The sequence below is a fragment of the Callorhinus ursinus genome, unplaced genomic scaffold (genome assembly GCF_003265705.2).
Source record: "Callorhinus ursinus isolate GAN/ISIS: 27379988/994484 unplaced genomic scaffold, GSC_fseal_2.0 scaffold44, whole genome shotgun sequence".
Classification (NCBI taxonomy): domain Eukaryota; kingdom Metazoa; phylum Chordata; class Mammalia; order Carnivora; family Otariidae; genus Callorhinus; species Callorhinus ursinus.
Window position 1 is genome coordinate 5792693 of NW_027397106.1, and position 283401 is coordinate 6076093.

The 283401-nt window shown below is 43.7% G+C and overlaps 11 protein-coding genes, 3 non-coding genes and 4 pseudogenes across 31 annotated transcripts; 8 read left to right on the top strand and 10 right to left on the bottom strand.

Annotated features, from left to right (window-relative positions):
* Positions 1-1753: 1753 nt before the first annotated feature.
* On the top strand, positions 1754-15298 carry DDX23 (DEAD-box helicase 23). The gene is made up of 17 exons (XM_025883026.2): positions 1754-1892; positions 5354-5562; positions 6197-6307; positions 7261-7354; positions 7466-7531; positions 8088-8226; positions 8509-8642; positions 8773-8885; positions 9137-9280; positions 9378-9603; positions 9877-10022; positions 11031-11208; positions 11940-12182; positions 12601-12752; positions 12973-13081; positions 13852-14026; positions 14402-15298. The coding sequence occupies exons 2-17, from the start codon at positions 5354-5356 to the stop codon at positions 14623-14625; spliced, it is 2463 nt and encodes an 820-aa protein (XP_025738811.1). The 5' UTR covers positions 1754-1892; the 3' UTR covers positions 14626-15298.
* An 804-nt stretch (positions 15299-16102) lies between these two features.
* CACNB3 (calcium voltage-gated channel auxiliary subunit beta 3) lies at positions 16103-29476 on the bottom strand. Of its 4 annotated transcripts, none has more exons than XM_073882049.1 (13): positions 29456-29476; positions 21168-21290; positions 20828-20950; positions 20265-20380; positions 20010-20074; positions 19774-19793; positions 19495-19575; positions 19235-19293; positions 18955-19064; positions 18487-18638; positions 18211-18306; positions 17925-18074; positions 16103-17473 (listed from the first exon to the last, which is right to left on the bottom strand). In XM_073882049.1, exons 1-13 carry the CDS (start codon positions 29459-29461, stop codon positions 17159-17161), a joined length of 1416 nt encoding a protein of 471 aa, XP_073738150.1. In that variant the 5' UTR covers positions 29462-29476; the 3' UTR covers positions 16103-17158. The 4 variants fall into 4 exon arrangements, with proteins under 4 accessions (XP_073738150.1, XP_073738151.1, XP_073738149.1 ...); XM_073882050.1 differs by lacking the exon at positions 29456-29476 and adding an exon at positions 28325-28525; XM_073882048.1 differs by lacking the exon at positions 29456-29476 and adding an exon at positions 26501-26644.
* Positions 29477-47343: 17867 nt separating this feature from the next.
* On the top strand, positions 47344-68633 carry ADCY6 (adenylate cyclase 6). Of its 7 annotated transcripts, none has more exons than XM_073882054.1 (22): positions 47344-47485; positions 52789-53632; positions 57290-57439; positions 57832-57953; positions 58047-58158; positions 58297-58424; positions 58927-59085; positions 59169-59310; positions 59432-59560; positions 59833-59858; positions 60093-60240; positions 60485-60582; positions 60765-60852; positions 61033-61149; positions 61431-61589; positions 61875-62053; positions 62974-63009; positions 63093-63222; positions 63538-63801; positions 64619-64823; positions 65646-65770; positions 65990-68633. In XM_073882054.1, exons 2-22 carry the CDS (start codon positions 52790-52792, stop codon positions 66113-66115), a joined length of 3486 nt encoding a protein of 1161 aa, XP_073738155.1. In that variant the 5' UTR covers positions 47344-47485; position 52789; the 3' UTR covers positions 66116-68633. The 7 variants fall into 7 exon arrangements, with proteins under 7 accessions (XP_073738155.1, XP_025738909.1, XP_073738156.1 ...); XM_025883124.2 differs by lacking the exon at positions 47344-47485 and adding an exon at positions 47918-48035; XM_073882055.1 differs by lacking the exon at positions 47344-47485 and adding an exon at positions 48074-49192.
* Positions 68634-68933: 300 nt separating this feature from the next.
* On the bottom strand, positions 68934-97821 carry SPMIP11 (sperm microtubule inner protein 11). 2 transcript variants are annotated; one of them, XM_073882060.1, is made up of 4 exons: positions 97371-97821; positions 71789-71906; positions 69559-69703; positions 68934-69122 (listed from the first exon to the last, which is right to left on the bottom strand). In XM_073882060.1, exons 1-4 carry the CDS (start codon positions 97515-97517, stop codon positions 69074-69076), a joined length of 459 nt encoding a protein of 152 aa, XP_073738161.1. In that variant the 5' UTR covers positions 97518-97821; the 3' UTR covers positions 68934-69073. The 2 variants fall into 2 exon arrangements, with proteins under 2 accessions (XP_073738161.1, XP_025738912.1); XM_025883127.2 differs by having other exon boundaries at positions 71789-71911; positions 97371-97547.
* Positions 97822-103952: 6131 nt separating this feature from the next.
* CCNT1 (cyclin T1) lies at positions 103953-136846 on the top strand. 4 transcript variants are annotated; one of them, XM_025883252.2, is made up of 9 exons: positions 103954-104222; positions 106345-106426; positions 114505-114633; positions 117943-118003; positions 119501-119563; positions 120547-120592; positions 122218-122381; positions 122544-122614; positions 134984-136846. In XM_025883252.2, the coding sequence occupies exons 1-9, from the start codon at positions 104062-104064 to the stop codon at positions 136382-136384; spliced, it is 2178 nt and encodes a 725-aa protein (XP_025739037.1). In that variant the 5' UTR covers positions 103954-104061; the 3' UTR covers positions 136385-136846. The 4 variants fall into 4 exon arrangements, with proteins under 4 accessions (XP_073738160.1, XP_025739037.1, XP_073738158.1 ...); XM_073882057.1 differs by having other exon boundaries at positions 104084-104451; XM_073882059.1 differs by lacking the exons at positions 122218-122381; positions 122544-122614 and having other exon boundaries at positions 103953-104222; positions 134984-135205.
* Positions 136847-145380: 8534 nt separating this feature from the next.
* KANSL2 (KAT8 regulatory NSL complex subunit 2) lies at positions 145381-163331 on the top strand. 5 transcript variants are annotated; one of them, XM_073882061.1, is made up of 10 exons: positions 145381-145451; positions 145981-146239; positions 147029-147207; positions 147733-147847; positions 151515-151682; positions 151907-152069; positions 152770-152866; positions 156406-156659; positions 161798-161917; positions 162585-163331. In XM_073882061.1, the coding sequence occupies exons 2-10, from the start codon at positions 145989-145991 to the stop codon at positions 162714-162716; spliced, it is 1479 nt and encodes a 492-aa protein (XP_073738162.1). In that variant the 5' UTR covers positions 145381-145451; positions 145981-145988; the 3' UTR covers positions 162717-163331. The 5 variants fall into 5 exon arrangements, with proteins under 5 accessions (XP_073738162.1, XP_073738163.1, XP_073738165.1 ...); XM_073882062.1 differs by having other exon boundaries at positions 145415-145451; positions 145974-146239; XM_073882064.1 differs by lacking the exon at positions 145381-145451 and having other exon boundaries at positions 145460-146239; positions 156406-156557.
* On the top strand, positions 152958-153094 carry LOC112832760 (small nucleolar RNA SNORA2/SNORA34 family). The gene has a single exon (XR_003210453.1). It is a non-coding gene; the product is annotated as a small nucleolar RNA SNORA2/SNORA34 family (small nucleolar RNA).
* Positions 160149-160273, top strand: LOC112832762 (small nucleolar RNA SNORA2/SNORA34 family). Its single transcript, XR_003210455.1, has one exon. It is a non-coding gene; the product is annotated as a small nucleolar RNA SNORA2/SNORA34 family (small nucleolar RNA).
* On the top strand, positions 162247-162382 carry LOC112832761 (small nucleolar RNA SNORA2/SNORA34 family). Its single transcript, XR_003210454.1, has one exon. It is a non-coding gene; the product is annotated as a small nucleolar RNA SNORA2/SNORA34 family (small nucleolar RNA).
* A 14947-nt stretch (positions 163332-178278) lies between the features above and the next one.
* Positions 178279-180777, bottom strand: LOC112832375 (lysozyme C, milk isozyme-like). Its single transcript, XM_025883035.2, has 4 exons — positions 180639-180777; positions 179431-179592; positions 178829-178907; positions 178279-178467 (listed from the first exon to the last, which is right to left on the bottom strand). The coding sequence occupies exons 1-4, from the start codon at positions 180775-180777 to the stop codon at positions 178401-178403; spliced, it is 447 nt and encodes a 148-aa protein (XP_025738820.1). The 3' UTR covers positions 178279-178400.
* A 6573-nt stretch (positions 180778-187350) lies between these two features.
* LOC112832194 (olfactory receptor 11A1-like) lies at positions 187351-188328 on the bottom strand. Its single transcript, XM_025882727.2, has one exon. The coding sequence runs from the start codon at positions 188236-188238 to the stop codon at positions 187351-187353; it is 888 nt and encodes a 295-aa protein (XP_025738512.2). The 5' UTR covers positions 188239-188328.
* A 5805-nt stretch (positions 188329-194133) lies between these two features.
* Positions 194134-194370, bottom strand: LOC112832191 (ubiquinol-cytochrome c reductase complex assembly factor 6 pseudogene; annotated as a pseudogene).
* Positions 194371-207910: 13540 nt separating this feature from the next.
* LALBA (lactalbumin alpha) lies at positions 207911-209635 on the top strand. Its single transcript, XM_025883356.1, has 4 exons — positions 207911-208043; positions 208359-208517; positions 208980-209055; positions 209575-209635. The coding sequence occupies exons 1-4, from the start codon at positions 207911-207913 to the stop codon at positions 209633-209635; spliced, it is 429 nt and encodes a 142-aa protein (XP_025739141.1).
* A 3906-nt stretch (positions 209636-213541) lies between these two features.
* On the bottom strand, positions 213542-219831 carry OR5BS1 (olfactory receptor family 5 subfamily BS member 1). The gene is given in 4 exon segments (XM_025882729.1): positions 213542-213818; positions 215564-215599; positions 215601-216351; positions 219795-219831. Coding segments are annotated over 4 exon segments (1101 nt in total).
* A 12537-nt stretch (positions 219832-232368) lies between these two features.
* Positions 232369-233303, bottom strand: LOC112832689 (olfactory receptor 8S1-like; annotated as a pseudogene).
* Positions 233304-243717: 10414 nt separating this feature from the next.
* On the bottom strand, positions 243718-244665 carry LOC112832196 (olfactory receptor 8S1-like). Its single transcript, XM_025882730.1, has one exon. The coding sequence runs from the start codon at positions 244663-244665 to the stop codon at positions 243718-243720; it is 948 nt and encodes a 315-aa protein (XP_025738515.1).
* Positions 244666-259236: 14571 nt separating this feature from the next.
* Positions 259237-260185, bottom strand: LOC112832698 (olfactory receptor 8S1-like; annotated as a pseudogene).
* Positions 260186-271366: 11181 nt separating this feature from the next.
* Positions 271367-272326, bottom strand: LOC112832197 (olfactory receptor 8S1-like; annotated as a pseudogene).
* Positions 272327-283401: the final 11075 nt, after the last annotated feature.

The following is a 283401-nucleotide window of genomic DNA, read 5'->3' on the forward strand; positions in this document are numbered from 1 at the left end:
TTACATGTGTCATGAGAAAGCTGTGCACAAACACTAGGGAACTCCGCCACTATAAACTTGAACAAGCTTCACCACCTTTCTGGTTTCTCAGTTTACTTATCTGCAAAGAAGAGTAGTAGCCTGGAAATAGGGGAAGAGCATGGATTCTGAAGTTAAATGAACCTGGAGTTGAATCCTGGCTTCATTCTTTTAACTATGTTGCCGTTGAAGGCATAATTAAACAGTAAAATGATGATAATACCCGCATCATACTGTTATCAGAAATAAGTAAAATAAGTAACTTAAGTGTCCAGCACAGAGTTGGGCACTTTGAAGATTCTCAGTAAATACTATAGCTGCCGCTTAAGGTCTACACCTTGGGTCTGATTGTTTAAAGTTCCATTCTGTGAGTGAAGAGCCCTCCAGTGTTCACTGCATGAGTTACATCTAGTAGATCTCAGACATCCTTTCCCTTCTGATCTTTCTCTAGGGTAAAAGCGGGCGAGTCGAAGGCTTCTATTCTAAGAGCAGAAGCCTATCTCTCCCAGGGTTACTTTGGGCCATTGTGTGTGGTGTTCAGGGTTTTAGGATTATTTGGGTCTATCCTGAGGCTCTGTTTGAAGAGAACTGAACATACATTCAGCCTACAGCCCCATGGTATTGAAACCAAAAAGCTGCTGATGGGAAAATGGGAAGGGAGAGGGCATTAGACACCTCCTGGTATCTATCTAAGCTATCCCAGAAGTTTCAAGGTTTGGCTTTTTTGGGGGGTGGGGTGGGGTGGGGGTGGAGTGGTGAATTATGAACCATAAGACCAAAGAAAGCCGAAGTAAACATACACTTTGGGGTAAAGAAAGCTCAGTGGATGATTGAAGAAGGGGGACTAGGGGGAAGAAAGAAGCAAAACTAGGAAGGTCGCCCAACAACTGGCCAGGTTCCAAAGGGCAAGAAAATGAGGAAGACAGGATCCTATTTGGAATGTCGAGAAAACAGGTGTCACAGCCCAGGTGATACCATCCTTCCAGGACTCTATAATCCACTTATGGGTTCATCTGGAGTTGACACAATAGCGGGTTGTTCCTGCCTTGCCAGCGTTGCCAAAACGTCCTCCTAAAACTAGGATAGCCCCACACAATGAATTGTCCCACCCTCATTGTGAAACACTAGGCTACCCCTGTAAACTAACCTTTAGTTTGTCTACCTGTAAAATGGGGCTAATCTACCTCACAGATTTTTTTTTTTTTTTGGTAAAAACGCTTTTCCTTTTTTTTTTTTTTTAAAGATTTTATTTATTTATTTGACAGAGAGAGACACAGCGAGGGAGGGAACACAAGCAGGGGGTTGTGGGAGAGGGAGAAGCAGCCTTCCCACCGAGCAGGGAGCCCGATGTGGGGCTCGATCCCAGGAACTGAGCCGAAGGCAGACGCTTAACGACTGAGCCACCCAGGCGCCCCTAAAAACGCTTTTCCAACAAACGGTACAGTATTTGTTGTTACTCTAGTTGTTAGTGACAATTAAGCGCTATTGATAGCCAAGGAAGCCCTTAAATTCCTTCGTAGTAAGCCACAAGCCATGATAGTCTGGGAAGACCAGCATATTCCAAGGAAGACTGCCCAGGGAGAGAACCTGAGGCTGGAGGCAAACCCATGGGTAACTCGTAACTCCCGCAGACTCAGATGTTTGGAGAACCACATTGCCCAGCAGACCCCTCAGCCCGGGGCCGGCGCTCGCGCGGTGCATTATGGTATTAGTAGTTCTCAGGTCCCCTATGTCAGCCCGCGCCGCCCTGCACCAGGAACTCGACTTCCCAGCTTGCCGCGCGGCCGGGGATGCATTTCGGCGACCAGGAAACGGGAAAGATGGCGACTGCTCGGCGACGTTGAGGCCGCGTTGGGCGGTTCAGACTCAAAGTGGTGAGTCCCGAGCGATGGAGGCTGTCCTCACGAGCTTGCAGAGAGGGCGAGAGTTGGGGCACGGCGGTGGCCCCTGCCTCCGGGACGAGGCGGGGAAGAACCCTTCAGGGTAGAGGCACGAGCCCGGAGAGCTCTGGCGGGCTGGAGCGAAGGGGCGCGGGCCCCAGCGCGGAGTGTTGGCTCCTGGGGGCACAGGCCAGGTCCCTGGACGATGTTACGGGCCAGACCTTTGCCCATGAGCACACAGCACCTGTGATAACCTCCATGCGAGCTTATTCCTTCATGTTTCGAGTAGCTCTTGCTCCAGCCAAACTGGAACTTTGGCTTTTCTCCCAGAATCAGTCATGCTTTCCCGCCTCTGTGCTTCCTGTATTATTCTTTTGCTGGGAATGACTTTTTCGCACCCTCAATTACACATCTTCAAATTCTACCTATACTTAAATGCTCAAGAGCCACTTCCTCCACAGATCTTTCCAAATCCCCTTTTGCAACTGAAAGGAAACTTCTTTGAATTCCTATAGTACTTCATCTGAGTCTTCATCTTGGTAAGTGCCTCATACCCTCTATTGTTCTGTAACCTTCCTTTGGACAGGATCTTTCTGATTTCCTTTTGTAACTCAACACAACATCTAGCACGCCGCCTTGCATATAGTAGATGCTTGATAAATACTTAATTGGTTGAGCAAAAGAATCTGCCACTACCCTACAAGAACTGAGGAACTCAGAGACCTGGAGGTTTGCAAGGAAGGCTGCTGGGAAGCGAAGACCAGGGTAGGCCTGGTTATCAGGCCCATGTGATAAGTATAATTGATAATAAAAGTTGCCCATATTTACTGTTTTCCTTATTCTGACTTCTCATTCTCTTCTAAACCCACTCCACTCAGTTTTCTGCTTTCTCCAGGCCATCAGAACAGCTCTTGTCAAGGTCACCAACCATCTCCATTTTTCCAAATGCAGGGGTTGCCCCTCTATCGCCTAGTCTTTTTCCACTTGGAAAAGTTGACCACTCCCTCCTTGAAACACTCTTTTGGCTTCCGTGAGGTCATACTTACTCCGCTCGCCCTTTCTTAATGGCTGTTGCTTCTTTCCAGTCTTTTTCTCTTGCTCCTCCTTTGCCTGCCCTCTAAATGTTATAATGTTCCAGAGCTTAATCCTGCCTGGTTCTCTTCTATTTCCTTCTTTAACTATACTGCCTACTTAGGTAAAATTATTTAGTGTCCCATGGCTTTAAAAGCTATCTCTATATTGATGACTCAAATTTTTGTCTCCAGGTTCTCCTGAGTTCTAGAATTGCATTTTCTAAATGAAACTTGTGATTTCCTCCTAAATCTGTTCCTTCCCCAGTCATTTCTGGTCACTAATGGCACCATCTCCATTGCCACTTCTCCAGAACAAGCTACTGTCATCTCTTGCCTAGACTACTAAATGGCATTCTCAGTGGTTCTGTTTCTACTCTTGCCTCCGTTATTCTGTATTTTCTCGCAAGTCACCAAATTCTTTAAAAGTGTAAAATGAGATCACACCACTTCCTGTTTAACACTCTTTAAGGTTCCTGTTGCTGTTAGGTTGAAATCCACGTTCTTTTCCCCTGGCCTAAAACACATTGACTATCTCCCTGAACTCATTTTGAATTGGTCTTTGCCCTGGGTCACTGTCACTCAGCCACACAAGTCTGTTTTTAATTGGCAAGCATGCTGGGCTAGCTTTTGTCCTAGTGCCTTAGTACTTGCTGTCCCTTCTACCCAACAAGATCTTTCCCCTGATCTTTGCAGTCTCTCTTTCCCATCGTTCAAGTCTCAGCTTACATGTCATCTAAAAAATAATTTCCTGAGCCATCTCTCATTCCTACCCCTCCCCGTCATACCCACCCTGTTTTATTTTGTTTATTAGTTCTCATTACTATTTGAAATTCTCTTATTCTCCTTGTTATCTGCTTCATTGGAATTTAAGCATTATGAGATCAGAGACTTTGTTTACTGCCATATCTCCAGTAGGTACAACAGTTTCTGGAACCTACCAGGTGCTCAGTGAATATTTGTTGAAAGAGTGAGTGATGTTGTGGATGTTTTATAGAGAAGATACCTTTCTTCTGGATTGTTTTCTTAGGGATCTAAGTAGAAGAAATATAAGTATACTTGCATGATGTACTAATATAGAACATTCAGGCATTTCTCAGACAGTTGTGAGACAAGACGGGTTGTCTTCACCTTTTGAAAGTGCCGCGTGTTCATTTTTCTTTTCTTTACACATTACCCTTTCTTAAAGATATATGGCAGGAAATTACATGAGGAAAGAGATTGTAAGCAAAAGCCTAGGGAGCTGATATTCCAACCGAACAATTTGGGGATAAAATAAGTTCTGAGAAATGTATTCTGAGTCTTAGGGATGATGGTGATGGGGTAGAGGTAGATTCAGACTTAGTGTCCTTTTAGCTCCTGGCTGAAACAGATTTTGTAGTCTGAAGGACAGTTGACAGGGCAACATGGTGTTCAGTGTCCCCCAGGCAGGAGGGGCACAGAACAAATTCCTTTTTTTTTTTTTTAAAGACTTTATTTATTTATTTGAGAGACAGAATGAGATAGAGCATGAGAGGGGGAGGGTCAGAGGGAGAAGCAGGCTCCCCGCCGAGCAGGGAGCCCGACGCGGGACTCGATCCCGGCACTCCAGGATCATGACCTGAACTGAAGGCAGTCGCCCAACCAACTGAGCCACCCAGGCGCCCGGCACAGAACAAATTCCTGCTCAAACCTTTCATGGGATGGGATAGTGGTCAAGGCTGTGAGAATCTGAATCCGAGTAGGGAGTGTAGGTCAGAATGCCTGTGAACCTGTAGTTTTTGGTACCTTTCTTTTTTTTCTTTGTATTCTGAAATAATTATAGATTCACAGTAAGTTGGAAAAAAAAAATGCATAGAGGTTCTGTGTACCCTCCATGAAGTTTTTCCCATTACGTAATGAAAAGTACATTTCTTTTGATCTGGGTGAAAGTGGGTTTGTTTCTCCATTTATGTTTAGGTTTTCTGGGCACCTGGGTGGCTCAGGCAGTTAGGCGTCTGCCTTCAGCTCAGGTCATGATCCCAGGGTCCTGGGATTGAGTCCCACGTCGGGCTCCCTGCTCAGTGGGGAGCCTGCTTCTCCCTCTCCCTCAGCCCCTCCTCACCGCTTATGATTTCTCTCTCAAATAAAGAAATAAATGAAATCTTTAAAAAAAAATTAAATGTCGGTTTTCTTGAGGTGCTGATTGTAATCCCAGATCTCAAAGTTAAACTCTTTTTTTCCTCTTTTGAACTTTTCTTTATGAGCTCAAGAGAACTTACCTGCCTGAGCTTCCATTTCCTCATCTATAAAGTAGGCATTCCAGTATATCTACCTCATAGGGTTGTTTTGAGATTAAGTAGATCATATATAAACGGTTGAGAGCAGTACCTAGGACATGATAAGTATTCCTCTTATCCATGACAGATGGCAGGGGAGCTAGCTGACAAAAAGGACCGGGATGCATCACCTTCCAAGGAGGAAAGGAAGAGATCTCGGACTCCTGACAGAGAGCGAGATAGAGACCGGGACCGGAAGTCTTCCCCATCTAAAGACAGGAAGCGGCATCGTTCAAGGGACAGGCGTCGGGGAGGCAGCCGTTCTCGCTCTCGTTCCCGTTCCAAGTCTACAGAAAGGTAAAGTAACTTTGTATGTCTCATATGGGAAGGGAGAGTACATTTCAAACTGCTTCATTCTCGGTTCCTCTGGTGCCTCCAGTATTAGGATATTAGTCTTTCATATATTTCTCCACACCAGGTAACCCAGTAGCTCTTAAAAGGCGAGAGGGAACTTGTAAGATGAAGGTCCAGATGGTCGAGGAGGGTAGTTCCTCTCTTCACATAGGCCATGGCCCGTCGTCGCCATTAATGCTTAGTAGTACAACTCTGATCTAGAAGACTTTCTTCTTCTTCTTTTTTAAGGTTTTATTTACTTACTTGGCAGAGAGAGCGAGAGAGGGAACACAAGCCGGGGGGGTCGGGAGTGGGAGAGGGAGAAGCAGGCTTCCCGCCGAGCAGGGAGCCCGAGGCGGGGTTTGACCCCAGGACCCTGGGTTCATAACCCGAGCCGAAGGCAAGACGCCTAATGACTGAACCACCCAGGCGCCCCTAGAAGACTTTCTTAGAATTCCCTCATAGCATTCCCTGGACACATAATCCCCGATTTGTAAAATATTACTTTGTGGAGAAAAGAGCCTGAGAACCTCTATAGGGCTGCAGCGAAGCCACATACTCCGGCTACTACATGATTTCTTACGTTTGCTGTCTTTAGAGAGCGAAGGCATAAGGAACGAGAACGGGATAAGGAGCGTGATCGGAATAAGAAGGACCGAGACCGGGACAAGGACGGGCACAGACGGGACAAGGACCGTAAGCGATCCAGGTACCTGAGAGAACGGACGTGGGCTTTAGGAGAATGCTCCCATCTCTTCCTCTCTGCCTCTAAGCTGGCTCGGCCTCATAGGAAAGTAAATTGTCCTTAGTGGCTCCTACTGGTCGTGATTGCAGAGCAGGCATCCTTAGATGCTATAACCAGTTACTGAGGTCACAACCATTTAGGGCTTGTTCTTAACTTGTTCTTAAAGGTTAGAAATTCGTTTGAGAGGGTTACCAGCCTGTAAAACATTCCCTTAGCTCCATTGGACCATTCAGGTTTCTACCCAAGATAGACAACATGCATTTGTTGGGATAGCTTAATGCCCCAGTATCTTGATCTCTTTCCCCTGGAAGCTTTGTATGCAAAGTTTTTATTAGGCTCTGAGTGTGTAGATGAGAATTCGGGGCAAAGGGCATAATTCCACGACAAATACAGGGGGTTGTTTAAGATCTCTTGTGGACTGGGCTTGTAGCAGTTGCGGGGGGAGGGTCACTGGGACTGCTAGGAAGGGAGCATGGGGGTAGAGAGCAGATACAGAGCGGTGTCTGGGAGGGGTGGATGGGGAGGGACTCTGGAGACTAAATTCACTGTGTATTATAAAGTTAAGCAGGGTTGGTTTTTTTGTTTTTTGTTTTTTTGTGTTTTATCTTCAATGTGCACCTGCTATTTGGAAGAGAGATTTTTGCCCTTGGTACTGAAGACCCACGGGTGAGAAGAGATTGATTAGTCTTGGAAAAGGAGATTCAGGTAGAGTGGGGCCAAGACAGGGCCATCATTAGGTTTGAGAGCAGACAGTGGCCACGCCTGCAGAGGGAGCTCCAGGCTACGATGGATGGCTATGGGCCAGTCTTGTGGAGTCGGCGGAAAAACTTCCATCCTCTCCGGGGCTCAGCCTGACCCTCCTCCAGGGGTCGGGGTAAGACAGCGATAAGGACCTCTCTTGTTCCTTTTCCTTAAAGCTTGTCTCCTGGCCGAGGAAAAGATTTTAAATCTCGGAAAGACAGAGACTCTAAGAAGGATGAAGAGGATGAACACGGTGATAAGAAGCCTAAGGTAAAGGAGAGGCAAGATTTCTCTCATCTTCCTCTTCAGTTCAAGTTCTCTGTTACTGATCTTCAAAGGGAGAGAGCCTTTATTGCCTGAAGTCCTGTGTTTTATCTTCAGGCACAGCCATTATCCCTGGAGGAACTTCTGGCCAAGAAAAAGGCTGAGGAGGAAGCCGAGGCTAAGGTGAGAACATGGGGATCTCTGTTAGTTGGCAGGGCTGCTCTACCAGAACCCTGCAGACCGAGGGACAGAAACGACAGAAAATCAATCTTCTCACAGTTCCAGAGGCTAGAAGCTGAGACTGAGGCGTCCACAGGGTTGTTTCTTCTGAGGCCTCTCTCCTTGGCCTGTAGGTGGATGTCTTCTCTGTCCTCACGGGGTCTTCCCTCTGTGTGGGCGTGCTCCCAGTGGCTCTGTGTGTCCAGATTTTCTCTTGTAAGGGCACCCGTCCGATTGGTTTAGGGTCCACCCGAAGAGCCTCATTTTGCCTTGAACACGGCTCTGAAGGTTCTGTCTCCAAAGACAGTCATATTCGGAGGTCCTGGGGGTTAGGGCTTTGACGTACACATTTTGAGGGGGACATAGTTTGAGGCCCTAGCGGGGTCCTGGACCTGTCGGCCTTTTCCTCAACAGGTGTCATGCCTGGGCAAATACTGTCGGCCTCCCTGCCGTTCTCGTCAGTGGTGCGATTATACCCTGCTCCTGTGGCCTTTGTTTACAGTTCCAATCTATTTTGTAGCCCAAGTTCCTCTCCAAAGCAGAACGAGAGGCCGAGGCCCTGAAGCGGCGGCAGCAGGAGGTGGAGGAGCGACAGAGGATGCTGGAAGAGGAGCGGAAGAAGAGGAAGCAGTTCCAGGACTTGGGCAGGAAAATGTTGGGTTCGTTTCCGTCCCCGGGGTAGCCCCTAGAACGAGAGGTAGGAGAGGGTGGGCCGGGGTTGTCGCGTCACCCACGAGGGCCAGAAAGCCGGTTTGCTCCGGAGCTCGGAAGAGGGAGCGATGGGCGAGTTGATGAGGGAGCTGTCTTTGTGTTAGGTCTCCATTTCCCTTGTGTCGTAGAGCTGCCCCTTCTCATCTGGTGTCCGTCATGTGGGCCCTGTCCGCGCGCTCCCTTTTCCCTGCGCTGAGCTCTTCTGCAGCTTTGCTCTCCTTGGTCTGCAGAAGACCCTCAGGAGCGGGAGCGTCGGGAGCGCAGGGAGAGGATGGAGCGGGAGACCAACGGAAACGAGGATGAGGAAGGGCGGCAGAAGATCCGGGAGGAGAAGGATAAGAGCAAGGAGCTGCACGCCATCAAGGTGCCGGCCTCGGTCCCGTGTTCGCCCCCCGCCGCACACGCAGCAGCGTGGTTTGGCGCTTTGGCCGTCCCGAGCTCTGCATGTGACAGCTGGCCGGGCTCTTGAGCTGTGCGTTCCGTCCCCCGGGCAGGAGCGGTATCTGGGTGGCATCAAGAAGCGCCGCCGAACGAGGCATCTTAACGACCGCAAGTTTGTCTTTGAGTGGGATGCCTCCGAGGACACGTCCATCGACTACAACCCCCTGTGAGTGGCTCTGGGCCCAGGCGCTAAGTCCTTAAAGCTGGGCTCTTCAGCCGTCCCTGGGGAGAACTGGCGACTGCGGAAAGAGAAGTAAGGTTCTGGGCCGGGGCAGTTGGCCGGCGCGGATCAGCTAGCTCCTCGGGCGAGGACAGACCCTGGCCGGGCAGGTAGACGGGGCGGGACATTGGGGTGGTGCACCCCTCCCCCTTGCCGCTGTCACAGCTTCTGTTTCCCCTCCTCCGTCGCCGCCTCAGGTACAAGGAGCGACACCAGGTGCAGCTGTTGGGGCGGGGCTTCATTGCAGGCATTGACCTGAAGCAGCAGAAGCGGGAGCAGTCGCGTTTCTATGGAGACCTAATGGAGAAGAGGCGGACCCTGGAAGAAAAGGAACAGGAGGAGTGAGTGGCGGGGCTGGGGGCGGTGGGCGGGGGCCCGGCGCCTGCACAAAGGAGCCGCGGGGCGCTGACCCCACTCGCTCCCCACGCCCTGCTCCAGGGCCAGACTCCGCAAGCTCCGAAAGAAGGAAGCCAAGCAGCGCTGGGACGACCGGCACTGGTCCCAGAAGAAGTTAGACGAGATGACGGACAGGGACTGGCGGATCTTCAGAGAGGACTACAGTATCACCACCAAAGGTGGCAAGATCCCCAATCCCATCCGGTCCTGGAAGGACTCCTCCTTGCCCCCACACATCTTGGAGGTCATCGATAAGTGTGGCTACAAGGTAAGGAGGGGCAGGTTGGCCCAGAAGACCTGACACGTTCCCACACTCCAGGGGAAGCACGCTTAACTTGGGAACAGAGAGCTTTGTTCCTTTGCTCCTCTGGTGCCTCCTCTCCCACGGAGCACTCAGGTGACCCCGTCTGGCCCTTTCTGGTGGAAGTATTGGCCTTTGCTGACCGTGTCTCCTCACTCTGTACTGGTGTCCCGCTCGGTCAGCAGTAGCCCGGGGAGCGGGACTCCATCTGTACCCACTCCGCTCTCTGGGCCTCTACAGGAACCGACGCCTATCCAGCGTCAGGCAATCCCCATTGGGCTGCAGAACCGTGACATCATTGGTGTAGCCGAGACCGGCAGCGGCAAGACGGCAGCCTTCCTCATCCCGCTGCTGGTCTGGATCACCACTCTCCCCAAGATTGACAGGTGGGGTCCGCTGGCACCCGTTGGGGTGGGCGGGTTTGGCTGAGTGGGAAAGGTCCCAGTGGCAAACGAACATTCGGTTTTCTCTTTCTTTTTTTAAATGAGTTTTACATAAGTCTGTGTATGTATTTCTTTGAAGATGTTATTTATTTGTGAGAGAGAGAGAGAGAGCGCACGCGCGTGTGTGCACAAGCAGGGGGAGCAGCGGACCGAGGGAGAAGCAGGCTCCCCGCTAAGAAAAGACCCCGATGTGGGGCTCGATCCCAGGACCCTGGGATCATGACCGGAGCCGAAGGCTAGACGCTTAACCAACAGAGCCACCCGGGTGTCTCTGTATTTACTTATTTTTTAAACAGTGTTTATTTATTTTAAGTAGGCTCCATGCCTGGCGTGGAGACCAACATGGGGCTTGAACTCACAACCCTGAGATCAAGACTTGAGCTGAGATCAAGAGTCAGATGCCTAACCGACCGAGCCACCCAGGCGCCCCTATTTTTAAGTAATCTCTGCACCCATTGTGGGGCTCAAACTCCGGACCCCGCGGTCAAGAGTTGCATGCTCTTTGAACTGAGCCAGCCTGGTGCCCTGTTTGGTTTTCTTTTTAAGTCTGTAATCAGAAGCCCCCTTCTTTAGTCTGGGTCAGATATTAGGGAATACTTGGATCACAGTATCAGAGAAAGAGATGATTTGGGTGGCCAAGACCACTCCCTGAAGAACTTCGCTGTCCAGGAGACTCCGATTTTTTTTTTTTTTTTTTTTTTTGGTGGGCAGCAAAGCGAGGTTTATTGAGCGATAGTAAAGTGATAGTTCAAAGCTCCCAAAGAGGGAGGGCACCCGAGAGGGTTGCCCTGGAGTCTCTTGATTTTTAAGTGGGATCTTTGCACCCTTTTCCCACCACCCTCCCCATCTCCATAGCTACCCTTAAGAGTGACTTTGTTTGTCTTGCTCCTGTTTGTGGTTGGCTGAGAGAACCAAAGCTCATGGAACTGTGGGATGCCCCATTTACCACAGGATCGAAGAGTCAGACCAGGGCCCTTACGCCATCATTCTGGCCCCCACTCGTGAGTTGGCTCAGCAGATTGAGGAAGAGACCATCAAGTTTGGGAAGCCACTGGGCATCCGCACTGTGGCCGTCATTGGCGGCATCTCCAGAGAAGACCAGGGCTTCAGGCTGCGCATGGGCTGTGAGGTTCGTTCGCCTAGCTGGCAGCCAGCCCGCTGTAGGAGGGCTCTCCGTTTGGGGCCTGTGTTTCTAGTTTCTGCCATGGATGTACAGTAAGCTGAAGAGAAGTTCTGGCTTGTATGTATGTGCTATGACTTAACTGAGAACTTTTGCACCAGGTATTGTACTGGGGGCACATCCTTAATCCTACCGACAACCGTGCGAGAATAGGTAGAGTACCTCCACTGTACAGGTGAGGCTGGGGCTCAGGTCAGGAACTTGCCCAGAGTCACAGCTGGCGGTAAGCAGAGCTGAGGTTCATGTCCAAACCCTGTGCTCTTAATTACTCTGTCACAGACCGTGTCTTCTCAGGGTGGGGGAAGAGAGCTTTTTAGAAGAATTCTGATCCAGGAGTTGAGTCTTTTGCAGACTTCTTGCCATAATTCTTTTATGTAACCCTCTCCATAGTTGCCCTTAGTCCCTCTTCTGTCTGAGAAAGTTCCTTCCGATTTTGCCTCTTCTGTCTTAACTACTGGACCTTATTCAGAGACCCTATTCATTCCTAAAAAAAAAAAAAAAAAATCCAAGGTGGCAACAAGTGATTTTGTGCCAGTTCTTAGGAACCTTTGCTGCCAATCCTAACTGGAGGTCGGGGTCCGAGTTCCTTAGCATTGTTGCCCAAGCGGGTGGATAGTTCACAGGAGGGAGAAGAAGGAGGTACATGCTGGGGCTGCATATGTTTCCGCTGTGCCCTCCAGATTGTGATCGCTACCCCAGGACGTCTGATTGATGTGTTGGAGAACCGTTACCTTGTGCTGAGCCGCTGTACCTATGTGGTCCTGGATGAGGCAGATCGGATGATTGACATGGGCTTTGAGCCAGATGTCCAGAAGATCCTGGAGCACATGCCTGTCAGCAACCAGAAGCCGGACACAGATGAGGCTGAGGACCCTGAGAAGATGTTGGCCAACTTCGAGTCAGGAAAACATAAGTACCGCCAAGTAAGGCTGCTTCCCTAGGCTGGGAAGTGGGGGCAAGTTGCCAAACCTGCTCTGAGGCCCTTCTTGCCCTGGGTGGGCCTGGAGTACGTGGACCAGCACGTCAGTCCTCTGGAAGTCCCCGCAGTGCAGCCATTGGCCGTGCCCTAGAAAACGATTCCAAGGCCTCATGCTGCTGCCTGCCCTGGGTGCCGGCAAATGGTCTCAGCCCTTCCTGTCATCGTAGGATGTAAAGGCTTGGTGTACGGGTACTGAGGAAAGGAGGGGGAAGGCAAAGGGCACGATTTCCTGCGGCGGTGGTTGTCAGAGCTTACTCCGCGGCTCACTGTAGGTTCTTCAGCCCAGGCCCCGCTGCCTGCGGTGACGGGGGTTACATGGGGGTGCCTGCCTGGGCCCAGGGCTGAGCTTCCTGTCTCCGTAGACAGTCATGTTCACGGCCACCATGCCCCCGGCGGTGGAGCGTCTGGCCCGGAGCTATCTTCGGCGACCAGCTGTGGTGTACATTGGCTCTGCGGGCAAGCCCCACGAACGTGTGGAACAGAAGGTCTTCCTCATGTCAGAGTCAGAAAAGAGGTACGGGGGCAGCTGAATCAGGAAGAACATGATGGAGAAGAAGGGGCCTTTTTTCAGTATGAGGGTTGGAGGGTAAATGTTCTGCTGCGTTAAAGAGCTGCTCTTTTCTTGTTTGGGATGCCGTGGGCTCGGAGGTCGTGGAATTGGTGTTGGTAGATCAGGGTGAGCCTCTCACATGGAGCTATGCCTCTCATTTTTCTCCTCTTCCTCCTCTCCCCAGGAAAAAGCTGCTGGCAATCTTGGAACAAGGCTTTGATCCACCCATTATCATTTTTGTCAACCAGAAGAAGGGCTGTGATGTTTTGGCGAAATCCCTGGAGAAGATGGGGGTGTGTCTGGCTGGGGCAAACCAAGTCTGCTCTCTCTGGTGGGGCTTTCTCAAAATAGAGGGCCCCTCTAAGGCTCCTCCCTTCAGTGCTCTCCTGTTCTTTCAACTCTTTAATAGTCACGTCAGGGCCAGGGGGAAGAGGGCGGCTTGATGGGGATAAGGGCCGGGTCTGTTGCTGTGATTCCCTGTCCAGACAGACCATCAGTGTCAGCCAGAGATGCCCTGGGTCTTCCTCCAGGGGGGCTGAGCCAGGGACAAGTCCTGAGACACACATCCTGGCCAGATCTGAGACTGTGGAAGAGTGGATCAGAGTTCTTTGTGTTAATACATGTTTGGGAAAGGGAGTGGTGTGGTCAGGAGGGAGTTGGGGGTGATCGGTGTCCTTTAGTCCTGCTGCTGGTGTTCGAAGGGAAGGGTGTGTCCTCTCCACTCAGCCCGTGAACTTCCTTAAGCGTCTTGGTCCCTGCTTGCCACCCTCATCTCAGCCTCATTCTCTCTTTGATGACTTCCCATCTCTCTGGCCCCACATCCCCCGCCCCCAGCTGCTTTACCTTTGACCTGCCCGCCCCTGCCACCCCACACCCTGTTCTCTCCCTTCCCTTTCTCCAGCTTGCTTGTCCTCTTGCTTTCAGTCTCACTCACCCTCTCTCCTCCTCCCTTCGCCTTCTGCCCTTCTGCTCTGCAGTCCGCCCTCGGTGTCCTCACCCCCTTAATTTCTGCGTCTTTCCGTGACCCCGCTGCTCTTCCTTCACCTCACCGTTCTTCCAACAGTACAATGCTTGCACACTGCATGGTGGGAAAGGCCAGGAGCAGCGAGAGTTTGCCCTGTCCAACCTCAAGGCTGGGGCCAAGGACATTTTGGTGGCTACAGATGTGGCGGGTCGTGGTATCGACATCCAAGATGTGTCTATGGTTGTCAACTATGATATGGCCAAAAACATTGAAGGTACGTGCAGGGGAAAGCAGCTTCCATCCAGGCAAAGGGAGGCTACTTGTCGGGTACTCACTCCGCACAGCTCCGACTGTGAGATTGCTTGGGATTGCTTGTCCTGAGACGAGCTCTGCTCTTCACCTCCCATGGGTTAGTCATTCCCGTATGTGCGACAGCTGTCTCGGGCTGTGGGGGAGAATGGCGCTGGGCTGCTCTCAGTCTGGGTGTGGTAGGATGGCCACCGTTAGTAGTGGGGGGGAGAGCACTGTGGGTGCTGCAGGGTCAGGCGGCACGAGCGGTATCGACTGCCCTCGGGAGGTGGGGTGGGGTGGGGTGGGGTGGGGTGGGTGAGGCCGGGTATCTTCAGTGGCGTTTCCTCCCCCTCCCCAGATTACATCCACCGCATTGGCCGCACGGGACGAGCTGGCAAGAGTGGTGTGGCCATCACCTTCCTCACCAAAGAGGACTCCGCTGTGTTCTATGAGTTGAAGCAAGCCATCCTGGAGAGCCCGGTGTCGTCCTGCCCCCCGGAGCTAGCCAACCACCCAGATGCCCAGCACAAGCCAGGCACCATCCTCACCAAGAAGCGCCGGGAAGAGACTATTTTTGCCTGACACAGCACACTTCCCGTCAGTTTAAGGGCATGTTCTGAAGCCCGTTCTTCAGGACCCTCCCATCTCTCCAGGTCCTCACTCTTAACGGGGCCTTAGGAAACAGACTCCTTGGCCCCTCCCTCAGGTCTGCAGGCCTGAGTGTGGGGCTGCAGAGGGAGAGGACACTGCTGTAGGCAGCAGGGAGAACAAAGTACCCCGGATTCTGGCTCAGCCCTGCCCCTCCGGAGGGCTCCGGGATTGCACTGGGCCACCAGCTCTTGCCAGTCGTGGGGGCGGCCGGTTGGCATTGCCTCAACGCACTGAACGAAAACCTGGCTGCCTGGCCTCTTTGGCACAGACTTGGCCGCGGAAGCGGCAGCTGGGTCGCCGCCCGAGGTGACCCCGGGGGGTCTGGCACGGTGAGGGTTAGGGACCTTGGACTCTGTCATTTTGACAGCCATTTGCCCTTTTGGATTATAAAACAAGTTGAGAGCCTGGTTTAGAGCTGTGCACGGCCCCTGTGCCAAGGGGTGCTGTGCACTCTAGGCACCCCTCACCCAGGGAATTTTTTTAGTAGATGTGGGGACAGGGTGAGCTGGCTGTGCCCATCTTGAAGTCACTGAGTGAAATTTCTGTTTTTTATTCTCTGAGAAGATGAGTTTGTATGTTCTGAGAATAAATACATGAGGATGAAGGCTGTGTCATATTCTCGCTACACTCTGTCTCCTGGGTTCTCCCTCCTGCCACAGAAGATAGGCGGACAGCCCTGGGTGGGTTGACTTGGGAGATGAAAGAAAATTACATCCAGAGAAGAGCCTGGGGCCTCAGCTCATAGTCTGAATCGACGGGAGGCCACTCGAGGGGAGATGGAAAAGCCATGGGCGGCAGGGTCAGAAGGCATCTACCCCGCCGGCTCTGGCCTCACTGACTTGTAGCTTGGCCTGCCTGGGCACCCTCTGGGGAGCTTGGCAGAAGGGTGGGAACGGAGAGCAGCCGTGAAGCTGGCACGTGAGGCACGGTTGTGGCCTGTCGTAGCGCCTCTGACACCCAGTCTTCAGTGCCTTTGCTCTTGGCTCCCTAGTGGCCGAGTCCACTGCTCACAGGAGGTGTGGCGATGGGGACCAGGGGCCGGAGCTGGGGCCCGCTGAGCTGGTGGTGGGGAGAGGGCTACAGAGCTGGGCAAATACATGGAGTTCAAGTTACAACGACTCTTAGGCCTTTTGGACCTGAGGTAGGGACAGCGTAAGGCTGTGACCAAGCCTCCTCTTCCCCACCTCCCAGAACAGGTCCCTCGTCCCTTCTGTGCTGCCGAATGTTTTCCTCCTCCCGGCCCCGGGGTGTGAGGGGGGGGGCCTGGGAGCGTCGTGCCTCCTCCAGCTCTGTCCTTGTTCCCTTCCCACTCAGTGGCTCCTTTGTGAGAGCCACTCTCTCCGGACTGGGACTGCGCAGTGACGAACTTGGCCACCTGAGTCGGCAGACACAGAACAGGAGCCCGCAAGACTGTGCATGGTGTTTATTAGTGATGACTGTGAGGTGGGGGTCTTGTGGAACATGCTCTGTAGGTCACACACTAGAGCCATAAGGCAAGGGTAGTCGGGTAGACAGGGCGCCTGGGGGCTGTCCACTGTGTCCTCTCTCTCCCCATCTAACCCTAACTTAACAAGCAGCAGCTATGAATCAGCAAACAAAGTTGGGCCCATATTCCCCAGGAGGCGTGAGGGCCAAGAACAGAAATGACAGGATGCAAGAGCAAAAGAATGAGGGAGGCAAGGAGGCCCCTGAAGCTGTTCCGTACAGTCTCCGCAGTACACGCCCTCCCTTCCCAAACCCCCAATCCAGGTTGGCTCCTGTCTGCCACCCGTCTGGCTTGACCATGCTCCGGTCTCTGCTGCTGTCAGGTGTTAGCTTTCCCAGCAGGGGAAGAGAGCCGCTGGGGAGCCTCTGGCCCCAGCCTCGCCGGCCGACTGCTCCAGCCTTGTGTGTGGATGCCTCACCCCAGCTGATGGACGGGAGTGTCACCCTGTTGGGCTCTGATTGTCTCATTTCTAATGTGTGGCAGTGAGGCGAGTGGAGGGCCTCGAACCCCAAAGCACAACCCCTGAGTCCCTTGACTGTTAGGACTCGTGCCTGTTCAGGGACCTTGTTTCTTCCTCATGCCATGCTGCCCACACACCCCCACCCTCGTCACTTGGAGGGGGCATCCCTTCCCTGAGTCTGGTGGGAAGGCCCTGGCAAAGGGGATCCTGGCCTGAGGGCACTGCCCGGGGGGGGCGTGGCAGCTTCTTGTGCAGGAGAGGAAGGTGCCAGGGGTGCAGCACACACAGCTAGTACCTGGAATGGGAGCCTAGGGGGGTCACTGTGCCCAGGAGGTAAGGGGGCTCCCTGCTTTCTCCAGAACCTTGGGACCACAGGCAGCCCTGGAGCTGGGGCTGGGCAGGGGGTTGTGGGGGCTGAACCTAGTGCCAGCCTAATGCCAGTCTACCTCCATCCTGCCTGGAGTGGGCTCCCTAGCCGGCTGTGCCTGCGCCTGCCAGGGGAGGGCAGCAGGAGGCGGTCAGTAGCTATCCTTGGGCCAGGGCCGGTTGCGCTGCCAGTTCCGGTCATTGTGGTTGTGCTCCGAGTCCTGGGCTAGGAGCCGGTCTTGGGGGTCATGCCCATTAGCACTAGGTAGCCCCGAGGTGTGCTGGCGGTGAGGCTGGTACAGGTCCTGGTAGGCGTCTGCATAGTCCTCCTCCAGGTGGCGGGAGCTACGCTGCGAAGACCCTGTCCAGGCTTGGCGGGAGCTCTCGCTGGCCTCGTCTGAGGGCATCAAGCTGTCCCGCTCCAGGGGCGAGTGCTCCTCGCCGCGCTCCCCCAGCAGCTGCTGGTTCTGGGGGCAACACAACAGCTCTAAGTAGGTGGGGCAGACCTCGCAGGGCCTCCCTCCCACCTCTAGTGGGGTGGGGGATTCTTCCCCCTCAGCTCTCAGTTCCTGGATACAGGAAATGGTGCAAGGAGGGAGAAGCATCTTCCACTTGAGACATGGAAAACCGGAGCTTTGGACTCCTGCAGAATTCAGGCTCTGCCTTCAAGACAGACTACGTGAAAGAGCGTGTTTCTTCTGAGCTCAGAAAAGTAACCTCAGATTACCCACCTCATTGATTTCTTCCCTCTCTCATCAGGGAGTTCCTTTGCCCATCTGCCCTAGCTCTGTACAGCAGAGCTGAGTTCTCCAATCCTTTGGCCTTCGAGCTGGAGGCCAAGGACAATCCTCTGGGCCAGGAGGGGGCAGTGCTTTGGCTGGCTTAGCCTGAGCATCTGTGCCCATTGGAAATGGGTACCTGAAGTCCGGGGATGGCACTGGGAGGGCCCAGAAGTCCAGGGCCAGGGGCTGGGTGGTGGGTGGCCCTCCAGTAAACCTCTAGGTACTCAGCCAGGTGCTCACAGGCATCCTCCAGCTGGTTCTCATCCAGAATCACATCAAATGACTCCTGGTGGGGAGAGGGAAAGCAGGGAGATGGGCTTCCTCTCAGTAGCGGCCCCCCACCCATCTCCAACACTCCCCCAGCCCTGGAAAAGCAAGAGTGGGCACAGCAGTCTACCTGTGTCGCTGACCCAGGCACTCACCGGTGGGCACTGAACCAGCTTATCATAAGCCATCATCTGTACCGTCAGGTGCTTCATCTGTGACTTCCCCCGGGAGCGGATGAGGCGCTGGAGGACCTGAGGGGGAAGGGCAGGGCTGGGCCTAGAAAGAACTGGGCCTGTCCCCCACTTGTGATACAGCATCAGTAGCAGGTGTGGACGATCAGGAGGGGGCAGCGGGGAAAGGGAACTCAGGAGTTGTACCGCATGGTGGGAGGGCAGCCCCATGGACCTCCTCCATCGCCACTGTTGATGTACCTTTGGTGAGGATACTTTGACAAAGACGATGATGGGCGCCAGTGAGGTCTTGGCCAGCTGTGCCGGGTGGTTGATGGTGTCAGCATCTAGCACTACCAGCTGCAGGGATTTGGCCAGCTCGAATATGCGCTCGATCTCACTCTGTACTTCCGCTGTGGAGGGGGCAAGCGAGCCGTGATGCTCACCGTGGGGCTCCACCTGCTTCTTCCTCCAGCGGGGCTGCAGGCACTCCCGGATGGTAGATGGGAAGGAATCGGAGGGGGAGGGTACTCATCGAGGCCCCCGGGGCAAGCAGAGAAACAGGGAGCGGGGGTGGGGGGTGGGGGACCGACTGGGATGGTTCTCGCCAGTCCTGGGGCAGGTAGAGGAGCTGGGCAGGACTGCAAGGTGCCAGGGAAGAGGAAGGTAGGAGGAAGGGTCTCACTAACGCTCGAGCAGGCCGAGAAGCAGGAGACCGGGGCTTCTCACCAATGCTGGAGCGGGCGGAGGAGCGCTCAATGATGGTCCTCTTGCCGGGGTTGTTGAGCACAGATCGCTTTGCCAGCGAGAGGTCCGCTGTGACTCGGGTGATGGAGATCCTGGGGTGGGGGTGGAGAATCACAGCCCAGCTCTAAATTTCAAGCCTTAGGCCTCTCCTTACCCAGGTCCCGCTAACTGTCTCTTTAGAGAAGACCTGGCTACAGGCACCTGGAAGGAGATAATAATCTTCTCCCGGGTTCTCATGCCACCCGAGGCCAGAGCAGCTTACCGGCCATCAAACCTATGTTTGAGGAAGTCGAAGAGAGCCTTCTGCATCATGTCGGTGACCTGGGTGGGAGGGGTGAGGGGAGAGGCATGCGACTGACTGGGGGGGCCTCTTGGGGAGAGGCAGCATCCCTAGGCCTGGCCCTGGAGCCCGCCCCCTCCACAGAGCTGATGAGGGGAGAACACCCCCTCCCACCATCCCTGCGGCCTTCCCATGGCAGTCTGGGTAGGGGCAACTCTTTGGGGTCAGGGACCTTCTCTCACCTCATAACCTTTCAGAGAGGGTCCCACCAACACCACAGGCCGCATGGAGGGCACCACATCGTACGGGGGAACGTGTTCTGCCTGCAGGATCGACCTGAGGTCAAGCAGGGCCGTGGCCCTGTCGCCTGTCCTATGCCTGACTGCTGCGGGGCAGATTCAGAAGTTCTGGGCTCCCTCCCTTCTCTGTTCTCCTGCCCTTCCAACAACGACTGCCCAGAAAGCTGTCCCCACAGCCTTAAGCCATGAGCCCCCCCAGCCCAGATCCCTTTCTTGACTCACCTGCTTTTGCTTCTGCTTGGCTTTTTGGAAAAGGAAATAAAAGATTAAAGTTGGTGAAGGGGGAAAGGCCCCGGGGGCATGGTATTCCCTTCCCCAGGGGAGACACTGGGTTCCTCTGAGCTCTTTGGCCCCTCCACCAACCCCTTCCCACATGGCTCACCTGGGAACCAGCTCCCTTTTCCCCCTGTGTCTTAGTCACCCACCTACCCAAGACGGGCAGGTTGGGGGGAGGCTACCTAGAGATGGAGGAGGGGAGCGTCGGTTGCCAATGTCACTCAGGCTGGAGGGGTTCCCAGATCTCCTGAGAGCAGAAAGGGAGGTCAGTAAGCTTCCGTGTGCATGCAGGTTCGACACGTTATTTACCAGTTGCATACATGTCTTACATCTTAGCTAGTGAGGGAGGGGTGTGTGTAACATCTGTGTATCTGCACGTGTGTCAGCTTCGGGGTACGAGGGGGGTATGTTTATGGAGTCACAAACCCTGCTCTCACCTGGCCTTCTGCTCCTGCTTGAGCCGGATGCTTTCCAGGCGCTGGGGGCTGGGGATGAAGGCGATGTCCCCACCCTCTTTCACTAGCCTCCCGATCCACCAGTCATTGCTGTACTTCTGGGGGAAGGGGCGGTGAGAGGAGGCACCCAGGCCTCAGTCCTGGCTCTTCAATGTGAAGGAGCCAGGGAGGCATTCAGAGAGTTGGCCTGAGGAAGGCAGCAAGAAAGGAGGGGGGCAGGAGAAGGTGCCAGAGGCAAGGGCAACCAGGTTTGAGCCACCCAAGATTTCAGTGTGTGGCATCACTGATGTCACAGGGGACCTAAAAGGCAACTCATCCAACTGCTCGCTTTACACATATGGAGGCTGAGGCCCAAGCCAGGTCTCAGAAGGATGGAGGCCCTGGGGATTGGGGTTTAGATACGAGGGGCATACAGGTGTGTGTTCTGGGTAAGAGCTGAGGAGTCTGGGGACTTGTTTATAGACTAAGACTGAAGTAAGAGGCATGGGAGCCAGGGCAAGAGCAGGGGAATTAGGTGGCTTCTCTTTGGGGTTGGGGTTGGTCACCTCTTTAATGTGCAGAAAATCTTTGGCCTCAAAGTTGACTCCAGAGCCCTGGACTGGGCACTCCTCGTCCAGTACGCCACAGTAGCTGACATTGGTCCTCACAGCAAATGCCACAGGTTTGTGCTAGGGAATTTGGCCATCAGTGCGAGTGAGGGGAGCTTCACAGCACCCCTTCTAAACTTCAGTGCCCCATCAGTAGCGGGCGGAGACCCCAACAGAACGCCCATGACACACACATACACTCACACTCATGAGCATCCTGCCCACTGAGCCCTGGGGACTTAGGACTGAGCACAAGTTTCCACACAGCCTGGCCTGGCCTGCCCACCCAAGTTGATACCTTGGCCCTTTCAAGCTGCTGCTGAGCCTGGCTCTCCACTTCCCGCCGGGCACTCTCCCGGTCCTCCTCCAGGGACACGTCCGAGTCCAGAGATGGGCGGCTGGTATAGGAGTCGGCTGAACCCTGGCATGGGGGAGAGGCTGTGACCCCTGGGCTCAGGCGTGAAGGGCACTATAGGCACCCTCTAAGCCCTACAGCAGTGCGTCCACATGGGCAGCTGGGCCCTAGCGGTCCCTTCCGTCTCCCTGAGAAGGGCCCAGTGCCTCCGGGGCTGCAGGAAAGCCAGCCCAATTCCATGTGTGCTAAGATCTGGGCCCCTCCCCCCAAGCCTATGAATACTGCAGCCTTGAATAGAGCTTTCCCTTTCCTCCTTCCTCCCTTTCCTCCCCTCTACCCTGGCCTCTGGGGCAGAGTGAAGGGAGATGTGCTGAAGATGATATACTGGAGATGATTCGGAATCTAAAAGACCCAGCCCTCTTGCTCACATCAGCCTGCAAAGCAGCCTGGACCTTATCCCTTTAAAATGCGTGGCAGGAGTACAGTCAGCCGGGAACAGTCAAGAGACTCTGGTTGGCATGGCACTGGTCCTGAGTGTCAGGATAGAGCCATCCACCCCCTTAGACCTCACCTCCCCCAGTGCCTACCCTTCCAGGGTGAAGAGGAGGACACAGAGCTGCCAACTCCTGGAAGTCACTTCCTCTGCACCCTCCCGCCCCCACTTTCTTTCCTCTCACACCTGCTGGGGCAACTGGCCAGGTGTGGGCAGCAAACAAGACACCGACTGAGAAGGCAACACAAAGCCGTCTCCCTGGGCCCCAGTGAGGCTCGGCCACGCCTACCATCTGGCCTACATCTCCCCAGCCCTTCCCCAAGGGGACATCAGCCCTAGAGGAAGGACCTGTCAGCGCCAGGCAACCCAGCCGAGGACCCTGGCGTGGTAGGGACAGGGTCTTTGGTAACCTGAGCCAGGAGAGTCTCCGAGTCCTGCCCATAGGAAGGGTCTTTGGGCAGGGGGTACATTTGGAGGGTTGCAGAGCTCACCCTGAGGGAGGCGCTGAGGGAGATGCACAAATGAGCAAGGGAAGCTGGACCTCAGGACAGGAGAAGTCAGGATGTCTGGGATTCCCCCTCAGTCTAGGGGAAAGGGAATCCTTTGCTTTCTGCCTCAGTTTCCCCTCTTTATGATCAGAAGCCTGACATGCTACTTCCATCAGTTCTGAGGTGCAGGTGGCAGAGATAAGATAGGGGCCTCCATAAGGGGTCCATGTGGGAATGTGTATGTGTGTGTGTGTGTGTGTGTGTGTGTAGGGAAGGGGTTTTTAGAATGTACTCAGACCGAGGAACATTCCTTCAAGCTCACCGTGCATGCCCACTTAGAGAAGGCAGCGGAAGCCAGACTCTCAGTGGGGAAGACAAACTCACAGATCGTCATGCCCTCTGCCCCAGCCCCGCCATCGGCAAGAGGGCTGGTCGGCCGGCTATCAGCCCGGGGCCTTGAGCTGCAGCTAAAGACAACGTCTGTGGTAGATGGAAGGCATGAAGATAGCACAAAGGGGAAAAAGTCTCTCATTTTACAGAGGAGTAGAGTCGGCCTGCTATTCCCCATCTCTCTTGAGAACAAAATAAGGCTGGCTTGACAGCGGGATAAAGAGCAGCTGAGCCCGGGAAGAAGCTTCGCACTGTCAGTGGAGCGGGGGGACCTCCTTGTAGGGGTCTCAGACATAGGAGACGGCCGTCTAAAGTGAACAGGGGCCAGTGGGAAGAGAGGCGAGAGACAGGCGGGCTGACCGCTCGCTTTGATAAGTGTACATCAGATGCCTCCTAGATGTCCCGGCCTATGCTGGCAGAGGAATCTGACCTTCACCCTCTGCTCCACAGGCTCTCGGCCTAATTTCGTCATCTTAATGTCCCTGCCTGGGGCATCTGGGTCACCTGGCCTCTCGCCTCAGGATGGGAATGACAGGATCTGCCCCTAAATGTTTAATGAGTTGTGCTCAGAATGGAACCCCCTCTCCACTATTCCCAAGTCCTCGGAGCTCACCCATCTCTCATGCGTGGGTACCACCTGGGAGGCCGGGGCCACCCTGCCAAGTGTGCTCTGGGCTCTTGCCTCCCTCACCCCCCGTTATGCCGAAACAGCCAGAGGCTCAGTACTTTTGGAGCTGCCAGGAGTTGGCACAGTGCCCTGGTGGTGCCCCCCTTGCCTGGTGAGTGTGTGGGCAGGCTGCAGCTCCACTCTTGCCTGGCACAGGGGAAGGAGGGGAGGGAGATGAGCCGGTGGATTTATTTAGAGCCTGATCTCCCTCCTACTGCTTCAGAGGGGGCCTCAGGGAGAGCAAGGAGCCAGGCAAGAGAAAGGAAAGTGGGGGAGGGTGATCTAGGAACCAACAAGGGGTGCGGAGCCAGCGAGGGGGCAAGAGACTGCCCCAACACCAGCCACATGTCAGTCTTTACCTTGCAACAGCCCTTGCCGTCTCACCAGGGCTGGGAAAGAACCTTCTAGGGCCCGCCAGCCCCTCAGGGAGGTTCATTCTCAAGCTCACCTTGGCACCCTGGGCCATGTCAGCTGTTCCTTCAACTGTCAGAAAGAGGTGTCCACCAGAGCCTTGAAAATCATCTGCTCTAGCTGCAGTGTAATTAGCCCCAGAGACCCAATGGGGAATTGGGCCCAGCAGGAGCCCAGTCCCAGAAAAGGGCGGATAGCTGTCTACTCTGAACCCGAGGACTCCTGTATCCTGGGCTTGGCACCAAGAGATGGAAGAAAACGCAAATACTCCCCTTTTGACTGGAGGGCTCTACCCTCCACACCTATCAGGGACCCCTCCCGAGCCATCTAGCGGTCCTATCCGAAGGAGGCCTTCATGCAGGAGGTTTGAGGGAAGGGACAGAGAAGCTGCTCCCCATCCTTGCCCCATCTTTCCAGGCACTCTCCCTGCTCCCTGAGCTCCGGGAATCACTGCCTAATGAGCTGATTTGTCTCAGTGGGTCAGGAGATAAAAGCAAAGAGGAGAATTAAATATTTATCAGTTGCCTAGTTCTCTGAGCAAAGAGCTTCCTCTCCATCCCCAGGCCCTCAGCCCCTCTGGCCTCACCTCCAGGCCCTCCACACTGAGCAGGAGTTCAGGAAGCCCACTGCTCTGAGGAGGCCTCAGCAGGAGGCAAGGAACGTATGGGGCTCAGTCAGCTGGCCCACCCATGTGCTGGGCGCCTAGTTTCCAGCCCGGGAGAGAAGCTGGGCTACAGTAGGCAGGGTGAGGAAACAATGCTCAGGGATGGCAGCAGAAGGGAATAATGGAGGTCCTCAAGTTTATGATCCTTCTGAGGCTGGTACCTGACTCTCTGATGCTCTCCTAGGCTCTAAATTTGTCCTTTACTTGAAGCACAGGAGGTCTGAATTCTCCTCCTCCCAGAAAGCTCCAGCTTCTCCTGTAGCTGCTGTGTTCAGACCCCCGCAGTCCTCCTTTGGGAACTCCAGATGCTGCGTGTGCCCTCTTTACAGCCTCTGTGCCCTCAGCCTCCAGCCCTTCCTCCCTCTGTCCTTCAGTCCTGGGCTCTGGAGCCACCTGCTTGAGCCTTTCCCCCACACTACCCCCCGCCTTGCACACACCCTATACCCCTTGGTCTAGGACTGGGGTCCTGGGAAGCCCTGGGCATGAAAATCCATCTCCCCACTTTCCAGGAGCGCCCCCCCCTGCACGCCCTGCCGCTCCACTGAGGTGTTTTTCAAAGTCCTGCACGGGGGAAGGGTCCAAGGGAGAAGAGGAGTCACCCCAACTTCCCCACCCCCACCCTCACCGTGGGCACTCACCGCCTCCGAGTCCTCAAACCCGGGCACGTAGGAGTCGTCATACATGGGGGAGTCCGGGTGGGGGGGGAGCGCGCGGCGCCGGGGGCGGGAGCAGCCCGGAGACAGGGGCGAGGACAGCGGGCCGCGCCCGAGAGATGCCACCGAGCCCCGCAGCCCTGCGGGCGGCGGCGGAGAGCGAGGGAGCGCGAAGGAGAGAGCGAGCCGCGAAGACCAGCTGCTCGGAGCTCAAATCACCGCTCCCCCCACCCCACCCCCCCCAAACCCTGCCGGTCCCACCCCGAGCGCGGCTGAGGAATCTGGCGCCGGCTCCTACAACAATAGTGCCCGCCCACCTGACCCCCTCCCCGGGAGCAGGCGAGGGCGGCGGCGGGGGGCGCCGGCCACCCGGGGAGCCCGAGACCGGCCGGGGAGAGGGTGGCCGGCCGCAGCCGGGGGGAAGGTGGGTCCCCAAGCACCTATGGGGCACAGGGGCGGCGGGGAGGAAGGGGAGGAGAGACTGCGGGCGGGGCGGATCCAGGCTCGGAGGAGGCGGGGCGAGGAGAGATGCGGAGACAGAGACGCTCAGCAACCCAGGAAATACTCCGCCGGGAAACAAAGGGCTGGAGCGGGGGAGGGGAGGGGGCGCGGAGATGGTACCCAAGCCGAGAAAGCGGAGGGTGCAGGTTGTGGGGAGGCAGGAGACAGAGAAAGGAGGGGTCGAGGCAGAGGGAGAAAGGGGGGGGAGACAGGAAATTAGGGAGACTGGGGGAGCTCGGAGAGGCGGGGCGGGGGACGGGCGGCCGATGGGGGAGGGGCCCCAGGTGAGAGGGCGGTGTGTCTGGGCCCTGGCGGCCCAGAGACTCGGAAAGCAAACCCGCAATGGAGGGGGGAAATGGGTTTGGCGACCCCAGGCCAATGTCGTGAAAGTAGCCCCTACCCCAACAGGTGCTCGGCCCCCTTAGGGCTGGGACCCTGCAGCAAAGGGCCTTGGCGCCCAACCCGTGCAAAGGGGGATGTTTTGGGTCCGGCCGCCCCACACCTGTTGCGCGAGCGGATTCCATCCTAGTCTGGCCAGGATGGGGGTTCCCTTCCTCACTTCCTTGCCAAGGACTGAGCCAGGCAGTGCCAAGGCATCCGTGGGAACTGGGGGAGGGAGGGGCTGTTTTAGGTGAGCCTAAAGGGAGGAGGAAAGAAACCGGAGGGTGGAGGTAGGGGGACCGTCGGGGCTGGGACAGAAGGTGGGATCCTGGCCACCCTGGGGTTGGGACGGGGTGGGTGGGGGAGGGCAAGACGAGCGAATCACTAGTGTGAGGCCAGATTCCCTCCTCAGAGAAGGGATGGGGGTGGGGTGGCCGGTATCCGGGTTGGAGCCACGGGGCCGCTCTGCACCAGTCAGTCTCCTTCCCAGGGGCACTGAGATGTGAGGTTAGAGACCGAGCAGCAGCCCTCCTCTTTGAATAAACTTCCCCAAAGATCCACCCATTTGAGCTCCCTCCTTTCTTCCATCTCCTGAGCATCACTGTTTCTTTGAATTTTGATTACTTACCTGCCGCCCTCCCCCACCACTCGGGGGATGTGAGGTATAAAGAGGGTTACGCTTGGAGCCCTTCTGAGCCCAGCCCTTCTCCAGTCCCAGTTTCTCACACCCAGGAGGGTGAATCAGGGATCTGCTCATCGCTTTATCCTCCTGAGCTACAGGGGAGTCAGAAGACGGAAACTGACACGGTTTGATGAGGTCTAGGGGGGAAGCACTGCGCAGGGGAGAGAAGAAGACCACCCAACCCAACTGGCTTCCCCGTTTATGTCCCTTGTTCATGTTCCATTGCCAAGAAAGAAGGAGAGAGGGGGCCTCATCTGAAGACTATCTTTAGTCTGCCTTTAGTCTGTCTACCCCTGTGAGTGGTGCAGCCCAGCTCTGCTTAGCATCTTCCTCCTGCTGGATTTGGCAGACAACTTTGTTGGAGCCCTAGGGCCTGGCAAGCACTGTTGCGGGGGGGGGGGGGGACAAGCCGGCTTTCACAGTTCCCTCTGCTGAGTCCAGCACCATTTGGGGGTTGGTTATACATTGGATTCTTTGGTAGTGCCGGTTCCCAGACAGTGTTCTTGTCACTTTCGTGCCCTCTTCCAGTTCCTCAGAATTCCTCGGATCCTCTTTTATTCTCTGCCTCTTCAGTTCCTTCTGTTTTTCCAGAAGGGCAGAAAGGAGGCACGAGGAGTGAAAGAATAGGACCTTCAAGGTGCTCTCTCTCCTGGAAGATGATTCCAATGAAGACAGCTGCCGAGGCACCTGCTTCTCTTCCCATGCCTGAATCTACTCTCCCGGTCTCTCCTTTTGGGACTCTTTCCACCACCAGGGGTCCTGCGGTCCAGCGGATCTGTCATCAGCTTTCACTCCTTCCTCACACATCTTGTTGTCTTCATCCCATCTGGGACAGTGGTGTCCAAGTCTGCTTCTGAGGCAGGAGGTGCCATGCCAACCACCCCTGGGAGATGGGTTCAAGTTTTTCACACCTGGGCCCATCCCTTGGGTTTCACAGGAGCTTCAGAGCCGCTCTCCTTCCCTTATCTCTGAGTTGCTACTCAATGCCCCCTTCCAATTCTCACCTCACCCACACCTGCCTGCTCCAGTTCTCATACCAGCTTCCTGTCTTGAAACAAGACATGCGCCTATCAGTATCCGTGTGGCCCCTAACCCCTTTTCTTTTCCGTGGCTGAGCATAAGGGGAGAGAGCGAGGGCACAAAAAGGATTCGAGGATTCCTGCTCTCCTTGTTCTAGGAGAGAGCTGTTAGACGGGCAGCTGGCTGGTAGCCAAGACGCAGGACGTAGGGGCGGCGGCGGGGTGGGGGGGGGGACCTGGGTAACCAACCAGGTCTGGGAGTTGGAGTTCTTGGGAGTCTTCAGAAGACATTCTAGCTTCTCCTGTAAGTGCACCAGGAAGCTGGACAGATCCTAATCCCTCTGCATTGAGTGGGGAAACTGAGCTAGTACCTCTGGGAAGTCTTTCTCCCCAGCAGTCTTTAAGAGCTGGACCACGCCAAACCCCCCAGAATTCTAGCTGCTTGGCTGCCCTCAGGGAGCCTGGAGAGGGGCACCCGGGGAGCTTGATGGATCCCTCTTATCTCCTTCCTTCATCTAGCCCCTTTTCTGGCTCCCCAGGCAGTCTTCCCCTCCCGTCCCAATCCCAGTGCTTAGAAGCTGCCCCCTCTCTGGTTGCTCCTTCCTTTCTTGCCCGCCTCTTCCACCCTTAGCCTCACCTCCTCGATCTTCCTCCCTCCCCATCCCTGCAGTCTCCCCCAAATGCGGGCCCTCTTCCTAGCTTGGAGTGGGGGTCTCCTCCCACCCACTGGGGGGGGGGCCCCCGCCTTTACCTCATTCAGCAGGAAGGTTGCACTGGAGTCAGAAAAAGACATAGACCGGGCTAGCGGCCTTTCCCCCTCCCCCGGGCCAGGGGCTCCGAGGCGGGAGCAGGACCCGGCCGCCGCTCTGCACACTGGCTCCCGCCTGCACGCCTGGCCTCGCCCCACGCCCGCCCGGCTCGCCGCGGGCTCGCGTCCCTCTCTCCGGGTTCCCTCCCCCTTTCCTCCTCCTTCCCTCCCTCTCCCTCCCTCTCCCTCCCTTTCTCGCCGCCTCTGTCACTCTCTCTCTCCGACCTTTCAGTCCTGCTCTCTCCATTTCCGTCTCTTCTTCCTCCTCTCTACGGCCCGTGCTCTCTGTTTATCTGCGAGCCTCCCACTGTCCTTCGACCCCCACATCTCGCCTCCCTTCTCCGCCTCCCCCTTCCTCCTCCGGCCGGCCCCCCCCAAAAGGTAGGGGCTCTGGAGCTCCCACCGCCGCGGGCAGGAGGGCGGCAGTAGCTCCGGGGCTGCCCGGACCCCGGAGCTCTAGGCGGAAGGTTCTGGTCCCTCCCGACCCCCGCTCCGTGCGTCCGCGCTCGACCCCGACCTCAGCAGGGGAAAGGATCGAAGGGAGGAATGCCCGTGTGCGGCTCGCTGGCCCCCGCGGCAAGGCGCCCCCTCCGGGGTCCGGGGAAGCCACGTGCGGCCACCCGTTCCCGACCCAGACCCTGCGTCTCCAGAGCGCCCGGGAGTCTCTCCATCGCCCCTCTCTCCCGGGTTCCGGCGCCGCGGACTCAGCCCGCGAAGGCGCGGGGCGAGGCGAGGCGGCTCCTCCCCGACCGGCTGCAGCGCCCCCTAGGCTCCACTCGCCCGGTGGCCGCACACGCCCTCCAGGTGGCGGCACCCGCCCGGGGGTCCAGTGTGTCGGCCGGCTGGGGGCCAGCCCTGCCAGCAGGAGGCGCTGCCTTGGCCGGAGCGGAGGGGGCGCTGCTCGGAGCCAGACCCCCACCGAAGCCAAGGCCGAACCCCTCTCCTTCTCTTTTCCAAGAACTGCGGTCCCACTGGTCGGACCCCCCGTATGGGACTCCAGGCTGCACTCTATCTCCACTCCTGTAGGATTCCTTTGAGACCCTTGGCTTCTCTGGGGCCTTAGACAGCTCCTACCTCCATGTTGGTCTCCAGGGGCGCCCCCGCTGAGCCCAGCAGCTTCCCGGCCCGGCCTGGGCAGCTGGGAGTACAGAGTCGCGGGACCGCTGCTCCGGTCAGTACCCCGTCCGCCCCCTTCGGCGGGCACGTCAAACAGGACAAGCCCAAGTTCTGGCGGGGGAAGGGGGGGAGCGGGGGTGTAGCCCCAGCCAGCTCTCTCAGCTCTATCCCTGCACCCTTCCAAGCGGATCAGCCTCTCATTGGTCCTTCCACACCTCCAACACCCCCAGGCTGGACTCTTCTGTGTACCCAAGACGGCGACTAAAGGGGAGGGGGCGACCGAACACCTCGCGGAGACAGACACGCCCTGCTGCTGAGTGACAGGAGTCCCTAACTTCCTCTCACAGCACCTAGAACTCTTCCCCTTAAGATCAAGGGCGCTCCACCGGTCAGCCTTAGCCCTTCTTTTATATCCCTTCCCCTGGCGGGGGTCTGGGTCCTGGAACCCCTCCCCCAATCTTCCCATCCCCTGGGGATCTTGGAAGACTTCTCCCCCTCTCTGTTGAGCTGACCCTCCACTTGCCCCCATTCCAGAGGGAGCGAAATTGGGGAGAAGCAGTTCTTCTCTCTCCACCCCTAGGTCCTCCTCAGGCTGGACTTAACCTGGAAAGTGCTTTGCCAGGGCACCTCCTCTCCTCCCTCTGTGATCTAGTCCAGTGGGTCCAAGGATCTCCTACTACCCACCTACCCCCAAGTTACTCACCTTCAACTATTCAGAGGAGATAAAGAGATTGCGTGCGTGTGTGTGTGTGTGTTAATAAAATGTGCATGGAGGTTTTTTATAGGTTTTGTTTTTTGGCTTTAATAGATGGAGTAGAGCTTTGCTTTTTGTTTGGCAATAAGACCTGGAGGGAGAGAGAGCCCCCCCCCCCACACCCCTGCTGACCACAGCTAATGGACTGGCTCCTCTGCGCCTTGGGGCAGCTTAAGTTTCCATATGGGAAAGGGGGGTGGGGGTGCTGGCCAAGGCAAGCAATTGTCCCTGGCTTCCCCGTTCCTCCCCTCCCTCCCTCCACTCTTCCAGAACCTATTGCCTAGAACACCATCTCTCTCTCCACCCCTTATTTTAAAATAGAAATATCAATGACTTCTCTCTGAGCCTATCAGAGGGCCTCTGAGGTGCTTCAGGACAGCTCAGCACTCTTCACTTTTTCTTATTTTCACTCCAGCTGCTGGACCACACCCCTCTCTCCCTTCTGCCACAGAGAGAAGGTAGGAACCTCAGAACTAGAGCTGGGAGCCCAGCCTGCAGGCCCCCCAGAACTGTCCTCTCCCACTCCCTCTGTGTGAGGTGACTAGCAGGATTATCCCTCTCGGGGCCCTGTGCAGGCCGCAGACCCTCTTGCTCCCCACTCTGCCTGCCGTGGGTCCACCATCTCTGGCTCTGTCCTCGCAGTATCTGGCACCTTGCTAAAGGGGGACCCTAGACTGGATGCACTTCTGGGAGCATCCAACTTAGTTGGGCCCTTCAGGGCCTCAGCTCCCACATACAGGCCCTCAGGGCTTCACACGCAGCCTTTATTCCTTCTCTCTGGGGTTAGTTCACCATATTCTGTGACCTCCCAGACTCCCAGGGCCTTAGGACCCCAATATATTTGGCCGGGCTTCTGCTAATCCTTTTGGCTAGTTTTTGTGCAGATAGATTCTGTGCCAGGGGGCTGCCCTACTAATCTAGGGTTGGATTTCAATCACCACTTGCCTCCCCAGCAAGGCATAACCTGCACAACTCTACTTGGTGGCCCTGGCATTTGAAAATCTGTGTATCGTGGGGACAGAGAACAAATATCACCATGTCCCTCCCTTTATATCGATCCTTTTGAGACCAAAAAGGGTCTCCTCACTCTTCTGAGAAAGCTCTATGGAGGTAGCTGCCACAGGGAATCCCCATTTGCCAATTCTGCCTGTTACTCTGGGGAAGTTCCTCCAACATCCAACCTCAATCCCTTCTGCTACAACCTCTTTCTTCTTTGTCTGGGCTCCACCTCTAGGCCCATGGTGATATTTGATACGTCTAGTCACTTCTAGTCTCCATCCCCTGATGCAGCATTTGCTATAAATATGTCTGAAGGTTTCTTGCTGACAGTGCCCAGCAAGAGTGCACCTTCCTTGCCACACCAGGCCTTCTCTGGAGGGACGGGGCTCTCAGCTATGGCTTGAAGGACCCAACTCTTGCCAGCTCTGGTGCAGGCTGCGTGGCTGCTCTGTGGATATGGGGGTTCCTGCTGGTACCCGGGAAGGAGGGGAGGTGACAGGGCTGAGAAACTTGGCTGTCATTTTCTTGCTGCCCAGAGTCTGGCTCAGCCTGGCACATAGTAGGTGCTTGCTACATGTTTATTTTAGTCTTAAATCTCAGTTACCCCTCTGAATCCACTGCATGTGATTGGTGATTCCCGTTCCCCAGGATGAGCTGGAGTGAGGAAGCAGGCTGGGACAGGAGCAGAACTCTAGGGCTGTGGCAGGTGGAGGGAGGGGCATTAGCAGCAGGATCCCTAGGGTAGCCTGGGGAAGGGGGCTGGCGTAGACTTCACTGGCCTTCTCTCCTTCTCTTGCCAAACCCTAAATACTTTCGGACTGTGAATCACAGCACTGCCCAAGGGGCCAGTTCAAGTCCTTCCTTCACTCCCACATGTTTACAAGCTTTGTAAACATCAGAGGTTAGCCAGGGAAGCTGGGGTTGAGAAGAGATGGGTGGGGGTGGGAATCCCTGGGAGGCATTCTGAGATGTTTGACTCAGATTACTGGCATACGTGGTCAGAGCTCTTTGCGGGGAGAGTTCCCCAAGCAGGGGCAGCTGAAACATCCCAGGGCTTTCAAAAGTCTGGGACAAAAGGGGACTTGGACATCCTTTAGGAGGAGGGGCTGCTGACAAGAGGCTGAAGGTGGCCTTGAGAAGGCTCAGGAGGGACCCTTCTGCTTTACTCTCACTAGCGCTCTGCCCCATCCCAGACTCCCACCACTCTCAATTTACGGATCTGAGTGTGGCAACCATCGCCAACTCAGAATGAAGGCACGGTGCCTGCAGCCTCCCTGGGAATGAATTATTGAAGAGAGCATAATGTTAGCTGCTCACAGCTGCTGCCCCTTGGGCCCACCATTGCCTCTCTCTGCTTCTCACTGTTCCTTCACCAGCTCCAAGGGGCATGGGGATGGGGGTGTGAGGGAAAGGCGGGAACTGGGTAGAGACGAGGAAGTGTAGACTCAGGCCCCGGGGAGAAGCCTCCTGGGGAGGAGGAGAGATGGCTGGCAAAGAGTTGTGTCCCTTCCTCATGAATCAGGAGGGCAGAGGGAGCCGACAGCCACCCTGGAGCCAGGTTGGGAAGTGAGACTGGAAGGCAGTTGACCCCCAGTGACTGCCTATGCGCATCTGGGTAACACAGAGCCAGAAGGAGTCTGGATCCTTCTTTGACCTGGAGTCAGCACCAGGAAGGGTATTAGGTCATTCAGGGATGCTCTGTGCAGAGCCCTCCTTCCCTCCCTGGGAAATGACATCCTGCTGAGAATGGAGAGTGCAGAGCTGCTGGGAGCATGTGCCGAGTGCTGGGAGGGTGCAGCTAGGTGGAGTCCTGGGTGGGCTGGCAAAGAACACAGGGCTTGGAGTCTGAAAACCAGAGGGCACGTCCTAATTCTGTCACTTACTAGGTGTGGCAAGCCACTTATTATCTCAGAAACGGAGTTGGATTTTTTTTTTTTTTTACCTTACAAAGGGGAAAGGACAATGCTTGCTTAGCAAGAGGTTCTGTGAGAATTCAAAGGGACAATTGTATTTCATAAAATGGAAATTGCTACGTAAATGTTAGTTGTTATTCTTGGGTAAGACTGTCATGCGCAGGGAAGCAGAAGCAGTGGACAGACCCATACACAGTCGTGGCCTGGGTTTCAGTCCGTGCCCTGTAACCAAGTCTTAGTCTTTCCACGTCTGAGGTCAAGTGATTTTCCAAAGGCCACAATCAGTCCAGGGATGATGGAGATTCAGACCCAGATCTTTCAGATTCTACCTCCTGGGTTCTTTCCATTACACTGTGTGGGCTGGATGCGCAGCTCCACGCTGACCTTCCATGTGCTCGGCACTGGAGACTTCCCCTGAAAAGTCCCCCACACCCGGATGCCACAGTGATTAGTACTTCATTCCTTTGTAATTTGTGTGGCCACACCCCTCTCTCCTTTAGGAATAATGCAGCACGTACATCTCTTTACTCGCCACCCCCCACCGCCCCTCTGCCCTGCCAGACAGCGTGAATAATATTATCGTGTACGTGGAATGCAGTTTAAAAAATAGCCTTTTATTATTACAGAAGGAGTACTTACGTATAATAGAAAATCAAAAATACAGATAAATAACACGACAAAATAAATCCAAACAGCATTTCCACCACCCAGAAATTAACACCATTAATACTTTTTGTGTAATCCTTCTGGATTTTTTTCTTAAATTCTTTTTTTTTTTAAATTTTATTTATTTATTTGAGAGAGAGAGAATGAGAGATAGAGAGCACGAGAGGGAAGAGGGTCAGAGGGAGAAGCAGACTCCCTGCTGAGCAGGGAGCCCGATGTGGGACTCGATCCCGGGACTCCAGGATCATGACCTGAGCCGAAGGCAGTCGCTTAACCAACTGAGCCACCCAGGCGCCCTTAAATTCTTTTTTTAAATTGACATATAACAGTTGTGTAAAATGCACAAGTATTAAATGTATAACTCATTTTTTTTTTTGCATATGCATCTCTATCTGTGTGACCATATTCAAGTGAAGGTTTATCCCCAGCCCAGGGGTTATCCCATCAGCCTCCAGTAGCAATGGCTATTCAGTCTCTTATCACTATTTGCCTGTCCTTGAATTTCATATAAAAAGGATCATACAGTGTGTACTCTTTTGTATCTGGCTTCTTTCCCACAACATTATATTCTTGAGATTGTTGCATTTATCAGCAGTTTGCTCTTTTTTATTGCTGCGTAGTATTCCATTGTTAGATTATATCGTTATTTATTTATCCATTCTTCTGTTGATGAACATTTAGGATGACTCCAATTTTGTCTACAATGAATAAAATGGCTATGGATATTCTTAAACATGGGGTCTTCTGGTTGATATATGAATTCATTGCTTTGGACATATATACCTAGAGATGGAATTGCTGGGTTGTAGGATAGGCTGTATCTTTTTTTATGCACCACACACACACCCACACCCACACACACACACACATTTGTGGGTGTGTGTGTATGTTTAGCAAAATGAGATCATAATGAACATGGTATTTTGTACCTGTTTTTTTTCAGTCAACAGTCTCCACCTTTCCATTTCATTCATTTTCATTTTATCTAATTCCAGTCACTATTTATATCTCCCCAGTTGGCCCCCAAAATGTCTTTTGCGGCTGATATTTCCTAGTCAGTATCCAGTCAAGGATCATACATTGTATCTAGTTAGTGGCCTCCTGTAAGACCTCACCTTAGGTCCTCGCTGGCTGTTAGCTGAATACATCAATTCCTTGTCCCATGGACCTCTCCATAGGGTGACACACAGCATGGCAGCTTACTGCTGACGAGAGAGATCGTCGTCTTTTTGTAACCTGATTTTGGAAGTGACTTTTCATCACTCCTGCTGCATTTTATTCCTTAGAAACAAGTCAGTAGATCCAGCCCACACTTAGGGGTGGGGATTAACATGGGAGTTGAATCCCAGAAGGCAGGGATCATTGGGAGCCGTTTCAGAGCTGCCTACCAATACATTATCATTATAGATGATGTTCTAGACCTTATCACATGGGAAGATATATAGTAATTTAAAAGGCACTGGCATATATATATATATATATATATGTATATATATATATATATATTTAAAGCAAAATCAAGTGAGCACTACAGAGATTTCTCACATACCCTGTCCCTACACATGCATAGCCTCCCCCACTATTGCTACCTTCCACCTGGGGCCCCCGGCTGGCTCAGTCCATATCGCAAGTGACTCTTGATCTCGAGGTCGTGACTTCAAGCTCCACACTGGGCGTAGAGCTTACTTAAGAACAACAACAACAGGGCACCTGGGTGGCTCAGTTGGTTAAGCGACTGCCTTCGGCTCAGGTCATGATCCTGGAGTCCTGGGATCGAGTCCCACATCAGACTACCTGCTCAGCGGGGAGTCTGCTTCTCCCTCTGATCCTCCCCCCTCTCATGCTCTCTCTCTCTCTCTCTCAAATAAATAAATAAAATCTTTAAAAACAACAACAACAACAACAACAACAGCAGCAGCAGCAGAGGTGCCTGGCTGACACAGTCGGTGGAGCATGTGACTCTTGTTCTCTGGGTTGTGGGTTCAGGCCCCATGTTGGGTGTAGAAGTTGCTTGAAAATAAAATGTTATTTATTTATTATTTATTTATTTATGAGAGAGAGAGAGAGAGAGAGACAGAGCAAGGGGAGAAGCAGAGGGAGAGGGACAAGCAGAGTCCACACTGAGCATGGAGCCAGATGCAGGGCTCAATCTCAGGACCCCGAGATCATGACTGGAGCAGAAACCAAGTGTTGGATGCTTAACCAACTGAGCCACCCAGGCGCCCCTTGGGGAAAAAAAAATCCTCTGGGGCCCCAGTGGCTCAATCAGTTGAGCGTCCAACTCTTGATGTCGGCTCAGGTTTTGATCTCAGGGTGGTGGAATTGAGCCCGGTGGGCTTCTCACTCAGCACTCAGTCTGCTTGAGATTCTCTTTCTTCCTCGCCCTCTGCCTCTCCCACACTCATGTGCTCTGTTTAGATAAATGAAATCTTAAAAAAAAAAAATCCTCCACCAGAGTAGTACATTTATTAAAATTGATGGAGTCTGATTTTGAAGCATCATTAGCACCCCAACTGTACAGTCCCCATTAGGGTTCACTCTTGGTGTTGCACATTCTATGGGTCTTGACAAATCTGTAATCACATCTATCCACCCTTATAATACCATACAGACTAGTTTCACTACCCTATAATTCTTCTGTGTTCTGCCTACTCATACTTCTCTCCCCACAACCTTTGGCAACCACTGAGCTAGCTGTTTTATAGTCTCCAGAGTTCTACTTTTTCCAGAATGTCATAGTTAGATTCATATAATACATAGCTAGATTCTGCAATACACTTTTCATGATATAATTGTCTTATTCACTTGTTTTACTATCTGCTTCCCTGAAGGAGAAGGCAAGTGGCTTGAGGGCAGGAACCTTGTCTGTCTTCTTGACTTAACCACTGTACCCCCGGCACCTATAATTGTGTCTGCTACCTAGTAGGCATTAACGAATATTTGTTGAAAGGAAGAATATGTCTTGAGATTGGTCCATGTCACATTCTAATTGATTGGAATCCACGTCTCCTTCACTTCACAGCCCCAACTGATGAGTTCATTCCACCACACTGGGAAGGAAAAAGGTGGTGGTGGGGTGAAGCAGAGAAGGGAAAAGGCAGGAGGAGTGAAGGGAAGACAGAGGGACGGTAGGGGCAGATCAATTTTCGACAAAACACATTGGCCAAGGGGGCAGCTCAGGAAGGCTCTTTTTTTCCCCAGGGGGAGCATAATCCCCTTGTCCTGGCTCTTCTCAACATAGTTGAGAGAGGCTCACATTTGTCTGAAGCAAACAGAAAACTTTACCCAATATTAAGGAAGAACAAAAAGAGAATAAACAATGACAATACTTGAACTGTAGAACAGTTGAAAAATTTCCATTTGCACAGCAGCTAGCTTCATGTCTGGACTCCCAGACCTGGGCTCTCTGCATATCTTGCTACCCAATTCCAAAGGGCTTTCTACAATTTTTCAGTCCCCTTGAATGCCTGCCTTCCTGGTTTCCCTGCCTCCCAGCTCCCAGTCTGTTTGCCTTGGTGGGTGTGTGGGCACATTAAGATGCCCTAAGCAGGAAAAAGATTATGACGATCCTTGTGCAGTGAAAAACACTTCAACAAACAATTCAACTGTAAAAAAATTTAAGTCCAACAAAATTCTGAAAATTTCCATGACAAATCTCATGTTTAGAGGAAAAGGACAAATATCAAATTCTTTCTTTCTTTCTTTCTTTTAAGATTTTATTTATTTGGGAGAGAGAGCACAAGCAGGGGGAGGGGCAGAGGAAGAGGGACAAGCAGACTCCGCTGAGTGGGGAGCCTGACATGGGGGCTCCATATCAGGACCCTGAGATCATGACCGGAGCTGAAGTCAAGAATTGGCGGCTTAACCAACTGAGCCACCCAGGCGCCCCTCAAATTATTTCTAAATAAATATTTTTCAGTGCATCTGCTGGGCTGGCACCTAGCACTCAATGGGCCTATTGAGTAAATATTCACTGTTGCCCACTCCCTACCCCCACCTCTGTGGGAAACATGAAATTTAGAGGAACCACAGAACAGTGTCACTTTCCTCATTTGGAGTACTTTCCTGCGGGCATTAAAACTCTGAACTGGCATTTCCCCAAATTTTTATCTTTTTTTTTCTTTAAAGTTTATTTATTTACCACTGTGGGGCTCAAACTCATGACCCCGAGATCAAGAGTAGCATGCTCTTCCGACTGAGCCAGCCAGGTGCCCTTCCCCACATTGTTATCTGGAAAAATTTTTAACCTTTCTGTAGGTTTAGAGTTGCAGGAGTAATCCAATTTCACCTAGATTCACCGGTTGTTAACAATTCCCCATATTTGTTAGGTGTTTTTGCTGAACCATTTGAGAGTTGATTGCAGAAACCATCAACTCCATTCCTAAATACTTCATCATGTGCTTACCAAGAACAGACATTTCTACATAACCACAAAATCTTATCACACTCAGGAAATTGAACATTGTTACAATATTATCTAATGTATAGTCCATTTCAAATTTTCGCAATTGTCCCAACAACGTCCTGATGACTTAAAAAAAAAAAATCTGGGATCCAGGTTAGTTATGTCTCTCTAGTTTCCTTAAAACTGTAACAGCTTCCCAGCTAGGTTTTTTCTTCTATAATACTGATATTTTTGAATAGAACAGGCCAACTGCTTTAGAAATATACCTCAATTTGTTTCCTTGTGGTCAGATTTAGTGTAAACATTTTTGGTAAGAATACTACATTAGGTGACATTGTGTCCTTCCCAGTGCATCCCACTGGGGGCATATGATGTCAGTTTGTCCCAATTTTGATAGTGTTAAATTTGATCACTTGGTTAAAGTGATGTTCCCGGCTTTTTTCTTATTCAGGGAGGATGTCACCTTAGAGAGGAGGAGAGAAATGATGGGAACTGAAAGGAGGAAGAGAGGAGACCAGAGAAGAGACCTAAAAGGGAAACTCCACGGTGGTTCGTCATTTTCCCAGGGCCGAGGCTACATGAAGTGACTAGGGTGCTTCCTGCCTCTTGCTGCAGAGGTTGTGAGCCATGGATCCAGCCCGAGTCATGCTGAGCATCTTCCTCCCCTCCCTTCTCTTCCCCTGAGGACATGTCCTGAGCTAAGGGCTGAGATCCACTGGGTCAAAACCAAATCAAAAGAGGATACTTGTCCCGAGGGTCTGCCTTCCACATCTGTGTGACGGCCCTGACAATGAGCAGGGTGATAACTGATTTCTGCACGTTGGTTCTCCACCCTGGGTTTTCTCCAGTATCCTTTCTCTTCCTGATCTGAAAGATCAGGCACAATGCAGAAGGGGACGTTCCATAGGCTGAATACCGCTTTTTTATTGACGACAATATCTATTAACAATATCAGTGACAACCATCTCCACTCTACATTCTTTTGTTCAGGATTGAAAGGAAGAATTCTAGTGAGTTTGTATATATCTGTGAGTGTATGTTCGCACCCTAACATGGGAGCCCTCTGGGGCTTGTGAGATGAGGAAGTTTGATACTTGTTAAATAGTATTCCTTTAAGAGACTGTATTATTAAATATATTCTCACCTCTTACACACATATATAAAGCTGGCTTCCTGGACCATTTCTGGCGCAAGCCAAAGCAACTTTTTCCATGGTAACTACTTAGTCAGGGAGATTGGGAAACAGAGGGAGAATGACCTTCTGACTCTCTCCTTACTACTCTAAAAATTTTTAAGGAAAAGTGTGGGCATTATGATATTCTATCTCCAAATACTTCAGTAGTCTTTCTCAAAAAGAACATTTTCTTACAATACCAAATAACATTATCCCTCCTAACACAATTAAAGAGAATTCCATCAAATACCTGGTACATCTTCAAGTTTCTCTGTTTGTAAGAGGGGAATTTTGAATTAACTTTTGATGGGTTTGAAAAGCCCTAGAGAAGGAAGTGGGATTTTGAACAAGGCCCTGAAAGATGACTAACAGCTACCTCATTGTGGCAGGACAACTCCAAGATGGCCCCCAAATGATCCCCATATGCTGGTATTCATGCCTTTGGGTAATCCCCCCTCTTATGTATGGGCTGGCCTAGCGATTTGCTCCTAGGTTGTAGAACACAGCAAAAGTGCTGGGATGGCACTTTTGTGATTAGGCTATCAGAGATTATGACTTCCATCTTGCTAGCAGACTCTTTCCTTTGCTGGCTTTGATGAAGCAAGCTGTCATGTCGGAGTGGCCCACGCAGCCCATCCAACAACCTGAAGGAACGGAGTCCTATCAGCCACCTCCTGAACTGGAGTTGGATTCTTTCTCATTTGAGCCTCAGATGAGACTGCGGCCCCAGCTGACACTTTGCATCTTTGTGAGATCCTGACGTCCAGAGCATACGGCTAAGACATGTCCCGACTCCCGATCTACAGAAACTATGAGATAATAAATGTGTGTTGTTTTAAGATGCCAAATGTGTGATAATCTGTTATGTAGCAATATGTAACTAATACACACATTTAATAAAACAGCCCTGCATATGGAAGTCATTGTTCTCATCCTTTTTTACTGAGGAGGAAACGAAAGCTCAGAGAGGATTGTCCAATGTACCAGTCATCTCCTTGGTTGCAAAACCAGAAACAGACTCCAAGTAATGTGAGCAGAAAAGACATTTATTAGAAGGGTAGGGAATAACTTGCTCACAGAATTGATGGAAAGGCCAGAGTACTAGCCAGGCTTTAAAAACAGGCAGGAACAGAGGGAAATTAGGCAGCAGGAACCATGGAAGGGTCTGGTTTTGGAGGCTCTTGCCACTGTCACTGGATGCACTGCTGCTGAGAGCAGAATAGATTCTAAACTGCTCTAGCTTCTTCACATCACCAGCTCCAGACTCAAGTCCTTAGTGGGAGTGCCTGATCTTGGGTCAGCTTTGTACATGTTGGTACTTGGGATCAGCTCACAGTCAGTGCTCAAAAATACTTCATTCAGTTTATAAACAAAAGACAAATCTGGCCCTAGGTGGAAGACTGGTCCATGCCTCTTCTTAAGTGGTTTCTCCTCTAATGGTGGCTCTGCCCTCCGGCAATGGGCAGTGGCATTCAGGAGGCTGGAGTAACACACCAGCCATACACAAGGGTGGAGGAGGCCCGCGGGACTGAGTGTACCCAGAGATGGACCCTTAGCACATTTCTCTCAGAAACTGCTATGACCCTTTGCTTTAATGCTCTGACATTCCCAGCCCCTCCCGGGATTTCTGAATTTCCCATACTGCCCCCCAGGGAGCAGGTAGCCAGAGAAGACTGTAGATTGAGTAGTGAAAAAAAAACTATGGGTTGCAGTGTCAGAAACCTACCACCAGAGGGCACACGAGACTCAGAAATCTACTAAGGGAGCACGAGGTTATTGGGGCCCCAGAATTGTACGGAATGGTGGAGAAGGCTGAGGAAGTGAGCCTTGGCTGGGGCTCTCTGCAGGCTGGGCTCTGGGGTCCCAGAGAAGAAGGAGCAGTGGTGTGGGTGCCAACAGGTTTCTCTTGCCCTCGTGGCCCTGGCTGCGCACCCTCTCCCTACTGTTGGGGCTCTGGGCTCCCCTGGTTTTTGCTCTGAGATCTTGGGAGAACTTTGGACCCATTTTTATGGCATCAATTCTCCAACCGTAAACACTCCCCGCACCCCATCAACCCCAGGTCAACACTGGAGGAGAGTGCAGGGGTGGGGTGAGAGGTGTGCCTCTGGCCCTGAAAATGGGGCAGGGTTGGGATGGGCAGTAACTTTCTCCGCCTAGAGCTTTCTATGGTAATAGGGCCGGAGGAGGTAGTTTGTCTTCTCCTCTGGACAGTGACTTCCAGTTCCTAGCACCGTGCCTGGCATAGAGTAGGTGCTCAATAAATATTTGTTGGTTGTTGATAATTATTTGGCATGAATAAACGTGCAGAGGGAACCAAGGCAGGCTCTGAGGGTACTCTAACTCTGAAAGTTTTCCCGAGTCCTTTCGCTTCTCAACAGCCCACTATTGCCATCCTTGTCCAAGCCACTGCTCTTTCTCCCTGTACCACTATGATTGCTTCTTAAGTGGTTTCCCTTGCATCTCTTGATCCCTTGATTTATTCTGTACCCACCAGCCAATGATCTTTTAAAACCGTAAATCAGATCATGCCCTGTCTCAGCTTAACATCTTCCAAAGGCTTCTCATTACACTTTGAATGAAATCTAAACTCCTTACCCCGGCCTATGAGCTTCTATACTAGCTAGGGCATGCCTCCCTCTCTGACCTCATCTTGTACTCTCTTCCTCCAGCACACTGGCCTTCAGCCTCACTGATTTTCTATTTCTTGGACACACTGAGTTTGCTATTGCCTTAGGACTTTTGCTGCCTGGAATGCTCTTCACCCAGATTCTTTGCATGGCTGATTCCTTGTCATTCCGGTCTCTGGGTGAATGAATATCACTTCCTCAGAGAGGCCACAGACGATCCAGCCTAGGTTTCCCCTTCGGTCACTTCCTACCCATCCCCATTTAATTGTCATCATGGCACCGATCACCGTCAACTACCTTTTCATCTGTCCCTTGGTTTCTTGACTTCTCCCACTAGAAGGCAACTCCATGAGGATTGAGAGCCAGTCTGCTTCCTGTATCCCCAGCACCTACTAATCGAACGGGACCTGGCCATAGTAGGCACTCAGTAAATATTTGTGCAAGGAATATTTGAACGAATGAACGGTGGGGGAGCTAAGGAATGGGCAAGGGAAGTCTGTATCCCTCTTGGAGTCTACAGGCAATCATTTCGTTTCTGTGGGTGGTCGTGGCTGTGGGACTGGTGGTGGCCAAGGCCTCCTCCAACCCTGAGACCCAGAGGAAGCCAGAGTCTTTGGGGTGCTGGTGGTAGTTGCAGTCAGGCTAGGGGGTGGTGAAGCCGGCAGGCTCTATTTGCTGACTTGAATGAATGTGGGTTTTCTTTTCTTTTCTTTTTTAAAGATTTTATTTATTTATTTGACAGAGAGAGACACAGCGAGAGAGGGAACCGAAGCAGGGGGAGTGGGAGAGGGAGAAGCAGGCTTCCCGCGGAGCAGGGAGCCCGACGCGGGGCTCGATCCCAGGACCCTGGGATCATGACCTGAGCCGAAGGCAGACGCCCAACGACTGAGCCACCCAGGCGCCCCTGAATGTGGGTTTTCTTTACACATCTTTCTTACTTTTGGAAAATGCAATGTGCAGAAATCTGATCTTTAAGCGGAGAAGTCAGGGAATGGTTATTTGCACTGTAAAAGGAATCCATGCTTTGTAAAAGGAAGTAGGCAGAGGCTTGCTTAGCTCTTTCCCAAATAGCCAGGGGAAGGCTCAGGGGACTCCAGCCCATCCATTAGTTTTGTTACAGGGTATTTTCAACACAGGGTATTTATAAAGTGTAGTCCAGATACACTTATGGCTATATGAAACTTGCATTTACATGTAACACACTCTCCTTGCAGGAATTTCTTCTTCCTGAAAATGAGAGGTTGCAGCAATATCACGGTGACTGTGGTCTGTATTAGAAAAACCAAGGTCACTGAGACCAAGCTAGACTTGGGGAAATAGACACAGTCCATGTCTGCTGCCTGCCTCTCATCCCAGGGAGGTCCTTTCTGAATATTTTACTTACTGTCTCCGTTCTCAAACTAGGCTCAGCTGGGCTGGTGTCCCGCAAGTTGGATCAAGGTGTTCTGTCATGAAAATTCAGTAATAGCCATCTTGTCCTAGTTCAAAGAAAAAAAAAATTGGTAGCATTTTCTCACCGTTAAGGTTTTTCCAAAATTTTCCCCCCTCCATCTTTGGTGCCCGTGATTCTAGGCTCTGTCAGATCTGGCAGAGCACAAACTGTGTACTTATTTAATATGTTATTATTTTATCATGTGCTGCTAAGGGTATCATTTCTTCCTGGGGCTGAGAGTAAGTGTGAGAACCACTGTCTTAGAGACTCCATTATTGGACCTCTCTGTGCCTCGATTTTCCCCATGTCTGAGGTGAGCATGATAATAATAGCATCAAGAAGTTTTATGAGGATTGATGAGTTATTTTATGGTAAGGGCTTTGAAGAAAATGTGGCACATAGTAAATGCTGTATAAGTGCTTGCTGTTAAAATTACTAAAAGGATAGTAGCTGAATTAGATCACCTTTATGACCCCTTCCTGCTCTGATGTCTTATAAGTTTAAAAATTCAAGAATTGAGTATTTCCCATGTGCCTAGCACTAGCTCATGTTTCCTACCTATGGAATAAGAGCCTGGAATCATTTTTAAGGACCAGACAGTCTACCTAGCTAGAAGAGATCCTATGTGTAAGGTGCTAATGCTGAGGAGCAGAAAAAAAAAAAGGCTGGGGGGGGCGCGGCTAATGGTGCCTCTGCCCTCCGGCAATGGGCAGTGGCATTCAGGAGGCTGGAGTAGTGACACACCAGCCATACACAAGGGTGGAGGAGGCCTGCGGGACTGAATGTACCCAGAGATGGACCCTTAGCACATTTCTCCAGCTTACTTGGTTGGTGTCCAAGTTTGTTTCCGTTCCAAAATAAAACGAGGGACAAAGCCTTCCATTCCAAAATATAAAAATTTTTTTTTTAAGATTTTATTTATTTATTTGGGAGAGAGAGAATGAGAGATAGAGAGCACGAGAGGGAAGAGGGTCAGAGGGAGAAGCAGACTCCCTGCTGAGCAGGGAGCCCGATGTGGGACTCGATCCCGGGACTCCAGGATCATGACCTGAGCTGAAGGCAGTCGCCCAACCAACTAAGCCACCCAGGCGCCCCCAAAATATAAAAATTTATAATGCACAGAGATGCATATAAATTTCAAATATTTTTTTTAAAACGATTTTATTTATTTATTTGAGAGAGAGAGAGAGATTGAGAGAATGAGTGGGAGGAGGGGCAGAGGGAGAAGCAGACTCCCCACGGAGCAGGACTGGATCCCAGGACCCTGGGATCATGACCTGAGTGGAAGGCAGATGCTTGCTTAACGACTGAGCCACCCAGGTGCCCCCCTGCCCCGCTTTTTTAAATACAAATTTCAAAATTTCATTAATTTCTTTTTCTCAATTATTTTTTGTATTTTCACTATATGACCAATGAACATACTATTCTAAGGGATAAACTGCAGATACTGGCTTCAGGTTGGAGAGGAAATTTTTGTTTTTAAGATTTTATTTACTTGAGACATTTTATTTACTAGAGAGCACAAGTGGGGGAGAAGAAGCAGGCTCCCCGCAGAGCGGGGAGCCCCACGCGGCCTGATCCCAGGGTCTGGGGATCATGACCAGAGCCAAAGGCAGCCAGTGAACCGACTGAGCCACCCAGGCGCCCCGGGAGAGGAAATTTTGATAGTGGTGAGAACATTGGCTACTTAAAGGGAGAAGTCGGGTGAAGAGGCCCCAAAGGTCAAATAATAGGCCAGGCTGGCATAACCGAGAATCATATCTGGCAGAATAATCTGTCCCTTTCTCATTTCCCATTTTTGAACATTGCTCTATCTGAGCCTTAAAATCCTGTAAGAAAGACAAGGCAGATAATTTTATTACTATTTTATTTTTTATATTTTATTTTAATTTTGTTTTAGTAGAGTATTTTAAAATTACCATTTTAGGGGCAACTGGCTGGCTCAGTGGGTAGGGAGTGCCACTCTTGATTTCAGGGTTGTGGATTCAAGCCCCACTCTGGGTGCAGAGATTACTTAAAAATAAAATCTTTTTTTTTTTTAAGATTTCATTTATTTAGTTGACAGAGAGAGACACAGCAAGAGAGGGAACACAGGCAGGGGGAGTGGGAGAGGGAGAAGCAGGCTTCCCACCGAACAGGAAGGGGCTGCGGGGCTCCATCCCAGGACCCTGGGACCATGACCTGAGCCGAAGGCAGACGCTTAACAACTGAGCCACCCAGGCACCCCTTAAAAATAAAATCTTAAAGGCGTACCTAGGTAGCTCAGTGGTTGAGCTGCTGACTTGATTTCAGCTCAGGTCATGATCTCAGGGTCCTGGGATAGAGCCCTGCATGGGCTCCCCACTCAGTGGGGAGTTGGCTTGAGGGTTCTCTCTCCCTCTGCACCCCCCTATTTGGTCTGCCCATGCGCCCGTGATCTCTCTCTCTCAAATAAACAAATCTTTTTAAAAAATGGTTTTGTTTTTTATTTTTATTTTTTTAAAAAGATTTTATTTATTTATTTGACTGAGAGAGACAGTGAGAGAGGGAACACAAGCAGGGGGAGTGGGAGAGGGAGAAGCAGGCTTCCGGCGGAGCAGGGCACCCGATGCAGGACTTGTTCTCAAGATCCTGGGATCATGACCTGAGCCAAAGGCAGCGCTCAACGACTGAGCCAACCAGATGCCCCAAAAGTTTCTGTTTTTTACATTTTAATTATTTATTTGAAAGCGTGAGAGAGAGCGCCCACAAGCGGGGGTGGAGGTGGGGGTAGTAGGGGAGGAGCAGAGGGAGAGGGAGAAGCAGATTCCCTGCTGAGCAGGGCACAGAGGCCGTCTGGATCCAGGGACGCCAAGATCATGACCTGAGCCAAAGGCAGACGGTTAAGGGACTGAGCCGCCCAGGTGCCCCTTAAAAAAAAAAAATCTTAAAAAAATAAAATTCCCATTTTATAGATGAGGCTCCAAGAGAGTAACGATTTACCAAAGTACATAATTTGTAATTATATATGGCTGATAAGTGATGGAAACCAATTTTCCTAATTCCTCCCCTCTCTTCCTTGCCTCAAGCTCTGTCCTGGGTTTAGGAATCCAAGTGGGGATTTGGTATGGACAAGAGTTGGGCTTTGAAGGACTAGAACGTAGCAGGCGCGCTGAGGCGTGAGCTGAAGTGGGACCTCAGGGTGCGGAAGAGGCTGCCAAAGGAAGAAGGAGCTACAGGTGCGGTCGAGGGAACCTCTGGCCAGGCCTCCTGGGGAAGCCAGGCAGGCTGCCCTCTTCCCAGCTCTGGGGCAATGGCACTCATTCCAAAGTCAGACTCGCCTACATTTTGGGAATTAACCCCCTTCCCCTTTCTGGCTATCCCATAGTTTCAAACCCTTTAAGGGTTAAAGCGGCTTCCACGTGATTTTCCCATCACCCAGGTAACTTGGGTTGCTGCTTTGTGCAAGAAAACATGGGAAATAAACAGAAGTCCCAAACAATTTTTCAGTATGTGCACCTAGCCATGCACCCCCCCTTCACCCCCACCCTCAACAGGGAAGCACAACCCGTTGGGTAAAAGGTGCCCGGGGGAGGGGCTCTGCACGTTGGCAGGTGCGGGGGAGGGGCTGCCCAGAGAGGGAAGGGGGGAGTGAGAGAGAGAGAGAGAGAGAGAGAGGGAGAGGGAGAGGACCCAGTGGGCGGGGGCGGGGGGCGCCCCTTCCTTCAGTCCCCCTCTTGGGCTCTGGGTGCAGCAGGTTCGCGACTGGCAGGTGCCCCAGAGGGTTGGGGGAGGAGGAAACAAGTGGCGTGTGGGAAAGCAGGCCGCGCACACCTGGCGCCCGGTGGAATGAAATCTTAATTAATTATTAAACTGAGTTCCCGCGGGAGGGAGCGGGGCCGTGGCGGCTGGGCGGGAATGGAGGGTGGGGGCCGGGGGAGGGAGGAAGGGTGGAGGAGTGAGGAGTGGGCGCAGGGCGCCGGTTCAGCCCCGGGGGACCCCGGCCGGAAGGAAGCCGACCCTCCGTGCTCCCGGCAGGGGCTAGTCGCCGAGAGACAGAGTGCGTTTGCCGGCGCGCCCGGGGACCCCTGGGTGAGGGTGGGCGGAGAACGCCGCAGGAGGCAGCAGGGGGGGTGGAGGGAAGGGGCAGCGGGCGGGACGGCCCCCTCCCTCGGGGTCTTGATCCCAGAACAGAAGCCGCTTGTTTTCCCAGGACTGGGGGAGGGAGCGGCGGGAGAGAGGAGGGGGCGCGCGGAGGGAGGGGCGCTGCTCGGGCTCCCCCACCCCTACCCAGCTCCTCAGTAGGGGAGTGGGCCCCTGCGCGGGGCCCGGGAGGCGGAGGGGGAGGGGGCGCCCAGACAATAGGAGCTTGTGCCTTTAAGGCGGGGAGTCCGGGAGCCGGCGGGGAGGGGACTTCTGGATCCGGGGTAGAGGGCGGCTGCGCTGGCCAGCAAGGAGGGGGCGCGGGCCGGGCGGACTGCGGACGGCGGGAGGGACGCGGCCGGGACGCGCGGGCACGGAGCAGCACCGCGGGACGGCCGGCCGGCCGGCCGGAGCCCGCGGGGGCGGCGGGGCGGGGGCGCGGGGGAGGCGCGGAGCCCGGCCGGCAGGTGAGCCCGCGCCGAGAAGCGGTAGGGGGAGCGGCGGCGCTGGGGCGCTCGGGTCTCGGGGGGCGTGAAGACTCCCGCGCCGCTCCCGAGAGTTTTTGTTTTGTTGTTGTTGTTGTTGCGGGCACAGAATCGCGCGATGTGGGGAGGCTCGATAGTGTTTGGAGGGGAGCTTGAGGCCGTTGGGACTGGAGAGAGAAATCAGGGCGGAGATGGGGGGCTCAAGGCTCCCACCCTTCACTCCCTTCCTCCACCCGAAGCGCGTGCCCAGCTTGCTGGGACCCGGGGGAAAGGCTTGTACTGGGGGAGGGGCTGGCTGAGGTTTTTGCAGCGGGGCTGTGGGGTGAGCCTCTGAGTTTGGGGTAGAGTGTGATTGTGTTTAGGGGAGGGGGGCAGGCTGGGTGGAGGGATGCCCTCTGCTTGCAAGAGTTCCCTCCACTCCCCTAGCCCCAGACCTTGGCAATGAAAAGGGTGGTGTCTAGGGCCCGCTGCAGGGGGGAGCAGACTTGATTCTCAGCGGGGCCTGACTGGAAACCTAGACGTGGAAGCAGGCGGTGGGGACTCTCTCCCCATGCCCTCCCCTTACCAGAACACCCCTGTGAGGTGGAAAAACCTGGGTGTGGGGGGGTGTTGTGTGGTTGGGCGTGGAAGTGGGAGCCTTCTGCAGTCTTCAGGGAGACCAAGGATCAGGGAAGGGAGGAGAAGGCAGTCCTGGACGTCCAGATACAGGCCCTGGGGGAGGCTCCTCTACATCTGGAAAGGCCTGGAATCAAGGCCCACTTCCCAGCGTGGTGGGCGGTGCTGGCACTTGAAGGGCCCTGCCTGGGCAGCGCCTTCTACCATGAACTTTCTGAAGTCGTTTTAAATCCCCTGGAGCCTCCTTCTGCCAAGGAGGGCAGGGGCAGGGACAGACCGAGGTGGCCAGGAAGAGGGTTTGGGAGAAGCAGTGGGCAGAGCTATCCTTGGGGCTGGGCCTTGGCTTGCCTCAGACTCTGGGTCTCAGGCTGGAGAATCAGGGTTGGGAGGGACTTGAGATCTGGGAGGCACTGGGCCTCCAGCTGCCAAGCTAAATGGATATGGCTCCGGCTGTGGGAGCCAGCGGTGCCTGGAGCTGCAGATCTGTGAGAGAGAGCAAGGACCGGGACCCAGGAGAGGAGGAGGTCAGAGGCACAGGCTCAGGAGCCTGTCCCTAGGGAAGAGGGAGGTGGAAGAGGGAGGTGGTCTGTGGTTAACAGTGATGCGTTGTTTTGGACAGTGAGGGTTGGGGGACCATATAGGGAAGTTTTGTGGCTTTGAACAGTGCCCTCCCCTGTTCCTTGTCATACCAACCTAGTGTGGGGTGCCAGGAGTGCTGGGAGCCTGGTGAGTTCTCCAAGGTGGGTGTTGTCTGGAGTGGAGCTCCAGATGGGATGGGTGCAGTTAGTTGGACAGTTACACAGCTCTGAAACTATCCCCTCTGGGAGATCAGAGTGTCCTGGGGACAGTCATGCATTCTTCTGGACAGTGTCTGCCCCTTCCTCTGTGGGTATGAGCCAGATACTAGGATGTGCTTCCAGGAGGCTGGGAACACAGCCAGAAACAGGTCCTTTGGGAACAGAGGTCTGGGCCATTTGGGGGGTGTGTGTGGTAAATATAGGGCAGGGGACTGGCGAGTAGGAGGAAGGCTGAATGAAGTAAAATGTCATGGTGGGGGTGGTGGGAAACCTGCTCACTCTGGGCTATGTCTCCAGCAGCTCTGGGGGCTGACAGCCGAGGACACCGGGACTGATGGAACCAGGTGTCTGACTGGCTGGGGAGATGTGTGGTCTTGCTTATGACTTTTCTGTCTTTCCGTTTCTTGGACAGGGGCAGAGTTTTGGGTCCAAAGTGGTAATAGGGTGGGGGAGAAGAACTCATTTATCAAGTGTGTACTATGTGACAGATACTGTTGGATTCTTTTCTCACAGCTACTACTATTCCCATTTTACAGATGAAGAAACTGATGCAGGGACATAGTAACGTGTTCAGGGCTGTGGGCTAGCACATAATTACTCTCAGGTTTGAAGCCTGGTCTTGCTCCAAAGATCATGCTTCCAGTGAAGTATTTTGAAGAGCCAGGCTTCCTTTGGTGACTTTTTCCAAATGCCAACCTGACCCAAAGTCTTGGATTTCTGATCTGCCCCTCCAGAGGGTGCTGTTGGTGGTGTGAAGGGGTTGAAGGGCATGCTGCTCTGTGGAGTATGGGAGAAGGGATGCTGAGAGAAGTGGGCTGAGGGTGAACTAGGGATGGGGGTTTCCAGCATGCAGAGAGGTCCCCAGTCTGCCTTCTCTTTTGTGGGCCTCTGGGTGTCTGCTTGAAGCACCACATGTCTGCCCTCCCCACCGTGTCCCCTAGTGAGTACAAATGTCAAGGCTGCTAGCTCTGAAGGTTTAAGTACAAGGAGCCCCAGGGTGCCCTGTGGGCATGGAGGAGGATGACAGTGCTCTCATTGCTAGGAGGCACGCACATGGGGCACGCTGAGGGTGTTGCCCTGGAGTCCTCCCCATCCTGGCTCAAGGCGCTACCCTCGAGGAGACCTGAGATTTGGGTCTGATTCAGTGGCCCGGGATCTCTGTGACTTGGGCCAGCCACATAAAGCTGCTATGCACCTTGTTTTCCTTTCTTTTTTCCCCCCCTGTCAAATCTGTGCTCCAGGTGGCCACAGAAGCAGCTACACAGGGTTTTGGTGAAGATCAGATGGAATTAGGCATGTGAGAGGACCTTGAAAAGTTTAAAGCACAGAGAAAGCATTGTCTGCGGAGCCATTTTAGGAACATCTACTTAGATTCTACTAGGTGTGGCAGACAGGGCAGTGAGCAAAACGGGCCCAAATCCCTGCCTTCATGGAGCTCACATTCCAGTGAGGAGAGACAATGAGCAAATAAGGAAAATATATAGAATGGCAGTTGCTGATAAGAGCTATGGAGAGAAATAAAACATAAAGCTGGGAAGAGAGATAGGGAGCTCCAGGAAAGGGGGTTGCTATTTTAATAGAACGGTCAGAGAAAGACTCACTGATAAGGAGACATTTGAGCTGTGACCTGGAGGAGCTCCTGTAGCGGCAGAGGACACGGCGGCGAGCACCAGGCCGGCCTATGCAGGGTGTGTTGGGGAACAGCAAGGAGGCTCATAGGACTGGAGTGCAGGGAGGAAGATGAAGAGTCATAGGATTATCACTGTTTGTTTTTATTTCACATTAGCTGCTCAATGCAAATGCCCTTGAGGTTGCTTTTTTTTTTTTTTAAGATTTTGTTTATTTATTTGAGAGAGAGAGAGAGAGTGCTGGGAGGGGGGAGAGCAGAGGGACAGAGTGGGAGGGAGACGGAGAGGGAAGGGGAGAGAATCCCAAGCAGACTGTGCACTGAGGGTGCAGCTGACACGGGGCTCGATCTCACCACCCTGAGATCATGACCTGAGCTGAAACCAAGAGTCAGACACTTAACCGACTGAGCCACCCAGACATCCCATCTTGAGCTTTCTGTCTTTTCAACGTATTTCTTTTTTTTTTTTAAGATTTTATTTATTTATTTGACAGAGATAGCAAGAGAGGGAACACAAGCAGGGGGAGTGGGAGGGAGAAGCATGCTTCCCGCTGAGCAGGGAGCCCGATGCCGGGCTCAGTCCCAGGACCCTGGGATCATGACCTGAGCCGAAGGCAGATAGATGCTTAACGACTGAGCCACCCAGGAGCCCCTCAGCATATTTCTTGAGTCCTTACCATGAGCTGGGCTGAGTACTTGGTGCTAGGGATAAAGTGCTGAGCAAAATAGTGATAATCCCTACCCCTCACAAAGTTTATAGTCGGAGGGGTGGGGACACACATTGAACAAGGGGCAATTTAATTATAATTGTGGTAAGTACTATAGAGGAAACACACAGACGGTAAATGGGACGAAATGTAGTCTGGGTTGGGGAGCCGGGACATCTTCCCTGAGGAAGTTCCTTCTAAGCTGTGACCCGAGGAAGAAGTTGAATTTGGCCTGGTGAAGTGTGCGTGGCGTGAGTGTGATGGGGAATGATGTGGAAAGAGATTCCCTTTTGTATAGAGGTCACCGATTGGCAGCTCACAGGCTGAATTCATTCCATAGACGTGACTTACTTGGCTTGCAGTGTTGAAAAATGTGAATTACTTGCCAACATTTAAAAATCAGGAGCTGTCACATTACAGTGTACATTTTTTTCGGCTTCTGTTGAAAATGAGAAGATCAGGCTCTGCTGGGATGCCAGTGGCAGCTATCTACTAGTGTGGGGTGGTGCGTGCCCCTGCCGTTCCGGGCGGGGGGGGGCACTCCGTAGTTCCTCCCACATCTCCTAAGCCGGGGGGGGGGGGGGGGGTTGCCCTGGGCCCCGGGGCCCGGGTGGGCGGGGGGGGGGGGGGGGGGGGCTTTGCTCATTGACACAGGCACTTGAGTTTGTCACCGCCCACGAATCAGTGCTTTTTGGGGAAGAGGTGAACATGTAAGTGTACTACTTGGAGGTCAGGCAGATCTGAGTTCGAATCTCGGTTCTTACGGCTCTGTGGCTCCTTGATCTAGGGCCAGTTACCTCCCTCCCTCTGTCTCCCGTTTTCTGGCCTGTTGAAGGGGGACACCGTCGTCTTCCTCCGGGATTTTATTTGAGTGATATGTTGTCTGAAGGGCTTAGTTTGGCCGTGAACGTACTCAGTTTATGATAGCTACTGGTGGTGGTAGGGAGTGATGGTGGTGTTAATACCAGCTCGTTCCTTTCTCCCGGCAGCATGTCGTGGTTTAGTGGCCTCCTGGTCCCCAAAGTGGATGAACGGAAAACAGCCTGGGGTGAGCGCAATGGGCAGAAGCGTCCACGCCGTGGGACTCGGACCAGTGGCTTCTGCACGCCCCGCTATATGAGCTGCCTCCGGGATGCACAGCCCCCCAGTCCCACCCCTGCAGCGCCCCCTCGGTGCCCCTGGCAGGACGAGGCCTTCGTCCGGAGGGGTGGCCCGGGCAAGGGCCCGGAGCTGGGGCTGCGAGCAGTGGCCCTGGGCTTTGAGGACCCGGAGGCGACGGCCGCCGTGGCCCCTGACGTGACAGCCGGGCGTCGGCGGTCCTGCTGGCGGCGCCTGGCCCAGGTGTTCCAGTCGAAGCAGTTCCGCTCGGCCAAGCTGGAGCGCCTGTACCAGCGGTACTTCTTCCAGATGAACCAGAGCAGCCTGACGCTGCTGATGGCCGTGCTGGTGCTGCTGGCAGCCGTGCTGCTCGCCTTCCACGCGGCGCCCGCCCGCCCCCAGCCCGCCTACGTGGCCCTGCTGGCCGGCGCCGCCACCCTGTTCGTGGCGCTCATGGTGCTGTGCAACCGGCACAGCTTCCGCCAGGACTCCATGTGGGTGGTGAGCTACGTGGTGCTGGGCATCCTGGCCGCTGTGCAGGTGGGGGGGGCCCTGGCAGCCACCCCCCGCAGCCCCTCCGTGGGCCTCTGGTGCCCTGTGTTTTTTGTCTACATCACCTACACGCTCCTACCCATCCGCATGCGCGCAGCTGTCTTCAGTGGCCTGGGCCTGTCCACCCTGCATTTGATCTTGGCCTGGCAGCTCAACCGTGGCGACGCCTTCCTCTGGAAGCAGGTGGGTGGTCGGGGAGGTGGGCCTTGGGACCCCAGGCCAGGAATGAGAAGGGGTGTGGTGATCGAGGGTGGCAGGGGTGTGGGTCATGGGTGGATACTGGGGGCGGGGCTGTGTCCAAGGGGAGGGGCAGATGACGGGAGGCCAAGTTTCAGGGGTGGGCTGCATCTGGGATCTGGAGCTGAGGGCACTGCTGAGGGGAGGGAGGGCCCCGGGACCCAAGCCTGCGCTCTGCAGGCCCCAGTCTGCAGCTCTTTAGCCTGAGGTCCTTGAAGCAGCGTAGTCCATAGATGTGAGGGAGCACTGGAGCCACGAAGTTGATGTCTAGCCCCAGGGTCCTGGGCAGGACCGAGAGGGCGCTGTTGGCTACGGCAGGCCTTGGCATCTCTGGCCCCAAGTTGATAACCTGAGACTCAGGCCCTGGTGCCATCCCTGAAAAGCAGCTCCAGGTGGCGATCTGGAGGGATCAAGCAGGGTTTGGAGGGAGTGAGCAAGGGAGGAGTTGCTTCTCTACTGGACCAAGGCCATCTCTGAGAGGACAGGGAGGGTGACAAGTGGGATCAGTTTTCTCTGGGGCTGGGCGTGGTTTGAGTGGAGTTGGACTGTAGAAAAGAGGGGCATCAGGGTCGGATCTCTTCCTGCCGTCCTCCCACTGAGCACCAGAGCTCCGGCAGCCCTGCCTTGAGGTTCTCTGTCCATGCCAGCTACTGTATCCGGGTTCTGAGTGGTGTGTGGGGTGGGGCTTGACAGCACCATGTTGAGGGAGAAATCATGGCTTGGCTGCGCGCAGACCTGCTGGTCCAACGGGCTGAGTTCTTCTCTGTGAGATCTTAGACAATGAACCTCACTTCTCCCAGCCTTAGTTTCCCAGTCTGTAAAACTGGGATAAAAATAGTATCTACCTCATGAGGTTGCTGTTAGGGCCCCACCCTCTCCCAGGGTGGAGTAGAACCTGGGGGCAGGGAGGTGTGGGAGTGCTGTAGGGGATGGTACCCAGGAAAGGGCCTTCCTGGAAGTCCCTTTCAGAGAGACAAGAGCCTGTGGAGTCTGCCGTTTTGGGTCATCCCCCTGACCAGGGAGCAGAGACCAGGACATCTTGCCTAGCTGATCCTTTAGGGCATAGCCCCTAACCAACATATCTCATGATCTCTTTCTTGGCACCCTGATTTTGAGGGTGCTGTCCTCTGTCTTGCTCAAGTTTTGAGGGAGTCCCGCCTCTGCCTTGCCTAGGGCTTGTGGCCTGTAGCCCACCCTAGCCCCACCCACAAAGAGGAAGTTGCCTGGGGCTTCCAGGGTGAGAAGCTGGGTGCTCTGGCATGATGCCCTTCTCCGCCCAGCTTGTGCTCCGGAACAGAATGTACCTTTTTAAAAGTAACTTTATAGCCCATTTGTTTGTGGAGCAGGCACCCACAGGGCAGTCAGACCTCTTAAAGAGCCAGGGTCTTTCTGCCTCTGCTAGCCCCCCACTTCTCACCAGGGTAGCTATCGCACTGGGCTTTGGAGTTGGACTACCCTCCTGGGGAAGGAGGAGCTTGGAGGTGGTGCCTCCCCAGCCCCCCCCCCACCTCCCCTCCCCGCCTTCTCTCTGGCTGGCCAGGGGTGGGTGGGTGTCTCTTCTCTGCTCTTAGCTGGCATGGTGCCCAGAACCAGGCCGAGGGCCTGACTGGGGAGGCGCAGCCCCGTGGAGGCCAGGATTGTGCCAGCCTCCTGCCTCCCCAGGGGCACCCAGCTGCAGCCTGACCCAGTAGGCCTCAGCAGGCACGTTCTTAGGGTGAGTGGGGAAAGTCACCCCTGCCCCTGTGCCCGTCCCCAGAGCCAGGGTTGCCCATACCCCTTCTCTGAACTGAGAAGGATTGAGTCTCTGTGTCCAGTTGGCCTATGCGAATCTGGATGGCTTGGGGCCATGGCCTCCTTTCTAGGCTCCTTGCACAGCCCCTTTCCAGATCCAGCCCTGCTCACGCTCATGGGAAGGAGCCTTCATTCTCCTCTGACCCACTCATTCAGATGCACTGAGCAGTTTCACCCAGTGGCCCCTCCTGGAGTCTCCTAGAGTGCCCTGGCATCCCTTTTTTCTCACAGTCGATAGGGGTCTGCGTACAGATCTATTTCAGTCTCTCGTCCCCCTTCCCCTTCCCCTTCCCTCCCCCATGACTCACTTTTTCCTCTTGGGCTCCTGGGGCCAGGAAGGGAAGTTGCCTGGTTAACCCCCCCTTTTTCTCCCCCACTGGGGGCTATTCTTAGAAACCCCTAAGGGAGATAGTGTGCCCCCCTCTTCAGCCCTGCTGCTGGAAGGGGGGCCTTGTGAGCTGGACTGGGAAGGGAAGCTAGGAGGCCGTTCCTAGAGGGTCAGAGTGAGAAATGGCTTGGGGGTTTGCTGAACCTACCGCTCCATTTCATCTAAGAAACATGAAACTGAGGCCCCAGAGATTAAGTGACCTGCCCAAGTTTGCAGGACTAGTTCTGGTTCTGGGGAAAGCCCAGAATTCCTGGCTTCCAGTTGGTGCTCTTTCCCTCCCTTCTCCCCAAACCAGAACCCTGCCCCAGCCAACTCTGGGGCGGAGCCACAGGTGCCAGGTTAACCCCTGAATTTCCAGAAACACTGAGGCCAGTTTTCCCTAGACTTGCTCTCCGGTGAGTGCTACTGATGCTGAGGAGGTTCTGACTGTCCTCAGATCGGGGTCCTAGGGCATGGGGCCTGGCTGTGCCAAGAATTGGGAGTGCCGGGGCATGGTGGGCAACCCTTCCCAGGTGGAAGGGAAGGTCCCACATTAGTAGAATTGATGATTCCCAAGCCTGGTCTCTGAGGCTAGGCCTCAAGAGCTTGGGTGAGTGAAGTGAGTAGGAATCTTGGAAATCTGGAATACCGTGCAGTAGGGTTTGGACACAGGCTTTGGAGTCTGACTGTCCTGGGCTCAAGTCCCACACCAGCCACTATTAGCTGTGTGGTTTTGGGCACATTACTTAGCTTCTCTGTGCTGGAGTGCCTTACCTTTAAAATGAGATACTGTTAGCCGTTTCATAGAGTTAGGAGAAATCCGTTAGTTACTGTATACGAGGCAGCTATAGAAATCAGGAATATTAAATAGGAGGTAGCCAACATATTAGCCAATAGTAATAATAGTAGTAATTATCGTAATTATTATATGAAGTTATGTCAGAGCAGGGAGGGACTTTAGAAATCTTCTTACTGTTCCTCTCCAGGTTCTAGATGAGCATACAGAGGCCCAGAGAGATGAGGTGACTTGTCCTGGGCATTGATAGGAGGATGTAGAGCTCAAGGCTCCTGGGTGTTGTCCTGTGAGGAGATCTACATGCAGAAGGAGCAGCATTTGTTTTTTGTTTGCGCTGACTGTGGGGCAGGAAATCGTAGTGTGCTGGGCACAGGCCCCATGACCCACCTTGCCCTGGTTGGTGCTTCTGCTCCCAGGAGTTGTGAAAAGGTCCCATTTCTAGCTGTGGAGTGATCTGGGGAGGGGGCCGGAGTCCTGTGGGAGAAGGGGGAGCTGTGTTAACAGGGGTTGGGACAGCTCGGGGACAGACAGGGCACAGGATCCTGGCTTCCTCCCCGAGGGAAGGCATGCACAGAGAGCCTAGCAAGTTGCACCTGCGCGGGGTGGGGGTGGGGGTGGTCACGCGTCTGCCACTGCTGCCCTCTTGCAGCTGGGTGCCAGCATGTTGCTGTTCATCTGCACCAACATCATCGGCATCTGCACGCACTACCCGGCTGAGGTGTCTCAGCGCCAGGCCTTTCAGGAGACCCGTGGTTACATCCAGGCCCGGCTGCACCTGCAGCATGAGAATCGGCAGCAGGTGGGGCTGCTCTCCCTGTCCGAGGCCTTTCCCGTCCTCACCCCCAAAGAACCCACAGACTGGGTCCGCTGCCTTGTACCACTCCATGGAATAAGTGTGGATGGTCCCCCCCCCCCCGCCCCGATCGTGCATCACACAGGCTGTGTGACGCTGGGGATCCTGTCTTGTCCGAGGGTGGGAGAGCGTAGATGGGAGCACAAGTGAGGGCTGCACGGGGGTGCTCAGAGCGGGCTGGGGCGTGTACCTGCTGTAGGCTCTCATGGGGGAGGTCCAGAAGGGCAGCTCAGGTCTCCAGAGGGGTCTGGGAGGGCCCTGGGGTGGTGGAGGCGTCAGGAGGGGTTGCAGCGTGAGGCCGAGAAGGTAGTGGTGCCCCGTTGAAACCACTGGTCTAGGAACGGCTGCTGCTGTCCGTGTTGCCCCAGCATGTTGCCATGGAGATGAAAGAAGATATCAACACAAAGAAGGAAGACATGATGTTCCACAAGATCTACATCCAGAAGCATGACAATGTCAGGTAGGGGGGGAGGGGGAGGAGCCCGGGAGGGATGGGGGACCAGGGAGTCTTTGAGCGCCACGTGGTCCTTCCATCTTCTGCCATTGTCCACAGCATCCTGTTTGCAGATATTGAAGGCTTCACCAGCCTGGCATCCCAGTGCACCGCACAGGAGCTGGTCATGACCCTGAACGAGCTCTTTGCCCGGTTTGACAAGCTGGCTGCGGTGAGGGGGCTGGGGCTGGGGGTGGCGTGCGCATGGCCTTACTGGGGCGGCCTGGCACGGTGGGGACAGGTGGTGACTCAGGGAGGGTGCTGGGCGGGCAAGAGAGTGAGAGCGCCTCTCCCCAACTCTCCCCTTTAGGAAAATCACTGCCTGAGGATCAAGATCTTAGGGGACTGTTACTACTGTGTGTCGGGGCTGCCGGAGGCCCGGGCAGATCATGCCCACTGCTGTGTGGAGATGGGGGTGGACATGATCGAGGCCATCTCGTAAGCAGTGCCCCTCCCAGGCCTCCTGGAACCGAGGGTGCCCCCACCGACTCCTACCCTTTGACATATCCTCAGGATTTTTCCTCAGTTGTGGCTATTTCTCTGTCTTGGAGGCCCATCACCAGGGAGGGGAATGCATATTTCTTCAGCCTGTGCAGCTGAGGCCCTAGCCAGCCGGGCAGGGTAGGGGAGCCAGCGTGAGGGCATTTGGGCTGGTGCAAGTGCTAGCTGAGCTGGCCGGAGGGGAGAACAGGGACTCCCCCCTTTCTGGCTCAGTTCCACAGGATGCGGCAGGGCCACGGCCGGTGAACATAGTCCTCAAACATTTGTCTCTGAGACCCAGGCAGCCTTTTGCCCACGTCCAGCCAAGGGCTGCGCTCCTGTGCCGCGCATCTGGGTCTGTCCCTGTCTGTCCGGCTCCGAGGGGAGTGAAGGGCCTGAGCTCTGGGCTGGGAGTGGGGAGGACCGTGCCAGGAGCTGAACTGGAGCCGCCTCCTCCCAGGCTGGTGCGTGAGGTGACCGGTGTGAACGTGAACATGCGCGTGGGCATCCACAGCGGGCGTGTGCACTGTGGCGTCCTTGGCCTGCGGAAGTGGCAGTTCGACGTGTGGTCCAATGACGTGACGCTGGCCAACCACATGGAGGCGGGGGGCCGGGCCGGGTGAGTGTGGGGTACAGGTGGTGAGGGACGGGGACGGGAATGAGGTGGGCAAGCCCAGGCTTCACCCTCCTGTTCCCTCCCAGCCGAATCCATATCACCCGGGCCACGCTGCAGTACCTGAATGGGGACTATGAGGTGGAGCCAGGCCGCGGCGGTGAGCGTAACGCCTACCTCAAGGAGCAGCACATTGAGACCTTCCTCATCCTGGGAGCCAGCCAGAAACGGGTCAGGCCGGGGTGGGGGCGTGGGGGGGGGGGAGGCAGGCAGGGAGGAGGGCAAATGTGGGCAGCAGACAGATTTCTTCTCCGGGCCCCTTTTCTGATCCTGCACCCGGCTGCCTGCACAGAAAGAGGAGAAGGCCATGCTGGCCAAGCTGCAGCGGACACGGGCCAACTCCATGGAAGGGCTGATGCCCCGCTGGGTGCCTGACCGTGCCTTCTCCCGGACCAAGGACTCCAAGGCTTTCCGCCAGATGGTGAGGGGCCCGCGGCACTAGGACCTGAGGCCTCACTTGCCTGACACTCTGTACCCCCCCTTCTCTCTTCTGCCTTCCTTGTTGTGGCTCCTGCGTCTCCACGTACGACTTTTGGTATTGGGGGCAGGAGGAATGACTTCATACCAGGGGTCCCGAGCCCCGCAGAGTACATGGGGGGATCCCTCAGTGCACCGTTGGGGATGGGGAAGGGATGATGGAGGTGAGGGTGGTCTGCCCTTCACCTCACTGGCACACTTTGTCCCTTTCTCCAGGGCATTGATGACTCCAGCAAAGACAAGTAAGTCAGGTTATCGAGGAGGGGGGAAGAGTAGGAGGGAAGGCACTTGCAGCCTGGGACAGGGCTGCGGGGAGCTGAGGCCCCCTCTTTCCTGGACCTTAGGTGTGTCATGGGGGAGCCAGGGCCACACCCCCGCTCACTCTGTTCTTGGGTGCTGCCCATGCCCTTCCCTTCTCATTGCCTCTCACATGGCACTGCTCATGCCCCTGGTGAAGCCATGTCCCCTGCCCTCAGCCGGGGTGCCCAAGATGCCCTGAACCCCGAGGATGAGGTAGATGAGTTCCTGGGCCGTGCCATCGATGCCCGCAGCATTGATCAGCTACGGAAGGACCACGTGCGCCGCTTCCTGCTCACCTTCCAGAGAGAGGATCTTGAAAAGAAGGTTTGGGGGATTTGAGAGGCAGAGGGACGAGGGCCGGGCGAGGAGGGGAGGTCCAGGCAGGAAGGCTGAGCACAAGTGAGGGAACAGGAGAGGTTATTTTGGGAATGGGGGGAGAGGCGCGACCACAGGGCACAGGGGGGATTCCTATCACCGGGGCCACTGCTTCCCCTCCTTGGGGCCCCGGGGAGTGCCCTGCCTCCCCCAGGGCAGAGCCCAGCGCCCAGCTCAGCCTCCTCCCCCTCAGTACTCACGGAAGGTGGACCCCCGCTTCGGAGCCTACGTGGCCTGTGCGCTGCTGGTCTTCTGCTTCATCTGCTTTATCCAGCTCCTCGTCTTCCCACAGTGAGAGCCCTGTCCCCCCTCACTCTGCTTCTCTTCCCTCCACCACTTCCCAGAACCTTCCCGGACACCCATGCCCTGCAAGCTTACGGTCCGTGGAGCCCGCACCCCGCCCATCTGGGGAGTGGGACAAGGACGCCCAGATACCCCAGAGTAACGTTCCTCCCGGCCCCCTTCTGCCGCAGTTCAACCCTGCTGCTTGGGATCTATGCCGGTATCTTCCTGCTGTTGCTGACCACCGTGCTGACCTGTGCCGTGCCCTCCTGCGGCTCTGTACGTTGGGGGTTCTTCCAGGGCTGGTGGGGGCGGGCGCTGGCTGGGCTGGGCTGGTAAGGCACGTGGGGACAGGGAGGAGGAGGCCAGGCCTCCCCCCGCCCGCCGGGCCCCATCCCTGGTTGGCCTTCCCCCTTGGCTGACACCGTCTTTAACTCCCGGTCTCTGGCCTGTCCGCAGCTCTTCCCCAAGGCCCTGCGACGTCTTTCCCGCAGCATTGTCCGCTCTCGGGCACACAGCACTGTGGTTGGCATCTTTTCAGTCTTGCTTGTGTTCACCTCTGCCATCGCCAACATGGTAAAGGTCCAGTGGGGACTCTTCTTCCCTTCGTCTGTGCCAAGCACTGCTCTGGGCCCTGGGGGTAGGCAGAGGAAGAAGGCCCATTTCCTGCCCTCCTAGAACTCGTTATGCCAAAGGAGGGGATGAGGTTAACTCGAGTCCCCCTTTCTCCTTGCTCTCTGTACCTTCTGTCACCCTCAGTGAGAACTTTGATCTCCAGGGTATAAGGCAGGGGGGCATGGCCCTTGTAACCACTCCCCTCCGTGCTTACCCTGATGTGTCTCCCCCAACTTTTGCAGTTTACCTGTAACCACACCCCCATACGGACCTGCGCAGCCCGGATGCTGAATGTAACACCCGCTGACATCACCGCCTGCCACCTGCAGCACCTCAATTACTCTCTGGGCCTGGATGCTCCCCTGTGTGAGGGCACCGCACCCACTTGCAGCTTCCCTGAGGTGTCCAAGCCATGCTCAGGCGGGAATGGGTTGGGGTTCCAATCAGTACTAGTTGTCGACTCCTCTGGGTCAGGCCTGGCGATGGGCACTGGGGGCCCAGGTCTCACCAGCGTCCCTGTGGCAGAAGCAGCCAGGGGCCCTGGTGTGCTGGGGGGCGGGGTGTGGAGGCTGAAGGAGCTTTGGGTTTGAGGTTGTGGAGGGGAGTGCAGGGCTCTTCCTGCATGGGGTCGGGGGTGCCGTGGCTTCATCCAACACCACCTCTGCCATCGCCCCCTCCCCCCCCAGTACTTCGTTGGGAACATGCTGCTGAGTCTCTTGGCCAGCTCTGTCTTCCTGCACATCAGTAGCATCGGGAAGTTGGCCATGATCTTTGTCCTGGGGCTCATCTATTTGGTGCTGCTTCTGCTGGGCCCCCCAGCCACCATCTTTGACAACTATGACCTGCTGCTTGGTGTCCATGGCTTGTGAGTTTATCCTCAACCCCTTTCACTCCCTAGGAGCCTCCTGACCCTGCTGGTCACTGTGAGTCTCTCTGGTGCCCAGGTCTCTGTGCCCTTGGAATGCTATCACTCACCCCTCACCTGTGGCGGAAAAGGAGGCAGGGGAGGAGCTCCCAGCACGTGACTTCACAGTCACCCCAAGGAAACCCCAGTCCTGGGAAGTCCCTGTATCTTTAGGCCAGACATTTAAAAAAATTCCCTCTCTCATTTGCATGGTTTCTTCGTACACATTCTCTTAACCACTTGTAGGTCACACAGCTGCTTTGTGGCAGAGCCCTGGCTGGGAACCAAAACGTCTGACTCCTGCTTAGGGCCTTTGGCGGGGTTACCACACTGGCTTTTCCTCTGCAAACCCCATCCCTTGTGATATGGGGCCATCGCTTGGTGTGGTGGTAGGAAAAGCCTCTGGAGTCCACTTGGGTTTGAATCCCGCTCTGTTGCTCATTAGCTGTGTGACCTTGGGCAGGTGAGTTAACGTGTCTGAGCCTCAGTTTCCTCATCTGTAAAATGGCAGTGGCACCTGTATCGTAGGGGATTGTAAAGATCATGGTAACTAACCTTTGTCGAAGCCTTCCTGCACGCCAGGTGCCGCGCTAGGCCTCTTGTGCGTGTTATTTAGATCTCGTCCCTCTTTTACTGCTGAGGAAACAGGCCTAGACTTAAGCAACTTGTTCCGGGTCACAGGACAGGTAAGTCGAGGAGCCAGGAGTGGAACCTTCTCTTAACCTCTGCTCTTAACGAGTTCGTGTAAGCAAAGGCCCTGGCCCTGTGCCTGATTTTATGCTCTGTGCTCGGTAAATGCAGTTTCTGCCTCCCCTTCCCTCTGCCCCCACCCAGCAACCCAAGAAGAACCGATGACGTTGTTTCTTGTATCTTCTTGCCAGGGCTTCTTCCAATGAGACTTTCGATGGGCTGGACTGGTGAGTGAGGGCTCTGGGGCGGGGAAGGGTAAGGCTGCCCCGTGCCTCTTTCAGACCCTGAGCTTGCCTCTGCTTACCCTCAGCCCAGCTGCGGGGAGGGTGGCGCTCAAGTACATGACCCCCGTGATTCTGCTGGTTTTCGCACTGGCGCTGTATCTGCACGCCCAGCAGGTGGAATCGACTGCGCGTCTGGACTTCCTCTGGAAGCTGCAGGTGACCGAGCGCGGGCCTCTGGGGCAGGGGGAGGGTCCTGGGGACGGGACCTGGGCCAAGCCAGAAATGCATCTTGTCAGCTGGCCGAGGCTCGGGCCGCCCAAGCCCACCCTGGCTCCGAGCCTTCTCTGCGCCCACCCCTTCACCCCTGCGTCATCCTGTCCCTGCTCTTCACCCCTGCCTGTTCTTTAGGTCCCATCCGGCCATGCCTGCCTTCTTCCCCGTGATTCCCTCTGATGCCTGTCTGCAGGCATCGGCCGCTGTACCCGCCCCTTGTGAATGTTGGGCCATGGGTGATGGGTGTGGTGTCCACAGGCAACAGGGGAGAAGGAGGAGATGGAGGAACTCCAGGCTTACAACCGAAGGCTGCTGCACAACATTCTGCCCAAGGACGTGGCTGCCCACTTCCTGGCCCGGGAGCGCCGGAACGACGAGCTCTACTATCAGTCGTGCGAGTGCGTGGCCGTCATGTTCGCCTCCATCGCCAACTTCTCCGAGTTTTACGTGGAGCTGGAGGCCAACAACGAGGGCGTCGAGTGCCTGCGGCTGCTCAACGAGATCATCGCCGACTTCGATGAGGTGCTTGTCTGGTTGCTGTTGCCGCCGAGCAGCTGGGGGGGGGGCGGCTGGGGGAGTGGGGAGAACTTCGGATGGGAAGGCTGGGTTTGGAGGGGTAGCTGGATGGCGGGGGAGGGAGGGTGGATGGGACCCTGAGATGTCGGGGTAGGAGTCGGGGGGGCACAGCAGAGGCAAGGACAAGGACCCGCCGGGGTGTCCGAGGCAGCAAGGAGCTCGGCCTCAGTGCGGCGGGGCCGTCACTGCCAGGGAGCAAAGGACAGGAGGCTCGGGGGGGGGGGGGGACGGGATGGGTATCAGCTGGGTGTCACTGGATACGAAAGCACTGGTCTGCGGACAGAGCCCCATGTGAGCCCAAGGAAGCAAGATGGGCCCCTGAATAGAGAAAATGGAAGCGAGCATGAGGAAGTATCCTGAATATCCAGGTCAGGAATGAGCCATTTACTGTTTTGGAGCCAAGTCACTTCTTCACTCTGGCACTCAGTTTCCCAAAAAGTGACAGTTAGAATAACTGGTGGCTAATATCCCTTCTGTGGTCCCGGATTCTGCGAGGGAGCTTTTGAAGCTGAGCTGAAGCTGTACGCGTTAAGTCCTGGCCTGGGGTTCTGACGGACTGCCTGGCGAAGGAGCCCTGTGTTCCGGCTCCTTGGTCCCGCCTTGAGAACGACAGCTGGAAGGCGGGGGCACACTCACTCGAAGGAGGGGAGCTGTTGAAACAGGGAAGCGGGGAGAGGCCGAGGCAGGGCAAGAGTGAGCATCGGGCAGGGTGCGTGCGTTTGGCCTCTCTGCCTTGACAGTCGGGTCTCCCCGTGCTGGCCAGATCATCAGCGAGGAGCGGTTCCGGCAGCTGGAGAAGATCAAGACCATCGGTAGCACCTACATGGCGGCCTCAGGGCTGAACGCCAGCACCTACGATCAGGCAGGCCGCTCCCACATCACCGCCCTGGCCGACTACGCCATGCGGCTCATGGAGCAGATGAAACACATCAATGAGCACTCCTTCAACAATTTCCAGATGAAGATTGGTGAGATGGCCTGGTTGCATGGGGGCTCTTCCCAGGGCTGCTTCTGGGTGAGGCCAAGGAAGCAGCCTAGGGGTGGTGTCACAGACGCCCCATCAGGAATCCTGCGGGATGTCCTTTTCTCCCACCTCCTGTCTCGTCTCACGTTTAGAACAGAGATCATTCGTTGAGGGCCTACTGTGTGCTAGGCCCTGTCCTAGACATTTTAATCTTCACGTTGTCATCCCCTTTTACGGATAGAGACTGACTCTCAGGTTAAAATAACTTGGCCACGGCCAAACAGCTAGTAGATGGCTGCAGTGGGATTCAAAACCGGGTTTATTTACACTCCAGTACCTGTGTCCTTATGTATGGCCAGTCTGAGAGGCACCTCTGAGATGAGCTGGGAGCTGGTGGGTGGGAGGAGCGGTTAACGGCGTGGGTTCTGGAGTCACTCTGGTGTGAACTCTGGCTGTTCCACTTACTGGCTTATTTAGCACGTTGCCCAACTCCTCTCAGCTCCCCAAGGCTATCTGTAAAATGGGCATGATACCTACCATTGAGGGCCGTTGAGGGGATGAAGTAATGGAATGCAAAATGCTTCCCGGAGGGGTTGGCGCAGAGCGAGCTTTTAGTGGATTTAGCTACTGTGATGGCAGTGGCTGTCTTCACTCAGGGGAGCGCCTCAGGACATGCCCAGATCTGCCATTTTTTACAACCAGGACACTTGTCCCTTTGTCACTTTCTTCTCTGGGTCCTTCTAAAGGTTCCAGGAGGTGGGATGACTCCCTGGGCTGACCCTGGAATGTCATTAGTCTCAGTTTTTTCCTGCTGTCCCCATCGCAGGGCTGAACATGGGCCCAGTCGTGGCAGGTGTCATTGGGGCTCGGAAGCCGCAGTATGACATCTGGGGGAACACAGTGAATGTCTCTAGCCGTATGGACAGCACGGGGGTCCCTGACCGAATCCAGGTGAGGGGGATGTGGGCAGAGGCTGGGAAGGGTATGGGTCTAGAGGGCTTCTGCAGGTCCCTCTCTGAGGTCAGCTAGGACAGCGGTAGGGTGGCAGTGTTCTGTGGTTGGGGGGGTGTGTGGTTTGGGGTGGGGCTAGCATGATCAGAGAACCCCTGGACCCCTACAAATGCAGTAGGAAGGATGCCAGGCTAAATGGGTTCCCCTCCCATCCCCCAGGTGACCACGGACTTGTACCAGGTTCTAGCTGCCAAAGGCTACCAGCTGGAGTGTCGAGGGGTGGTCAAGGTGAAGGGCAAGGGGGAGATGACCACCTACTTCCTCAACGGGGGCCCCCCCAGTTAACAGGGCCCAGCTACAGATTCAGCTGTCAGGACCAAGGTGGGCATCTGAGTGGACTCTGGGCTCGCTTGGTGGAGCCATGGCAGGGGGCACGAAGCCTCTAGACCTTGCTGACCACAGAAGGGAGCACACCAGCAGGCTGTGCTTGGATCATGCTCGTCTGCCCTCAGGCTGGTGAACACAAGGGATACCAAGAGGATTATGCAAGTGACTTTTACTTTTCCAACTGGGATAGGGCTGTTGCCTCTTTGTTCCAGCTTTCGGGAGCCAGGGGGCCGGTGGGGGGGTGGAGGGGGGCAGCAGTAGAGGTGGAAGGAGACCTCCTGCCTGAGGGATTAAAATGGCAGCTTGCCATGCCTACCCTTTCCCTGTCTGTCTGGGCAACAGACTCAGGGCTGGGCCCTTCCTTTCCCTCTTTTTCCTGGGAATATTTTGTACAAAGACTGGGGCAGGCCTGAGGAGTGCCTATTCCATGCTTGCCTCTGCTATGCCTGCATCCCCAGCACTGGCCTTGGGTACCCCACCCTGGTCAGTTCTCCCTCCTAGGCACAGGGCAGAGGAGGGAGATGCCCTGGGGACCCAGCTCTGTCCATGTTTCAGGGGAATGTTTCCATTTGCCAAATCCTAGTCCCATGATCTGTCCCCAAAGGGGAACAAAGGGACTTTTGACAGCTCAGATTTAGCCCCAGTTCCTGCACAGCTCCAGGGAAAGGGGCATCTGGCCTCATTGGTACTGTGAAAATGCCCAGCCAGAGAGCAAGTGGGTGTGTGCGGATGTCAGAAGACCAGGAGTTGAAAGTTCACGGGCAGGTGCCAAAGAGAGCAGGCCAGCCAGGGAGCGGGGTGGTACCAGACTCTTGATCTGAGGGCCCCACTGGGGTCATGATCAGGTCACTCTGCCCCGCGCGCCCCCCCCCCCCCCCCCTCCTCTCTTGCTGTCTGCTGGCAAGGGGACACAGAGCATCTCTACCCATTCTGTTGCCAAATAGAAAAGGGTCAGGGCACGGAGGAGAGTGACCCTGATCTCAAACTCGTCCTCCCAAGTCTTTGGCCCTGGGGAGGGCCTGTGTGTCTGTGTAATGTGTGTGCATGTTGGCCTTTGTGTGTGCAGCTGTTTCCCAGGTCTGTGTGTGTCCTTGTGCTCCTCCTCAGCTCTCTGCCCGGGGTTGCCTCTCTCCTGTGGGCCTCTGTCTTCTGGGAATAAGGCAGGGCTTCTGATTTCAAGGGATGGAGAGAGATGCCTAGGTTGCACAGGAGTGGCATGGGGTGTGGTTGCAAGAGGAAGGTGGCCCTGGTGAGAGGAGTCGCTTTTTGTGCCAAATCCCTAAGTGCCATTTGGGGGCCGCATGTGCAGCCTGACTGTCTCCCTGCCTGGGGCAGGGACCCAAGCGCCTGCTTGAGCCTCAGTGCTCCGTGCACTTGAACTGTCTGGGGTTTGGTGGGCAGAGGCTCAGGAATTTCCTGGGTTCCCCAGCTGGTGGTATACTTTGGGACCGAGGTAGCATGGGGTCTCTCTGAGGACCCAGGTTCTGGTACTAGGGGATAGGGCAAGGGAACCTGAGACTTGGCGTTCCGCAGCCTTCAGTCTCAGTCTAGCGTGTTCCTGGCTCCCCAGTCCCCATGAAGCCTGCAAGGCCTAGAAGGAGGGTTGGAAGGTTGGACTCTAGATTCCCTTCCTATCTCTGCCTTCCTTTTACTCCTTTCCTTGCAGCCTCCTTGCCTCAGGCCTGAATTAGTTGGTGCCTTGGTTTTTCTGTCTGTACCTATTTAAGTCAGAGGCATTAGCCTGAATCTTGCTTGAACATCATTTTGTCTTGGAGGTGATGAGAGAGACAGAGGAGAGAGGGTCCCAGAGTTGCTGGGTTTGGGGAATGGAAGGGATAGGTGGTACTCTTGCCCTTCCTCGTGCCCTTTCTGACTCAAGCTCCTTGCAGAGGCCTGGTTTCTGGCTCGTATTGCCTCCCTTGGGGGATCTTCATGCATTGACCAAACGGGCCATCGGGCACTTCATTAGCCATGGCTAGGAGGAGGGGAAAAGACTAGTTGGTCCAGACAGAAAATCAACTTCCTTTCCCCAGCCATATCCCTGGATAGGAAGGGACTGCTTGGAGCCCTGGGTTGGGGGTGAGGGTGTAAGGAGACCAGAGTGGGAAGACCTCAGTCTTCGGTGAGTTGTCTTTGCTTCTTGCCAAGTGGGAGGGGCCTGTCCACACCCACTCCCCATACCACAGTGCCAGCCATGCCCTTCTCCTGGGCTACCATCGGCCCCTTTCTCACCAGGTGATGGGGGAAGTCAGTGGATGGGAGGCCCATGGACTTTGGTTTTATAATGTAACCACTGTGGGGCGGGGGAGGGTGGTGTATCATGTATTTCAGTGAAATATTTAATATATTTAAATATCAATAAAATCAAATTCTTTGTAAAATTCCTAGCTCTCTGAAGATGTTCTGGGCCCTGGGTTGGGTCAGAAGTGGCAGAGCTGGGTACAGGAGGCAGCCTCCTGCTGGAGGGCTCTGAGCCTCTTTTCCTCTGTGGTTAGAGGGCTTCTTCTGGTTTTCTCGCTGCGAAGGTGAAGCTGCAGTCTTCAGAGAGCATGACTACTCTAGACCCTTTAGCATCATGAGAACCAGTGTGTGTCTTCCCAGACTTGTTACTCTGACACCTGCCATTCATGAGGTCAAGACCCCCTTGGTGGTCTTTTCTGTACCCTGGCTCCTCCCAAACCAAACACCAAATTCTGGCCCCCATACATCTGATCTCACAGGAATTTGGGCATTGGAATAATTTCCCTCCGCCTCACTTCCAGCACACACAAGTGACTCTAGTCCAATCTGTTTACTCTGCTTTTGCCATCACCTCCTCTCATTAGTCAGTCAGTGGAACCAGGACACCTTCTCCCACTTTCTCTTTCTTTGCCCTGTTTCCACGGTCCGTCTTGCTCTTCTGCAAACACATCCTGCTCAATACAGACTGAAGTTTCTGTCACTAAGAACAGAGTGATCCATGAACCTGGAAAAGAGAGAGAGGGTCTCAGATTCGGCCAGGCCAGGCTGGTGTATATGTGGTGGTGTCCTTGAACATCTCCCAAGACTGCCTCAGGGCAGAGAGGGCAGGGGCAGTAATGAGGAAGTATGGCTACTGCCAGTGAATGGTGGTTGGAGGGTGGGAGGCCGCAATGAAGGGAGCAGAAACATCCCTGGACTCCCCTAGGAAAGCTATAGACACTTGTCTTGTGCTTGCGCCAGAAGTCATAGCCACAAGGCGAAACACAAAGATAGAAACAAAGCTTTAGCTCTTTTGAATGTCAGGTCCTGGGGCCAGCTATCCCTGGTAAGACCCCAACTTTGTCTTCTGTTCCCTAACTGAGAAGAGATGAAACAGTCTCTAAGGATTTAAGTGGAGGGAGTTCCTCCCTTAGTCTCACCCTCACCCATCCCAACCTAACCTGGTCATTGGGCTTTTGATGAGGCAGTGGCGGGGGCTTCGGATCCATGGCATGGTTTCCTCTGGGCGCACTCCTGGATCACGGGACCGCCAGAAGCTGAAGTTCTGAGCATCAGTCAAGGGGACTCTGAAGACCTGATTGGGGACTTGAATGGTTGGGGAAGGGCAGGTTATCCAGTATCTTTTGTGGATACTGGATAACCCCTTTTGTGCCTCACGGCAGCACAAGCCCAACCTAGCAACTGGGCCTCGACCCTGTACTGAGAAGTCCTGGGAATCTGGCCACCACACCCAGCTTCACTTCCGGATTCCAGCAGCTCACACCCTTCATGGTCAGTTGAATCAGTCTTGGTTCTTCCTGCTGCTACTAAGCCCATCTCCAAGAGAGCTTTCCCCAAGGGCTAAGATGGTGGAAAAGCAGGTGGTCAACCCACTCGGGAATTGTGCAAGATGGGTCTACTCTACTGGCTTCCCCTACCCCCATCCCCCAGGCTTAATCTTCCTCTTTCCCTTCCCTCTTATCTGAAAAAATTCCTTCCTTTTCTCATTCCAGGTAATTCTCTGAAACTAAGCAATGATACCACCTCATATTTAGATACTGCTAATAGATTCATTTATCAAGTGCCTATCATGTTCTAAATGTATTAGGTGCTCTTAAGATTTTGAAATAGTATCAGACTTACCTAGTTTTTTTGGCGTTTTTATTCTTGATGTGGATAAATCTAATTAAACCATTGTATAAAATTTGTATATTCTTTACACTTAGAATTAGCCTAATATTCTGGCTATATAGTCTTTATAATCATTATTTTAAAAAATCTGTAATATACCATTGAGTAGATGGTACGTTTTTGACTTAGTTGTTTCCCTATTGATTGATTATAAGCTCTTAAAAAGAATTTGCTATTAGGAATAACTCTTAGATACTCTATCCATATGTCTTTTTAAGTTTCTGAAAGTACCTTAGTTTTTTAAATTAAACTTTAATTTTGAGATAATTATGGATTCACACATAGTTGTAAGAAATGATATACATAGCTCCTGTGTATGCTTTACCCAATTTCCCCCAACAGGAAAAGGGAGCTGCCCCCCCATTTTTAAAAGATTTTATTTATTTATTTGACAGAGCACAAGTAGGGCGAGCGGCAGGCAGAGGGAGAGGGAGAAGCAAGGCTTCCCGCTGAGTGGGGAGCCCGATGCGGGACTTGATCCTGGGACTCCGGGATCATGACCTGAGCCGAAGGCAGACGCTTAACCAACTGAGCCACCCAGGCGCCCTAGGAGTTGCCCTTTTATAGCCATGCCCTCCTAGCCCCTGTTGGTGTTCATTTCTATAATTTTGTCATTTAAGAATGTTACATAAATGGCATCATACAGTATGTGATCTTTTGGGGATTGGCTTTCTTTGCATAGCATAACTCCCTGAAGATTCCTAGAAGTTCTCTCATGTATCAGTAGTGATGCTTTTTTAAATGTACATTTTCTCTAACTTTCACAACAATGTTAGAGTATGATTCCCATTTTCAGATGGTTCAGAGAGGTTGAGTGGTTAAAGGAACTTGCCCAAGGTCACACAATTTGTTTGGAGTTTAAACTCAGCTCAAATTCCAAAGCCAGTGCTTGGTCTACCACTCCTCACAGGCATAGCACATAATATACAAAGTACTGTCCTAAATTGTCTCATTTTGTTGTGATCCTCACAACAATTCTGTAAGATTGGTAGAGCAGGCATTTTCTTTTCTTTTTCTTAATGAGAAAGATTAATAGAAGATATGTGGCTACCCAACGTAAGACACTTAAAGAGGCAGAACTATGACTCCAGTACGGAGCTTCTGCTTCCGGGTCTGATTCAATTTGTTTCATCTCGCTCACGCTACCATTCAAGTCTACTTTCACCCTCCTTTTTCTCAGTTTCCCTTTTTGGCTGTTTTCTTCCCCCTGCCCTATAACCATGCCCCATCACAGCCCAACCATTCTTTACAAACTCAGGCATATCTATTCTGTGCCTAGCATGGTGCCCACTCCAGGATACTTTCATGTCTTTTTTTTTTTTTTTTTAAAGATTTTATTTGAGAGAGAGCACCAGCAGGGGGAACAGCAGAGGGAGAGGGAGAAACAGGCTTCCCACTGAGCTGGGAGCCAGACCGGGGCTCGATCCCAGGAGCCCCAGATCATGACCCAAGCCAAAGGCAGAAGCGTAACTGACTGAGCCCCCCAGACTCAATACTTACGTGTCTTTAACAACACCTTCTTTACAGCTTCGTGGTAACTTTTGTGGCTATTCTGGTGCACAGAATAATTCCCATCTTCTGGGATAATAGGGGGAAGCCTAGTGGGCGCCAGCTCCTCCTGGTCTGAAACAAGAGCAGACTTGTTATGAGTACTTAGCAAATAGGGCTATTTGATTTTCTGAGTCTCTAGTCTCCATGCCAACCAGGCATAGGGCAGGGATCCCTCCTCACCACTCAAATCTGATCCTAGGATCTCAGATGTCAAATTACAATGCCTGTGTCAGGAGGGAGGGAGGGAGAACCCAGTGATCGTGAGACCTCCCTCACCATTCTCTTGCTCCTGACTCCTGGGTTTTGAGTGGCCTCCTACTGGAATCAGGATATTGACAGATACTTAGGGTTAGTGCAGGTGAAAAAGGTCCTTTATCTGGATGGACGCTCATTTCCTGGAATTGGCATATTTGCAGAACTTTAACTGGTCTGATAGGGAAGTTACGTTTGAGCTAAGTCTTGGAGGATAAGAAGGAGTCCATGGGACATAGTGGTATCAGGAAGAGCATTTCAGGCAGCAGGATAGCAAGTGTGTACAAGACAGAAGCAGTAGAGAGGTTTTAGCTTGCTATTGATTTGGAGCCTGATTAGTGCAAGGTAAAGTGGAGGGGGCAGGGAAGGGGCTGGAAAAGTAGTGTAGAGTAGGGTAAGGATAGGTAGGGTAGAGTAGGGCAGTGTAGACCTAGCATTCTTTTTTTTAAGATTTTATTTATTTGAGAGAGAGAGAATGGATGGGGCGAGGGGCAGAGGGAAAGGAAACCCATTGTGGGGCTCGATCCCGGGACCGAGGGATCATGACCTGAGCTGAAGGCAGACGCTTAACTGACTCAGCCACCCATGTGCCCCTAGACCTAGCATTCTTATGGGGGTTTGGGAATCCCCTCCAAAGCAAAACTGGAATCTCACTATGGAGGCTGAAAAGACCAGAGCTTCCTTATCCAGGTCTGAATGTTTGTGTTCCCCCTAAATTCGTATGTTGAAAACCCAGTTCCCAAGGTGACAGTATTTGGAGGTGGGACCTTTAGGGGGTGATTCGGTCATAAGGGTAGAGCCCTTATGAATGGAATTCGTGTCCTTCTAAGAGGCCTCAGAGAGCTCCCTCGCCCCTTCCACCACATGAAGGCACAATGAGAAGTCTGCAACCTGAAAGAGGGCCCTCATCGGACCACGCTGACGCACTGATGTCAGACTTCCAGCCTCCACAACTGTGAGAAGTAAATTTCTGTTGTTTATAAGTCCCCCAGTCTATGGCATTCTGTGACAGCTGTCCAAATGGACCAAGATGCCAGGCTCTCTTGCAGCTAGGGCATGGGCAAAGAGTTTGGGCTAGGCCAGACAACTGCTTCAGATTCTGAACCAAAGAGGAAGGTTGCAGAGAAGCAGGGGCTATGTAGTCGTCTTCTACTAATGGGAAGTGCCAGCAGTGAAGCCGCGTCTTATTTCTAGCAGCACATTCAGAGCCCGGGGTCCTTGGTGGCAACAGTGCCTGCCACAGTCCTGAACACAGTGTCTGTGCCCAACCAGGCCTGCAGCATGATTCGGTTACTGTCCACCAAACTTGCTTCTCTGTTCCTTTTACAGCTTTTATGTACTTCCCAATATTTTTTTTTAAACTTTATTGTAAAATTGGCATACAAGTAGTTGTACGTATTTAATATATATGACTTAATGAGTTTGGAGGTAAGTGTACACCTGTGAAACCATCACCACAATCTAGGTCATAAACATCCGTCCCTTCCAAAAATTTCCTCCCACCCTCTTTATTGTTATTACTTATTTTGTGGTAAGAACATTTAATAGAAGATCTATGCTCTTAGGAAAATTTTAAGTGTATAATACAGTATTAACTACAGGTTCTGTAATGTAGAGTAGATCTCCAGGATTTATTCATCTTATATAACGGCGACTTTGTACTCTTTGACTACTGCCCCTCCATTTCTTCCCCCCTGCCGAGCCTCTGACAACCACCAGTCTACTGCTTCTACAAGTTTGATTACTTTAGATTCTTCATATAAATGGTGATATAGTATTTGTCTTTCTTTGGCTTATTTCACCTAGCATGTCTTCCAGGTTCACCATGTTGTTGCAAATGGCAGGACTTCCTTCTTAATTTTAAGGCTGAATAATATTCCATTGTATGTGTGTGTATATATGACATTTGTTTATCCATTTATGCATTGATGGACATTTATGTTGCTACTGTGAATAATGCTGCAAGGAACATGGAAGTGCAGATATCTCTTTGAGATCATAATTTCAATTTCTTTGGATACATACCCAGAAATAGGATTTACTTTTACTTTTTTTTTTTTTTAAAGATTTTATTTATTTGACAGAGAGAGACACAGTGAGAGAGGGAACACAAGCAGGGGGAGTGGGAGAGGGAGAAGCAAGCTTCCCGCTGAGCAGGGAGCCCGATGTGGGGCTCGATCCCAGGACCCTGGGATCATGACCCGAGCTTAACTACTGAGCCACCCAGGCGCCCCTATTTTTACTTTTTTGAGGAACTGCCATACTGTTTTCCATAATGGCTGCACCGGTGTATGTTCCTATCAATAGTATACAAAGGTTCCCCCTTTTCACCACATTCTCACCAACGTCTTTTCTTTTTTTCTTTTTTTTTCGATAGCAGCCATTTTTTTGCAGGTGTGAGGTGGTATCTCATTGTGGTTTTAATTTCCCTGAAGATTAGTGATGTTGAGCATCTTTTAATATACCTATTGGCCATATGTGTGTCTTCTTTGGAGAAATGTCTACTCAGATCTTATGCCAATTTTTAATCGTTTTTTTTTCTTTTGAATTATAGGAGTTTCTCATGTATTTTGGATAGTAGTCCTTTATCAGATATATGGTTTGCAACTATTTTCCCCCATTCTGTAGGCTGCCTTTTCATTTTGTTGATTGTTTCCTTTGCTGTGCAGGGTTGTTTAGTTTGATGTTATCCCACCAATATTCTTTTTATAAATTCACGTTCTGCTTAAATAGGCTAGATTTGACTTGCATCTCAGAATCCTGAGCTTGTCAGGAACTGGATCAAAGTCTGCCATTCTCCGGAAATTGTTGTGATCACACACTCACCTCTGGTGGAGAACGGGAATGCCACTTCTCTTCTGGAGTATTTCCCCAGCTCCTGCTTTTCCCCTTCATTCTGGCTTGACCCCACTCATTCATTTCTGTCCCTCCTTCCCCACCTTTGCACTCCAGGGGAAATCTCCTTTCACCTTCTTTGAGAATGATCCTGCCAGAGAGGAGCACTGTTTGAAACCCTTCCTTTGATAGTTGAAGATTTGGACAGGTGACAGAATATACAGTTCTGGAAACCTGAACTGAATCAGGGGGCTGATTTGTACTTCATCACAGGTTATAGCAATGAGGGGCCAGTTCCTGGAAGCAGTGTCATTTGACTTTGGGCAAGGTGGAGGTGCCAGAATGTCTGTGGCCAAGTAGATATGTTCTGAGGAGAAAGAGTAAGAGCATATTCTATGTGGGCAATGGGACCCTGACTGCAAGTAATTACTGGTCTGGGTGCAGGTAACTGTACAAGCTCTTTGTCTGGTTCTGAGGCCTCAGACTGATTGTCTGTAAGGGTACAGCCAGGTGATGTTCTCTATTATCTCAGTTTCTAAGTAGTAGGCTCCCAGCTTCCCATATAAATGGTTACTGTGTACTTGGAGATGTGCTGGACAGTATCACCCATTTGGATGCCTTCCTCCTGAATCAAGCACCAGTTGGCATACTCTTTGGATTGATTTTTGGCAAGCTAGAAGATACTTTTGGTAACCCATAGTTTCCCCCAGCTGCCAAGTTTTAGAAGCCACTTGGGGTGAAGAGTGGTGAGCTGTAGGTAAAAATCATGCCACAGCTACTGTGAATGGGCATGTCCCGGGTAGAGGAAGGCAATGAGCCCTTTATAAGCAAACTACACTGTGGCGAGGTAGATGAACTCACCATTTTGTGGGTAGATAGTATAACAGAGGTTCTTCATCCACCCAGTTAATGCTATGCTCCATATAGTTTTTGGTGGTAAATAGATACAAAGGGCCCTGACCGTTTCTTCTAGAACTGGGCCATAAATAGGGAGTTGCGTAAGACCACATCTAATACTTTGAATGTTCTATGAAGGACATTGGAGTGGTGCAAAAGTACTTGGGTGGATCTTCCACTTACTCAATGTTTTTTGTTTTTGTTTTTTTTTTAAAGATTTATTTATTTACTTATTTATTTATTTGAGAGCAAGAGAGAGAGAAACACCATGAGAGGGGAGAGGGTCAGAGAGAGAAGCAGGCTCCCCGCTGAGCTGGGAGCCCGATGTGGGATTTGATCCCAGGACTCCGGGATCATGACCTGAGCTGAAGGAAGTCGCTTAACCAACTGAGCCACCCAGGCGCCCTCAAATTAATGTTGCAGATTTTTCAATACTACCGGCTTCTTAGGACCACTGGGGTGGTCACAAAATCTTCCTTATCCACTACTGTGCCTATTGCCTCTGGTTAGTTGTAAGTGGGACTGACAGGCCACAATGTTTTCAGGTTGAAGAATTTTTAGAATGGGTCTACCTCAATGGCTCCCAGAATTCTGACTTCTAGGTTAGGATACTTGCCTGACTGTTCCAAATGCTTAGTACATAATGGTGATAATATCTAACACACATTACTTGCAAGTTGATGTTGCCACAAGCAGAGTAATACCACCCTGACTAGAAATTCACACAAGATCAGTTTGAGAGAAAATGTGGTATTGTACATAAAAAATGACTCCTATCTAGGATTTCCTATTAGATGCTGGGCATTAATCCCTTGAAGTTGGCTGGAGCAATAACAGAGAGTGAAATTAGCTGAAACATGTTTGGGAGGCTGTCTTGCGTTTATTGTCTTCCCTGGCACAAGGAAATTGTCAGTGCATTGGGAAGGAGTGGACAGGAGCATGAGCCCAGGGAACTAGGGCACATTTTACATATGGGGGCAGTTCCTTTGCCTTTGTGTCCAAAAATATCTTCCTCAAAGTGGTGCACTTGTTCAGGATTCTGAACACATGGGAAGTAGGTGGGGCACGGGATAACAGAGAACCTAGTGTTGGCTGCAGACTGCTGATGTAAAAGGGGCTACATGGATCTTCTAGGGATGATAACGATAAATCAAGCTAATACTTAGTGAATGCACTCAGCACAACTCTAAAAGGTAGGTACTATGATTATTATCTTATTTTACAAATAGGGAAACAGAGTCCTGGAGAAGTTTAGTAATTTGCCCAAGTTCACTAAACTAGCATATGACAGAAGCATGAATTTAACTCAGGCAGTTTGGCTCCAGAGCCCATGGTCTTAACTACCACACTAACCTGTTCTTGAAATCATCTAATCACGGCTTCCAGGCAAGACAAAGGACTATGGGAAAACGTAAACTGATAGAACTAGCCTCTTGCTGGAATCCCTTGTGTGCAGCTCAATGGGAGTCCTGTCAAAGGTGTCTGCTCACCTTGGAAGCAGCTTGGAGTTCGGTGGGGCATATGATATCCATTACCTTGTTCCAGAGGCAGATCCCTGCCTCCTTGAACTCCACTGAAATGTGGAGTATCATTTCCTATGTCCAGCACTGGGGCAACAGAAAGGACTGAACCCGGTGGGCCACTCTGCTGTAGATTGGACCACTCTCAGTGGGGAAAACTAGTGGGGAAAGGCGGAGCCTCCATAGAAAAAGTGGCCTATTTGTTGCTCTATAGACATAGTCACTCATCTTGGAGGTGCCTATTCCTTAGACTTTGGCAGACTGAAGCTACGAGTAGCTTGAGTATCTTTTCTCCTCTAATTTCAGGTGGATAGGGGATGATGGTCTGTAGCAGCTAAAGACATATGGGTTGTTTCCAAGATACATTTCCTTTCCTTTTTTTTTAATTTTATTTTTATTTTTTATTTATTTTTTATTTGACAGAGAGAGAGAGAGAGAGAGAGAGAGAGAGCGAGCACAAGCCAGGGGAGCAGGAGAAGAAGAAGCAGGGAGGAGCCTGGTGCAGGGCTCCATCCCAGGACCCCGGGATCATGACCTGAGCCAAAGGCAGACGCTTAACCGACTGAGCTACCCAGGCGCCCCAAGATACATTTCTATAACTTCAGTAGGTTTATCCATTTGGAAAGGCGGAGGGGCTTAAAGGCTTGGGCCAGTTCATTCTCGGCTGAATTGTGCCATTCAGGCTCCTGTTTGAAAAGCCAGGACTATAGTGCCCTCTGCTGGAGCCTAAGAATGGCATCCCCAGCTGTTTCCTAACAGGTGGGTCACCAAACAGGCAGTTCAGAGAGATCAGAAGACCTAGAAGATTGAGCAAAGAACATTCGAGCAGGGTGGGGAAAACCATCTGTTATATCTTCTGACAGGATCCAGAAAATGAGAATGCAAGTGAGACATGCTCAACTTTTACCACATTACCATATACTCGAGATTTAGTCTTTCTTTGAAGAGATTCATTTAGAACTGGAAGAGCAACTCTGAGGACTCTGTACATTTCTCTTGGGAAGAGGAATGATAAAAGCAGCAGTGAAGGAAGATGTGCGGAGCTTGGACGTCATTTTGTCTGTGGTGAGAGGGCAGTTGCTAAAGAGTCTGGCAGGGAAACGTCATTTGTCTCAAGACAAAAACAAGCATAATCTTTTCCTACCACCATCCCCATCAACTTGCCTCTGAGACTCTTATCAGTGGGAAATGTCCTGAGTGTATATTTGTGTTACGATGAGGTTTAGCCTCACCTAGGGTTTTCATATAACAGGGCAAGGGAATTGTCTCAGCAAAGGGCCAAATAAGAGTTAATTTGTCTGAAATCAAGACCATGACAATCTGGACTAAGAGGACTGTCTAGATACGAAGCTTAGGAAAGCAGAGTTCAAAGCAGGTGGTGAGATAGAGTCTGCAAAGGAAAGGACAGATATAGGGCCAAGTTCGCCAGGAGAGGACAGAGAAGAGAAAGCTTAGACGTTCAGGAGACCAGAGCATAAGGTGAACAAACTCTGGAAGCTGGACTGAACCTGCAGGGGCCATCAGTATTACAAACAGGAAAGGTGAGTCTGGGAGGGCAGGAATCTATGATTGGTGGACATGTAAGTTCTGGTCACGGGTGAGGGGTGCTCTTCTGTGGATAGCTGTAACTGGATGAAAAATCCTTTGAAGTCCACCAGTATTTTCTGCTTCTCAAGGAAACTTAATAGCTAAAAATATTGCTTTCCAGGTATCCTATCCTGGCAAGCATGTCTTGAGAAGTGAACAACGATATTTCAGTCATAGGAAAGGTATATATTCCACATGTATATAGTAACATATATTATGGTTTATAAGTTTTCCTGCAATTATCTATTGTACAGTTTTATGTGCTAGGTCTTAGGTGCTTTACATACGTAATTTCATTTAATCTCCACAACAAATCTATAAGGCATTATTATCTCCATTTGCAGGCAAGGAAACTGAGGCACTCTGAATTTGCTTAGTGTGAATTAGCCCCCTGAATCTGAACAACTTTGGGTACCTGATAAACCTGAGTTTATGAAGTCAAGGACAGACCAAAGTATGCTCTCCACACCCTGTTTTCCTCTTTGGTTTATCTATTTTGGTTCTTTATCAGAAGGAAAAGAAAGGAAGGAGGCAGAGACTTGCAGAATATTTGGTTACATGTGTTGACTCACCTCTATGAGTTTTCATTATGATACGGAAAGCTTGAGTGGGCCCCTTTGAGTAGTATGTTAATATACTCACACCTACTAGGAGGAAAAAAACCCTATCTTTCTTCAAAGAAAAATTGTGAATGATTTAAAAATATCATTATAGTAAGTGTTAAGAATGAAAAAGTGTTAATATTAATAGGTTCATTTTTATGGTTGCTGTTAAAGCCCTTGCTGAAGGGCAAGGTTAAGATTGTGGCTAATTTGAGCATGGAAAACAGGCTGAAGTGCCTTGAAGCCACTTGAATGAATGTGTTGAAAGGTGAAATCAGCCAGAGAATCATTCTAAAGACAAGTGTGGATTACAAATCAGAGTCCTGCAAGATCATTTGGATTGTGGAACTGAGGGTGAGCAGAGTCATGAACTGTGGGTTCCTTGAATTAATGGATGTAGCAACTGGGATTAGGAAGACTAGGGCAAGCAAGGTGGATGTGGGCTTGCTAGGAGCCGAATAGAATGCTGTATTTTACCCATATCCTTCCTGCTCCCTCCTTGTTAATTTCCCAAACCAGTTCTAGAATAGAAATGTATGAGGCAAGTTCCCCATTTTGGTGGTCCACAGGCCCAAACCTCTCCTAGCTAATCATACATTGCAAGCAACCTCAGCAGTAGCAGGAGTCAGAACAATCTGAGCTCTGTTGTACTTTTCTGTTGATCTGCTGAAAATTAGAGCTAAGAGCTTAGCGACATGGTAAGTGGATATGAGCATTGGTGACTAGATATAAGTAGTTTCAGTGGAGTGATTGGGGCAAGAGCCTGACTGGCATGAATTCTGGCAAGAGACTGGGAGGAGAAGAAATGGAGACAACAACCTTGTCTTTTGAAGAATTTTTCTGTATAGGGGGCAGGGAAATAGGAAATGTAGGGCTTTAAGATGAAAGAAATTGTAGCATGCATGTATGCAAATAGGAATGGTCAGAGATGGAAAAATTGATGCAATAGAGTATAAATAATATTGGAGTAGTAGTGTCCTTGAATAGGCAAAAAGATGGGAGCTGATGCACAGGTGGAGGTGTTGGTGTTAATAGGTTGTGGACCATTCATTCATTTAATAAGACACGTGGGCGCTGATACAGATAGATGGATAGATGTGGTTTGTGAGAGGTTATAGAAATAATCTAGTTATTTCCATTTTCACAATGAAAACTATTAAGTAGGAAAGCAAGCTGGGGCCCCTGGGTGGCTCAGTTGGTTAAGTGTCTGCTTTGGGCTCAAGTCATGATCCGGGAGTCCCGGGATGGAGCCCCCTATGGCCTGGGGCTCCCTGCTCAGCGGAAGAGTGTGCTTCTCCCACTCCCTTTGCCCCTCCCAGTGGTGCTCTCTCTCTGGCTCACTCTCTCAAATAAAAAACAATCTTAAACAACAACAACAACAAGTCATTACCTGGAAGTGAGGATTGAGGATGTTGGAGGTCTAAGGAAAGAGAAGGTATGATGAGGCCTCCAGGAGAGCGAAAGAGTGCATGGAACAAGGAAATGTCTGACTTCTGGGCAGCCATAAGGCCCACCTGAGTTTAGTGATCATTAGTGAGACCTATCAGCATGGTTGTTTTTCTCTACTTGATGAGTGAAAACTCCTCCTTCTAGAAGTTGTGGTGTAATCGGGGTGGGAAGGGGGAGAGAATGGAGAAAGAAATGGGAACAGTAGTTTGAAGGTCAAGGGGGTGGGCCTTCCTTCCTTCCTTTTTCCCCCCAGATAGAAAAGGTTGCAGCACATTTATATAGTGATGGAAGTGACTTAGGAGGAGGAAAAACTGAGGGAGAAGGGTATAATTTCAGGAGCAGAATCCTCGAATAGGTGAGAAGGGGGCAGCTCCAGCGCACAAATGGTCATTCGACTCACTGTGCCAGAGGGAAGTTATACGTGCAGTGGAATGTTAGATGTGATGATGGGAAGCCTCTTCTGATTGCTTCTGTTTTCTTAGTGAAATAAGGAGCAAGGAAGTTATTAGCTCAGAGTGAGGACGGGAGAGAGGTTTTAGAGACTCAGGGAGAGATGTGAAATAATTGTCTTGAGTAGGAGAGTGACCAGAGAAACATAATAGGCTTGTCAGGCAGTCCTGAGTGCCCACCTGAGATTTGTGGTGATGGTACTAATTATTCTAAGAAGATTAATGGCCTAGGTGGAGAGCCAAATATATGCATCTTTGTCTTGATAGGTTTCTCTGGAGCTCAACACTCCCAACTTCCTGCTCCTAGAGTCAGTCTATGTGCCCCAGACCTTGGCCATGTGGGCCTAGACTTCAGCCCTGGGGCAGCTCAAAAGGCTTCAAGGAAGTACTAGAAATAGAATATAATTACTATTGAATGGAATTTTAGGTAGAAGTCTAAATGACATGGTTGAAGCCAAACTTGGCAGAGGGCAACCACATTGTCCAAATGTCTTTGTGGAAAGGGTAGTAGTACCAGAAATATTGTTCTAAGTTTCCTTTTGTTATGAGGTCATGAACAATGGGCAGAGTGCATAGATACTTCAGGGTATACATGATTAAAATGGCTTTTCAGAAGTGAAAGATGGCTTGCAGGCTTCTGGCTGGGATGCAGTGAAAGCAGTCTTCTGATCAAAGTGGGGGTTGCAGGTGCTTTGCTAGTTTTGGCTTTGAATTGCATCTCGATTTTAAAATTTGCTATGAAGATAAAGCTCTAGCTTCAGCTCTATGCATGGCTGGGTCATTCTCATTCTTTAGGGTGTAGCTCAAACATTACCTCCTGGATTACTCTGTTTTAAGTGGGCCTTTCCTAGTTACTTTCCATTTTGGGATCTGCAAATTCAGTTGCCTGTAAGAGCCAGGCAGATAATGTTTATGAGTAAAGCAAACAGTAAGAAACCTGTTCCATCTAAAGGGGCAGCTGCTATTTTGCTGTTTGTGATTATGTGGGAATTTAGGGCCAGTGTGACCAGTTCTAACTTTTTTAAGAGGTCAGACATGTGGGTTTTACATAAAATCTCCTAATTTTTAAATGTTGGTCCAAATTTTTAAGAAAAGAACACTGCAGGCTGAGTCTGGCCCTTTGGTCAACAGTTTACAACTTCTGATCTATTGCATTACCCTCCCCTTATTTCCTTCCCAGCACTTGTTATCATCTGTGAATCTTATTTACTTATTTATTGTCTGTTAGTCACTGTTGTGTTTCCAGTGCTTAACACAGTACTTGGCACAGTCAGTTCCTTTTTTTTTTCCTAAGATTTTATTTATTATTTATTTGACAGAGAGAGAGAGATAGCGAGAGCAGGAACACAAGCAGGGGAAGTGGGAGAGGGAGAAGCAGGTTTCCCGCTGAGCAGGGAGCCTGATGTGGGGCTTGATCTCAGGACCCTGGGACCACGACTGGAGCCGAAGGCAGACGCTTAATGACTGAGCCACCCAGGTGCCCCGCATAGTCAGTTCCTAATAAATAAATGTCTGATGTTGGATGAGAAGGAGAGTCTGGATGGGTGCCTTACTTGGGAGGTTTTTATATATTTTGAATATTATTATGTATATGAATTATATACATGAGGATATGTATGTATATATGTATTCATATATACACACATCTATATATGGCTAATATTTTCTTTCAGTCTCTTTCTTGCCTTTTAACTTTATAATGTTTTTTGTTACACAATTTACAATTTTTTATTTAGTACAAATTGTCAATCTTTTTAGGCTTCCTGGTTTTATGTCCTGATTTTTAGGCTTCCTGGTTTTATGAAAAAAGTTTTCCAAAACCACCCTAAGATTGTAAAAATAATGTTTTCCTCTAATATTTCTATAGTTTTGTTTTATATATTTACCTCTTTAATCCATCTGCAATTTATTTTTATGTATGATGTGAAGTGGGAGGTCCTTATTATGATTTCATCCTTAATTTAAAAGTGTTTGTTTTTTTTTAAAGATTTTGTCAGAGGGAGAGGGAGAGAAAAAGAGAGAGCACAAGCAGGTGGGTGGCAGGCAGAGGGAGAAGCAGACTCCCCACTGAGCAAGGAGCCCGATGTGGGACCCCATCCCAGGGCCCTGAGATCTTGACCTGAGCTGAAGGCAGATGCTCAACTGAGCCACCCAGACGTCCCTATGAAGTGTGGTTTTTTTTTGTTTGTTTTTTTAAATAGCAAGAGCAGGGGTACCTGGATGACTCAGTCTGTTGAGTGTCTGACTCTTGATCTTGGCTTGGGTCCTTTGCACCCCCCACAGCTTGTGTGCTCTCTTAAAAAAAAAACCTCAAACCCAAATACCTTTCTAGTTTCTTTTTCTTTCTTTTTTAAAAGATTTTATTTATTTTATTTTTTTTTTAAAGATTTTATTTATTTATTTGACAGAGAGACAAAGCGAGAGCAGGAACACAAGCAGGGGGAGTGGGAGAGGGAGAAGCAGGCTTCCCGCGGAGCAAGGAGCCCGATGTGGGGCTCGATCCCAGGACCCTGGGATCATGACCTGAGCCGAAGGCAGCCGCTTAACGGACTGAGCCACCCAGGCGCCCTAAGATTTTATTTATTTTAGAGAGAGAGACACAGCGAGAGAGGGAACACAAGCAGGGTGAGTGGGAGAGGGAGAAGCAGGCTTCCCGCTGATCAGGGAGCCCAATGCAGGGCTAGATCCCAGGACCCTGGGACCATGACCTGAGCCGAAGGCAGACACTTAGACTGAGCCACCCAGGCGCCACTACCTTTCTAGTTTCTAGTGAGATAGTTATACATTATCTTTTAATTTGACGTAGGTATTATGTATTAATCTCTTCCAATATTAAGTCATTGTATTCCTGGAATAAGTCCTACTTGATGGTAGATGATTATCTTTAATATATTCTTGAATTTGATCTGATAGTGGGATTTGTCCATTTATACTTACATTGGTCTATGGGTTCCTCTTTTGTACTGTATTCTATAGTATGTTTTATGTTATTTTATCAGTTTTGTGTTAGTATTACAGAATTATTTTCACTGATTTTTGTGCTTTTAAAAATGGAATTATGTCTTAACATTATGTCTCAAAATTTTGAAAAAATTCCCTATGAAAATTGCACACACCAGGCGCATGGGTGGCTCAGTTGGTTGAGTGACTGCCTTCGGCTCAGGTCATGATCCTGGAGTCCTGGGATCTAGTCCCACATCAGGCTCCCTGCTCAGCAGGGAGTCTGCTTCTCCCTCTGACCCTCCTCCCTCTCATGCTCTCTATCATTCTCTCTCTCAATAGATAAATAACAATCCTTAAAAAAAAATTTATAAAAAAAATGCACACACAGGGGTGCCTGGGTGGCTCAGTCGTTAATTGTCTGCCTTTGGCTCAGGTCATGTCCTGGGATCGAGCCCTGCATCAGGCTCCCTGCTCTGCAGGAGGCCTGCTTCTCCCTCTCCCATTCCCCCTGCTTGTATTCCCTCTTTCGCTGTCTCTCTCTGTCAAATAAATAAATAAAATCTTAAAAAACAAAACAAAACTGCACACAGCCTTTTTTCCAAGCAACTATTTAGTAAGTTTTTCTCTTGTGGTCAGTGATTTAACATGGGTTTATACTTTATTTTTTTTAAAGATTTATTTTAGAGAGTGGGAGAGAAGGAGAGAGAGAGAGAATCTCAAACAGACTCCCTGCTGAGTGCAGAGCCCAATGTGGGGCTTGAGGTGGGGCTTGATCTCATGACCCTGAGATCATCACCTGAGACAAAATTAATAGTCAGGAGCTTAACTGACTGAGCCACCTAGGCGCCCCATACTTATTTATTTTAAATGTCTTGTAATCCAAACATTTACCAAAAACAAAACAAAACAAAACTCCACAAACTTTTCAATTTCTTGATAGTGTTCTTTGAAGCACAAAGTTTGTAATTTTGAGGAAATCCAATTTATCTTTCTGTCACTTAGGCTTTTGGTGTCGTATCTTAGAAACCACTGCCTAATCTAAGGTCATGAAGATTTTTCTTATAACAGTTTTAAAGTTTTAGCTCTTACATTTATGGTCTATGATCTATTTTAAGTTAACTTTTATATATGGTGTGACGTGGGGTCCAATTTCATTCTTCTGCATGTGAATTTCCAGTTTTTGTAGCACCATTTGTTGAAAAAGCAATTCTTTTTCTATTAAATTGTCTTGGCATTCTTTTTTTTTAAAATTTATTTATTTGTCGGAGAGAGAGCACAAGCAGGGGGAATGGCAGGCAGAGGGAGAGGGAGAAGCAGGCTCCCCACTGAGTAGGGAGCACAATGCAGGCCTTGATCCCAGGACCCCGGGATCATGATCTGAGCTGAAGGCAGATGCTTAACTGACTGAGCCCCCTCCCAGCGTTCCTGTCTTGGCATTCTTGTTGAAAGTCTATTGATTATAACTATAAGGGTTTATTTCTAGACTCTCAATTCTATTCCATTGATCTATCTATATATGTCAATTCTTATGCTAGTACCACACTGTCTTGATTACTGTAGCTTTGTAGAAGATTTGAAATTGGGAAGTGTGTCCTCCAACACTGTTATTTTTCAAGATTGCTTTGATTATTCCAGGTCCTTTGTATTTCCTGAAATTCAGGAAATCTTGTCAATTTTTGCCAGGAACCATTACCTTTGGATGATATGTCAGCACAAAGAATTCTAAGAATCTAAATTGCATCTAGAAAGGGATCTCAAATTTATCCCTCTCCTACATCCTAACTCACATATTGAATTTGGCAAACATTAGGCATCTCTAACTTGGTCCGGACAAGGTTATCTAAGTTTCTATTAGTAAGTAATTTTTAAGATGCTTTAATTTCTTCAAGTATTTTAGAACATTAAATGTGAATAGCTCACTATTATAAATAGTAGAAGCTCCACTGAATAGGCTTGCTAGGTTAGTTAATGTTCTTCATTTCCTCTGAAAAACATTAAAAGATGCCTGCAACATTCCAGTTGCTGCTGAGAGCTACTCTTCAGCATACCTGCATACTTCTGCTCTCACAAATTAAACTGCATGGTTACCAAGAGTCTGTAGTGTCGTGTTTTTTTTTCCCCAAACAATTTATGCTAGGTTACTTTGTGATTACAATTTTGCAATTTAAATATTAAACTAATAGATTATGTTTAAAAGAGCAGTGATGTGTATAAAAACTGAGTCAAATGTTTTAGAAAAACTCAAAATGTAACAAATTACTGTAAACCTTGAGTAAAATAGATTTGAGTTGGAAAATTACCATTTTGCAGCTATCACAGAAATAATATTACTCAGAACCATCAACAGATACTAAAACTAGTGGGTAAAAATTTGATGAAGAATAGGGTATTTACATTTTTTCAAGTATCTTCCTGGAAGTGATTACAAATTATAAAACAAAAATAATAACTTGACAAATTACAACACAAAAATAATAACTTGACAGTGGAGAAAACTGGCAAACACCACCTTAATCAAAAGGCCAATGTCAACATCACCAGTAATGGGACAAGATGACATTATGAACCTCCTGATGTGACCTACTGAAGACATACTGCTGCTTATTCCTGCCAAAAATATTTATACCCAAACTAATTATGAGAAACATCAGACAAACCCATATTAAAGAAAATTCTATAAAATGTCTTGTATGTACTATTAAAAAAATGTCAATGTCATGAAACACAAAGGAACAGAGGAATTTTCCCAGATTAAAGGAGACTGAAGAGGTATGCCAACTAAATGCAATGCGCATCCTTTTTTTTTCCTTTAAGATTTTATTTATTTATTTGAGAGAGAGAGAGCACATGAGAGCGGGGAGGGTCAGAGGGAGAAGCAGACTCCCTGCTGAGCAGGGAGCCTGATGCTGGACTCGATCCTGGAACTCCAGGATCATGACCTGAGCTGAAGGCAGTCGCTTAACCAACTGAGCCACCCAGGCGCCCTGCGATGCTCATCCTTCATCAGATTCTGGAAGGAAAAGTTTTGCTCTAAAGGACATTAATGGGACAACTGACAAAATTGTAATGTAGACTATAGATAATTAGATAATAGTATTGTGTCACTATTAAAATTTGCTGAGTTTAATACCTATATTGTGGGTTGTTATCTAAGAAAATGTTCTTATTCTAAAGAAATACAAATTTAAATATTTGGGGGTATAGGAATATAATATGAGCAATTTATTCTCAACTAACTGAGAAATATATTTATATCTGTTGATATATATACACATATATATATTTGGAGAGAGAATGAGAGGGAGAGGGAAAGCAAATGTGGCCAAATACAATTGGTTAATTTAGGTAAACAGTGTAGGGAATTTCTTTGTTTGTACTAATCTTACAACTTTTCTATAACTTTGAAATTATATCACCAAATAAAGTTTTTAAAAAATAATTGACCATATAAGTTTTCTTCCTCTCCCAAATTTGCCAAATGCCAAAATAACAACAATGGCATTAACCTTCAAGGGCAAAGACAGACAGAGAAAGGATACAAGAGCAGATGATGCATTTCAGGAGAAATATCTTTTAGAAAATAGAAAGTGGACAGAGGGGTAGTAACCTTTCAGAATGCAAAAAGTTCTAACTAAGTTTCTGCAGTAGAGGATAGAACTAGAATTGGGCTAATTCATCTGAGAGGTAAAAACCTTAGAAGGTAACAGGTACCATAAAAGGCAGGAGTAAAGAATATGTCTGAGGGGGCGCCTGCGTGGCTCAGTCATTAAGTGTCTGCCTTCGGCTCGGGTCGTGATTCCAAGGTCCTGGGATCAAGCCCCGCATCGGGCTCCCTGCTCCACGGGAAGCCTGTTTCTCCCTCTCCCACTCCCCCTGCTTGTGTTCCCTCTCTCACTCTGTCAAATAAATAAAATCTTTAAAAAAAAAAAAATATGTCTGAGAACAGGAAGGTGGATACTGAAACTCTGTCTACAGAACATGTAGCACAAGCAGACAAACCACTGCCCCAACAAAGATATAAAAGATTTCTCTGTCCAGCAATCCCGCTTCTGGGTATATATCCAAAGGAAATGAAAACAGGATCTTGAAGAGTTATCTTCACTCTCATTTTCATTCCAGCAATTCACAATAGCCAAGATGTAGAAACTTAAGTGTCTGTCAATGGACTAATGAATAAAGAAGATGTGGTATATATACACAGTGAAATATTACTTAGCCACAAGAAAGAAGGAAATCTTGCCATTTGCAACAACACAGATGGATCCTGAAGGTATTACACTGTCAGGTAAGTTGGACAGAGAAAGACAAATACTGTATGATCTCATGTGGAATCTAAAAAAGCTGAACTCATAAGAACAGAGAGTAGAATGGTGGTTATCAAGGACGTGGGGTGAGGGAAATGAAGAAATGTTAGTCAAAAGGTACGAATTTCCAGTTTAAGATGAATAAGTTCTGAGGATCTAATGTATAGCATAGTGATTATAGTTAATAATACTGTTTTATATATTTGAAAGGTGTTAAGAGAGTAGATCTTAAATGTTCTTACCACAGAAAAGAAAAGGTAATTATGTGATGAGATGGAGGTGTTAGCTAACACTATGGTGGTAATCATTTTGCAATACATAAGTGTATCAAATCAACATGTACACCTTAAATTTACATGTTATATGTCAATTACAACTCAATAAAACTGGAAAAAGGGACTTCTTTGGAGGAACTGAATCTAACAGGCACTCCACTCCTAGCAAGGATTCACAGGGATGGCATATGGTGCAGGACTAAAAATCTGATGATTAAGTGAAAATCGAGATCCTCAAAAGTGTGACTCTCAATACCCCATTCTCCTATCCTGGTCCTAGTATGCTAGCAGACAAGCATCTAACCAATCCCCAGGGAAACAATTATAGGATCCCTTCCCCGGAAAAATTGTAGATATCCAGAGGAAAGCTCCCAGTGAAGCCCACAATGGACTCCCGCACATAGGCTTTTAGTTCCTCACTCTTATAGTGGAGAGCCAAGGATCACCAGTTGTTTGACAACAGTCATCGTGAGAAAGAGACCAAAATAAACTCATAGGAAAAAGAGCACAGAGGAGATAGAACTAATGCAGGGAACAGAACTTCAAGTAAAGTATAATATCCATGAAGAAAAGAGAGAAGATATGGACAAGAAAAGCCAGAGAACCAAAAAAGCCCTTGGAACTTAAACAAAGTAAGCAAAATAAAATGTTCTGATACAAAGGTGTGGTGTTTTTCACATATATCTACAACTTCTTAGATATTTCTTGAAGAAGTAGAGCTTATTTCCCCTCCCCTTGAATGTGGGCTGCATTTAGTGACCCTCTTTTAACACACAGAATAAGGTGGAAGTGACAGTCACTTTTTTTTTTTAAGATTTTATTTATTTGTGAGAGAGAGAATGAGAGAGAGCATGAGAGGGAGCAGGGTCAGAGGGAGAAGCAGACTCCCCGCCGAGCAGGGAGCCCGATGCGGGACTCGATCCCAGGACTCCAGGATCATGACCTGAGCCGAAGGCAGTCACCCAACCAACTGAGCCACCCAGGCGCCCAGTGACAGTCACTTCTGAGACTAGGTCATAAAAAGGCATTGTGGCTTCCTTGTCTCTTGGACCATCTGCTCTGAAGTTAGCTGACATGTGAGAACACTGAAGCAGCTTTATGGAGAGGCCCATGTGATGTGAAGCTGAGGTGTCTTGTCAACAGCGAGAGAGGCCTCCAGCCATCAGATGACTGAAGCTGCTGCTAACATCCTGTTTTCAACCACATGAGAAACCCTGAGCCAGAACTACCTAGCTAAGTTGTTCCTTGGATTCCTGATTCACAGAAACTGTGAGGTAATAAATGTTTGTTAAGCCTTTGTTTTAGGATACTTTGTTACACAGCAGTAGATAATTAATACAGAAAATATGAAGATAAAGTTGGGCAATCTCCCAAAGAATGCATTTTTAAAAACCCAAAGAAAATAAAAAGAAATATTAGTTAAGTTAGAGGATCATCTCAGGTTTTACAGCTGACAAAACAGAAGTTGGTTTTTTTTTTTTAAGACTTTATTATTTGCCAGAGAGAGATAGCAACAGAGAGCTCACAAGCAGGGGGAGCGGCAGGCAGAGGGAGAAGCAGGTTCTCTGCTGAAGAAGGAGCCTGATGTGGGACTTGATCCCAGGACACTGGGATCATGACCTGAGCAGAAGGCAGAGGCTTAACTGACTGAGCCACCTAGGCATCCCTAAAACAGAAGCTCCAAAAAGAGAGGAGAGAAAACAGAGAATAAATTAATATATATTAAAGGAAATTTCTCAGAAAGGAAGGGCACAAATTTCCAGATTGAAAAAGTTCATGCAGTATCTACTGAAGTGAATGAAAAAAGACCTACAGCAAATTCCATCATTATGAAATTTCAGAACACCAAGGAACAATAACAAAAAATTAGAAGCTTCCAGAGAGAAATAAGTCACATACAAAAGAATCCAACTGGAAGCTAGAGGACAATAAAAACATACCTTCAAAATTCTCAGAAAATGAGAATTTCCAACCTAGAATTTCACATCTGGAAAAACTGACAATCAAGTGTGAGGGCAGAATAAAACCATTTTGGCTTCAAAAATATACCTCCTACACATTCTTAGAAAGCTATTCAAGGATATATTCCAGGAAAGGGAGGGAGTAAACCAAGAAAGAAAACATGGGATCCAGGAAATAGGGAATAAAACCTTGGAAAGAGGCAAAAGCAAATTCTATAGACGAGAGCTATGCACCAGGCTTAGACAGTGAACAGTCCAGACGGAGTAGGAGAGAGAGGCAGTTAGGAAAAAAATAGAATGGATTTATTATTTTGGGCGATTGAAAAAAATATATTGGGCATTTGACAGAGCTGTTGAAATATTTGGGGGAAAAAGTAATAATAGTTAGCAATTCTTAACTCTAGAGGTAAGGAAAAGGTTGAACAAAAGTTATCATTGTGACATTATTTGGTCTAGCAGTGAAGAATTTTTTTGAAGATTTTATTTATTTATTTTAGAGAGAGAGGCAGAGGATCTCAAGCAGACTCCACACTGAACATGGAGCCTGATGCAGGGCTTGATCTCATGACCCTGAGATCATGACCTGAGCTGAAACCAAGAGTCAGAAACTTTCCTGACTGAGCTACCCAGGTGCCCCATCAGGGAACAATTTTTACATATTTTTAAGACTACAAGACTTGACTTAAACTTTTTTTATGTTTTATTGCTGCATCACAAATTTAGTGGCTTAAAACATTCTTTTATTACCTCACAGTTCTATAAGTCAGAATTCTGGGCAGGCTTGACTGGGTCCTCTGCTTAATCTCATAAGGCTGAAACTAAGGTGTTGTCTGTGTTGGGGTCTTATGTGGAGGCTCTAAAGAAGAATCCATTTTCAGGCTTATTCAGGTTGTTGGCAGAATTCAGTTTCTTACAGTTATAGGGCTGAGCCCTTGCTGGCTTGTCAGCCAGGCCACTCTCAGCTCCTAAATGCCACCCACATTCTTTGGCATGTGGCCCCCTCCATCTTCAAAGCCAGCACTGATGTGTCAAATTCCGCTCATACTTCCAATCTCTGAATTCCTCTCTTGCTGCTGGCTGGAGAAAACACTCTGCTTTTAAAGGGCTTGTGTGATTAGATTAGGCCCACTCAGATAATCTCCCTTTCTCCATATAAAGTAACAATCAAGAGTATTATCCATAATATTCAGCGGTTCCACCCACACTCAAAAGGGAGGGGATTATACAGAGGCAAAGTTCATTGTGGGTCATTCTTAGAATTTTGCCTACCACAAACCTAAAATTGTGATATAACTATACTGGAAAAATCAGGGTGGGAGAGAAGCACAGGGTATGTATGGCATAAGAAAGCTAAATTCTCAACTGTCAAAAGAGGAAGGCAATATATAATAGCCAAAAATGGATAAATCACTGCATATCATATGAGCATTTTCTTTAGAAGTAGGAAGGTTAAGTACCAAAAGAAACAACTAGAAGAGTTGAAAATTTGTCTCTGGAGAGTGGAGGTGAGAGGATTGGGGTAGGGGACTCGTTTTTCATTATAAGCTTTTTAGCACTATTACATTTTATATTTTGAAAAAGAATTACAAAGATTACTCTTTATTAAAGATTTTATTTGTTTTTTAGAGAGAGAAAAAGCATGTGCACATGTCTGGGGAAGAGGCAGAGGGGGAGCGAAAGGGACAAGCAGACTCTGGGCTGAGTGCAAAGCCCAGTGTGGGGCTTGATCCCATGACCCTGAGATGACCACCTCAGCCAAAACCAAGAGTCAGACACTTAACCAACTGAGACACCCAGGTGCCCCAAGAATTATAAATAACCTTTAAATACTTCTGATTAGACATGAAGAAGATAACTAAAAGGTTTGAAAAATAAGTTTGCTTTGCAAATGCTTGACTCCACTTTAAATAGACTCAAACGGAAATTATACATGATGCACTGTGGGGGCAAAAGAGGCCATGGTACTCATCAATAGACACATTTTCAAAGAAATGGAATTGGCACCATATAAAACTGGTGAATCTACAGTTACACATATTAAGTGAAACTAAAATGTATAAGGTATGTATCTTTTCTTGATTTCCCAATTTACAATGTAATCTTTGACCAACTATCTAAGAGTCTACTGTACAACAGAGAGAGAGAGGGAGAAGCAGGCTCCCTGCTGAGTAAGGGGCCCAATGTGGGACTCGATCCCAGGACCCTGGGATCATGACCTAAGCCGAAGGCAGACACTTAACTGACTGAGCCACCCAGGCATCCCTATGTGGTTTTTTTGATAAATACACTACAACAAAAGAAAATTAAATATTGTAAATGTAATTTCTCTTATGATTTTTTTTTTTTAAAGATTTTATTTGAGAGAGAGGGAGAGCGAACTTGAATGGCGGGAGGGGCAGAGGGAGAAAGAGAAGCAGGCTCCCCGCTGAGTGGGGAGCCTGACACAGGGCTCGATCCCAGGACCCTGAGATCATGACCTGAGCTGAAGTCAGAGGCTTAACTGACTGAGTCACCCAGGTGCCCCCTCTTAATTATTTTCTTAATAATGTTTTCTTTTTTCTACCTTTAATGTAAGAACATATAAAAATATACAAAATATGTGTTAATTGGACAATTTATGTTCTTGGTAAAACTTCTGGTCAATAGTAGGTTATTAGTAGTTAAATTTTGGGGAGTCAGGCGCCTGGGTGGCTCAGATGGTTAAGCGTCTGCCTTCGGCTCAGGTCATGATTCCAGGGTCCTGGGATCGAGTCCCGCATCGGGCTCCCTGCTTCTTGGGAGCCTGCTTCTCCCTCTGCTTCTCTCTCTCTGTCTCCGTCTCTCATGAATAAATAAAATCTTTAAAAAAAAATTTGGGGGAGTCAAAAGTTACATGCAGATTTTTGACTATGTGGGGGGTCAGTGCCCCTAACCCATTTTGTTCAAGGGTCAACTGTAATTATATTCAACTTGCATTATATAGTACTTATTAACTGATCTGAACTTGCTAGCTTGATATCTATTAGCAGGTTTATGCCCTTTATGCCAGGGATTTGTAGTTGGTGGTCAGGAGTTTATGGGTGTTGATTAGGTTAGCCACACTCCAGGGTCAGATGCCTCTTGGAATGATGGAATCAGTGTAGTAGTTGCCTTGTCAAATGGTGGTTTCACTAAATTCTTGTCCCAGAAGTGAAACTTCCTAGTTTTCTATGGAGCAATAAGATGTGGATAAACTTCTAGCACTGGGTATCACCAGTAACTCCAGCAAAGTTTGAGTTTTAAGCACAGAAAACATCAAACTATTGTTTTGGTATCTGCAGATAATAGACCACATAATGACGACTCTGTGATGTGTGTGCCTGAGGGACAAAGAGAAGGAGGAACCCACCCAGTTACTTTTTCCCATGCTTGCAGAACACCACTCTGAGGCTGGAGAATTTTAACTTTCTTGGGAAGTTGTCCAGAGGCTATGAGAGAAGGTTATAAGACACTGACTCCATGGAAGAGTTCCCAAGTCAACAATTCTCCCCATTAGCTGAGCAAAAAGTTACCATTCAGTTTCAGTGAATGGTGGGCTCCTGGGAATCTTGAGAACCACCTGTTAGGGAATAGTGAACAACTTTACATAAAGCCCACCTGACATTCAAATTCAGGGTTTAGGAGTTAACAGATTTTCCTAGAAAGGCTGATCATCAATCACTTGTATAGTGCCCTGCTCACAGCAAAAGACCTGTGTCATTTGTCCCCATTACTGTTTTGTTTTTTTTCAAGATTTTATTTATTTATTTGACAGAGAGAGAGAGCGAGAGCAGGAATACAAGCAGGGGGAGTGGGAGAGGGAGAAGCAGGCTTCCCGCTGAGCAGGAAGCCCGATGCGGGGCTAGATCCCAGGACCCTGGGATCATGACCTGAGCCAAAGGCAGATGCTTAACGACTGAGCCACCCAGGCGCCCCCATTACCGTTTAAAAGTGAGCACAAGCAGTAATGTGGAGTCAAATTCTGGCTCTATCACTGACCTTGTGTTAACCTGTTTGAGCCTTTTATTGGTAAAAAGGGACTAGTAATACCTACCTCACAGGCATGTTGAGAGAATTAAATGGAATCATGCATGTGGAATGCTCAGCACAATGCCTGGCATACAGTTACATACTAAATAGATAGCTTCATATTATTAAGTGCTTGAACCAACAAAATTAGGGATTTTATTTTATTTTTGTTAAAGATTTTATTTATTTGACAGAGAGAGACAGCAAGAGAGGGAACACAAGCAGGGGGAGTGTGAAAGGGAGAAGCAGGCTTCCTGCCAAGAAGGGAGCCCAATACGGGGCTCGATCCCAGGACCCTGGGATCATGACCTGAGCCGAAGGCAGACGCTTAACGACTGAGCCACTCAGGCGCCCCAAAATTAGGGATTTTAAATAGAAGTCAGCAAGTGGACCTCCTCTGTCCAAATCTTGAAGTAAGCAGAGGGTATAATTGAGGGAGGAGGGGGAACAGTTTGTAGGGGTGACAAATTTGATGTCCAGTCTTCCTTCTAACCTTACATTTTAGGCCAACAGTTTGGCCAAACCTCCAGGCTCTGATAGCCTGCCACTGGAATGAAAAAAAATTGGGCAAGCAGATGATATCAGGATATTTCCTATTACCCCATAGTTTTATTTTTTTTAATTTTTTATTAAAGATTTTATTTATTTTGAAGAGAGAGAACAGAGAGAGAGATCATGTGCAAGTGAGCGTAAGGGGCAGAGGGAGAGGCAGAGAATCTCAAGCAGACTCTTCACTGAGAACAGAGCCCGATATGGGGCTTGATCTCACGACCCTGAGAGCATGACCTGAACCGAAATCAAGAGTTGGGTGCTCAACCTACTAAGCCACCCAGGTGCCCCTACCCCATACTTTAATAAAGTGAAGTCTTTCTCTCTGCCCAGCCTACAATGAAATTAATTAGAAATGAGACTCAGACCTCTTTGGATTGGTACCAAGTCTTGTTTACTAGAGTTTAGGTAGTGAACTGGGTAGGAAAACCCCAGGCTTGGTGCTCAGTTCTCTCATAGTGAGAAGTCCCATCTGGTAGGGGCAGGCAGGGTTGGAACAGCCAGGAGAGGCCTATTCTTGAAACAAGGAAAATTTATGGAGTAGGTCAAGTGTGTTTCTCTGAGAGAGGGTGAAGAGCTTCTTATTTGGAGACAATAGCAGCCCCATGGCATAATGCTAGGACAGGTGGGGGCCAACGGGGGAGGGCCGGTGTGGGGCTATTAGGGGGATTTCTAGGGTCCACCAGTGGGACCCTTTATACAAACCTTACCTGAAAGCTGGATATGTAAAACAGAGCTTTGTTGTCATTAGAAAAAGGATAGAAAGTGCCTAATAGAGTCTTATACAATATTAGTCTCTCTCAATCTTAACTGTGTTTTATATTTACCAGTTACCCCCTACCCTCAGCCCAATAAAACTTTGCTTTAGTACCTGCCTACACTTTTTTTCCTTCACATATGTTCTCCATTCTGTTGGAAATACCCTTTCTCCTCTATTTCTGTGCTTTCAAACAATTTATCTTTTAAGACCTTAACCAATTGTCACATCTCCTCCAAAGCCTCCTCTAACTTCCTGTTTTAGTCATTCAAATATCATTTATTAATTTTTTACCTACAAGTATTTATTAAATCTCTATGTATTAGAGCATTAGAGCATTATGTATTAGGCACTGCTAGGCATTGTGGGTATAATACAATCAGATATTTACTCACTGCCTATTAAAAATCCTTCAGTGGTTCCCTATAAAATTAAAATGCTTAGCATGGCTAATAGCATCTTCAATTTTCTGGCCCCTGCCAAGTTTACAAGGCTTACTTCCCAGCACCTGTCTTCTTTACACTTTATCTGTACCCAAGGACTTGGAGTTCAATGAATATGGCTCTTTCTCAACCTTCTGTTCCTTGGTCTGTGCAATATTCCCTTTTTGTCTACTTGGCGAACTCCCATCATCCTGGCAGCATTGTGTGAAGTCTTTTCTAAAGGATTCTCCTGTGCTCATTCAAATCCAATAATATCAGGTACTTCCTCTTTTGTGGTCCCACATCATTCCATATTTAATTTACCATATTTAATTTTTTCATAGACTATATTGCAAATTTTTTTTTGCATATTTATCTTTATCCAATAGCCACTGTATGGCAGCGATCTTATCCCATCCATCCCCAGTCACCAACAGAAAGCCTGGCACAAAACTGTACTTAGTAAATGTTAACTAAATGAGCAAATGAATAATAATGAACATTTATTCAGTTAAACAGATTGAATGTCTTAATATGGATATTAAATGACAGAAGAGGGAAACTCAATGGATAATCTCCCTACTCCATAATTTTAACTGGTGACCGGTGTAATTGTTAATTATGGGCGATAAAGCTCTAACTCAAGGTAGAAAAGGAAATGGCCAAGAAGCTCTTCTAATCCTCTACCCTATATTCCCCTTACTTGTTTCTTCAGTTGTGTCCCTTTTCTTGTTCCGAAAGGAATTTTGATATCCCAACAGATACAAGTTGAAGAAGGCCATCTCAGCTCTTCCCCGTCCTCTTCTGGAACATTCAGGCTGGAGCACTGGACTCTGTGTTTGGTAACCATGGTAATGCCCTAAAGAATTACTATGACTAACACTCCCTTTGTCTAAGGAGACACAGGATTTATGGGTTCACAGCAGAGCTAGAGTGGGAGTGGGCTAAGTAACTTTGGAAAAACGGAGGTATCAAGTGCCAGTTACCCTTTTTCTTGTCCCAGTCTTTTTTATACTGTAAGTTTCAGAAGGCAGTGAATAAAAAGAGCACTGACCTGGGCTCAAATATTAGTTTTGCCATATTCTCAGTATCTGAGTTTGAATAGGTTAAGCCTTTTTAAAAAATGGCAATGGTATCTATTTCAGAGTCATAAGAATTAAATGATAATGTATGCAAATTTCCTTAGCATAGTGTTCAGCATATAATGGAAACATAAACAGTATTTAAATGTGAATATGGTACTTCTGATGAGTCTTTAAGTTATTTCAAGCAGTGGTGTGTTGAATCAGTTCATACTGATTTTTGAGCTGCCTCTTAAATTTTCAGGAATTTTGCAAGCTGGTTGTTAAACAAGCCATTATTTAAAATTATCTAAACTTACAATTGAATAAATATGAAAAATAAAAGTAGTAAATACTAAAAACTCATCTCTTTCTAATTATTTTACTACATTTTACTATTATCTATGCTCATGAAGTTATATCTATTGTATGTGTATATTCTGCTGTTTTTCTTTTTTCTCTTTACTTTTCAGTTTGGGAAGTTGTCTTCCCAACTGATTAATATATCTTCAAACTCACTGATTCTTTCCTTGGTTGTGTCCAGTGTATTGATAAGCCCATCAATGGCATTCATTTCCTTCCAAGTGGGCTTTTTTTTTTTTTTTTAAGTTAGCTCTAGGCCCAACCTGGGGCTTGAACTCACGACTCCAAGATCAAGAGTCACATGTTCTACTGACTGAGCCAGCCAGGCAACCCTGTTATGGGTTTTTTATTTCTTTATTTCTTTTTTTATTTTTTTATTTCTTTATTTTTTTATTTATTTGAGAGAGAGAGAGAATGAAAGATAGAGAGCACGAGAGGGAAGAGGGTCAGAGGGAGAAGCAGACACCCTGCTGAGCAGGGAGCCCGATGTGGGACTCGATCCCGGGACTCCAGGATCATGACCTGAGCCGAAGGCAGTCGCCCAACCAACTGAGCCACCCAGGCGCCCTGGGTTTTTTATTTCTAACATTTCCTTTTTATTCTTAGTTTTCATCTCTCTGCTTCATTACTCATCTATTCTTGCATGTTGTCCACTTTTTCCATTAGAGTTCTTAGCATATTAATCAGTTAAATTCCCAGTTTGACAATTCAAAAATTTCTGCCATGACTCTGGTTCTGATACTTGCTTTGTCTCTTGAGACTGTATTTTTTGCCTTTTAGCATGCCTTATAATTTTTTTTTTTGCAGGAAGCTAGACATGACATATTGGGTAAAAGGAATGGATGTTTTACGTTTATCTGTTTGGGAGTTTGGTTGCTGTTTTCTGTTTGCGAGTTTGGTTGCTGTTAACTGTTTGCGGGTTTGGTTGCTGTTAACTATTTGCTATGGCTGTAGGTATCAGAGGCTAAAATTTCCTCTGACGTCTTTGTCTCCCCTGTTGTCTTTGGGTTTCCTTACACACTCCTTAAATGGGTCTGAGTTTGTAGTTCTTTCTGTTGTAATCCCGTTATTATATAGGAGATCTATTGATGTGTTAAGGGGGACAGGTGAGGAAAGTGCTTTATAATCATATCAGGTCTCAGTTTTTTAGTGAGCTTGTCCCCTCCAGACTGTGACCCTTACAAATGCTGGAGTTGGTTATTTTCCTTCTCCTACATTGGTTAGGCTCTGTTAAGTAGCTTCCACTGAGGACAGGTTTTTGTTAAGGACAACTGAATTCTCTGGGTCTAAGTAGCTCTTTTTTCCCTTTCCCTCCCAGAAGGACAAGGGGATTTTTCTCCAATCTTCATAGTTAAGACCTATGGGGCTCCTGGAAGTAAAACTCATGAAAGTGTGGGGGCCCTCAAAAGGTTTTTTTTGTTTGTTTGCTTTTAGTCTCTCAATCTAGGCCAAGTTCAGTCTCCAGCAATTAGTCAATTGCCTTTTATGTATTCCTATCAGTTGCTGGTTTCAATAGTAGTTTTTGCTCTCAGTAAGCCATGGGTCTCTGTTCTGCCTCTTCTGATTCTGCCTGTCTCTCCAGGTTTTGTGGTAGAGGTTTGCCCTGTCCCCTTAATTCTCTGCTCGATCTAACAAGGGTTGATGATTTTCAGTTTATTCAGGTTTACTGTTGTTGTTATAAGAACAGAAGCAATGACTTCCAAGCTCTTTACATATCAGACTGGAAACCAGAAGTCCCTGTCTATTTTATCTATATGGAGGAAATATTATGTGATGGTGTGTTCATCTCTTCCCAAGTCCATGCTCGGTGATGTCATGTTGGTAGCTTGAAACTGGCCATAACGGGAGAATTTAGACTACAGAAATGGTAAATGCTGCAAACAAAAGCTTGACTTAGTATGTAAATAATGTAGATTAAGTTTAAAAGTATGTTGTATCTATGCCCATTACATTGTCAAGAGCACAAAAAATGGAAAGGTTCTTCCGGTTTTCAAAAACTATTATCCAATTCAGCAAAGATGTTGCTCAATCACTGACAAATAAGTTCCAACTTAAGTCTCACTGTTTCACTTTTTTTTGGAGAGGGGAGGGGCAAAGGGAGAGGGAGAGAGAATCTTAAGCAGGCTCCATGCTTGGCCCCTTATTGTTTCACTTTTATCTTACTGATTAATGCAAATGAAAATGTCAACCAACAATCAAAACTATTCTCATTTGCTGGGGTGCCTGGGTAGCTCAGTCTGTTAAGCACCTGACTCTTGATTTTGGCTCAGGTCATATATGATCTCAGGATCTTGAGATCGAGCTCTGCATGGGGCTCCGCGCTCAGTAGGAAGTCCGCTTGGGGTTCTCTCCCTCTTTCTTTCCCTCTGCTCCTCCTTTGTATGCTCTCCCTTTCTCAAATAAATAAATAAATCTTTGAAAAAAAAACTATTCTCATTTGTCAAATGCAATCACAGGTTGGTTGTTGAATCAAGAAGTTGGCAAAACTGAGCAAAAGCATTCTATGAGAATCAACTGGCTATAAGAAATTTATAATAAAGATTGTATATTTTTTATAAATGTGTGCTACACATCCTTTATATCAGTAAGTTCATGTTTGAAATTATGTATGTATAAATACAGATACAATGATTTTCTGGATAGCTGGTTGTTAATAATTTACCAGTACACCCACACCATGGCCAATTTCAAGCTATCAGCATGACATCAACTGAATGTGGAATTGGGAATAGTTACAAATGGCACACCATCTTTTCATGCTTTAATTTGGAGACTATATAAATATTGTAAAGAAATTATTTTAATAGTAGTAGATGGTAATGTTTGATATAGCTGAAATATGACATTCATAAGCACAATGCAAAATAAGATCAAACCGTGAAATATGGTATAATCCTGTATCCACAACAAGATTAGTCCAGTGAATAGGAAAAGTAGCCTGATAGGTTTCTTTTATAGGAAACAGAGTCCTATTTATTTATTTATTTTAAAGATTTTATTTATTTGAGAGAGAGAATGAGAGAGAGAGAGAGAGCACATGAGAGGGGGGAGCATCGGAGGGAGAAGCAGACTCCTCGCCGAGCAGGGAGCCCGATGCAGGACTCGATCCTGGGACTCCAGGATCATGACCTGAGCCGAAGGCAGTCGCTTAACCAACTGAGCCACCCAGGCGCCCCAGAGTCCTATTTAAATTAAAAAATAGAAGAGAAAAAAAAGGAAAATTCCTCTAGTTTTAAGATTTTTGTCAGTTGTTCTTTAAGGGCAATTTATCTGAAGGCTAACATTATTTTGACAATAAACATGTACTGAACACCTACTGTGTGCCAGATGGTGTCCCATCAGGATGCAGAGATGACATTTAAGATCACACAGCTAAGGGCAGCTGGGTGGTGCAGTCAGTTAAGCGTCTGCCTTCAGCTTAGGTCGTGATCTTGGGCCCTAAAATTAAGCCCCACGTCTGGCTTCCTGCTCAGCCGAGAGTCTGCTTCTGCCTCTCCCACTCTCCCTGAAGGTGCTCTCTCTCTCAAATAAATAAATAAATAAATAAATAAAATCTTTAAAAAAAATCACACAGCTAGTTAAAAGAAGAGCTGGGAATTTTAAGGACATTATACTAAGTGAAATAAGGCAGTCACAGAGACAAACACTGTATGATTCTACTTACATAAGATATCTAAAGCAGTCGAACTCATAGAAACACAAAGTAGAACGGGAGGTGTCAGGGTTGGGAGGGGGGAAATGAAGCATATAGACATAAAGTTTCAGATCTGCAAAATGAAAAAGTTGTGGAGACCTGTTACATAACAATGTGAATATAGCTGACCTACCTGTGGAACTGTACACATAGAGATAGTTGAGGGTTTAAAAAAATAAAAAAGAATAGCTGGGATGAGTCCAGGCCTGATTCAAAACTCTTGTTTAGCAATTGTTATTACTGCCTCCTACTTTCAAATATTTATCCTCTCAAAGAATACTTCCTTTCTCTGAGTTACACAGGCAGGATAGCAAGCCATTGATTACCACCTGCATTGCCTAGAGCTTAAGATAACAGAATTTTTTCTTGGAAAATTGGTATATTCAGCCGGGAGAGCAAATTCAAAATGGAGCCATCAATCCTAGAGTTTAAGTGGAGGACCAGGGGCGTCTGGGTGGCTTAGTTGGTTAGGCGTCTGTCTTTGGCTCAGGTCATGATCCCAGGGTCCTGGGATTGAGCCCCCAGGTCAGGCTCCCCGCTCAGCAGGGAGTCTGCTTCTCCCCCTCCCCCCAGCTCATTCTCTCTCTCAAATAAATAAATAAATCTTTTAAAAAAATATGACTACATAATTGGAAAAAATGCTTATTCTGTTAAAAGAAACAAGATGTTAGAAGTTTGAAATCATAAATTTTTTACATGTTATAACCCGAAATAAGTCATTTAAATCTTCCTGAACCTCAATTTTTCTGGAGTAAAATGTAGCTAATGCTAATTATAGGTAGTATATGGCAAAGGAGGGCCTGAAATGGAAGGGAATACTTCTGAGAATTAGAATCAAACTGAGTGGGAGCAGCCATGTCTAAAATGAAAAAACTCAAAATATTATAAAAGACAAAGGCTTCTAATACTACCCCTACCCCAATTTAATCAAGGTAAATTGTTTCAGGAAAGCAGGAATACAGTTTGCTAGAATGGAAAGAACAATGGAATTAGACTTGATTTAAAAATCAACACTTAACAAGCTGTGTAGTGTAGGGCAAACTACTTAATTTCCCCAAGCCCCGGTTTCTTTATTGTAGTGTGTTGTGAGCATTTATTTGACAAACATTTATTAACTACTAGGGCCAGGACTGTATTAGGTAGGTGCTATGCATACAACTCAAATTTTAATATAAATAGAATAAATACTATGATAACATCTACTGAATGTTTTCTATGTTCCTATGTGCTAGGTACTATTATAAAGGCTTTTAATTATATCTTATTTAATCCTCACAACCTAAAACGTAGGGTACTATTGTTATCATTTACATTTATACAAGAGGCACAAAGAGGTTAGGTATCTTGCCCAGGCTCAAACAGGCATCAGGCGTTCAGCTGGGGTATCTGATGGGAGCACAGTAACTTACAAATTCTTACGTGTGCAAGGTGGAGGTGGACGCTTTCCACAATGAAGGAGTTTTAGTTCGCTCGTCCACAGAACGGGAATTGAAACGTTACTACCTCCAGGGGTTGTGCCTTTTAAATGAAATAGTATATTTAAGAGTCAACAGTGTGCCTGGAACATGATAATCACTAAATTAACACTATTAATTAAATTTCATTCCCTTATGGTGAATCACTGTGGCGAAGCATAAGAATTTTTTCAAGGCTTTAGATAAACGTTGTAAAGCGGCTTTGCAAATGGGTAGTTTACACTGCTACCAAAAACGTAAGAGCTTTCTAGTTGCTTTATATTACCATATACGATAGGGACACTCTCTTTGATTACTTTTTTCAGTTTTTGACAGTCTCACCTGTTCTGTCAAGTTCGCTATCTCCCCCATTTTATACCGCCACCTCCGCCACAAACGAAATTCTCTGAGGAACCGCCGAGGGGCGCGTGGGCGGGCGCCTTACCCCGCCACAGCAGTTGCCTCGCCACCTCGACCACCACGCGAAAACTAAACCCAGCTCTCGCGGGAGGAAGCGTGGTTTCGAAAAAGAACTTCTACCCCCTCCCAAGGGTCACATGACTGGCGCCTGCGTCCTAGACTCAAGGTCTTTCCTGGTCGCCTACTGGCTGTTAACTCGGCTACAGGTTGTTGCGAGGCCCATTCCGGAAGTGGACTCTTTAACTAGCTTTCCTTTGCGGAAGCCTGTCACAACCTAGCCGTCCACCTTTTAGCGGAAGTTCGTCACGTCGCAGTTGCCCCCGCAGAGCGGATGTGTGTCGCCGCTTAGGTGACGCTGGGAAGTGCTTGCAGCCTCCGCCGCTGCCTTCTGGTTGAAGCACTATGGAGGGAGAGAGGAAGAACAACAACAAACGGTGGTATTTTACTCGAGAACAGCTGGAAAATAGCCCATCCCGTCGTTTTGGCCTGGACCCAGATAAAGAACTTTCTCATCGCCAGCAGGCGGCCAATCTGCTCCAGGACATGGGACAACGTCTTAACGTGTATCCTTGCGGCCTAGGCCTCCGGCCTTGGAGTCAGACCCGTCTTGCTCGGGCGTCCAGGCCTCAGGCTCTGTCAGGGACGGAAGAGGGAAGCGGGTGGGCAGGGGCTGAATGTCTAGGTGGGAGAGACTCCGATGGGGCGGGCTGAAATTCAGTGTTTGCGTCGCGGAAGCGAGGCGGAGTTAATTTCCCGCTCGCCTGCCAGTGCCACCAGCTTTGCTGGGAATTCGTATCCTTCGCAGCTTGTGTTTTCCAGCCCTTCCTAGTCCCCTTTCGTTGTGTTCTGGTCTCCAGGTCTGGTGACTTAGAAATTTTACTTTTCCGCTATTCCCTAGGGGTTTGGTGGAGGTTTCACTGTTGATGGCTGCCTCTTGAACTTAGCGTGTAAAGAGTTTTGAGAAATTCAAGACCTGTAGGTCTTACTTATGAAGAGAGGGTGGCTTAGAATCAGTGCCCCAGCTATGGTTCAAAATCCGTTCCTTCAACTTACTAGCTGTTTAAGAAATCTGTCAAATTCTTGGTTTTCTAGTCTGTAAAATGGAGTGATAAACCATGCACGTAATTTCTGTGCCTAAGAAAATGCTTGACATTCATGTTCAAATGGTAGCTACTGTTAAAACTTTATAAAATTTAAGAGGAAGGAAGGATGTCAGTTTCTGTTGGTAAGGATATAGACCCAGGGATCTAAAGTTTTAAAAAACCATTTACAAACTGTTGATTTTTTTACTCAGAGTTCTAATGTGTATTTGTTTTCTTTACATTTCAAAGATCAGGTAATTTAGTGATTTTTTTTTCCCCTTCAAGTATTTTTGTCAGAAAATATACTCATCTTGCAGCAGAGAAGGCTTATATAGTTTTAAAGTTCTTTCCATTCTGGCAGTGAAAAATTACTATTATTATTATTTTTTTAAGATTTTATTTATTTATTTGACAGAGAGAGACACAGCGAGAGAGGGAACACAAGCAGTGGGAGTGGGAGAGGGAGAAGCAGGCTTCCTGCCGAGCAGGGAGCCCGATGTGGGGCTGGATCCCAGGAATCCCGGGATCATGACGTGAGCCGAAGGCAGACGCTTAACGACTGAGCCACGCAGGCGCCCCCTGAAAAATTATTTCTGGATGCAGCTCCTATTTAAGTGTGTGGCTGGCTGTATGTTTGTTGTATCTTAAAGTTGTGCTCACCTCAAAAGAGGTGTCCTCTTTATTGCGGATATCCAGTTTGTTTCCTAAGCATTGGATCAGTACTAAATTAAGCTTTTTGTTTGAAATTCTGTTTCAGTACACCTAGTTCTTTTTTATGTGTATATTGTTCTTAAGGTTGTTGACATCTTGGGACCACAACCTCTTCCCTGAATAACCCACATTGTCTTCTGAGGGCTTTAGAAGTAAGGCATTTGAAATTTTGTCAATGAATGACTATCACATCATTCCACAATGTTTCTGCTCCCTGGGGTCACCATATGAGAAGGCTTAGTTGCCACAGACAAGTGGGACTGCGAAGTTAATTTGTGGAGCTTAGAAAGTGAGGAGATAGTAGAGTCATAGCTGGGGGCCAGATCAGGAAGGGTGTTTTAAGTCGTGTGAAGAGATATCCTGAGCTAATGAATAGACACTGCGGGATTTTCAGGAGGCAAGTGACAGGTTTAGGTTCCTCGATCCACATGTGCTAAGAAGCTTGTTTATCAACTCAGCAAATTTACACATTGAATACCGGTTGTGTGTAAGGCATTATGTTAAGTGTCAGTTGGTGGTTAATAATTTGGTGAAAGAAAACGGATTTGCTCTTTAATTTGGAAAATTAAGTATGATTTTCATTTAGAAGCGTGTACTATGCTTGGCTACATGGTCCTTTTGGGAGGATATACAGGTTGTATTTTCTTTTTTTAAAGATTTTATTTATTAGAGAGAATGAGAGAGCGGCCATGAGAGGGGGGAGGATCAGAGGGAGAAGCAGACCCCCTGCTGAGCAGGGAGCCTGATGCGGGACTTGATCCCGGGACTCGAGGATCATGACCTGAGCTGAAGGCAGTCGCTTAACCAACTGAGCCACCCAGGCACCCTACAGGTTGTATTTTTGGGAATTGTTCTGCCTGCCTGTTTTGGGGCCTTAACTTTAACATTTTAGTTCACAATTGACTATCAACACTGCTATAGTATACATGCATCGATTCTACATGATTCAGTCCTTTACACAGTTCCATCGAAGCGTAAGTATATATATATATATATATATATATATATTTTTTTTTTTTTTTTGGTATGGTATAATCATTTGGTATTGATTCCAACAACTTCCTGTGTGTGGGGGGTGAGGAGGTTGATCTTTGTTGCTGAACTGGGATTTGAAGTTTAGAAAATAGGATTGATCACTTTCATTATGTGTCACACTGAATCCAGTCTTCCAGTTTTCTGGTAAACTGGGTAGTTATTTGGTAGGTTTAGTGCATCCTTAGAATAGGTGGATTCTTTAATAAAGAAGTACATTATTGAACACTTACATTAAAGGAGCATTAAAGGGGAGTTGATGCTTAATTTAAGTGTAATTTTTGAAGTGGTAATAATGTAGCCACAGGAAAACAAGTAAATGTAAGCGATTTAGATTTTCTAAAAGCCTTTGATATAATTGCAATCAGTGACTGGTTGGAGAGGGAAGGCACATTATGTGATGATGGGGGTGACTTTTAAGACAGGAAAAATAATAGTAATAAAGGGATTTTTTTTTTCTGGACAGAATTGTAAATAGTGCTATTTTCAGTTTTGATACCTGAAATGGTCCTATTTAACATTATTATAAATGACTTGGAAGCGAGTGCATAGTGATATCCCAGTTGCAGGTAAGACTATCTGTTTAATAAAATCACAAAGTAATAGGACTAAACCTGATGAATACTTCATATGGGTTTGTGAGTCAAATATTTCTTCTTTTTTTTTTTAAAGGTTACGTTTTGAAGAAGAGTGTTTAAGACTTACCTTTAGGATGATAGGCTTTGAGCTCTTTTTTTTAATGCCATGGAAAGAGAAGCTAGGGAGCTAGATACTGCTGTTGTAATGTAAGATATTGGCATACTCAGTATTGGCAATAACTGCACTGGAAACGCTTTGGATCTGTGCATTTTTTTTTTTTTAAGATTTTATTTATTTGAGAGAGCGAGAATGAGAGAGAGAGAGAGCACATGAGAGGGGGGAGGGTCAGAGGGAGAAGCAGACTCCCTGCTGAGCAGGGAGCCTGATGCGGGACTAGATCCCCAGACTCCAGGGTCATGACCTGAGCTGAAGGCAGTCGCTTAACCAACTGAACCACCCAGGCGCCCTGGATCTGTGGATTAAGTATTCCCAATTTTTACTGATTATCCAGTCACTTGGCTTTCTCCTACCCGTAGACCTCTTACCTCCAGCCATGCCTTACCTTGATTGCAAGAAGCAACTTTATTAAGACAGAGAAAAAGCATTTAATGAGGATATCTGTCTGATAGCTCTAGAATAGAAGGTAGTGGATAAAGAATGAAATTTGAAGAGGAAGTCCATAGCTGTCTTGCCAGTTCTGAACGTTTTCTTCATGTCTTTCGTTTTATTATGGTAAAGATTTGAAATCCAGGATAAAATACATCTCAAATCAATTTGTCCACTTTATGCACATATATATTATATACTTCTCCTACTTATATCTTTTAAATTATATTTTTCCTTATTTCCTGGGTATTAAGCTTAGCAAGGACAGAGACTCACTTTTCTGTGTATCCTCCAAAGCAGCTTTGGTTAACTTGAATGGATGAGTGATCTGGTAGTTACCCAGTAAATATAGAGAGATTCCAGTGGATGACATGACCTTTTCCAAAATCCAGTGACTTTTAAAATTTGGGATTGTTGATCCTCTCTACAGAATTGATTTTAGGCACATTCTGGAATTAACAGATCAAAAATATCACCCTTTAATAACTTAGTTTTAAGACTTGTGATAAATCCAAGTTCAAATTTGAGAGGACTGAATACATTGTTGTGGCATTGATATTGGTCCTGTCAAGCTCCTGTGCATTTTTCATGTTATTTTTTTCTCATTATAAAGGTAACACATCTTTACGGTAAAAATTAATACAGAAACGTATAATGTAGAAAGCTTCACTCCTCTGTAATCCCACCCTCCAGAGGTAACCATGGATAAATGTTTTGTCATATAGTGTCTTGGACGTTTTTGTGTACACATGCCTAGTATATATGTATTTCTGTTAAAAAGTAACTTCTTACTATGCTACTCTTAATGTGAGTTGCCTTTATCAGTTAACAGTATATAGTGGATATCTTTTCATAGTGGTTTTTCATTACAGTTGACCTTTGAACAGTGTGCGGGTTAAGGGTACCTACCTCTACACAGTTGAAAATCTCCATATAACTCTTGACTCCCCAGAAAGTTAACTACCAGAAGCCTTACCAATAATATAATTAACACATATTTTGTATGTTATATGTATCATATACCGTATCCTTTCAAAAAAGTATGCTGGAGAAAAGAAAATATTAAGAAAATCGTAAGAGAAAATGCAGTTACAGTACTGTACTGTATTTATAGACAAGAAATCTGCATATAAGTGGACCAACACAGTTCAAACCAGTGTTGTTCAAGGGTCAGCTGTATTTTAAATGGTCACATAGTATTTCTTTGTGTGGTTACCATAATTTATTTCACCTCCCTATTGGTGGATATTTGGGTTGTTTCTAGTTTAGTAATTATAAATAATGTTATATAAAATTGGTACATAAGGTGTATGACTCACGTGACTGTTCTAATATAAATTCCTATAGGTAAAATTACTGTGTCCACAGGGCTGCATTTAAAAAATTTTTGTTGTGTCAGTTTGCCCTACTGAAAGATTTTATCAGTATACATTGTTTCGAGCACTGTAAGAGAAGGTCCTTTTCTCTGCATCCTCACAAATATTTATTACATCAGGAAATACTAAGTTTTTTTTTTTTTAGATTTTATTTATTTATTTGACAGAGACAGAGATAGCAAGAGAGGGAACACAAGCGGGGGGAGTGGGAGGGGGAGAAGCAGGCTTCCAGCTGAGCAGGGAGCCCGATGGGGGCTTGATCCCAGGACCCTGGGATCATGACCTGAGCCGAAGGCAGACGCTTAACAGCTGAGCCACCCAGGTGCCCCGGGAAATATTAAGTTTTAACTACTTGTTGAGCACTTGGGATACAATGGTGAACAAGATAGAGGGCATCCTAAATTATTTTCTTAATTTACATTTTTTTCAATTAGTGAAGTTGAGCTTCTTATAACTATTAGGTCTTTGTTCTCATGAAATTGAAGAATTGACTTAAAAATTGTTGATTTTCTGCTGCTCTTTTATTCTGCTTTTCTTATTTATATGAGCTCTCATATATTAGAGCTGTATTTCATGTATTGTGAATACTTTTCTCATTTTGTTCTATTTCTTTGTTCATAGTGTTTTGGAGCCTAGAACTCTTGCCTTTAAAAAAATTTTTTTTTTTTAATTTTTATTGAGGTTTAACAGTAAAGCACAAAAATCTGAAGTGTGCAACTTGATTACTTTTTGCATTAGTATTATTATTATTGTATGTATATGTAACCACCACTCAGATCAAGATAAAGTATATTTCCAACACCCTGGAAAATAAAGAACTTGTTTTTCAATGGAAATAAATTTTATTTCTTTAGTGGACATGATTAAATGAGTGATTAATTTTCATTTAATTTTTGACATTGTATTACTCTTTTTGAGAAGAAATTAACCTCATGAATTGTATTTCTAAATGTACTGTCTTAAATATTTTCAAATGAGGGAGTGTAAAATTAATGGTGAGCGATTTGGTGTGTTTATGTAGTATTTCCTATATTATAAAATTGGGTGTTATATTGTAATACCTAACAGATTTGTTTTGGGTGTATTCTGGTTAGCTTATCCTTAAGGGGTCAAGCTTAGTGGTTAAGAGAATGGGCTTTGGAGTCAGACATGTCTAGGTTTGGATTTTTTGCACTTACTAGTTATATGGCTTCGGGTAAGTTACCATAGGCGTCAGTTTTCTCATCTCTTTGGAGTCAGTAATAGTGCCCATCTCCTAGAGTAGTTAATAAGATTTATTTATTTATTTATTAGAGTACGAGCAGGGGAGGGGCAGAGGGAGAGGGAGAGAGAATATTAAGCAGATTCCCCATTGAGTGCGGAGCCCAGGAGCACAGCTCGGGGCTTGATCCCACGATCCTGAGATCATGACTTGAGCCGAAATCAAGAGTTGGACACTTAACCAACTGAGCCACCCAGGCGCCTCAGTAGTTAATATTTAAATTAATTAATTTACAAAGTACTTGTACATAACAAATAAATATTGGGTGGCATTTTTATTTTTTTAAAATGGAGAAGATCTTATATTCTTATCTGGTGTAAGAATTCCTCTTAGAAATTGCCTTTGATAGGAAAGTGCTTTGGTAAACTGGCTTGGTAAGTGATTCCATGAGGAGCAATGAGTATTTACATGGTTGACTGTGCAAAAATTAAACTGAAATTTATCTCGTGCAGTCTTTCACTTAATGAGTTATTATCTTGCCTTCTTAGCCATTGTTTGTATACCATATTTTAGTTTGTGCCTTTTTTTTTTTTTAAAGATTTTATTTATCTATTTGAGAGAGAGAGACAGACAGTGACAGAGCTAGTGAGAGAGAGCACAAGCCAGAAGGAGAGGGAGAAGCAGGCTCCTGCCGAGCAGGGAGCCTGACGCAGGGCCCGACCCCAGGACCCCGGGACCACCACCCGAGCCGAAGGCAGACGCCCAACCAACTGAGCCACCCAGGCACCCCTTAGTTTGTGCCTTTAGAATGTATTTTTAGCTCCTTAAAGGCAAAGTTGTAGGCTAAAAATCTTAGTCGTGTCTTTAAGTAGTTCTTTTCCTTCCTGATTTTTCCATTCAGTTACAAAGTCTTGTTAATTTTTAGTGTTAACTGTTTTTTCTGTATATAGTCATCATAAGATTAAAAGAAGACAGAGAGGGGCACCTGGATGGCCTCAGTTGGTTAAGCATCTGCCTTTGGCTCAGGTCATGATCTCGGGGTGCTGGGATCGAGCCCTGCGTCGGGCTCCCCGCTCAGTGGGAAGCCTGCCTCTCCCTCTCCCACTCCCCCTGCTTGTGTTCCTGCTCTCACTCTCTCTCTGTCAAATAAATAAATAAAATCTTTTTTTTAAATAAACAGACAATAAAGGAGGAAATGATGATATTCCTGTAGCTAACTGCTCAGTGATAATCCTGTTGACATTTTAGAATTTTTTTTCTCTGTATGCAAATACATACAAATAGATTTAGTGAAGCCCTATTAATTTTCTAAAATCATGCCTGTGGTTTCCCCCCCTGTTTTTCTACTGCTAATGCCTACTCTTATCTTTATTTCTTAATGCCTGGATTGCGAATTTTTTTTTCTTTTTTAAATAACTTTTAATGCATTTCATTTCCTCCTTTTAGTCCTTCCTAGGACCAGATATGTCTTGTCTGTCCTTCCTTCTTTCCTTCCTTTCCTTCCTTCCTTCCTTTCCTTCCTTCAAGATTAATAAGAGAGAGAGCGTGTGCGCACGCGAGAGCAGAGTGGGGGGAGGGGCAGAGGGAAAAGCAGAATCCTCTCCAAGAGGAGAGTCCTGTGGGGCTTGATGGGGACTCCAGGACAATGACCCGAGCCAAAGGCAGATGCTCAATGACTGAGCCACCCAGGCGCCCCTGGATATGTATTTGTAAAATGTTTCTTAAATTCTGTACTTTTCTCTAAAATCTTTAGTGTCAGTATCTTGCCAAAGATCTTTTGTGTTCCACATCCCATTCTCTATGTCACCTACTCAATTTAGTGTGCATCTTGCTCTGATTCCTCACATCTTGTTCATGCCCATCTTCCTCTGGTTCTGCTTTGCTTATCCTAAGGTCTAGGCATATATATGGAGTTTGCTTCATACAGCTGCAACAAATATGAAGAAAAAGAATTGTTACTGTGAATTGGATTTGTGGATAAAAATCTCTTCCAGCAAAATAGCATATAGCAGCAGGGATATAAATAAGTATTAGAATGCTTGTTAGTTCTACTCAGTAAAGTGAAATAGATATTTAAATTATATAAAATTATTTATTATATTTCTTTGACTCCTGGTTCTTGCCATTGCCATCTTTAATTCATTGAAATATTCTTCTTAAGATTCAATAGAAGTTCGCAGGAGGGGGAGAATGAAGGGGAATAAGTCAGAGGGGGAGACGAACCATGAGAGACGATGGACTCTGAAAAACAAACTGAGGGTTCTAGAGGGGAGGAGGGTAGGGGGATGGGTTAGCCTGGTGATGGGTATTAAAGAGGGCACATTCTGCGTGGAGCACTGGGTGTTATGCACAAACAATGAATCCTGGAACACTACATCAAAAACTAATGATGATTAGTTATGGTGGATTAGATATGGTGATTAACATAACAATAAAAAAATTTAAAAAAAGATTCAATAGAAGTTCTTCCTGAGATTTCCCAGATCATTACCAGGCTACATTTATGTCATATTGCTCTAATCTCTTACATTGTTTAGTGACTGAATTTGTTGTGTACTTGTGTGTTGGCTTGTTTTCTTTCCCCTGGGTGCCTTTGTATAACATCTTGAATATAATACTATTTTTTGGATTCTCTTTAATCAGACTTGTGCTCCCCCCATTTATAAGTATATTTGAGATAATTCACATACAATAAAATTTATCCTGGGCGCCTGGGTGGCTCAGTTGGTTAAGCAACTGCCTTCGGCTCAGGTCATGATCCTGGAGTCCCGGGATCGAGTTCCACATCGGGCTCCCTGCTCAGCAGGGAGTCTGCTTCTCCCTCTGACCCTCTTCCCTCTCATGCTCTCTCTCTCACATAAATAAATAAAATCTTTAAAAAAAAATTTATCCTTTTAAAGTGTGCAGTACACTGGGTTTTTGTTGTTTTTAGAGATTTTATTTTATTTTTTTTTAAAGATTTTATTTATTTATTCATGAGAGACAGAGGGAGAGAGAGAGGGGGAGAGAGAGAGAGAGAGAGAGAAGCAGAGGGAGAAGCAGGCTCCGAAGGAGCAGGGAGCCCGACGCGGGACTCGATCCCAGGACCCTGGGATCATGACCTGAGCTGAAGGCAGACGCTTAACCATCTGAGCCACCCAGGCGCCCTAGGGATTTTATTTATTTATTTAGAGAGAGTGAGTGCACTTGAGCAGGGGAAGGAGCAGAGGGGGAGGGAGAGGCGGGGGAAAGAATATCAAGCCAACTCCTTGCTGAGCATGGAGGTGGACATGGGGCTCGATCCCATGACCCTGAGATCATGACCTGAGCCAGAACCAAGAGTCGGACTCTTAACTGATTGAGCCATCCAGGTGCCCCAATTCAGTGGTTTTTAATATATTCATAAAGTTGTGCAACCATCACCATGATCTGATTCCACAAAATTTACATTGCCCTAGAAAGAAACTTCTAATACATTAGTGGTCACTCCCATTTTCCTCTTCTAGCCCCTGGCAACCACTAATCTACTTTCAATTTGCTCCTTTAAAAAAAGGTATATAGAGGGGCGCCTGGGTGGCTCAGTCCTTAAGCGTCTGCCTTCGGCTCGGGTCATGATCCCAGCGTCCTGGGATGAAGTCCCGCATCGGGCTCTACTCAGCGGGAACTGCTTCTCCCTCTCCCACTCCCCCTGCTTGTGTTCCCTCTCTAGATGTGTCTCTGTGAAATAAATAAAATCTTAAAAAAAAAAAAGTATATAGAGGGTTATGATATAATATAAACTTAAGAAAGAACCTGATTTTATTTTATTTATTTATTTTTAAAGATTTTATTTATTTATTTGACAGAGACACAGCTAGAGAGGGAACACAAGCAGGGGGAGTGGGAGAGGGAGAAGCAGGCTTCCCGCTGAGCAGGGAGCCCGATGCGGGGCTCAATCCCAGGACACTGGGATCATGACCCGAGCCGAAGGCAGACGCTTAAGGACTGAGGCACCCAGGTGCCCCAAGAACCTCATTTTAAATAGAAAGCCAACTATTTACATCTAGTAGTTTCTCACATAGATAGCTTTTAATGAGAGTTTGTTGAAGGATTGCTTTTTGGGAGTGGATGTAGATTAACGGATAGAAGAGGGGAAGGCATTTTAAGGAGAAGAAAAGGCATTAACGAGAAGTGATGAAGTTGAGGAAAGCAGGGAATTTGGTTTGATACTTAGTTCTTTTTTAGATCTACCTTGATCTAGGAATAAATAATAAATGTGATTTGTTTTCTCTCCATCCAGTCTGTGGCTCCAGCGGCGTTATTTCTAGCGGCTAAAGTAGAGGAGCAACCAAAAAAATTGGAACACGTCATCAAGGTAGCACATGCTTGTCTCCATCCGCAGGAATCACTTCCTGATACTAGGAGTGAGGTAGGTGATTAATTACACATATCTGTTTTTATTTATTTTGATGATAGTTTTGTAATTTTGATTTACTGAAGTCTGAATGGGGGCTGTTAAATTTTTAGTTTTTGTTTTTCCTTTACAAAAACATTAGAAACTTTATGGCAAAACTTAAGTGTATTCATTATAGAAAAATTGGAAAATACAGAAAAACAAAGAAGAAAATGTATTAGCTAGATATAATTTGGACCACGGGTATGTAAGTGAATCATTATTTCTAGCTTCTTTTCTATGAATAGCTACACATGTATGTATTTTGTATGTCTTTTCTACTTATTATATTGCAAATACTTTCCCATTTTATTCTCCATTTTCTTTTCTTTTTTTTTTTAAGATTTTATTTATTTGAAAAAGAGAGCCCACGAGCTGGGGTGGGGCAGAGGAACAAGCTGACTCACCTCGATCCCAGGACCCTGAGATCATGACCTGAGCTGAAGTTAGATGCTAAACTGACTGAGCCACCCAGGTGTTCCATGAATAATATTCTTACCAATAAATTTTTGTATGGACTCTTGAAAAAAAAATGAGTCCTCTCATTTTTTTTTTAACTTTTAAAGAAATTACAAAAGTTATATATGCTTATTTATAGAAGAACCCAAACATTTAAGAATCATTTGAAGTAAAAGTTAAAGCCCATCTCTCCTTCCTCCTAGCAGGATACTGCTGATTATAATTCCAGTATATGTTCTGTCAGACCTCTATCTTATGCATGTACATACAGCTTTTTTTCCTTCCATCCTTCCTTGACTTTCTTAAAGATGGGAAACTCTGTCCTGGCTTTAGAAGTCTGTTGTTGGGGAGTGATGAATTGTGAGAAATTTTGAGGTCTGACATTTATAAGTGTTTAAACTCTGGATTTCTGTTAATAGATTATTTAAGTCTCTTACAATGGGTGCATGAGTCATCCTTTATCAGATAGGTAAATAAATTTGCATGTTTTCATTATATTGGAGAAAATGGTTCTTTTAGGGGGTTGTTTTTATTTTATTTATTTGTTTGCTTGTTTGTTTATAGATATATTTATTTGAGAGGAGAGAGAGTGCAGGGAGGGGCAGGAGAGAATCTCAGGCAGACTTCCTGTGAAATGTGGATTCCCACAACCCTGAGATCATGACCTGAGCTGATATCACAAGTCAGACACTTAACTGACTGAGCCACCCAGGCGCCCCTTTATTTTGATAATAGTTGCTAATTATGTGAGTTGTTTCACAAAATACTGTCTTGACTTCCCTTTGTTTTCTCTCACATACAGCAGTAGCTCTTGTTGAGTTATTGCCCTGGATTTTTATTTAGGTTTTAGACTAGTAAATGCCATTGGTCCGTAGAACTGACCAAATGAAACGAAATTTTGTTTTAACAAAGTAAAACAAAAAACAGTTCTCACTTTTTTTCTCTGAAGTATATTTATATAATTTCTTACCTGAGTTTCTATTCCTCGTGAGATGGGGAATCTTAGAGGAAAATATTTTATTCACTATATGGAAAGGAGTACTAGCATAGTTTAAGTCCTTATTGGACTTAGTTCAAGATTGTAAAATTAGGTGGAAAGTTCACTACAATATAGATCTAACTCCTGCCCCAAGTCTCATTCTCCTAAAGTTCTAGACTAGTGCTGTCCAATAGAAATATAGAGGGAGTCATGTATAAATAAAAAATATTGACTTTTCATTGAACTTCATTTAAAATCTTCATTAGAAATAAAATCTTCATTTAAAAGAAGGTGAAATTGGGGCCCCTGGGTGGCTCAGTCCATTAAGTGTCTGCCTTCAGCTCAGGTCATGATCCTAGGGTCCTGGTCCTGTAATGGAGCCCCACATCGGGCTCCCTGGTCAGTGGGGAGCCTGCTTCTCCCTCTCTCTTTGCCCCTCCCCCCTGCTTGTGCTCACTCTCCTGTGCTGTCTCTTTCAAATAAATAAATAAAATCTTTAAAAAAAACAAAAAAAGGTGAAATTAATTGTAATATTTTATATTATTATTAATGTTTTATTTAATCCTAGATATTGTCATTTCAATGTAAAATCAATATTAAAACATTAATGAGGTCATTTACCTTATTATTTTTAAATTAAGTCTTCAAAATTTGGCGTATATTCTTTTTTTTTTTTTTTAAAGATTTTTATTTATTCATTTGAGACACAGAGATACATACAGAGAGAGAGAGCATGAGCAGGGAGAGAGGCAGAGGGAGAGGGAGAAGCAGGCCTCCCACCGAGCCAGGAGCCCGATGTGGGGCTCGATCCCAGGACCCTGGGATCATGACCTGAGCCGAAGGCAGAGGCTTAACCATCTGAGCCACCCAGGCACCCCTTCTTTTTTTTTTTTAAGATTTTATTTATGGGGCACCTGGGTGGCTCAGTTGTTAAGCATCTGCCTTCGGCTCAGGTCATGATCTCAGGGTGCTGGGATTGAGCCCTGTGTCGGGCTCCCTGCTTGGTGCGAAGCCTGCTTCTCCCTCTCCCACTTCCCCTGCTTGTGTTCCCTCTCTCGCTGTGTCTCTCTCTGTCGGTTAAATAAAATCTTTAAAAAAAACCAAAGATTTTATTAGAGCTCGTGCGTGAGCATGAGCGGGGGAGGGGCAAAGGGAGAGGGAGAAGCAGACTCCACTGACACGGGGCTTGATCCTAGGACTCTGGGATCACGACCTGAGCCAAAGGCAGACGCTTAACCAACTGAGCCACCCAGGTGCCCCAATTTGTCATATATTCTATTGCACATCTCAATTTAGTCTAGCTATATTTCAGGTGCTCAGTAGCCATGTATGGGTAGTGGCTACAGTATTGCCTGGTACAAATCAGAGAAATTTTTGTTGTTTATTCCCTTTTCCTTTGAACTCTTCTTCTAATTCTTAGACATCTAGTATTACCTCAGATGGGAAGGTTCGTCAGGAGTCAGATGTTTGAGATTGCCTGCAGTACCGTAGGGTCTACAAATGTATTTTGATGATGTTGAAAAAAGATGTATGTATTTTTAATTATCTTGTGTCTACATCACATGATTTTAAAACCTAAAATGTTAGTCTTGAAAATGAACTAAATCTCTGGTGCCTTTTTGGTAGCTAATTATGAATAAAGTATTATTTCTTAATATATTACTTTTTTTCTTCTTTTAAGAGGAAAATTTGTGCTAAATAGAGAAGGATTACATTTCAGTTCCTAGGCTACCTCTTAACTTCATCCCTGCCTTTTGTTGCTTTGGTTTTCTTGGAAGGACTTAGAATTGTTTACACTTTATATATTGTGCCTTTTTGGGGAATAATTTATGTCTTCTCACCTGCAGGCTTACCTGCAACAAGTTCAAGATCTGGTGATATTAGAAAGCATAATTCTGCAGACTTTAGGTAAATTTATTTTCTTTTAAAATATTAAGAAATGTATGTAATGTAAAATTTTAAAATTTGCAAAATAGGAAGCAGGAAGAAAATCTCTGGTGAAGGTTTTTGCAAATTACAGAGGTTGTGGAATGTGGTTTAACCCTGACCTACACCATAGAGAGAAGTCAGGTATAGCTGTCCTTTGGAATAGTAGTTAGCAGGTTTTTTTTAATTCTACGTTCATGATTTGTTTTGGAAGGTTTGTCAGTTATTTATGATAAATAATGGCAGAAACTAAAGAACTTTTTTCCTTTCACGGATTTTTATGATCCGTTTGTCTGTCATTATATTTAGATAACAGCGTATATTTTTAAAATTGGTAATAGTTTATTTTTTTTTAAAGCGGTCATGTAGTTTTGTTTTGTTTTTAGATTTATTTATTTCAAAGATTTTATTTGAGAAAGAGAGCGAAAAAGAGAGCATGAGCAGGGTGAGAGGCAGAGGTAGGAGCAGACTCCCCGCTGAGCAGGGAGCCATATGTGGGACTCCAGGATCCATGACCTGAGCTGAAGGCATATGCCTAACAGACTGAGCCACCCAGGCGCCCCTAGATTTATTTATTTGAGAGAGAGAACAAGCGCACACGTGTGCGCAGCTGCGTGGAGGGAGGGGCAGAGGGAGCGAATCTTCAAACACACTCCCTACCCCGGGGCTCCATGGGGCTCTGTCTCACAACCTATGAGATCATGACCTGAACCGGAACCAAGAGCTGGATGCTCAATGGGCTGAGCACCCAGGCACACCTCTAATCAGTGTTTAGAACCGCAGAGTGGAGGTGGAGAAATTTCAATGCTAGCGGTTGATGGGCAACCCTGATGATTATCTATTATTATTTTTATCAGAGATACTACCTTTAAAACCTTAGCAAATTTGGAAAATAAAGATTTTTTTCTAGTTCTCTTGGGCTGTTGTTCTCTTCTCTGGGTATGAGTTGTGTTGGTACACCTGTATTTTATTTTTTATCTGTACACACAATTCTTCAAGGCTTATCTTTTTTTTTTTTTTTTTAGCATATATACTGCCAAAGTGAGCACTCAAAGTTTTCTCTGAAGTTAATTTCTGTTAATTACCTTTTTACTTTAAATTATCTTCAGAGTAACTATTTTAGGGGGAAATGATATCTTTCTGGTGGAATAAATTTTAATATTTTAATGTGGAAGCCAGTTAGATCTAATTTGCATGAATCATTTGTTCATTGAAAATAATTTTCTGTTTAGAGATTATTGGTTCCCCAGGGGTCTTGAGACTGCATTAGCTTTATTATTTAGTGCAAAATATGATTGTCTGTGAAGATAATATGTCTTAGAGAAGAGTGTGCTATATGTGTTATGTGACCCCCTTAGCCTCTGAACAGTAATTTTTGGAGAGGAAAATGAGGGAGGCCTTTAATGATGACTCAGATAAAAGAAGTATAAAATGACTCCAGTATCTTTAGCTTTTTAACTAAAGTACTTTTTTTTTTAGGCTTTGAACTAACAATTGATCACCCACATACACATGTGGTAAAGTGCACTCAACTGGTTCGAGGTAAGGAATCCCAACTTGAAATGGCTGTTTTAAATTGTTTTACCATTTAATGGCTATGATTTATTTATGGTGGACAAATATATAACATAGCTGCTTTGGCTAGAAGTTAAATTGAAAGGATTACCTGGCTTAAGTCAAAATGAGTGTTTCTAACTTGGGATTTTTCTGCTGGGTTCTTAAAGTTTTTAGGTGATCTTCAGTTAGAGAATTAGCCTCTTGACAATGTTTGTCAGAGCCTGGAGCAGATTTCATAAAGTCAAATGACAAGTATCTAATAGCAGTTTAAGGATATATTTAGATAGAAAGCATTAGAAGGTTTACATTGAGCAAGGATAAGGTTAAACAAAGGTAGATATATGCTGATACTGAAAAGACTGACTTTTAAGAAAAATTATAAATTTACTTTATTACCCAGAGCAGTTTTTTGGGAAAGGGGAGATGTGTTTTTTTTTTTTTTTTATTTTCTTCTTCATTGTGGTATATCAAGTAATTTATGTTATTTGATGTTTTGGGGTCTGAATCACAGGCTACTCCATTAAAAAAATTTTTTTTAAGCACAGATCACTTTTCCCAAATATACAAAGGTATTCTGGGTCTGATCTTGCCTCCAAATTAGTTCATCTTCTAGTTCAGTATTTTTCAGTGAACCCTTGCATCAGAATTTCTAGGTTACCTGTTAAAAATGCATGTATCCTCTAAACATACTGAGTCACACTCTAGGAAGGATGTCCAGGAATTGCATTTTAAACAAGTACTTCAAATACTTGATGTGCAGTGTAAAGCTTGAGTTCCTAGGTCTGGAAGCAGTTGCTGATTTGTCTTCTTTTGTAGAATGTTAAATATCAGGTGGTCAGGGACCAAGTCTGCCTTATTCGTTATTATGTTCTCTGTTTAGAAATATTAAATGCTCACTAAATAATGGAGAATGAATGGAACTAATAACTTTTTTCCCTCTCCCTCCCTCCCCCCCTTTTTTTTTTTAGCAAGCAAGGACTTAGCACAGACTTCTTACTTCATGGCAACCAACAGGTTTATATTTTAATATTTTTCCCTTCTGTTTTTGGGATAAGGCTTTACTTGGGTTGGAATTGTCACTTTTTGGGGGTATATGGAAAGATATCAGGTCTAGCACTTAGTAAACGAGAACCGAAAGACCCAGGTTGGATTGTTGATACAGTGCATTACAGACAATTCTCTGGGAACTGTTGATTTTTCTGTAGTTTTCATATTTTACCTTAAATTTCCATGGTGCTTTTTAATTTGCTAAGATAATGTAATTATGTAGTACTGAGTGTTTGAAAGTGTACTCGATTCTGCATGTCTTCCTTTGCTTTAAAATATCCAAGAGCAGGGGTGCCTGGCTGCTCAGTTGGGAGAGCATGTAACTCTTGATCTCAGGGTCCTGAGTTCGAGCCCCACATTGGGTGTAGAGATTACTTAAAGATAAAATCTAAAAAAAATAATAAAAAAAATAATCCAAGAGCATGGTTCTGTAAGTTTAGGTAAACTTGGGGTCAGTAGTGACTAAGAATCTAATTTGGAGGATTCTGCAATAATTACGGTATTTATTTATTTATTTTAAAGATTTTACTTATTAGAGAGTGTGCATGTGTGTGACTGAGCGCGCATGAGCCGGGGGAGGGGCGGAGGGAGAGGGACAAACAGATTGCCTGCTGAGTGGGGAAGCCCGACACCGGGCTCCATCCTGGGACTGTCAGATTATGACCCAAGTCAAAGTCAGATGCTTAACCAACTAAGCCACCCAGGTGTCCCAATAATTATGGTATTAAAAGACTTATTTTTCTTCCCCCATTGCCAGATAAACGTGCATGTATATGTGTAAAGAGTTATGTCTTTCTTCTTCCCTTTTTAAAACAAAAATTAATACATAATTTGTATTACCAAATTACTTGATCAGTCTCATCTCCAATTGATTGTTCATGGAAATCAAAGATACTCCTATTGACTGTTGTTTCATTTTTACAGCCTGATAGAAATTTTTGAAGTAAACCATCAGTTAAGCATATTCACAATTGAGAGAGTGATTGTCTATTCATTATTTTAGTTTAGTATATTTTTATTTTTTTAATTTAAATTTAACTTAGTTAATATATACTATGATATTAGTTTCAAGGGTAGAGTTTAGTGCTTATCAGTTGCATACAACACCCAGTGCTCATTACATCAAGTGCCCTCCTAAATGTCCATCACCCAATTATCCTTCTATTCATTATTTTAAATAGACCAGACCTGTGATTGGCAAGAGATAAGATAATTTTAAGGGGATTTTAAGTATTTGATTTAGGGATTACACATAACTAAAAATCTTTCCTTGAGTTCTAAGCTGCTTCTCAGGATAATAGATCCTTATTTTAACAAACTGAGTACCCTGTCTCTTTGGTTTTGGTTCTGGTCTTTTGTCAGTGTGTGGGATTGAATGATGTATAGCCAAAAAATTCAGAAATGTTACCTGAGCAGGTGGGTTAATGGAAAATCATGTTGAGTGCTGGATCAGAGCACTGGATATTTCTTACCCTTCTTACTCTCCAGTGTTTTTTAATTTTTTTTTTCTTTTTAAATAATGGAGAGTTTTAACTTTGGGTTCAGAATTGAGAGCTCATGACACTCTCTTGTTTCCTTCCCTCTGATGTCAGCCTGCATTTGACCACATTTAGCCTGCAGTACACACCTCCTGTGGTGGCCTGTGTCTGCATTCATCTGGCTTGCAAGTGGTCCAACTGGGAGATCCCAGTCTCAACTGATGGGAAGCACTGGTGGGAGTATGTTGACGCCACTGTGACCTTGGAACTTTTAGATGGTAAGTTTTAGAGTAAGGGACCTTGAAAAGCACTTGCTCTTGATCTGTCACGTATCTGGCCCAAAGTGACTTGATTCAGATGAAAATAGTTAGTTGAGGTTATTCTTCTTTTTTTACTTCTGCTTCTCTGAGTTTGTCTTAAATGTTCTATTTCATTTGTAGAACTGACACATGAATTTCTACAGATTCTGGAGAAAACCCCTAACAGGCTCAAACGAATTCGGAATTGGAGGGTAAGAATTACTGCTGTCAGCTTGTACAAAACCAGTTTTTTTTTCTTTTGACTGCACAGTGAATGTACCAGAATTGGTTATGTACCCCAGGTTTGGAATTTCCCTTTTCTTAGTTACATAATAATCATGACAACTTCATAGCTTGGATACTGGCTCAGAAGTCAGTGGTGATAGGTGATAGCAGGATTTGTTTTGTGTTGTGCAACTCTTGTGATATACTCAGTCGGCAACATTGATTGTTTTCTGTGTGGAGACTGTTAGGGAAAAAATATGGCTTCTCTGAGTCATAAAGTGTTGGGTTCTGGTAGAGGAAAGATAGAGTTACAAGGTTAGAGGTGGTATCATTCTGCTTTGACATTATTTGCTTTTTAAATGGGTTTTAAATTTTGTTTTTATATAGATTGCAGGCTAAAGTTGTATTTCTTTTTTTTTAAGATTTTATTTATTTATTTGACAGAGAGACACAGCGAGAGAAGGAACATAAGCAGGGGGAGTGGGAGAGGGAGAAGCAGGCTTCCCATGGAGCAGGGAGCCTGATGTGGGGCTCGATCCCAGGACCCTGGGAACATGACCTGAGCTGAAGGCAGACACTTAAGGACTAAGCCACCAGGTGCCCCCAAAGTTGTATTTCAGATATTTTTCAAAGTCTTACTTACATAATGGGATCATTCTTTTTTCCCTTGGCATTAGATAGAAAGTTCATTTAAACATGTTCCCCGCAGGGGTGCCTGGGTGGCTCAGTCGGTTAAGCATCTGCTTTTGGCTCAGGTCATGATCCCAGGGTCCTGGGATCGAGCTCCCTGCTCAGTGGGGAGGCTACTTCTCCCTCTTCCTTGTGCTCTCTCTCACTATCTCTTTCTCTCAAATAAAGTATTTTTTTTTTTAAGACTTTTTCATTTGACAGAGACACAGCGAGAGAGGGAACACAAGCAGGGGGAATGGGAGAGGGAGAAGCAGGCTTCCCGCTGAGCAGGGAGCCCGATGCGGGGCTCAATCCCAGGACCCTGAGATCATGACCTGAGCTGAAGGCAGACGCTTAAGGACTGAGCCACCCAGGTGCCCCTAAATAAATAAAGTCTTAAAAAAAATAAATAAAAATGTTCCCTGCATTCTCAGAAATCCAGATTGATAAAATTAATTTCATTCTCTTGAGTTTAGTGAATTGTAGAAAATGAGTTTGCCTAGGATTCACAGGAGGCTTGAGAGCACATAGGTCATCACTGTGATCATATGACACCTCACCAAAATTTCTGGAATTTGCTTTTGGACTAACTGCTGTCATAAGCAGTCATAAGGCATAGACGTTAATGAATGAATTTTAGATATGCACAAATTAATTTTTTTAATTGGCCTGTAGCATTGGTATAGATTGCTGTAACTTTTTTGGGGATGTGATAGAACAGTTAACGTAAGATTACCCTTTTAGCAAATTTTTGAGTATACAGTTATTGATAGGTATTATGTTGTACAGTAGGTTTCTAGGACTTGTATAACTGACTTTGTACCTTTTGACTAATACATCCTTGTTTCCCCCCTACCCACAGGCCACTATTTTACTCTGTCTATATGAATTTAAATCTTAGATTCCTCACATAAGTGAGATCATATTTTGTCTTTCTGTGTCTGGCTTATTTCACAGCAAAAGGCCTTCCAGGTTCATTCATGTGGCAAATGGCAAGATTTCCATTTTTTTTTTTTTTAATTGTGGTAAAATGCATATAGCATAAAAGTTACCATCTTAATCATTTTTAAATGTATGGTTCAGGAGTATTAAGTATTTTCATATTGTTGTCAACCATCATTACCATTCATCTCCATAATTCATTTCATTTTTTAAAACTGAAACTTTATACTCATTAAATAACTCCCCATTCCCCCCAGCCCCTGGCAATCACAATTACGTTTTCTGTCTTTGTGATTTGGCTACTCTTAAGTGCTTTATATAAGTGGAATAATACAGTATTTGTCTTTTTGTGGTTTATTTCACTTAGCATAATGTTCTCAAGGTTCACCCATGTTGTAGCATATTGTAGAATTTTTTAAAGGCTGAGTAATATTCCCTTGTATGTATCCACCACAGTTTGCTTATCCATTCATCTGTTGATGGATGCTTAAGTTGCTTCCATATTTTAGCTACTGTGAATAATGCTGCCATGAACATGGGTGTACAAGTATGTCTTCAAGATCTTGCTTTTTATTCTTTTGGTTATATGCCCAGAATTGGAATTGCTTGATTATATGGTAATTCTGTTTTTAATTTTAATTTTTTTGAAGTTTTTAAATTTTTAGAAAAATAAAAAAATTTTGAAGTCCAGATTGTTCCTTTTTTTTTTTTGTTACCTGTGCCATTGATGTCATATCCAGGAAATTGCCAAATCCACTGTTGTGAAGCCTTTGTCCTGTTTTCTTCTAAGAGTTTTATTGTTTTGAGTCCTTTATCCAATTTTGAGCTAATTTTGTATATGGTATTAGGTAAGGGTCCAACTTCATTCTTTTGAATGTGGATATCCAGTTTTCCTGGCAGCATTTATTTTTATTTTTATTTTTTATTTTTTAAGATTTTATTTATTTATTTGACAGAGAGATAGCGAGAGAGGGAATGCAAGCAGGAGTGGGAGAGGGAGAAGCAGGCTTCCTGCTGAGCAGGGAGCCTGATGCAGGGCTCAATCCCAGGACTCTGGAATCATGACCTGAGCCGAAGGCAGACGTTTAACTGACTGAGCCACCCATGCGCCCCTCCCAGCACTATTTATTAAAAAGACTATTCTTTCCCTGTTGAATGGTCTTGGCATCTTTGGCAAAAATCATTTGACCATATATGCAAGGGTTTATTTCTGGGCTTTCTCTTCTGTTTCATTCATCTGTATGTCTCTTTATGCCAGTATCACACTATATTACTGTACAGTGATTACTGTAGCTTTTTTTTTTTTTTTAAAGATTTTATTTATTTATTTGAGAGAGAGAATGGGATAGAGAGAGAGCATGAGAGGGGAAAGGGTCAGAGGGAGAAGCAGACTTCCTGCTGAGCAGGGAGCCTGATGCGGGACTCGATCCCGGGACTCCAGGATCATGACCTGAGCCGAAGGCAGTCGCTTAACCAACTGAGCCACCCAGGCGCCCGATTACTGTAGCTTTATAGTGAGTTTTGAAATCAGGAGGTGTGAATTTTCCAGTTTTGTTCTTCATTTCCAGATTGTTTTAGCTATGTGGGGGTCACTTGAGATCTCATATGAGTTTTAGGGTAGCCTCTTCTATTTCTGCAAAAAACATTGGGATTTTGATAGGGATTGCATTGAATTTACAGGTTGCTTAGGGTCATAATGTTCACATTTTAACAATATAAAGTCTTTGAATCCAGAACATGGAATGAGTTTTCCATTTAGTCTTAATTTCTTTTAGCAGTGTTTTCCAGTTTTAATTGTACAAGTCTTTCACCTCCCTGGTGAATTCATAAGTGTTTTGTTTTGTTTTGTTTTGATACTATTATAAATAGGATTGTTTTCATAATTTCCTTTACAGATTGTTCATGTATAGAAATGCAGCTGAAATTTATGTGTTGACTTTGTATCCTGGTACTTTGCTGAATTTATTAATAATAATTTTTATATATGTGGAGTTTTCTATGTAAGATTATATCATCTGCAGAGGCCTCTGGTGCCTTAGTTGGTTAAATGTCTGCCTTTGGCTCAGGTCATGATCCCAGGATCCTGGGATCGAGTCCCTTATCGGTCTCCCTGCTCAGTAGGGAGTCTGCTTCTCCTTCTGCCTGACCCTCCCCTTGCTCGTGCTCTCTCTCTCTCTCTCTCTGTCAAATCAATAAAGTCTTTTTTAACAAAATTATATCCTCTGCAAACAGATAATTTTACTTTTTTGCCAATTTGAATGCTCTTTCTTTTTTTTTTTTTTTTTTTTTTTTTTTTTTTTAGAGAATGTGAGTGGGGAGGAGCAGAGGGAGAGAGAATCTTAAGCAGACTCCATGCTCAGCACTGAGCCTGACATGGGGCTCTATCTCACAACCCTGCGATCATAACCTGAGCCAAAATCAAGAGTCAGACGCTTAACTGACTGAGCCAGCCAGGTGTCTCTGAATGCTTTCTTTTGCCTACTTGTCCTGATGAGAACTTCTAATACTTTGTTGAATAAAATTGAAAGGGGCATGCTTGCCTTGTTCTAGATCTTAGCAGAAGCGCTTTCAGTTTTTCACTGTTGAATGTGATGTTTGCTTTGAGTGTTTCATATATGGCTTTTATTATGTTGAGGTAGTTTCCTTATATTAGTTTGTTGGGTGTTTTTATCATGAGAGCGTGTTGAATTTTGTCAAATGCTTTTTCTGTATCTGGAAGATCATGTGTTTTTTTTCCTTTATTGTGTTTATGTGGTATGTCACATGGATGACTTCTGTATGTTGAACCATTCTTGCGTTCTAGGAGTAAGTCCTACTTGGTCATAGTGTGTAATTCGTTTAATATGCTGCTAAATTCAGTTTGTTAGTATCTTTTTTTAAGGTTTTGTTTATTTGTCAGAGAGAGAGAGCAAGCACAGGGAGGGGAAGAGGTAGGCAGTGGGAGAAGCAGACTCAAGTTCCCCCTGCCCCCGATGCGGGACTCGATCCCAGGACCCTGGGATCATGACCTGAGCCAGAGGCAGACAGATGCTTAACCGACTGAGCTACCCAGGCGTCCCAATTTGTTTAGTATTTTGTTGAGAATTTTTACATCTGTGTCTTTGTCTGGCTTTGATATAAGGGTAATGCTGGCCTCATAGAATGAGTTGAGAGGTGTTGCCTCCTCTTCAAATATCTGGAAAAGTTTTAAAAAGATTCACCAGTGAAGCCATCAGGTCCAGGGCTGTTCTTTGTTGGGAAATTCTTTTATTACTGATTCAGTCTCCTTCCTAGTTACAGATCTGTTCAGATTTTCTCTTTCTTTATGGTTTATTCTCGGTAGGTTTTGTGTTTCTAGGAATTAGTCCATTTCATCTAGATTATCTAATTTAGATTATCTAATTTAGTTGTTCAGAGTACTCTTTTTAAAAAAATTTTTTAAGTCAGGTTTATTAGGGTACAATTTACATAGAGTAAAATTCACTTTTTCCCCCCCTCTTTAATGTCCATCACCCAGTTCCCCCCATCCCTCCAACCCTTTCCCCTCTGGCAACCCTGAGTTTGTTTCCTGTGATTAAGAGTCTCTTATGGTTTGTCTCCCTCTTTGATTTTGTCTTGTTTTATTTTCCCTCTCTTCCCTATGATCCTGTTTTATTTTTTAAATTCCACATAAGAGTGAGATCATATGGTAATTGTATTTCTCTGATTGACTTATCTCACTTAGCATAATACTCTCTAGTTCAATCCGTGTCATTGCAAATGGCAAGATTTCGGGTTTTTTGATGGCTGAGCAGTATTCCATCGTGTGTGTGCGTGTGTGTGTGTGTGTGTGTGTGTGTATTATATAATATGTCATCCCATCTTCTTTATTCATCTGTCAGTGGACATCTGGGCTCTTTCCATAATAGGGCTATTGTGGATATTGCTACTATAAACATTGGGGTGCAGATGCCCCTTCGGATCACTACATTTGTATCTTTGGAGTAAATACCTAGTAGTATAATTGCTGGGTCGTATGGTAGCTCTATTTTCAACTTTCTGAGGAACCTCCAGCTGTTTTCCAGAGTGGCTGCACCAGCTTGCATTCCCACCAACAGTGTAAGAGGGTTCCCCTTTGCATCCTCATCAACATCTGTCGTTTTCTGACTTCTTAATTTTAGCCATTCTGACCAGTGTGAGATCGTATCTCATTATGGCTCTGATTTGTATTTCCCTGATGCCAAATGATGTGGAGAATTTTTTCATGTATCTGTTGGCCATTTGGGTGTCTTCTTTGGAGAAATGTCTCTTCGTGTCTTCTGCCCGTTTCTTGATTGGATTATTTGTTTTTTGGGTTGTTGAGTTTGATAAGTTCTTTATAGATTTTGGATACTAGCCCTTTATCTGATAAGACATTTGCAAATACCTTCTCCCACTCTGTCGGTTGTCTTTTGGTTTTATCGACTGTTTCCTTTGCTGTGCAAAAGCTTTTTATCTTGTTGAAGCCCCAGTAGTTCATTTTTGCCTTTGTTTCCCTTGCTCTTGAAGACGTGTCTAGCAAGAAGTTGCTGCAACCAAGGTTGTAGAGTCTTTCTGCCTGTGTTCTCCTCTAGGGTTTTGATGGATTCCTGTCTCACATTTAGGTCTTTCATCCATTTTGAGTCTATTATTGTGTGTGGTGTAAGGAAATGGTCCAGTTTCATTCTTCTGTATGTGGCTATCCAATTTTCCTAACACCACTTGTTGAAGAGACTGTCTTTTTTCCATTGGATATTCTTTCCTGCTTTGTCCCATACAGTTGAGGGTCTATTTCTGGGTTCTCTGTTCTGCTGTGTGTCGTTTTTGTGCCAGTACCATACTGTCTTGATGATTATAGCTTTGTAATAGAGCTTGAAGTCTGGGATTGTGATGGCACCAGCTTTGGTTTTCTTTTTCAACCTTCCTCTAGCTATTCAGGGTCTTTTCTGGTTCCAAAGAAATTTTAGGATTGTTTGTTCCAGCTCCATGAGAAAAGTTGGTTTTTTTATAGGGATTGCATTGAATCTGTAGATTGCTCTAGGTAGCATAGACATTGTAACATATTTGTTCTTCCAATCCATGAGTATGGAAGGTTTGTCCATTTCTTTGTGTCTTCCTCAATTTCTTTCTTGAGTGTTCTATAATTTTCTGAGTACAGATCCTTTGCCTTTTGTTTAGGTTTATTCCTAGGTATCTTATGGTTTTGGGGTGCAGTTGTAAATGGGATTGACTCCTTAATTTCTCTTTTTTCTGTCTCATTGTTAGTGTATAGAAACGCAACTGATTTCTGTGCATTGATTTTATATCCTGCCACTTTGCTGAATTCCTGTATGAGTTCTAGCAATTTTGGGGTAGAGTCTTTTGGGTTCTCCACATAAAGTATCATGTCATCTGCAAAGAGTGAGAGTTTGACTTCTTTTTTGGTTATTTGGATGCCTTTATTTCTTTTTGTTGTCTGCTGAGGCTAGGACTTCTAGTACCGTGTTGAACAATAGAGATGATAGTGGACATCCCTGCCATGTTCCTGACCTTTTCAGCTCTCAGTTTTTCCCCATTGAGAATGATATTTCCTGTGGGCTTTTCATGTATGGCTTTTAGGATATTGAAGTATGTTCCCTCTATCCCTACACTCTGAAGAGTTTTAATCAAGAAAGGATGCTGTACTTTGTCAAATGCTTTTTCTGCATCTACTGAGAGGATGATATGGTTCTTGTCCTTTCTTTTATTAATGTAGTATATTGATTGATTTGTGGATGTTGAACCACCCTTGCAGCCCAGGAATAAATCCTACTTGGTTGTTGTCAATAATTCTTTTAATATACTGTTGGATCCTGTTTGCTATTGTCTTGGTGAGAATTTTGGCATCCATGTTCATCAGGCATATTGGTCTATAATTCTTCCTTTTAGTGGGGTCTTTGGTTTTAGGATCAAAGTAATATGGCCTCATAGAGTTTGGAAAATTTCCTTCCATTTGTATTTTTTGAAACAGCTTCAGAAGAATAGGTATTAGTTGTTCTTTAAATGTTTGGTAGAATTCCCCTGGGAAGCCATCCGGCTCTGGACTCTTGTTTGTTGGGAGATTTTTGATTACTGCTTCAATTTCCTTGCTGAAATTGAAGCAATCCCTATAAAAAAACCAACTTTTCTCATGGAGCTTATGGGTCTGTTTAGGTTTTCTGTTTCTTCTTGTTTTAGTTTTGGTAGTTTATTCGTCTCTAGGAATGCATCCATTTCTTCCAGATTGCCTTAAGGTCAGAGTACCTTTATAATCTTTCTTATTTCTGTAGAATTGATAGCAATGTCTCCTCTTTCATTTCAGATTTTAGTGGTTTGAATCTTTTGTTTTTTTCCTAGACCATCTAGTTAAAGGTTTAATTTTTTTGATCTTCTCAAAGAACCAACTGCTAGTTTTACTAATTTTTCTCTATTCTGTTTTCTGTTTTGTTTATCTCTGCTGTAATCTTTATTATATTCCTTCCGTTTGCTTTGGCTTTAGTTCTTCTAGTTCTTCACAGTATAACTTTAATTTGTTAAGTTGAGATCTTTATTTTTAACATGAGTGTTCATAGCTATAAATTTCTCCCTTAGTGCTGCTTTTGCTGCATCCCATAAGTTTTGATGTGTTCTGTTTTTGTTTTCATTCATCCGTACGTATTTTCCAGTTTCCCTTTTGATTTCTTCTTTGATCCATTGGTGGTTTAAAAGTGTTATTTAGTTTCCACAATTTTGTGAATTTAAGTTCTCTGTTTCCTTATCTTTCGTGTGGTTGTTCTGTCCCTTGTGCATGGATATTGAAGTCTCCAAGTGAAATCTTCTGTCAGTTTTGATTGTCTTTTATTAGGAGTGCAAATGTTTATAATTATTGAAATTGCTAAATTGAGCCTTTTATTAATATATAATGTCCTTTCGTGTCTCTTGAAACCTTTAATGTTTTAAAATGTATGTTGTCTCATATTAGCATAGCCACCCTTGCTCTCTCTTTGTTACTCTTTGCATGATATATGTTTTTCCCTCCTTCCATTTTCTTTCTTTTTTTTTTTTTTAAGATTTTATTTATTTGAGAGAGAGAAGGAGAGAGAGAGAGAGCATGAGGGGGGGGAGGGTCAGAGGGAGAAGCAGACTCCCTGCTGAGCAGGAAGCCCGATGTGGGACTCGATCCCGGGACTCCAGGATCATGACCTGAGCCGAAGGCAGTCGCCCAACCGAGCCAACCAGGCACCCATCCCTCCTTCCATTTTCAACCTTTTTGGGTCTTAGGATCTTAATTGCTTGTAGCCAGCATATAGCTGGATCATGTATTTTTATGCATTTCGACAATCTCTGTCTTTATTGGAGAGTTTAATCTGTTTTCATTTAAAGTAACCATAGATAATGTCTCTATGCTTATGCTGTTTGTTTTCTACATGCCTTGTAGTTTTTTGTCCCTCATTTCCTGCATTACTGTCTTTTAGTTGATTTTTCCATGGTGAAAATTTAACTTCCTTTCTCATTTCCTTTGTGTATATTCTTTGTCTGTTTTCTTTGTGGTTACCGTGAGGGTTATGTTTAACATCATAAAGTTACAATAATTTGAATTTATGCTGGTTTAACTTCAGTAATATAAAACTTCTCTTCTTTATAGCTGGGTCCCCATATCTTTTAGTTGATGTCACAAAGTTGTCTCTTTATACATTGCATACCCCAGAACATAAACTAATAATCCTTTTTCTAAAAAAAAATTTTTAAAGATTTTATTTGTCAGAGAGAGAGAGCACGTGAGCGCAAGCAGGAGGCGTAGCAGGCAGAGGGAGAAGTAGGGTCCCCACTGTGCAAGGAGCCATATGAGGGACTCAACCCCAGGACCCCGGGATCATGACCCAAGACGAAGGCAGACACTCAACCAACTGAGCTACCTAGGCATCCCTAATAATCCTTTTAAATGCATTAGGGTCCTAAATTAAATAGAAAATAAGACTTGAGTTACAAACTGAAGTTACAGTAATACTGGCTTTTACACTAATAATTGTGTTTTCTTTCCTTAAAATGTATCAGTCTCTTAAATCATGTAGAAAACAGGAAGCACAGTTATAGACCATTGTTAAAGCAATACTCGCTTTTGGGGCATGTGGCTGGCTCAGTTGGTAGAGCATGGGACTCTTGTTCTCAGGGTTGTGGATTCTAGCCTCATGTTTGGGGGTAGAGATTACTTTAAAAAAAAAAGTAGCTTTTGTAATTGCCCATGTATTTACTGAAGATCTTTATTTCTCCATATGGCTTTGATTTACTGTATAGTCTCCTTTCATTTCACCTTGCAGGACTTCTTTGAGCACTTCTTGGACGACTGACTGGTCTAGTAGTCATGAACTTCCTCAGCTTTTACCTGTTTGGAAATGTCTTAAATTTCTTGCTCACTTTTGAAGGACATTTTTGTTGGATATGGGTTTCTTGGTTGACAGGTTTTTTTCTTTTAGCACTTGGAATGTATTGGTTCACTGTCTTCTGGCCTCCAGTGTTTCTGATGAGATAACCTGCTGGTGATCTTATTGAGGATCCCTTGTACTTGTTGACTTACTTCTCTGTGGCTTTCAAGATTCTCTGTCTTTGGCTTTTGAAGTTTGATATGTCTCGTGTGAGTCTCATTGAGTTCATCTTACGTGGAATTTGTTGAGTTTTTGTTTCTATTCTTGTCTTTATCAAAGTTGGGAAGTTTGCAACCATTATTTTTTCATATATTCTCTCTGCCCCTTTCTTTTCTCCTTCTGGAATTTTCATGTTGCATGTGTTGGTCCAGTTGATGGTGTCTGATGGGTCTCTGTTCACTTGCTTCAGTCTTTTTTCATTATGTTCCTTAGACTCAACGATTTTCATTGTCCTGTCTTAAAGTTTGCTGATTGATTCTTCTACTTGTTCAAATCTGTGTTTGAATCCCTTTGGTGGTTTTTTTCATTGCAGTTACTGTACTTCGCAGCTGCAGAATTTCTTTTTGGTTTCCTTTTAGATTTTTTATCTCTTCATTGATATTTATTGATATTTCCATTTTGTTCATATATTTTCTTTCTTTTTTTTTTTAAGATTTTATTTATTTATTTGACAGAGACATAGCGAGAGAGGGAACACAAGCAGGGGGAGTGGGAGGGGGAGAAGCAGGCGTCCTGCGGAGCAGGGAGCCCGATGCGGGGCTCAATCCCAGGACCCTGGGATCATGACCTGAGCCGAAGGCAGATGCTTAACGACTGAGCCACCCAGGCACCCCCATATATTGTTTTCTTAACCTTTTCCAGAAATTCCTTTAAGTTATTTGAGTATCTTTTAGGGAGTTATTTTAAAATCTTCGTATGGTAGTTCTGCTATCAGGTCCTTTTCAGGGGCAGTTTCTGTTGATTTATTTTTTCCTTTGGGCCATACTTTCCTGTTTCTTAAACTGCTTTGTGATTTTTTGTTGAACACTGGACATTTGAATCTAAATCAGATTCCCAGGCTTTTCTGGGTTTTGTTACTATTTTTGGATGTGGAGGTGGATTTGATTTTGGATGGTGTCTTCTCTGCAGAGGATCAGCCTGAGGTATAAACCTAAGGTGTTTTAGGTTTATACCTTCTTTTCTGATTCTTTCCCTGGGAATGTGTGGTCAAAATATTCTAATTTTCTCTATATGCAGTTTTTTTTCTTTAATTTTTTTATTGTTATGTTAATCACCATACATTACATCATTAGTTTTTGATGTAGTGTTCCATGATTCATTGTTTGAGCATAACACCCAGTGCTCCATGCAGAACGTGCCCTCTTTAATACCCATCACCAGGCTAACCCATCCCCCAACCCCCTCTCCTCTAGAACCCTCAGTTTGTTTTTCAGAGTCCATTGTCTCTCATGGTTCGTCTTCTATATGCAGTTTTTGTTTGTTTGTTTTGTTTTTTAAATATCCTGCTCTTTAATGTCTGGCTCCCAAAAGGGGAAAAAAGCAAAAAATGAAGGGGAGAAAGGGTGCCAGTCCTTTAAGTCCCCTGGAAGTCACGTTAGCCAGAGGGCGAGGAGCTTGTAACAGTAGAGGGAGGCGCAGTAACAGTGGCTGCCTGCCTCTTAGTCTGTACCTCTTTGGTCAGAAACTACAATCAGGGATCAGAGCACAGAGCCTGGTATTTGTAGGAGAGAGTCCTTTTTGCTGGTACTGGCTCCCCCAAAGTGTGTAAGCTACTCCAGCAACAGGTGCACAGCTGCCTCCATTGTGTCTCGGGTAGGAGATGGGTAGTTGCTAATGTGCTGAGAGGTGAAATTGATGTAAATTAACCCCAATTTACTGTCCAAGGCTTACCCCAAAAGTTATAAGCCTTTAACAGACTCCAGAGTTCCAAAACAGTTACATCAGACAAATTCTGCCAGCACAGTTGTGTGAGGGGAAGAGATTCCTGGTGCTTCTTACTCTTGACATTTTCCCAGAATCCTCCTCTTCCTTTTTTAAGGCTAAGTGTAATTTCATTGTACTTATATACCACATTTTGCTTATCCATTATCCGTTAATGGACATTTAAGTTTCTTCCACATCTTGGCAATTGTGAGTAATGCTGCAGTGATTGTGGGAGTGCAGAGATCTCCTTGAGATCTTGTTTGTATGACTTTTGACTGAAGGTTTTTAAAATCTTAACTTGTAGTAGTTATAATCAGTGATCTTAGAGTAGCCTCCTGCCAATGGGCTATTCAGAACTTCTAGTGTTGCAGTGTCTCCTCATTCCAGTTTTTTTTTCCATTTTTATAAATTACCAGAGGTGAAGAGATGTCGTTTGTTTCATTCTAGGCATGCCAGGCTGCCAAGAAAACAAAAGCAGATGATCGAGGAACAGATGAAAACACTTCGGAGCAGACAATTCTCAATATGATTTCCCAGAGCTCTTCAGACACAACTATTGCAGGTTTAATGAGCATGTCAACTTCTTCTACAAGTGCAGTGCCTTCCCTTCCAGCCACTGAAGAGTCAACCAGCAACGTAAGCAATGTGGAGATGTTGCAGGGCGAGCGTTGGCTGTCCTCCCAACCTCCTTTTAAACTGGAACCTGCTCAGGGTCATCGGACTAGTGAGAATTTAGCACTTATGGGAGTTGATCATTCTTTGCAACAGGATGGTTCGAATGCATTTATTTCCCAGAAGCAGAATAGTAAGAGTGTGCCATCAGCTAAAGTGTCACTGAAAGAATACCGTGCAAAACATGCAGAAGAGTTGGCTGCCCAGAAGAGGCAATTGGAGAACATGGAGGCCAATGTGAAGTCACAATATGCATATGCGGCCCAGAATCTCCTGTCTCACCATGATAGCCATTCTTCGGTCATTCTGAAAATGCCCATAGAGGGCTCAGAAAACCCCGAGCGGCCTTTTCTGGAAAAGGCTGACAAAGCAGCTCTCAAAATGAGGATCCCAGTGGCCAGTGGAGATAAAGCTGCCTCTTCAAAACCAGAGGAGATAAAAATGCGCATTAAAGTCCATGCTACAGCTGACAAGCACAATTCTGTAGAGGACAGTGTCACAAAGAGCCGAGAGCACAAAGAAAAGCACAAGACTCACCCATCTAATCATCATCATCATCATAATCACCACTCACACAAGCACTCTCACTCACAGCTTCCAGCTGGTACTGGGAACAAACGTCCAGGTGATCCAAAACATAGCCAGACGAGCACCTTGGCACACAAAACCTATAGCTTGTCTAGTTCTTTCTCCTCTTCCAGTGCTACTCGTAAAAGGGGTCCCCCTGAAGAGACTGGAGGGGTAATGTTTGATCATCCAGCCAAGATTGCCAAGAGTACTAAATCCTCTTCCATAAATTTCTCCTTCCCTCCTCTTCCTTCAATGGCCCAGTTGCCTGGGCATAGCTCAGACACAAGTGGCCTGCCTTTTTCACAGCCCAGCTGTAAAACTCGAGTTCCTCATATGAAACTGGATAAAGGGCCCCCTGGGGCCAATGGTCACAATGCAACTCAGACAATAGACTATCAAGATACTGTGAATATGCTTCACTCCCTTCTCAGTGCCCAGGGTGTTCAGCCCACTCAGCCCCCTGCGTTTGATTTTGTTCATTCTTACGGCGAATATCTGAATCCACGGGCTGGTGGAATGTCCTCCAGATCTGGCAATACAGACAAACCCCGGCTACCACCTCTACCATCAGAACCTCCTCCACCACTTCCACCCCTTCCTAAGTAGAAAAGAAAAAGAAGAGGAGAAAAAAAACTTCCTTAAAAACAACTTTTTTTTTTAACTACTGATTGTGGACTAAGAATACTTCCTTTATGAAATACATCACCCTTCTTGGACTAGGGAATAATTAATATTGACATGCAGGTGGGAGGGTGGTAGAGGGGCTTGGTTATTATATCTACTGCCTCAGAAATTTAACTATTTTATTATAGTTTTTACTGGTATTAGAGAGGTGAGAATGTGTTGAAGCTGTGAAGGATTAAGAATACTTTCTCTGTTCTTGGCCTCTCCACCTCCTAATTAGGTTGATTAGAGTTGATGTCTTCCCTCTTCTTGCCAGGACTGAAATATGGAGGGTTTGTTTTATCAAACAATTGTGGATCCTTTTGGTGTTTAATATATCAGAAGAGAGGAAGTATTTAAACGTCAAAATCTTTTAAGAGACTTTTAAAAAATAATTTAAAGAAAGTAAGTTATCTGTTTAGTTTTTTTTATATCATCGGGGAGGGGATAGGGATTTTGCTGTGTGTATGAGATACATAGCAATGACTCCTGGGGGGTGGGATTGGAGGGTGGGGGGTGTGTGTAGGGGGGATGGGAGGGTAGGCTTTTGGCCTTGAGTTCTGTCTGATAGGCTTTGGCCACTTGAAGTGTTGAGACCTTTAAGTGTGTACGTAAGTGTGGGTATGTGTGGTTTTAAGTGTGTGTGTTTAAAAATCATGTTTTATCTTTCCCTCCCTGTCCCTCACCATTTTCACTTCCCAACAGTCTACTAGAGAGAACACAGTGTGGCCTTTAGAACATAAAGGAAGGAAGAAGCATGTGTTAGCATGGTATTTTCCCATTTCTTTATGTTGTAATTGAGTGGTAGCCTTCTAAATTCTAGTTGGGGCAAGTGCAGCCAATGGCCTGATTCTGGACTCCATTATAAAAACTTCCCTCTTACCCCCTTTTTCCTTTTGATGCAGAACAAAGTTGGGGTTGAGGAAGAATGATTGGAGGGCAAGGCTGGCTTCTGCCCTACAGAATTGGGTGTGTCTTTTTTTCAAGTTGGGCTTTGGGAAAGTGTTCAAGTGAGAGCAATCTCAGGGTCTCTGAGGGGAAGGGGGATGTGTGCTGTATATCCTGCCTCTGAAAGCCCAGACCATATATGAGAATAGTTCTGGGAGAAGCCATGGACCTAGAGGATACTGAAAACAATGAAATTGTGATTGGGTATTTTTAGGATATTGTATTTTAAATTGCATTATGAATGTAAGACTTGCTTTTTATCTGTATATCTGAAGGGAAACAGCTGCATCCTTAATTTTTGCAACCTATATAACTTCAGAGATTGGAGCTTGTGAATTTAACAGTACTGGTGTCATGAGATGAGCAACCCTAGCCCACAGATGCAGATTGTTCATCTTTGGTGGCTTTAGTTTCTAGACAGAGGTTTTTCAGAAGATTTCTTAAGAGTTCCTTAAAAAAAAAAAAAGGATCAGGAGTCCTATTACGGGTTTTTGATTATCCCAGATTTCAGGATAATTGGTGTTCAAGATCCCGACACTCAAAACTCAACACTTTTGTTGAGGAAAGACATCTGTCAAGGGACTGGAAAGAATTCTAAGCCAGGTTGTCTAACTAAAAATGCCACTAAGCCACAGATCATTTGATGTGATATTCTTTGGTCTTCATGGTATTTTTTGCTATGGAAAAGATGATGCAATTTGAATTTGTCTTGTTTTTAATGCAGCTTCCTTTACACCAAATATTCTGTATAGAAAAGTTGAATATTTTTCATTGGAAGTCATAGGGAGACAGGAGTTGTACATGTGCTGCTGCTTGCCAGGAACAGGTTGGGGAGGAAACTGAGGCAGTTGGAATTGTTGATGCACTGGCCTAATATAGGAAGGAATTTGTACAGTAAACCTTAAGGTGAATTAATGTCCTGCATCTCTGCGTATTTGAACTGTCTAGAGTGCCTGCCATTGCTGTGTAAAATGAGCTCTCTGCTGACCTATAAACCAGTAATACATAGTTACTTCATTTTCACTGATGGCATTTTCCTCTAGCTCCCTGATATTTTCTGTGTTGTGCTAGGTAATTGGTAGATGTGTGATGTGTTTACTAAATCTAGGCTTTTCTATTTGTTTAGATTTTGTTTGGTGGCGTCTGCTTTCCTTCCTGACCTTCCCAAAAGTTTATTTAGTTTGGATCTGTATCTTTGTGGAATTGATCACTGATTTGATTATGAAAATGTCTTTTCCAGCGTTCAGTTTTTCTCATCAAATGTCACATATTTTCTAATCATATGCACTCCTTCACCACAGAGGCAGACATATCCACTTGGCCTCAGAGCAGTTCCCCATGGCATCTGTACTTAGTTGCTTAGACCTTTTGTCAGGAGTGAACTAGAAAAAGTGCTTACTAGAGCCTAAGAGCTGCTTTATGCTGTGCAGTCTAGCCTTTGTACCAGTTTCATTGCTGATGTAGGTCAATTTAAAGACTTCTGTATTAATGCCTCCTGATGCTGTTTTAAGATATCTACAGTGTCTACAGCTTTTACATCTGTGTATATGTCATGAATGTCCTGTGTGCTCTGCATGAAGCTGCTGATTTGGGTTAGCAGATATGCCTGTCGACTAGCATGCATATTGTTCAAATTACATAAACTTAGGCTTCAAAGGGTTTTGTGGTTTCTAAACTCTGTGTTTTCTCTATGCTCACCCCTTCACAGAGTGAGAAATGGGATTTATACATCCAAAGTTAGTCTAGTTAAACTTGGCTTTTTTTCTCCTTTTAACCTAGACTATCGAGGATAAGTGGTGGTAAGCAGGCGTGGAGCGTCAAGTTCTTATAAATCTCGTTTCTAAAACCTTGCGTGACTCTTCTGTTGGCAAAAACAAACACCTGTGGAATGTCCTTAGGGCTTTTAATCAGATACCTGTGTTGCTGTTGGCTGAACTCTAGTGAAGCATTAATTTAAAGCTAAATTGGTCTTCTGCAATATCAGTTATGCTTTTTGGGTTTAGAAAATATGTAGGAATTAGTCTAAGCTGCTCACTCATCAATCAGTGTGTTTCCATATTGAGACTCTCAGCTTCCTCTTTTTCTTTTCATTTTTTTTAAATGATTTTGTGTTTTGATTCAGTGTATCGTTTTTCATAGTTCTGTATTATTGGCTTCACCAGTGTTGATAGAAAAAAAATTAAATCTCCAGTTGGAAACAGCAATGGATTAGGATATAGAAATAAAATCATGGTAACATCAGTGCTGGATTTTCTTAAGCTTCTACTACTTAGATTTTCTTAAGCTTCTACTACTTAATTCCCCATGTTAAAAATGCATACCCCTCAGACTTTGCTTCTGGACAAAGGCAATTAGAGGGGTCTTAGCCCAGTATGGTAGGATTTTAAAGATCTTTGTTTCCCCACAGAAACACAGGAATTGTGGGAACTTGGGAACAGATTAATATTTTAAAAGGATTATTCTTTTGTAAATGAGTTATTTTGATACTAATGCTAGGAAAAGGATATTCTAGAACATCTTGAAGTTGGAATACAAATATTCTCTTGGGTTTGGGAGAATTTAAGCAGTCTATGCAACCCTTCACATGGCAAGAAGTAAGCCCTTTGCGGTCCCAACCAAGCTTTCAGTGACTTTAGTACCTCCCCAGATTTCCCATGTTGCTGCTTGTTAACACCCAGCTTTTAACTGAGTGTTTGCTCCTGATAGTTTAAGAAGTGTTTGTGTTGTATCACACTATCAAGTTTTATTTTGTCTTTTTATCCCTCTGTGGGTGTGAGTTTGAAACAAGCATGGTACTGTAATCCTACCTGATAGAGTGGTCTGGAATGAGAATTACTTTCTAAGTGGGAGACCCTTCCATTTTAATGTTCCTAAACTTTTTAATATGAACTTGGCATTGGAAAAGGGAGGGAAAGAAAATGTTTACTAAAAAGCAGTGTCTGCTCTTCCCCTTTTTGAGTGCATATTTATGGTTGAATGAAAAGAAGAGAAAGACTCTTGGATTTTCTGTTGCCATGTTAAGCATGGAGAGGGATGCTTGACAGCATGCTAATTGAAGCCAGAGCAAGTATGTCTCCATCAGGTTATCAGGAACTCTTCAGTTGAACGCTGAGGACCTAACTGGTCAGTGGTAGATCACATTGGAATTGGTTACAAGATGGAAGTGCTGTCTGGGTTAAGCACCCAAAGAAAAGAATGCAGCAGCCTGACTTAGTGTTAATCTAGGTTTCTGGATTTGAAACCGACCTTTCCCTCACCCTACTCCACACTCCTGAAACTGTCCGTTTTCTTATCAGACCAAAGAGCAAAGAAGAAAAAAAAAGTAAAATACTTTACCAATCTACGTCACTCAGGTACAATTTTGTGGTAATATTTTTGTCTGTTTTCTTTGTATTGCTCTTAAGAGTCCTTTCTCAGCATACTATTCTGCTGTTGCCTCTGTCCTCCATGGGGCACCTCAGTTCTGGATGCTACCCCTGGGATCTCTACTGCTGTTATGTGATTGATAGGATGTAAGTGACCATTACAGTAAGGGCTCTTTGTAAAAAATTCAAAAACATTTTTAAAAAATTTAAAAAAGGATGTTGTATACATTTTATAGTCTGGCTATCAGTTTGATATCTTGCTGTCAAGTATGTTTCTCAATCTGTATTTATCCATCCCATCAATAAATGTTAATGATAAAACACTCATCTGATTGTTGTTTATGTGTCCTAAGTCTTCAAGTTAGTCTTTACCTGTCATTTTACTGTTATGATTACAGTTTTTAGTTTTGGTAGTAGTATGTACTTTCTGACTACACAAGATCCTGTGGGAATTGAGACCATTGGAAAGACCTAAGATTTGGTTGTCACAGTGAACCTGGTAGTATAAAGTATGATGTAGTCAGAGGGGAGAAGAAACCCCACACTCAATATAGCATTCTTGGGGGTGCCTGGAAAAATTGATAGTGAATACTCAACTCTTTTCCTGGAACATACAAAACCACACACACCAGGTAAATCAAGGGAAAGAATTCTTATGCTAAAATACTCCAAACTTATAACACAAAGTTAGCAGAGCTATAGTTTAAAAGGAAAAAAAGATCAGTTTGACAGAATGATGAATGATGTACACTTCTGAAAAAAATAATCACTTGAGTTTTGGTCATCTTTCCATTTTCTAAAATAAGACAACTTAAGATTTTTGATTGCTGTACTTCTCCTGAGACTTTTGTGGAAGTTGCTAACATTTTAGGAATTCTGGTCTGGTTTGAATGGAAGAGAAGTAAATGAAGAGTGGAGGAATGGATGATACTACAAAATCCCAAGTTTAGTGATTTGCCATTGTTAAGAGCGTTACTATCAACTGTGTCATCCTTGGCAATAGATGAGGTATAAATCAATATAAAGGTGTGCAACTGGATTCCCATTAATAGGGCTTGTTAAACTAATTGATACAGAGTTAGGCTTCATCTTATGGTCAATGCTTACATGATCCTGGTCTCTGGCACTTGATAGTGGAGTAAGATAGGCTTGATCTCTATCATTCAGTGATCTGAGGAAAGTTTGAAGCCCTTTCTATGTCTTCTGTGGATTGTATTTACTGTATAAGAGGCATGTATTTACTGTAATCTGTAGCTCTGGGGCCTATTTCTGAACTGATTCGGTTTATGTCACATGTCCTACTTGTGCTGCCTTCTCTTGTACTGTGGTCTATCAGCTTCTTCATTCCACATAACAAACAGGTAACCGAAAAACCACAGTGATAAAAGCAAGTTAAAATTGAATACTAGATAGACCTTTTCTGAAGAGTTGTTTCAGGTACTTTCCTGCCTTAAATCTATTCATTCATTAGAAAATAGTACCTATCAAGTGCTATGTACTGTTTACGGATGGGAATATGGCAGTAAACATGTCAAACATCCTGCCCTCAGAATTTACACATTCTAGTTGTAGGGGAGACAAGTAAGTAAAACTTAGTATGTTAGATAATATGTACTTTGGAGAATAAAGCGGAGAAGGGGGGATAGAGATGTTTTGTGTGTCTGTTTAGCTAAGTAGGGCTCTTGAAATTGGAAATAAGATGGCTAGGAAGGAAGGCCTCATGAAATTAGAGTTCAGTAAAGATCTGAAAGAGGTGAGAGAGTAAGCCATGAGAATAGCTGGGGTAAGAACATTACGGGCTCATTCCAGGAAACAAGTGCAAGGTTCTGAGGTGAAAACATGCTGGTATGTTTGAGAAATTGCAAGGACGGCAGTGTAGCTAATATGGACACAAGTGAGGAGAGAATAGTAGGATATGTGGTTAGAGAGGCAATGGAAGGCTATAGATACTGTGGGGCCTTGTAAGCCACTATGAAAGTGAAATGCACCATTGAAAAGCTTGGAGCAGAAAAGTGACGTGATCTGGCTTAGGTTTTAAAGTGTTCATTTGGCCCGCTGTGTTTATTTTCTTTTAAAGATTTATTTGAGAGAGAGTGAGCAAGCAAGAGAACACGAGTGGGGGGTGGGGGGTGGGGGGGTTGGAGGGAGAGGGAGAAGCAGGCTCCCCATTGAGCAGGGAGCCTGATGCGGAGCTGGATCCCCGGACTGCAGGATCATGACCTGAGCTGAAGGCAGACGCTTAACCAACTGAGCTACCCAGGCGCCCTGGCCTGCTGTTTAAGATGGTTTTCACAGTAATTAAGGTAAGAGATGAAAGTGGCTTGGACCAGGTAATGAGAAGTTATATATCTTGAAGTTGGAGCCAGTAGGATATGCTGTAAGGTTGGAAGAGAAGTCACGGATGACTCCCAGTGTTTGGCCTAACCAACTGGAAAGGTGGAGTTTTCATACCGAGATGAGGGTGACTTACGGAAAGCAGGAGTTTGGCCTTCATTCATATTCATTCTCTCTCTCTCTCTCTCTCATGTGTGCAGACATACAAACCCCTTTCTCTAGGCTTGGCCCCCCAAACCCCAAATTCTCAAAAATTCTCTTTCCTTCAAGAATTCATCTTTTTCAAATTCTATTTACAAACAGCCTCAGGTCCACTTTAACCCATTCAGTAGCTAACAGTGTTCAGTGGATTAAAAACAACCATCTACTTTTGTTAAACAGCACAAAGAATTTGCCTACATCTTAACCCTTTAATAATATCTTCCCACTTAGAAGGAAGTGGTTCTAAATAGCAATTTTTTGCCTGTCTTGGGCTTTTCAGGATTTTTTTTTTCAGCTAAGACTTACAGTAGACACTCTAACCAATGAAAGTCTGTTGCATCCCTATCTAGTTCCTAATGCCTCTTTTCATTGTTCACTATAGTAGTTTTAATATTCCTTTTTGGTAGTACCACATTTGGTTGCAGATTCCTTTTTTTTAAAGATTTTATTTTATTCATTTTTTTATTTTTGAAAGATTTTATTTATTTGACAGAGACAGCAGGAGAGGGAACACAAGCAAGGGGAGTGGGAGAGGGAGAAGCAGGCTTCCTGCCAAGCAGGGAGCCCAATACGGGGCTTGATCCCAGGATGCTGGGGTCATGACCTGAGCTGAAGGCAGACACTTAACGACTGAGCCACCCAGGCATCCCTTCTAAGATTTTATTTTTAGGTAATCTCTACACTCAACATGGGGCTCGAATTTAGGACGCCAAGATCAAGAGTTGAATGCTCTAGCAACTGAGCCAGGCAGGTGCCCCTGGTTGCAGATTCTGATTCCCATATTTCTGTAATGTGATTGCCTCCAGCTAGTTTTGAGTTGTAGAGAGTTTATAACAAATGTCTTCTTTGTACCCCTTCTCAGGGTTGGAGTCTTTGCTTATGAGTATAAATCACAGTTGCTATTGATACTATGTTTGTATTGCATCCACAATCCCAAACTGCTCTAGAATGTTTACTCTAAAAGAGCAGGGTTATCTTTCTGGTACTCTCTGTATCCCCAGTGCCTGGCACTTAGGTGCTCAATAAATATTTGTTAAATGAATGAATTTCAGGAAAGGGCCTTCTAGGGACGCCCTAATCTGGAAGTGGCGTCCCTTCCAACTGACCCCCCCAGTTTTGTTTTAATCACTTGTGTCTGAACTGCTGTTGTTGAGCATTGTAGATTTCTGTGTTCACCTGCAGTGTGAATCATACCTGCTCATTGGTGCTGGAGAAACCTAAACTGACACTAGATAAAGAAGCGTTGGAAGGATGGGACGCAGAAAAGATCCAGAAGGGTTAGAGGGAGAAATTTTTCCTTTCTATAAGAGGTGTAGTGGAGATGAAAAAAGATGCTTTTAAATCGTTGAAGTATGATAAAATTGGGATTGTGTCTGCCATTTCTATATACCCGCATTATTTATAATGGAATTGTAGAGGATTTAGAGAAACTGGGCCTAAACCAGAACTCATATTTCCCTATTCTCGGTCCAATGGTCTATACTATATGAGAGGCAATAAGGGATAAAGATTGAGGGCTGCGTTCAAATTCACCTCTTTCTCCCATTTACTAGATATAGGCCCATTCTGTTCCTCGGTTATCTTATCTGTAAAAATGGAGATAATAGCCTCTATTATTTCAGGGTTACTCTGAAAAATCAAGTATTTATCTATGTAATTCCCAGGCTCCGTAAATACTCAATGTTTCAATAATGAACTGCGCACAAAAGAGAACTACAGCCTTTTCCTGCATAAACAGTAAGAGTCAACTGTACAGTGATCTTTTGGCCTCTGTATGTCTGGTTTTTTACCCGCTGTGTCGGGGTGGCGAGGTAGTAGCAGCCTAGGACCACACAGCGGCCAAAGGCAGCCCGAAAACCAGCCACGCCGTGAACTGAAAGAACAGCCCTGCCGCATGAGTGAGTCCGGGAGTCAGCGTACCGTCAACCTCCCTCTTCCCGGGGCGTAGCTGCTGACTGACGGACAGGTTGTCTTAGCCACCCCAGCCGCGTTTTTTCTCAGCGCCCCGCCCCCCAGACAAGATAGGTAGCTGGCCTTGGCCAATGGTGACACAGAGCCGTGGGCCCAGTAGCCAATCATGGGTTGGGAGCCTGGAAAGGAGCGGGGCCGAGTTAGAAGCGGGTGGCGCGGCCAGAGGGCTCGCGGCGCGGCGCGGCGGAGAGGTAAGATGGCGGCGGTGCCTAATCTCGCTTCCGCAGTTAGGCTGCTGCTTCGCCCCTCCTGCCCTCTCCGAGCTGCTTCTTTGTCTCCGTCAGCGTCGAGGTTGCTCTCCTCCTGTAGGCTTCCAGAAGCCAGATTCTCCGGTGCCCGGAGCCGGGGAACAAAATGGCGCTTGTACGGGCGGCCGAGGACAGGCAGGGCCCAGCCGTAGGCTCTGAGGCGGCCCGGGACAAAGGCGGCGTGCAGGGAGGCGGAGGCTGGGCGCGGCGCTGCGACGTTGCTGCTGCCGCGTGGGCCGGGCGCTCCCTCTTCGTGCGTGGCCCTGCGAGCCTGAGATACTTAAGACGTGCTGGTGGTCCGGGTGGGGGCGGGCATGGGGGAGAAGTTGAAGTGAGACAAATTGACTAATGGCCTGGGGAGACGTGGGCGGAGGGGAGTTACGGAGCGTGACTTCGGCCAGTCTTTTACCCGCGGTCGGCCCGGATTTTCGGGAAGGGTAAGGGCTTTTTGATCTTTTGTGTGAGCCTGCAGGTTTTGGTATGAACAGGATTCGGATCCACGTCTTGCCGACCAATCGGGGGAGGATCACCCCAGTGCCCAGGTCCCAGGAACCCCTGTCCTGTTCATTCACTCATCGCCCATGCTCGCAACCTCGTCTGGAGGGGCAGGAGTTTTGCATTAAGCACATCCTTGAAGACAAGAATGCACCCTTCAAGCAGTGTAGTTACATATCGACGAAGAATGGAAAAAGATGTCCCAGTGCTGCTCCAAAGCCTGAGAAGAAAGATGGGTATATATGTATAGATAATCTATGTCGTTTGTACTTTTAGTTTTAAAACGAGAGGGGGATGTGGTATATTGTGGGCTTGTGAATAGCTGGAGTTTTTGTTAAAATTGGGGTGATGGGTATATCCTTGAGAAAAAAATAAAAACCATTGAAAACTGCAGAGACAGGCCACTTCCAGTTGGGCCACTCACTTAATTTCTTTACATCTTCTCCCTTGTCTATAAAATACGGGGATATTCGAGATTATTCTTAATCCTGGGGTTCCTGTCCCTTTGGGTCATCCCTGAACGTTGTTAAGTTGTGTATATGTGTATTCTTCTGGGAAAGGCTTCATAGCTTTCATCATATAAGTGGAAGTATTCATGCAGAAACATAACTTGGCTAGTTAATTCTGCATGTATATTTTCGTTTTAAAAAATTGTGCCCCACATTTTATTACCTACAGTGGATTGATACTGAAGTAAAATGTAAAGTTGCCAGAGCCAGTTTTGAGAGATGAAAGTGGATCTCTTTGATTTGTTCTAAGATGATGTCAGCATTTTTATAATTGGGATGTTTTGTTTGATGAATGAAGCACCAGATTATGCTACCTGCATTTCCCCTTAGTAATACCAAATGAGTTGACCTTGGGCCAATTAAATTACTTTGTCTCACTGGCCTTTTTTATTTATAAATGAGGGTAATAGTTACTTTAATTTCCTAAAAATGCTCTAAAGACTAGTGACTATGAAAATGGTTTAACTCTTTCAAGAAGGGACCTGACTATAAAATGTTAATATTTTGTCTCCTTAGGGTATCTTTCTGTGCTGAACATGCCCGTAGGAATGCCCTGGCACTTCATGCTCAAATGAAGAAGACCAATCCAGGGCCTGTGGGTGAAACACTCTTGTGCCAGCTGAGCTCTTATGCTAAGACAGAGCTGGGGTCGCAGACTCCAGAAAGTAGCCGCAGTGAAGCCAGCCGAATTCTGGGTAAGGATCTTCTCTCCTAGAATGAAAAAGGGAAAAATAAGAACTTATTTTGGTTTAGCACAGTGCCTTGGACATACATGGCACATGATAATACAGTAATATTGTAATTCATTGACAATTTGGTGAGAATTCCAGGATTGCTGTGTTCACCAGTTCTTTTCGGTTTGAAGTAGTGTGTGCTTGGGTTTACTTTCTTGAGTTTATGACTGTTTCCATCATTGCTATTTTTATGCTTGTCTTTGTTAGGCAGGGTAATTTCAGGAAGCAAGAATAATTTTGAGTTGACCTTTCTGTCCTTTTGAGGGCACGGTTACCTTATTTATGTTTTAAGTAACCTTAGTTGGGTTGTATTTTTTCAAGAAGATTTTATTTGCCAGTGCCTTTGTACTAAGTTGTTCGGGTTTTTTGTTTGTTTTGTTTTCTTAAATGTTATGGTTTGGGTTAATGTGTTAAGTAATCTAGTTTTGTGTGGTGGAGTTACAGAGGTGGGAAGTCTTAATGGCTGCTCTCCCTTCCTTGCCTCAGATGAAGACAGCTGGAGTGATGGGGAGCAGGAACCCATTACTGTGGATCAGACATGGAGAGGTGACCCTGACAGTGAAGCTGATAGCATAGACAGTGATCAAGAAGATCCCCTAAAGTAAGTTGTAACTCCACATAAGGCTTTAAAATTTTTTTTGTAGTTAGAATGTGGACTATAGTAATGCATGCTATTAATAGATAAATAACCTAGGAGGGGTGAAGAGACTTCAGCTATTTGTGAGCAGTAATAGCTTCTGTATTTTAAAGTGTCCTGGCTCATCACTATCTTGCTACAGGGCAAGATTTTATTTTTTGGAAGCTGTGTAATTTGGAAAAATTTTGGAAATCAAATTCTACACATGAAAAAGTGTAGGGGAGGAAAATAGGAAATTTCTTGGACATCATGGGAGGTTGGTTGAGAAATGCTTAGATCAGTGAGAGAAGAGGAAATGGATATAAATGGATTCCTGGCTTAAACCTCAGGAACAATAATGTGATTGTATCTGAATAACTACTTTTTTTTTTTTTTGCAAAATTACATTTTATGAGGTTTTTTTTTTTTCCCTAGTAGAAAAATAAAAAGGTGTTCAAGAGTTTCCTTTGGTTTCATGCCTAAGAAAGAGAAACTGATTTAGAAACCTAGAAGTGAGTAATCAGTCTAATTATATCTTAAATAAGGTTCTACTCTTCACTTAGCCCATGATCACCTTAGGAGTTGTAGAAACAAAAACATTGCCACTCACAGTCTCATATTTCTGTCTCATGGTTTGGGTTTAGTTTAATCTTTTTTTTTTTTGTTTTCTTCATCTTTTCTGACTACTGTCTCTTAACAGTTTCATTTTGCATAGAAGTATTGTAAATAGTAGGGATAATGAATTTCTACTCCAAAAGTCACTTAGGTTTACATTTTCTGAGTAGAATAATTTCATCTATTTTTCTTGAGTAATGTCAGTATAGTCAGCTCTTCAGGAAGTACTTGTTTGGAAAGTCTCATCTAAGTAGTTTGAAAAGGAATGTTCATTATCTGGCAGGATTCTCTTAGAGTAGTAACTTTGTACCATACATTCTTTTTTTTTTTTTTTTTTTCCCATTGTGCTTCTGGAAATGCCAGACTTGCTGCTTTGAAGAGATATATTCTCTGTAGGGTCACAAAGTGACTGTCCTTTGGTGTGATAAATACTCAGCTTCGAAGGTCCAGAAACTTGATTTTGTCAGTAGTAATCTAGAGTGGATCAGTCTCTAGGGGACATGTTTATGCTAGTGTAACTTAAAAATACCAGTTAATTTTATGAGATGTATAAATGTTAAAAGGACTAGGTACTTGATGTCAAAAGGAACATTCAAAGGGGAAAATGAAGTAGGCAACTAAATATAAGGCTTCCCTTAATTCCCCTATGAGATTATCCAAAAAAAATTTTGGCCTCCTAAAATATTTGCATTTTTGGGTATGTCAGTAGAGTTGTTAAATGTCTTATACTAAATTTGTTAATATGGTTACATATTGCTGTCCAAATTTAACAAGTCTTTTTATTTAATGAAATTATTTTAATTTCATCTCTGGTGTCAATGTTTTGTTGTCACTAGGACCATTTTTTGATCATTAACAACTTAGCAGCAAATATCTTCTTCACTTGCTTTTTCAGAATGGTACTTTTTGTATTGCTTATGATGATGTCATTAGAGATTTTATCCTACCTAGAATTAATATTGGTATAGTTTCTTTCCCCTCTTGTAGGTATTTCTTTGTGATTGTCCTCAAAGTAACCATTTACTTAATTGCTTTGTAAAAAGGATCTGAAGAGAGGGCGCCTGGGTGGCTCAGTTGGTTAAGCGACTGCCTTCGGCTCAGGTCATGATCCTGGAGTCCCGGGATCGAGTCCCACATCGGGCTTCCTGCTCAGCAGGGAGTCTGCCTCTCCCTCTGACCCTCTTCCCTCTCGTGCTCTCTATCTCTCATTCTCTCTCTCTGAAATAAATAAATAAAATCTTTAAAAAAAAAAAAAAGGATCTGAAGAGTTCATTTACAACAACATCCTGCACTGGTGAAGTTTTAGCTTAAGACTAATTGTTAAATCTTTCCTTTTTAAAAAGTAATTTTTACCATATGATGTCTACCAGCATTCAGAACTAGTTTTGGTAAATGTTATTTCAGGTTATTGAGTCTTCATCATTGTTATTAAAATAAATTTGGGGGAATACTCTTTCGGAAGAGACATTATGTAATGGAATATAAGATGGCTCCCTCTTTTTTGAAGATGAATTCAGATAATAAAACCCTGCTTAAATTTGTGAATATCAGAGTAAGGGAAGTTGGTACATGATTTTAGTAACTACCTGTGAATGTCTGGAACATCCATCTTTAAATAAACGACTCACTCCTCCACTCCCCCCAATGATTTGTAGTAAATTCTAATTGTAGTGGCTTTCCATTTATAAATTCTAGTCCCTAGACTATTGAAAATTCTCTTCTGACAGGATACAATGAAATTAATTTCATTTTAACAAAATTGATACTAGGTTAAGACCTCAGTATTTTAGGTTTGCAGACATACTAATGCAGCAAACTGATTTTCCTAAAGATGCAAACTAGTCATCTTATTTAGACTTCAGATATTTTTAAAACCTTTTCACAATTTTTTGATAGTCTTAGATTTTATTCAACATGATTTGGTTCTTAATTTGTTATTTTTACTTCAGAGTACTTTGTAATTGTACTTATGCACAGGTAGTATTAGCTTCCATTTGTATTCGAGAAAAATTTTGGGCAGAGATTACTTGCTGTCAGCCCTGAAGTTAATAATTGTATTTATTCTGTGTGTTTTAATGGCTTAACAGCTAATTTTTTAAGAAGGTGTAATTTTTGGATTTAAAATTAGTTTGAGTATGTAATTTGTATGTATTATTTTTTTAAATAAAGGAAATAATTTTGCCTCGTCAAAATATGAAAATAGGAAGTTAAGTATATATCTGATTTCCTCTTCCTGGTTGGTTATATAATGATCATATAAGGCTAATGGAACCAAAAACTTTTAAATTTGCAGCTCATCTTTTCATTTAGACCTAAGAATAAGGAAAGTCTCCAATTAAATTGCTGTTTAACTCCGTTGCTTATGTGACCTCATCATAATCACTAGAATAACTTTTTAAAAAAATTCTATTAATTTATAATTGGTGGCAAAGCTTAGTAAAGTTGATGTGGACCTAGATCTTTGGCAATTAAGGGCTAACCCAGGGAACTGTATTTTGAGAAATTTGTCAAGAAAATGAGCTGGGGACTGTGAATAACCACTGTGGACCAGTGTTTTGAGGCCTCATGTAAGTTCCAATATAGGAATGTATTTTAAATTAGAAATTGAAATTATTATTTTTTATACTTCAGTTAAAGTTTTTAAGATATTAATGTTACTAAATTAAATACTTTTAAGCTGTCCTGACTGGTAAGTGACTAAATTATGAAATGGAATAAGATTGTAGATTAATAAAAATTGTGAATGTTCCATGTCTTCACTTCTTAACTGCAGATAACTGGGAAAAATAATGAAACCTCTTCCCTTCCTCATATTGTAAAATCATACATTAGTATCTATGCTCGGGGATTTTCTTTGTTTGTTTTTTAATAACTTGAATGCTGTCTGTGAAAACATTCATATTTAATAAGGTGATGGTCTCAGTGCTGACTTCTTGTTAAATAACAAGCTTAAGTCTCCTCTCTACCCTTTTCTCCTTTTAAGCTTGGATTTAATATTGTATTTTCTTATTCTTTGCTGAATTCTGTTTTATTCCAGACATGCTGGTGTGTACACAGCAGAAGAAGTTGCCCTGATAATGCGTGAGAAGCTAATTCGTTTGCAGTCTTTGTACATTGATCAGTTTAAACGACTTCAGCATCTGCTCAAAGAGAAGAAGCGACGTTATTTACATAATCGCAAAGTGGAACATGAAGCTCTAGGCAAGTCTTATGCTAGTCCCAACCAGCTATTTGTGGGTTCAAAATGTGAATTTGGTCGTAGTTAGATTTATTTCTGTCTTGGTACCTGGAGTGAAGGAGAATTTGCTTTTCAAAGTGGCTATCTTATGGCCAAAGTTTACCCTGTTTATTTCTTGTTAATTTGGAGCAGCCATCCTTTATTGGTTGCTTAGCACATAAGATCTTGACTGTTGTGACTTAACCAGGTAGTAGTCTCCTGACTGGCCCAGAGGGACTTTTGGCCAAAGAACGAGAGAACTTAAAGCGTCTAAAATGTCTTCGGCGGTATCGTCAGCGCTATGGAGTGGAAGCCTTATTACATAGGCAGCTGAAGGAACGCAGAATGCTGGCCACAGATGGTGCTGCCCAACAGGTAATTTGTGTTTATACCTCTAAAGGGGTTATGTATTTGCTTTGTTTGCAAAATTAGGGTAATAGTCAAAACATTGTACAGTCTTGGCTCTGAAGTCTAACTTAATTGGATGTGGGGTAAATTGAAAAGAGCACTTTGAGTCCAGAGACTCTTGATCTTGAGGTTGTCAAATGTTGAGTTTTTTAGCCTTTAAGGACGTACCTTTCTTAAATGTTATAAGTAAGTATTCTCATAGATAATTGGTTGTATTTTTCTTTCCCTTTTTTTTTTTTTGTAGGATTTATTTATTTTAGAGTGCATGTGAGTGGGGTGGGGGCAGAGGGAGAAGAATTTTTTTTTTTGAAGATTTTATTTATTTGACAGAGACAGAGGGAACACAAGTAGAGGGAGTGGGAGAGGGAGAAGCAGGCTTCCCACTGAGCAGGGAGCCCGATGCGGGGCTCGATCCGAGGACCCTGGGACTGTGATCTGAGCCGAAGGCATTTAACGACTGAACCACCCAGGCGCCCCAGGAGAAGAATCTTTAAGCACACTCCCCTCTGAGCAGGGAGCCCAACACAGGCTTGATCTTTCAACCCATGAAATCATGGCCAGAGCTGAAACAGAGTCGGATGCTTAACCAACTGAGCTACCCAGTTGCCCCAGTTGGTTGTATTTTCTTTTGATGGTTTGTTTGATTTATCTATTTTTTCCATTTTAGGCTCATACAACTCGGTCCAGTCAGAGGTGCTTGGCCTTTGTGGATGATGTTCGTTGTTCCAATCAGTCTCTTCCAATGACCAGACACTGCCTTACCCGTATCTTTTTTATTCGGTTCAGTTTGCTAGCTAGACTAAAGACTGGTGGGAATCTCTGATAATTTGCTTGATTGAAGGTCTTTGTTTTCCTTTGGCCCTGAATCAAGGCCAGCAGTTTGCTGAAACTGTTGGTTTCAAGCAGGAGCCTAAAGAAAAGTCTTTCTATGGTCTGTTGGCCATTTCAGAACTTTGGAAATGTAATGGTCAATTCATTAGAAAGAAATACCTAAGTCATTGGAGATAGGGGTGGGCTAATATTTATTTGTAATAGATTAATACTGGGATTCCAAAATACAGAGATCCCTGATAGAACTTTTTCATTGGAAATACAATAGTGTTAAATCCAGTTACCATACACACACAAAAATTACTATGGGTTTTCCACCAAAAAACAGTGGGTTCTGAACTGTGACCTTTCTTTGAGAATTATCCTTTTGGATGGTCAGGGCCCTAATTTGTATATTTTAGATTTCATTCAAATTGGAAACTTAATATTTCCAAAAATAGAATGATTCCACTCCCCACCTTTCCAGTTAGTTTGTGTTTGGACCATCATAACATCTCTTGATTTGCTATGAGACCATATTTATTATCTGGTTGTAAGACTTTTTGAGTTTATTGGATTGTGAAAGTGCATCTTTATTATGGATATCAAGAAAGTTACTTTCACAGTAAAAGCACTTGTTAAGTATGATGATCTTTATTATCTGAAAGGCTTAAATCTTGCTGGATTTCATTTGCCTGGCAAGAGATACAAAGTATTTGGAAATAAAGTGTATCTTTAATAGGAAAAGAAGGAGAACCTGCTCTTGGTCTTCTGAGAGGAAAAATTTTTTTCTGTTTATTGAGTATTTTACCAGTTTATTAATGATAATAAATATCTGATAAAGGATTACTGTCTTTAATATACAAAATACTTGTGCAGGGTAATTAAAAACTAAAGATACATGCTTAAAACATAATTGGGCAAAGGTGGACAGATTTAAAAGTAGAAGTGGCCCAATGTTGAAAAGTGTTTATCTTTCACGTAATTGAAGTAGGTAATAAGGAAATTTTTATCTGTGAATTTGATACTGTATATATATATTTAATGAACTAGTGAATTTCAAGTTGGTGAGGTTGTGGTGAATGAATTCTAAATATTGCCAAGTGGGAAGATCAAGTGGTGGAAGCTTTTTAGAAAGCAGCTTGGCAATATTCATATTGTTTGATACGATAATGTTACCTTGGAATTTATTTTAAGGGGATAATCAAATGCAGACTGATATTTTTACATAAAATTCTTTCAACTGGAGACAGCCTTAAAATTTCCAGAAATGGGGTATAGAGAAGAAAATTATGATACAACATTATATGGAATATGTTTAGGCAATAAACGTTAGATTTAACAAAATTTATGAATGACAGGAAAATGATTGTGACAAAAATAGGATATGGAATTACATGTAATCAAATACCGGGAGGGGAATTAACAGAAATTGACTTTTCGATGGGGGTTTATGAATGCCCATTACTCCTCTGCCTTGTACTTCTCAGGTTTTTTTCAGTGAGCTTCAATTACTTTATAAGTCAGAAAAACTCAATTTATAGATATTAAGGAATATTTTAGAATTACAGTATTATACTCAAATAGTTTGTTAGGATATTAATATTTTAAAAAGCAAAGTTGAAAATGAAATGTATTTGAAAAGACAAGGGAAGTATGATTTCTTTTGTTTTATGCTTTTTTCCTTTCCACTCCATAGTTGCTTAAGTCGCTTACCCTTCCTTAAGTCCTTATCCCAGAGAAAGATGCGACTGCCATTGGTGACCTGTTAACTCTTTACTCTGGTCTAATGGAGACAGCACTGGACTGAAAGTGAAGGACCCAGACTCTAGTTGTAGGTCAACCATTCCCTTCTTTATCTCTCTTGTCCCCACTGGAAAGGAAAGGGGGTGGAGGAGGATGGGGGAGGGTTTTTCCAGGATATTGTATTAAATAAGAGACTTGTGAAAGTCCTTTGAATTCCATGAAAAAAGTTCTGATTAAAACATTTTTAATGGATTGATTTTAAGTATTAATAATTTAATAAGATTGGACTTTTTAAGCACATCATAGACTTTAGATTTTCTTAAGCACATAGAGAATACAATGTTCCTGTTAGAGTCATTTATTTGTTCATTTGATTGTTCATTTTCATTCAATAAATACTGTTTACTTTGTACTATTTACTGTTCCTTTAGAGTGGTAGTTCTCAACTGGGGGCCATTTTATCCCCATTTGGCAATGTGTGGAGACAGTTTTGCTTGTTATAAATTTAGGGATGAGAGTGCTACTGACATCTAGTGGGTGGAGGCCAGGAATGCTGCTAAGCATCCTACAATGCACAGGATGGCAGGGTTTTACGGTTGTGAAACCTTGCCTTAATTAAGTTTAGCAGTTTCCAAGAATTGATTGAAACAAATGGCTTTATTCAAGAAGTTTTATTTGGTTTAAAAATAAAATGTATGCTAGACTTTTTAATTTTTAGAAATTACCTTAAAATTTGGAGGAAAGTTTACCTATAATTTTATAATCCCGGGTACAATTAGTTTATAGAAAATTGTACTTTCTGGTTTAAAAATAAGCCCACTTTTGAAATAACAGTTGTCTGTTAATGTAGGGGAAAAATCATGTAGTTAGAATTTCAAGAAATGGTTATCACTTGAATAAAACATTTCATAGAGTAACTTGAACTAAATTTTGTTGTTTTATCTAATCAGTTTAATTTTGATTCATCCTACAGAGCTGTTTTGCCAACTTGGAAACTGGCCCTTTTCTGTTTTACCCTTAATAGAAGTTGTTAGTGCTCCTGGAGTGTTCCTGGAGTACTTCTTTTCTGTGGGACCTCATAGGCAAAATTAGCTTCTTTCCTTTCTCTTTGGGACCATGACAGAACTCCCCTGCACTAGCACCCCATTCCCCAAAAAAGCAAGGGGGCATGGAAATTTATTTTTATTTTTTGTCTTATTACTAGAGGTGCTGTTTTCCTCAGTTCTCTGCTACTTTAAACATATCATGTAAACATTCTGGAAACAAGATTCAAAAAGTTTTTGTAGTTTTTTTGCCAGTGTGCTTAACAGAGCAGAAACACTGTATCTCTTGACTCTTGGGAGGGCTTGGTAGTGCTTCTGCAAACTATCTGCCTTTGCCATAGCATGTTTCTTCTGAATAGGTACAGATTCCTAGGGTTGTTACTGCTGTTTGCTTAGCAGTGTTTTCAAATGTTTTGTGTTTGACTCTCCTAAGTGAGAACAAGATTAGTGTCTCTAGTTTAAATGACTGGGCTCCTGATGTTTAGGTTGGGGACTAGATTTAAATTACTGGTAGAGCTAGAACTAGATGTTAGTGAATGACACTTACTTTGAGAACTTTAAAAATTGCTAACTGTGTTTGGTTCTGTTTCAAATGTAACAAATTGTCTTCTGTAGTGCAGACCTTGAATTTTACATGGCAGACAACACTTGTATTTTGTGCCTCCAGTAGATCCATTTTATTTCCCTTGACCATTTTTCTACAGATATTTGTCAGGACACGAATCAGGTTCTCTTCAAATGCTGCCAGGGGTCTGAAGAGGTACCCTGCAACAAACCAGTTCCTGTAAGCCTCTCTGAGGATCCCTGCTGCCCACTGCATTTCCAGTTGCCTCCTCAGATGTATAAGCCCGAGCAGGTACTGTCTGTGCCAGACGATCTGGAAGCCGGCCCCATGGATCTGTACTTGAGTGCTGCCGAGCTTCAGCCCACTGAGAGTTTACCTCTGGAGTTCAGTGATGTAAGTTAGAGAAGCTCTGCTCTGGTTGGTCCTTGAGGCAAGGCCTTATTTATTAATGGTGAGACTAGGTTAGTCTTTTGTGGCCAGGAGACTTTGATAAAGTTTTTGAAATGATACATGTATGGTTGTTATTTGTATGTTAGCATATTGATTTAGAGACAGTTAAATTGGAAGGAGTTTTTCTTTTTTGAGGGAATAAGGGAATTAAATTGTAAACTATGGGAAGTTGGAAAGTGAAGATTATGGTTGGATTTGGTATAGCCAGGAAACTTGGTACCCATCCACAAGGTGAGTGATTCACTAGAATCTTAATAATACAAATGAATTCCTATATCTACTCTTGACAGTTGTAAGCTTGTGTTTTTGCTCTGTAGTTGTAAAGGTTTCATTTTCAGGTTAATTTGCCCCCCCAAGAAATGACTCTAAACTTAGCTCTGGCTGCTGGCTTTTATTTTTGATATGTTATTGTAGATTCCGTTGTGAATGGACTAGAACAACAGTGATATCTTTTTAAGTATTTACAGCCTTTGAAGTATGTACACTACTTTTTAAATTGGTCCCAGCCCGTAAACCCATCTCTGATTTTATTTGTTCCCCTAGTTAGCACTACCCTTCTATCTGACTCAGGGATCAGTTGTCATACCATCTCTGTCTTAGCATTTTACTTAATATTTAGTGTTCTGGATAAAGGTCTTCATTGTTTATTCTGAAGATAAGTCTGAATTTCATAATAAAGATGTGTTGTATATAACCATGACATGTTTAACACATCTAAATGGAAAATTGAATATAGGTTATAGGATTATTTTCTAAGAGTAGAAGCAAAGTTTGGCTTCAAGGGTATTGCTTGCTAAAAAGGATATACCAGGATAGGGTAATATCTGAAAAAGAAAAGTGGTATTAAGAATAAACTGATTCTAATTTTTTTTTCATAACCCCCCCTTTTTTGGTTACAAATGATCTACAGGCTTATTTAACTTTTTCATTATTTCATTTACAATAAAATTTAATTTTTATTACAATCCTGATTATAAATGCTTTTTTAAAAATTTCTTCCACACAGATTTCATAGAATATGAAAACTAGAAAGGGACCTTATTGTATACTTCAGTACTTCCCAAAGTTTTCCAATGAGATTATGTTGAAGAGGGTAAATGAACAGATAGCCCTTTGTTGATAAGGACAGAGTTTTGTCCACTTCCCTTCATTTTAAATGTGAAGAAAATGCAGAGAGGTGCTTTTTTTTTTTTTTTTTAGCTTTTAGTAACATGAGCAACTTTATAAGGTCTGAAAATTAACCTAATAAGCACTACCATCACCACATTCCTTTCAGATAATAATGTACATATGTAGAAACTAGCACATTTATTTTATGTATATGTATTAGGCTAGGAACTTTTATTTCATCTGATAATTTCTTAGAACCATTTCTGTTTTGACCTTTCTGCTTTTCCCATTTCATCTGTTTTTGCCATATGAGTATTGCTCTTTGGAGAATTTTTACACAAAATATTAGAGATTATAAGATTTCATGATTATATGTGAAACTGACATTTAAGGAATCTCAGTTTTAAAAATATTTAGGGGCGCCTGGTGGCTCATTCAGTTAAGGGTACGACTCTTAATTTCGGCTCAGGTCATGATCTCAGGGTCCTGGGATCCAGGCCGGCGTCAGGGGAGTCTCTGCTCAGCAGGGAGTCTCTTTGGCCCTCCTCCTCTCTCTGCCTCTCCTGCTTGTGCGCTCGCTCTCAAATAAATAAAATTTTTTAAACATACTTAACATACTGTCAAATCTGTTAATTCTTATTGTTTGGGTTTTTTTTTCTTCTCTTCCAAAAAATGTGTGAGAAATAACCTTATTTTTGGGATTCCAGTGGGTTTTTAAGATGGACCTTTGATGTTAGAGTTTTAAAAATAATAAACAATTATTTGTACTTGATCATCTCTTATGTTCATAATATGCTTTTGATAAATCATATTGGTCATTGTAAGTATAGTTTTAATCTTTGGAGGTAATTCTTCAGAAGATGTTGGAACAAAATCCAGTTTTAGAAAAGAAATTTTGTCCTCCTATAAATTCTGGATATATTTATTAGTATACAGTTTTGCTGGGGAAAAATGATTTCTTAATTGTGTGAATTTCACCAAGCAAGCTTAGCTTGTAACCTACATTCTGCCTTAGATATCATTTCTATAACTTGTTAATAACATCTGGTAATTTTACCCATGGGAGGACCAGGTGTTAGATATTAATCTAGGTTAAAATTCAGTGTTTCATTCTGGATATTACACTTGCCTGTTTTCTCTGCTTTGATCCAAGGATGTTTGGCAAGTAACAACCTAATACCATAATCCTACTACTTTTTGTGTGTGATTTTTGAGATTAGAACAAAATGTGGATTCTGTCTTTATGTCCTGATGGACTTATGTTTCTAAACATTCCTGTTGTGATAGGCATTTCTGCTGATCCTCTCTTCTTCTTTAGGTTCCTTTCCCCAATTTTAATTCTTGTAACAGACAATACAAACATGTGAGAAAAGTCTTTTCATTATCTATTTTCTTTAGAAAATATTTCTGTACCATTGTCATCTTGAGACTTGAAATTTTATGCCTCACCACTTAAATATGTTCTTTTATTTTCATTTATTTATTTTTTTAAAGGTTTTACTATTTATTTGTCAGAGCGAGAGCACACGCATAAGCAGGGCGAGTGGCAGGCAGAGGGAGAAGCAGGCTCCCTGCTGAGCAAGGAGTCTGATGCAGGACTGGATCCCAGGACCTGAGCCAAAGGCAGACACTTAACCAACTGAGCCACCCAGGTGTCCCTAAATGGGTTCTTTTAAATTCCGAGTTAATTATTTGTATAATTGCATAGTAAAAGAATTGGAGAAAACCGTTCACAGGCTTAACCACGTAGGAATACTGGTTTCTGTGGATAATACAGAAGTTTCTAGGCACCTGGGTGGCTCAGTCAGTTTAGTGTGGGACTCTTGGTTTTGGCTCAGGTCATGGATCTCATGGGTTGTGAGATCCAGCCCTATGTCCAGCTATGTGCTCAGTGGGGAGTCTGCTTGAAGAGTCTCTCCCCCCACTTGCACACTCTCTAAAATAAATAATTAATAATTTCTAACACATGTGAAATCGATGTTAGGTAGCTGACCATATCCTTTTCTGAATTTCTGCTTAAATTGAACAGTTATAATGTACATTTCTTTAATATTCTTTAATTATTGTGAAGTGTGATACTTAATTTGGTGATTAGCACACCAAAGAAATGGAACGGGTTTCAAACTCTTAGACTTAATTTAAAAGCATAGAACTAAGTCTGTTGTAAAGCTAGATTACTGGAAACAGAGCCTCTATAGAGTGGACTGGGCATAGGGGAGTAGAAGCCCTTTGTAATTTTCACTCTTGGGAAGGGAGTGTTGCAGTAGACTCTTGGTAGCTTGAAAGTCAGTTTGACACATTGTCTGTGGCTTTGCAATGCTTTTGGCCCTGAAATCAAGACCAGTGGTTTGCTGTAGCTGTTGGTTTCAAACAGGAGCCAAGAGTGGTGTGTTTCTTTTTCTTTTTTTAAAGATTTTATTTATTTATTTGACAAGAGACACAGCAAGAGAGGGAACACAGGCAGAGGGAGTGGGAGAGAGAGAGAAGCAGGCTCCCTGTACGGGGCTAGATCCCAGGACCCTGGGATCATGACCTGAGCTGAAGGCAGACGCTTAACGACTGAGCCACCCAGGCTTCCCCAGTAATGTGTTTCTGTGGTCTGTTAGCCATTCAGCATCCAGTGAGAATAGCTCGTTCGGTTGGAAGAACATAGTTTTTTTGGAATATGACCTTTTTTTTTTTTTGAAAGGTTTTATTTATTTATTTTACAGCGAGAGAGGGAACACAAGCAGGGGGAGTGGGAGAGGGAGAAGCAGGCTTCTTGCTGAGCAGGGAGCTCGATGCGGGGCTCAATCCCAGGACACTGGGATCATGACCTGAGCCAAAGGCAGACATTTAACGACTGAGCCACCTAGGTGCCCCTCTTTCTTTCTTTTTTTTTTTTAATTTTCTTTTAGTTTTTTTAAAAAGGTTTTATTTTAGAGAGTGGGAGGGAGAGGGGAGAGCAGGAGTGCAGGGGGAGGGGCAGAGGGCAGAAGCAGACTCCCCACTGAACAGAGAGCCTGGCATGGGGCTCCATCCCAGGACCCTGAGATCATGACCTGAGCCGAAGGCAGACGCTTAACCGACTGAGCCACCCAGGTGCCTGCCCCCCACCCCCCGCCTTTTTAAAGAGCAATTGAAGTATGTTTTGTTTAAGAATTAGGGATTTCTGGGTGGGAATAGGGACTTAATCAGAATAGTATTTCCTAGCTCACTGTGACTGTTAAGACATTACTCAAGCAATCTCATATTGTCCAGTCTTTTTTTTTTTTTTTTTAAGTAAGCTCTTTGCTCATCATGGGTCTTGAACTTAAAACCCTGAGATCAAGAGTCGCATGCTCTACCGACTGAGCCAGCCAGGCACCCTGCATATTGTCCAGTCTTTTAAAGCAGTATTTTATTTTAGTTTGTGATTATTCTGATTGTCCATATTAGATTCACCACTGGTGAACTTAGATGGTGACTATAGTTAGTCTTAGAAGGAATAAACTTTTTTTAAATAACATTTTTTGGTAAAATATTTGTAAAACATGAAATTTACTGTTTTAACCATTTTTAGGTGTACAATTCAGTGGTATTAAGTACAATCACAGTATCGCACAGCTGTCACCATTGTCCATCTCTAGAACTTTTCTGTCAGTCCTGAACTGTGTGTGCCCATTGAACTATAACTCTTGCTTCCTCTCTCCCTCCAGCCCCTGGTAGCTAGTATTCTACTTTTTGTCTCTGAATTTTTCTATTTGAAAATACTTTTTTTTTTAAAGCTAGTATAGTGGTCTGTGCTTTATACTCAGCAGCGAGCAAAAGTTCTTAGTGCTTTTGGATCTTATCCCATTTGTTGGACATTCTGGGAAAATCTTTTGATTAAAGGTAGGAAGGGGGTGAGGGAAATATGGGAAAATTGCTTTGAGGTTTGTTGAAAAATATGCCAGCTTCAGTTTATCGGTTTCCTTGATTTTGCTGATGGGCTTTTCTCTTTCTTTTCCTAGGACTTGGATGTTGTGGGTGATGGTATGCAGTGCCCTCCTTCACCCTTACTTTTTGATCCTTCACTAACCCTTGAAGATCATACAGTCAAAGAAATTGCTGAAGGCCCAGTGGATATTCTGGCAAGTGATGGACAACCCCATCCAGGCACAGGTCTTCCTGCCGGCTATGGCTAGCATGTACTCCCAGTGAGTGGGGTTGTCATCATGAGTAGCCTGTATGGGTGCCCCAGATGGGAGTTCTCCAGATGGGCCCTTAAAGAGAACAGCACTAGTCTCAGAATCTCAGAGAGCAGGACACAGGTTTCTTTAGTTAACTAGATGTTAAGATAAGGAATCTACGTAAATGGTTCTTTTTAAAGGGAGAGTTCAGCCCTGGAATTGTTTTCATCATAGAGTAAGGACAAGTAATGTGATTTGGCTTCTTTCTTTGAGCCTTGGGTGGGGTACTGGTGGCCCTGACTGAAGACTAGCAGTTGTACTGTAGCTGTTAGTTTCAAGCAGAGGCCCAAAGGACTGTCTTCCTGTGATCTGCTGGCTGTTCTGAAAACTCAGCAGAGAATGGCTGTTTCAGCGGAAGAAACAACCCACAGTTCTCCCTCTTGTTGGGAGGGCCTTAGGAATGCTACATGTCATGACTACTGACTCTAAGGGTTAGAGATAGTTAAGTATGGGGAAGAGTAACGTCTCAGAGTTACTGTATTTCTCCTGTCTTGATCTTGATAAGTCAGATTCATGTTTAAGACCATAATGAATGGATTTGTAACCAAAGTGACTTCTCTTTTAACAGGGCCAGATGCAGATGGCTGGAGATGGGTACAGATCACAGGGGTCTCGAAATTCTGAGAAAGCCTCTGCACCACTGCCTCAGAGTGGAGTGGCTACTGCAAATGGGAAGCCAGAATCCTCTTCTATCAGTTGATAATTTGTTTGGGGAACCATTTGACTTTGGCGGATTTGAATTTTCCATTCTTTAAACAAGTATTTATGACTGTCTCTCACTGAAGGACTACTCAGACTATGACGTTTTTCCTCTGGGTTATCGAGTGCTCTAGTCAAACATGAGCCAAATTTGTGGGGGAGGGACCAATAGTGTCTTCCCACTGCACTAGGAAGAGAGAGAGAGGTGATTCCTGTCAGAGCTGCTGGGATTGAGAGAGTATTTGGGATTGCGCCTAAGGGGAGAGAGATCTTTGTAATGGGAATTCCCAAGTCCAGGCACAAATACACATGTGTGTTTAGGTAGGAGATGTGTTCCCTTGGGATATTAATGGAACCCAGTGTCTGATTATCTCTATCTAATGGCCTGTGTTTTAGCCTTTCTTCACGTCTCACCTGATTGGTAATCTGAGCCCCTTCCCCCACTAAACTCTGACCTATAACCTCTGAGAATAGCCCACAGGACTGGGCCCTCCTTAACCATCCATCTTGCTTCTAACCTATGTAAATTTCTGTAGGGGCTATCTTATGTAAGATACAATAAAAAATTGTATATAGTTTCTATTAAATGTTAAAATGTTACGAAAATGTAAAACAATCACTTGAATGCATGTTTTCTTTATCTTTGAATGTGTGTATATATTTTTTGGGTTTGTAGGGAGTTGTCTCTGATGGGGAAGGGGAAAACAGGAGAGGTAAATTTCCATCCCAAGAAGTAAATACATTTTCAGTAACTTGGTTTGGTTTGGAGGATAAGATAAAAACCTGTAAGCAGTAAGTGGAAAGGGGCGGCACTTCCTTATTAAAGCCTGCCAGTTCCAGAAGTCTCCCTTTTATTCATCCTGCTCTCTGTGCCCACCTACTCCCACTTTTCTTTCTCCCAGTTGATGTCTGATTATCATCTCAAAATTCTCTAGAGCTAGGAATGTATGTGTGTAAAACTTCCATTGAAGTTGAGCCCGATGCTAGATCACAGAGATAGGCATACACCGTCAAGATAATTTTGATGATGAATCTAAAGATAGGGTTAAAACAGAAGTTCACTTAGGATTGAGTTTCCTATGCTAGAAGTTGTCTGTTACAGGCATACCTCGGAGATACTGTAGGTTAGGTTCCAGACCACTGTAGTAGAAACAAATACCTTGATAAGGCAAGTCAGGTGAATTTTCTGGTTTCCCAGTGCGTATAAAAGTTAGGTTTATACTATACCATAATCTATTAAGTGTGTAATAGCATGTCTTAAAAAAGTGCATAACTTAGTTAAAAAAACGTTATTGCCAAAAAAATGCTAACCATCATCTAAGATTTCAGCAAGTCATAATCACTGATCATAGATTACCATAACATATATAAGAATGAAATCTTCGAAGATTTACAAATGTGACACAGACACAAAGTGAGCAAATGCTTTTGGGAAAATGGTGCCAATACATTTGCTTGATGCAGAGTTGCCACAAACCTTCAATTTGTAAAAAGTGCAGTGTCTGCTAGGTGCAATAAAGTGAAGCACAGTAAAATGAGGTATGCCTGTAATTGTCCCTTGACCTTTGTTACAAGTGCTGCGCACCGGACTTAACATTATTTAGTAGCCCTATGATCTTCGTGGCCATTACCACGCTCAGTCCGGCCTGCAGAGAAGGCTCATTGAACTTAGTGATATTGGTGCCCTTCTTACCTGATGGCTTTGGTGAATGGGAATGTCCTCTGGGCCTCACATAATGGACCCATTTTGGCATATTCTCCCTGTACCTTTTGATTCCTTTGCGAGGGCAACTCCAGCATTTTCACTTTGCTGAGGGTTTGCCATTTTTTCCGCCTGGTTTCTGAAAGGCACTCCTGCAGCTAGTTTACCCCCATTCCCTAGGCTCCTGGCCAAGGTGTTAAATCCTGAGTACTGAGAACATGCTTCTAAGTCAATGACTTACCCAATTTTATGTTCTGGTCCCCTTGATTAAGCACTCTCAAAATCCAATTCCAGGGGTTTTCCCCAGCCTTCTACCAACACCTGCTAGCTAGTTATTAAAGAGTTCCTTTGAGGTACAACTTCTTTACTCCTTTATTAGGCCCAGTGCATTTCCGGCTGGGTTATGCTGGGATTGAACCCTAGTTATTGGCCTGGCAGAAAAGAAATGAGGTGGAGGCATCTTTGTATGAGCAAGAGGACACGTTTTGTGAGGATGGCCCTCTTTAAGAGATTCTTCTGCATGGGGGAAGTGCTAGCTCTTGATAGGGAGTGATGGGCCACCTCTGTAAACACGGTTTGTGGACGTCTGCAGAGCCAGGATCCTTGGGAGCTTCCACCCAGACGTCTTAATACCAGGATCCTTGGGAGCTTCCACCCAGATGTCTTAATACTGTACTTTAGGGTTCCAAGATTTTCTAATCAGGCTCCTGACCTTAGCATAACAGTACCACTTTGAGCATTTAAGCTTCTCTGGAATTCAACTCATTAAATCCTCAGCCTGCTTGCTACTCAGCTGTGAGTGCTTTTGTGCTGCAGGTGAAGGAGGCCTCCTTTTTGAGAAACCCCTTTGGCTCTCCTACTTTCCATTTAGGTTGTTAACTTTTTTTCAGCCTGTAATTACTTTTCCAGAATGTATTCATCATGTAACTGGAAGTTTTTACCTTTGACCGCCATCACCCATTTCTCCCACCCCCACCCCCTGTCTATGGCAATCACCAATCTGCTCTCTCTTTCTTTGTTTTTTTTAGATTCCATGTGTAGGTGGGATTATACAGTATTTGTCTTTGGCTTATATTACTTACCATAATGTCTTCAAGGTACATGTATATTGTCCCAAATGGCAGAATTTCCTTTCTCCGGGAAGTCTTGTGACCAGAATGTTGTGGGGTAAAGACAGGTTAATGCCTTCAGATTCCAGCAACCATGGATGGTGTGTAATGGGTAAGAGGTCATAATCTCGATCTTTGAAATCTAGCTTCTTCTAAGTGGAGAGAGTATTTTCTGGATTCCCTGTTGCTTCATTTTCCTAACACTTTGAGGTCCCCAGCTGGCTCAGCTGCCCAGATCTCACAGCCTGCAATGATTGGTCACTTTGGTTGTAACCCTAGGTCGCCAGGACTGTTCCCATCCTGGCATCATCAGATACTACCACTGACCTCACTGTTAGCCCCCTGTGGATGGTTCTATTTGATGGGTATATCTACCCAACTTTTCTCAGACTTGGTCTGCTTAGTTCCAGATGTCACTTTGATTTCGCCTGTTTTCATCACTTGCCCAGGTATCACTGATGCAGCTGAGCTGAAGATGTAGCAGTGGGAGTGTTGGTGGGTAAAGAACCCAGGCATACAGCTTGCAAATGACTTCTGTCTTCCCAGTCTTAACATTCCTTCTGCTGATTAGCTGTAGCCATCTACCTGTGTTTCACGGCCTAGTGAACGGCATACCATCCCCCCAGTGACGAAACTGGCCATCTGGAAGTCATCCATTGTTACCCATCTCTTCTGCCCACACCCAACTGATCACTATCACAATTCTTCCTTCATAATATCCTTTGAGTTTTTCTTTCTTCATCTCTACTGACATTACCTTATTTTGAGCCACAGGTTGCAAACTGATGACTTTTGTACCAGATTTGGCCCATATTTGGTTTGTGTGTGTGTGTGGTTTTTGTTTTTGCACAATTTTGAAGATGAAAAAGTTACCTTAAAATTTTCTTGACTGTTTGGAAGGTCTAGCAATACTTGGCAATATTCTTGCATGAAAACAATTGAGCTGAATAGTGTTTTTTTTTTTTAGTGATGTGCTTTTCATTTTCTACAGTTCTCTCCCTGTTGTCGTAGAACTGGCCCACTTCACTCATGTTATGTCTGGCTCCTACAGGCACTGGAACTTGCGACCCCTTGTTCTCTCTCTCGAAAACTTATCTCCCAGCTTGAAGTCTTACCGTTTTTAAAAATCTATACTGCAGCCAGAACGATTCTCTAAAAGAAGCTTTATTTGATCATTCTGCTTATGCCAACCTCTTACTTTCAGTGGCACCTCATTGTTTTCAGGAAAACAACCAACCTCTTTAGCATGGCATTTAAGACCCTTCATGATCTGACCTTAATTATGTAATGACTGTTGTCTCAAAGAATGTTCTTTCTCTCATGTGCTACTTTCTAGCCGTATTCAACTTTTTGGGTTTATTTGAAAATGAAGCATTAAAACGTGGCCAAATGAATGGGGTTTGTTTGGATTCAGAAGGAACTGGATTTTAAAAATTTGGGGCACCTGGCTGGCTCAGTTGGTAGAGTGTGCAACTCCATCTCGGGGTTGTAAATTCCAGCCCCATGTTGGGTATAGAGATTACTTAAAAAATAATCTTAAAAAAATAAAAATAAAAAATTTGCAGAACATTTATTTTGTAGCTAGTACCAGATTAATGAATTTCCTTTCTATTTCTGGTTTGCTAAGTGAAAAAAGAAATCACATTGATACTGAGTTTTATTAGAAAAATTCTCCCATCCATTGAGATGATTATGACTTTAATCTCTAATATGTTGAAACACAGATTTATTTCTAATTTTAAACACATGTATTCCTTGTATAAACCCAACTGGTCATAATTTATTACTCTTTTCTAGATTCCTAGATTTAATTTTCATATGTATTGGGATTTTTGCATCTGGGTTTATAAGTGAAATTGGCCAGTAATTTTCCTTTCCTATTTTACTGTCATGGTTTATTGCCGTCCTAAAATGAGTTGGGCTTCTATTACCTCTTTCCATTCTTTGGAATAATTTGTGTAAGTTTAGAATTATTTCTTTCTTCAATATTTAGCAGATCTTGGCTATGGAAACATGGGGCTGCAGGGATTTTTTTCATTGTTGTTGCTGTTGCTTTTTGTGGAAGATATTTATTTTCTGATTCAATTTATTTAATGGTAAATGTTAAATTTACTGTTTTTTCTTGTGTCAGTTTTGGTAAGTTACACTTTTTTTAAGTATTTGCCCATTTCATAAAATCTTCAAATTTATTACAAAGTGTTTGTAATATAATCTTACCTATTTGAAGACTGAATCATATTTAGTGATTCTCTTTTTTCTGTTCCTGTTATTAGTGCATTTTTCATTTTTGTCTCAGTCTCTCCAGATGTGTATCAATTTCCTTTGTCTTTCTTAAGAACCAGCTTTGAGTTAAGTTGTTATTTTTTTTGGATTTTTTTTCTATTTTATTGTGATTTTATGTTGATTATTTCTTCCTACTTTCTGCCTCAAAAATCTATTATTTTTGTGTCTAATAATGCTTTGCCTTAAAGTATATTTTACCTGAATATATATATATACATGTATGTATATAGTGACTTCTTTCAATTAGTGTTTGCATCTATTTTTTTGTCATTTTATTTTTAATTGCAGTATAACTGACATACAATATCCTATTAATTTCAGATGTACATCATAGTGATTTGATATTTTTATATATTATGAAATGATCCCCATGATAAGCTTAGGGTCCATACCATCATTTTAGATTAAACTTTCCTGTATTTTCATTTTCAATGTTAGTATTATAAACAGCATATAGTTGGGTTTTATTTTTTTAACTACTCTTAATAATTATCTTTTCCTTAAATAGTTGTCTTTATTTTTTTAAAGATTTTAATTTATTTGACAGAGAGCGTGTGAGGGAACACAAGCAGGGGGAGTGGGAGAGGGAGAAGCAGGTTTCCCGCCAAACAGGGAGCCCAGTGCGCGGCTTGATCCCAGGACCCTGGCATCATGACCCAAGCCAAAGGCAGACACTCAATGACTGAGCCACCCAGGCGCCCCTTAAATAGTTGTCTTTTAACATTTAGACCATTTCCATCTTGGGGTGAATTTTTCTTTATTTTGACTTTATTGAAAGAAATTTTGTTGGGTATAGGATTCTAGTCTTGCTAATTGTTTTGTTTCCAGACTATCTTCTGGCTTCTGTTGCTGTTATTCCTTCAGAGGTTATCAGTTGGTCTCCACCCATCCCCACTGGGGCTGCTTACAAGGTTTAAGATGTCTGTCCTCTGTGAGATTCTCTGGGCTGTGTGCGTGTGTGTGTGTGTTTATAGGGTGATTATTTAAATCAGAATCCATATAAAGTGTATGTGTTATGATTAGTTGATATGTTTTATAAACTTCTTTTACTCCATGGGTTACTCCTTTTTTTCTTCTCCCAATATTATTGTTGTTGTGAAAGAAAACAGGTTGTTTCTCTTGTAGAGATTTCACAGTCTGGATTTAGTTGATTGCATCTCCACAGTGCAGTTTAACATGTTATTCTGTCATCTGTATTTCCTGCAGATTGGCAGTTGAGTCCAGAGGCCTAATCAGATTTCAGTTCACTATTTTGTGAGGTCTGCTTCAGAGAGTGTGTTGAGTTCTCCCATCAGGAGGCACATGATGTCTGGGCGTCTCTCTTTTAGCAACCATTTGATGCTCCATGCCTAGATGTATTGATTCATTAGGGGTTCTAAAATGACGATATTCTACCTTTGTTTCTCCTTCATATATTATCTGGGCAACTTCTACGAAGAGAAATTTCTCTTTGTCTACTATTTGTTTAGCCAGTGGTACAGTTTGCATAGGAAAGGTAGGATAAATGTTTACTTCTTTTTCTCTATTTACTATTTTTAAGAATAATGAGTTGGTTCGTTAGCAGCCTCTAAAAGAAATCAAGTAGGGCTTTTTAAATTTTTTTAAAGATTTTATTTATTTATTTGACAGAGAGCAGGAGAGCACAAGCAGGAGGAGTGGCAGAGGGAGAGGGAGAAGCAGGCTCCCCGCTGAGCAGGGAACCTGATGTGGGGCTCTGGGGCTTGATCCCAGGACCCGGGATCATGACCTGAGCTGAAGACAGTTGCTTAACCAACTGAGCCACCCAGGTACCCCTCAAGTGCGGTTTTAAAAATTATTGTTACAAACTTAAGGATTTAAGCATCTTCAATATGTTTTAGTCCATTACAGTTAAAATCCTTATTAATAATACTAATGTTGTCTTTGCCCAGAAGGATGTTCTTTAAATTGACTTCTGAGTCCTTTTGATGTGACCTCAGTAGTCTTTGATAGTTGCTTTGCTGTTTATATGCCAAGATGTTTGAGGCTTATCTCATTTATTTCCATCTCCAAACCTAGAATCACCCATTTCTGCCAGGAGCCCTGGTTCTTTTTTTAACAGGACATGGTGTTTCACAATCTGAGTGCCAGGGATGCCCATTGATACTAGACTGGTCGTTGTTTCTAGACAGAATTAGGAAATAATTCTTTTTCTCTGTTTTCAAAAAGTTACAATGCTCATGGTTTCATAATGACACTTCTAATTCAAATTCAGGATTGAACAGTTTTAACTTAACCTCTTCTATCTTACGTTTGTACATTGTTTTCCCTCATGTTGCGCATCTCTGTTCTCAAGGACACCAAGGATGATAGAGTTAGAATATGACCTCACTGCACGTTTGCTTTATTATATCTTGTAAACATAAAAATTTCAGAATAACAATATCAACACTATCACTAGAATATGATCAGTGAAGATAGTGAAGACATTTTTGCAGGTCTTTTGCTGTTAGGGCAGGTCCCGCTAGGGATATTTAGTAAAATTATAGTATTTTAAAGTCACTTTGGAATAGTTCCTTCTTGGATGATTATTTTGCCAGGTGGATAAACACTTAAGTGCCTTTATATTTTTAGGGCTTGTTTAAAAATTAGTTATTTTATAATTATATAAAATGTTATATGATTCCGTAGTCAAAATTATAAAACAAAGCATATATATTTTTTAAAGATTTTATTTATTTATTTGTCAGAGAGAGAGAGCACAAGCAGGGGGAACAGCAGGCACCCCACTGAGCAGGGAGCCTGATGTGGGACTCGATCCCAGGACACCGAGATCATGACCTGAGCCGAAGGCAGATGCAAAGCATATTTTTCAAAAAGTATATACCTTGCCTTTCTTGTCTATCTCCTCTTCACCTTATACATAATCACTTATATAAATTTTATAGTTGTTTATTCCATTTAAAAAATGTAAGTGTATGTATTTGCATTATGTCTTAAAGATTGGACCTAGTGACAGCCTGTATTTCTTTGTTTTAGAACACTCACCCCCTCACCTTTCCCTCATTCATGGCTCAGCGTTACGGTATTCTTTTGTTGATGATGGGCCTAGAGAGAATTTTGACGTGCCAAGACGTGGAGCAGAAGGTCTTCAGATGCCCAGAGATTGTAAGAAATAGGGAAGAACTTTGCCAAGAGACTCTGAATGAGGTGTGAAGGTTGCAGTGTCAGGCTTTCTCTCATGAATGTCATGGTGACAGGACAAGGGTTGGAATGATGTAATGAGAATGGGATTGTATGCAACTAATGTGTGTTGAAAAAGGGCACTTTAGACCATGTACTATTTTCCATGGTGTCCAGCAGCAATATAATACCCTAATATTTTGCATGCTATATGGTCTCTTATCTTCATTACCCTTGGACTCCAAAGGTTATGCTAAGGCTGTCAAAAACAAGCAAAATGTTAATATCTTCAATAAATGTTTGTCAACCTTGCCTGGGCCATTCTGTATTTTTAAAGTACCTTTACATGTGTCTTCTGTGGTCCATTATGGATCCGTTATTTATTTATTTATTTTTGGTTAAATTTCTTTAGGGTCAGTCATATCCCAGTGTATAGGTCTTGGTGGGAGTATGTCATTTTGCTTCCAGTACTACCTAAAGCCTCTATGTGTCCTATTCATGCCTTTATTTTCTTCCCTTCACACTTTTAGTCTACCACCTGCTTCTCACTTGCTTTGTATCTGGGCATTAATTGATAAGTAAATGGACCTAGAACCTAGGACCCTTACTGAGCACCTCCTAATGTTGCGGGTATTGTGCTAGGCCCTTGGGATACTCAGCTGGCTAGATAGTTCCTGCTCTTTTTGTGCTTGTCCTGTAGTATGAGAGGGAATTGGTCCCCATCTCATCTCACACCCTCATTCCGGAGCACTGAGTCTTAAAACTCCAAGCATTCCTTTTTTCCGTTGGTCCCCGTTGATGGCAGCTTCTCCTCACCTGAGATCTGCTACTCGGTGTCAGGGATCCCCTTGAAGGCAAGTGCTAAAATGACCAGCACAAATTCTGTAGTTTAGTGCTCTCAGCTACGCCTTTCTCCTCCCTGCCACAACACCATGTTCACACCAAGTCATGATTCGCACAGCTTGCTCCCGCCAGTGGCTGAGCGTGGCAGAGGTACGGAGGCAGGCCTGTTTCTGTGAGGTGAAGATGGAGATACAACCGCGTCTGGCAATAGAGGCACTAAGGCGTGCAAGCCGGGGGGAAGTAGGACTAACAGCAGCAGCAGTGATTCTGACCGTAGTGTATAACCAATCCCAATGAACGCTGACAAAGAGAGCTTAACAGAAGGAGGAATATCCTGTAATTTAGGGGCGAGGACAGAGTAAGGAGTGGAACAAGCAGAAAGACGTCCTAAATAGCTGTGGCAAAGGGTCAGATGCAGGCAGAAGGGCATTCTTAAAGCAATAGGTTCTCTCACCTTCCCCGCTAATGCAGGGGCAGAAATCTATTCTCTCAGTTCTGGAAGCCAGAAGTCTGAAATCAAGGTGTTGGCAGAACCATGCTCCCTCTGAAACCTGAAAACTTTCCTTGCCTCTTCCTAGCTTCCGGTGGTTTGCCAGCGATTTTTGACATTCTTTGGCTTGCAGCTTCTTAACTCCAATCTGTCTTCATCACATGTCATTTCCCCTGTATTTCTCTGTCCTCGTATGGTTGTCATCTTATAAGGACACCAGTCATATTGGGTTAGGGACCTGCCTTACTCTAGTATGACTGGGTCTTAACTAATTACAACGGCAATGACCCTATTTCCAAATAAGTTCACATTCCAAGGTACTGGCAGTTAGGACTTTTATGCATCTTTCTTGGGGGCCACAATTCAACCCATAACACCAAGTAATTAGTGTCAGAATTGGTGTAAGAATCTAGAGAGACTCATGAGTAAGATCGCTTCACATGGTGCCCTATACAAGTCTGTATTCTTGTAATGAATTACCCCAGTTGTGTAGGATATCAACTCTGAAGTTTTAGTTCAACCTCTTTCCTTTTAGGTAGAGTGCAGTTTTGAGATTTATATCTTATTGTCTTGCCTCTGGGTGACCCTTTCCAGTTTTATTTCTTTAAACAGCTTTATTTTATTCTTTTTTAAAGATTTTCTTTATTTATTTGAGAGAGAGAGAGCGAGAGCACAAGCAGAGGGAGGGGCAGAGGGAGAAGCAGACTCCCCGCTGAGCAGGGAGCCCGACGTGGGGATCGATCCCAGGACCCCGAGATCATGATGTGAGCCGCAGGCAGACACTTAACTGACTGAACCACCCATGTGCCCCTAAACAGCTTTACTGAGGCATAATTGATATAGAATAAACTGCACATATTAGAAGTATACAGTTTGCTAGATTTTGACATATGTATGAAACTATCACAATAAAGATAGTAAACATATCCATTCCTCTGAAAACTTTTCTGTGTCTTTGTGTAGTGTCTCCCTCCCATTCCTTCTATCTCTGTTCCAAAGCAACCACTGATCTGCTTTCTGTCACTATAGATTGGTTTTTGCATTTTCTAGAGTTTTATATAAATGGAATTATATACTCTTTTTTTGGTCTGGCTTCTTTCATTTAGCATAATTATTTTGAGCTTCAATTATATTGTGTATATCAATAGTTCCTTTTTATTGCTGAGTAGCATCCCCTTACATGGATATATTGCAATTTGTTTATCCACTTATATGTTGATGGACATTTGGCTTATTTCCAGGTTTTGCTTCTATAAATCAAGCTTTTATGAACACTTGTGTACATGCATTTGTATGCACACATATTTCCTTTATTCTTGGGTGAACACATAAGTGGAATGTCTGGATCAAACTAGAACATTGTTTGCCAAAATGGTTTTACCACTCCACATTCTCACTAGCAGTGTGTGAGAGTTCATTTTTCCACATCCTTGTCAACACTGTCAACACTTCAGTTGGTCAGTCTTTTTAATTTTAGCAATTCTAATGGGGATGTAGTGGTATCTTATTGTCATTTTAATCAGGTTTTCCTAATGATTAATGATGTTGGTCATCTTTTCATCAGAGGCTTATTTGCCATCCGTATATCCTCTTTGGTAAAGCATCTGTTCAAAAGTTCCCCTACTCTTGGCCATACTTGTCAGAGAGGGGTTTGTAACCCTGATGTCCAAACTTTTCTTTCCCTCCCTTTGAGCTGAAGGTGGTCAAACAAGGATTTCTAAAAATGTGAACAACAAACCCAGTCTCCTTTTTCTAGAGAAAAGGAAGCTTATTGGTTTTGAATAAAATGATACAGTACAAGATCAAAGCATTAATTGTGTGTGCACGAGTTTTTCCCATCCAGAGAAGAACTCTGCTGGCTGTTCTCTACCCTGGGGCCCCCTCTGCTGTGGGGTGAAGTGATTGCTCAGTTTTCTTTCCAGTGCACCTTCCGTTGGTGTACCAAAGGAAAAAAAAAAGGATGGGTTTTTAGGACAGATGTTTGATTCTGCCATTCTGAGGCAAACTACTTCAAAGTCCGGTCTATATTTGGATTTTGGGATGATGAAAAAGTGTACTATTACCTCTTCTGTTGCTTTCTGTTACATGTTTATTTATTAAATGAGCAGAAGAGTTCACAGCTGGTTAGAATCATAGGTGTACATCTGTTCCTGTTCTAATGCTACAGAGAGCTCTGAGATGAGTAAAAGATAACAAGACCAGCGGTTGATTGAGCACCATTTATTAGAAATGTTATCCTTTCTTCACTGCAATACGGTGCTACCTTTGTCTTATCAGTTGGCCAGGTTTGTGAGAGTCACCCTTCTGTTCCACCCTATTTGCCTATCTTTGCCCCAATACCAAGCTATCATAATTACTATAGTTTTGTAATAGTTCTTGATAGCTGATAGTGTGAGTCTTCTGGTTTTGTTTTTCCTTTTTTTTTTTTTTTAAAGATTTTATTTATTTATTTGAGAGAGCGCACAAGCAGGGGGAGCAGCAGAGGGAGAGGGACAAGCAGACTCCCCGCTGAGCAGGGAGCCCAACACCGGGCTGATCCCAGGACCCGGAGATCATGACCTGATGCTTAACCGACTGAGCCACCTGGGTGCCCCTCTGGTTCTGTTTTTCTTTACATTGCCTCAACTGTTCTTTAGTTGATTTTTATAGAATTAAAAAGAATAATGTTGCATTTTCAGGGGTGAATAAAAATATCCTGCACCCAAAGCTCTAAGAAGTGCTGCCCCCCAAATCTTTTGTTTCATAAATGCCTAAACAACATTTATGAAAACTTTGTATACATCCCCTTCATTGGTTTATGTAGGGAGAGGAAAGGAGCTATATTAGATTTTGATTAAGGGCCCATTTATATTAGTTACTGGTTGGATTTACCAGTTTATTTTTTATTTATTTTAACTTTATTAGTTACTAGAGACTTTAGAGTCTCTCCCTCGGTTTGTAATATGATAAAGGGCAAGGCCCTCATATAAATCCCTTTTCAGAGCAATTAACCATTAAGTAAAGGCTCAGTAAACATACTTAAACTAAATGTAATGCAAATCCATCAAAGGAGATCCAGAATCTGCACCCTCACAGTGAAGAGCCCTGGCAGTGGGGACAGGAATCCAAGTGGGGATAGGATTTGTGGTGGTCCTGGAAGGGGGACAACTCTGAGAAGACACAGGGATGGGGAAGAGTATTAGTTTTTTTTATTTTTCTTAAGATTTTATTTATTTATTTATTTGAGGGAGAGAGAGCAAGAGAGATCACGAGAGGGAGAGGCAGGCTCCCCGCTGAGTAGGGAGCCCAACGTGGGGGTCCCCGAGATCACAACCCGAGCCGAAGGCAGACGCTTAAAGGACCAAGCCACCCAGGTGCCCCAGTCAGTTTTTTTTCTTGTGTCATAAACCACCCCAAAACTCAGTGGCTTTTAACAGTATTTTGGTTGAGCGACTGCCTTCGACTCGGGTCAGGATCCCGGAGTCCTGGGATCGAGTGCCACATCGGGCTCCGGGCTCGGCGGGGAGCCTGCTTCTCCCTCTGCCCCTCGCCCTTCTCATGCTGTTTCTCTCTCTCTCTCTCTCAAATAAATAAATAAATAAATAAATAAAATCTTTAAAAACAAAAACAAAAAAACAGTATTTTCTTTCCTGCTCCTGGGTCGGTGGGTTTTTGGTCGAGTGGAGTGGGGAAAGAACTCTACTTTAGGAGCCAGGATTTGGATTGGGTTCAAGTGTGTTCCACATGTTTCATTCTGAGGCCCAGGTTGCGGGGAGGAGGTTGGGGACAGCGAGTACCTGGGGCGTGCTCTTGCCTGGCAATCACGGGAGCGAGGCCAAATGAAACCATGCAGTCACAGTTTTCATTTCCTATTTGCGTCACATCTACTAACGTTCTGTTGGCAAAGCAAACCACACGTCCAAGTTCAACATCGATGTGTAGTGCTCGACATCCATTGTAGTGCTGCGGAAGATCACGTGACAGAGGGAGAGGGTAAGGAATAGGGCATAATAACTCACTCTAGCACGGGAAGGGACAGGGTTCTTGGATGGTTGTGAGAACCCACCTTGCTGCCTCCTGCAATGTGGAGATGCAGGGAACTTCCTCCAGAAAAACTGGGGGAGAATTAGCCCTGATAAAGAGCTGTGTGATCCTCGTGCCAGAATACAAGCTGGTCTCTCTTTATTTCCTTGTCACTTTACCCACCTGTCCCTCCACTGCTTTCTTATCCTACCTGGGAACCTTCAGTTGGAGCTAAGCCATGGGGACGGCAACCAGACGAGGAGAGGGATCCGGGCAGCTGCCGGAAAAACAAGGCAGTATCTTGGCTATCAGCGTCTTTCTATAACACACAGAGTGTGCTCAGAGCAGATCTGGTCTCCGAAAGGACGCTGTCAACGGTTCAAAGTTGCTGTATCAGGAGGTTAAAGGGGAAACTTTTTTGGTTTAGGTTCAGCTGAGGCTTCAAGACAACAGAGATCACATTTCAAAACGAAATGTTAAGACCACAAGTATTAGGAAAGGAAATTGTGGGGAATATGTTTTGCATCTTTAGTTGATCTTTCGCCCTCAGTCTATAAAAGATGTTGGAGATGCCAAGAAAAGAGCTGGAGAGAGGAGGGGAGAATTCCTTGGACAGAGTTGGTGTGCTCTCATTACCTGAGGGTGACCAGAAAAGTCATGGTACTCGCCTGAGTTTTTAATCCAGAGGCAGGAGAAGAACCTACCCCACAGAATAAATTTAAAGGGATGGTGGGGCAACAAAAATACTGTTATCTGGAAACATTTACACCATAGGAATGTGATTATGATTTAATTTACTAAATGAAGTATTCATTACTGTGGCAGAAACTACTGGTTGTCCATCCAAATCCATTTGCCCCTTTTCCCGTAATACTAGCATTGTTACCAGGACCCAGGGTGCCCATCTGGTACCGTATCTCCCAGGCCCCTTGCAGCTGGGAATGGCTTGTGATTAAATTCTGTCTCTGGAGTATAAATGGAAGTGATATGTGCCTCTTCCAGGCCTGGACCTTAGAACATTGCATGTGTCTTTCTCCAGATTTACTCCCCTTCCTGCAATTAATTAATTAATTTTTAAAGATTTTATTTATTTACCTGAGAGAGAGAAATCACAAGCAGAGGGAGGGGCAGAGGGAGAAGCAGGCTCCCTGCTGAGCAGGGACCCTGATGTGGGGCTTGACCCTAGGACCCTGGGATCATGACCTGAGCTGAAGGCAGCCTCTTAACCGACTGAGCCACCCAGGCACCTTCCATTCCTGCAATTTAGAGCAAGGAGTGCCTCCAATCTAGCATTGTCCATGTAGGACAATACCCTAGGGCAGTGCTTCTCAATTTCTTTTTTAATGCATGAGAATCACCTGGAGAGCTCATTAAAAACAGAGATTAAAACAAGGATTCAGTACGTCTGCAGTGGGCCCAAGAATTTGCATTTCTAACAAGCATCCAGATGTTGCTGGTGCTGCCTGTCTGTGGACCACACTTTGAGTAGCACTGCTTTGGAGGATGGTGGAGATGCACGATGGAAAGAATCTGAATTTCTGAATGTCTGTGTGGGACAAAGGAGCCTGTCTACCCACCATGGACTGCTTTGTGAGAACACCATATTTTGGGGACTCTGTTACAGCAGCTTAGTCATTTACCCCAGCCAACATAATCATCCTGATATTCGGCCAGTCCTTCTCTACGTCTAAACCAAAACTCTCCCACAGTTTTCTTCTTCTTTTTCATCTTGAACTCTCCTTCCTGGTGATGGAGAATAATATTGGTCGCCTCTATAAATGAATTTCATAAGAGCTCACATCTAGAATGCTGTATTCCACTGTCAACTTTAGCCTCAAGCAGTTCTCAGTAAAGGATTTTCCTTAACTATCTTTCCAGAGGAGATAGGGGGAACTTCAGCCATGGGCTTGGAGAGAATAGGACCTCCAGCTGTCTACAGCGGGTAGCAAGTCTCCGTCACAACCCAGCCCTTAAACATGATACTTGAGACAGCTGAAAGTGAGTAACTTTTATTTTGGAGGCAGTGAGGAGGGGACTTTCAGAGCTTCCAAGAACCTTGAAGAATTACTCTGCCTTCTGGGCCACCTTCTCCAGGAGCCATATTCAATGACCGTCTCACAGGTTACAGCCAGCCAGGTACCTGGACAAATTCCTGCCCTTGCAGTGTTTTACCCAGGCCACCCTATGAATAGAGAAACACAGCATAAATCAGAGGCAGGGGCAGGAGTCTACAGGGGCTCAGCTGGGAGGGAATGTAGGGTCTGCAGGCTGGAGACCCTAGTCAGTTTGTGCTGTGGGAGAGTCTCAGATAGGGAGGGTTCGCCCGTCCGAGAACCCGTGAGTCGGTGCTGCAGGGACGCCCGGGGTGAGCGCATCACAGTATTACTCTGCCTCTGTTCATGTCGGGGGTACCGTCTCCACTCCGTACAAAGCCCAGGGAGAATCCTACAGCAGAGATGCTGCTGATTCTATCGGCATCCCAAATACTGTCAGGGTCCATGCCCGGCAGAACAGCTGGTCTCTGCCCTTCATGCTCTGCTTACCAGGCGGACATCCCATTAGGATCTCTCACAACCCTCTTGGCACACGTGATGTCATCATCGATGTTGTCATCCAGAAACTCTGAAAGGAAAAGGGGCTGAGTGGGGAGGGAAAAATCTCTTTTCCTGTTTCATTGATCAATACTTTTTTGAGGGGAATTTCCAGAGGAAACTAAGCCTGAATCAGAAACCCTCTCTCTCTGGAGCCCTTTTGTGGGTTTGCCTTCCATTTGCCTGGATTTTCCTGCCTTGTTTTGAATCCGCCTCTGAGCATTGTTCCCTCCAGAGGGCATCCAGGACCGGAGGGACAGGGAGAGCCTTTGTCCTCAGGAGACATGCTGCGTGGGGGTGTGTGGGCTGCTGATGTGGCTGCGTGTGGACGAGGAGAGGGATAACATGGCTTGAGGGATGGGGACCCATGAAGGCGAGGCTTAGTCAGGGGTCAGTGTATCTTGCTTCCTCTGATTTTGGATGTGAGGACTGTCTGGGGCCCCTTGATCCCCTGTCCTGGGCTTCTCCAGCACAGGCCGAGGGCCAGCTGTTAGGGGAGTACCTGTTTTATGTGCCCCACCTGCCCCAGCCCGCAGAGGGGACCGAGTCCTTACCGTTGCACATTTTGCTGCAGGCGTTTGCTGAGGGCTGGTTGCTGTTTTTGCACCACCACCGGCTGTTCAGCTGGAAGATCCCATAGTCTTTACTGCCATTGGTATTTCTCCCATTAAAGGCCCGGGTGTTGAATTTACTCTCATACTGAGCCATGCAGACCCCTGTGTCAGAGCAAAAGGTGTGGGTCGAAAAGGGGGATTGTTTCACGATGAGACCGAACTCCTGCTACACTAGAACCGCCAGAAAGTCCCTTGAGACTGAAATGAGAAGACTATGAGATCCTCTGTGTTAGGTTTGTATTTATAATCCATTGTGTGCTCCTAGTCCCAAGCAATAATCAGCCCATGGTAAGTATGTAATTACAATTTTTAAATAAATGCGTTTGGAAAGGCCAATAATCCATCAATTGCCGTCTGTCTCCCAGTCTACCTTTCCAGCCTCATCTCCCAGCTGAATAGCCAACTCTTGCCTTGTATATTCCCATTGGCTTATATCCCAAAGTATGTGGAAGAGAAGAGGTGGAGAAGTAATGGAGGAGGATCCTAGAAAGGAAGCCCTAAAAAGCCATCCTTGGGGGGGGTGATGAGAAAGAGTATATTTGGTGTGAAGAAAAATGAAGATATTCAAGGGAAATTGAAATAGCTTCATGTGTTCTTCTTACTAATGAGGCAGGCGACAGAGATTCTCAGTCCTTCTTGCACCTTGTCACTCACTGCCTCCCCTTCTGTTCTCACAGTCCCCATCCAACTCCCTTGTGACATGGATAGAACAAACTTTAGACAAATGCAGCAGATGTAGGTTATTTTTTGGTGGACAGAAGGGCAGGGGAGAGGGTGGGAGGCAATACCAACTGTGCGGCAGAGACTAAAAAGAATGCAGATGAAAGCAAAGGTGATGGGAGCAAGATGGAGAGATGTTGGGCGAGTCTCGGGGTGTTTCTGAGGAAGTATTCCAGGCCGCTGGGTGGGGAGGTGATTTGGGGGAACAGCAAGAGAAAATTTATTATAGATAAAATAATCCCTGGTGGAAAGAGAGAAAAGGAGATCCTAGTAGGAATATAAGGCAGTGGAGGCAGAGATAAGAAGAGCAGTCGGGGAGTGGAAGAGAACCCTGACAAATGAGTAAATCAGGAAGTGAAAAGGGAGAGATTGCTTGGCTGGGGAAGAAGGTCTCTTCGGGCAGAGACAGAAAGAACGTTCACACTCACAGTTTGCCAGGCTGTAGCCATGGTAGCCATCCATTCCCTTGGTCTTTAGCTTGCGGGCCAGCTCACACTTGGAGAAGACTTTGGCCTCATATGCTGCACAGAAGCAGCTGACGAGGGTGATGATCAGAACAGACCTCATTTCTGTAGCTGGTGGGACCTGAGTCTGCTATGTCCAGGATGCTGTTTTCTCTTATACCCTCCGGGCACAAAGTTATCTATGATTGGGCAATAATGCTGGCATCTACGCCAGGAAGGACATGGCTGTCCAAGGCCAGTTCCTGAAACTGGTCCAGTCAGTTCCCCTTCAGGGAAGGGAATGTAACCAAGAATAATACCAGGAATAAAGTCTCATTTTGGTGGGGGTGGGTCCTGGATTTGGGCAAATGCATGGAGGAGGGAAATGGGGGAGAGAAGGGAGTTGGTAGGAGAGAGAAGCATGATTTTCAAGCTTTGTACTTTTGTTGGAATGTCTCCAGCGGGGGTTGTCCCTGTGTGCTTTGCTGAACTTTGGCTTATTATCTGTGCTTGGCTGAAGGTATTTTACTACTTGGTCTAGTGGGGGACCTGTGATGAGCATCACTGAGTTTGGAGAAATTGAGGATCTTCGGGCATCTGCAATCAGTAAACCATTGGTTGAATAGAAGACCACTAGAGCCTAAGTTCATAATATCTCTGTGTCTGCAAGAAGTCATCAGATCTAAAACCCCAACTGTATTGAATTCTCTCTAATATCTGTGTGATCAGTGATCATCAAGCATCTTGTATTAGTCAGGGTTCTCCAGTGAAACAGAACTAACAGGGGATATATATGGTTAGAAAACGCTGGTAATTATTAGAGCACAAGGTCTTGATTTCAGTTCGGTGGATAGGCATTGTGAAGGAAGAGTTATCACTAGATCAACATTTTCTAAGAAGACACACAAGAGTAATAATAGAGGTAGTGCTAGAAGGGGGCTTCTGTAGGTCTTAAAGTAACCGGCAAGGCTTTGCTGTTAAAGGGCGTTATATGATGTTGACTTGGAGACATAAAGGAAGGGATACTAGGCATAACTTATTTATAATATTCACTCAGGGTAGCTAATTGGTCTGGCTATCCATCTACTCAGGCTTTCACTGATTAGATTAATTCCATGTCTATGTTCAGAGGCGTTCAGGAGCCAAGTCATGTTAAGGGGGTTGATCTTTACTTTAAAGACACCTATGAGAATATGCATTTGGGTTAGTTTTTTTTTTTTTCCAGGCAAGTGGACAGAAAGATAATAAGGCAAGATAATGGAAGATTTTGGCAAAAGTGGTGTAGATTTTGGACTATGGAGTCTTACCTGGGTAAGGAAGGAAAGGAAGATAGAAGGAGATTATTACATAGAGATACAGTAGAAATGTCTGTCAGTGGACTGACAGTTTCAGTGGAATCCAAATAGGAGTACTGGGAGCAAGTGAACAAGTGATCTGAAAGAACAAGAGGTTGGTGAGAGAAGTGCATACCTGAGTTCATGGTTTTAGAGGTGAAGCAGTTCTGAGTGATGGCGAGATCCAGGATGGGCCCGTAAGGATGGGTAAGTGATGGGGGATCGGAGGAGCTGCTTCTTGGGTTGGGGAGGCGAGGCATTGGACAGGACACTCATATGGATGTCTGAATCACTCAGAGTAGGAGTAGATCTTGAGATGGAGAGAAATTCTATGAAATGTCAGTGTTCTCAAGGAATGGGGGAGAATAACCCAAGGGAGGTGGTAGGTGTATGGCCAGAATACATAAGCCTCAAAGATATAAGAGACTTTAAAGAAGGAGGGGTTCATGATGGTTTCAAAGTGCCAGCAGTGAGATTGGTTACTTCTAGATTCAGATATACCTGGGTTGGGGAGAATAAATAGCCTCAACTTAAAGCGATTATTAGAGAGGTGGTGAGGATTCTGAATTTGTGGGTATTATTCCTATTTGGTTTTCATCTATGTAGGTTTTCATGTCTTCATTACACATGTATGCACCCACAAACAATAAATGTATTGTTTTATGTGGTTTTAAACTTCAAACGAATGGCTTAATAATGTGCATATTTTTCTGTACCTTGCATTTTTCATTCAACTTGTTTTCGAGGTTTATTCATGCTGATACTTGCTGCTGTTGTTATTCACATTAACTACTCTACAGTATTTCATTGTTTTGCCACTCTTTTGTAGTGATTCTTCTGTTGATGGATATTTAGACTGTTTCCAATTGTTGTTATTCAGAAAATGCTGAACGTAATTGTATGTACCTTCTTCTTTATCCATAATATCCTGCAGTTTCACTTTGGTGTGTCCAAGTGTGGATTTGTATTTTATTTATTTTGTTTGGTATTTTAAATATATTCTAATGAGAATTTATATCTCTTTTCAATTCTGGAAAATTCTCACCATCTGTTCAAGTTACTCTTCCCCTCAGTTTCTCTATTCTGCTTTTCCTGGAACTCCTATCAGCAAATGTTGGAACTTCTCCATTTAAACTCTAGAACTTTGTACTATCTTTGGTATTTTTATCTCTTTGCCTCTCTGTGGTACACTCCGGGTGAAGTGTTCAACATTATCTTGAAGTTCGCGAATTCTCTCTTCACCTCTGTTATGTCTAGAGTTTATTCCATCTATTGAGTCTTCAGATATTTCAATGACTATATTTTTCTTTTCCAATTTTCCAGTTTATTCTTTTACATATCTATCTGTGCTTTTTTTTTTAAGATTTTATTTATTTGTGAGAGAGAGTGCGTGAGCATGAGCAGGGGGAGGGGCAGAGGGAGAGAGAGAAGCAGACTCCCCACTGAGCAGGGAGCCCGATATGGGACTTGATATGGGGCTCGATATGGGGCTCCATCCCAAGACTCCGGGATCATGACCTAAGCTGAAGGCAGATGCTTAGCTGACTGAGCCACCCAGGTGACCCTATCTGCACTTGTTTTAATTCTGCCCAGATGTCTCACGATTTTCTCTTCTGTATTAAATATTAATATATTTTTTAAAGCTTGAACTATAGCTGACACACATTGTTACATTAGTTTCAAGTGTACAACACAGTGATTCTACGAGTCCATGCATTATGCTGTTCTCACCCCAAGTGTGGCTGCCATCTGTCACCAGGCAACATTATTACAACACCATTGACTGTATTCACTCATATGTGGAATTTAAGAAGCAAAGCAGATGAACATAGCGGGGCAAAAAGAGAGGCAAACCAAAAATCAGACTCTTAACTATTACGAACAGCGTTGCTGGAGGGGAGGTGGGGGGGTGTTCAGTGGGTGATGGGGATTAAGGAAGGCACTTGTGATGAGCACCAGTTGTCATATGTAAGTGATGAATCACTAAATTCTACTCCTGAAACCAATATTACACTATGTTAACTTACTGGAATTTAAATAAAAACTTGGAGAAAAAACAAAAACAAGAGCAACAACAAAACCCCACACCATTGACTATATTCCTTATGCTGTGCCTTTCATCCTCCTGAAGTATTCATTCCATAACTGGAAGCCTGGATCTCCCCTCCCCTTCATCCACGTTGCCCATCCCCCCACTCGTCTCCCCTCTGGTAACCATCAGTTTGTTCTCTGTATTTATGGGTTGGTTTTGGCTTTTTTTGTTTGCTCATTTGCTTTGTTTTTTAGATTCCACATATAAGTGAAATCATATGGTGTTTGTCTTTCTCTCGGACTCTTAATATTTTAATATTCTCTAGTGTAAATTTATCTTCCAATTGGTGATTTTTTGGGCTATCTTTTGTAGAGTTAGTTTTTTCCCAAGTATTTTATAATGTTGGATCTCAGCCTCATTTTGAGTGGGAGGCCGCACGTATGCCCTCTCAGTTCCTGGTCACGAAACTCCATGCTCTCTTACCTCCTTACGTGTGCTCTGGATAAACTTTGGCCTCAGATGGTAGCAGGCAGCAGTTTTTTTTTTTCATTTCTCTTTAATGAAAAGAGACCTTGTTCTCAGCCCTTCCCTTCTGGAGTGCCTTTGGCTCTAGTTCCTGCTTCAGGTGGAGAACTTTTAGTCTCCGTGACCCTGCAGGAGCTGAGCTCAGAACTGCCTCTCCTCTTGCTTCAGCCTGGAATCGAGCAGGCCTTTGGCTTCAGACCTATTCACAGCTTTTATGATTAGTTTCCTTATATTTGTGGCCCATGGAGATATTTATATTGTTTTTGAGCTATTCTATGCCTTTTACATTTTCCCTTTTGCATTTTTTTCAATTATTCCTGTGTGCATGCTGTAGGTAGGGTATCTCAAAGCATGGACTTACCATGCAATATTGAGCTGAAGTCCAATTAATAACTGAAACTTTTTCTTTTAGAGATGGTATTTATTTATTTGAGGGAGAGAGAGAGAGCGTGAGCAGGGAGAGGAGCAGAGGAGGGAGGAGCAGAGGGGGAGGGTGAGAGAGAAAATCTCTAGCAGACTCCACACTGAGCAGAGCCTGCTGCTGGGCTTGATCCCACAACCTTGAGATCATGTGGTCCCAGTGGAGGAATGTGGGGAAGGTTTCTGGAACCCTTCCTTTCTCCTTTGCTTCTCCTACTTCTTTCCTTTTTTTTTTTTTTTAAAGATTTTATTTATTCATTTGAGAGAGACAGAGAGAGAGAGAGCGAGCACCAGTTTGGGGGAGGGACAAGCAGACTCCCCGCTGAGCGGGGATTACGACCCTGGGACCATGACCTGAGTGGAAGGCAGCCGCTTAACCGACTGAGCCCCCCAGGCGGCCCTGCTTCCCTTTCTTACCTCTTCCACTTGCAGCTTTTACTTTCCCTTTCATTATCCCTCTGTTTCCCCGGTCTTGTCATTTCCCTGTTCCCTGTCCCCCTTCCTCCCCCTTCCCGCCTCTTCTTCTTTCCCACTTTCCTTCTCTGACTCTCTCCCCTGGGGTCTCTCCTCTCTTTAGGTCCAGTTTCCCTATGACCTGGCATCCTCCCAGTGTTGTCTCCGTCCTTTCATGCCAGGGGAGGAGAAGGAGAAGCGGTGGCTCATGTCTATATGCAGTGAGGTTCCACTATGGGGAAGGGCTGGCCCTCAGCGCTAGGACTGAAGGGAGAGGGTGTCTCCTGACTTTCCTTGACGAAAAGGAGGGTGAGGGAGGATGTTAATGTTTGTTAAAATGTGTCATAGACCAATCAAAGCACAGAGATGGAGGACTTTATTATATGTACTTCATTTAATTTTCTTAAGATTTATTTATTTATTTATTTATTTATTTGAGAGAGAGAGAGAGAGAGAGAGAGAGAACGAGCAGGGGGAGGGGCAGAGGGAGAGGGAGAGAGTATCCCAAGCAGACTTCTGCTGAGTGCAGAGCCCCACAGGCAGCTTGATCTCACGACTCTGAGATCATGACCTGAGCTGAAACCAAGCCACAGAGGCACTCCCAGACAGGGAAATTTTCTATTTGTTTTCTTTTGCTCTGTATTTCTGCCCCACCCAGACAGGGCCAGCTAACCCAGGTTTTCTACTTTCCTTCAGATCTTCTCTGGTCCTTTCTGTATATCTCTCTGTCTATCTGATTTCCATCACTCAGGGTTACATCTCTTTACATCCACGAGGAACTGTGTCTCCCCCCAACCAATTTTCCCATTACCTTTGTCACCCCTGGTAACCATGCCCTTTCCCTACACTGAGAATCAGCTATGACATTTGTTACATGTAGATCCCTGGGCCCCATTTCTAGAGGTTCTGATTTTGTAGGTCTGATGAAGAGCCTAGAAATCCTCATTTGTAAACAGTTACTCTAGATCTTTCTGGTGCAGGCAACCTTGAGAAACATATTGACATATTTCCAATAAAAAAATTAGAAATGTTTTTGTGTCGTTTTTAAAAGATTTCAGGGGTGCCTGGGTGGCTCAGTCAGTTGGACTTCCGACTCTTGGTTTTGGCTCAGGTCATGATGTCAGGGTCCTGAGCTCAAGCTCCTGGTTGGGCTCTGTGCTCAGTGCAGAGTCTTCTTGGGATTCTCTCCCTCACCCCTCTGCCCCTTCCTCTGCTTGCGCTCTCTCTCAAATACATAAATAAAATCTTACAAAAAAGAAAAAGATTTAAAAGATTTTCTGTTAGAGGCAAAATTTCAGAATTCTCTCATTGGGTTTAATTTATTTCCTTCTCATTAATCTCCTACCTTTCCCCTACTTCCTACTTGTCTGACATCAACAACAGGAGGACTAACGGGAACTCCCAGAGCAGTGGTCCAGTTGGCCTCCTGGGCTACAGGCATGAATGGCTGACCCTTCCTCTCCCGAGTGGCTCTTGTGCCATCACCACCTACATCATGACTCTACATACTTTATGTCCAAGTCTGTCTCTCTGTTTCTGAGATTTCATGCGAAGCATGTCATGAGATCTTATCTTAATTCTGGTCCTTATTACCATCTCCCTAACCCTCCTTTCTCTATCTGCCAACCTTAATCTTGTCATCTTAGATTAATAATCTGCAAATGTTCCCCCCTTGAGTTGTGCTCTCCTTCCTCTGGCATTCTTTTCCGTATTCATTCATTCATTCATTCATCCATCCATCCATTTTTTTCAACTAATATTTGTGGAGTGTCTATAATATTTAGGTCTTGTACCCGGCATAAGATTTTGAACTCTACCCCATTCCAACTGGAAAAATGAAGTTGCCTCATTTTGTCAGACATCTATTTTCAATCCCACAGTATTTATCTTTTCATCACAGCGATCTCTAGTCCTCTAGACTTTGAGGAAGGGGCTAAGCTGGAATCCAGGAACAAGTCAATAGCTGCCCTATCCTTCTCAGTGGAGTATGTCTTGGGATAAGCTGTCCCCAGAGCCTATGAAGGGCCCCTTTTACCTCTTGGTTCTTGAGGCTGTAGATGATGGGGTTGACCATAGGGGTGAATACAGTGGAGAGGACAGAGAAGGCCTTTCGGAGCAAGGGGGCCATGTGCTCTGTTGGGGCTACATAGACCACAATGAGGGTGCCATAAAACATCCTGACCACACTGAGGTGGGAGGAACAGGTGGAGAAGGCTTTCTGTCTACCATGGCTTGAAGGTATTTGCAGTACAGTCCTCAAGAGGGAGGCATAGGATGCCACAATCAACAGGAAGGGGCCCAGCGTCAGAAAGCCTGAGATGCTCGCTCTGGTTCCCCACATGACCCCCACATCTCCACAGAACAACCCTACAACTGGAGCAAAATCACAGAAGTAGTGGTCCATCTCCCTGCGGCCAAGGCAGAGGGGCAGAGGGGCTGCCAGGGCCAGAGTGAAGGCAGACAAAGAAAAGCCGCTGATCCAGGCTCCAGCAGCCAGGCAGCCACACAACCAGGTGCTCGTCAGGGCAGGGTAGTGAAGGGGGTGGCAGATGGCCAGATAACGGTCATAGGACATAGCAGAGAGCAGGAGGCACCCAATGGCAGCTAGTGAGGCAAACGTGTAGAACTGGACCAGACAGCTGACCAGTGAGATGGTTCCCCTCCCTTCCAGGAAGCTCCACAGCAGCTGAGGCGTGATGTTGGAGGTATAGCCAGTCTCCAGCAAGGAGAAGTGGCAGAGGAAGAAATACATGTGTGTATGGAGTGCCCGACTGGTGGCCACAGCCAGCACGATAAGGGTGTTGCCCCCAACTGTTACCATATAAATGGCCAAAAAGAAGGTGAAAGGGAGAAAGCCCAGGTGTTGCAACTCCCCAAAGCCGACCAGGATCAGCCAGGTGGTCTGGTTTTCGCTGTCACCACTGGACTGCTTCCTCACCTAGATCGGGGCCCGAGAGAAGAGAGGAAGGTAACTTTAACCAAGATCCTATCGGGACTGCATACTATGCTTGGCTTATTCACTTATTCATCACAGCAAGCATTAAAGTTAGGCCTTATTGTCTCCTGTATACAGAAGAGAAACTGAGACCCAGTGAGATTAAGTCAGTTATTCGAGGCGATTATGATGGAGTCATGATGTGAACCCACATTTGCTTGACTCCAAAGCTCCTGCAATAGTCTACTCTCTTACAGTGCTTTCCCAAATCCTTCCTGAGTGATAGAAATATCGGTGTCAGAGAGCAGCAATCATCAGTGAGCAATTTACTGACAATCTTGGCTGAATATCAACAGCAGAACCACACCTGGTGAGCTCCTCTGGGGGGGAGGGGGGGAGGACTGCCCATCCCCATCCCTTAGTGGGTGGGTGGTCCTACTCTGAGGTCATGCACATTCCTGAAGCAGCCACTCATCTCACGCTATTTTCTCTTTCTAAGAAAATGAGGCTTGGACATTTTGATGAGCAATCTATATCATTTATTCCACAAGAAGTACAATATAGAAAGATCTGAATTAACTCAGATCCCACTTCTCTGGGAATCCATTCCTTTTCCTTAGACAAGTGGCCTGGTGACCATTGGTAAAGTCATTTTTAAACTATGCTCAGTCTCTAATAAGTTTGTTGGAAGCTGAGAATACTTTCTTTTTCTTGGTTCTCCTGCCCTATATTCTCTATGCTGGTCACATGATCATTTTATCTCACCTAATATGGATTATTTAGACATTTCTACCCTGTTACAGGATTCCTTCTCTGAATCATTACAATACTATGCTAACACCAAACACAAAGGAAGACTTTGATAAGTACTTGTGGAATGAATTAATAAATGAGTGAATTAGTTACAATAATTTTCCAATGGGAAATTGCCACAGAAAAATTGCAGCATCTGACAATTAATGCTTGGGCGAGGGAAAGAGGCACTGAAATGATTGCTAAAATGGAGAAGGAATCTCTGAGTCCTCCACTAACTGAGGGAATATTGGAACTCTGTCACTCAGTTTGAGATGGAGCCATGATTAAGGTTGGAGATGGAAGTCAAGTACGTGTGTGTGTGTGTGTGTGTGTGTGTGTGTGTGTGTGTGTGTGTGTGGTAGGGGGAAGAAACCAGAAAGTCCAACATGATAGAGAGTTTTCTTTTCTTTTTTTTTTTAAGATTTTATTTATTTATTTATTCATGAAAGACAGAGAGAGAGAGAGAGGCAGAGGGAGAAGCGGGCTCCCAAGGAGCAGGGAGCCCGATGTGGGACTCGATCCCAGGACCCCGGGATCATGACGTGAGCCGAAGGCAGACGCTTAACCATCTGAGCCACCCCAGGCGCAGAAAGATGACATTCCACGTTAGCAAATGGTTGCGAGAACACAGGGTTTTTGTGCTCCTTCCCTGGTCCTACATTTTCCTCTGGTTTTGGGCTTCCATTATGCAGACACCATTTGGTCACATGGGGGTTACAGACAGCGGGAACAGAATACTTTCATATGTATTTGATACATATTTTATCTTTTTGTATACTAGTGACTTCTTTTTTTTTTTTTAGAGAGCAAGAGATCAGGGGGAGAGACAGCGGGAGAGGGAGAGAGAGAATCTTAAGCAGACTTCCTACTGTATGCAGAGCCCGACCTGGGGCTTGATCTCAAGACCCTGATCATGACCCGAGCTGAAATCAAGAGTTGGACGCTTAACACACTGAGCCACCTGGGTGCCCTTACTAGTGACTTCTTAAAGAGCCAGAAAGAGACTTGATTTGAGAATGGAATAGACTCCAGGTTTAGCAGAAAGATGGAACAAGGGAAGAAGCTAGTAAAACTAACCAAACTGACCAACCAACCAACCAGACAACTGACCCAAAACTTCTTAAGTCTTCTCAAGTCTCTGAGTCAATGCTTATGATAGGAAAGTTACTGTTGCCCTTGTTAACCAGTGAATTTGACCTTGGTCCCTGGTAAAATTCTTAAATAGATGCTTTATAAGAACATGTGGAAGTCTCATAAGGAAATATCACCAGGAGCTATATAATGCTAATTATAATGTCAAACCTCACATAATGGCCCTTATTGGTAGTATTAATAATTTAGATCAGGAGAAAGGAGTAGAAAAAGACAGGGCGCCTGGGTGGCTCAGTTGGCTAGGCGACTGCCTTCGGCTCTGGTCATGATCCCGGAGTCCCGGGATCGAGTCCCACATCGGGCTCCCTGCTCAGCAGGGAGTCTGCTTCTCCCTCTGACCCTCTTCCCTCTCGTGTTCTCTATCTCTCATTCTCTCTCTCTCTCACATAAATAAATAAAATCTTAAGAAAAAAAAGAAATGCATTAAAAAAAAAAGAAAAAGACATAATTTTGGTAAAGCTTCATAGAAAAGATGATGACTGTGAGCTTAAAGATAACACTTTTAGTTTGGCTACCATAGACCAAAATTATTCATTAATGACTCTGAAAATCTGGAGAAACATGTCTAGTGAAAAGGAGAAGGCTTTGCCTTCTTGTCTTCTTCACCTGTTTTGGTAGTGACTTCGATAAAGAGTAAATATGCATGGCTCTCATCAAACTTCAGATGATACGAAACAAAGAGGGGAAACCAATATTATAAGTGATAGAATTATAATCCAAAACAATCTTTTCTTTGGAATGCTAGACTAAAAACAAGATGAAATGTAACAGGGGCACATGTAAAATTTGCTTGTAGGCTTTAACTATCAGTTAAAAAGTAGCCATTTATGTGAACATGATTTGAGATTTTTGTTGACTATTATGAGTTAAGACTTTGGAACGGTGAAGTATGAGGAACATATGAAGAATGTGGACATGTTTACTCTGGAAATGACAAAATAATGGGAGACTATGATAGCTATTTTCAAGTATTGGAAGGATTCTTCCTGCCCTCCTCCCCCGCCCCCCCAGGACTTACTTATTTTTATAGCTGGAAGTTTGTACCTTTTGACCATCTTCATCCAATTCCTTCCTCCCTCCCCCTCCCTCCCCCCACTCCACCCAGAAGGATTCTTATGAAGAGGGACTATAGTTAGCCCATAGGTGCTCAGAGGGCACAACATGGACCAAGGGGTGGTGGTGGTGGTGGAAAACCCATACCCACCTACCTGTGCTGGTTTCAAAGAGGTGATTTTTATGGGGCTGACTATTGTTATTTATAGCATGATTTTGGGGTATTAAAATAAAATAAGGCTCATTGGACAAGGTCAAAGGGGAGGAAATGAACTTTCTTCCTAGAGGCCCCAGGAGTTGGCAAATAATGGGTCCCATTCTTTGAAATCTACTGGAACAAACATTAGACATTTTAAAAACATGGCGAGCTCTCTTCCAAATTTGTTTAGGCTGGGTCAGAGGGGGTTCTCTCTGTTGGCAGAGAGTAGTGTTGAGCCAGATGAACCCTAGATACTCAGATTCAGTGGAAAGGGAGCCTGGTCTGCTGTGGGCTTTGAGTCAACTCCTTCTCTTCTGGTTGTCTTACCTCCAGACTAAATTCTCCTGCCAGCCGACAGCTCTGTGGATTTTCTGCTTTTCTCTTAGGGAGGCTCCATGTTACTGGTTTCTCCCTACTCCAGGGTGCTCACAGAATGCTGTTGTCCTTATCCTCTATGTGCTTCTGTGGACACTACTGCCTTTTCTGAGAGCAGGGCAGCCTCCTTCCCTTGTGGGGGTTGAAGAAGAGCCTCCTTGGGGAGGAGATGTAGCTTGGAGCCACCTGCAGCAGCTGCATCTAGGTTTTGGTTCCAGGGGAATGTTCTGGTCCACGAGGGACCACGTCCAGGTGTTTCCCTCAAATCTAATGACCTCTTTTTTATGAGATAGGGAAAGACTGGAAAGACATAAGAATAGCCACAATTAAGAACATTTATCTAGTATTTTGTAATTCACAAAGCAGATATTAACTTATTTAGTGAATATCTGATGCTCAGAATGAACCCCAAGGTGAAAAGTGAGTATGCTGTGATTTGTTCTTGCAGCATTGGGATGGATTATCTAGAATTTGACTTCTAATGGCTAGATTAGCAGTCTTTCTATTGTGGCATGATTTAGGACCTGGGGTCCTGCTTTAATCTCTTAGCAGGGAAGAGGCAGGAGGAAACTGTTTATAATTCTGTAGATAATTTGTTCTGTTAGTTTGATAATTTAACATCACAGATTAATATAAAACCAGGTCAGGTGCCATCAAGGTAGTTGTGCCAGATACTAAATGCAGCTGAATGACAAATGTGAAGAAGGAACCCTGTTGCAGAAATACAGCACTGAATTCCCTCCACACGAGGCCAGGAAAACGACAGCACAGGGTCATGGCAGGAGCTGGGTCTTTCCAGTAACAGTCCAGGATGGCCCTTCCTGGAAGAAACTGGACAAGTGTCTTACCTGACGGGTGAAAGGCAGAGTGGAAAAACTCGGATGAGGAAAAGGTGACCTGCAAGGAATTAATTAGTATATTCTCTTTGAGGAAGTCGTTGAGAATAAAATATGTCTGCCCAGGTCTTGGGTTGTGTAAAGAGCCTGAGGGATATGTCAGGTGAGAAAGAGAAGAATAAGAACCTTTCTACCCATAAATAAACCTAGTGTCTATTGACTTAGAATTTATGATAATTGTAATAAAAATATCTGTGTAGTTAAAATTTATTTTAATTTCAGCTCTTTTTCTGAAGTGTTATCTGTGAATTTAAAGTGGAAATAAAGGATCTATATGCTGTTTTCTAGGTATTAGATTAAGATTTTGTATAAAAATGTGTCATAACATTAATTAATTCAAGAACTAATTACCGAGTATTTATGACCTGTCAGGCACTGTTCTAGACTCTGGTATACAGCAATGAACAACAACAAAAAAATTGGTTTGTAGAGTTATCTATTTACTACTTTCAGTTACCCATGCCTTGATGATGAGTTCATATTACCTGATAAGACAGCCCCTTCACCCAGAGCCAGCTCTCTGGAATGCAGAAATCCTGCCTGGGGAAAAATTCACCTTCACAGGACAAGATACTTTTTTTTTTAAGTTTGTTTGTTTGTATAATCTCTATACCCAACATGGGGCTTGAACTCACGACCCCGAGTTGGCTCCACCAACGGAGGCAGCCAGGTGCCCCTAGGACAAGATTCTTGTATCTTTCATCCCAACTCAGTGATATAAACATCAATTATGAATGGAGAGGATATAGGCAGGAGGATGTGGTAAAACCAGATAGGCCGGTTGTCTTTCAAGACAGCTGGATAATGACATTAAAAACATGAGAAGGGTACACACACATTAAAATAACTCCATTATTTAAAACTATATTTCCTTCTGGGCTCCTGGGTGACTCAGTCATTAAGCGTCTGCCTTCGGCTCAGGTCATGATCCCCGGGTCCTGGGATCGAGCCCCACATCAGGCTCCCTGCTCAGCGGGAAGCCTGCTTCTCCCTCTCCCATTCCCTCTGCTTGTGTTCCTTCTCTCACTGAGTCTCTGTCGAATAAATAAAATCTTAAAAATATATATATATATTTCCTTCTAGTTTTTATGGGTTTTCCCTCCTAGCATTATGCTTTTTTTACATAGTTGTAACTATGATCACATATATAACTTTGATCCTAATATTTCACCTAACACTTTACTGTAATCATTGAATATATCCCTTTTTCAAAATATTCATGTAGGGGCACCTGGGTGGCTCAGCTGGTTAAGCATCTCTCTCTCTTTTTTTTTTAAGTATATATTTAATACTTATAATATTATTCACGGAGTTCTTGGCTGAGTTAAGCATTTTGAGGTTTCTATTGTTGAGAAATTTGAGGTTCATGTTGTCTCTTTTTCAGTCCCAAAAGCTCCGTTTTGAGTTCTCCAGGCTTTGGTGGAATTTCAGGTATTGTCAGGTCGGGCTGGTAGTACCTGTGCACCGCTTCGGCCCCGGCGCACATGGTCAGGAAGGGCTGGCAGTGAACATTTTCAGGTAGGTGGCCCAGGACATGCCCGCGGGCATGGTTGGGGGGCGCAAAATGCACTGGCTTCGGCAGAGGCTCAGAGGGCGAGCTGCATCTGACTCTTGATTATGGCTCACATCATAATCTTGGGATTGTGAAATTGAGCCCGTGTTGGGCTCTGCAGTGGGCATGGAGCTTGCTTAGTATTCTATTTCTCTCCCTCTCCCTCTGCCCCTGCCCCTGGCTTGCACACACTCTCTCTCTAAAAAAATAAAAATAAAAAAAATAAATAAAAATAAAAAAATCATTCAATATTCATTATATAGACGTGGCACAATTTGCCTAACCATTTTTTCATTGAAGCTTTGAGCTGGGAGGGACCTTAAACCATATATATTCCAACATTTCACTAAGCAGGAGGAACATTTATCCTCTTTTTATATATTTCCACTGATAAGAAAACAATATATTTTGGGTATTTCATTTATTCAACAAATATATATTTTGAACCCCATAATGTGTTAGGCATTACTGGATGGTCCAGAAGAGGGTCTTTCCTTCTGCAGGGAATTATGGTACCATAGGGATTTGATAACTGCCACAAAAGAGCTATGGAGTTTATTGAACTAGCAGAGAAAGGAGTAAGGGAAGTTAATGGAGTGAGAGGGAATGTGAACTAGAATTTAGAGGGTAGCAAAGAGTTTAGAAAGTTAAAAAGAAGGGTAAGGGTTTTCAGCTTCCACCTATGAAGCAGTGACTGCTACCAGCCTAGCTCTCCTCAAGCAAACAATTACATAATGGACAAAACATGAAATATCTGTTTTCAGCTATTGGAAAACACACAGCACGAAACTATAATCCCTGAGAGAAGAGAAACGATTGAAGTGAGCCCTACCATTACCTTAGCTTTCTGCCTTTACACACTTTTGAGATCTGAGATCTAGGAAGGCAGAGCATGATTATATTGCTGAGTTGAAGAGACAAAAATTAGAGTTTGGGGAGGCAAAGATTGAATTGTGTGGTAGAAGAGGAGGGAGGTATGCAGAGAGAGAATTCTAGAAACCTGTATAAGGCTCCCCACAAGACTTTAGCTGAATATTGCTAGGAGCTGTACATTGAGTAACTACTGGAATTGGTACAAAGTGGCAGACATTTGAGTTCTGATCAGCCAGAGCGGAGGAATCTCACTGAAAACTGGGAGCATTCCTTAGATATGTCGGAAAGGCCACCTTTTAGGAATAGGGTCGAACTAGCTCAAGAATAAAAGCTAATCTAGACCTGCCATAACAAAGTTTAAAAACTGGGTTTGTAAAGATTAAACTGAACCTTGAGTGTCTTTCTTTTTTAAAATTGTAATATGGTTGACTCACACTGTTACATTAGTTTCAGGTGTATAACATAGTGATTGGAGGGGCGCCTGGCTGGCTTAATCAGCAGAGCATCCGACTCTTGATCTCAGGGTTGTGAGTTCGAGCCCCACATTGGGTGTAGAGATTACTTAAATAAATGAAAACTTAAAAACAACAACAAAAAACCCATAGTGATTCAGCCAGTCTATACATTATGCCAAGCTCACCACAAGTGAAGCTACCATCTGTCACCCTATAATGCTATTACAACACCATTGACTATATTCCCTATGCTGTACCTTTTATCCCATGGCTTATTCGTTCCATACCTGGAAGCCTGCATCTCTCCCTCCCCTTCATCCACTTTGTCCATTCCCCCACCCCTCTGGCAGCCACCAGTTTGTTCTCTGTATTTATGAGTCTGTTTCTGCTTTTTGTTTATTTGTTTGTTTTTGGGCCTCAAGTATCTTAACTGTCTACTAATACCAAGCCAAAACTCTTTTTTCAAAAGATTTATTTTATTTATTTATCTTAGAGAAAGAGAGGAAGAGAGAGAGAGACAGAGAGAGAGAAAGAGCATGAGCAGGGGGAAAGGCAGAAGGAGAAGATCTCAGGCAGACTCTGTGCTGAATGTGGAGCCCAATATGGGGCATGATCCCATGACCCTGAGATCATAACCTGAGCCAAAATCAAGAGTAAAATGCCTAATCAACTGGGCTACCCAGGTGCTCCCCAAGCCAAAACTCTTTAAAGAAAGACAACAAAATGGAGACCTTCAACAACATAGCATCCATAATATCCAGCATCCAGTAAAACAATTAGTAGAAATTCAAAGAAGCAGGGAATTGTGAGCACTAGGCAAAGAAAAAGGAGGCAATAACAGATGCCAGCAATACTGCAGAAAAGGAAACCCAGACCCTCCTTCCCCCATGGAGACAAGGATTTAACAACAATATATGAACCAACTGTCTTTGTGAGAAATCCAGAAACCAGGTAAGAGATGCTTGGATGGGCACCTTCCTGTAAGATTTTGGGAGTTCCGTTTCTCTCTTCTGTTTCAGCTACTAAATGGCTGCCTTCTCCACCACTCAATAAAATGACAAATCTGAAACAACATAAACAGGGGAAAGCTAGTGCTTTACTTCATTAGAACATGCAGACCCAATAGGATGGGAGACCCTGCTACTTCCAGGTTCAGTGAGTATGTAAAATACCCTGCTTCAGGCCTGGGTGGCTCAGTTGGTTAGGCGCCTGCCTTAGGCTCAGGTCGTGATCCCAGGGTCCTGGGATCAAGTCCCATGTCAGGCTCCCTGCTCAGTGGGGAGCCTGCTTCTCCCTCTCCCTCTCTCCCTTCCCCCCTGCTTGTGCGCTCTCTGTGTCAAGTAAATAAATAAAATTAAAAAAAAATATCCTGCTTCAACTCTCCTGCTGGTGACTCCATGAGACTAGCTTGCAGCTTCCATTCTAGCCAGAGACAGAGCTGCCTTGAGTCTGGGTACAATGACACAAACCTGCTTTCCTAGTGGCTATGAAGAAATGTATCTTCGACTAGCTGATTTCTTATATTTGAGGAAGAATGGTGGATGTTCGTAGGAATCAGCATTTGTGGTTTTGTGAAATTTGGAAGTTTGTGTTATTCCATTGTATTCCTGAAAGTGGGCATAAACTGTTAATGTTCAATCTTTTGAGACAAGCAGACCCCAAACATGGGTAAACAAGAAATAAATACATTTTTGGTTTGAGTGGCAAAGGCTATTCTCTGTAAAAAAAAAAGGGGGGGGGTGCTGTCAGGAGAGAGAGAATAGATAATAGAGAGAGATTCTTACATCCCAGCCAAACACAATGAAGCCCCAGCAGGAAAACTCTTGGCATTCACTCACTAGAACTCTTCTCAGCATGGCAAGGCATGGCTGGTCTGATTGGGAGGAAACCCTCAATTCCTGACTCCTTCCTTGGGAAGCAAAGGAGTGGAATGTACACCCAATGTGCTGATTTTTTGGGGTGCTGCTAAGGGACTGGTTTCTGTCTTGCCTTAATCTAAGCACTGATAGGAGTAGAATGTCAGGTTGGGAGCCCTTGAAAACAAAGGCATTCAACATGTCTTGGTCAGGCACCAGAGTTTGCAGTACCATAGACAGACACTAGGTGGAACTCCAGTACCGAAACTTTCTATACCCCCAGCGAGGCTGTCTATTGCAGACACAAGCAGATCTTGAGTCATTTGAGATCTCAAATGTGTCTACCAGCATGTACATAAATAAATATATTGTGGTATATTCATACGATGGAAAACTACTAAGTAATAAAAAGGAATGAATCATGTTTCCACACAGTAGCTTTGATGAATATAAAAGATACTATACGGGGTGAAGGAAGTCAGGCACAAAACATGATTCCAATAACGTGAATTTCTAGAACAGGCAAAACTTGTTTATAGTTACAGAAATAGGATCAAAGCTTACCTGGTACCAAGGAGGATGCACTGACTGCTCAGGGATATGAGGAAACTTTTGTAGTGATGGAAATGTTCTGAATCTTGATTGTGGAGTGTATATATTTATCAAAACTTAGCAAACTGTACACTTAAAATACGTGCATTTAATTATATGTAAATTTTCCCTCAACAAAGGTATGTAAAAATCTAAGTTAAATTCAACCTGAGTAGAGGAAAGGTTGAATTGTCAGAGCTCCCACTGTTGTCAACTCAGAAGTGGTAAGAGTTTCTTCAGAATAGAAATCCATGTTATTGTTTCCACAGGCTCCCTAATCCAGCCTTGCTGAAGGGTGAATGCCACAGGATTCCTGACCTTTATATGTCTGCCCTGTTTCCAGCTGTCTGAACACCAACCTGGCTCAGCAGGGAGCCTGCTTCTCCTTCTTCCTCTGCCTCTCCCCCTGCTCATGCTCTTTCTCTGTCTCTCTCTCTCTCAAATGAATAAATAAAATCTTTAAAAAAATAAAAAAGTAAAAAAATTTGAACAGATATATGGTAGACTGTTAATATGAGTTATGGGACAATGTGTGGCAGGAAAGAAGTGAGGACAGGGAGAGGGAAACCAATCCAAAAAGGAAAGGAAAAAAGTACCACAATAACAAAAAACAGGATGTAATTTTTAATTGGAAGTGTTGATGTAAAATTATATAAATATGTTTATTTTTCTATTTTCTATTTTTTTAAGTTTTTATTTAAGTCATCTCTGTAACAAATGTGGGGCTCAAACTCATGACCCTGAGATCAAGAGTTTCACGTTCTTCTGACTGAGCCAGCCAGGCGCCCCTGTGTTTGTTTAAAAATAGACATTTTATAAATTAAAAATGAGGGCACCTGGGTGGCTCAGTCGGTTAAGTGCCCGATTTTGGCTCAGGTCTTGAGATCAAGCCCTGTGTTGGGCTCTGTGCTCAGTGGAGAGTCTGCTTCTCTCCTTTTCCCTCTCTCTCCCCTCTGTCCCTACCACTTGTGCACTCTTTCTCTCTCAATAAATAAATAAATAAATAAATAAATAAATAAATAAAATCTTTTGGAAAATTGGTTAAGATTTGCATAGAAATTTCATTACATTTTTGTTAATTACAGGCATATGAACCTGTTTTAGCTAATATTAGATTAAAAAGGTAAATTTATTTTAGTATATTTTAAAATAATTTGTGAGTTATGATTTACATTTGCATATTTGCATTTTTTGTCACTTTTCTCAGTTCACAAAAATGAATTGTTGGTCAGGACTTTCCAAGATGGTGGAGGAGTAGGGGACCTTAGTTTTTTTCTGGTCCCAGGAGTTCAGCTAGATAGCTATCAAATCATTCTGAACACCAATGAACTCAACCAGAGGTCTAAGAAAAGATTTGCAGCAAATTTTCTATTTGCTGCATTTTCTATTCTACAAATAAGAAAGAGACTACTTTCTGCAAGAACGACAAGATGGGAAACTCACTTCAAAAAAGAGAAGAAGAGGCAGTACTGCCAGGGACCTAATCAGTATGGATATAAGATATTGGAACTAGAGCTCAGAACAATAATTATAGAGATTATTAGCTGGGCTTGAAAAAAACATAGAAGACACTAGAGAATCCCTTTCTGGAGAAATAAAAGAACTAAAATCTAACCAATTCAAAATAAAAAAGGCTCTTAATGAAATGCAATAAAAATGGAGGCTCTAAGAGAATTAGTGATATAGAAGACCAAATGATGGAGAATAAAGAAGCTGAGAAAAAGGGAGATAAACAACTACTGGATCACAAGGGGAGAATTCAAGAGGTAAGTGATACCATAAAGCAAAACCATATTAGATTAATTGGGATCCCAGAAGAAGAGGAAAGAGAAAGAGAGAGAAAGAAGGTATATTGGGGCAAATTATAGCAAAGAACTTCCCTAATCTGGGGAAGGAAACAGGCATTCAAGTCCAGGAGACACAGAGAACATCCCTCAAAATCAATAAAAATATGTCAACACCCTCACGTATAATAGCAAACTTACAGATCTCAGAGACAAAGAGAAAATCCTGAAACCAGCTTGGGACAAGAGGTCAGTAACCTATAAGGGTAGGAGCATTAGACTGGCAGCAGACCTATCCACAGAGACCTGGCAGGCCAGAAAGGACTGGAATGATATATTCAGGGTGCTAAATGAGAAAAATATGCAGCCAAGAATACTTTATCCCCCAAGGGGCGCCTGGGTGGCTCAGTTGCTAAGTATCTGCCTTCGGCTCAGGTCATGATATCAGGGTGTTGGGATTGAGCCCCATGTCGGGCTCCTTGCTCGGTGGGAAACCTGCTTCTCCCTCTCCCACTCCCCCTGCTTGTTTTCCCTCTCTCGCTGTGTCTCTCTCTGTCAAATAAATAAATAAAATCTTTAAAAAAATGTAAATAACCTTTTCTTAAAAAATAATACTTATCCAGCTAGGATGTCATCCAAAATAGGAGTGATAAAAAGCTTCCAGGACAAACAGAAGCTAAAAGAATTTGTGATCACCAAACCAGCCCAATAAGAAATATTAAAAGGGATCCTCTAAGCAAAGAAAGAGCCCAAAAGTAACATAGACCAGAAAGGAACAGACACAATATAAAGTAATAGTCACTTTACAGATAATACAATGGCATTAAATTCATATCTTTCTATAGTTCTTCTGATGTAAATGGGTTAAATGCCCAAATCAAAAGACACAGGGTATCAGATTGGATAAAAAAACAAGACCCATCAATATGCTGTCTGCAAGGAACTCGCTGTAGACCCAAAGACACCTCCAGATTTAAAGAGAGGGGATGGAAAACCACTTATCATGCTAATGGACATCAGAAGAAAGTTGGGGTAGCAATCCTTATATCAGACAAATTAGATTTTAAACAAAAGACTGTAATAAGAGATGATGAAGGACACTATATCATAATTAAAGTGTCTATCCAAAAAGAATACCTAAAAATTTTAAATATCTATGTCCCTAACATGGGAGCAGTCAATTATATAAGCCAACTCATAACGAAATTAAAGAAACACATCAATGATAATGCAATAATAGTAGGGGACTTTAACACCCCCCTCACAGCAATGGACAGATCATCTAAGCAGAAGATCAACAAGGAAACAAGGGCTTTGAATGACACACTGGACCAGATGGACTCCACAGGTATATTCAGAGCATCCCATCCTAAAGCAACAGAATACACATTCTTCTTGAAAGCACATGGAACATTCTCCTGAATAGATCACATCCTGGGTCACAAATCAGGTCTCCAATGGTACCAAAAGACTGGGATCATTCCCTGCGTATTTTCAGACCACAGTACTTTGAAACTGGAAATCAATCACAAGAGGAAATCTGGAAAGAACTCCAATACATGGAGGCTAATGATTATCCTACTAAAGAATGAATAGGTCAACCATGAAATTAAAGAAGAATTTAAAAAATTCATGGGAACAAATGAAAATGAAAACACAACTTTTCAAAACCTTTGGGATGCAGCAAAGGTGGTCCTAAGAGGGAAATATATAGCAATATCCGCTTTCTCAAGAAACAAGAAAGGTCTCAAATTACATAGGCTATCCTTACACCTAAAGGTGCTGGAGAAAGAAGAACAAATAAAGCCTAAAACCCTCGGGAGAAGAGAAATAATAATGATTAGAGCAGAAATCAATGAAATAGAAACCAAAAGAACAGTAGAACAGATCAACAAAACTAGGAGCTGAGTCTTTGAAAGAATTAATAAGATTGATAAATCCCTGGCCAGACTTCTCAAAAAGAAAAGAGAAAGGACCCAAATAAATAAAATCATGAATGAAAGAGGAGAGATCACAACCAACAACAAAGAAATACAAACAATTATAAGAACATATTATGAGTTATGGTATGCCAACAAATTAGGCAATGGGGAAGAAATGGATGCATTCCTAGAGATGAATGAACTACCAAGACTGAAAGAGGAAGTAATAGAAAACCTGAACAGACCCATAACCAGCAAGGAAATTGAAGCAGTAATCAAAAATCTCCCAACAAACAAGAGCCCAGGGCCGGATTGCTTCCCAGGAGAATTCTACCAAACATTTAAAGAAGAATTAATACCTATGCTTTTGAAGCTGTTTCAAAGAATAGAAATGGAAGGAAAGCTTAAACTCATTCTATGAGGCCATCATTACTTTGATCCCAAAACCAGACAAAGACCCCACCAACAAGGAGAATTACAGACCAATATCCCTGATGAACATGCATGCCAAATTTCTCACCAAGATACTAGTCAATAGGACCCAACACTACATTAAAAGGATTATTCACCATAACCAAATGGGATATATTCCTGGGCTACAAGAGTGGTTCAACATCCACAAATCAATCAATGTGATACACTACATAAGTAAAAGAAAGGACAAGAACCATATGATCCTCTCAATAGATACAGAAAAAGCATTTGACAAAGTACAGCATCCTTTCTTGATTAAAACTCTTCAGAGTGTAGGGATAGAGGGAACATACTTCAATACCATAAAAGCCATATATGAAAAGCCCACAGCGAGTATCATTCTCAGTGGGGAAAATCTGAGAGCTTTTCCCCTAAGGTCAGGAACACAGCAGGGATGTCCACTGTCACCACTGCTATTCAACATGGTACTAGAAGTCCTAGCCACAGCAATCAGACAACAAAAAGAAATAAAAGGCATCTGAATAGGCAAAGAAGAAGTCAAACTCTCACTGTTTGCAGATGACATGATACTCTATGTGGAGAACCCAAAAGACTCCACCCCAAAATTTCTAGAACTCATATAGGGATTCAACAAAGTATCAGGATATAAAATCAATGCACAGAAATCAGTTGCATTTCTATACACTAACAATGAGACAGAAGAAAGAGAAATTAAGGAGTCAATCCCATTTACAATTGCACCAAAAACCATAAGATACCTAGGAATAAACCTAACCAAAGAGGTAAAGGATCTGTACAGAAAGGATCTATACTCAGAGTGTATAGAACACTCATGAAAGAAATTGAGGAAGTCACAAAGAAATGGATAAACATTCTATGCTCATGGATTGGAAGGGCAAATATTGTTAAAATATCTATGTTACCTGGAGCAATCTCTACATTCAATGCAATCCCTATCAAAATGCCATCAACTTTTTTCACAGAGCTGGAACAAATAATCCTAAAATTTGTATGGAACCAGAAAAGACCCTGAATAGCCGAAGGAATGTTGAAAAAGAAAACCAAAGCTGATGGCATACCAATTCTGGACTTCAAGCTCTATTACAAAGCTGTAATCATCAAGACAGTATGGTACTGGCACAAAAGACACATAGATCAATGAAACAGAATAGAGAAATCAGAAATGGACCCTCAACTCTATGGTCAACTAATCTTCGACAAAGCAGGAAAGAATATTTAATGGAAAAAAGACAGTTTCTTCAATAATAGTGCTGGGAAAATTGGACAGCCACTTGCAGAAGAATGAGACTGGACCACTCCTTTACACCACACACAAAAATAGACTCAAAATGGATGAAAATGCCTAAATGTGAGATAGGAATCCATCAAAATCTTAGAGGAGAACAGAGACAGCAAACTTTGTGGCCTTGGCCATAACAACTTCTTCCTAGACAAGTCCCCAAAGGCAAGGGAAACAAAGGCAAAAATGCACTATTGGGACTTCATCAAGATAAAAAGCTTTTGCAGAGCAAAGGAAACAGTTGACAAAACCAAAAGACAACCAACAGAATGGGAGAAGATATTTGCAAATGACATATCAGATAAAGGGCTAGTATCCAGAATCTATAGAGAACTTACCAAACTCAACACCCAAACAACAAATAATCCAATCAAGAAATAAGCAGAATACACGAACAGACATTTCTCCAAAGAAGACATACAAATGGCAGACATGTGAAAAAATGCTCAACTTCATTCGGGATCAGGGAAATCCAAATCAAAACCACAATGAGATACTACCTTACACTGGTCAGAATGGCTAAAATTAACAAGTCAGGAAATGACAGAAGTTGGTGAGGATGCACAAAAAGGAGAACCCTCTTACACTGTTGGTGGGAATGCAAGCTGGTGCAGCCACTCTGGAAAATAGCTGGAGGTTCCTCAAAAAGTTGAAAATAGAGCTACCCTATGACCCAGCAATTGTACTACTAGGTATTTACCTCAAAGATAACAAAAGTAGTGATCCAAAAGGGCAGCAGTGTCCACAATAGCCAAGGTATGAGAGAGCTCAGATGTCCATTGAGAGGTGAATGGATAAAGAAGAGGTGATATATTGGGTGCCTGGGTGGCTCAGTCAGTTAAGTGTCTGCCTTCAGCTCAGGTCATGATCCCAGGGTCCTGGGATTGAGTCCCATATTGGGCTCCCTGCTCAGCGGGGAGTCTGCTTCTTCTTCTGCCCACCCCCACCCCCTGCTCGTGCTCGCTCTCTTTCTCTCTCACAAAATAAATAAAATCTTTTAAAAAAAAAAGAAGTGGTATATATATACAATGGAATACTACCTAGCCATAAAAAAATCTTGCCATTTGCAATGATGTGGTTGGAACTAGAGGGTATTATGCTAAAGAAATAAGTCAGAGAAAGACAATTATCATATGATCTCACTCATGTAGAATTTAAGAAACAAAACAGGATCATAAGGGAAGGGAGGGACAACTAAAAGAAGACAAAAACAGAGAGGGAGACAAACCATTAGAGAGACTTAATCATAGGAAACAAACTGAGGGTTGCTGGAGGAGAGGGGGGTGGAAGGATGGGGTAATTGTGTGATGGAGATTAAGGAGGGCATGTGATGTAATGAGCACCTTGTATTATATAAGACTGATGAATCACTGAACTCTATCTCTGAGGCTAATAATACATTATATATTAATTAATAGAATTTAAATAAAAAATGAATTGGTTCTTTTAAACCAAGAGCAGTTACAGAAATAGTAATACAAATACAACAATTCAAAACAATGCTATGTAAATTGAGAGCAGACCTTCAGTCCGGAAACAAAATGTGAATCCATAGTGCTAAGTGACTTTGCAAAGATTTTTGCACAAGCAACCCCAAAAGAAAAGTATCAATAGAAATTATTCCCTTTCCAAATTTTATTTGCTTTAAATAACTCTCTAATTCAATTAAGAATTTTTCTGAAATTTGTGTGTCTGCAAGATCTAGACTCATTGTCCACCAAATGATATTTTACCTGGATTATGGGAGGAAGTAGAAGAAGGTGAGTATATTAACCCGAAGAAGTAATGATCAATATTATTGTAGATCAAGGGTGTGGAGGGTGTTTCCCCAAAAGGTAGTCCTGGGCTCTTTCTATAAATTACCACTCATCTGCAAACTACAGTTTTGGGTGGCAACTGCCAAATGTGTTTTGAAGCAGATGCTTTTGATTTCTTAATCTCTAGAAGTCCTCCAAATAAGACTGGTTTGAGAAACCTGATTTTTACATAGCATCTGAGAGAATGAACATAGCTTCCTAGCATATTTCTGAAAAATCCATGTGTTGTAAATGCCTCCTCATTGTCTTGATTCAGATCTCAGCCTGCACACAGAGCACCCTACCTGTCTGGAAAGGGAGATCTTGACTGGAGCTTTCCTCCATTAGCTGTGCTGATGTCTTTCCATATGCTTCCTCTTTCAGTACTGTGGTCTTTGTTTGTTGTTCTTCTTTGGTCTATGACCAAGAATCTACATCTTTCTCTGAATGTTTGTAATTGTTTCCATTAGACATCTTCCATCTTCTTCTTCAGATGACCCCCAGATATGCTCTTTTACAAACACTTTTTAGGAAAATAATGGTTCCTCTTGCCCGAGGCACATTTATTTTCTGTGCTTAACTGTGCAGATCTGGATACTGTTTTTTATTTCTTCAGGGAAGGTCAGAGATACAACCAAATTATAGGCAAGCAGGCTGTTGCCAGAAGTCTTGACTTGGCTGGAAGCATGGTAAGCCCCTTGATTCCTGGTATCTTGGCCCATCATTTTAGTCTATCACAGATACTTAGTCCACAGTCCATCGCAGGAGGCATTTTACACCAGACTCCACTACTGGAAAGACTAGTCCTCAGGACTAGATTTCTTTATCTGTCCCTCTTTCATATGGTTCAAGGTCATCCTCTACTCCCAGCCATATTCTCAACCATACTTAGTGTGTGATAGAATTCCTATTCCTGTCCTTCATGCACCCCTCCAATGCCTCTGGGTAGAATCAAGGAGAAACGCATTAGCAACATTTCGCTGTGTTTCTGAACATGTATCTCTTTGCTATCAGGACATTCTGCTCATCTTTCTTAGCACCAAGATCCTCTACATTCTTTTCACTCATGCTACTTCATATACTGATTAACCATGATATAGAAGACCAGATAAAACTGGGAGGAGTTTGGAACACCTGGGTGGCTCAGTCGGTTAAGCATTGCTTTCAGCCCAGGTCATGATCCCAGGGTCCTGAGATTAAGCCCCACGTCAGGCTCCTTGCCCAGTGGGGAGTCTCCTTCCCTCTGCCCTTCTGTCCCTCTCCCCACTCATGTGCTCACTCTCTCAAATAAATAAATAAAATCTTAAAAAAAAAAACAGAGAGGAGTTTGCCCTGATTCTGAAGAGTTGTAGGATATAACAGTTTGGAATACCTTCAGTTTGGAAGTCTTAACTAGTTGGATACCCACTGCAGTATAAGAAATCAGGTTTAGAGATTGAAATAAAGAGCGTGAGCCCTGCCATGAAGGAGGCTAACAGCTATTGGCACCATGACATGAAGCTTGATGCCAGCAAGGTGGAGTAATTATTCAGAACTAGTACCCTTAACTCTACTTGCTCAGGGGCACTGATCTTGAAAATCTCAGATCCAGAATCTTGTTTTATAGGTTCTAGATATATCCTAGTCCAACCTTAAAGTGTTTAAAGTCCTATCTTTCCACTGGCTTGGGTTATTCTCTTTTAACCTTCCGTGGCCAACTCTGAGGCTGTCTATAAATTTCTATACCCATGAACAAATCTACAAATTAATTTTGGATTTACATAATGTCTTAATTAACACCAATGTAGTATCTGGCCATTTAGTGGTAGTGGTGGTTGGGTGTGGAGAGCCTGATAATAGCTCATAGGATAGCTAGATACTGTCATACATACTTTTCAAATTCTCTGTTTTCCTGAAGTATGAGGTCTCTGGATCCAAGTTATATCTGACTCTTATAGTCTATGTTGCTATAGCCTATCCCTATTCCTGAGCCCCCAGTCATGAACCACCATATCAAAGGACTCTTCCAGGGCTTTGTTCCATGCCTGGGTTGACTTCACAAGTGCCAACTCTGATCTTGGGACTATGGCATATAATGACATACACTCTTTTTCCATATTCTGTATGTCTCTAGGGGAAGGGGGTTTTGGCCATGGACTCTTCTTTTATTTTCTGATTGCCTCACTCATATTACCTCTGAGGCCTCCTTTGTTCCTGAAGTAGGCTGGAGACATCCTGCTTCCTAGAACCAAATCTACAAGAAACAAAAGTACAAAAAAGCCAAATGGGAAGAGATTCATGTTTGAAACTCTGGGCAGAAAACAATAGTTGTATGGACTAGAGATTAGGGGAAGAGAAGGAAAAATGGGGTAAAAGTACAGAAGGAAGCTTGGCAGGCTTAGTGTTTCTGTGTTGGCATGACCAGTCTCTCTTCCTCTTCTTCCTGGATGTAGGGCTTGGTGTTAGGGCCCCTGAAGCTTTCCCCACAAAGAAAAGGAGGTGAAGCTGTGTGGTGCCCCATTTCAGGTTTTTTGGGGCAGCCAAAATGATGTCCTTTGTCTCTCTGCTCCTGGTTGGCATCATGTTTCCTGCCATCCAGGCAAAGCAATTTAGAAAATGTGAGCTGTCCCAGGTGCTGAAAGATATGGATGGCTTTGGAGGCATTGCTTTGCCTGAGTGTGAGTTCCCTGCTGCCTTGCTTCATCTGCCTCTCTCTTCCACTCTCCTTTTCCTTTCCACTTTTATTCAATTATCTAATAATCCTCTTATGTGGTAATCTGTTTACTCTTTTATTACATTTATTCATGTGTCTTCCCTTTCTCTTATTATCTGATCCTTTTTGGAGCTTTTCATCTCGTCAAGATACTTTGTGCTTTACCGTATTTGGACATTGGCTAGAGAGCCTTTCTACATCTGGTAATACAGGTCCTCATTTATGCTATAAATGCTGTGCCTGGACACCTCTGTGATCCTCTTTCTCATCTTTCCCTCAGGGATCTGTACTGTATTTCATACCAGTGGTTATGATACACAAACCATAGTCAGTAACAATGGCAGCACAGAATATGGACTCTTCCAGATCAACAATAAATTTTGGTGCAGGGACAACCAGATCCTTCAGTCAAGGAACATCTGTGACATCTCCTGTGACAGTGAGTAGCCTCTTTTACCCTGTTCTTCTGTTTTTCCAGATCCTACCCCTTGGATAATCTCATTTTTGGTATCAAGCACACCTCTGGCTTCACTGTCTTCAACTGTGGGGCTTGAGTTGACAGTAGTGAGTAAAAGGCTGTTAGAATTTTCATGTTCACCGGAGCCCCAGGCAGTTCCCTGAAGTAGATGATCTTAGCTGTCTGGAAATCTTGAAGTCTGATACCTGCATTTTCAGAGTTGATGAAGTTGATAATTCTTCTGAAGACACCCAAGAGAAGTGAAGAGAACCCTTATCTGGGGTGGGGGGCATTACTGTATTGGCTTTCTCATATAGAAAGGCAACAAGCATAAGTCTTCAGTTCAGAGAAGGACCAGACTTACTAGATTCAGGGAAGAGGGAACTCATTATCTTTCTGGGTAATACTTAGTTCTCACATTCCTGTCCCTGTGAGTCCTGCCAGAGTTCCTGGATGATGACCTTACTGATGACATGATTTGTGCCAAGAAGATTCTGGATAAGGAAGGAATTGACTGCTGGTGAATCCCCATTCTATTTTCTACTTTTCCCTTCCCCTTCTTATTCTCACTCCTTTATTCTAGCACCACTGCCCTCTCTTTCTATCTCCTGGCCATTTAATCTAGAATGTAGTTTCCAAAACAAAACTCATTAAGGAGACTCAGGTTTCCAATTTTCCAAGCCTCCCTCATGACACTCTTATTTAGCCAAATTCCTAATAAGCATAGGGAATAGAGGGCTGAGACCTAGGGCTCCTTTCACCTGGACCTGGACATCTATTTATGCTTTTTAGTCCTAGACCCTGAAACAAGCCCTTGATACCATTTGCATGTCTTCACCAGCCCTACAATTTTCTTGAAGTTTTAAAAGTGGGCCTTACCCCACTAGGTGGCTCAGTGTCCCTTGCCATCTGGCTAGGAAATCTTTCTCTAATTTTCATCCTCACTCTTCCACCTTGGCCCTCCTGGGGGTAAAGCTAGATGGAAATTTGAGATAAGATCCAGTCAGCCAACTTGTCCTGTCTCCTTTTCCATTATCACGTTGGCCCATAAACCACTCTGCTCTGAGAAGCTGGAACAGTGGCACTGTGAGAAGTTGTGAGTGCCTGCTGTCATTGCTGCTTCTGCCTTCTGTATATTCCTGGAATGCCTCTTCCCTAAGGCTACCTCAGTTTGCTTCTTTCTTCCCCCTTGAAGCTGATTTGCCTCTGAGTCCTGAGCCCTGTACTGGCACCATTGGACACTTGAGGACTATTCTCCAGTGATGCATGACTGGTACACTGGACTTTTGACCCTTGCTCAGTGCCCTCCAATAACACTTTCACTACAACAATGGATTCCACCTCTGTCTTGAATAAAGGGCCTGATTTTGAGTGGCTGGCTGTATTTTCTTCCCAGAGGGAGGAGGAGGAAATAGCATGAGTGGACACTGAAGCTGTAGGTCATAGTCACCTCCCATCTCTACTGAAGAGGATATAGGATGAACTTATAACAGAAAGATGGAGTTTACCTTCTGTACCAATTCAATTCAACAAACTTATTGATCATCTAGCATATTCAAGGAACTATAGAGGGAGTCAAAAATTGGCAAAAGGGTCTCTTCCCTCAGGGACTAGTAGGAAAGATAAGATAAACATTGATAAATAATTATAATACAAGGAATAATGCATCATAAGAGAGGTTAAAAACGTTCTTCAAGCATTCATAAGAGAAGGGATACTTTATATTGGGGGGGTGCTGTGGGAAAAAGAGATCAAGGAAGGATTCACAATAGGAGTGGCAGTTAAGCTGGTTTTGAAGTATGGGTTATATTTTTTAAATTTTTATTTATTTATTTATTTATTTGAGAAAGCGAGAATGAGAGAGAGAGCACATGAGAGGGGGGAGGGTCAAAGGGAGAAGCAAACTCCTCGCTGAGCAGGGAGCTTGACGCGGGACTCGACCCCAGGACTCCAGGATCATGACCTGAGCCGAAGGCTGTTGCCGAACCAACTGAGCCACCCAGGCGCCCGAAGTATGGGTTGTATTTTGACTGGTGGAGATGTGGGGTGGGAGAAGGACAGCAAGGACAGGGGTGCCAAGAATCTGAAATGGGTGACTTGAATGGATTGAGGGATTTCCTTACCTTTGAGATAAGGAAATATCCTTCACAAAGTGCTGTGAGAGGATCACAGGACCCTTACAGTCAGCTCAGCAATTCAAGAATCTGGACACCTGGACTTTTGGTTTGAACCCTGTACTCCATTACTCCTCCTTGCTACTTTGAGTTTTTTTCTTCTAAGATTTTACTTCTAAGTAATCTCTACACCTAATGTGGGGCTGGAACTTACAACCCTGAGATCAAGAGTCACATGCTCTACTGATTGAGTCAACTAGGTGCTTTGCTTATTTTTAAAGGAGATTTATCCTAATGATTATGAGAAATGTGAAAGGAGGAGAATTAGGAGATTTGACTCCTAAAGTCTGTTTTTGCTATTTATTGATGGTGCAAACCTGGGCATGTCATCTCTGTCCTTTGTACTTCAATTTCTTTGTCTTAAAAGGAGGGTTTTTAGTCTAGGTGGTTTTTTTGATATCCCTTCCTGCTTTGACAATCCAGCATTCCAAAACTCCAATTTAAAATACCACATTTCTGGGTGCCTGGGTGGCTCAGTTGGTTAAGTGTCTGCCTTCGGCTCAGGTCATGATCACAGGGTCCTGGGATTGAGCCCCCATCAGGCTCCCTGCTCAGTGGGGAGTCTGCTTCTCCCTCTCCCTTTGCTCCTTTCCCCTCCCCCACTTGTGCTCTGTCTCTCTCACTCTCAAATAAATAAAATCTTTAAAGAAAAAATAAAATACCACATTTCTGTACAGATGGCTAACGGAGACATGAAAAGATGCTCAACATCACTCATCATCAAGGAAATGCAAATCAAAACTCTGATGAGATCTCACCTCACACCTGTCAGAATGGCTAAAATTAACAATACAGGGAACAACAGGTGTTGGTGAGGATGCGGAGAAAGGGGAACCCTCTTACACTGTTGGTAGGAATGCAAACTGGTGCAGCCACTCTGGAAAACAGTATGGAGGTTCCTCAAAAATTAAAAATAGAACCACCCTACGATCCAGCAATTGCACTATTAGGTATTTACCCAAAGGATACAAAAATACTAATTCAAAGGGATACATGCACCCCTATGTTTATAGCAGCATTATCAACAATAGCCAAAGTATGGAAAGAGTCCCAGTATCCATCTACTGATGAACAGATAAAGAAGATGTGACACACACACACACACAAATGGAATATTACTCAGCCACAAAAAAGAATGAAATCTTACCATTTGCAACGATGTGGAGGAGCTAGAGAGTATTATGCTGAATGAAATCAGTCAGAGAAAGACAAATACCACATGATTTCTTTCATATATGGAATTTAAGAAACAAAACAGATGAACATATGGGTGAAAAAAAAGAGAGGCTAACCAGGAAACAGACTCTTAACTATAGCAAACAAACTGAGGGTTACAGGAGGGTAGGTGGGTAGGGGGATGGGGGATGGGTTAATGAGGGCCTTTGTGATGAGCACTGGGTGTTTTATGTAAATGATGAATCACTAAATTCTACACCTGGAACTAATGTTACACTGTATGTTAACTAATGGGAATTTAAATAAAAACTTGAAGAAAAAAATAAATTACTACATTTTTGAATAAGGTGATTTATCTTCAACTTCCTGTCTTCTTTCTCCCTTCCTTAGATGTCTAATATAGCTGAGTACACTCCTCCCACCCCTATACCTGCTGGGGCTTTAGGCAGTCAGACCATACTTCTCTTGTCTCAGAGACCAGCAGCTCCCAAATGAAGTCCCTATGGCCTGTTTAGGGACCCCTTTTGTAGGGCCATGATAGGGGCGGGAGGCTGTCCTTCCCCTATACTTAATGAAAAGAAACTTTCAGGAAATAACTTGGTATTCATGACATGATTTTAGCGTGAATTTAAAGACAATGTGATGCAAGTCCCAGGAGTATACATACTTTCCCTTCCTAATTATGGGTCAAAAGGACTTACCCAATTCTACAGGTTTTAAGAGTGACCCCTTTGTATGGGTATGTGTGGGAGGGCAGGGTGAGATGGCCAGTCCTCCCACTGAGCTCACATATCACTTTTTACTTATTATTCTGCCTTAATTACCCCTCAGGAAGGCAAATGCTCTGGAAATATACGGGACCTGCTTCAACAAGTGGCCAGAACAGAAATGCAACTAAGGCTGGGACTTGTGCTCAGTCCCATCGCTCCAGCCTACATTCTGCAGAGAAGACCAGGAAATGTCACCTGTGGGTATACCATATATGAGGATGTAATCAGAAGAGGACTTTGTTAGGGGAAGCTGACAACAAATTTATTTTCAGAGAGTATTTTAGTCTGAAGATCAGAGGACCAAGAAAAGAGAGAAGCCAGGGAGCTGGCATGGAAGTAGTCTTGACTGATGCAGACCTCTTGGCCTTTGGTAGAAGCAGAACAGGAAAGTGCTGTTGTTCTCTTCTTGAGAATATGTGTGGGAGCTGTGTGGGAGGGCAACTGAGAATTTGTTCTGCATTCTCCAACTCCTTCTCCTTCCCTAGGCCTGGAACAAGACTTGAACCAGGCAGGGATCTGAAGCTGTCCAGGCTCAGGTGAGTGGTGGGGAGGTTCGGGAAGGGCCAACAGAATGCACCCCTTTCATGGCACTCTATGTGAAGAGGACTCAGAATGGTGCCCAACAATATGGACTCTCTTTCTCCCTTTCTATCCCGATTTCTCCTCCATGCTACTTTCCTCTGACATCTAGATATAATTTCTTTTGGAAAAGTACCCAGAAGTGGGACTACTGGTGTTCTGTTTTTAGTTTTTTGGGGACCCTCCATACTGTTTTTGTGAGGATTTTCTTGAGTGGTGACTGGGCCCCCCTGTGGATAGGTGTGATATGTTCCATTGGGGTTTTCCCATCTCACTTCATTGGGAAAGGACACTGGGGTCAGAGGAGCTAATGCTTCTCTTTTGGAGAAGGAGGAATGTTGAGATAGCTGGTGATAGCTCTTCCTGCCTCCTCTTCTGTTGCACAACTGTTTCTCCTGTTATGAGGATGCAGTGGAGTTGGGTTAGAAGGTAGCTTGGGCTTCCTGGCCAGCACCCTCCTGAGAGCTGCCTTCACTTCCTGGTTCTTCAGACTGTAAATGAGGGGGTTTAGCAGCGGGGTCACCACACTGTACTGCACAGAGAGCACTTGCTCCAGGGCTGAGCCAGATGCTGGGGTCATGTACCTTGAAGGGAATGGCACAAAGGAGTAAACTGAGCTCAGAACAATGGCCACAATACTGTTGGCAGCCCCAGTCCCGTACCAGAGACTCTGCAAAGAGAGTCCTTAGAGCTGAATCAACTAACAGCAGTAGCAGCATCTGTGTGAACAGTGAGAAGTCAGTCATTTCTACCTTCAAATGTCTCTAAACATGATTTATCTTACCTTATAAGAGCTGCCTTGAGAAAAAAGAAAGTTCTGTAGGACATCAAGTGCTGCATGTTAGAATAAAACTAATAATACTTTCATGCATTTCTCTAGTATTTCATACTCTTCAAAACATCTTTTCTTGATAGTTATGATAAAGATGTAAGGATTTTTTTTCTCCTTTTCCCTGTATATACAACTGTATGTTCGTATCTTGTGAGGATTTTTTCTTGCTAAAGTGTATGCTTACTCTAATAATGCTGTCATTGTTCCCAACATTTATGGCTCTGAGAATTACCTTCAGTCATGGCATGTTATTTTGTATAATGCTAGTGGAACAAACATTTGTCCTTTTATGTACATTTTTCTTTGCCTTAGAAAAGAAGCCAAGCTTGATAAATGGAAGTGGAAGATAAACATGTGTTAAGCACAAGATTTGAATCCAAAATAATAAGGTTAAATTTTGGGGTACATTTTGTTTTGTCTTACTGGGGGTATTTCCCAAAGAAGCATTATTATTATTATTATTATTTTTTTATTTTGCAACAGGGCCATCATCACTGGAATGTTCTTTGTGGGTTCTGGTATGCTCGATTTAAAAAGATATACATTTTACTGTCATTTTTCTTCATCTAATTTATCCCTCCTAACATTTCTGTGAAGTAGGTAGGAGCAATCTTATTGTCTCCTTTTGGTATATGAGGAAAAAGACAGAGAGAGATAAAAAGATTTGTCCACAGCCTCAGGTGGGCACTTCTGGATTATTCCTTATCATTCTTTTCCACCCTTGCCTTCTCTTCAAGTAACAAGCAGGTGAGAAAAGTATGGAGCAATTTGTATAAATCCATTTCCAGTTCACAGTAGACACCATGGGCCATTATTTATTCTGCTCCTAGTAAGTGAGGACTTGTCAGCTAGAGCTGTTTGTGTTTGAAAGAAGTATGGTAGGAAAGAGCATGATGTTTTAAGTCAGTGCGACTTGATTTATACTATGGCTCCATTACTAACTTGTTCTGGGAACTTTGAGAAATTACCTGGTTACTCTTGAAACTTAAGTTCCTTACCTGAAAGTGGGGTTAATAATATTTCTCTTGTGGTATGCTACATACTAAAATTGAGCTTGAGCATGTAAAAGCAGCTGGTGTACAGTAGGTGCCTAATAAATAGTTATAGCACAAATAAGCTTTGGAGACATCATTTTCCAGTAGGAAAAAAAGATGTCATCCGTTTCAAGAGTTCTATGTTTTATTGTTTTGTCTAGCACTGAATAAAAATCTACCAAGGGCTCTCTGATTTCCTTTTGAGAGCTATTAATCATAAGTTAATGAAAGTAGGAAATCTCTAGTCCTTGTATAAGCTCATCTTTCAGAGTTAGACAATTGAGACCTGAGAAAGAAAATGGATTTTTTTAACTCACACAGCCAGTCCACAGGAGAGCCAGAACTAGAACCCAGGCCTTCTGAATTCCAGTAGAGTCATTTTCCTACTACTTTGCAAGACTGAGGCCAATTTAGGGCAAGGGATATCCTACATTTACATTTAGTAGGTTACAGTATGACATACCTGAAAACTCCTGAACCATAAAAGATGGTGACCACAAAAATGAGAAGAGCAGGTGGAAAAGATCTTGCTCTGACCCATGGCAGAGTTGATTCCCAGGGCTGTCATGATGATACGAGTGTAGGAGCCCAGCAATAAGACAAGCATACCAAGGCCCAGGACTGCCATGGTGGTCAGGATGGAAGCAACACTAATATAGGGGTCAGAACAGGTCAGCAGGAGCACTGAGGGAAGCTTGCAGGCAAAAGTGCGGACAAGATTGGGGCCACAGAAGTGCTGCTGAGCCAGAAGGATGCTGTTAACCAGGCCAGTCCCCATTCCGATGGCCCACGATGCTTTCACCAGGCCAGTACATACCTTCTTGTTCATAGCCACCACATACAACAGTGGGTGGTGCACAGCCTGGAACCAGTCATAAGCCATGACTGAAAGGAGGCAAGCTTCAGTGGCCCCGGAAAATATGACCAAGGAGATCTGGGTGAAACACTCAAGGGGGGATATAGTCTTCCACTTGGAAAGAAGGTTCTCTAGCAGTTTAGGCACAATGACTGAGGAATAGAAAGCATCCAGGAAGGAGAGGTGACTCAGGGAGAAGTACATGGGCCTGTGGAGGTGAGAATCAGCTCTGATCACCAGCAGCATTGTCAGGTTCCCCATTAGGGTCAGGAGGTAAATCCCCAGGAAGAGCACAAAGAGCACAGCCTGGATCTGAGGGTTGCTGGATAGTCCTAGGAGGACAAATGTGGTGACTGTGGTTATGTTGCCAACTTCTATGGAGCATTTAAGTTCTCCTTTCAGAGGGACAAGAATGGAAAAGAATGATCACATGGGTTATCAGTCTCAGAGCATGCCTGGGGATGAGGCATTGGGAGTAAAGCTTCACTGCTGATCCAGGACAGACTGTGTAGCAGCCACACCCCTTCCATGTCAGACCTCCTTAGTCCTTCTCGGCTCAGGGCAAGAAGCTATTGGCCAAGGTGGAGAAGGGAAAGACGAATGTAGACAATCTGACCTAGAAAGGACAGAGAAGAGAACAGGGATTATCCAGACTGGAGAAGGAAAGGAAAGCATTTGGGAATAGACTCCAGAGCACTGAGAAGTGCTGTTCTCTAGTTCCAAAAGGAACTGAGCTCAAACCACAGGAGGGCTGACTGGCACAGTGAATAAGCAATGAACATTTTGGCTGACTATCTGGCTGACAGACCATGATGAATGAATGATTGATAGGGGTATTGTGATACCTAATGATGGTACAAGACTTTTCTCTGCCATAGTAAGTTCAAGAGTAAGTCACTTGAGTTTCTCATTAAAAAAATCTGGGAAAACTAGATGGTTCTGAAGTCCATTCCAGCTTAGAAATTCTAAAGATTAAAAAAAAAAAAGAAATTCTAAAGACTAAGGGACCATCTTCTTTGGGTATCACTGGTACTAAATAGAAATCCTTTCTCCCCTTCTATGTCAACCCAAGAAAAAATGGTATGTGAGTGTGCTGATTTCATGGAAGCCAGGCAGGAGGAAGCCCTCAAAATGGAGGTGAGGGTTGTGCACATCAACCACTCCAAGGTCTTCCCATTCCAGGGTTTCTGTGAATCTACATTGTCCACTGTTTTTTTCTGTAATCTCAGTACTTTACATCACAGTCCATGGAGATTGTACTATTCTCTGAGTTGGTACTGGGGGACTTGGATAAAATCAAGTCAAACTTGGACCTTCTTCTGTGCATCACAGGGATGGTAAAAACAGAGAGAGAGAGAGAGGAGATAAGAGAGATAAAAGAACACCAAGAACACCTGGTAAAATGTACAGTTATAGGGTTTGGTCTAGACCAGAACAAAGTAAAATTGTCACCTTTCTCTTTGATGAGCAACTCAGGAAGGAGATAAGTGAGGATCTGATCTCTCTTCGTGGCTTCTACACTCACAGGTTTCCTGAGTGGGTAGTTTTAGAAGATGGATATGAATGAGGAGATTTGTCTTCACCTGGGCACCCTAGGCCAACAAGAGATGCTCTCAGTGGATGATAACCAAATGACATCTTTTCCAACACAGGAACAAAAACCCCAGATGTGGCTAGGGCTTCTGTGGGCTATCCTCAACTTTGTCTTTCCTTTAGAAGATTCAGGGGTGGAAGTTCTTAGCAAGGAAATATCCCTATAGTCTTTCTGCCTAAGGGGAAGACTTCTTGACTTTGCCTCCCACATAACAATGGCCAGAGGGACTTGATCTCAGCTCTAGACCTTGGAGAGTGAGGGAGCTCCCTGGAGAGGCTCTTAAGCAGGAGGCCTGTTCTGAATGTGAGTGAGGTCTCCAAGGGCCAACTATTCCTTCCTTGAATCACTCTTGTTTCAGTGGGTTGCATCATACAAGAGGGGACCCAGGGTGGCCAATGATGTCTAAAGATAAAAATATAGAGTTCTGAGGATTCCTGGTACAAAAACCTGGAATTTCCTTCCTCCTTCCCTCCCTTCATCCTGCTTCCTTCTCATTTCCCTTCCTTCCCATTTCGTTATGTTTTAAATCATATTTATGATTATACAAATAATATAATGATAAAAGAAAATGAAAAAGATAATGAAGATACTTTAAAAATGAAAAAAGATACTGGGGTGCCTGGGTGGCTCATTTGGTTAAGCATCTGACTCTTGATTTCTGCTCAGGTCATGATCTCAGTTTTGTCAGATTGAGCCCTGCATCAGGCTCTGCACTCAGTGTGGAGTCTGCTTAAGATTCTCTCTCTCCCTCTCCCTCTCCGTCTGCCCATCCCCCCCCAACCCCATGGTTCACTCTCTCTCTAAAAAAAAAAAAAGTTAAGAAAAGAAAAAAGATATTAAAGATATTTTAATTATAAAAGAAGAAAATAAAAATTTATCATGTCATCCAAAATTTTTTTATTATTTTATTTATTGCAATTCAAATAAAATCCAAATTGATTAAAAACTTCAAAACAAATGTGGCAAAACCTTTTTATTGTGAACATGTTTAAACATATACAGAAGTAGAGAGAATAGTGTATTGATCCTTCTGTATCCATCATCCAGAGTCAACAATTAATCAGCTCCTTGACTGCTAACCAGCTTTGAGGACACGGAGCTGGAAAATGTGGTTCCTGTATTCCATGAGCAGTCATGTGTCTAAGACACAGAAAAGTTATATTACTGAAAGATAGAAGGGAAGGGCAGTACTGAGGAGGGATGATCAATCTTTTTTTTTTTTTTTTAAATATTTTATTTATTTATTTTTAGACAGAGTGCTTGCCGCCACAAGTGTGAGGTGGGGGAGGGGCAGAAAGAGAGGGCGAGAATCTCAAGCAGACTCTGGGCTGAGCACAGAGCCCCACGCAGGGCTTGATCGCACAACCCTGAGGTCATGACCTGAGCTGAAACCAAGAGTTGGGAGCTTAACTGACTGAGCCGCCCAGGTGTCCCGGATGATCGGTCTTTGCCATGCATGAGGATCGAATGGTGACTAATTGCCTAGGAGATAACAAAGCAACATTATAGAAGGAACTTGGGCCTTTCACTCGGGACTACCCATACATCTCTGGACTTCAGAGAAAAGTAATCTTCTATTTTATTTGAGGAACTGTATTTTGGGATCTCTTCTATAACAGCTTAACCTTTATCTTCCTAAAATAGATTTCCTAACCAACCCATATTGTCTCCAATGCCCCACCATCAAAAATAAGGTTGCAGTAACCCCCTTTTCTTTCTATGCCTTCAGGAGCATATTTATTGTGTTGAGAGAATACATCAGGTGCTCTCTGAGCTACACAGGGTAAAGGGAAGTTTTCTTATTACAAACCGACAAAGGTAAGAGGTAAAACATTTTTCACAACAGCCATTTGAAGATCTAGTTCCACATACTCAGAAATAGGTCTGGGCTTAATATAATAACAGAATTCCTAATCATCCAAGGGTACTTTTATAACTTAATACAGATAATAAATTAGGCTAAACTGCACTGTAATATTTGATAGAGTTCAGGACCTTTAGTACATCACAAAATATATTTTGATACACCAAAGAAGCAAGACTTGCAAGCAGACTCTTAGACATAACTAATCCACAGCTATAAAGCTCTACTCTTGAGAGCATTTACATCTTTGGGGAGTCTCTCAGTCTCTAGAGGATAAACACAGGGAGTGGAGTCAGCGTAGCATGCACCCAAAGTCTGTGCTGTATATAGAGATGCAGGGCCCAGGGAGAGGATGTCCCCTGCTCCTTCACAACGCATACCGATTATGTGAATTACATTGCATAGCACTGGGTCCATGGTCTGAATATCCTGTCATGTTCTGCCCTGTTGGTCAAATACCGAATGGCCATGCTTCCAGGCAGAGGATCAGCAGGGTTGCAGTCTGTGACTAAATAACAAAATGACAGCAAAACCTTTGAAATAGACAAGCAGATATTCCAGTTGTCTTTAATTAGATGGTTCCCTGACTATTGATGTCCCAGAGATAGATTCTGGTGTGGAAGTTAACCTTTGGTGGTTTAAATGGATCATCAGATGAAAATGTGATATCCAGAGAAAATAGACCACCAGCGTATACAGAACCCGGTGAACCATTCATAAATGTTGTCTCCCTTGGGCCCAGCACTGCAGTTCGGAGGAGGATGAAGGTTACCTACCACTCTACCAGCAAGAGCCAGGCAGACATAGCTTATTACATACATGTTCTCGTGATAAACAGTAACTAGTCTTTAAGTAAGAGAACTCGACACCACCATTTGATTTGTCACACTTAGGCTCATTCTAGACTCACTTGGTAGTTGAGGTGGTTGTTTGGGTTTGCTAACTGGCGTTATCCAAAGGAAAACAAACGTATCATATAATTATAACAGGAGGTAGTTTTACAAGTTGGAGTGAAGCGCTCTGAGGTTAGGCTTGGACCCTTCCCCAGAAACTGGGAGACAGGGGTGCTGTCTTCGCTGATAATTATGTTTTGAAGAGTTGGTTCTTAGGTCCTTGAGAAAGACATTACCCGGTAATAAAGCTGGCAAGGGACTTTTTAACTTTTAAAAAGATTTACATACATTTCAAAGAGACAGAGAAAGAACTCACAAGTTTTCTAAAGTGAATGCTCTAAGAAAAGGGAAGAGGGAGAGAAGTCTCTTCCTTTATTTTTAGTGGGGGAGTTAGCCTTTTATTTTTAATTTGCATTTGCTCTGCCACTCGGGTTGAAAAGGCTCTCATTTCTCCACTGAGTTTCCTTTGTGCCTTTTAGAAGTCAGTCCACTCGCTTTGTGTGGATCTGTATTTGGATTCTCTGGTTTTATTGCTCTACATGTCTATTCCTTTGCTAGCCTTTTGCAGATCCAACACTATATTGACTACTGTAACTTTATAGTAAGTCCTGAAATGAGATGATGGGAGTCATCCAATTTTGTTTTCTCAGAATTGTTTTGGCTGTTTTAGTACTCTTGTCTTTCCAGCTTCACCAGTTTCCACAGGCTAAAGGGTTTGAACCCTTTTCTTTGGCTGGAAGAGGGCTGCACCAGCACCCTCAGGCGGGGATTGATGAATTTCCTGCTTGGGCCTGGGAGATTTGATGGTGGTTGCGGTTCCCTGACCCCAGCCAGCCCAGGGGGACAGCTTTCTTTGGCGTCACCCCATCCCCCCACCATCCTCCCTCTGAGAGCCAGGTGGGGTTCCTGGGGGAACAGACTGCAAGAAAGTGGGAACTTCCCTGACTTCCCTCTGGAGCCTCAGGGCCTCACACAGCACACATTTGGCCTCCAGCAATCCGTCACCATTTCTAGTTTAATCTTCCTCCTCGGTTAGATGGCACCAGCTGCTTCTGTCCTGAGTAAGCAAATGCTCAGGCCTTGGGTCTCCCTGCAGGCACACTCTTTTCTCCAGATTTCTGTATGGCCATCTGCCCAAGACAGTTCTCTGATGGCTAAGGTAAGTGGTTGACTTTCAGTTTGTCCAGCTTTTTTCTTACTGTAAGAGCAGGAGTGATAGCTTGCCAGGCCTCTGCATCTCCGAGCCAAAACCAGAAGTCTGAGTTTTAAAATAAGAAAATTATAGCTCTTGTTTCCAGGATGTCTTTTATTTTTTATTTTATTTTATTTTTTTTCTCTCCAGGATGTCTTTTATTTGACCGTATTTGAATCTCTTTAAATGTCCTCCCTGTGTTTTCCTCTGTGGGCATTGTTCGGTCTATCTCCTTGCACATTTTTTATGGGGTTGTTCTATTAGCTGCTTGATGTTTACCTCTTTCTCTGTGTACTGTTTTGTTTGCTCATTACGGCCGAAATCTGACTGGTTGAGTTGTGTAAGTGGTGATAGTCTCTTGACAGAAGGCAGTCCCCCGCCCCCGCCCCGGGCTACTCTTCCCAGCAACCCACGTTCAGCTCCTGGAGAGAGAGGCCTGCACACTGCTCCTGACAGCACTCCCCTGGGGGCCTAAGCCCCATGGCCCAGCTTCCCGAAGGCTGCAGCAGTGGAAGCTCAGTTCAGGAGAACCGGAAGTTTGAACTTGGGATTAAGGTTCCATGGGACATGTTCAAGCTGCCGACTCTGTACATTTTTGCATACAACAACACATTGAATATATTAATGGTCAACTATGCCGTATCTTCATTTTGCATATCACTGGCCTAATCCATTAAGTGTCACCGCTTAATGCTCAGAGAGAAATCTATTGCTTTCCGCTTCCAAGTTCCTATGGGAACTTAAAGTTCTTGAGTACTTATAATGCATTCTTCCTCCAGATAAAATTTCCCCAGACCCAAATATCTTCTAATTTTCCTCTTTCTCAAAATCCTCAGTGGGCTCTTTGGTTATGGGTTTAGGGCAAAATAATCCTAGCTCGTTCAGACTTCACTGCAGAGGTCTATATGACCAACCCTATGGGTCATGAGAAACCTTCCCTGTCAGTCATGCCAGCCTGCCTGCTGACCCCCCATACTTCCTATTCAGCTCTTACTAAACTACAAGACGGCAAGAGGATTTTTTTTTGTACTAATGGCAGGAGTCAGACAGATTTCCATTGACAAAGAAGACTCCAAGGATCCAAAATGACAAATCTTACAAATCTGTGATTTGCAGGAAAAGGATACAATGTGACAGCAGCATTAAAATAAGGATATGTGTCACAGCCAAAGGCTGCCTCATAGCAAGGGAAGAGGACTGGAGGGAGCTCACTTGTCTTCGCTCCACAGGGCCACACAGCACATGCTTTCTCTCTTGGTTAGAAACCACCAACATGTGTGTGAAATATACCAGAACCAGGAGCTCAGACTGGGTATGTGTGACACATGGCTTCCTTGATCCCCCTGGTAAATTAGCCACTGCTGCACGAACCATTGCCACAAAGGTAGCAGCCATTTGAAGATGCAAGGTGAGCCCAAACATTCCCTCAGGAGTGAGCAAACATTCTCTCCACTTAGTGGTGTTCAAGGATGGGGACTTGGACCCTTGGTCTAAAATTCTCAATAGCCATTTCAACAAGGGCTCTTCAGGGAGCTTGCTTTTAACACACTGAAAAGTCAAAATTCTTTTCACTCAACAATCCGTTCCTTTTATGTTTTCTTGTCCGCCATTGTTAATTTGTCCCACCTGAATCACCTTTTTAAGAGTAATTGGTCTCACAGATGTAGCTCATTTATCAGGTATGTCTGCCCAGGTTCCTTTGGTTGAAGCGCCACCTCCTGGCCAGAGAGGGTAAAGCTCAACCAAAGGAGATTCTGAGCTTTTTATTTATTTATTTTTTAAAAGATTTTATTTATTTATTTGAGAGAGAATGAAAGATAGAGAGCACGAAAGGGAAGAGGGTCAGAGGGAGAAGCAGACTCCCTGCTCAGCAGGGAGCCCGATGTGGGACTCGATCCCGGGACTCTAGGATCATGACCTGAGCCGAAGGCAGTCGCTTAACCAACTGAGCCACCCAGGCACCCCTTGGAGCTTTTATTTTTGCTAATGCTGAATGCAGCAACCATGGAACCGAATTATGAGACCCTGCTGTCAGTTTGAAGTTTCCTGCTAATCCATTTTGTTAGATCCTGAGGCTTAGGTTTTATCATGTTCAGATTCCCCTGGAAAGTTTATGTCAGTAATTGCTTTCAAAGCATGTGCTACTTCAAACCAAGGGTGACTTGGCAACCATCTGGCATTAATGATTCATTTCCACCCCCTTTAGCAGAATCATAGTTTTTCTATCTAAATAATGCCTTAGCCATATTTTTAGTTAAAAATGAGTCAGGGGGTGGACGTTTAATCCCCTTTCTCATACCAGCTGAACTAATGGCAGCAGTTAATGTTTGCTAAAGGACACTCACAGGACCCCAAATAACAATGCTTACAAATCTATGGTTATTGCAGAGAAGGACACAGCATAGTAACAGCATCAAGTAAGGATAACCTCACAACCAAAGGCTACCCCACAACAAGACATCCAGAGACACCTGGCATAGGCTCCCATTGTCCTCGTTCTGCAATACCATGGCAGGACATACTTCTTAGATCAAGAATCACTGATGGATGCATGGAACACTCTGGAACAGGGAGCCCAAAAGGATTCTAGAACTATCTTGTACCTGTTGATCACATAGATATATTCTTGCTGTGTAACTTGCTTTTACTTCCTCTTTGCCAATTTGGATGGCTTTGATTTCTTTTTGTTGTCTGATTGCTGTGGCTAGGACTTCTAATACTGTGTTCAATAGCAGTGGTGATAGTGGACATCCCTGCCGGGTTCCTGACCTTATGGGAAAGCTCTCAGCTTTTCCGCATTGAGAATGATATTCGCTATAGATTTTTCATAGGGGACTTTTATGATATTGAGGTATGTGCCCTCTATCCCTATACTCTGAAGTTTTCTTTTAATACTATTTCATTTTTTTAAAGATTTTATTTATTCATTTTGACAGAGAGAGAGAGACAGCGAGAGAGAGGGAACACAAGCAGGTGGAGTGGGAGAGGGAGAAGCAGGCTTTCCACCGAGCAGCGAGCCCGATGTGGGGCTCGATCCCAGGACCCTGGGATCATGACCTGAGCCAAAGGCAGACGCTTAACGACTGAGCCACCCAGGCGCCCCTACTCTGAAGAGTTTTGATCAAGAAAGGATGCTGTACTTTGTCAAATGCTTTTTCTGCATCTATTGAGAGGATCATATGATTCTTGTTCTTTCTTTTGTTAATATATTGTATCACGTTGATTGATTTGCAGATGTTGAACCAACCTTGCAGCCCAGGGATAAATGCCACTTGGTCATGGTGAATAATCCTTTTAATGTTCAGTTGGATCCTATTGGCTAGTATTTTGGTGAGAATTTTTGCATCCATGTTCATCAAGGATATTGGTCTGTAATTCTCCTTTTTGATGGGGTCTTTGTCTGGTTTTGGGATCAAGGTAATGGTGGCTTCATAAAATGAGTTTGGAAGTTTTCCTTCCATTTCTATTTTTTGGAACAGTTTCAGAAGAATAGGTATTAATTCTTCTTGAAATGTTTGGTAGAATTCCCCTGGGAAGCCATCTGGCCCTGGGCTTTTGTTTGTTGGGAGATTTATTTATTTTTATTTTTTTTTTATTTTTAAAGATTTTATTTATTTATTTAATTGACACAGAGAGAGAGGCAGCGAGAGAGGGAACACAAGCAGGGGGAGGGTCAGAGGGAGAAGCAGGCTTCCCGCAGAGCAGGGAGCCCGATGCGGGGCTCGATCCCAGGACCCTGAGATCATGACCTGAGCTGAAGGCAGTCGCTTAACCAACTGAGCCACCCAGGCGCCCTGTTGGGAGATTTTTGATGACTGCTTCAATTTCCTTAGTGGTTATAGGTCTGTTCAGGTTTTCTATTTCTTCCTGGTTCAATTTTGGTAGTTGATACATCTCTAGGAATGCATCCATTTCTTCCAGGTTATCTAATTTGCTGGCATAGAGTTGCTCATAATACGTTCTTATAATTGTTTGTATGTCTTTGGTGTTGGCTGTGATCTCTCCTCTTTCATTCATGATTTTGTTGATTTGGGTCATTTCTCTTTTCTTTTTGATAAGTCTGGCCAGGGGTTTATCAATCTTGTTAATTCTTTCAAAGAGCCAGCTCCTAGTTTCGTTGATCTGCTCTACTGTTCTTTTGGTTTCTATTTCATTGATTTCTGCTCTGATCTTTATTATTTCTCTTCTCCTGCTGGGTTTGGGCTTTATTTGCTGTTTTTTCTCTAGCTCCTTTAGGTGTAGGGTTAGGTTGTGTATTTGAGACTTTTCTTGTTTCTTGAGAAAGGCTTGTATTGCTATATACTTTCCTCTTAGGACTGCCTTTACTGTATTCCAAAGACTTTGAACAGTTGTGTTTTCATTTTCATTGGTTTCCATGAATTTTTTTTAATTCTTCTTTAATTTCCTGGTTGACCCATTCATTCTTCAGTAGGATGCTCTGTAGCCTCCATGTATTTGAGTTCTTTCCGACTTTCCTCTTGTGATTGAGTCCTAGTTTCAAAGCACTGTGGTCTGAAAATATGCAGGGAATAATCCCAATCTTTTGATACCGGTTGAGACCTGACTTGTGACCTAGGATGTGATCAATTCTGGAGAATGTTCCATGGGCACTAGAGAAGAATGTGTATTCCGTTGCTTTGGGATGGAATGTTCTGAATATGTCTGTGAAGTCCATTTGGTCCAGTGTGTCATTTAAAGTCTTTATTTCCTTGTTGATCTTTTGCTTAGATGATCTGTCCATTTCAGTGAGGGGGGTGTTAAAGTCCCCCACTATTATTGTATTGTTGTCAATGTGTTTCTTTGCTTTTGTTATTAATTGCCTTATATAATTGGCTGCTCCCATGTTAGGGGCATAGATATTTACAATTGTTAGATCTTTTTGTTGGATAGACCCTTTAAGTAGGATATAGTGTCCTCCCTCAGCTCTTATTATAGTCTTTGCTTTAAAATCTAATTTGTCTGATATAAGGATTGCCACCCCAGCTTTCTTTTGATGTCCATTAGCATGGTAAATGGTTTTCCACACCCTCACTTTCAATCTGGGGGTGTCTTCGGGTCTAAAATGAGTCTCTTGCAGACAGCATATCAATGGATCTTGTTTTTTAATCCAGTCTGATAGCCTGTGTCTTTTGATTGGGGCATTTAGCCCATTTACATTCAGGGTAACTATTGAAAGATGAATTTAGTGCCATTATATTGCCTGTAAGGTGACTGTTACTGTATATTGTCCGTGTTCCTTTCTGGTCTATGTTACTTTTAGGCTCTCTCTTTGCTTAGAGGACACCTTTCAATATTTCTTGTAGGGCTGGTTTCGTGTTTGCCAATTCCTTTAGTTTTTGTTTGTCCTGGAAGCTTTTGATCTCTCCTTCAATTTTCAATCACAGCCTACCTGGATATAGTATTCTTGGCTGCATATTTTTCTCGTTTAGAGCTCTGAAGATATCATGCCAGTCCTTTCTGGCCTGCCAGGTCTCTGTGGATAGGTCTGTTGCCAATCTAATGTTTCTACCATTATAGGTTACATATCTCTTCTCCCGAGCTGCTTTCAGGATTTTCTCTTTGTCTCGGAGACTCGTAAGCTTTACTAGTAGATGTCGGGGTGTTGACCTATTTTTATTGATTTTGAGAGGGGTTCTCTGTGTCTCCTGGATTTTGATGCCTGTTTCCTTCCCCACATTAGGGAAGTTCTCTGCTATAATTTGCTCCAATATACCTTCTGCCCCTCTCTCTCTTTCTTCTTCTTCTGGGATCCCAATTATTCTAATGTTGTTTCATCTTATTGTATCGCTTATCTCTCGAATTCTGCCCTAGTGATCCAGTAGTTGTTTCTCTCTCTTTTTCTCAGCTTCTTTACTTTCCATCATTTGATTATCTATATCGCTGATTCTCTCTTCTGCCTCATTTATCCTAGCAGTTAGTGCCCCCGTTTTTGATTGCACCTCATTAATAGCCTTTTAGATTTCGACTTGGTTAGATTTTAGTTCTTTTATTTCTCCAGGAAGGGTTTCTCTAATAACCTCCATGCTTTTTTCAAGCCCAGCTAGTATCTTTAAAATCATGATTCTGAACTCTAGGTCCGGCATCATACTAATGTCCGTATGGAGTAGGTCCCTGGCAGACGGTACTACCTCTTTTTCTTTTTGTTGAGGTGATTTTTTTTCATCTTGTCATTTTGTCCAGAGGAGAATAGATGAATGAGAGAACAAAATGCTAACAGGTTAACAATGTCCCCAGAAAATATACTCTAAACAAATCAGAAAAGACCTGAAACCAGGGGAGAAGAAAGGGAGAGAAAGAAAAAAGAAAGAGAGAAAAAAAAGAAAAAGACATAAACCAAAACAGAACAAAACAAAACAAAAAAACCAGAATATGATCACATATGATCAGGCTAGTGCATAGATCAGTGCCACACACTAGTTTTTGGGTGTATTTTGGTCTGTTAGAAGAAAGTGCCTCCTAAAATTTTAAAGAAAGAAAAACATATATTTACAAAATAAAGGTTGATACAATGAAGGGATGGAACATGACTGTAAAGATGAAAATTATAAAAGATATTATAAAAGGAATTGATAAGAAGTTGTTTGAAAAAAGAAAGAAGAAGATTTAAAAAAAAACGGAGAGAATGTGATCAGGCAGGAGACTAGAACAAAGCCATTCAGTGGTGATTTAGGGTATATTTTGATCTGTTAGAAGAAACTGTATGTCAAAATTTTAAAGAGAGAACAACTTATATACATATGCCAAAAATAAGGGTAACTACTATGAAGGGATAGAATATGACTCTAAAAATGAAAGATAAAAATGTTTTTTTTTTAAAAGGGATTGATAAGATCTTGGTTGAAAAAGGGGAAAAAATAAAAAAAAAAACAGTTAAAAAATGAACTTTGAAAGACTAATGAATCATGGTAAAAAAGCCATGAATTCTATGTGCAGTATTCCCCTAGCGCTGGAGTTCTGCTGTTCTCATTGATTGGTAAACTTGGTTTGGCTGGCTGTCCGTGTTGATCTTCTGGGGGAGGGGCCTGTTGCCGTGGTTCCCAAATGTCTTTGCTGGAGGCGGAATTGCCCCGCCCTTGTGAGTCCAGGCTAAGCAAGCTGCTCGGGTTTGCTCTTGGGAGTTTTTGTTCCCTGCAAGCTTCCTGTACCGCTTTGGAGGACGAGAGTAAAAATGGCGGCCTCCAATCTCTGCCCCGGAGGAGCCGAGAACTTGGGGCTCCACTCCTCAGTGCGCCCCCAGAGAAAAGCAGTCAATCACTCCCGTCTCCCCAGTCTCCGGCGCACTCCATGCTCACCTGACCTGTGACCGACCGTTTGCATCTCTGGCACCCGACCCCGTGTGGAGTCTCCAAACCCAGCAGATCCCTGTGGTGCGCTCCCGCGCCACTCCTCCCCGGGGGAGGAAGGGGAGTCTCCCCAGATCTGCCGCTTGTGGGGTCCCTGCTGGAGGAGCAGTGGCCCGACTGTCCCACGGATCACAGTTTATGGCAACCCCGAGCTGAGAGCCTGCCCCTTGGCTCCGTCTCTGCAGCCAGCTTCCCTGCTCCAATACCCGGGAGCTCTGCCGCACTCAGGCACCCCCCAGTCTTTCTGTGACCCCGAGGGTCCTGAGACCACACTGTCCCGCGAGGGTTCCACCCCCCGCTTAGCCAGTGGAGCGACGTCCCTCAGCGGAGCCGACTTCTAAAAGTTCCAATTTTGTGCTCCACAGCTCTATCTCTTGCCAGAAGCGGCCGACGGAGGCTCCCTCCCCCGCCGTCTGTCCTCCCAAATACCGCCTCGGATTCACTTCTCCGCACGTCCTACCTTCCAGAAAGTGGTCGCTTTTCTGTTCAGAGAGTTGTTGCTATTCTTTTCTTCGATCTCCTGTTGAGTTCGTAGGTGTTCAGAATGGTTTGATCCCTATTCAGCTGATTTCCTGAGACCAGACGAAATCCAGGTCTCCTACTCCTCGGCCATCTTGCTCCGCCCCCCTATCCATTTATTTCTTGATGGGCACTTAGATTGTTCCCATATCTTAGTTATTGTGAATAATGCTGCAATAAACACAGGATTGCATATATCCCTTTGATATCCTATTTTCATTTCCTTTAGGTATATACCAAGAAGTGGAATTGTTGGATTATATGGTAGATCCATTTTTAATTTTTTAAAGGAACCTCATATTGTTTTCCATAGTGGCTAAGCCAGTTTATATTCCCATAACATAAATACCCTACATTTGATAATAGCTACCAATAATGGCATCAGACACCCTTTTCAAGGCTTAGTAAGAGATAACAGAACCTGTGATGATGCTACCGCTAGTTATCACCAACCCTCTCCTTCCCTGGCTATACAAAAATTTGGGATTGGAACAGATTGGGGAGGGTGTTCATTTCATTGGCCTTCCTGGGATTTTAGTGTTTGTGGCGAGAAGTCATTTCCTTTTCTCTTGGGGGAAGGGAGGATTGCTTTTCTTTTGTAGGATCCAAATGAATATGGGCCTAAGAGAAGAGCTCACAAAAACAGAAAATGCCTGCAAGCAGAATAGACTGAGATCTCATTCCTCAGTTAGACATCTACTTCAGCAGTAGACTTGCTGATCTTTCCTCTATGCCACTCTGAGCCAGAGAGAGAATTAGAAAAGCTGACAGATGAGGGTGGGGTGGGGTGGGTGTAAAAGGTGAAAAGGTGTGTGGAAATACATCTGCCAGCCTACTCACTGCTTGGTATGGCAAGGATGATGTATGAATTTCCTTGGTGGGGGGCAGATGGGGAATCAATTGGTCATCTTGGTAGACAGCTGACTTTGGACTGTAATTGTCACATCCAAGGTGGTTGTTAGGGGAAGTTCTCTCAACAGCAAGAGGCTGTGGAGTGCTGCTGGTATAGGAGAAGAGGTGGGAGAGAGGAGACTGAATAGGAGTCAAGTCTTCTAAGTCAGAGAACTGTGCACTGAGCAGGATCAGTGGGATCTTACAAAGAACTCCCATGTGCCTCCATCAGAGCTGGTTTGTACCATGGCTGTCCTGAGGTCATTCTTTTGGTCAGCCATTGCTAACTAGAGAGTGGTAGAGGGGATGTGACTGGGCCAGATTAGGCCTCTTCAGAACGGTGAGATCCCAGCTCAAACTTACATTTGGGGAAGGAGGAGGAGTGAGACTTCAATGAAATATATGTCTTAAACTAGAATATACATATATTAAACAAAATGATCAGAACATTAAGGATCTGATGATATGTCTTTAAATGTAAGGAAGTGGAGATTATACAACCCAGTTGAATTAAGTAACTGGAAAAAAACCAGTTTCATATGTATTGGTCATGGAGTTGGGACTGCTTGATAAATGGATTACATTAAAATCTTCATGTACAAGAAGCATTAGAAGAAAATATACCTAAATATGGGGAATAGAATTATTTTTTGGTAATTATCATTTTTTCTTTAACATATCTGCTTTCTTATTATAACTTAAAATTGGAAATACAGATGTGTTATTAATTAGTGTATAATTCAGTGCCTGACATGTTTTATGATAACATACGTTTATGAAAAAATAAAGTAAAATGGAACAACAGTGTTTTAACCTATTAATCAAAATGATGCAGGGTCATCTGGTACAGGTACAGAAAGAATTCTTGAGACAATGTATGGTGCAACTTAGTAAGTTTATTTAAGTAGCACGGGGACAAGACCCATGGACAGAAAGAGCTGCACTTTTGCTGTGTGAGGCTGGTGGTTGCTTAGTAATCAAAGGGAAGAGGGCCTGCAGGGAGTCTCAGAATACAAAAGTTTCTTCAAGTTTGTTTGAATTTCTACTTGTAAAACTACTTTTGCAACAATCTTCTGGTGCTTGTAATCAATATTAGCTATTGGTGAGATATACAGGCAGTCCTGAGACCCTTAAAGAATGATCAAACCAGCAAGTGTTTGATCCATATTGAAACTACACATACTGTAAGTCAGCCTTCTCTGCTAATGGTAGACATTTTCCTATTTCTGTCCCTTATCAATAACATGTATTGTTAGGGGTCTTATTATTGCTAGACAGAAAATAACATTGAATGAGTATAAGTTATCACACTTTAAAACAATCTATTTTGAGGAAAATAATAAGTAGTACAGAAAAATTTCTTAGAAGATACAAATTTGGTGAATTATATATCACATACTGCGTATTTCATAAACCCATGCTAGAATATATGAAAAGGAAATTATTCCAAAACAATTGACTAAAAACCCTTGCGTTCCCCAAATGGGCTAAATAGAAAAAACAAAGCTTGAAGGAGGCGAATTGTTGCAGAGAGCTATATTTTCCTGTCTTACCCTAGAAGGAGTGACATTTTTCCTCATGTTCCAACTCCCAAGTAACAGAACAATAGAGTTCTTGGTATCACCCAAATCACTGACTTGCTGATTGTGCAGTCCTGAATTTTGGCACTTTTGTCTATCTGCAAGGGCTTTCGCATCAAAGCTCAAACGCCTCCACAGACCCCAAGTCTATAACTTTTCTTTCCCTGAGATTCAGCAGTTTTTGGTGAAATCTTATGGTTTTCGTGCCTTTCTGTACATTTAATCCTAAAAAATAATCCAGTACACATACATTGTTTTACTCAGTATTAATGAAACAATAGAGGAATAAATTATGATTAAATAAAACTTTTAATCAAGAAGACTATATATTCCATTGATCTGCCTTTGAGCAGGATTTAATCCGAACCACCTTCACCTACCCTGACCCCACCTTCAATCTATCCTTGTGCCTCTTTCTTAAGCTCTTCTGTGGTATCTTTTAGCATCTAAATGGCCATTAGGAAGATTGTAGTATCAACTCAACAGATATGGTGAAGCCTGTAGCTCTTTCTTAATTGATCATCTCTTGTAGCTTGCTACCTGTGCCATTGCAAACATTTCCCCAAGGTTCTTCTCAGAGCTGCCTTTACTTCTTTGTTTTTCAGGCTGTAGATGAGGGGATTCACTAGGGGAGTGACCACACCATACTGTATGGAGAAGATCAGCTCCAGACGTGAGCCTGAGGTTGGCATGAGATGACGGAGGAAAGCTGAGCCATAGAAGAACTTCACTGCAGTGAGGTGGGAGGAGCAGGAGGAGAAGGCCTTGTTTCTGCCCAAGGAGGAGCTGATGCTCAGGATGGTGGAGAAAATGCGCACATAGGAGAAGAAGATCAGGAAGAATGTACCAAAGCCATGCAGGAGTGTAGAACAGACCAGGACAGTGATGTTGGTAGAGACATCAGAGCAGGACAAAGGGAAGAGAGAGGGCAGCTCACAGCTGTAGTGATGGATGGTTTGGCCTCACAGAAATCCACGTTCATTACCAGGGGGATGTTAATGAATGCATCTAGAAAGCCCAGGCTCCATGAGCCCCACACAAGCTGCATATACCGCTGATTATTCATTACCTGGCCATAGAGGAGTGGGTGACAGATAGCAGCATAACGGTCATAGGCCATTGCTGACAGTAGGCAGACTTCTGTTCCACCAAAGTCAAACAGAAAGAAGGCTTGAATCAGGCATCCCACTATTGAAATGATATTTGTTTTAGACAGGAGGTTCTCCAGTAGCTTGGGCATAGTGACTGAAGAAAAGCAAAGATCCAGGAAGGAGAGGTGACTCAAGAAGAAGTGCATGGGTGTGTGGAGGTGAGAATCAGTTCTGACCACCAGCAGCAGTGTCAGGTTCCCCATCAGGGTCAAGAGGTAAATCCCCAGGAAGAGCACAAAAAGCAATACCTGGACACTGGGGTCAGCCGGCATCCCAAGGAGGATGAAATCAGTGATGGTGCTATGGTTTCTCAAGGCCATTTGGAGAGCATGTTTCCTAGAAATAAATATAGGATAGACTTGAAACTTGTTTTGATTATACCCAATTACATAGTTAGGGACCCTCTTTTACGTACATGCTCCTAAATATTTAGGTTTCACATATCCCATTATTGACTATCTAGAATTCCTTCTTCCCATCTAGTATTTGGTTTCAAACTCACTGTGATATTTCCATATAGCTGTTATTCTATTTAAAAGACTGCTGAGGAAATTTGTGAATTTGTTCAGACCTAGTCCATCAGCTGGACACTGCTTTGTCAGCAGTGTTCTGGGTGTGTTTTACACATTGTAGCAGAGTCTTCTCTCTGTACCAGTTGTTTTCTCTCCTCCATTTTCCAACCTGTTCTTGCCCCATTTCAAAACCCTCCTAAGATTCATAATTGCTTAATAGTATCATTTTGTCTTTCTATAGCTTTTTGTCATTGATACCAGATGTTAACATATATTCTTGATCCTTTGGGACAAGATTAATAGATGATTGTGTGTGTGCGTGTGTGTGTGTGTGTGTGTGTGTATGTGTGTGTGTGAATGTTGGATGTGGGGCAAATGAATAAGGGAAGACGGTATTGCTAACTCCTTTTTGCATTTTAAAAAATGAGTATCATAAATTATGTAACTCATCCAAGACCATGACTTGTATACATAGACTTTACAGGACCATGAGACACCAGGTCTTTCTTCCATACAGTAACTTGCATTTAAGGCCTGCCTTCAGATCCTCCATCATACATGGCATTTAGACAACGTTACAGTTGGTCTCAACTCTTTTGATCTCAATGCTGTGGACAGATGGATGTACTTGCTTCCGAGCACCCCACAGGAATGACTTTCACTCTGTTTTTACTTGAGCATCTGTTCTATTTGAAATGCCCTGCCTTTAAGGTAATTAAGAAAAATCTTATTTATTTTTTACCCCATCTTAATTTTGACCTTTTATTGAGATCTTTTGTGATCATTTGCTTCTCTGAGCTCCCATAGTCCATAATGATAATAAAAACTAGCTTTTTTTTTTATTGAGGGCCTAATATGTCTTTGGCACTCTTAAAAATTTGACATTTTCTTATTTAATTTCACAAGACATTTGGGTAGATCATTCTATCCTAATTTTTCAAATCTAGAATTTTGCCTTCCCAGAGTGAATGAGTGGCTACATCAGGATTTCACCTGCATTTTCATTATTGTTTCTCATCTGGCACATCTGCCCCCCCTTTTCTTATGTACTTCCAAGGGTGTTAGCTCTCCTCCTGTAGCAGCCATGGAGGTGCTCCACTTGGGTAACTTAAAGAAAGAACCTAACATTCAGCTGTGAAGGATGTAGTTAACTGACAAGCATCCAGTTGCAGTACCTTTGAGATTGACCGCAGCTTTAGCAGAGTCCAAAGTGTTCCCAAGCAGTCAGTGACTGAGCCTGCCTTCTCAAAGGGGCGGTCATTCCTCCAGACCTCCCACTGGCTTGTATGAAAGTTCATCAGATCTGTACTGCAGTCTGAAGCTCTCTGAGACATTTCTGCTTTCCTTCCATCTTTCCTGTTGCCAGTGTCATGTCTGGATCATGGTCTGAAGGCTTTTCTGACCCAATCCTGATTCCTACTCTTTATCTTTCACAGGCCCCTCCCCACCAAATTTCATGTAATCCTACTTCTACATCAACATCTCTTCTGGGAGGACCCCACCTAATATACTTCCACTCTGTGCTAATTCATTAACTCACCATAAGCAACTCTCTTCATTTTATGCCATTGCTGAATCACCATCTTGTTTTGGCAGTTAGTGGTTAGACTATTTATGCCACGTTTCTCTCTTTTCTTTTTTCCCTCAAGTAATGACACCATAGTTCTTTGATGAAGGTGATTATGCTCTAAATTACTTGGCACCTCTATACCATAATACTTGGCCCAATAGGAAGCATATATGGTGGATCATTTATCAACTTTGTTGGATGAAAAAAGAAAGCAATGAAGTGAATTGAAGACTGTTTAGCTAATCTTCTTTAGAAAAGTCTTCAGACTCATTAACTTGATAAGGATTCAGCACTAAGAAGACAACAAAGTGGGAAGCAAAGAAATGGTATGTGTGCATGCATGTGTGTTTGCATGTGTGTGTAGATTGTCTCAGTTTTGAGCAACTGGTGGTGTACTTAATGTATTCCATGCCTACTATCCCATTTCAGACTATCAGAGAGGCTAAAATCCATGACATTCCTTGTTCATTCATTCATGTTTCTGAACATTAATTTATTTAGTGTATCTATGGGTTCTTTAATGCATCCTTTCTCTTAACTTAGTCTTCTATACATTTATTCTTTGATCATTCTTCCATCTATCCACCCATAACTCAATCATTCATTCACAAATTGCCTGCTATATGTTAGGTTATGCTGGGCTTAGAGAAGACCACATTTCAGATACTTATGTTGAACTGTTATATGTATGCACATTTTTCTCCTAGATTTTAAGTCACTCTTGTCCAGTATCCAGGGATGACTATCTTTCTAGACTAGTTTCTTATGCTTCATTTGCAGTTGATATGGCACTATACATTCAAGTTGTGCTTCTTTATGAAACATCTTTTGGTTGGCAACTTCATACAGTCTTCTGACAAGTCTCTTGACCTCTTAGCCTGCCTTTTATTCTCTAGCTTAGCTCTGACACTGGAGTCTGATGTTGGTATTGCTGAGAGGACTCACAACAACTAATTAAATCCTGGAAAACTAGTCAACTTTCCAGTCTTCATCATTTTCTTTACTCGGACAAAAAAATTAGAGAAGGCTTTTCTCCACTATTAATATTAAACATTCACAGAGATCCCCAGATTATTCACAGAGATCTGACTTAGAACTTAGATCTAGATTACATCTCAGTGTGTCTTACAGGTGAATCTGTAGTTTAGGATGGCCCAAATTAACTCTGATTCAGCAAACAGAGAGAGAAACTTGCAGGAAAAAAAGTCTATTTTAAGGAAGCTCTCATCTCTGAGTTCAAGTCCTTTCAAATGAATATTTTCTCTGCTTATCTTCAATAGCAAAATAACAATCACAACAAACCATAATTAATTTCAATCATTTTTTCTGGAATTTGAAAATTTCTCCAAGTATTTGGAATTTTCTGAAGGAATCAGACAGATAATTGCTTCAATTATTCTACACCAACTTTTTTTTTTAAGTAGCCTTCACGCCCAATGTTGGGCTTGAACTCACAATCCTGAGACTAAGAGTCGCATCTACTGACCCCTACATGTACTTTTTAAAGTACACCTGACCACCTTGTTTATTGGTGTTTCTAACTATGCATCTAAGAACATGTCAGCATCTGTGGAAGATATTGGGAAGTGTCATTTAAGTATCCAAATCCTGAAAACTTTGGTCCAGGAATGAGGGCTTATATGACTCAGCAGTGGGGCAAGCAGCAGTCTGTGTATTGTGATTCTATTTGTTTAAAACAGTCCTGACACATACCTTTTTTTTTTTTTTTTTTTTTTTTTACAGATGAGGAACTAAGACAGAGAAAAGTTAGGTAACTTTCTCAAGATCATAGAGATAGTAAAGTTAGTTGGAATTTGGGCTCAGGAACTTTGCATTGGACATTGTCATATCCTAATCAAGGGACAGGTATCTGGGGTCATTCCCTGGAGAAGAGGCCATATAACATTTAATACAAAGTGCCTAAAGTCTTGATAGCCTCACATATACTTAATTTTTTAAAATGTTAGTTAATTGAACAAACACTCGGATTGATGGATTATTGGAATGAGAAGAGAGAGAGTTCGAGTGTTTCCTCTATTCACTGAATGTGGGGATGTTCTGCATAACCAACTGCAGGTGGGATGGGGTAAGAATTTGTTTACTCAGGTGTAAGTGGAATAAAGACCCTGGATATCTAGACAGGTACCTCAACTAGGGAGGAGGGATGAAATCATAGGAGAGAACTGAAAAAGAACTTTTTAAAATCCAGATATTTTCCCTCAAACCTGTGCAGATCCTGCCCCCCTCTCTGTGTGCTTCACATCATCTGTATTTACTGGGCCAAGGGGATTTAGTAATGCAAAAATAAAGAGAGAGAACTTTCTGTAGTACATGTGGTTTGGCGTCCTAGAAGAAGATGGTTTCCTCAGGGCTGCTGTTATCTGCTGTCTACTCTGGTGTACTCTCCACTATCCCCATCCACCTGGACTTTTTGCTTCCACATGCTGGTCTCAGGTTTCACTGAACTGCTAGAGCCCAGGCAAAGGCAGAGTTTGAACCCAGGATGCAAGATGTGTCAGATCCCAATGCTCAGTGTAACTCGTTGAGGAGTTTCCCATGGAGCTGCTTAGGTCCAAGGTCCCACTGTATGGAAAATGTGATTCCTGGATCAGGGACCTCAGTCTCCAGCAGACAGAAGTTAATGAGAAGAAAGGAAAAGAAGGCTGGATTAGGAGAGGGAAAGATAGGGAACAGAAAGGAGAGAGGAGAAACTTCAGAGCAATCATGGTTGACATTACCGAGTTCAGGCTTTTTCTGATTCAGAAGATTTCCTGTCACTTTGGTCTTTTCATGGTGGAATCTCATCTGGACTGGGATGGTCTCTATGCCCATGGGAACCAATATTTCTGTAGCCTAGTTACAGGAGAGGCAATCAGTCCTTTTATTTATTTATTTTTTTCTGGTCGGAAGTGACAGTGAGAACAGAAAACTGATTACCCCAGAGCTAGATAGTCTTAAAGGTAGAAGCTTCAAGACAAGCGTTTTCTGAGCTCTGACTTTGTCCTACCTTTCTCTCCTACTCATTACATGGTAAGACTATCAAATCCTCAACAAAAACTGTGAGGAGTTTCCCTCCAATGGTCATAGCCCCAATCATGGAGGCATCTCTTTAATTTCCTCTCTGATTCTAAATACTGACATAGAAGAGTCTGGGAAGTGAGTTATTCTCACATAAAACCCTTGAGGAGAGGATATATATAGATTAGGCAGTCAGTAATTGGCCGACTGAGCCTGGCAACCTAGTAGATGAAGGAGCCAATGACCTTTATTCCCTGAAGTCATAGCTTGAAGCCAGTTTGAAACTCATTAACTAGAGAAGTTGCAATTTATAAGAGCCTCAGATGATTCTATTCAGTATGGTCTTTTGGAACTTCTGTGTTGGAGTTATAGCCTAGGATAAGGTCACTTTCCCAAAATATAGCCCCTTGGAATATTGAATATTTCATGCAGAAGGAATTTGAGAAATATCAGGTGCAAGAAGGACTTTCTGACCTTCCCCTGAAGCAAATCATAAAATTCTCATGTGAGGGGTGCCCTCCCTATACCTGGAGGAAAGGGGCATCCTTATTGCCAAAGGTGAAGGGACACAAAGAGGAATCTGAATAGGCCTTGCTAATTACCAGCCACAATCTCCCCACTCACATTTCTATACTTGGCTCACTTTTTTCTTATCACATCTTTCCATGACTTTCCCATCTTTCTGTAAAAATACTCAGGTTTGTATCCTTTGATCAACATGTTCCCCCCCCAAAAAAAACAAACATGTTCCCATTGTGAGGTGTTAGCTAAGCTATTGGTGGTAATCAAATTCTATATATGTGTACCAAATCAATATGTTATACATTTTAAACTTACACAATGTTGTATGTCAGTTATATCTCAATAAACCTGGGAAAATATCCCACTCAAGTTTAACTGTTTCTTAATAGAGCGACCATATGATCCAGCAATTGCACTACTAGGTATTTACCCCAAAGATACAAATGTAGGGATCCGAAGGGGTATGTGCACCCCAATGTTTATAGCAGCAATGTCCACAATAGCCAAACTGTGGAAAGAGCCAAGATGTCCACCGACAGATGAATGGATAAAGAAGATGTGGTATATATACATAATGGAATATTATGCAGCCATCAAAAGGAATGAGATCTTGCCATTTGCAACGATGTGGATGGAACTGGAGGGTGTTATGCTGAGTGAAATAAGTCAATCAGAGAAAGACATGTATCATATGACCTCACTGATATGAGGAATTCTTAATCTCAGGAAACAAACTGAGGGTTGCTGGAGTAGGGGTGGGGGGAGGGATGGGGTGGCTGGGTGATAGACATTGGGGAGGGTATGTGCTATGGTGAGCGCTGTGAATTGTGCAAGACTGTTGAATCACAGATCTGTACCTCTGAAACAAATAATGCAATATATGTTAAGAAAAAAAAAAGAAGAAGAAGATAGCAGGAGGGGAAGAATGCAGGGGGGCGGAATTGGAGGGGGAGACAAACCATGAGAGACGATGGACTCTGAAAAACAAACTGAGGGTTCTAGAGGGGAAGGGGTTGGGAGGATGGGTTAGCCTGGTGATGGGTATTAAAGAGGGCACGTTCTGCATGGAGCACTGTGTGTTATGCACCAAAAATGAATCATGGAACACTGCATCAAAAACTAATGATGTAATGTGTGGTGATTAACATAACAATAAAAAAATTTAAAGAAAAAGAAAAAAAAAGTTTAACTGTTTCTTCTGGTCTTCCTTTTCTTATGTCCCACAAAACTTATCTTAAATAAATTTGTATCCTTTTCTCTTGTTAATTTGTCTTTTGTTACAGGGGTCTCACTCATGAACATGAAATGGTACAGGAAAAAGGTATTTTTCCTTCCTAGAGGTGTAAGTATCCTAACTGAGTTTAGAAACCTTGGATCCATCATCATTTGTAGAATTAGTAAGCTTTTTTTCTTTTAATCTTGAGAAATTCTAATGAAGCCAGAATTCAAAAAGGAAGAAACAGAAAATAACACAGTCACAATACAATCCCCTTGTTTTAATCACTACATTCTCACCTACTTATAAGAAAATTTTTCATAACACTCAAATTAAGATATAAAATTAAACAAAGTATTATAAATATTGTCTTATAGTATGCTATATAAGATTCTTTTAAAAGGCTAGAGTTTTGGAACAAATAATATTGTCATTTATATTATTCGGTGCAATTATAACAGCACTTCATCCAGTCTTAAGGGTTAACTTTTTTTTTTATTTGAGAGAGATAGAATGAGATAGAGAGAGCATGAGATGGGGGAGGGTCAAGGGAGAAGCAGACTCCCTGCTGAGCAGGGAGCCCAACGCAGGACTCGATCCCGGGACTCCAGGATCATAACCTGAGCCGAAGGCAGTTGCCCAACCAACTGAGCCACTCAGGCGCCCCTTAAGGATTAACTTAAGGGTTAGCAAATTAACACACTCCTTGCTTGCTGACTTAAGGCCCTTGATCTGTACCAGAATTAATTTACTTTCTTTGAGATTTGTAGACCACTGGTCTTGGGGAATGAAAGACCAGAACTTTCCCAGGCCACAGAGGCCAGCAAGCCTATTTGAAACTGAATTGGCTTTCTCATTAACCCAGTAATCTTTTAGCAAAATGTTTTTCTTTTTTAAGGTCACACAAATGACTTTACCAACCCTCCTTTGTGCATCTGTAGACCTTGCTCTCCTTTACAGAAAGAAGAGAATACTCTTGCACAACCACCCCTGGGCACCAAGGAACCAGACCTTCTTGCACAACCTGAGAGCACCAAGATAACTCTGTAGTTGGCATCATCAAGTCTGCATGTAATAAAGAAATGTCACAGAACCCCGCACTCCCTTAGCTGATTAAACCCCTTTAAAAATCTCTGGGCTAGGCAGAAACCTCGGAGTTGGCTTTTGGACAGGAAATCACCTTTTCCAAAGGCAGCCAGCCTCCTGAATAAAGCTAACATTCCTTTTCACTCAAAACTCGTCTCTTGAGTATTGGCCTTTTGAGTGACAGGAGCCAAAATTGGGTTTTGGTAACAAAATTATTTTTTGGTACAGTTATAATATTAAATATGTATTTAGTGCTCACAAATGTGTGTGTGTGTGTGTGTGTGTGTGTGTATTTAAAAAGAAAACCACAAGCCCCAAATGGCATCACTTTGCTTAAGGCCCCATGTCAGTACACCAAGACTTAATACATAACCTAATTGCAGTTTCAACCTCCCAGGAAGGTAACCTTTAGCCAGTCAGCATGGGAATTTCGTGGTCAACACTAGCAAATTTACTGATAGGCCCCTTCTGTTCTCCTTAGGAGGGCAACCTTGCCTAAAACAATGGATTCTTTCCTAATAATTTCTTTTTCTCTACTCCCTCTCTACCTTTGAAAACCTTCCCTTTGGAGCTCCCTTCTACTTGCTAGATAGAATGTTGCCCGACTCATCAATCAATTAATAAATCCAATTAGAGCTTTAAAATTTACTTGGTTGATTTTTGTTACTTAAATATATGTGTGTGTGTGTGTATACATATATATATTTATATATATAGCATAGATATTAAGCATACATTATACATATATATATCAAAGCACATTAAAGTTACTGAATAAAAACAAATTTGGTGTCCTAGAGGAGTGTGGTGTGGTAGCTTAGAGAAAACGCTCTTGGGTATGCAGATTGTGTTCACAAGGAGGTAATAAAACATTTTCTTTGCATTGTATGCATGAAGTAGTGAGCTATTCCATTCAGGTGTGTACTCTTTTCAAAATTTTGTTGATATATTAACTCTTATTGTGCTTTTGTGAACTGCAGGACAAGAGATAGTCACGAACACCTAAAGGTTCCTTAGTGGCTCTATGTTACCCCTCTTGCTGAAGTTGTTATAAAATATTGTTATCTTGGATAATAATGCAGTCAAGAATGACTATTTCTAGTACTCAAGCAAGAAGCAAAACAGGAAAATAGGTTGAAAATGAAGCAGAATGTTGAAATGGGCTGAAACATGTTTACCTTATATGGAAATCCAAAGTTTGATAATTATAGATTGAAAGAGAATGTTTTCCAAGAAGAATTGATAATTGGCAAAAACGGCTTAGACAAATATCTTTTAGGTAGAAAGTCAGTGAAGTTCTGCAGAGGGTAGTTTGAGGGCACCAGGTGGGCACAGGGACATAGAGAAGTGGGAGGCATGCAGACAGAGAAGGACCACAGGGTTTACGTCCTCCAAGGTGGAAAGAGGTCATCATAGACCTTGTGTAGGAACATATTTCAGTATTTTGGTTTCATTTGAAATTCAGAGCAAAAGTCTTTTTTCAGGATCAGTCCCAGGCATTGATGCAGTGAATTCCCTATATCCATACATATTCTGGTAGAAACAGATGTTCTGTATTTGATAGTTTCTCAGTGATGAGAAACTCTCCAGACTGACTCCTTCCCCATCTCTACGTAGCACTATTTGCTTGTACTGAGCCTTCTCACAGCTCTCCCCTCTCCTCTTCTCATCATTCTAGCTTTACTCCCTTTTATGCTCTTTTTGTAGTAGGAGTGTTATATGTATATGTTTACTTGCCATGAAAGGCAGACTTTTAAAGATGGCCCTTCAAGATTCCTGCTCCATGGTTCTTCAAACATGAATCTAGAGACTGCTGTGAAGGGATTTTGTAGATGTAATGAAAGTCCAAAATCAGTTGACCTTAAAATATGAGATTATACAGGTGGGCCTAATCCATTATCAGCCCTTTAGAAGCAGAGAATTTTCTCCAGATGGTAGAAGAAGGAGACATAAGAGAGATTCAGAAGGTGAGAAGTAGGTGATACACTGTTTTGAAAATGGAGAAGACCATATGAGAAGTGAAGGGGTCTCAATAAGGAGAGAATGATCCACAGTCAACAGCCAGCAAGGAAATGGGGACCTCAGATCTACAGTTTCAAGGGACCGAATTCTGCCAACAATCTGAACCTCCAGAGCCTGTGGAGAAGAGCCCAACCCAGCCAGCACCTTGATTTTGGTCTTGTGAGATCCTAAACAGAGAACCCAGTGGTGTCTGCCCCAATTTCTGACCTAGAGAACTTTAAGGTAATAAATGCATGTTATCTTAATTTGCTGAAGTTATTACAGCAATAACAGAAAGCAATAGAGGCCTGGTATACCTGTTAAATTGTGACTTCCCTCTGTTGGCCACATTTTCTATTTCTGCCTATTTCCGTGGACCTTACCACCACCCATGACCCTTTCCTCCACCCCATAAAGACCAAGTCTTTGTTTTCCCTTTCTCAGAGATCCAGGATCTTTTATTCCTGTAAAAATCTTTCCCCAGACACATTAGTTCAAATTGAACATTCAGGACACAAAATATTTCAGGGTCCATCCTAATCTGAATGACTTTAAAAAATGTGAATCATGAGACATGTTATTAACTAAGTCTATGAAGCTGAGAAGGTTTTCTGACTTATGTGCTCTGTGTCTGAATAGGATTGATTCTGAGCCATGAAAAACAAAATAGCTTCTAGCACTTTCCTTGATAATTTTTAAAAAGGGAGAATCAGCAATGCACATTACAACATGTGACAAAACAGGAAATCAGGAACTTAATGTCAATCATGAGATTTCTTGCTGCAGTTCTATTTTGTGTTTCTTTCATGTTATATTTCTTCTGTGCTGAGACATTGTAAATATTTTATCATCATTCTTCTCAGAGCTGCTTTCACCTCCTTGTTCTTCCAGCTGTAGATGAGTGGATTCACCAGGGGAGTGATTACACTGTACTGTATGGAGAGGATCAACTCCAGAGGTGAGCCTGAGGTTGGCATGAGATAGCGAACAATGGCTGAACCATAGAACAGGGTCACTGCTGTGAGGTGTGAGGAACAGGTGAAGAAGGCCTTGCTTCTGCCTGTGGTGGAGCTGATACTCAGGATGGTGGAGAGAATGCGAACATAAGAGAAGACGATCAGGAGGCAGGTCCCAATGGCATGGAGGAGGGCAGAGCAGAGTAGCATTGCAGAGTTGGTGGAGACATCAGAGCAGGAGAGAGGGAAGAGGGAAGGCAGCTCACAGGAGTAGTGGTGAATGGTTTGAACCTCACAGAAGTCAATATTCAAAGCCAGGAGGATGTTCACGAGTGCGTCCAGAAAGGCCACGACCCAAGAGCCCCACACCAACCTCTCACATAGCTGTTTATTCATTACCTGTCCATACAGCAGAGGGTGGCAGATGGCAGCATAGCGGTCATAGGCCATCACTGAGAGCAGGCAAGCCTCAATCCCTGTAGTGGCAAGCACAAAGAAGACCTGAGCCAGGCAGCCCTCTACTGAGATGGCTTTCCTCTGAGACAGGAGGTTCTCCAGCAGCTTGGGCACAGTGACTGAAGAATAGAAGAGGTCTTGGAAGGAGAGATGGCTCAGGAAGAAGTACATGGGTGTGTGGAGGTTAGACTCTGTATGGATCACAAGTATTATCAGCAGGTTCCCCAGCAGAGTCAGAAGGTAAATTATCAGGAACAGAACAAAGAGCAGAACCTGGACATGGGGGTCAGCAGACAGCCCGAGAAGGATGAACTCTGTAATGCTGCTGTGATTCCTTGAGGCCATTTACGGTCACTTCTTTAGAGAAAAATTAGGAAAGGGATTGAAATCTCTTCTTTCCATAACAGTTTCCAGAAGGCATCACTCTTTGCTATTTATTCCCTATATCTTTCCCTGTATCTTCCTTCCTGCCTTGTCTGATCTCCATTTTCATAGCCCTCACATCTGCCTTCAATGTTTCTATGGAGTCCTTCTCCTCCCTGGCTCTCTGCTGTGCTGTCTCTGAGCACCGGATCAGCCCCACAGGGGACTTTTTCCTAATAATGCTAATATGCAGAAGTATGATCAAATATGCAGGCCTACCAGAGAACTGCCTCATGACTAAATTACAGAATCCTTTAGCTGGGTCCTTGTATTTCACTGCACGTGTCATCTTTTGGGAATTCCAGCAGATGTCCTGGGGAAGCTGATGCAGATCTCGGCTCACCTCTATTACCTGGTCTTTACTCTCTTCTTCAAAACCCTCAATGGTTTGTTAACTGATTAACAATAGCAGAGTTGTGTTTGTGTAGCAGTTTATCTCACACAAATGACTTCCACCCATATTTTCCAGTGTGTGTGTGTGTGTGTGTGTGTGTGTGCGTGCATGTGTGTGTGTGTGTCCAGAGAATGGTGAGACAAGAAACTGAAATCATTTCATAGGTGAGAACATTTAAGCCCAGTGATCCTAGAACTTGTCTAGATCCCTACACTGGTCAGTTCTTTGAACAACAAGGAATTGAATGCTGCATTTGATTGTAGAACAAGAGCTTGTCTGCTATATGACCTGCTTAGAGAAAAAGCCAAACTCCCTGGTTTGGATTTCAAAGTGTTAATCACCCAAGGTTCTCTACATGCCCCACTGCGGAGGCCAGATAGCTTTGCTTGTTCCCCATCACTCCTGTTTTCCCTGATTTGATTCAGGCTGATGTATTTTGTGTTCCTATTAATTGATTTACATCTTATATACCTTAGAATTCCTGCCTTATTTACCACCTATTCCATGAGTTCTTCTTTGATCACTCCCTTCTCCGTTCTCACATAAATCTCTGGGAAAATCATCATGAACCACATTTTTTCAGATGATGAAAATAAACCTAAAGAAGCTAATTCAAGATTCTAATTAGTCTCTAGTCTAGGATCTTAAAACCTTGTCTGCTTCCCTTTTCTGTGTAACAATCCATCAACACACTGTAAGTTTTGCCATTTTTTGTATTACTAGTTTGCCTTATCACCTAGTGATACTTGTGAGTATCATTTCTTATCTACAATGAGAGTGCAGTTTCATGGGGGGCTGGAATGATTTTCTTTTTTTCTTTTTTTTTTTAAAGATTTATTTATTTATTTGAGAGAGCGAGAATGAGAGAGAGAGTACATGAGAGGGGTGAGGGCCAGAGGGAGAAGCAGGCTCCTCCCCGAGCAGGGAGCCCGATGTGGGACTCAGTCCCGGGACTCCAAGATCATGACCTGAGCTGAAGGCAGTTGCTTAACCAACTGAGCCACCCAGGCGCCCTGGAATGATTTTCTAACTCACTCCCCCCTCAATATTTAATGGACCTTAGATCTAATGAGACCACCAGTGTTTTCCAAGGTGACAACTAGTTAAGGATCAATAATCAAAAAATGAGACTTACTTCAATAGGCGCCTGATACTTGTCCTGGTATAGTTCAACTCAGAAGATGTTGAGGTCTTTAATTAAATAATTGATAAGTGAGGGTAGGAGGAAAGAAAGCTGAAATGCTTCAGTACTTGCAGAAGGGACCTGACGACCAGAATGAATTGTTATAAATAGGTCTCCCATTGTCCTTTACATTAATTATTTCAGCAGGGATCATATTGGGCATGGGTACTAATAGCAGAAAAATGAATTCTCTGTACATATAGGACTGAGGACCTGGGAAAAGAGAGTGTACCTTAGGGCACCAATATTTTCTCTTATTTTCTGCTAAAATTCATGGATTCCCCTTTCCTGATGATTAACATTATTCATTAAGTAAACATCGACCTCCTCATTACCTAATAAGAGAACTTGAGGACCAAAGCCTACTAGAACATACTGAGAAATACAGACACAGTTTGGGGAGTGCTGAGAGGCCAAGGTTTCTCTGTTGTGTGGAATTGAGGTGAGAAAGTGAAAAGAGGTGTCTCAGAGATCCAGAGAGAGAAGGTCCAATGAGAGATGTTAATAAAACTATAAAGTGACTAGAAAGCATTTGGGAAAAATTTTCAGAAAAATCATAGAAAATACTACCATACTCCAGTATTTCCTGGCACAGAAGACATTTTGTAGCTCTTTTCCTAGGTAGACTTTATCTGAGGTTCTAAGAACTTATACTTCAATGAAATAACTCTAGGAAAAACAGCAACTTTCATTTTTCCAGTTGGGAGTCACAAGGGCAGGAAGAGACTGTCCTAGATTTAGATTGTCCTGAAGTCTTGGTCATCCATGTCTCAATTGGCATCCACGTCTCAACCTTCTCAGTGAAAAGGTTTTTAAATCCTCAATAAGTGCAATTTGGTGAGAGATTTCTTTCACATGATCTCAGGCCTCGTTACTTGGTGTCTCTTCATTTCGTTTCCTCTGTGACTAAATATTGTGTTCAAGAGAGTAAATCTCAGCTCTAACCTCTCAGAAAAGCAGTTATAGTTCATGCAGTTAGTTTATTGGCTGGCTTAGCCTGGGAGCTCAAGAGAAAGATGGAGCAATAGCCCTTATTCCCTGGAGTTAGAGCCTGAATTACATGAGTTAATTAGGGAAGTCGCATTTTGTAAGAACTGCAGGAGATGATCTCAGATATTGGCTTCAGAACTTGACTTAGAAATCTAACTGAAAACTCTTGGGTGAGAACTCCTGGGTGTCTGGTGTTTTATCTTTACTTTCCTCCCTCCCTGCCTCCCACCCTTCTTTCCTTCTTGATTTTTCAGTTTTATTGAGTTATAATTTAAAAATAAGATTGTATATATTTAAGATGTACAATGTGACCTAGAGATCAAGACCTGAGCTGAAGTCAGACACTTAACCGACTGGGCCATCCAGCACCCTGACCACAATCAGATTGGCACACTCATCACCTTACATAGTTACATGTGTGGTGGAAAGGCCTATGGTCTACTCACAGCAAATTTCAAGTACACAACAAAATATTACTAATTATAGTCATCATGCTGGACATTAGATCCCCAGAGATTATTTTTTTAATTTTTTAAATTTAAATAAAAATTATTTATTTATTTATTTACTTTAGAGAGAAAGAGAGCACGAGCCAGGAGGAACAGAGGGAGGAGAGAGAGAATCCTAAGCAAGCTCCGTGCTCAGTGTGGAGCCTGATGTGAAGCTCCATCTTACGTCCCTGAGATAATGACCTGAGCGGAAATCTAGTTGGATGCTTAACTGACTGAGTCACCCAGGTGTCTCAAGAGCTTATTCATCTTATAACTGAGGGCTCACACACTTTGACCAGCATTTCCTCATACCCCATCCCCCAGCCCCTGGTGACCACCAGTTACCATTCTACTCTTTGTTTCTCTGCATTCGGCATGTATGTATGTATGTATGTATTTAGATTCCACATATTAGTGAGATCATAAACTATTTGTCTTTCTCTCTAATTTCACTTAGTATACTGTCCTTTAGATTCATCCACATTATTGCAAATGGCAGGATCTCCTTCTTTCTCATGACATTATTCCATTGCACATCTTTATCCATTCATCCACTGATGGACCCTTAGGTTGTTTCCATGTTTGCTACTGGGAATAACGTAATGAACATGGGAGTATAAATATTTCTTCAAGATACTAATTTTGTTCCCTTTGGATATATACCCAAAGTGGAATTACTGGTTCATTTGGTAGTTCTTTATTTTTTTTTTAAAGATTTTATTTATTTATTTGAGAGAGAGAGCACATGAGCAGGGGGAGGAGCAGAGGGAGAAGTGGACTCCCCGTGGAGCAGGAGCCCAATGTGGGACTCCATCCCAGGACCCTGAGACCATGACCTGAGCCGAAGGCAGATGCTTAACCAACTGAGCCCCTCATTTGGCAGTTCTATTTTTAATTTTTTGAAGAACCTCCATACTGTTTCCCATAATGGTGGTACCAATTACATTCCCACCAACATTGTCCCAAGGGTTCCCTTTTCTCCATATCTCTGCCAACACATATCTCTTGCCTTTTTTATCATAGCCATTCTAATAGGTGTGAGGTGGTATCTCATTGTGGTTTTGATTTGCACTTCCCTAATAATTAGTGATGTTGAGCATATTTTCATGTATCTGTTGACTATGTATCTGTTGTCTTGGGAAAAATGTCTGTTCAGGTGATTTGCTCATTTTTTAAATTGGATTATTTTTTATCGTTGTTGAGTTGGATAAGTTCCTTATGTATTTTGGATATTAACCGCATGGCAAATGCTTTTTCTGCGTCTATTGAGAGGATCATATGATTCTTGTTCTTTCTTTTGTTAATATATTGTATCACATGGATTGATTTGTGGATGTTGAATCAATCTTGCAGCCCAGGGATAAATGCCACTTGGTCATGGTGAATAATCCTTTTAATGTACTGTTGGATCCTATTGGCTAGTATTTTGGTGAGAATTTTTGCATCCATGTTCATCAAGGATATTGGTCTGTAATTCTCCTTTTTGATGGGGTCTTTGTCTGGTTTTGGGATCAAGGTAATGGTGGCTTCATAAAATGAGTTTGGAAGTTTTCCTTCCATTTCTATTTTTTGGAACAGTTTCAGAAGAATAGGTATTAACTCTTCTTGAAATGTTTGGTAGAATTCCCCTGGGAAGCCATCTGGCCCTGGGCTTTTGTTTGTTGGGAGATTTTTGATGACTGCTTCAATTTCCTTAGAGGTTATAGGTCTGTTCAGGTTTTCTATTTCTTCCTGGTTCAATTTTGGTAGTTGATACACCTCTAGGAATGCATCCATTTCTTCCAGGTTATCTAATTTGCTGGCATAGAGTTGCTCATAATACGTTCTTATAATTGTTTGTATGTCTTTGGTGTTGGCTGTGATCTCTCCTCTTTCATTCATGATTTGGTCATTTGGTTGGTTTGGGTCATTTCTCTTTTCTTTTTGATAAGTCTGGCCAGGGGTTTATCAATCTTGTTAATTCTTTCAAAGAGCCAGCTCCTAGTTTCGTTGATTTGCTCTACTGTTCTTTTGGTTTCTATTTCATTGATTTCTGCTCTGATCTTTATTATTTCTCTTCTCCTGCTGGGTTTGGGCTTTATTTGCTGTTTTTTCTCTAGCTCCTTTAGGTGTAGGGTTAGGTTGTGTATTTGAGACCTTTCTTGTTTCTTGAGAAAGGCTTGTATTGCTATATACTTACCTCTCAGGACTGCCTTTGCTGTATTCCAAAGATTTTGAACAGTTGTGTTTTCATTTTCATTGGTTTGCATGAATTTTTTTAATTCTTCTTTAATTTCCTGGTTGACCCATTCATTCTTCAGTAGGATGCTCTTTAGCCTCCATGTATTTGAGTTCTTTCCGACTTTCCTCTTGTGATTGAGTCCTAGTTTCAAAGCACTGTGGTCTGAAAATATGCAGGGAATAATCCCAATCTTTTGATACCGGTTGAGACCTGACTTGTGACCTAGGATGTGATCAATTCTGGAGAATGTTCCATGGGCACTAGAGAAGAATGTGTATTCCGTTGCTTTGGGATGGAATGTTCTGAATATGTCTGTGAAGTCCATTTGGTCCAGTGTGTCATTTAAAGTCTTTATTTCCTTGTTGATCTTTTGCTTAGATGATCTGTCCATTTCAGTGAGGGGGGTGTTAAAGTCCCCCACTATTATTGTATTGTTGTCAATGTGTTTCTTTGCTTTTGTTATTAATTGCCTTATATAATTGGCTGCTCCCATGTTAGGGGCATAGATATTTACAATTGTTAGATCTTGTTGGATAGACCCTTTAAGTAGGATATAGTGTCCTTCCTCATCTCTTATTATAGTCTTTGCTTTAAAATCTAATTTGTCTGATATAAGGATTGCCACCCCAGCTTTCTTTTGATGTCCATTAGCATGGTAAACGGTTTTCCACCCCCTCACTTTAATTCTGGAGGTGTCTTTGGGTCTAAAATGAGTCTCTTGCAGATGGCATATCAATTGACCTTGTTTTTTTATCCAATCTGATACCCTGTGTCTTTTGATTGGGGCATTTAGCCCATTTACATTCAGGGTAAGTATTGAAAGATATGAATTTAGTGCCATTGTATTGCCTGTAAGGTGACTGTTACTGTATATTGTCTCTGTTCCTTTCTGGTCTATGTTACTTTTAGGCTCTCTCTTTGCTTAGAGGACACCTTTCAATATTTCTTGTAGGGCTAGTTTCGTATTTGCAAATTCTTTTAGTTTTTGTTTGTCCTGGAAGCTTTTTATCTCTCCTTCAATTTTCAATGACAGCCTAGCTGGATATAGTATTCTTGGCTGCATATTTTTCTTTTTAGTGCTCTGAATATATCATGCCAGTCCTTTCTGGCCTGCCAGGTCTCTGTGGATAGGTCTGTTGCCAATCTAATGTTTCTAACATTGTAGGTTACAGACCTCTTGTTCCGAGCTGCTTTCAGGATTTTCTCTTTGTCTCGGAGACTTGTATGTTTTACTATTAGATGTTGGGGTGTTGACCTATTTTTAATGATTTTGAGGGGGGTTCTCTGTGCCTCCTGGATTTTGATGCCTGTTTACTTCCCCAAATTAGGGAAGTTCTCTGCTATAATTTGCTCTGATATACCTTCTGCCCCTTTCTCTCTTTCTTCTTCTGGGATCCCAATTATTCTAATGTTATTTCGTCTTATGGTATCACTTATCTCTCGAATTCTGCCCTCGTGATCCAGTAGTTTTTTATCTCTTTTTCTTGGCTTCTTTATTCTCCATCATTTGGTCTTTTATATCACTAATTCTCTCTTCTGCCTAATTTATCCCAGAAGTTAGAGCCTCCATTTTTTATTGTACCTCATTAATAGCCTTTTTGATTTTGACTTGGTTAGATTTTAGTTCTTTTATTTCTCCAGAAAGGGTTTCTCTAACATCTTCCATGCTTTTTTCAAGCCTAGTATCTTTATAATCATCATTCTGAACTCTAGTTCCGACATCTTACTAATGCCTGTATTGATTAGGTCACTGGCAGTTGGTATTGCCTCTTGTTCTTTTTTTTTGAGGTGATTTTTTCCATCTTGTCATTTTGTCCAGAGGTGAATAGATGAATGAGAGAACAAAATACTATCAGGGTAACAATGACCCCAGAAAAACATACACTAAACAAATCAGAAGAGGCCTGAAACCAGTGGAAAAGAAAGGGAAAGAAAGAAAAAAGAAAAGGAAAAAGAAAAAAAAAAGAAGAAGAAAAAAAGAAAATGATCAAATATGATCAAGCTGGTGAATAGATCAGTGCCACACACTAGATTCTGGGTGTATTTTGGTCTGTTAGAAGAAACTGCCTCCCAAAATTTTAAAGAAAGAAAAACTTATACATGTACAAAAATAAGGGTAAATACAATGAAGGGATGGAATATGACTGTAAAGATGAAAATTATAGGAGATTTTATAAAAGGAATTGATAAGAAGTTGGTTGAAAAAAGAAAGAAGAGAAAAAAAAGAGAGAGAGAGAGAATGTGATCAGGCAGGAGACTAGAACAAAGCCGTACACTACAGATTTAGGGTATATTTTTGTCTGTTAGAAGAAACTGTATCCCAAAATTTTAAAGAGAGAACAACTTATATATATATATATATTTACACCAAAAATAAGGTCAACTGCAATGAAGGGATAGAATATGACTCTAAAAATGAAAAATAAAAAAGATTTTTAAAAAAGGGATTGATAAGATGTTGGTTGAAAAAAGGAAAAAGAAAAATTAAAAAAATAGAAAAAGAATAAAAAGAAAATTAAAAAATTAACTTTGAAAGACTAAAGAATCAGGGGGAAAAAAGCCATGAATTCTATGTGCTGTATTCCCCTAGTGCTGGAGTTCTGCCATTCTCATTGATTGGTAAACTTGGTCTTGGCTGGTTGTTCTTGCTGATCTTCTGGGGGAGGGGCCTGCAGTGATTTTGAAATGTCTTTGCCTCAGGCGGAACTGCCCCGCCCTTGCTGGGGGCCGGGCTAAGGAATCTGCTCGGGTTTGCTCTTGGTAGCTTTTGTTCCCTGCAAGGTTTCTGTACAGTTTTGGAGGACGAGAGTGAAAATGGCGGCCTCCCAATCTCCGTCCTGGAGGAGCCGAGCACTTGGGGCCCCACTCCTCAGTGAGCCCCCAGAGAAAAGCAGTCAATCACTCCTGTCTCCCTGGTCTCCGGCCACACTCTGTGCTCACCTGGCCTGTGACCAAGCGTTTCTATCTCTGGCAATGAACCCCCTTTGGAGTCTCCAAACCCAGCAGATTCCTGCGGTGTGCTCCCGCACCACTCCTCCCGGGGGAGGAAGGGGAGTCTCACCGGATCTGCCGCTTGTTGGGTCCCTGCTGGAAGAGCAGTGGCCCGACTGTGCCACGGATCGTGGTTTGTGGCAACCCCGAGCTGAGAGCCCACTCTTCAGCTCTGTCTTTGCAGCCGGCTTCCCTGCTCCGATACCTGGGAGCTCTGCTACACTCAGACACCCCCGGTCTTTCTGTGACCCTGAGGGTTCTGAGACCACACTGTCCAGTGAAGTTTCCACCCTCTGCTTAGCCACTGGAGCAACATCCCTCAGTGGAGTAGACTACGAAAAGTATGATTTTGTGCTCCGTGGCTCTATCACTTGCCGGTAGCCAGTTCCCTCCCCCCATGGTCTATCTTCCTGAATATCACATCAGATTCACTTCTCCGCATGTCCTACCTTCCAGAAAGTGGTCGCTTTTCTGTTCAGAGAGTTGTTGCTATTCTTTTCTTAGTTTTCTTGAGTTTGTAGGTGTTCAGAATGGTTTGACAGCTATCTAGCTGAATTCTTGGGACCAGACAAAATTTAGGTCTCCCGCTCCTCTGCCATCTTGCTCCTCCCCCGGAAGGCAATCTGCTTTGCTCTAAATCCACCCAAATTAAATGTTAATCTCATCCAAAATACCCTCACAGAAACATCCAGAATAATGTTTGACCAGATATGTGGGCACCATGGCCCAGCCAAATTGAGACATACACGGAGGGGATAGAATATAAGTGAGAAATGTTTTTAAGTACAATGATATATCAAACTTCTGTTTTTGGTAGTAGTTCATTTTGGAAAATAATTTTTTTTTTTTACAGATACCTTACTCTAAATATTTTAAAAGACTTAATACATCCTCCCAAGTTTTAGAGTAACAATATCTCACCATATGCCAGAATAGCCTGGAGAAATATTCAGAACACCTCGGACTATATGGCACTTGTCGTGAATGAACTGATCCATGTCAGACACATTGATTGGCATGGATGATATGGTTGGAGATGGGAAGGAGATTTTTTTAAAATAAAATTTTAATTTTAGAATAGTTTTAGGGGTGCCTGGGTGGTTCAGTCATTAAGCATCTGCCTTCGGCTCAGGTCATGATCCCAGCATCCTGGGATTGAGCCCTGCGTCAGGCTCCCTGCTCAGCTGGAAGCCTGCGTCTCCCTCTCCCACTCCACCTACTTGTGTTCCCTCTCTCACTATATCTCTCTCTGTCAAATAAATAAATAAAATCTTTAAACAAATATATTTAAAGAGTAGTTTTAGATTTACATAAAAGGTGCAAAGATAGTACAGAGCATTCCCATATACCCTCTGCCCAGTCTCCATTATTTTTAACATTTTACATTAGTGTGGTACATTTATCACAATTAATGAACTATATTGATAAATTATTACTAAAGCCCACATTGTATTCATATTTCCTTAGTTGTCACCTAAAATCCAATTTCCAATTTTCCACCCAGGATAGCATATTACATTTAATTCATGTATCCTTAGTCTCCTCTTGATTGTGACAGTTCTCGGACTTTGTTTCTGATGACATTGGCTGTTCTTTTTTTTTTTTTTTTAGATTTATTTATTTGACAGTGAGAGAGAGCCAGCACAAGCATGGGGAGCAGCAGGAAGAGGGAGAAGGAGAAGCAGGCTCCCTGCTGAGCAGAGAGCCCAATATGGGGCTTGATCCCAGGCCCTGGGATCATGACCTGAGCCAAAACAGACACTTAACCAACTGAGCCACCCAGGCGCCCCGACATTGGCAGTTCTAAGGAGTACTGGTCAGATATTTTGTACAATGTCCCTCAACTTGGTTTTATTTGATGTTTTTCTCATGGTTAGATTAGGGTTGTGGGTTTTGGTGATGAGGACAAGAGAGGCGAAGTGCCATTGTCCTCACATCATGTCAAGAGTATATACTATCCACATGACTTAACCACTGCTGATATTAATCTTGGTCATTTGTCTTAGGTAGCATTTGTCAGTTTTCTCCACTCCCCACCCACCCCCTTCATACTATATTCTTTAGAAAGAATCACTATGTGCAGCCCACATTTAAGGAGTGGGCAGTTATACTCTACTTCATTGAGGGTGCAGTTTCTACCTAAGTTATTTGGAATTCCTCTGATAGGGAGATTGTCTATTTTCTTCCATTTATTTCTGTATTCAATTATTTATTTATATCAGTAATATAGGTATTTATTTTATACTTTTGTTTACGATCTAATACTGTGCTATTTATTTTGTTGCTCAAATTGCTCTGTCCTTAATCCCTGGGGGCTCTTTCATTTGGCTCCTGTGTCCCTTTAACATACCCTTATTATTGTGGGGTTTTTTGTTTTTTGTTTTGTACTTTCTTTTTCAACGAGGGCTTCAGGCTCATACTATGTCTTCTCTATTTCAGCCTTAGGATCAGCCAATTCTCCATGTAGCCCTGGTTCCTTTTGTTGGAGAATGGTGTTAGAAACCAAGCTCTGGGTGCTGAGTGTGCTCCTTGTTACTGGAATGTTGTTACTTTTAGGCCTTCTCAGCTGACAGAGTAAGGAAATATATGTGCATACTAAGCTGTGTATATACACATAACTATAAACATTTCTATATGTATCCAAGGAGGAGAATATTTTTATTTTTACTTTCTTGGATAGGAAAGAAAGAGCCACAGACAACACTTTGGGATTATGGATGATATTGGCTTTTTATCCTTCTCAAAATTTTTCATATTTTCCAAAATAAAAGTGGATTGTTCCATAATTGGAGAAACAATAGTGTTAAATGCTTTTAAAGAATTGACAGATTGCAAGAAAAGGAATTTTTTTATCAAAATTGTAGAGGAATAATTGTCATGTAGACCTAAAGTGTATAAAATTCCATATATCATGCTTGGCTAATAGTAACAGCTCAGTAAATATTGATTTCCTTATCTCTTTTGCTAATGGCTAAGAAGAAGGCTATGATAAAATATATGAATAAGAAGAGTTATAGGGGCACCTGGGTAGCTCAGTCATTAAGTGTCTGCCTTTGGCTCAGGTCATGATCCCAAGGTCCTGGGATCGAGCCCCGCATCAGGCTCCCTGCTCAGCAGTAAGCCTGCTTCTCCCTCTCCCACTCCCCCTGCCTGTGTTCCCTCTCTCACTGTGTCTCTCTCTGTCAAAAAAATAAATAAAATTTTCAAGAAAAAAAAAGAAGTGTTATAAATTTAAAAATCTATCATCTCTTTTACTTATTGATACCCAAGGAAAGATTGTTTCTAATGATTTTATCTTTCCCGACATTCTCATCCCCTTTCCTCACCTTCCACTGATCTTGGAGGCACAGGTATGTGGGAACTTCTCTGTTTCAGGTTGGCCCTGAGTTATCAAGGTGAATCACCCAACAATGGGAAAGCATGGAGTCTCCTTATTGAGTGGGGTTTGTGAAAGGGTATAGATACATGGGGTACACTTTGAATCTCTTTAAGGTAAGAACATGAACATGGTTTTTATGTATATTACAGGAGGTAGAGGCCTGACCCTTGTGTGCATCCTGTATTTTTGAAGGAAGTTTCCTTATGATGCCAGTAGACTGTATATAATGCATTGATATCTGAGGGGAATATGCAGGATCTCTGCATGAGGAATTCTGTTGTGAGTGGAATGTTCCATTTAGAGAGTCATCAGGTATCTACTTAGTGCAGAGTATACTTGAGGAAGAAGGACGATAATCCCCCAAACATATTTAAGTTGCAAGAAGAAATCATTGACACAGAAATGGTTGAACGTAGGCAAACTGGAATTACACTAATATATTAAAATTGATGTCTATTTTGTGGAATTAAAAAAAGACGTGAAATATTTGGCAATGATATTGTTTGGGATGGAGAGAAGCCTGTTGATAAATACATGTTATTAACAATGTTTCAGTCATCAGGTTAAGATGTGGGACCATGGAGGATTTATACTATCATTTTTAAAAAAGCAAACAAATATGTAACAAAAAGTAAAATAAATGAAATAGAGTAAAAGATGTACATGTATGGACCAATTATTACATATTACAAAGGATTATGATTAATTAAATTCTGTGATGAATTTTTAAGGCAGATAAAAAGAGGAAAGAAAGGGAAAAACTCTGGCTTCAAATATTTTTGGAAATATTGCATGATGAATAAAATAGGTTAATATTAGAAACACTAAAAATGTTTTGCAACATCTATTTCATATGTTCCTTATGATGAGAAATGGGAACAAAACCTGAGCAGGTGCTAACTTGCTTCATAAACCCTTGCAGTATAAAAATGTATGGAAAAGAGAAATAGTAAAAACAAAACAAGAATCTTCAAAATGTATAAATGATAATCATATATTAAGGATTGAATATTTGATTAAGATTTTTTAAAATTACACCATTAAAGGGTGAAGGGAAATTGAAAAGCAAAACTGAAAATCCCTTGAATCATCAAGGAAGGTAAAATAGGACAATAGACATGCAATATGGCAAAATTGTAGGAAGGGCCTGAAATAGGTCTATCATGTATGACATTTAGAAATTAGGTAAATGCAGGTTTTTCAATGACTGTCTCACTAGATTATAGATGATTTTTTTTCATGCTAAACTTTTGGAAAAATGATTTAGGTAGACTTGGAGCATCCCCTAACTCTGGGGGAGGTCTGTCAAGAACTGTGCCCAGGTGGGAACAGAAACACTGTGAGAGGGGAATGTTACCAAAAGGGAAGAAAAGTCCACCAGAGGAAGACTATCCCTTGAGTTTCCTTTGAAATTTCCTAGGAATCCAGAGTTTGAAATCAGAACTGTTGGCTACTTTCAGGCCATGTTTTGCCTGAGCATAGAGTTAGAGGAATTCTTCCTTCCTTTAACTCCTGTGTACATTGGTGCAAGGAATTCCCCAGGCCACCTGAGGGCGCCAGTGCATGCATAGCCTTGGGTTTCTAATTCCTTTTCTCCCAAGGGTGTCCCCCTGGGCTACCTTTACTTGTCTGACCCTTACTGAAGTCTTCTTTGTAAATTTCCCCTTCTTCCTCCCATTCTCCCTTCTTTCCCATCTTCTACCATTTGGTCTTTCCTTGTCTAATCTCCTTTTCGTTTCCCTTCCCTTCCCATCCCTTCCCTTCCCTGCTTGAGGAGGGTCATGTTTACATGATTATCTGGTACACTAGTTTTCTGCTGCCCCTCAGCCCTATGCTTGTCCAATGTACTTGGCTTTATATTACCTCGACGGGATGTCCGCAGAGGATAACTCCCAGATTCCCAGGCTGGTGGCTTCTGGTTAGGTTCAGCCAATGGGAAGTGTGGGTAGCAACTAAGAGAAGCAGCTAATCTGGTTCTGGGGGAAGCAAGGCAGTATCCCTTCAGCAGACCCAGCATCCTTGTTGATGACCTGCCACCTTGCCTCAGCACCTCCTCAGCATCCCAACAATGGTGCCCCAGTGACACACCACGGCTGATGGCCATCCCAGAAAGGGTGGATTCCCTCCCTGTTGCCACCAGGTAAAGGTACCAGGAGAGGCACAGATTGGAAAGTGTTTGTGAATCTGGCTTTGCCTCTGCCAGCCATTTTTAAGTCCTTCCATCTTTTCTACAAGTCCCTGTCTAGTCCAAGCTTATCCTCAACCTTCCTCCCAAATCTGTCTGAAATTTTTGATTATTATCAGTGGCCTTGGTGCTTTTATTTCTAGCAAAACATCCCGTCTAAATATTATTAGACCCAGCAAGAATTCAGTTTCTTGGGATGCCTGGCTGGCTCAGTCAGTTAAGCATCTGCCTTTGGCTCAGGTCATGATCCCAGGGCCCTGGGATGGAGTCCTGAATTGGGCCTCTTGTTCAGCAGGGAGCCTGTTTCTCCCTCTGCCTGCTCTGCCTGCTCTGCCTGCCACTGTCCCTGCTTGTGCACTCTCTCTCTCTCTGACAAATAAATAAATAAATCTAAAAAAAAAAAGAATTCAGTTTCTTGACAATTTTCTCAGTGCTAATATCAATGGGAATCTTTCATAATTAAAAGGGAGAGTAAGCCCATTGTTTTGTCCCTGAATAAATTACATGTGAGCCAAAGTAAGCAGTAGCTCTTGGATCTTCCCAGGCATTTCAAAAGAAACCAGCCTTTATAAGATATTTTGTCATTCTGTTATGAACTAAGAATATTTTCCCTATACCTATTATTCAACCATCTGAGAAGGTTCTTCCCCATTTCTCAGTCATCCTCTACCTGTTCTCTGCTCTCTGAGCTGTTGTAAACCTTTTTGCAACATTCTTTTCAGAGCTGTCCTTGTTCTTCAAGCTCTAGACAAGGGGATTCACAAGAGGAGTGATCACACTATACTGTATAGAAAAAATCAACTTTAGTGGGGAACTTAAGGTTGGCATGAGATAGTGAAGAAAATCAGATCCATAGAAGAAGCTCACTGCAGTGAGGTGGGAGAAGCAGGTGGAGAAGGCCTTACTTCTGCCTGAGGTGGAGCTGATGCTCAGGATGGTGGAGACAATATGAGTATAGGAGAAGAAGATCAGAAGTAAGGTTCCAGAGGTGTGAATGATGGCAGAGCACACCAGGACTGTACAGTTGGTAGAGATGTCAGAGCAAGATAGGGAGAATAGAGATGGCACTTCACAGCTGAAGTGAGGCAGGACATGAGCCTCACAGAAGTCCAAAATCCAAGCCATGAGGGTGTTAATGAGAGCATCCAGAAAGCCTAGTCCCCATGAGACCCATACCAGACCCTCACACAACTGTTTAATCATCAGCTGGCCATAGAGCAGAGGGTAGCAGATGGCAATGTAGCGGTCATAGGCCATGGCAGAGAGCACAAAAGCTTCAGTCCCTGCAATGAAAAACAGAAAAAATGCCTAAGTGAGGTAGCCCTCTACTGATACTGATTTCTTCTGAGACAGGAGATTCACCAGCATCTTGGGCACAGTGACTGAAGTTAAACAAAGATCCAGGAAGGAGAGGTGACTCAAGAAGAAGTACATGGGGGTGTGGAGAAGGGAGTCTGTCATTATCACCATCATCATCATCAGGTTCCCCATAGTGGTCAGGAGGTAAATTTCTAAGAAAAGCACAAAGAGCATAACCTGGATGTGGGGGTCAGCAGACAGTCCAAGGAGGATGAATTCTGTGATGGTGCTGTGGTTTCCTAAGACCATGATAGAAGATGTTCCACTAGAATGAAAGCACAAAGAAGCATGAAATATTCACCTTCTTTTTATGCCACCGCAGGAGTTTTACTTCATTCTATGTATGCATATATCTCTTTCTTCAGTGTGCTCATCTTTTACATGGATTTTAAAAAAATCTACTCTCCCTCCCTTCCCAGATTTCTTGCCTCACTTGATTGCCAACTGCACAGCTCCTGAACCCTGAACCAGCCCATTTGTGCTCTTTTCCCTCGTGGCTCCTCTTCCACAAATAGCTCTGGAGACCTTTACATAATTTTTCAGTTTAGTCTATAACTGATTGGTTTCATCTCCTTGAACTGTCCTTTGATTTTATCCTGCAACATTACCAGTCAAAGTATATCCAGTACACTTCTTGGAGTAGCAATTCTAATCATCTCTGGTTTCTTGAGCTACACAGACTTTCACTCTCCATTCAAAAGCTTGCAATAGTCCAATATTACTGAATAATAACATGTTATATTTATTATATTTCTAAGTCTTCATGTGTCTCTCTCTAGTATATTTAATTATTTGATTTAAGGGACAATTTTGAAATGTATGTATGTGTGAGTATGCATGTGGTGGGGAATGGGGTTAAGAAAGGATATTGCTAATCTATATTTTTAACAGTTAACTCTCTCCCCACCCCAAAAATCAGATCTGTAAGACATTTTCAGTTCTTCAATTTGAACAGTCAGGATTTGCATCTACTCTATGAGCCTATGACCAGAACATTAGTTCTACAATGCTCCTGAATAATGATAAACTTCTCTGTTTGGCATTTGAAGATGAACCGATTTTTGAAGTAATTTCTCTACCTGCAGAGAACCTGTTTTGCTGGGTCTTTTCTGGATCCTGGTGATGGGTAGTTTATTTTATTTATTTTTTATTTTTTAAATTTTATTATGTTATGTTAGTCACCATACAATGCATCATTAGTTTTTGATGATATGGTGTTTTAAACATTCCTCAGGTGGTTCTGAGTTGCCTCTGTGCTATAGAATTAGGCACCAATTTGTCAGACTAGACTTGCTCTGGGGCCCTCATTATTCTCCTTATTCCCTGCCTTGGCTTCAACAGATACTCAGCTGAAATTTTTCTCTTCAAATCTTAACCCAAATCCTACCTATTTTCCATTGTACCTTAATTTCTCTTTCCTCCATTATTATATATATGTCTTGATTTCCTCCTTCTCTGCCTGCACAGATTATGGAAAATAATGACACTTATTATTTCATTGGTACCAATTAATTATATCTAGATATTATCAAACATTTAGCTTTTTCTCTATTTGAAGATCTCAAAAAAACTGTGGGGGCTGCATTATTTCAAATTTTAGTATAAGGAAATTGAATCTGAAAATATTGTGGTAACTTGCAGATGTTGAGAGGATTAGTGGATAAGCTTTACATCCTTCCCAGGTCTATGAAGCTTCCATATCTGTGATTTTACACTCTGACTGGCTGACATTCATTTGCTTAAGCATATCTACTTCTCTCCACCCCGTGTTCTCTTTTACCCCTTATTCTCTAAACTGTTTTAGGCCTTCACTTGGATATCTATCTTACTCTGGCTTTCTGTAGGATATGCATAGTATTTCTTTTTTCTCCAAATGTGTTTCTTGTTTATGGAAAATAGATTTGGTATTTAATCATCTATATTATCTTTTTTTAAAAGATTTTATTTATTTGACAGAGAGAGACACAGTGAGAGAGGGAACACAATCAGGGGGAGTGGGAGAGGGAGAAGCAGGCTTCCCGCTGAGCAGGGAGCCCAATGTGGGGCTCAATCCCAGGACCCTGGGACCATGACCTGAGCCAAAGGCAGATGCTTAATGACTGAGCCACCCAGGCACCCCAATTATCTTAAATCCTGAACATATAGCAGAATGAAAGACAATAATGGGTCCTCGATATTTGTTAAATGCAGAAAGAATGAAGGAACTATGACATATGTGCTTTGTTAATTTTAACTTTAATTCTAACTAGAAATAAACAAAACTTGAGGATGACTGGGAAGTGGTGGAGGATGGAAAGGCTATGTGGGATTGAGGGGCTCATTTTGCAGTGGTTGTGAAGGCAGAAGACTTATTGTCTGTTGTAATAGGTGGTACCTAAAGATTCCTTCCCCCCGGGAAGAAGCTCATACTTAAAAGCTCATTTCTGTCCATGCTGGGAGGGTGGTTTAAAACCATACTTTTTAGGTATATACTCCATTATCCATCCTGTCTGTCATTTCAGTCATCTATCCATCTGTTTCCACTCAATCATTTATCCATTAATTCATCAGTTCTCTCTTTTATCCAATTATTCAAAATATTATGGATCTATTTCATGCAAGGCCTCCTACTTGCAATAGATTGGCCAAACAACCTTACTTAATGTTTGTTGAACTGTTATGTGAATATACTTATTTGTCTTTCTTTTCCAGTCATACATTTCTAGCATTCAGAGCTGAATTCTTGCATCAGTTAATTTTTTTTAAAGATTTTATTTATTTATTTGACAGAGGGAGACACAGTGAGAGCAGGAACACAAGCAGGGAGAGTGGGAGAGGGAGAAGCAGGCTTCCCGCTGAGCAAGGAGCCCGATGTGGGGCTTGATCCCAGGACCCTGAGATCATGACCTGAGCCGAAGGCAGATGCTTAACAACTGAGCCACCCAGGTGCCCCCAGTTAATTTTTTTCAGACCCAGCTTGAAACCTCAGATGCTATTCCTTCATAAGTCCTCTTCCCTGGTGTGGTAACTCCTTACAGTAATCTTGACCTGTCACCCAGAATTCTGAATTGACCCTGAGGTTTCCAGCTTTCATCTGGGGAATTTCACCACAATGTCACATTGTTCTTGCCCAGAGAACTCATCAGAACAGATTCTATTCTTGTGGGGTTAGCCAATGCCCTGCTTTTTCTTTCTTTACTTATTTCTTATTCAGGCAAGTTCTTATACTCCCACTCCTTATCAGAACCTGTATTCAAATCACCTCTTTGTTCTATCTGAAAAGTAACTTGCAGCCCAGCACAATGGCCCAAATTAATTCAGGTTCTGCAGTGAAGATGAATGACCAGAGGGAAAGGTCAATTCTTCCTGTCTCTCAGTTCGTAAAATCTCATTGAAATAAACAGTTTCTTTGTGTTCTTCTGAAGCAAAGTAAACAGTCAGTTCGGTATATTTACTTTAACTGGAAATTTCTCAAGATTTAGAATTCACTGTCTGATTTTGGCCACTTTCTTCATATTTACTCTCTAGTTTTTCCATATTTACTTTTTTTATTATGTTCAATTAGACAACATATAGATCATAAGTTTTTGATGTAGTGTTCAATGATTCATTAGTTGCATATAACACCCAGTGCTCATCACATGTACCCTCCTTAATACCTATCACCTGGTTACCCTACCCCCAACCCCCTCCCTTCTGTAACCCTCAGTTTGGTTCCCAGAGTCCAGAGTCTCTCATGGTTTGTCTCCATATTTACTCTCATTGTAGACCTGGCTATAATCCGTTTTTATTTCCAGCACTCAGCCTAAGCAAACTCTAGCATAACCAAAGGATTTTTGGAGGAACTGTGAGTTAGGGATCCAATACTTGAAAATCTCTGTGCTATGCTGAGGGCTCACACAACGCATCAGAAAGGCAGATGGAAGCCCAACTTGCGAGATTCCATGATTTGCTCCCCCAACTCCTAATATAGATCCTCTGATTGCAACCACCTGAAGACAGGGCTTCATTTCAACCATGCAGTGAAAGGTAAGCACTAATATCAAATTCTCTCCACTTACCTTGTGAGAGGGAACACAGTGGCTTCAATTCACATTGAAGTTGAATGCCTATTCGGAAATTCAGAAATAGGCAAAGAGAGAGAAGTTTGGGTGCTTACATAGAGAAGAGTCTTACATAGAGAAGGGGGACCCTCTTAACAAAATGTGTTATTTACCACTTTGCCTTTGTAGCTGTGTTGGAAACTTCTCAAATACATCACTTCTTGGTATCTTGTATATGTTTATTCAGATATCATCTTAAAGAGAAGTGGAGCAGGAAATTGCATTTTCTGGGTCACTTGAAAAATAGTCACAAATAATTATCACCTTCCATCCTATGTTTTTTGGATGAATTTACAATACTGTCAATTCATTCTATTTAAATGAACATTTGCTTAAATTTAAGATTCAGTTAATTCTGGGCGCCTGGGTGGCTCAGTTGGTTAAGCGACTGCCTTTGGCTCAGGTCATGATCCTGGAGTCCCGGGATCGAGTCCCGCATCGGGCTCCCTGCTCAGCAGTGAGTCTGCTTCTCCCTCGGACCCTCCCTCCTCTCGTGCTCTCTCTCTCTCTATCTCATTCTCTCTCTCAAATAAATAAATAAAAAAAATCTTAAAAAAAAAGATTCAGTTAACTCTGACAGGCAAAGAATATCAATGCCACTTATACACTGATCTTATATCATTCCCAAGAAGATATGCCACGAAAAAAAATCTCAAAAGTTACCTACCTGGTGAAATCACACAGAAAATATTAATAACATAAGTGACAGGAAAGATATATTAATGAAGATAGGATGAGAGGCATGTCCAGTGCTAGAAGGCAGAGATGGTCTGGGTAACTATTACTGGAAATAGAAGACCTTTCATGTTCTGAGGCCACCTGAAATGGGAAGAAGGGCCACAACATCTGTGGTTTGTTTGCATGGAAGACAAACTTCACATACATCAATATTTTCTTAAAATCTTCTTTGAATTCTGCTTTTCCACTTCTCCTTTAAGCACTAATATTGATGACCAGAGTTGACGGAGTGGTTAATATTACCAGAAAAGTAAACTATTTTTAGCACATGCACTTAGGGTCGAAGAGAAGAAGGGGGATCTCAGGCCACTAAAGTCTATTATAATGGGCTTTTAACCACTCCTCCCAGACTGAGAACCTCTTAGCTCTTGGTTCAGCTTTCCAGACCAATACAGAATCTATAGCCAGTGTGCACTCAACACAAGAAAGTACAGAAAGACTTATTTAATAGATGCTAAAAACAGCTAAGGAAAAGAGCCTCAAGGGAGAGAAATATCCACAAAGTCCTTAGCATCTGGAACTTAGTCTGTAGCACAAGCAAAAGATGATGAAAGAACTCAGTATAAAAGGAATTGCCTGAGACAGTCAGGAACAGAAGGCTAAATGAAAACAGACTGGAAATCACCAAATGGCAATGAGGGGAACCTTTAGAGAAATCATAGAGGACTGAATTTTTCTTGCACAAAAGTCATCTTTTGGCTCTAGCTTTTTTTTTTTAATTAATTAACATATAGTGTATTATTAGTTTCAGTTAATACCTATTCTTCTGAAGCTGTTCCAAAAAATAGAAATGGAAGGAAAACTTCCAAACTCTTTCTATGAGGCCAGCATTACCTTGATCCCAAAACCAAAGACCCCACCAAAAAGAATTACAGACCAATATCCCTGATGAACATGGATTCAAAAATCCTCACCAAGATACTAGCCAATAGCTTCCAAGAGTACATTAAAAGGATTATTCACCATGACCAAATGAGACTTATTCCTGGGCTGCAAGGTGGTTCAACATCCAAAAATCAATCATTGTGATACACCACATTAATAAGAGAAAGGGCAAGAACCATATGATCCTCTCAATAGAATCAGAAAAAGCATTTGACAAAGTACAGCATTCTTTCTTGATTAAAACTCTTCACAGTGTAGGGATAGAGGGTACATACCTCAATATCATAAAAGCCTTATACAAAAAGCCCATAGTGAATATCATTCTTAGTGGGGAAAAACTGAGAGCTTTTCCCCTAAGGTCAGGAACACAGCGGGGATGTCCACTATCACCACTGTTGTTCAACATAGTACTGGAAGTCCTAGCTTCAGCAATCAGACAACAAAAAGAAATAAAAGGCATCCAAATCAGCAAAGAAGTCAGACTTTCACTCTTTGCAGGTGACATGATATTCTATGTTGAAAACCCAAAAGACTCTACCAAAAAATTGCTAGAACTCATGCAGGAATTCAGCAAAGTGGAAGGATATAAAATCAATGCACAGAAGTCAGTTGCATTCCTATACACTAACAATGAGTCAGAAGAAAGATGAATCAAGGAATCAATCCTGTTTACAATTGCACCAAAATCCATAAGATACCTAGGAATAAACCTTACCAAAGAGGTGAAGGATCTGTACTCTGAAAGCTATAGAACACTTATGAAAGAAATTGAGGAAGACAAAGGAAATGGAAAAACATTCCAAAAACATTGGAAGAACAAATATTGTTAAAATGTCTATGCTCAGGGCACCTGGGTGACTCAGTTGGTTAAGTGTCTGCCTTCAGTTCAGGTCATGATACCAGGATCCTGGGATTGAGTTCCGGGTCGGGCTCCCTGCTCAGCGGGGCGCCTGCTTCTCCCTCTCCCTCTGCCACTCCCCCTGCTTGTGTTCTCTCTCTCTCAAATAAATAAATAAAATCTTTAAAAAACAAAATGTTTATGCTACCCAAAGCAATCTACACATTCAATGCAATCTCTATCAAAATCCCATCAATATTTTTCACAGAGGTGGAACAAACAATCCTAAAATTTTGGCTCTAGTCTTACCATGGGATAAGAAGTCATCTTTGGTCAGATGATCACTAGGCACCAGTGATTCTATAGCCTAATTCTATAGCCTAAGAACCAGTATTTCTATAGCCTAATTTCAGAAAACATACATGTTTTCTATTTACAAGTCTCAATGAGGGAAGGAAATCTGCTACTCTGACTCACTAAATACAGTGGGAAATATTCAAGTTCTGAAAGGAGCACAAGAGAGACTTCTCTCATATCATGCCAGACCCAATCACAGAGGCTCCTCCTTACTTACCTTTCTGAGTCTATATAGTGGGCAAAGAATATCAGTGAAGCAATATAATCCAGTTGATATAATCTATCTAGATATAATCTAGCTGAAGGAAACCAGATAGTTTGGTGGACCTGGTGGATCTCAGCAGTGCAAGAAAGCTGTATTACCTCAGGTCATAGTCTGAAGCCAGCCTTTAAGCTCATTAACTAAAAGAGTGGTTCGTAGAAGTCCCACGGGGTTCTCACAGATATAGGCTATAGAAGTTTAACCATAAACCCTGGAGTCTTGTGGGCTCTCAAAGTAAGACAGTTGGGAAGCCTTCTCCTGTTGGCCACTTATTAGGAAATTATTAAGGAAGGTGTATAGTGAGGTATAACTCATATCATACGGAACTGTATCCTTTTTTAAAGGTTTATTTATTTACTTTATTATTATTTTTTTAAATTTTATTTTATTATGTTATGTTAGTCACCATACAATACAGCATTAGTTTCTGATGTAGTGATCCACAATTCATTGTTTTCATATAACACCCAGTGCTCCATGCAGTACGTGCCCTCCTTAATACCCATCACCAGGCCAACCCATCCCCCCACCCCCTCCCCTCTAGAACCCTGTTTGTTTCTCAGAGTCCATAGTCTCTCATGGTTCGTCTCCTCCTCTGATTCGCTCCCTTCATTTTTCCCTTCCTACTATCTTCTTTTCTTTTTTAACATATAATGTATTATTTGTTTCAGAAGTACAGGTCTGTGATTCAACAGTCTTATACAATTCACAGTGCTCACCATAGCACATACTCTCCCCAATGTCTATCACCCAGCCACCCCATCGCTCCCACCCCCCACCACTCCAGCAACCCTCAGTTTGTTTCCTGAGATTAAGCCCAAATCATATCAGTTTAATAGTGAATTCTTATGAATGTATGAAGAAATAACAACTAATTTTACACAACTTTTCCACAGAATAGAAGAGAGGATGCCTCACAATTCTTTTTATGAATCTACTAAATCCTGATAATAAAATCCTGATGGAAAGTTTTACATTTAAAAATCAACTAATATAATTTACCTTATTGAGAAAAACTATATAACTATATAACTGTATAACTCAATAGATACAGGAACACCATTTGATAAAATTTGACATAATTTATGCATAAAACACTTAGTAAACTAGGAAAAGGAAAAAAAAACTTTCTTAATCTGAAAAATTTAATCTACAAAAAAACCTGTTAAAATTAAGAAATGAATTTAACAAGTTCACTGATACATAAAAATTAATTGTATTTCTACATACCAATAAAAACACACATAAAGTAACATCTAAAAATAATACCACTTAAATAGAGTTAGAAAACATTAAATGCCTAAGAATACATTTCACAAAAGTATACAAAACTCTATAATACAAGCTGTAAAGTATTTTTGAGAGAAATTAAAAACAAATGGAAGGATATAACTTGGTTAATTGGGTGACTCAATATTGTAAAGATGCCACTGCTTTTCAATTTGATCTATAGATTCAGACACAATCAAAATCCTAGACATTTTTGTAATTGATAAACTGATTCTACAAAACTTATATGAAAATACAAAGAACCAAGAATAACTAAGTACATCCTGAAGAACTGAGTTAGAAGGAACACATACTTCCAACCTTAGTAACCTATTATAATGATATAATAGGAAACACGGTTCGTTATTGGTACAAAAGGAGGCAAACTCATCATGGAACAAAATGGAGATTTCAGAAACAGACCCACATATATACCAGGCTTATGATAAAAGTAATACTACAGTGCAGTGGGAACATAAATGGGGATGGGTCAATGCATTTCCATATGGAAAAAAAAAATCTTGACCTTTATCACACATTATGCACAGAAAACAATTCCAGATGGATTATAATAAAGTGCTAAAGCTTTAAAAAACCCAGAATATTTTCATAAGCTTGGAGTAAAGAAAAATTTCTTAACCTAGCACAAAAATGGCAAGTTACAAAGGAAAAAATGATTATTTGGACTTTATTAAAATTAAGAATTTCTCTTCATTAAAACAACATTAAGAGAATGAAAGTCAATCCCCTCCTGCAGAAGAGGAAAAGTTGCTTAACTTTATTAGCTATCAGAGAAATGCAAAGACAACTTTTAATGCAGGGCAGAAGAGGAAAAGATGCTTAACTTTACTAGCCATCAGAGAAATGCAAAGACAACTTTTAATGCAGGGCAGAAGAGGAAAAGATGCTTAACTTTACTAGCCATCAGAGAAATGCAAAGACAACTTTTAATGCAATCAAAACTCATCTACTAGAATTATAAAATGAAAAAAATAAAATATCATGATTCTTTAGTCCTTCAAAGTTAATTTTTTAAATTTTTTTTTCTTTTTTTTAATTTTCTTTTTCCCTTTTTCAACCAACATATTATCAATCCCTTTTTTAAAAAAATCTTTTTTATTTTTCATTTTAGAGTCATATTCTATCCCTTCATAGTAGTTTACCTTATTTTTGGTATATATATACACATATACATACATATATATATATATATATATATATACACATATACATACATATATATATATATATATATATATATGTATAAAGTTGTTTCTCCTTAAAATTTTGGGATACAGTTACTTCTAACAGACCAAAATATACCCTAAATCTCTAGTGTATGGCTTTGTTCTAGTCTCCTGCCTGATCACATTCTCTCCCTTTTTTATTTTTTAAATCCTCTTCTTTCTTTTTTCAACCAACTTCTTATCTAATCAATTCCTTTTATAAAATCTTTTATAATTTTCATCTTTACAATCATATTCCATCCCTTCATTGTATTTACCCTTATTTTTGTACATACATAAGTTTTTCTTTCTTTGAAATTTTGGGAGGCACTTTCTTATAACAGAACAAAATACACCCAAAATCTAGTGTGTGGCACTGATCTATACATCAGCCTGATCATATTTGATCATATTCTGTTTTTTTTGTTGTTGTTTCTTTGTTTTTTATCTTTTACTTTTTCTTTTCTTTTCTTTTTTCTTTCCTTCCCTTTCTTTTCCACCAGTTTCAGGCCTCTTCTGATTTGTTTAGTGTATATTTTTCTGGGGTCATTGTTACCCTGTTAGCATTTTGTTCTCTCATTCATCTATTCTCCTCTGGACAAAATGACAAGATGGAAAAAAATCACCTCAAAAAAAAAAAAAAAAGAACAAGAGGCAGTACTGACTGCCAGGGACCTAATCAATACGGACATTAGTAAGATGTCGGAACTAGAGTTCAGAATGATGATTTTAAAGATACTAGCTGGGCTTGAAAAAAGCATGGAAGATATTAGAGAAACGCTTTCTGGAGAAATAGAAGAACTAAAATCTAACCAAGTCAAAATCAAAAAGGCTATTAATGAGGTGCAATTAAAAAATGGAGGCTCTAACTGCTAGGATAAATGAGGCAGAAGAGAGAATTAGTGATACAGAAGGCCAAATGATGGAAAATAAAGAAGTTGAGAAAAAGAGGTTTCCACCCCCTGCTTAGCCACTGGAGCGACATCCCTCAGCAGAGGCGACTTCTAAAAGTTCCGATTTTGTGCGCCGCTGCTCTATCACTTGCTAGTAGCAGCTGACGGAGGTCCCCTCCCCTGCCGTCTATCTTCCCGAATATTGCCTTGGAATCACTTTTCCGCATGTCCTACCTTCCAGAAAGTGGTCGCTTTTCTGTTCAGAGAGTTGCTGCTATTCTTTTCTTCGATCTCCTGTTGAGTTCGTAGGTGTTCAGAATGGTTTGATCCCTATCTAGCTGAATTCCTGGGACCAGATGAAATTTAGGTCTCCTACTCTTCCACCATCTTGCTCCTCCTGCTTGCCAGCTTTTTGATCATATTCTCTTTGAGAAAATTTATTGTGCTGTAGCCTTATATGCTATACACTTTTCTGTATGTATATTTTATTTTTAAAATTTAATTTAATTTTATTATGTTAGTCACCATACATCATTAGTTTTTGATGTAGTGACCCATGATTCATTGTTTTTGTATATTTTAATAAAAATAGGTAAAAAATCTGCTTTAAATCTATTTAGAAATAGGTAAGGATCATTTTATAGAACCCACCTCTATTCAATGATGGAAAATTTAAAATGATTCATGCTTTTACATTATTGAGACTGCTCAATAATTTTTCAATTAAAATCTCTGTGTATAGAAAAAATTAGAAGAAAATATACTGAATTTGGCTAGTAAAATTATTTACTAAGACATATGTCAGCATTTAACAAGATGTGCATTCAGCAATTTTACTTAACATCAATTCAACAGATATCTTCATGCATGCAGTTTGAGCCTAATGCCTAATCATCTCCAGCCATTGTTTGCTACCTGACTGCTGCAAAAACTTGCCCAAGGTTCTTCTCAGTGCATCTTTAACTTCCTTGTTTTTCAGGCTGTAGATGAAGGGATTCACTAGGGGAGTGACCACACCATACTGTATGGAGAAGATCAGCTCCAGACGTGAGCCTGAGGTTGACCTGAAATGACGGAGGAAAGCTGAGCCATAGATGAAGATCACTGCAGTGAGGTGGGAGGAGCAGGAGGAGAAGGCCTTGCTTCTGCCCAAGGTGGAGCTGATGCTCAGGATGGTGGAGACAATGTGTACATAGGAGAAGAATATCAGGAAGAATGTACCAATGCCATGCAGGTGTATGGAACAGAGCAGGACAGTGATGTTGGTAGAGACATCAGAGCAGGACAAAGGGAAGAAGGAGGGCAGCTCACAGCTGTAGTGATGGATGGTTTTGGCCTCACAGAAATCCAAGTTCATTATCAAGGGGATGTTAATGAATGCATCTAGAAAGCCCAGGCTCCATGAGCCCCACACAGTCTGCATATACACCTGATTATTCATTACCTGGCCATAGAGGAGTGGGGAGAGATAGCAGCATAACGGTCATAGGCCATTGCTGACAATAGGCCGACTTCTGTTCCACCAAAGTCAAACAGAAAGAAGACTTGAGCCAGGCAGTCCCCCACTGAGATGGTTTTTCTCCAAGACAGGAGGTTCTCCAGCAGCCTGGGCACTATGGCAGTAGAGAAACAAAAGTCCATGAAAGAGAGGTGACTCAGGAAGAAGTACATAGGTATGTGTAGTTGGGAATCTGCCCTGATTACCAACATCAACATTTCCCATTATAGTCAAGAGGTAAATCCCAAGGAAAAGCACAAAGAGCAGAACCTGGATGTGGGAGTCAACAGACAGGCCAAGGAGGATGAACTCTGTGATGGTGCTGTGGTTCCTCAAAGCCATTTAGAGAGGATATTCCCTAGAAATAAAAATAGGCATAAAGCTCAAACCTCTGTTGACCACACTCAATTACCAGAAGACAGGGGCTTGAACCCAACTAGCTTATAATTCATATTTTTCCTCATTGATTTTTTTTTTAGATCCTTTCTTCCAATCCTGATATTCTGCTTCAATTCTGAATAGGTCAATCTCAGTATGATATCACCCTATGGTTGATATTCTATCTCAGAGATTGCTGAAGGAATTCACAAATTCATCCAGACCTGGACCATGACTAATGTAGCCAATTTCCTTCAATTGAAACTGCTTAGCAATATTACCTACAATTTGCATATTTTAAAGAACTGTCTATAGTGGATGTTGCAAAACTTGTCATTTCTCCTCTATCATTCAGTTTCTTATTCCCATTTAAAACCTTGCTAAGTTGCTCAATGACATTATTTTGTCTTTCTTTAGCTTTTTTACAATCACTTTCACATATGTTGTAAATTTCATCTTTGGGGTAAGACTGAAACATGTTATCATGAATCCTACTTCTTTCTCATAAATGTTCCATGATGCAGCCATTTTATCTTCTTATCCTTTTTCTTTCTTTTAAACAGACGAGGACCTGAGGTAGACAGCATTTAAGAACCCTGCCCAAGGTCAAATAGGCACCAAGTGGAGAACTTGGAATTTGAGCTCAGGCAGTTTGGTAATGTACCTTAATCACATCCTTTCCAAAGGGACAAGTTGTTGGGAAACCTCCTTTAACAAAGAGAACAAACATAGGTTTCTTAACACTTTGTCAATCTCAAATGTATTTACTTTAGAAATGTTAGTTAATTTCACAAATGCTGGGACAGATGGATTAATAAGAAAAGGAAGAGAGAGAGAGAGAGATTTAGTATTTCCTCTATTTACTGACCAAAAGTGGGAAAGTTTGTATACTTAGAAGCATTATAAATCCCCTAGGAACCTGGGAGTCCCCTGAACTGGGAGAAGAGCTGAAAGTGGGAGGGCATGGAAAAGGAACATGGGCAAAATTTTTCTTGACTTCTGCCCCTCTTCCTGTGTGCTTCAGCACCTGCATCAGTTTGAACCATTTGAGAGATTGAGGGAGTTATTAATAACAAAATAATTAACTTTCTGTCGTACATGTAAGTGGATCCTAGAAAAGGATAAAACATATGCCATCTACTCTGATGATGTACTCTGACTAATCCTTCTCTGACTATTATGCTCCCAGTTGCTTTACTCTGCTTTCATTATAATCTTAGGGCCTAGGCAATGCAGAGTTTGTACCCACAATGCATGAAGTCCCCATTCCCATTGCCCAACATCAGACATCAAGGCCAGAGAGTTTTCCCAAGTAGCTGCTCAGAGTAGGTGAACACATAGACTTCAATGCATAAAGAATAGGAATCTGCCTAGATTTGGGAGCTCAGTCTCCAGCAAACAAAAAGTCTACAAGAAGACTCAGGGTGAAAAGACACACCTCAGAGAACCAGAAAGAGAAGGTGTATGAAGAGAGGAAAAGAATTTATCCGGGAGGGGGTGGGGGAGAGAACTCCAGAGTGGTCCTTGAGACATTACTGAGCTCTGGGCTTTTGTGGCTCAGAAGATTTCCAGTTGCTCTGATTTTTACCTCAGGCCATGAAATTTCCATGTTCATGAGGACTAATTACAGGAACTTCAGATTATTAATTTTTTTTCTAAGGGAAGTTACAGTAAGGCTATGAAAATAATTTACCTAAGAGCTAGGTACTCAGAGGCTGAAGCTTCAAAAGCACACATCCTCTGAGCTCTAGCTTGGTCCTGCCTTTTTCTCCTCCAGCTCTATGAAGACTCTCAAATCCTCCACAAAATGCATGGAGGGCTTCTCTCAGGTAGTCTTAAGTCCAAATCCTTGGGCATCCCTTTTTTTTTAGTTTTCTCTCTGATTCTAAATACTGTTGTACTAAGAGAATCCATGAAGTGAGTGATTCCCAGATATAATCCTTCAGAAGGGCAGGTGTAGATTAGGCAGTAATTAATTAGTAATTGACCAGCAGAGCCTGACACCCCAGGAGGCCAAGGAGCCAATGTCTTTTATTCTCTGGAGTCAAACTTGAAGTCCAACTTTAGACTCACACGCAAAACAAAAAATTTTTAAAAACTCAAGGGATTCTATTTAGTGTGGGCTTTTGGAACTTCTATGCTGAAGCTTTGATTTTGATGAAAACTCTCAGGTGTTTAGTGAGTTTGAAAGGAGGCAAAGTAGGTGGCAACATCCTTTATGTGTTTGGTCTCAGTATGTCACATTTGGGAAAGCAAAAGGAAGCTGTTCATTGATCTCAGGTTATTTTCCTTTGCCCTCATGATTTGAATTCATAAATATCTCTCAGATGAATATTTTAGTGATCAATTGTGTCAACAATCAGGGAGGTTTTCAGGGAAACTGTTGAAGGCAGGTCATGAAAGCCAAGGAAGAGATGGTGAAGGACTGAGCAATCAACAGTGACAAATACAGCAGTTTGATTCTGAATGATTAGAAATACAAAATACCCATTGGATTTTAGACTTACAGTGTATTGTTGTCTATAAGGAACAGTGGGAGCATTGGCCAGATTGAAGATTTAGATGTGCATTAATGCTAAAAACTGGTATGTTTTCAAAGTTTTAGAAGAGAATGAGACCAGAGCAAAAATAATAATGAAGGTTTATTAATTACATACCAAATTCCAGGTTTTGTCCCACACATTTTAGGTATGATAACTAATTCCTCACTATAACTCTATGAGCTGGAACTTTTATTACCCTCATTTATCCCAGATGAGGAAACTGAGGCACAGTGGAATATCTGGTCCAAGTTTATAAAGTTATTAAGTGGTGGAGTCAGGATTAAAATTTATATCATAAGACCTTAAAAACTGCTTTTTTTTTTACTAGGCTAAATAGCCTCAAATGGGGAAATTGAATTTAAGGTTTGTGATATATATATTCTTATAGACAGAAAAGGAGCTGTAGATACAAAACAAAGAGAGGGGAGACTCAGGAAGCAAAATCTAGTGTTCTGTTAGAAGGCTGTGCCACTTCTCTGGACATTATATAAGCAAGCAGGGCGCATACCACATCAAGATCTGTTCCTGAATTCAAAGGATAATAAAGAGCTGGATGGGTGTTTCTTTTTCTTTTCTGGTATGTAAATACTTGGATTTAGACATATCTGGGATTTACACAAGTAATCACTAAAAACAATTGAGTGATTTTCAAAGATATTTGAAGGTAATATTAATGTAAACTTGTAAGCATAGTCTGTTTTGATAACAAAGACAATAATAAAATGAAAGGAAGTTTATAAACTTTTAAAGGAAATTCATAAACACTAAATTTAAGGTGATGTATAAACTCTCAGATGATAGGATTACGGAGGAAATCAAAGGTAAATTTAATTATGAATAAGTTTAAGCTATTAGGTTAGGAGGGGGGGACATGGTTTGTAATACTTCTAGAAACAAATGAACAACCTAACAAAAAGAAAATAAATGAAATAAAGTAGTATATGTGTGCACTGATTATGACAGTGCATTATGAACAAGGAATTAAGAATAATTCAATCCTTTGTTTCTGATTTCCTAAATCAGGAAAAAATAAAAAGGCAAGAAGGAAAGAAAGGAGAAACACATGGAAAAAGGCAGGGAGGAAGAGGGGAAAACTCTTTGGAACAGTTGCTAGATAAATGAAATGTTCAATAGTGGGGGTATTGTTAAATAAATTATGGCTTTTTTTGTTCTTTATAAAATAAAATAGAGACTAAAATATTTTTGGAAATGAAAAATGTTTAATTTATGTTAGGCAAAATGACAGAAATAAAATTGCTTATAAATTATAATTATGGCTCTGTATAAGAATGTACCATAAAGACATTTTTCACAGAAATTTGGACTGAGATATATCTAAATGTTAATAGTGATCTTCACTGTGTAGTAGAACCATTTCTCTGTATTTTAATAATTTCTAATTAAAAAATATTTAAAGAAAAAATGTTAGTATTTTACATGAAGCATTAATACTTTATGATTTCAACATAGTCAAAAGTAAAGTGAAAATAATTTAAGCTACATAGCAGTTTCCATGGAATATTTTCAGTCTTGTTGTCTTTTTTTTTTTTTAAGATTGTATATATTTATTTGACAGAGAGAGACACAGTGAGAGAGGGAACACAAGCAGGGGGAGTGGGAGAGGGAGAAGCAGGTTTCCCGCCAAGCAGGGAGCGTGATGTGGGGCTCAATCCCAGGACCCCAGGATCATGACCTGAGCCGAAGGCAGATGCTTAATGACTGAGCCACTCAGGCACCCAGTCTTGTTGTCTTTAATATGAAGAAAAATAGATATTGACTTGCTTCAGAAATTCATGTATTGCAAAAATATATGCAAACATGAGACAAATACCTAAAAGAAGTTGTGCCCTCACAGATTGTAACTTTAATCAATCAAATACTAAGGATTTAATATTTGATAAATACACCTTTTAAAATGCCGTTAAATGAGAAAAGCAGGTTGGCTGAAAACTTCTGAAATTTACAAAGTAGAAAAGAGGTCTAAAATAGGGCAAAATACATTTGTATCTTTGGGGTAAATACCGAGTAGTATAATTTCTGGGTTGTAGGGTAGCTCTATTTTTCACTTCTTAAGACAACTCCATACTGTTTTCCAGAGTGGTTGTAGCAGCTTCCATTCCCATGAACAGTGTAAGACATTTCCCCTTTCTCTGCATGTTTGACAACATTTGTAGTTTCCTGTCTTGTTAATTTTAGCCATTTTGATTGGTGTGAGGTGGTATCTCATTGTGGTTTTGATTTGTACTTCCCTGATGCCAAGTGATGTGGAGCATTTTTTTTTCATGTGACTGTTGCCATTTGTATGTCTTCTTTGGAGAAATGTCTGTTCATGTCTTCTGTCCATTTCTTGACCCGAAGGGGCACCTGCACCCCAATGTTTATAGCAGCAATGTCCACAATAGCCAAACTTTGGAAAGAGCCAAAATGTCCACCAACAGATGAATGGATAAAGAAGATGTGGTATATATATATATATATATATATATATATATATATATATATACACAATGAAATATTACTCAGCCATCAGAAAGGATGAAATCTTACCATTTACATTGATGTAGATGGAACTGGAGGGTATTATGCTGAGTGAAATAAGTCAATCAGAGAAAGACAATTATCATATGATTTCACTCATATGTGGAATATAAGAAACAATGCAGAGGATCATAGGGGGAGGGAGGGAAAACTGAATGGGAAGAGAGGGAGACAAGCCATGAGAAACCCTCAACTATAGGAAACAAGCTGAGGGTTGCTGGAAGGGAGGTGGATTGGGGGTAACTGGGTGATAGGCATTAAGGAGGGCACATGATATGATGAGCACTGGGTGTTGTATGCAACTGATGAATAACTGAACTCTACATCTTAGTTTAGAAACTAAAGATGTACTATATGTTGGCTAAATTAAATTAAAAAAAAAGAAAACCGAAGATAAATTTAATGATAAAAAATAAAATAGGGCAAAATATTGGAAAGAGCTGGGACAGGTCTATCTTACATGAAATTCTGAAATTAGGTAACAATAGAGATTCAGTAAATGTTTTGTTAGTGGAGTGGTTATTAGGCAAAATTATTTTAGCCAAATTTCCTTTAGTAAACACACAAACAAATAAAAACTAAAGCACAAAGCCTTAGGTGGACTTGTCCACAGAGACCTGGCAAGCCAGAAAGGCCTGGCAAGACATATTCAGGGTATTAATGAGAAGAACATGCAGCCAAGAATACTTTATCCAGCAAGGCTGTCATTTAGAATGGATGGAGAGATGCAGAGCTTCCACGACCGGCAGAAACTGAAAGAATATGTGACCACTAAGTTGGCCCTGCAAGAAATATTAAGGGGGGTTCTATAAAAGGAGAAATACCCCAAGAGTGATATAGAACAGAAATTTATAGAGACCATCTATAGAAACAAGGACTTCACAGGCAACATAATGACAGTAAATTCATATCTTTCAATAATCACTCTCAACATGAATGGCCTAAATGCTCCCATAAAACAGCACAGGGTTGCAGATTGGAGAAAAAGACAGGACCCATCCACATGCTGTCTACAAGAGACTCATTTTGAACCTAAAGATACATCCAGACTGAAAGTGAAGGGATGAAGATCCATCTTCCATTCCAACGGACCACAAAAGAAAGCTGGGGTAGCAATTCTTATATCAGACAAATTAGATTTCAAGCTAAATATTGTAGTTAGAGACACAGAAGGACACTATATCATTCTTTTTTTTTTTTAAAGATTTTATTTATTTATTTGAGAGAGAGAGAATGAGAGACAGAGAGCACGAGAGGGAAGGGGGTCAGAGGGAGAAGCAGAGCCCCCACTGAGCAGGGAGCCCGACGTGGGACTCAATCCTGGGACTACAGGATCATGACCTGAGCCGAAAGCAGTCACTTAACCAACTGAGCCACCCAGGCGCCCACACTATATCATTCTTAAAGGGTCTATCCAACAAGAAGATCTAACAATTATACCTATCTACGCCCCCAACATGGGAGCAGCCATCTACATAAGCCAACTGTTAACCAAATAGTCATATTGATAACAATATGTTAATTGTAGGAGACCTCAATACTCCACTCTTAGCAATAGGCAGATCATCTAAGCAGAAAAATCGACAAAGAAACAAGAGCTTTGAATGACACACTGGACCAGATGGACCTCATAGATATTTACAGAACATTCCACCCTAAAACAACAGAATACTCATTCTTCTCGAGTGCACATGGAACTTTCTTCAGAATAGAACACATATTGGGTGACAAATCAGGTCTCAACCGATACCAAAAGATTGAGATTATTCCCTGCATATTCTCAGACCACAATACTTTAAAACTGGAACTCAATCACAAGAAAAAATTTGGCAGAAATTCAAACACTTGGAAGCTAAAGACCACTCTGCTCAAGAATGTTTGGGTCAACCAGGAAATCAAAGAAGAACTTAAACAATTCATGGAAATCAATGAGAACGAAAACACATCAGTCCAAAACCTCTGGGATACTGCAAAGGTGGTCCTAAGGGGGAAATACATAGCCATCCAATCCTCACTCAAAAAAATAGAAAAATCCCAAAATCACCAACTAACTCTACACCTTAAAGGACTAGAGAAAAAGCAACAAACGATGCCTAAGCCACGCATTAGAAGAGAAATAATTAAAATTGGAGCAGAGATCAATGAATTAGAAACCAGAAACACAGTAGATCAGATCAACAAAACTAGAAGCTTGTTCTTTGAAAGAATTAATAAGATCGATAAACCAGTGGCCAGATTTATCCAAAAGAAGAGAGAATGGACTCAAATTAATAAAATTATGAATGAAAGGGGAGAGATCACGACTAACACAAAGGAAATAGAAACAATTATTAGAAATTATTATCAACAACTATATGCCAATAAGCAAGAACAGACTGCGATCACTTACACGAAATTCTGGATGAAATGGATGCCATCCTAGAAACGTATAAGCTGCCAAGACTGAAACAGGAAGAAATTGACAACCTGAACAGGCCAATAACCAGAAATGAGATTGAAGCAGTGATCAAAAACCTCCCAAAAAACAAGAGTCCAGGGCCTGATGGATTCCCTGGGGAATTCTACCAAACATTCAAAGAAGAAATAATACCTATGCTACTGAAGCTGTTTCAAAAAATAGAAACAGAAGGCAAACTTCCAAACTCATTCTATGAGGCCAGCATTACCTTAATCCCCAAACCAGGCAAAGATCCCAACAAAAAGGAAATTTCAGACCGATATCCCTGATGAATATGGATTCCAAAATCCTCAACAAAATCCTAGCTAATAGGATCCAACAATACATTAAAAGGATCATCCACCACGACCAAGTGGGATTTATCCCCGGGATGCAAGGGTGGTTCAACATTCGCAAGTCAATCAATGTGATAGAACATATTAATAAGAGGAGGGAGAAGAACCATATGGTCCTCTCAATTGATGCAGAAAAAGCATTTGACAAAATACAACATCCTTTCCTGATTAAAACTCTTCAGAGTATAGGGATAGAGGGAATATTCCTCAAGTTCATAAAATCCGTCTATGAAAAACCCACAGCAAATATCATCCTCAATGGGGAAAAGCTGAGAACATTTCCCTTAAGATCAGGAACACGACAAGGATGCCCACTCTCACCACTATTGTTCAACATAGTACTAGAAGTCCCGGCAACAGCAATCAGACAACAAAAAGAAATAAAAGGTATTCAAATTGGCAAAGAAGAAGTCAAGCTCTCTGTCTTTGCAGATGACATGATACTTTATGTGGAAAACCCAAAAGACTCCACCCCTAAATTACTAGAACTCATACAGCAATTCAGTAATGTGGCAGGATACAAAATCAATGCACAGAAATCAGTTGCTTTCTTATGCACTAACAATGCAACTGTAAAAAGAGAAATTAGAGAAAGGATTCCATTTACAGTAGCACCAAAAACCATAAGATATCTCAGAATAAACCTAACCAAGAGGTAAAGGATCTATACTCTAGGAACTACAGAACACTCATGAAAGAAATTGAAGAAGACACAAAAAGATGGAAAAACATTCCATGCTCATGGATTGGAAGAATAAATATTGTTAAAATGTCTGTGCTACCCAGAGCAATCTATACCTTCAGTGCCATCCCGATCAAAATTCCAATGACAGTTTTCAAAGTGCTGGAACAAACAATCCTAAAATTTGTATGGAATCAGAAAAGACCCTGAATCGCCAAGGAAATGTTGAAAAAGAAAAACAAAGCTGGGGGCATCACGTTGTCAGATTTCAAGCTATATTACAAAGCTGTGATCACCAAGACAGCATGGTACTGGCAAAAAAACAGGCATATAGACAAATGGAACAAATAGAGAGCCCAGATATGGACTCTTAACTCTATGATCAAATAATCTTTGACAAAGCAGGAAAAAATATGCAATGGAAAAAAGATAGTCTCTTCAAAAAATGTTGCTGGGAAAATTGGATAGCTATTTACAAAAGAATGAAACTTGACCATTCTCTTAACACCATACACAAAGATAAACTCAAAATGGATGAAAGATCTCAACGTGAGACAGGAATCCATCAAAATCCTAGAGAACATAGGCAGTAACCTCTTCGACATTGGCCACAGCAACTTCTTTCAAGATACATCTCCAAAGGCTAGTGAAGCAAAAGCAAAAATGAACATTTGGGACTTCATCAAGATAAAAAGCTTTTGCACAGCAAAGGAAACAGTCAATAAAACCAAGAAGCAACCCACAGAATGGGAGAAGATATTTGCAAATGACACTACAAAGCACCGATTTCCAAGATCTATAAAGAACTTCTCAAACTCAACACCCAAAAAACAAATAATCAAGTCGAAAAATGGGCAGAAGACATGAACAGATACTTCTCCAAAGAAGACATACAAACGGCCAACAGACACATGAAAAAGTGTTCATCATCATTAGCCATCAGGGAAATTCAAATCAAAACCACATTGAGATACCACCTCACACCAGTTAGAATGGCAAAAATTGACAGGGCAAGAAATGACAAATGTTGGAGAGGTTGTGGAGAAAGAGGAACCCTCTTACACTGTTGGTGGGAATGCAAGTTGGTACAGCCACTTTGGAAAACAGAGTGGAGGTGCCTCAGAAAATTAAAAATAGAGCTACCCTGTGACCCAGCAATTGCACTACTGGGTATCTACTCCAAAGACACAGATGTAGTGAAAAGAAAGCCTTATGCATCCCAATGTTTGTAGCAGCAATGTCCACAATAGCCAAACTGTGGAAAGAGCCGAGATACCCTTCAACAGACAAATGGATAAAGATGTTGTCCATATATACAATGGAATATTACTCAGCCATCAGAAAGGATGAATACTCAACTTTTACATCAACATGGATGGGACTGGAGGAGATTATGCTAAGTGAAATAAGTCAAGCAGAGAAAGTCAATTATCATATGGTTTCACTTATTTGTGGAACATAAGGAATAACATGGAGGACATTAGGAGAAGGAAGGGAAAAACGAAGGGGGGGGGAATCGGAGGGGGAGACGAACCATGAGAGACGATGGACTCTGAGAAACAAACTGAGGTTTTTAGAGGGGAGGGGGCGTGGGGAGATGGGTTAGCCCAATGATGGGTATTAAGCAGGGCATGTATTGCAAGGAGCACTGGGTGTAATTCAAAAATAATGAATCATGGATCACTACATCAAAAACAAATGATGTACTGTATGGTGACTAACATACATAGTAAAATAAAATAAAATTAACAAAAAAACCCTCACAGGACTGTTCGAGCCCCAAATTACAATATTTTGCCTTGGCATAGAGTTACAGAAGTCACATATGTCCTTTGCCTACATTTCTATGCATTCACTAGGGGCAGTGAATGTCTGAGATCCATCCTTTAAGCTAAGCAACTGATTGCTCTGCAAGGCATGTACAGACCAAGGTTTCCAAGGTCTGGAAACCTTCTTTTCTTGACCCAGGAATGTCACATTTACAAACCCTACATTCACCCTTATATTCTTGATTTTACATTTCTTGGGCTGAAAGCCAAGCATAGGACATTTCCCAGATTCTCTTGCTAATAGCTTTCTGGTTACATTTAGCCAATTGGAGGCAGTGGTCTGTTTAAGTATATGAATAAGAAGGAGAAGGACAAGGAGAATAAGAGGAGGAGGGGGAGGAGGAAGAGGCAGAGGAGGCAGTGGTGGGGACACTGCAGCCACATTCTGATTATAGCAGGAGTAGTGCAGCAGTTTTCCAGCAGTCCTGGCATCACTGTGATTCCTCTCCTCAGTGGTCCTGTCTCAGTGGGGCCCCAGGAGCACAGCAGCCAATGTAGAATTATCAGCTTTAGCTTAGGGTTGGAATAACTTCTTCATTCTTTTTTGCTTCTCTAAGACTCCCTTCATCCTTCTCCCTTTTGGCCATTGAGTCATTCCCAAAACTTAGTATTAAATATACCTTCAAGATCCTACTAAAAAATGAATGGGTCAAT

Excerpts from the sequence above, each read along its gene's own strand:
- CACNB3 (XM_073882048.1), bottom strand. The coding sequence starts at position 26,629 with ATGAGCAGATCCCTGATTCACCCTCCTGGGTGTGAGAAACTGGGACTG. Across the intron at positions 21,291-26,500 it reads GTGGTGGGGGAGGGCGGCAG|GGTTCAGCCGACTCCTATAC; the intron begins GTAAGTAATCAA and ends CCCCCATGCCAG. Across the intron at positions 19,065-19,234 it reads AAACATAGGTTTGATGGCCG|GATCTCCATCACCCGAGTCA; the intron begins GTAAGCTGCTCT and ends CCCCCACCCCAG.
- DDX23 (XM_025883026.2), top strand. The coding sequence starts at position 5,354 with ATGGCAGGGGAGCTAGCTGACAAAAAGGACCGGGATGCATCACCTTCC. Across the intron at positions 8,886-9,136 it reads TCCATCGACTACAACCCCCT|GTACAAGGAGCGACACCAGG; the intron begins GTGAGTGGCTCT and ends TCGCCGCCTCAG. Across the intron at positions 9,604-9,876 it reads TCGATAAGTGTGGCTACAAG|GAACCGACGCCTATCCAGCG; the intron begins GTAAGGAGGGGC and ends GGGCCTCTACAG.
- LOC112832375 (XM_025883035.2), bottom strand. The coding sequence starts at position 180,777 with ATGAGGTCTGTTCTGATCATCACCCTCGTCAGCTGCTTCTGTGCAGCA. Across the intron at positions 179,593-180,638 it reads TGGCTACAGCCTGGCAAACT|GGGTCTGCATGGCTCAGTAT; the intron begins GTGAGTGTGAAC and ends GCTCTGACACAG. Across the intron at positions 178,468-178,828 it reads CCTAATGGGATGTCCGCCTG|GGTGGCCTGGGTAAAACACT; the intron begins GTAAGCAGAGCA and ends CTCTATTCATAG.
- CCNT1 (XM_025883252.2), top strand. The coding sequence starts at position 104,062 with ATGGAGGGAGAGAGGAAGAACAACAACAAACGGTGGTATTTTACTCGA. Across the intron at positions 119,564-120,546 it reads GTGCACTCAACTGGTTCGAG|CAAGCAAGGACTTAGCACAG; the intron begins GTAAGGAATCCC and ends TTTTTTTTTTAG. Across the intron at positions 122,615-134,983 it reads AACGAATTCGGAATTGGAGG|GCATGCCAGGCTGCCAAGAA; the intron begins GTAAGAATTACT and ends GTTTCATTCTAG.
- LOC112832194 (XM_025882727.2), bottom strand. The coding sequence starts at position 188,238 with ATGGTAACAGTTGGGGGCAACACCCTTATCGTGCTGGCTGTGGCCACC.
- ADCY6 (XM_073882054.1), top strand. The coding sequence starts at position 52,790 with ATGTCGTGGTTTAGTGGCCTCCTGGTCCCCAAAGTGGATGAACGGAAA. Across the intron at positions 59,086-59,168 it reads GAGGCGGGGGGCCGGGCCGG|CCGAATCCATATCACCCGGG; the intron begins GTGAGTGTGGGG and ends GTTCCCTCCCAG. Across the intron at positions 63,010-63,092 it reads ACTTTCGATGGGCTGGACTG|CCCAGCTGCGGGGAGGGTGG; the intron begins GTGAGTGAGGGC and ends GCTTACCCTCAG.
- KANSL2 (XM_073882061.1), top strand. The coding sequence starts at position 145,989 with ATGAACAGGATTCGGATCCACGTCTTGCCGACCAATCGGGGGAGGATC. Across the intron at positions 152,070-152,769 it reads CAGATGGTGCTGCCCAACAG|GCTCATACAACTCGGTCCAG; the intron begins GTAATTTGTGTT and ends TTTCCATTTTAG. Across the intron at positions 152,867-156,405 it reads GACCAGACACTGCCTTACCC|ATATTTGTCAGGACACGAAT; the intron begins GTATCTTTTTTA and ends ATTTTTCTACAG.
- SPMIP11 (XM_073882060.1), bottom strand. The coding sequence starts at position 97,517 with ATGGTTACCAAACACAGAGTCCAGTGCTCCAGCCTGAATGTTCCAGAA. Across the intron at positions 71,907-97,370 it reads GGACACAACTGAAGAAACAA|GAGGAGCTGGCGCCCACTAG; the intron begins GTAAGGGGAATA and ends GTTTCAGACCAG. Across the intron at positions 69,123-69,558 it reads ATCAAAAGCCCAATGACCAG|GTTCATGGATCACTCTGTTC; the intron begins GTTAGGTTGGGA and ends TCTCTTTTCCAG.
- LALBA (XM_025883356.1), top strand. The coding sequence starts at position 207,911 with ATGATGTCCTTTGTCTCTCTGCTCCTGGTTGGCATCATGTTTCCTGCC. Across the intron at positions 208,518-208,979 it reads CTGTGACATCTCCTGTGACA|AGTTCCTGGATGATGACCTT; the intron begins GTGAGTAGCCTC and ends GAGTCCTGCCAG. Across the intron at positions 209,056-209,574 it reads AAGGAAGGAATTGACTGCTG|GTTGGCCCATAAACCACTCT; the intron begins GTGAATCCCCAT and ends TTCCATTATCAC.
- LOC112832196 (XM_025882730.1), bottom strand. The coding sequence starts at position 244,665 with ATGGCCTCAAGGAATCACAGCAGCATTACAGAGTTCATCCTTCTCGGG.